This window comes from Diadema antillarum, unplaced genomic scaffold, assembly GCF_040938485.1.
Source record: "Diadema antillarum isolate AM-2024a unplaced genomic scaffold, OU_Dant_1.0 seq00000578_RagTag, whole genome shotgun sequence".
Taxonomy (NCBI): Eukaryota; Metazoa; Echinodermata; class Echinoidea; order Diadematoida; family Diadematidae; genus Diadema; species Diadema antillarum.
This window is the reverse complement of record NW_027271513.1, coordinates 1,184-289,541: the sequence shown is the minus strand read 5'-3', so window position 1 is coordinate 289,541 and position 288,358 is coordinate 1,184. Positions and strand designations below refer to the sequence as shown.

The 288,358-nt window shown below is 39.0% G+C and overlaps 4 protein-coding genes and 1 pseudogene across 4 annotated transcripts; 1 reads left to right on the top strand and 4 right to left on the bottom strand.

The window, feature by feature from the left end:
• Positions 1–1,723: 1,723 nt before the first annotated feature.
• On the bottom strand, positions 1,724–17,027 carry LOC139735430 (U4/U6 small nuclear ribonucleoprotein Prp31-like). The gene is made up of 12 exons (XM_071646184.1): positions 16,973–17,027; positions 12,975–13,186; positions 11,592–11,649; positions 10,580–10,663; positions 10,016–10,113; positions 9,051–9,209; positions 8,365–8,482; positions 6,950–7,107; positions 5,406–5,623; positions 4,022–4,223; positions 3,082–3,180; positions 1,724–1,840 (listed from the first exon to the last, which is right to left on the bottom strand). The coding sequence occupies exons 2-12, from the start codon at positions 13,152–13,154 to the stop codon at positions 1,724–1,726; spliced, it is 1,491 nt and encodes a 496-aa protein (XP_071502285.1). The 5' UTR covers positions 13,155–13,186; positions 16,973–17,027.
• Positions 17,028–54,666: 37,639 nt separating this feature from the next.
• On the bottom strand, positions 54,667–97,484 carry LOC139735438 (bifunctional heparan sulfate N-deacetylase/N-sulfotransferase 4-like). Its single transcript, XM_071646192.1, has 2 exons — positions 96,977–97,484; positions 54,667–57,052 (listed from the first exon to the last, which is right to left on the bottom strand). Exon 2 carries the CDS (start codon positions 56,980–56,982, stop codon positions 55,420–55,422), a length of 1,563 nt encoding a protein of 520 aa, XP_071502293.1. The 5' UTR covers positions 56,983–57,052; positions 96,977–97,484; the 3' UTR covers positions 54,667–55,419.
• Positions 97,485–110,239: 12,755 nt separating this feature from the next.
• On the bottom strand, positions 110,240–135,705 carry LOC139735437 (uncharacterized; annotated as a pseudogene).
• An 18,046-nt stretch (positions 135,706–153,751) lies between these two features.
• On the bottom strand, positions 153,752–176,074 carry LOC139735436 (mitochondrial Rho GTPase 1-A-like). The gene is made up of 14 exons (XM_071646191.1): positions 175,955–176,074; positions 174,304–174,365; positions 173,361–173,442; positions 171,700–171,743; positions 169,319–169,534; positions 168,538–168,738; positions 164,425–164,533; positions 161,236–161,356; positions 158,596–158,680; positions 157,572–157,717; positions 156,852–156,955; positions 156,053–156,264; positions 154,712–154,837; positions 153,752–154,051 (listed from the first exon to the last, which is right to left on the bottom strand). The coding sequence occupies exons 1-14, from the start codon at positions 175,995–175,997 to the stop codon at positions 153,851–153,853; spliced, it is 1,752 nt and encodes a 583-aa protein (XP_071502292.1). The 5' UTR covers positions 175,998–176,074; the 3' UTR covers positions 153,752–153,850.
• A 33,270-nt stretch (positions 176,075–209,344) lies between these two features.
• Positions 209,345–276,292, top strand: LOC139735435 (uncharacterized). Its single transcript, XM_071646190.1, has 9 exons — positions 209,345–209,408; positions 210,505–210,768; positions 211,358–211,538; positions 212,214–212,320; positions 212,959–213,108; positions 214,563–214,643; positions 215,263–215,475; positions 216,088–216,220; positions 276,195–276,292. Exons 2-8 carry the CDS (start codon positions 210,568–210,570, stop codon positions 216,205–216,207), a joined length of 1,053 nt encoding a protein of 350 aa, XP_071502291.1. The 5' UTR covers positions 209,345–209,408; positions 210,505–210,567; the 3' UTR covers positions 216,208–216,220; positions 276,195–276,292.
• Positions 276,293–288,358: the final 12,066 nt, after the last annotated feature.

Here is a 288,358-nt window from a genome sequence, read left to right as displayed (position 1 = left end):
AGTATACTCGTAGTGCATAAAGATGTATCGACGATAATTTTGGGACCTGAATTCTTACTTCGTTGTAAAGAGAATGTCATTATAATGGGAGTGCACTGTACTAGCTTCTTTCAATGGAATGCTTCTTGATCACTTGTGTGTGTGTGTGTGTGTGTGTGTGTGTGTGTGTGTGTGTGTGTGTGTGTGTGTGTGTGTGTGTGTGTGTGTGTGTGTGTGTGTGCGTGTGTGTGTACCAATTGCCAAAGCTCAGTATGCTCAGTATATGGAAATGTCATAGTTTCCTGTGTGAAATGGAGCAAACAAGCACACAACCAAAGATAAGGAGAAAACATTCAAGGAAACTATATGAATATGAATGAAGACAAAGTTCTCAACTCAGGTAAAATCCCCTTTTAAAATCATCAACTCTGTTGATCTTTACTCCAGGTAAAATTTGCTACTTTCTTGCCAATTCATCAAAATCAAATGTACCTTTTAGACAGAGAGATGTAAGAAGACCCTGCAGTGCTTGTAGTATGTATACAGTTAACATCAAACATTATTTAAGGGATGGTATAGTATAGGTTGATGTGAGGATTCAGTTTTTAACTTTTTGAGAAATACTTAGAAACCACTCTGTGAAATATTACAAAGCGTACAATTCTAAGAGGATTTCAAAGTTTATTTGCTGAAAATCAGTTTTGAAATGGCCGAGATATCCAAAGCAAAGTAAAACAAAGCAATCCTAATAAAAGATGGGTCCCACCTTTCAGTAGGATTGCTTTATTTTTGATATCTCATCCATTTCAAAACCAAGTTTCATCAAATAAACTTTGAATTCCTCTTAGAATAGCATGCTCTTTCACATTTCATGAGAGGTTTCTAATTATCTCAAAAACTTATCATCAAAAAATGTTGGAAATCTGAATCCCCCACCCCAACCAAAACCGCACCATCCCTTTAACCTGTTAAGGACAAGATGATTTCACTATAGCATGCACTTCCGATAGACATCTGCCCGAGTGAACTCGGGACTAGTCTTCATTGGGTTAGCGTCTATGTCCAATATGTATTTCATGGCAAATTCCATTCACAAGTTCAATGACTTTTCACATCATAAATACTGCAAATCTTGGGAAATGAGCCTGATCAGCAACAGTGAAATACAGTCCAAACTGTGAGCAGCACAGGCAAATCGTCGAGTTAAAAAAGAAAAACAAAACAAAAAACATGAAGTGTGGGAAGCTTAACTCATGTAGCACATTTCAGTATCCTGTTCAGAAGCTTCACATAAGGACAAAGTGACCCTCCTATGATATTCCACACATTCTAGCAACTTTTCAAATAGTGTATACTGTATGCGCTGAATATTTCGTGAGGTTTTTATTTTCGCGAATTTTGCGAAATTAATGACACGCGAAAATATTGACTCTAATCCCGACATGAATGTGATGTACGCATAAACATTTCTCTGGTCAGTACAGGACTCCATGATCGCGAATTTAGCTACTTGCAAAATTGTCGGGAAGTCCCGATTCGCAAAAAATTTAGACTTGCTAAATATATGGCGTATACAGTAAGTGGTCTCTGGTCTGATCTACGCTTCCGTTCAGTTGCTCAAAAGTGGTCAAGATGTTGCTACAAGACACTGTTGCTCCTCTCTGCCACAAGTTGGCTCCGAGTCTCTTCACTTCCAGAGTTTCGGGGGGCATTCTCAGTTTTTCTAAACCAATCATTATTTTCCTCATTTCGGTGCCGCTGCATCCCGGACCTTCTGGAATCCCGACATCGTTGAGAAGTAGCGGTTGTTTGCCTCTTTGGCCTTCATCTCGGCGGCGTGAGGATTGACGATCTCCAAACCCTTTCAGGAATCAAACAGAAATTACATTGCTTACTTGTATGATCTCTTCCATTTCAACTGTACTTGTTTAACAATAAAATGTTATTAATATTTGATTCAAAGTCAATATTACAAATCCGAGAAAGTATGTATTTTTTTCCCATCAAAAACAAAGAGAATGCAAAATGTATGTAAAGGACAGAAGTAAGATTATCATGAAGCCATTGAAGAAAGGATGCTTTTGCTGATAAGGAATAGGAACTACTAATGGGTCAATACCCCCCACCCAACCTTCCTGATGAAGGAGTAATGGTGAATATTGTACATCACAAAGATGATAATGTTGATTAAATTAAATACCTCATCATGATCATTATTTCTGCCATCATCATTGTTATCATTCTCCTTTCCATTATATTAAAGGGGAAGGCTAGTAACTGATCAGTGGGAATCAGTGGAAATGCTGGGAGATGATTGTTCCAATCCTTATGGGATTCATTCAAGAGTTCATTGTATATCTATTGTTGTGTGAAAATGATTTGCTTCAGAACGGTCTCATATTCAAGTAATGTGCAGATTAATGCTCCGTCACTGACCAGGGACGCTAACCTGGAAGCATTAAACTGCACATTACTTGAATATGAGACCATTCTGAAGCAAATCATTTTCACACAACAATAGATATACAATGAACTCTTGAATGAATCCCATAAGGATTGGAACAATCATCTCCCAGCATTTCCACTGATTCCCACTGATCAGTTACTAGCCTTCCCCTTTAAGTATTATATCACTGTGAATAATTACTATAACTATCATTATAACTACCAGTAAACTGCAAGTTTATTAGCCTACTACGAGGATATGACACCTGTCTCACAATTTGTAGGTCCTTGGTTCAAGTCGTACTCCAGTATGTATGCCCTGATTTTTACCATGGATGGCTACTACTGAAACAATGAATAATCGCTGTTTATTTATGTCGATATAGGGCAATTTGTCAATCAGTAGCTACCAGTAAATGTTCTGCTTCTACTCTTAGTAGAGCTAATAATATTTCTGCTAATTCCACATCAGACAAAACTACTGTCACCATTGTCAACATGAGCATCTTCATCGATAAAAACTTAATTCATGTGACAAACAAACTCTGAAATGTATTATGCATTATGACATCAGTAGGTAGATTCGACACACACATGCCTCTTGGAGGACAGCGCACACTTTGCGACACTAGCAAAGAAGAAGGACAATGTACTGACTTGCAATGGTGTGAACGCCACGCTGGATGCAGTGCCTGCCGTTTCTCGACCTCTGACCGTTGATCGATTCCCATGAGCCTGCTGCCTATGCAGCTGTCTCTGTACATCATAAGGAAGAGAATACATGATTTCATTGTTAGCTCTAAGTTTTGTTTCAACACACCTCTTCTGTATTTCATTATAAATATGAACATAGATATAGATATAGATAGGCATTGATATCTACACAAATACTAATTTGAATATGAATATGAATATGGATATGAACATATAAATATATCTCTTTGATTTCAGTGGCCCCTACAATTTTTTGTTCCAACACATCATTTTCTATCATTCAGTACATGTATAAATATAATAGTAAATATATGAAATACATACGTATAAATACATTAATATATGAATAAATAGACATATACATAATTATCACCCCCTCTTACTCTCGAGTTTTCTCTCTATATTCTGCTTTCTTTCCTTCTATCTTTTCTATTCTTTCTGCCTGATAATTTGTCACTTTCTGTTCATTTCTTGCCATTTTTTCCTTCTGCCTCTACCCCTCTCTCTCTCTTCTATTTTCAACACATCATTTTGGTCTCCTCAACGTTTCCCCTACCACTCCGAGACTCAAGTCGCCACCAGGTCCCCCACCAAGTCCCAAAGCCAATGAGATACTGTAAACGCAGAAATTTTTGTGGTTCATTAATTTTTGTGTATTTTGCGCTACTTCTGGCCAGTGCAAATTCTAAAACCCGCAAAACATCTTCACAATATGCTCTACAATTTCAGAATGGGATGACAATTGCGCAGCGCGAATTCAAAAAGACGCAAACACGTTTTTAAGCCTTTAGTGCAAAAAGTTGCATACGCGAAAATATTGATGTTTACAGTACCCACTTCGCTACCAACCAGTCCTATACACCTGTGATGCCCTGGGGCTCACCTGCAGACTCTTTGAGATCTTGACCTGCGTTTTGTTGTCCACCTGCGCCGCCCTGACCCGCCCCGTTCCGCCCTTCCCGATCTGACCCAGGGAGAAGCCCAGGTCCTCCTGGTAGGCGTCTTCCTCTATCTCGGCAAAGCTCATCCGGTTGGCCTGCTTCCTCATCTCAGTCATCCCCAGCTTCTCCTTCATCTTACGCACTCTGGATGGAAAAAAAAAAAGACAAAAAAGGCAACAAGAACAAAATGTCAATTTTTGAACCAGTATAGGAGATTTGGAAGTCATCAATGCATTAGTTTTCTGCACTGTTGCTGGGTATAATATATGATTTGTAATATGAATCAGCTGCAGTTAGGAGGAGTATCAAATGACTGAATTGATGGAAGTAAAGTCAGCCTTGCTTAAGTTGAATCTATTTGGATTGAAGAAATAGTTTTGACTTTAAAGGACAAGTCCACCCTCATATACATAAGGATTGAGAGAATGCAGCAATATTAGTAGAACACATCAGTGAAAGTTTGAGGAAAATTGGACAATCCGTTCAAAAGTTACAAATATTTGAAGTATCTGCGCAGTCACTGCTGGAAGAGAAGACTACTACAGTGTATGATGTCACATGCGTACAACTATATAAGGGAAATAAAAAGAGAATTTCACAAAACTTTACTTTTTGAATAAAGTGCACAGTTCTTCGACTTGCCACTGACGTATGTTAAGGGTTATATCATTCCCCCTGCCTTCTGAAAGAGAGAAGTCAAGTGTTCTTTTGTTATGGGAGAAAAATGGAAATATGTTAAATTTTCTTTATTCTTTCTTTATATCGTTGTACTCATGTGACATCACAAGCTACAGTAGTCTTTTCATCCAGCCGTGATTTAGCAGAAACTTCAAAAATTCATAACTTTTTAACGGATTGTCCGATTTTGCTCAAACTCTCACTGATGTGTTCTACTAATATTGCGGCATTCACTCAACCCACATGTCTATGAAGGTGAACTTGTCCTTTAAGAGAGAAAATTCGACTTGAGAGATTAAAGTCAATAAAATATACAGAGAAGAGGACTTGAAAAGACCATTGACTTAAGAGGCGATTATTAGACTTCTGCAAGCTCGACTTAAACAAGGTTGATGGTACCGCCAATATCTCACCCTTTTTTTTTTCTTGTTCCTGTTTCCATTTGTAAATGAGATGCAAATACATCAGCACACTGGAGGCCTTCCTTATCACTTTAATATCAGCCAATTAGGGAGAGGAACACTAGTGGCATATCGCTCTAGCTTGGCTGCTTTTACTGAGCAGCCTGAAGCAAGGTGGGAGTTACTCCAATCCACAATCTACAGACAGAGAAACAACAGATTCTTGCTTTTTTCATTTCATATTTACCTTCTGCCTCCCCTCCTCTTGCGGGGCTGGTCGATGGGGGCGGGGAGGGCCTTGATCTGCTTCGGGGGCGGGGGCTCCTGCATCTTGGCCAGCTTGCGCTCGATCTCCGCCCGCAGGTTCAGGCCCATGGTGCCGATGGGGCTCTCATGGAAGCTGTCGATGCGGGCCGCCAGGGTGCACTTGGCAGCCACCAGACGCGCTGCCTGCTTCCTCATCTCCTGTCGAAAAAAGAGAAAGACCAAGTGGTAATATAAGTATATCAAATAAGGTCTTATTCATCCAGGGTAGCCTCATAAGTGTTGCCACTGCTCTGTCAGAGAGCCCTGCCATTATCATTACCCTGGCTTTGCCAGGTACCCATTAATACACGTAGGTCGAGAGGGACATTGTGGGTAAAAACATCTTGTCCAAGGACGTAAGCAGTGGGCGGGAATCGAACTTGGGTCCTCTGATTTGCAGTCGGGAGTCTTATCCACTATGCCACCGCACTCAATAATAGGATAGGGATAGCGAATGAAGAATGGTTGCTCTTCTACTCTTTATTAATTTGTGAGATAAAAGACTGCATTGTGATAATTATCATGTGCAAAGAATATTGACAGATTTTGTGTAAATAGGCTCATTGTAAATCAACACTATGGTTTATTTAAGAGTATTATCTCAAATTTGGCAACTTTTGTAAGGAAAAAACGGACAACTCAAACACTGTTACAAAGCATAGGTACTCCACATGAAACAATCAGCACATTCCAATACACATTCAAGCAAAAGGCAAAAAAACACATAAAATACTCCCATGTGCTGCCTACATCTGAGGGTTGCTGTCTAAACCCTGCAGAATTTATACATATTACTGTAAACGTCGATATTTTCGCGCGATTAATTTTTCGCGCTGAGCGGCTCGAAAACATATTCGCGGGTTCTTAAATTCGCGCTCCGCAGCGGGTTAATACACAGTCGCTGTTTTCATCCAGCGATGCCAGCGTATGAAAAGCGACGTAGCGAGTGGCGCGAGTGTGAGTACAAGCGCTCAACTACGTAGTACACTGTACATGTATTTTACTCGATACATGTACTGTAGTACTACTACTGTAGTCGGGGAGATGTAGCACACTAATCGGCCGTGGGCTCGGTGCGTGCGGTGCGTGCGGTGCGTGCGATGATACTGCTATATGCGTTAACATGTCTGTACTACGTAGCAGTATCATCGACGAAGCACATGCAATTCAGGCCGTTCAAAATGTGCATAGAAAATTGCTAAGATATATTCGCGCGTTTTTGAATTCGCGCTAGCCGAACGTAGCGCAAAATCCGCGAAAATTAATGTACCGCGAAAATTTCCACGTTTACAGTAGTAGAATACTTCATACTTTATATAATTGTGAAATGAGTACTAGCTATGTACGCTCCTTTTCATGAGAAAATAAACACATGAAGCCACAACCCTTGTTATTAGCACATATGCACACATACACATAGTCTTTCTTTCAGTCTGTATCTGAAATTTAAAGAAAAAAAGTATCAACATCTATAATTGAACTCACAGGGGGTGTGGCCTGGACAATGTCGCTGTAGTAGATGTAGCCAGTGTGAGGAAGGACAGCCGTGCTGGAGAATCCTGACAGTGTCTTCCGCTGAGCCCCAAGGACCAGCACATTGCAAGAAGGCATCTTAGAGAGGTTGGTGAGACCTCCAGCCACGCCTACAGACGCCATAAGTCATGGGGAATCATTGAAGAGATTATTGTTTGTTGGTTTTTCATTGCCTACACAATTGTGCTTCTAAATATTGATTACAAATGTTATACTCTCCCCACCTATCAACTAATAAAAAACCCCTCTGCCATAGATACTACAGCGCTCCATATACCATGTGTAATAACGAAGGCGGGTGTGCATAGTTTCTAATTTTGTGGACCAACAGCATTGAACACCTTGCCATAGGAACTCCGCTCATCACCCCAAGTGTCAATTATCAGAAACTCAAAACAATATACCAAAGTAAAAATTCAGCTCGAAAATTGTCATCTATGTATCTTCATATTATACTTTAATGTTTGGCTATAATGAGATTTTGATATAACGAACAAAAAACAAAAACAAAACAAAAACTGCTGGTCCTGAGGACTTCATCATAACTTTAATGTTTGGCTATAATGAGATTTTGATTAAAAAAAAAAAAGAAAAGAAAAGAAAACTACTGGTCCTGAGGACTTCATTGGAACTTTAATGTTTGGCTATAACGAGATTTGATATACAGGGTGGCCCAAAAAGAATGGAACACAAGATCTTTGATTTCAGCAATATTGTTGCAAATATGTCATTATTTTGCATACCATTGGAAAGCCCATTCTTTTTCCAATAGAATGACACCAAGTTCTTTAATTTTGGTTAATGTGTTTGGGCCCAACAGGTCGTCTCACTCACAATGATAACGGACACTGATAATCACACCGTCCGCCCCACATTCCACACATTGCATGATCGTGAATTCTACTTGTTCTATGGCAAGCCGAATTGTCACTGATTTTGGTATCTCTGAGAGCGCAAAATGTTCACATTTTGAAAAGTGCAAGGGTTGACAAAAATGGTCCTAAAATCATAACGCTTTAACCAAAATTAAAGAACTTGGTATCATTCTATTGGAAAAAGAATGGCCTTTCCAAAAGTATGCAAAATAATGACATATTTGCAACAATATTGGTGAAATTAAAGATCTTAGGTGTTCTGTTCTTTCTGGGCCAACCTGTATAACAAAAAAACAAATGCTGGTCCCGAGGACCTCCTTATACAGGAGTCAACGGTACCACTTGAATTTGACTCTGTTCTCCATGCATTCAATTATTCAACTCCCTTAAAAAGCAGCTACAAGTTTATTTCAGCCAAGCAAGCTTCTTAAGAAACTCTTTTCCTTTCCCTCTCTGCCAAATGATACATTCAAATCTACCAATCGAACTCACCCATGAGCTTGGCTGCCGTCGACGCCCCTATGATGATTGACAGGTTGGGTGAGATGAATGACATCCTGGACTCAACGTATGTGAAGATGTCCGTCTTGGCCTGCTTTAAATCAAATGCCTGTCGGAGGGAACAAAACAAATAGACACATATACATAATTAAACTTCCAATGTATACTACATATCACTATGGAAGGTGATGATTAATACAATGGACCACAAACCAAGAAAGAGTCACTGCAGAGAGACATTACTGGCATGAAGGTAATGAAAGAATCCTCCACAGTTGCCCATTAGGTAAAAATTGTCTTATATGAGAATGGCCATTTAAAGTAAGAAAACTTTCAGTGTCAGTGTATCTTGTTGCAAGATACCAAATGGGACCTCTAAGTAGATATGACATAGCTAAGGCTTGCATGCATTACATTTTTGCATGGATGTACGTGACGACACAGCTCATAAACGTGCCCAGTTGTAGACTGTATGCTTAACCTGTTGAAGACGGACTGATTTTGCTACAACACGCATTTCCCATAGACACTTGCCCGAGTATACTTGGTACTTGTCCTCAACAGGTTAAATTTCAGACAATATTTGAGACACTGGTAATATGTAGGGTCATGGAGCTGTTATATACTGAAAACATTAATGAAGGCTAAAGGCTACAGCCAGCACACCAGGTACTCACCATGTCACAAGCCTCAAACACAGTAGCCAGCTCCTGGGGGGTGAGCTCAGTGCCTTGTGTAGTGGAAGCTGACACACTAACAATCATGATGACCGCATTGGTCAAAATCTCCTGCAATTTCTCGTTGTTCTTGGCCCGCTCCAGGTCATTGCCAAGTTCCTGATTTGGGGTCATGAATGAAAACACTGGTCAATTTTCACATCACTGTGAATATTTTCATGCTTTTATAAAACTACTGTATACACCATATATTTTACAATATTTCTATCTTCACAAACACTGCAAGTGCACTGAAAATTTTTAAAACTCCCAAAATAGAAATGAAATGTAAGTTATGTCAGGGTGGAAATCTCAAACTTTTCTGTTGAAAAGGGACGACATCAATTTCTCATTCTGTCACTGTGGTTCTCAATCGGCAATTCAACACTTACTCACAAAATCATTCACTGAATTCACAATACTGTAAACGTCAATATTCTCGCGTGATTAATATTTCGCACCGAGTGGCTCAAAAACATATTTGCGGGTTGTTGAATTCACACTGCAAAATTGTTAACCCATTCACCATGTGCAGAGAAATGTGCAGATAAATTACAATTTTAACTTCATATGCTCAATCTTTTGATGAATGTCTTTTTCTTGAAAACATCATTTTAATTTGCTGCATGACGACCACTGAAAGAGTGAAAAAGTCTTGAAATCTCAATGTCTCACATATGAAAAGATGGAATAGTTAACTCCATGCCCCTTTCATTTTGAAATTTCAATAAAAATGGTAAGCCAAAGCTGCATACAAGCAATAACAACCACTAGATCACTTCAATCTGTTGCATAAGTAGATGCCTGTGAATAATTTTGGGAGACCTTTGTGGAAAAAAAAGAAGAAACAAATAGATTAATTTAAAAAAAAAAAAGGGGGGGGGAAATGCACAACAGCACAACAACAAGAATAGATTTCAACTTACTTTGACTGTGCCGAGATACTCAAATGAGTTCGGAACCAGTGAATCCAACTCAGGAAATCTCTTCTGATAGTGATCCCGTACAAACTTGTGAATGACATCTGTTTCAAGTCAAAAGAGACAGGACATCAAATAGGAAAATTACATGCACTTGAAGACATTGTTTTAATAGTGTGGTGGCTCATGAAAAAAACAGACAAACAAACAAAAAAAACGCTAAACTTTGATGGCTGGGTTGTGTGGTAACATTCAAATGTGTGAAAAAACAAACAAAAACAATTACGATTCAGCATGAAAAATTGCTGATAACATTCTTAATTTGTTTTTATAAAAGTACCTCTGTTAATTTCATTTTGTCACATGATGGCTACTCAGAAAAACTTGTTCTTTATCGATTTCTTTGACAGTTTCTTAGTTTGTTTTGCACCTTGTTTGTGTGTATGCACCACATGCACCATGACAAAGTGGTGCCATAGCATTTCAAGTGCATATATATATATATATATATATATGGGGGGGGGGGCATTCTCAACAAAGGTCTTCAAAAACATCTTCAAGAACACTCACTGATTTCATTGTCAATTTCCACGGAGAGGTTGTTGGCCTGGACAATGAGTTGGTACTCTGGGTTAGCCTCCACTGGGCCCATGACTGCAATGAGAGTGTCAGAGAGTAAGAGACAATATATCACTGCCAAGAAATTAAAGATGGTGATGACAATATTTTCACGCTGTACAAAAATATATTTCTCACACTACTCAAGTGATTATAACATAACTTTCAACAGCCATGTAACAATTAGTGCAGATTTCTTTTTGATATGAACACAAACTTGTTGGATCCATAGAACATCAAATATGATGACAATGCTATGTCAGAACAAATACTGGTATTTAATATAAGTGATACATACATACAAATTTTGATGATAGGCTAATGACGCACATATATGTCACATTATTATCACAAAATAAATTGCAAGAGACTGCATTGGACCTCAAATTAAAATGAGAGTGAAGGAACCTCTGAATTTGAATCTTATCCAGTAAATCTTTTCTCTGTATTGAGAGCAGATACAAAAAAAAAAAACAACAATAAAATTGATTTTAAAACATCTCAACACAATGTACAGAGATCGTCAGACACAAACCAAATTTGATAACACATAAAGAATTTACGCTTGAATCCAGTCATTACCTCCAAGACGAAAAAAAAAAAAATACGAGCTTGTCATTACTATTATCCGCATGACAGTCTTTGCACTTTCTGTCTATACTAGTATAGCATACAATAAACACTGCCTACTTATCTGCCACAAGATATTGTCATGATTTCATATTTGAGCATCAGTCCTGGTTTCAAAACATTGAACACACTTCACTTCAATTTTGGCTCCATTTGGAATCTTTTTTTGTGACCCTATGAAGAGGTGTTTGAAGACACAACAAAAAAGTGATCAGTGAACAGTTCACTGGTGAATATCAGATGACTCAAACTTTCAAACAAAATCCACACTTTAGAGCAAAGACACAAAACCAAGAGTTAAGAACTTGAGTAACATCAAAGTTTACTTCTTTACCTTCTCCTTTTCTTGGGTTATCCTGGTAATACTTGATTTGTGAGAGTACATTCCTTAACTGCACGAGAAACAAGAAGTACAAATGACACAGAAATGCAAGTTTGAATGAGTGCATCTCTGTGTTAATGATCACGTACTGTAACTTTCATAAAAGGTCATTTGACAAAGATATTACAAAAAGCTTGTCACACTAAGTAGTAATCCTCCCATATTTTTTTTTCAATACTTTTTTTCTTCACATAAAAATTATGATTATTTTACTATGATGAAATTGAATAAAATAAAATGAAATGAAATTATGCTATAATGCCCTGAATTGTGATGGGAAAGAAAAACTAAATGGGCTATTCCGCGGTTAGTTACGTTACATTTAAGGAAATTTAGATATTCATTTTTACTACGAAATCACCATTTATTCATTCCACGTCAAAATCATGTTAAAAACATGTTCATCCTTCCCAGGTTTATGATATAGAAAAGAATGAATACAATCCAATAAATATTAAAATTGCTATGGCAACTAAAAGGGCTGGTTAGTAACGTTATGAAAAAAGGTCATGACAAAAAAAAAAATCAATGTCTTGTAACAAAAAGTGTGCAAAAATTCAGGTTCCTTCAAACAAAGTGTTGCATTAATTTCAATTATTGCATCATGACAAATGTTCACACAAATATTTTTAGCAGTTCGACCAATAATTTATTAGCTAGACCCTCAAATGCATGGTTAGTAACGTTACATTTGTCCAGAGTAATTCCACAGGTCATTTCACCCTTTTGTAATTGACAAAATGTCACATGACTTCTGGAGTATTTAAATGTATTCATCTTTTACCTTTTAGCAAAAATTTGAGGAAAGATTTTCAAAGCAACCCACTGTAATTGCATTTAAGTGAATTTCAGCATCCCCAGTCCCACATGTACATTTTAAATGATGGTTTTAGATCTTGCAAAATCAATTAATACAAAAAAAAAATCTACTGAATTTGAAAGACCTTAGTGATTTTTGAACATCCATGGAATTAGTTGACACCTAAATTAAAGAGTAAGATAAAGAGGCACATTTCTTTTATTCATGTCATGTCCACCTAACTGCGGAATTGCCCAAATGCCAAAAATAGCAGTGTAACATGGATACGATACAATTGAAAGCTCTTTTAAGCACACATTTTTCTCTTAGCAACTTACAATAATTCTGAACTCACAACAAAGTGTTTCCACAAATTGGCAAACAAGCTCATTTAATACAATAAAAGAGTAAGAGCATGTAATAAGACCATTTACACTGTTTTTCAAAGAAATCATTAATGAAGAATGTATATCAGTATTATCACATCTAGCATGGAAGTCACATGTCTTAACGCTGTGGTCCATATGCCTAATTACCTCTGGGCTGTCTCGTAATTTTGCAATGCTTTTGACCGACGACGCTTTCGTGTCCACTTCCATGGAAGCTTCCTCGATGTCTTCAATGCCATCCTCATCCTGGTCGGCACCGACTTCGTCGATGTTGCCCTCCTCTGCGATCTCTTCCAAGTCAGCCAGGAGCTCATCAGCCAAAGACATCTTGCCTCTACAGTTTGCTGGCTAGTTCACGTCTGAAATAGGAAAGTTAACAGTAACTGTAACATATCATCACAATGCATCAAATAAGGGATGTAGTGGGTGAGCGCGTAACAGCAGCTCTCCACCCTCTCTCACTTTTCACTTCAATATTCTTGAACTTCAGACTCATCTTCTGATCATTTCTGAAGGGCATTATATTCTAATGTCAAGGATTCAGCAGGACAAGTTTTGGACCATGAAATGTTTCTGTTTTGGTGATCTATGTGGAAATGGAAAATGGAAACTGTACTGCTGAGTGGGTAAGTGCTGCATCCATTTTTGTGCACAGGAGGCTTTCAGTCAGTCAAGCATACCATCAAGCATACCATCTCAGCCAACTTGACTATGTCTGGAACATTCACTTCAGGGAGGGCTTTGTGCTGTCTTGTCCTCTTAGCAAGCATCAAACTATTCATTGCTGGACAACAGCTTGATACACCATTCATACTACTTTACTTAGCACCCCCATTGTTCAGATTTCAGACTCTCTCTGTGCTACTGTAAGGAGAAGCAATACCTTTTATGGCAAGAGGATTCCTTACTACAGCAACTGTGACTGCACCGGCTCATCTCTGAATTGATCGATTCCTTCAATTTAACACAGCATGTGTCCGTTCCTACCCATGAACTTGGACATACTCTTGACTTGATATTGTCACGAGCTTCAGACGATCTGGTCAGTGATGTGTCAACAACAGAATATCTGCCTTCAGATCATGCTGCAGTATTATGCTGTCTTAATACCAGGAAATCAGATCCCATAATGCTTAACATTTCGTTCCGTAAAATACATGCTACAAACATTGATAAATTTCGCAGAGACATTCTTCAGTCCGAACTTTATACAGCTCCTGCAAATGATCTTGACGAGCTTACAGACCAGTATGATGCTGTCCTCAGACATATTTTAGATGTGCATGCCCCTCTCATATCGAGAGAAATAACATGCCGACCTAATGCACCATGGTACAACGACGAACTGCGCAGAGTCAAACAGGAACTCCGACACTTGGAACGAAAAAAGCGATCTTCTGGGCTTGAGGTTGATGCGCAAAACTTCAAGAATTGTCGTAATAAATACAATTATCTCTTGCGCGATGCCAAATCAATGTATCACATTGACCAGTTCAAAGATTGTGATACTCGTGATCTTTTCAAGAAGATGGATAAACTATGCAACCCGCAGAATACAACAGTGCTTCCTTCTTGTGATTCAAATGATGTTCTAGCTCAGAGATTCTCCCAATTTTTTGCTGAGAAAATCAATCGTATTGTTGATAAGCTCCAGACTACGCAAACATCATTTGATGTTCCTCGTGTCGAGCGTACATGTGCCGTAACCTTTGACAACTTTTCATCAGTGTCTGTTCAGCAAGTCATTAAGATTATCAACAATTCTCCATCATCAACCTGCGCACTTGATCCCATCCCATCCCTACATGTCTTGTGAAAAAGTGTAGAGAAGAGCTTGCTCCCATCATAGCTTGGGTTATAAACATGTCATTTGAACAAGGTGTTTATCCTGATATCTTCAAGCATGCCCATGTGAAGCCGCTATTAAAGAATAATAACCTGGATGCTGAAGACATGAAAAATTACAGACCAATTGCTAATCTGAAGTTCCTGTCTAAAACCGTTGAACGTGCAGTTGCTTTACAGATACAGTCATACATCGAGGAAAACAGCTTGAATGCCAGCATGCAATCTGCGTATCGGAGAAATCACAGTGTGGAAACAGCTTTACTTGGGGTGTCCAATGATCTTCTTCTTACTATCGATAAGGGTCTAGAAGCTATTCTTTTAATGCTGGATTATTCCGGGGCATTTGACACGATATGTCACGACACCTTAATCCATCGGCTTCATATCAGATTTGGTTTTCGTGACACAGCACTTCAGTGGCTCGAATCTTACATCACTAATCGCTCTCAGTCTGTCGTCATCGACGGGCAGACGTCGACCAGCTGCTTGCTTCGACATGGAGTTCCGCAGGGCTCAGTGTTGGGGCCGATTCTGTTCACTATGTATGTATCACCAGTGGAAGATTTGATAACTTACTTTGGTTTTGGTCATGCAATCTATGCAGATGATACTCAACTCTATGCTACAGGAAAACAAGGGGATTGGCCAATGATTATTCCAAAACTGGAGGAATGTTTGCGTGCAATAGCTGATTGGTCTTCAGTAAACAGCCTCTCAATCAATGAAGAAAAAACTGAATTGCTTCATAAATGTTCACGTTTCAGGAAAAGGAGTTTGCTTCCTCCGACAACTTTCAATGAGTTTATTCTTCGTCCTACTAGATGTGCACGCAATTTAGGGGTTCTTTTTGATGATCAACTGACTTTGATTGATCATATCAACAGTATTATGTCGTACAGCGTCATTTGGACTACATAGAATTGGTTCAATTAGACGCCATCTTGATCAATGTGCGACTGAACGACTCATACATGCTTTTGTAATGAGTAGAATTGATAATTGTAATGGATTGTTATATGGTTTGTCAGATTCAATGTTAGGTAGACTACAGCGAATTCAAAATTCAGCTGCAAGATTGGTTACCCAAACTCACACATATGACTCTATTTCTTCAATATTACACAAGTTGCACTGGTTGCCAGTCAAAGATAGGTTAGTTTATAAGTTACTTGTAATTGCATATAAATGTCAACATCAGTTAGCTCCTCATTATTTGCAACAGCTCCTCCAAGAATATCAACCTTCCAGACAACTTCGCTCAAGCACCAAACAATTGTTAAAACCGGTTTATGTATCGACTATATAAGTCATACAGTCAACGATCATTTCAATATTCAATACCTCAACTTTGGAATCATTCAGCTCCCCAATGATATCAGAGAATGTTCATCATTAGATCAGTTCAAGTCTTTATTGAAGTCTCATTTGTTTGTAAAGTAACCATTGCTCTGTAAATTGTTTAATGATGTGTTTTAAGTTGATATGTAATTTTCTACTTTGTATTGTGTGTTCTTACACATGTATAATCTGTCTTTTCTCATTTCTAAAAGCGCTTAGAGACTTGAATGTAATTTGCGCTCTATAAAAATGGTTTATTATTATCATTATTATCAAATGTCTAACCGAGGCATTAGTCTGCTTCTCTGTTTGTTACAAATGTAGACTACCATGACATGTTCAATGTCACTTATCTTTTTACGCTGGTCAGTGGTACCAAGGTAATTAAATTAAGCTAATCTCCAGACAGTATCAGACGATATCATTAGTTATAGTATCAACATTTTGTCAAGCAAGCATAGCTGGACTAGAAGCCTCTCTGATGTCCCTGATGAGAAGCCAACGAGGTCACCCCATGGAAATGTTGTTCTTGCTGGTGATTTGAAACACCCGGGACATAAATTGGGAATCCCGCCACTGCAACTTACCACTTACTCCCAGTATGTACATATTGTATAGACAGTACCGGTAACTATCATAACATAAAAAACATGGTCTACATGTAATTATATTCATTCAGTGACAAAATTGTATACATGGATCATTGGATGCTGAGTTACACTTACAAACCTGGCCTACATGCCTACACTGCAGTAGGTACATAGCAATACAGCCCAACGTGCAGTCCCACCTACTTAATTACGTGTGACTGAAACACATGTTTGCATTGCAACTGCGAGCTGCGATCAACCCGAAAATAACCATAGGGTCTGCACTTTTACTCTCATTACATATTTAAACTCATAGAACCTAGTTTATGGTTAACAGTTGACGGTCTGCTGAATAGAAATTGTACTTACATGTAGGAGCAATCGCAAACTTTAAGACACAAATACACAGACTTCAGAGGTCAGTAATGGCTGGAGACAAACGAGTACAAACGATTCCACAGCGATTTGCTTGGCGGCTGGCGCTGCCGCGTCTAGCAGCAGTGTCGCGCTAGGCGCTGTGCGTCATGTACAGTATGTGCAGCGCAGCAGCTGCGGTAGCTACTTGAGTACACCGTTTGTAGTTGAAAATCACACGTTGTTTACATGGTCTGTGTACGTTTGTGTGTCGTGTCTGTGTGTGTGTGTGTGTGTATGTGTGTGTGTGTGTGTGTGTGTGTGTGTGTGTGTGTACATGGGGGGGGGGGGGGGGGCGCAAAACACTGAACTCTACTCAATCTTGCAGAACTTATGCAGTATTTTATATCACTCTTGTATGATAGGGCCTACATATGGTATGATAAACCAAAATAATGGTAAAATATAAAATATTTTATTGTGTGTATGTTTTCAATTTCAATTCATTTATTTTCATTCTTCCTTTTCACAAAACATATCACACAATAAATCTGGAATTACATCATAAACATAAACATTCGACTTTGCAAAAGATAAATGATACAGATAAACAAAAGAATGCATACTGGCAAAAAAAAAGAAAAAAAACAATACAAAGTTAAGCTTCAATTGAGAAAATAAAAGAATTGAGAGGTCCAATAAACAAGAGTAGGCCTATGTGATTCAGCAGCACAGTGAGAAGAATACAGAGATCTGCTTATTTTTGTTCATACTCGTTTCCGTTGTGAACAAGATGCTTATAGTGACGATTTATTTCCATCATCATAAAAAAGAAAACATGATTCAAAGCGGTACAAGTTGTCGATTTGTCTTTCATTCATCTGATAAGAAAAGTTTTTCTTTTAATACAATATAAAGTTTATGCACGAATGATGTAATAAAAAAAACAATGCACATTTTGTCATGGTATAAAAAAATACAGATAAAAAAGATACATAGGCCTATGTAGGGCCTATTGAATGAAAATCAAATATCATTAAAAAATCTTGTAGCAGAAGCAGAGTCGTCACAAAAGACCCACCAGACCCACAAGGCAAATAAGGCCCATGAGCTCGACAATGTATATAGGCCCACTGGGTCTTTTTTACCTCGCGTCGAACTCATAGTATTTGCCTATAGTGTCGAGCTCCAGTGGGCTTTATTTGCCCCTGTATACGACAAAGTGTTGATCTGGTGGACTAAGGAGGTGCCATACCCGATAGGGAGGACCGTATGATAGCTCGTGGGCCTATTTTACTTGATGTCAAGCTCATGGGCCTTGTTCACTTATTTTAGTGTCTAGCCTGTGGGCTATATGACTCATGGACTGTATGATTCGTGGGCTGTATAACTTGTGGGCTGTGCACCCGAATGATCTTTTCTTTTTTCTTTTTTTTTTTGGAAGCCCCCAGTTATATGGCCGACAAATATTAAATTACGGTGTTTTAAAACAGAAATTGGTTTATGAATACACTGCTCGATAATCATGCAAGCACATGCCTTGCACAATGCTTTTTTTTCATCACTAAGTGTAACAAAATACGAGATTGTAACCAAAAACTGTCTTGATCAAACCAGTAGGCTTTAAAGCTCGAGAAAAAAACAAACAAAACGCTCACCCAAAATGACTTACATAACATAATTTCAAAGTTGTTACGTCACTGCCACACCATTTTGATGGTATAGTGGATTCTCTGAAACAACTGACGTCTGGCCTATATAGATTTTATTCGAAGGCTGTGCTTGACCTCAGAAATATAGATGAATAACATTCAGCATGTGCATAGTCACATTAAACTCACATGCATGTTTATTTAAAACACAAAATTGAATACAATGTATTGTGTGCAATATTTGATTATTGGAGAACTATACCTCCATCAAATCAGGTTAGTTTGAAAATCATTATAATCAATTTCATCCGAAAGGTATTCAAATAAAAAATCTTAAGTATATAAACTCTGGTGGTTTTTTTTTTTTTTTTTTTTGGGGGGGGGTCAATATTCTCAGTTAGTTATCATCTATGAAACCAGGTAGAAACGGTGACTGTATTGACGTTTGACATGGTTTCGTAATTTCTTTATTACAGAAATCCCACACTTCGCTTTATTTCTCCGATGAATGCGCCATACTGTAAATATCGACATCCATATCTTAATAATTGAAAACTACTTATTTCGCATAATCATCATTAGAACGTGGCAAGACCTTGACTTTGTCTTTTCAGCAAGATAGATAGCATATCTTTGAAAGGAAGATACGATACCAATCGATTTCTTTAGCGAGGGATCCGCAACTATACGCTTTCGTCTGATTGGTCATAGAATAGACAAATCCGGAACAGTTCTGTTTGATGTCATTGTGTAATTCTCTATTCAATTTTAGGAGCTATTGAAATTGTACAATGCTACCCTTGGACTTGACAGGAAACGTTGACGTGGAACTCAAATCTACCGGTTTTACTGCATAATCAAACAGTCACGATTGTTATCGATTAGCACTCAGGAATAAATTGTATGCTAGTAATACAAACAAATCAAAAGATTTATCGATTTATTTTTGTATAATTCAACCGATTTCTTTCATCTTTCGTAATCTGAACAAACAGGAAACAACGGTGGTCGGTCGGCAGCGAATGGAATTGCGAATCACTCCATATATAACACACTCATAATCAATGAACGATCAAACAGATCAGCAGATACACATGAGCAATCGGTAGAGAAGTCAACGCAATTTGATTTCCGGCGGGAGGCGGAGAATAATTATATCTGGTGTATGTTTGGTTAAACCGGTGATAGCTGGCGTTTATCTCCTTGAGTCTTCTACTTCTCACAGGTGTATTTTGTGCTCTCTTGTGTGTCTCTTTAGAGGAGACTTTAAACACCTCGATCTGTTGTTTCATCTTACCCAAACTGGAATTGTCATGAAGCTCACTCTGTCGGTTGAAAGGTTTGGGCGTTTCCACTGGAGGTGGCTGATACTGGTCATTTTCAATTGTGAGTGAAATCAGTAATTACTTTGAGTGTTAATCTATTATAGTGATATAGTAACTAACATAAAGTGTTGGATTTCATTTCAGATAGCATTGGAATAGAAGAGAGAGAAAAAGAGAGAAATTAAACGTTGAACAGACATCGGATTTCATCACGCCATTAACGACTATATATCAAAGAATCATTTCTTTTTCTCCATGGCCTCCGTCATAATCAAGTAATTGAGCATATGCTTTATTTGCAACCTGGGATCTTTTCTTTTGAGTGTGTGTATGTGTGTATATGTCTGTATGGATATTATTCAAAAGCTATATGTCTCTATTCATGTTGTTTAATGCAACTTTATGAAGGATCATATACATGTTGTGTTTATGTGTGAAAACAGTTATTGTTCAAAAACTATGCGGTTATCAATTGAAATAAAAATCTAGGGGATCATTCAATATTAATTTTCAGTGAGACAATGCTTTGATTAGTTTCTGGTTACTCTTTTCCAACTGACAATAAACAACGACCGCCATGCAGTGCTACTTCCCGGATCACAGGCCCAATTTTGTCCCACCATCGTCACGCCCAAGGGCAAAAGCATTCAACTCGTTCCCGTCAGTGCGCGAAGAAACTTGCCTTCTGATGCTTTCCCCGGTTTGGCTGAAATGGCGGGAAATCAGCTGGTATGCGTCCCACCAGGTAAGACGAAATGTTTCAGTTTATTATTCACGAGGTTCGTTAATCCGGAAATTAAATAAGGGTCGTTATTCCGAAGGTTCGTTAATTCGAAAATTAAATCGATTCATTCTTCCGAAGGTTTGTTAATTTGAAAAATTAAATAAAATTCGTTTTCCGAAGGTTCGTTAATCGGAAATTGAAATAAGGGCGGTTATTTCGATGGTTCGTTTATTCGAAAATGGATTATACTTCGTTGTTTCGAAATTTCGTTCATACGCACAGTATTTTGATTTCATGAATGAAACGAACATTTTTTGATAGGCATACGAAATTTGTGTGTTTTGGAATAACGAACTTTATTTCTTTTTCGGATGAACGAACCTTCAATTCGGTATCATCCGAGCAGAAAAGCAGGGAGAGAGCAAAGTAACCATACGTTGTGTAATCACTTAAGCTTTACTATACGACAATCACGTCTATCCTTGCAGTGATCGATGGCTGTTATCTGGTCGTTGCCGTAGCAACTGCAAGTATGGAAGTGCAACTTCAGTGAGACAATGGCAAACATCTCTACGATATAAGTATTATACGCATGTATTGTCATGACATGTACTGCGCACAGAGAAAAGTGTAAGAGATGAATAATTTGGTTTACGATAGATAATTGGATAAATTAACGTGAATAAGTGGGTAAATAATTAACTAGATGTGAATAGAAAGAAGGAGAGAGAAGGAGAGATACAGATTGATTGACAGAAGAGCGAGATTGACAATGAGACACAACAGTTGATGTGATTAAGAGTTCCAAACGTCGAGCGAAACTCTTTCTGTCAGTGTTTGACTATGTCCTTCAATTCGTTAATTCGTTTGTTGATATCAGGTCAAACTGCACCCTTTATTGAGGATCTTGTCTGTTGTTGTCATGGTTTTAATTAGTTATCCATACAGTTACGTTATCCCCTATTTAAAATGTTGTCAAGGTCGAGAATCTTATATGAAGCTAAAATGCACCCAATATAGCTTCTTTGTCGATGCCACTGACTTATTCATCCCACGAGACCGACACCCACAAGTCATACAGCCCACGAGTTCGACATCGAAAACAGGTCCCTGAGTCATACAGCTCACGAGTCATACAATTATTAACCCATGAGTTCGACACTAGGCAAATAAAGCCCATTAGCTCGACAACAGCCTACGAGTTCGACAGATACAACACGGCGCTTAATGTGTCGGTCTCGTGGGCCTTGTTAGCTTAGTGTCGAACTCATGGGCTGTATGACTCGTGGGTGTCGGTCTCGTGACGTGCACCCGAAAAAACAAACAAACAAACATGAAAGCGGATATATAGTGTTGAACATTGTTAAAGGGGAAGTCCAAGTGATTTTCATAATTTCACATCGTGCAGTACATAAATCGGGTATCGACAGCTCCATGTTAAAATTTGTGGAATTTCTGCCGGTGGGGATGGTGGCTGCTCTACCTAGATTGCAGGCTAGTATGGCTGGTGGTGTTTGTTCGTTTATGACTGAGTGTTTGCTTTTGTGATGGTGGATATTGAATGTGATTTTATTTTCATTGTTATTTGAAGGAGTGTTGGGATGTGTTAGTTGTGTGATGTGTGGAAGGGTTACTGGAGTGCGATTGATAGAAATGAAGTTAAGGGACTTTATGATATTTTTGTTCTATTGTAAAATTTTATGGAGACCTTCTCGATTGCTGTTGTTTTTTTTATATATTTCCTTTTTCCTTGGTTGGATTAATGTACCCCAGATTTAAGTTATAATTCTTAGAGTTAGATTTGTGGTAAATTGTATATATATATATATATATATATATATAATGTGTGTGTGTGTTTGAATGCTATGATTTTTGTGCTTATGGTTATGAAATCATTCCTTTTATATCAGTGTATAATTAGGTATGTGCATCTGTGCAATTCGACCGTTAGTCGCCAAAATCAGATTTTAATAAAGACCTTTCAATCAATCAATCAATCAATCAATCTATCTATCTATCTATTTATCTATCTATCTATCAATCAATCAATAAGTCAATCAAATTAATCGTCGTCCTTGAGCAGAGAAGCCAATACGTGTACTATGAAGACCCCAAAACGAATTACACTGAACAAGGTTGCACTTTCACAATAAGAATGCATGAGTTGGGGCTCGCCATGGAAATACACGAGTATAGGAGGCTCACATAATTATTTCAGAACGTAGCAATGCAATTCAATTACAATGTACATGATAGCGCTTGCTGAACGAGGTCACCTGTGTAGAATTTATTCATGCTTTCTTCTTTTGTTCTGCTTCCTTGAGCCCCACTCATGCATTCTTATGGTGAAGCTGTTATGTCATCATCCTTCAATATCACTGTTCATTGTGATTTGTTTTGAATTTTAGAAAAATTGCATTCTCATCCCTTATGCCATCACGGTCACTAAAAATTCGGAAACTCTGTACCCAGTATTATGACCAATTTATACACATTTTTTTTTTTCAAATGTAAAAGTCTGAAAATCAGCAGGAGTTCTCCTTTAGAGGACAAGTTCACCTTCATAAACATAAGGATTGAGAGAATGCAACAATATTAGTAGAACACATCAGTGAAAGTTTGAGGAAAATTGGACAATCGATGCAAAAGTTATGAATTTTTAAAATTTCTGTTTTGGAACCGCTGGATGAGGAGACTACTACAGCTTGTGAGTCATATGCGTACAACAGTATAAAGAAAATATAAAGAAAATTCAACATATTTTCACTTTTTTCGCATAATAAAAGAGCACTTGACTTGCCTCTTTCTAAAGGCAGGGGGAATAATATTATCCATAACATTTGTCGGTAACGAGTCGGGGAATGTGTACGTACAAGCACGCACGCACACACAAACACACACACACACAAACATACCATTCTCGCAGAACACACGGAGACAAACATAAATATGTAAATATATACAGTGATCCACGATTTCCAGACAATTTTACAGGTGTGTGCATGTTTGTCTGTGTTTCTTTAATAAAGTTTGTTTTATATGTGATAACATAAAATCAGAAAGTAAAAGAGCTCAAGTCCAAAAGTTCTCGCGACAAGATTAAAATGGTCTTTACTGTTTTTAATGTTTTGTGACTGCTTAGAATTAGTTCACTCTCACACCAGACCAACGCTATGTCCGACGAATTTGTTTTTAAAAATCATGAAACTGTCCGAACAAAGACGAATTTGATTCTTACATTCTCCAGTCAATGGGCGGCGAGGACGAATTCTAATGACAATCGACGATTTTGAATGCGAAGTCTTTGAAAATGGTTGACGAAAAACGAATGACAGTAATAATACTGGCTAGGTTGAAGTTAGGATTTGCATTCTGTGAGTTTCTCGGGACGAATTCGAATGACAAAAATCTTTGATATTGGATTTAAAAAGTGCGAAAATGGACCGGAAAACCTATAGTATCAGCCTTGCTTCCGCCAAAGTTAACCACATGCATGACTGCCATTTCCACGTTTTTATAAGCAGTCAGCATTTGCATGATAACACTTTTTTTGGCGATATGATGTATAGCAGGCAACCTCGTGTGGTTAATGAAAAAAAAAGGAGAAGAGAAATGCTCCCTTTTCTATCTAGAACGTGTCCATTTGTTTATTATTCATAAAAAAGAAGAAGAGGATGAAGAAGAAGAAGATAGAATTATGCTTTTATCAATTCAGAGTTAGAACAATGTACCCATGAAAACTAGTGTTTAAATGCAAAAAGAAAAGAGCAGTTTTTTTAAGATTAAGGTTATCATCAAATGAAAAAAAAATGCAGTCTTTTCAATAATACTGCGTTTGTTGCTTAACAAAAATATTTCAAAGTCATTTAAAAAATTATAACATTATGTTCTAATCATATTTTTTCTTTTTTTAGCATATCAAATCGCAAAATGAATTGACAAAATAGCCATATTTGTTTTTGTATTCAAACTCTTCACAAGTTAAGTTGATAGCACTTTGATATGATAATGTACTGATGAGATGAAAAAGATTTTCAAAAAAAATCAAGTTTTTCGTTTCCCACGCCAGTTAATAGACATTTGAACTGTACCTTAGTAATATTCAGGGGGATTTTGTGAAATAGCAGGTTCTGCGATCAACCCCAATAATTGATTTTCACGTATAGGGATAACTTTATCAAACCACTGAACAAAAATTCATTTCAATAGATGGCAATGGATATTTTTCAGATACAGGTCGGGAACGAGACATCTCCTTTTTACAAAGCATCATCCTATTCAGATGTCCATTGTGTAGGTTATCGTATAGTATTCGCTATTTGTCATTTATTTTACTTAATTTTACTTTACTACTTAACGTATAGTGTTCCACCGACAACAGGAAATGTATATGTAAATGTATATACAGTCACTTGGGACAGAAAAGAGTGAAATGAAGACAGTAAATCGGTAAGTTTTTTGAACAGTGACGAAATAGAAACTTTGATTGTGCGTCGTAAATTCGGAAAAAAAATGACAGCATAATGATTATAATGGCTTTGAGAATCAGAGTTAAAAGGTTTGTAAATCGCGTCGAGTTTATGGGAACCCTGCACCATTGTTCAAAGTCAATCCGCTTAATTGGGATGGCTAGTAACCGATCAGTGGGAATCAGTGGGAATGCTGAGGGATGATTGTTCCAATCCTTGTGGGATTCATTTAAGAGTACATTATATATCTACTGTTGTGTGAAAATTATTTGCTTCAGAACGGTCTCATATTCAAGTAATGTGCAGATTAATGCCTCGTCACTGACCAGGCACGCTAACCTGGAAACATTAAACTCCACATTACTTGAATATGACTCCGAGACCATTCTGAAGCAAATAATTTTCAAACAACAACAGATATCAGGGGCGTCACCAGCTTTTTTTTCAAGGGGGGTGCGTTTTGACCCTAATGTAACGAGACTTTTTTTTTTTTGACAGACATTCGGAATATAGGAAGCTCTCAATCCCTAGACTTTTACTGTTGTTGAGGAACACCAAGCGGGGAAAGGGCACCGGCGTAGCTAGGATTTCATCTTTTACAGTAAAAAAACTACCATTTGGAGCTATATTTTTTCGCTTTGGAAATAAAGGGGGAGGCGCACCGGGCGCAGCTGCAGGCAATTACTGGCAGCAACATCAGGAGAAAGGCATAACAATTAAATGCGAGCGAGCGGAGCGAGCGAGCTTGAATATTTTGACATTTTACAGTAAAAAAAAACCCTGCTGTTTGTTGCTATATTTTTTCGCTTTGGAAATAAAGGTGAGGGGGCGCACCGGGCGGAACTGCTGGCAATTACTGGCAGCAACATCAGGTGAATTGCATAACGATTAAATGCGAGCGAGCTTGAAAATTTTACATTTTACAGTCCAAAAGCTGCCGTTCTTAGCCATATTTTTTCGCTTTGGAAATCAAGGGGGGGGGGAGGTGGAGCTCATGCCACGGGCGCAACTGCTGGCAATTACTGGCAGCAACATCAGGTGAATTGCATAACGATTAAATGCGAGCGAGCTTGAAAATTTTACATTTTACAGTCCAAAAACTGCCGTTCTTAGGCATATTTTTCGCTTTGGAAATTAAGGGGGGTGGAGCGCATGCCACCGGCGCAACTGCTGCAAATACTGGCAGCAACATCAGGTGAGTTGCATGCATGACGATTAAATGCGAGCGAGCGAAGAGAGCGAGCTTGAAAATTTTACAGTTTACAGTCCAAAAACTGCCGTTCTTAGCCATATTTTTTCGCTTTGGAAATTAAGGGAGGGGGCGCACCGGGCGGAACTGCTGGCAATTACTGGCAGCAACATCAGGTGAATTGCATAACGATTAAATGCGAGCGAGCTTGAAAATTTTACATTCTACAGTCCAAAAACTGCCGTTCTTAGCCATATTTTTTCGCTTTGGAAATTAAGGGGGGTGGAGCGCATGCCACCGGGCGCAACTGCTGGCAATTACTGGCAGCAACATCAGGTGAGTTGCATGCATGACGATTCTATGCGAGCGAGCGAAGAGAGCGAGCTTGAAAATTTTGACATTTTACAGTAGAAAAACTGCCGTTTGTAGCTATATTTTTTCGCTTTGGATATTAAGGGGGGGGGGGGCGCGTACCGGGCGCAACTGCAGACAATTACTGGCAGTAACATCAGGGGAATTGCATAAAGATTAAATGCGAGTGAGCGAAGAGAGGGAGCTTGAAAATTTGACATTTTACAGTCAAAAAAACTGCCGTTCTTAGCCATATTTTTTCGCTTTGGAAATTAAGGGAGGGGGCGCACCGGGCGGAACTGCTGGCAATTACTGGCAGCAACATTCAGGTGAATTGCATAACGATTAAATGCGAGCGAGCTTGAAAATTTTACGTTTTACAGTCCAAAAGCTGCCGTTCTTAGCCATATTTTTCGCTTTGTAAATTAAAAGGGGCGGTGGAGCGCATGCCACCGGGCGCACTGAAATTACTGGCAAGCAACATCTGGGGAATTGCATAAAGATTCAATGCGAGCGCGAGCTGTAAGAGAGCTGAGCTTGAAAATTTTGGACATTTTACAGTAGAAAAACTTGCCGTTTGTAGCTATATTTTTTTCGCTTTGGACATATTGGAGAGGAGGGGGGGGGGGTGCGCCGGGCGCAACTGCAGACAATTACTGGCAGTAACATCTGGGGAATTGCATAAAGAATTAAATGTGAGCGAGCGAAAGAGAGCGAGCTTGAAAATTTTACATTTTACAGTCCAAAAACTGCCGTTCTTAACCATATCTTTGGGGGCGCACCGGGCGGAACTGCTGGCAATTAGGTCCTACTGGCAGCAACGTCAGGTGAATTGCATAACGATTAGATGCGAGCGAGCTTGAAAATTTCACATTTTACAGTCCAAAAACTGCCGTTCCTAGCCATATTTTTTCGCTTTGGAAATTAAGGGGGGTGGAGCGCATGCCACCGGGCGCAACTGCTGGCAATTACTGGCAGCAACATCAGGTGAATTGCATAACGATTCAATGCGAGCGAGCGAAGAGAGCGAGCTTGAAACTTTTGACATTTTACAGTAGAAAAACTGCCGTTTGTAGCTATATTTTTTCGCTTTGGAAATTAAGGGGGGGGGCGCACCGGCGCAACTGGACGATTGCTGGCAGTAACATCAGGGGAATTGCATAACGATTAAATGCGAGCGAGCGAAGAGAGCGAGCTTGAAAATTTTACATTTTTACAGTCCAAAAACTGCCGTTCTTAGCCATATTTTTTCGCTTTGGAAATTAAGGGAGGGGGCGCACCGGACGGAACTGCTGGCAATTACTGGCAGCAACATCAGGTGAATTGCATAACGATTAAATGCGAGCGAGCTTGAAAATTTTACGTTTTACAGTCCAAAAACTGCCGTTCTTAGCCATATTTTTCGCTTTGGAAATTAAAGGGGGCGGGGGGGGGGGGGGGTGGAGCGCATGCCACCGGGCGCAACTGCTGGCAATTACTGGCAGCAACATCTGGGGAATTGCATAAAGATTCAATGCGAGCGAGCGAAGAGAGCGAGCTTGAAAATTTTGACATTTTACAGTCCCAAAACTGCCGTTTGATGCTATATCTTTTTTTTTTTTTCGAAATTGAGGGGGCGCACCGGGCAACTGCTGGCAATTACTGGCAGCAATATTAGGAGAATTTAAATGCGAGCGAGCGGAGCGAGCGAGCTTGAAAATTGTGACATTTTACAGTCCCAAAACTGCCGTTTGTAGCTATATTTTTTGCAGTAAGGGGGGGGGGGGGCGCACCGGGTGGAACTGCCGGTAATTACTGGCAGCAACTTTAGGAGAATGGCATTACGACTAAATGCCAGTGAGGGAGCTTGAAAATTTGACATTTTACAGTCCAAAAACTGCCGTTTGTAGCTATACTTTTTCGCTTTGGAAATTAAGAGGGGGCGGGGGGGGGGGGACGCCCGGTGCGCCCCTCCCCCTGGACTCGCTACTGGTAGTCAAGGGTGTCGGTTTATGTTCATGACTGGGGAGGTATCACCAGCGAGGTGGCGTCGAAGTGACCAAGTATGGGAAGGATGTCCAAAATCTATGTATATAGTCAACACTGTATATAATACACTTGCACTAGTAGATAATTATGTATAAAATCAGTGCTGCCAGAACCAGGGGTGCGAATTGCTTTTGCCCACGATTTTTTCTTTTCTTTGTTTTTGTCCCCGATGCAAAATTTCAAAAAAAAAAAGATAAATAGATAAAAAATTATAATCATTTAGTGTCCGGCGTTGAGGTCGCTCGCAGACTGAAGGTTTTTTTTTTTTTTTTTTTTTTTTTTTTTAAGGGTCTGAAGGGGGGTGCGTTTGCACCCAACGCACCCCCCCCCCCCCCCTGGTGACGCCCATGGATATATAATGTACTCTTAAATGAATCCCACAAGGATTGGAACAATCAACCTCCAGCATTCTGATTCCCACTGATCAGTACTAGCCATCCCCTTTAATTGGTTTGCAGAAAGCATGTGTTGGGAGCGTGTTGGCTTTCATATACTTCTGATTTTTTTTTTTCCTTTTTGGTAACAACGATAGAAATATCAATAATGAAAACAACAACAACGTATTCCTAATAATGATAACAGAATTATGCAAGAAGAGAAGATTGAGAAAGAAAGGAGGAGAAGTAAAAAAAGCGGAATAACATAATAAGTTTCTGCTTAACGCATTTTCTTTATATAATAATTTGATTTGATATGATATGATTTGATTTTATTAGTTCCTGCATTATGTAATTGCTCATGCAGATACGTACACATAATTATATCATATGCATTGATGGTACCATACATATATATACATAAACATTAATTGCTAACAAAGTTAATTTCTTCATTACCTGTGGAATGTACATACGGCAATACAGTTTCTTCATTGCCTTTACAATGTACAACAGAACTGCGACTCTTTTGAGTTGCTTGAACTAAATTTTATTTCTGTACTCTCTGAATGTACACATTCGGAATAGGACTCCCCCTCCCCCGTCATGTGGTATATTTAGCGTAATGTGAACAAACCCTTAGGCCTATACATATCATTTCAGCAAAACAGGGGCACTTTGAAAAGAATGGCGGTGCTTCAGTCTATTTGTAACGTGACGGAATATCACCCGCCGCAACAAGTATTTATGCAGAATTTAATTTAATGAAGTTCTTGCAAGTTACGTATACCCGTGACTCTTTTTTTTTTTATCATGGCTTCTATACTAAACACTAATTGACCCATGCAGTTCGCATTTACGTCAATATATAGGGCAATTTGCTAATCAGTTGCAATAAGCCAAGTTGCCGTTCGTAAAATTTAGCTTGTGAGGTGTCAATGTATGTTTTTATTTGTTTTTGTTTTAATATGATTGTTTTCTGTTTGTTGTGCACTTTGCGCAAACAGAAGACTGCAACTGGAAGAAGGGATGTGACGGGGAAGACTCGTTTGCCGCTCTGACATGTACTTGTGCTCTTGGCCTTGTTGGGACAAATTGTGCCATAGGTAACGTGCGTTTGATAACTGCACTATCCTGATGCTGCGAAAGACAGTGTCCCACAGTGTGTTCACAGTGTGTTCACAGTGTATCCACATAGTCGGCTATGTCAGCACGCTTGAATTTAACAGTGTGAAGATGATTTCACACTGCGAAGATGATTTTACACTGGTGTGTGTGTGTGTGTGTTTACAGTGTTCATGATTATAGTAAGGTCCTGTTTCACACTGTGAGTAATGATTGGCAATGTGTTCACAATCCATGTTAAACGCTTGGATTTAACAACGTAAAGAGATTTCACACTGCGTTCACTATGTGTTCACACTGTGTTCACACTGTGTTCACACTGTGTATCACGCTGTGTTTCACTCCGTAGAACAGTGTGTTCTTTCCAGCAGGGATAATTCACTCTTGGCGTGATTCGAACCGTTGTAAGTTTGTTGTACTTACTGTCCTCATGTCAGTGCTCCGTACAAACTTGTTAACAAATGACAACTTTCTAGATGAGATCAATCCAAAATTGTGGCGTCTTAGCTGTACTGTTTATGCACCATCAAGTAATCATTTAAAAAATGTATAATATGTATAACGTTCTTTCTCTAGTACTAATACGTGTATTTCAGAATATTTCATCATTGCATCTAGCTATTTGATGCAGTTATACCTTGTAAAATAACTGTCCTGCATATTCTGCCATTAGATATCGATGAATGCGCCAGTCACCCCTGCCTTAATGGAGGGTTCTGCAAAGACATCATCAACGGGTACCGCTGCCGCTGCCCGCTGGGCTTCGCTGGCGTCAACTGCGAAGAAAGTATGTCAGGACGATTACAAGATGCTCAAATACGTGCTTTATCATGTCAGAAATTAGATAACAAACTAAAGGGCATATTATGCGACTATTCTTTACAAGTTACTTTGCATTTTTCCTTATTTAAAGTTCTACCAAACTGCATGATAATCATGTCATCGCTTCACACTGACTTTTTTTTTGTGGGGTCATTCGAGCCACTGAAATCTTGAAATTACCCTTGCATTTACAACCTACCTCCCCCCCCCCTCACACACACACACACACACACACACACACACACACACACATCTACATTATTTTAACGTGTAAAATCAGATTGCACTGTCATGATAAATCTAGTTTATTGACATTATTATGCTGATGTCATCAAGTTAAAAAACCGATGAATATATTTCTTCAGATTTTGCTATACATCGGAGGTAAGGCACCCGATGATAACATTATACTCTCGCCTCGAACATTGAATGTTATCATTTTCCATGCAGTTGCAGCGGGAATCGGCTTTTTTGTGGATAGACGAGGAGATAGGATCATGTGTGGCTCGATCCCGGAGAACGAGACGTATCTTGAGGGCGTATTTCAAACTTGTATAGAAGACGCACCGGCTGTCACCGTCATTGCGTACGATCCCGTGGAAAGCATGATTTATTGGCTGAACGACGCGCTCGGGAGTCTATTCCGTGCCCATCACAGTGGATCCAGTAGAGAAGTGATTTTCAACGGAACAGGTGAAGTGTGTCGACCTGCTTTATTTCAAGGATGTTCCAACTGACTGTAATTATTCCAACAGTTGTCAGTAGTTTTCTATTGGTGTACAAAAGAATTCCACAGGTGCATTTGTGCCTTTTCTCGCCGGGTTTGATGCCGCCGTCTTGCTGAGCAATCTGAAGATCATTTTGAGCGTTGTCATAATGTTGGCTATATTTTGCTTGTTCATTCATTAAATCAAATGAAATCTCACTTAGTGATAAAGCATATAAAATAAAAGTCAATTCCGTCTAGAAATATGTGCAAAAGTTTGAATCAGAGCTGTACCATGTGAAAATATTTAAAACTCTACCCTCCTGGAAAGCCGGTTTTATCACTTTTCCACTTAATTCCGACAAATAAAACTTAAATGGAATAATTTTATAAGTATCATTCTTTATCAGTAAATAATAGCGGCCGGGCACGGCTAGTCGAGTAATTTTCATTTTTATTTCATCAGTTTTTTTGCGCAATATATACTTTCGCGCATCCCTGTGTCTTTATCATTATAATATATCACCTATCTTTTAGAAGTAGAGAAGGCGAAAATTGATTACCATCACAAAGACATAATCTTCCTCTCTGCGCGGCAGATCAAGTTTGGCACATGATTCAAATATTTTCCAGTGGCGGCATCAAATGTGGGTTCAAAGGAAATAAGACAGTTGTGATTCCATTCTCTTGAACCTCCTTGTTTAATTTCACTCTCCATACAGACCATGCAGTCGTAATGTTTTGAAATAATTTTCGCAAAAAAAAAAAAAAGGTACTACAGCAGGCCCGTAGCCAGGGGGGGTGCGTCGGGTGCGTACGCACCCCCCCAAATTCTGAAAGGTCCACTTTTTCATAATAACGGTTTTTAGCAATTCTTAAGATAACAATCCAAATAAATATAAAGACACATTATATGCTACGTAAATGTGGAAGAGTACGTTTAACAATGTTAAAAATAATTGTACGAAACCCTTTTGTTGTATGAACCATCGGATCGTCCCCATGCACACAAACACAAATGTTATGTATCAATTTGTGCGAGCTATTATTATATTGGCACTGCATGCCATGGCCCTTGGCGCGTGTGACCGGTGTTTTTTTTTTTCCACTGGCCGCCCGAGTACGTGCGATTCGTGGATGACATTGAGGTTGACACTTGCATTTTTTCACAGGAACAGAGGTAAGTGGATGAAAATCTACTAGCCTCAAGTTTACATATAATGTGACCCTGCACCTCAAAACAAACAAAAAGTCGCCAGACATGAATTTTTAGTTAAGACCATATTCTGAAAGAGCACACTTTAAGCTTTAAAATGATGTATAACTCAAATCAAATGGACTCTCCTAAATATTGGAAAGAAAGCACAAACTCAGGAAAAGTGTGAACTGAGAAAAGAGGCTCTTATTAAAGTACAGTGTCTATTCAAGCGCTTAATCTTTACCAAACCGTGCTAGCTGTGCGATGAATGAGACAAAAAAACAGAAAGTAAACCACCAGAGTAACAACAATGAAGGGATTATCAGATTAAACTGAAATTAAGCATGCCTCATTAACACATTCTGTCCATAATCAATGCCAACTTTCAAAGCGGTAACACTATCTTTTCAAAAGTTATAAGTTGAAAGTGAAGAGTGTGGACAAGGTTTTTCAGAAATGAAAAAGGGATTCTAAAGACACACCTAACCACACTATTCTACCAAAAAATGTTCGAGATAAACTGCTAAAAAACACAGTAATTCCTGCCCATTTTATGATACCAAATTTTAGCATAATGTAAAGGAAGACCCTCTCTTTCAGAAAATATGAAAAAGTCAAGTTCGGTTAGGTTGACCCACTTCACTTATTTTCAGTCCTCACGCAAAATCAGTGTGTGCGACTTTATGTTTGTTTTGAGGTGCACGGTCACATATGATAAAGATTAAAGAAATTTCCTCGAAATTACTATAATCGAAAACCTGAGACATTTTATATCTACGTCTCACAAAGATATAGTACATGTACATATAAGTACATGTTGGCATGATAATGCCTGGGGATAGATTATTATGTCAACTATTTTCCATTATGAATGCATGCTCCAATCAAATTGTGAAAAGGTGGTCATGAATTAGCATTTCTTGCGAACGATCAGGAGAGACAAAACAAAATGAAAGGCCTGTCTTACTCCAGTTCTCTATTAGTTATACATTTTCTCATGTTGTGACAGTTCGATTGGTTCTCATTTTGAAGTGAGCCAAAACCTAAGAACATTCTCACTTATAATTTCCAAACAGTATTATGCAGGCACGCAAACTCAATTTAGTTGTATTTCATTTAAATGTAATGGGTAAGAGGGTATGAGAGAGAATGCTGAGCTATGAAGTAAAATGGTAAAGTAAAAAGTTTGTCAGATAGTATTACAAAAGCCTGAATATTGCAAGAGCTCCGGAGTAAAAACAGTCAGGGAAAAACCCTATGTATGATAACATTGTGAGAGCGTTAGACTGCATTGTGACGCGTTATTTAATTTACATTCTTTATTCATCTTTTTCATAAAAAACACAGGTAATGAGCCGGATTGGGTTAAAATTCTTACTTACAGCTTTGTAGAAGTCTGAGTCAACAGTATCACACAGTACTTCAAGACGTATTAGTACAAACGATTTCTTGAGCCTGCACCGTTTCAGGCTCTGTTCTGGATACGGCGGTAGAAACTCATTCTTTTTTGTTGTTTATTTTATCATTATTTACTAATCTCTTTTCTAACTTACAGGTAGCGGATTTCTTTGCAGGCCAAATTCGGAAATGTACTGTTGATTATTACTTATACATTTTCTCATGTTGTGACAGTTCTATTGGTTCTCATTTTAAAGTGAGCCAAAACCTAAGAACATTCTCACTTATAATTTCCAAAGAGTATTATGCAGGCACGCAAACTCATTTTAGTTGCATTTCATTTAAATGTAATGGGTAAGAGGGTATGAGAGAGAATGGAAAGTGCTGAGCTATGAAGTAAAATGGTAAAGTAAAAAGTTTGTCAGATAGTATTACAAAAGAAACTCATTCTTTTTTGTTTGTTTATTTTATCATTATTTACTTATCTCTCTTCTAACTTAAAGGAAGTGGATCTCTTTGCAGCCCAAATTCGAAAATGCTTAGAGACAGCTAGTAACCAAATATGCTACTATAATTATTTTAATAAATAAGAAATAACCATTCCAGTATGTATCTTAGTGTGCACAGTAAGACAGATCAAATCAAATAGGATAACATCTGAGCACTAAGCCTGAGGTCTGAATTTGCACTCAACTTCTTCCAATGGCTAACGGATGTTTAATTTTTGAATTTCACTGACCTCCAAATTTCACAAAGAAAACCTTCTTAGCATGATGGTTAATATGACATTTGACTGATATTGGAGATGTTTGCGAATCGGATCTACTACCTTTAATATTATTAAATCTAAAATGATTATTTGAAAGTTCGGAAATGCTGGAAATATCCTACCACAATGAGGCAAAATATAAATGGTTCACATTTACAATTCATTTTGTTTTAAAAATTTTCTTATTTATTTTCGTTTTTGACAAACTCGCATACCAACGGCTGATATACTGTATAGTAAAGTGAATGTTTCATCTTCCAAACAGCATCCAATGGGATGGAAAACTCCAACTGAAAGGTGGACACCGTGACCATACTCGCTAAAGAAAACGCGTAATAGGGGTCGTTTTTTCTCACGGATCAGATGGAAAGTGTGATGTACGAGCGTATATAATCAAAGGGTATCAAAAAGGCCGAAATTTGGGAAAATGGTATATTGTTCAATCATGATGAAGTACTTCTTTAGGGTGCAGGAAACATTTAAGGAATACTTGTTTTTAAGGCCCAAAAAAAATCATATGATCATTACTGGTTTAGGGGCCATTTTGAAAGTCCATGTATGAGCATGGTGTCCACTTTTTAATTGTCGCTACCCCTCCCGGGACAGTATCAAAGGACCGTTTTGTTAATTAACGCAATCCCCCCTTCCTTTAAAAATCCTGGCTTCAGGCCTGCTAACGCGGGTATACAATAGAAAAAATAAAAGTTAAAACAACACCAGGAAAATCACTATTCTCAATTTTGCGGCGCGCTACGCGCGCAGAGTCTCGAACACAATTAAACTTTGCAACTTCCTGGCAAAATGAGTTTTTACTATTTCCTAGATGAAATACCGTAACGCGATTGCATGCAACAGACAAAAATACAAATTTCCTCGAGACTTTAAAACGTCATTAAAACAGTCAAAATTCACAATTTGCGGCGCGCTTCGCGCGCAAATTCTTATACAACTTTTGTAGTTCGGTCGTCCAAAGAATATATATATATATATATATATATATATATATATATATATATATATAATCGTGTGTGTGTGTGTGTGTGTGTGTGTGTGTGTGTCATCATTGGTATTGATACCGAAGGTCCATTTTTTTAGTGACCGCACCCCCCCTTGAAAAATCCTGGCTACGGGCCTGCTACAGTCGTCATTATCTTATGCAAACCTCTTCTATGAATGGTTAATCCAGACCACCAGAAGCCTTTCACGATGATCGCTCGACAGAGCAAAAACCTGTAAGCTGGATTCCAAACACAGGCCAGTACGGAAATGCATACACGTGCTATAAAAAAAGAACTGAACTGGTTGTACCATTAGGTCATCAGGAGAATACTGTTCTTGACCTGAAACCGCACTTTGAACTGCATTTATTTGAAAATGAAGACATTTTTTCGTTTTTCTTCTGTTTTTGTCTTTAAAGGGGAATTCAGTCCAAGATGTAGATGAAATGAATGCAACAGTTATGTTGGGAAAAAATGAGAATGTAGAATAAACGAATTGAATTGAATAACATGAGTAGAATATGTTAGTAAAAGTTTGAGGAAAATCGGACAATCTGTTCATAAGTTATTAATTTTTGAAGGTTTAGATCAGAAGACTGCTATCATGACACCACATATGCACCACAATATAAAGAAAATGTAAAGAATATTCCACAAATTTTTACTTATTTTCGCATAATGAAGCCGCAGTACTGCATTTTTAGAAAGCAGGGGTAATAACATTGGTTACAGTTCGTTATTCCGGAGGTTCGCTATTCCGAAGATTCGTTATTCCGAAGATTCGTTAATCCGAAAATGTGATAAAGTTTGTTATTCTGAAGGTTCGTTAATCTGAAAATAAAACAAAGCTTCTTATTCCAAAGGTCCGTTACGGACCCTATTTCATTGTCGGATCAACGAACCTTCGGAATAACGAACCCTATTTCAATTTCGGATAACGAACATTCGGAATAAAGAACCTTTTTTTCATTTTCGGATAAACGAACCTTTAGAATAGCGAACTCTATTCCATTTTCGGATAAATGAACCTTCGGAATAACGAACCTTCGGAATATCACCACAAATGTTCGGACAAACGAACCCTTTTTCATTTTCGGCTTAACGAACCTCTATAATAGGTATAGGGAATTTGTGTGTTTCGGATTAACGAACCTTCGGAATAACGAACAGCACCCAAAACATTACCCTTATGATTTAAGGGACATTTCCTTTCTGGCTGCTGCCTACCATAGCGTTTTTTTACACTGTTTAGCTGATGCTTGTAATTGTTTTCTAATGTTGCTGTATGTGTTTGTTTGTTTGTTTTTAATATCTTTTTTGCTTTGGTGAAATAAAGAAACTTGAAACTGTCTTGAAATATCATGTCCGTAACAAGTTCAGGGAATGCGTAATTTTCATATGATATTAAGTGGATTTGTCTTTATATTTTCTTTATATCGTGGTTCATATCCCAAGGAGTTATTTTGATGGCATGAGCTGTATAGTAGTCTCCTGATCCGGCGACCCTGTCACCAAGATTTTTTTTTTTTATATCATGAATTTTGAACAGATCGTCCAATTTTCCTTTAAACTAGCTTCCACCGCTGTGTTCTACTAATATTGCTGCATTCACTCAATCCACATTTTTATTTGTGGTAAATTCCCCTTTAGTACGAAAATATATTGCAAAGGCACAACAATTTTTGGCGTGTGAGTGATAGCTTTGGTCGATTTTTTTGACGATGTTTTCTTTTGGATTTATTGTTTGTTGGCTTTTTGCTCTGCGTTCTTTTGTTTTGTTGATTGATTATTCGTTTGTTTGTTGTATGGAAATAGCCGGAGCCTCGCCGTCCGGCCTGGCTTTGGACTCCGACGCTCGAAGGTTGTACTGGACCTCCTTTCATGGCGGCAAAGTGGAGCGAGCCTATTTCAACGGCAGCGGGCGCGAGATTCTTTTCCAGGGACTCTTGAATCCCAGAGGTATAGAGCTGGATACCGTCAACGGGTATGACGTCATAATATATTAGGTTGTTGAGCATAGCATACCAACTATCAACATACTTAAGAATGATACCATACAAACCATGAAGTTCAGGCCATTATGTTTTTGTGTAGCTAGGCCTGTCTCTGTCCGTGTAGTTCAGGGCCTATATACATTGGGTCTATAGAGCAATTACCCCTTGGTAATTTCCCCGGATCCTTTCCCTGACCCTAACCCTATACTCCTGAACCTAATCACAACCATAACCCAAACTGTAACCCGCGACTTGGATCGTGAGTCCAATCAATGGCTTGCGCTCGCTTACAAAGAAGTGAAACTATACATCCGAGATGTCTCCAAACGAGGTGACAATATTAATATTCTCGTGGCAGTGACAGAGACGACGAAGTGATGTCTCCGCGACGTGTCTGATAGGGTGTCCGCAAGGTCGCGGAGACGTATCGGAAACCTCACGAGACAAAATCAAATTGCCGTGTGAATGCAAACTGGAATCGCGAAGGGTTTGATCGTAACTCCAATTGTGTTTCAAACATAATGACGGAGAATTGGATAGGAATTATATATATATATATATATATATATATATATATATATATACATATATATATATATAAAGAAGAGTGTTTGTGTGTGTGTTACTGTGTGTGTGTATTTACATGTATATATATTATTCATTCATTCATTTTTTCCATCTCCAACAGAACTTGAAAATATTTTTTTTTTCACATAAAAAATAAGTACATATATGTGTCAACAGTACAAAATATGAAATGATATTCAAGGATAAACAAAATGATAGGGTAAGAAAAAAAGCACAAAAAAAAATCTTAAGTTTAGAAAATGCAGGAGATGGGGAGGAATGCTGAAGAAGCAAAGCTTGTAGAGTGCATTCCCCCCAAACGTAGGAAAACAATTGTACATACTATATATCGTCGATCTTCTACTTTGTACACGAAATTAAATTTACAAAATAGATTATACACACACATGTATAATATTTTATACTATTTGAAACAATGGCATCCATATAGAGAGTAATAATAAACATCCAGCGACAGACATTTGAAATAAGAAAATCAAATTGACCATTTCCTGGTTTCATCCGCAGACACATTTACTGGAAATATAAGGATGGAATCAGGCGTTCGGGCCTGGACGGCTCCAATGATACGCTATTTGTGCCTTCTACTGGTGTCACCTCCCATGTTGCCCTGGACATTGATGGTATGTGTTTGGTCGGGTGCTGTTCGTTATTCCGAAGGTTCGTTCACTGAAGGTTCGTTAATCCGAAGGTTCGTTAATCTGAAACACACAAATTCCTTATACCTATAAAGAGGTTCGTTAATCCGAAAATGAAAAGGGGTTCGTTAATCCGAACATTTGTGACGTTATTCCGACGGTTCGTTAATCCGAGAATGAAATAGGGTTCGCTATTCCGAAGGTTCGTTAATCCGAAAATGAAATGGGGTTCGTTATTCCGACGGTTCGTTGATCCGAAGAAATATTAAGGTCCGTAACGAACCTTCGGAACAACGAGCTTTGTTTCATTTTCGGATTAAGGAACCTTCGGAATAACGAACCTTATTTCATTTTCGGATTAATGAACCTTCGGAATAACAAACCTCATCACATTTTGGATTAACGAACCTTCAGAATAACGAATCTTCGGAATAACGAACCTTCGGAATAACGCGAACTTTCGGACTCAAGAACCTTCGGAATAACCAACCTTCGGAATAACGAGCTGTGACCTGTTTGGTCAGGGAGGTGAGACTACCTTTTCTCCGCACCTCCCTGGTTTGATCTTTTTTTTTTTTTTGTTCATCCTTTTTCTTTCTGATATTATTCTTGTCCTCCTCCTCATTCTCTGAGACCTTTTTCTTTCTCCTTTTATATCTGTAGCTTTCTTACTAGCTCTTGATATAATCATTATTTTCAGAATTACCGTCCTCCGCCAAGGAGGTTAATGTTTTTTGCCGGCGTTGGTTGCTTTTTTTATTGTTTGTCCGTTTGCAAAATAACTCAAACCGTTGTGATTAGATTTGGATAAAACTCAGGCCTACAGGAAAAGGTTAATAATGACATGATTAAATTTGGGTGGTTATCATGATATTATCATGAATTTTCATGAATTTCTGAAGGATTTTTTTTTTTAATCATTTGGAAAAATATAGGGTCAATTTAGTTGAAAGTTCAAGATTCGTGTATTTGAGGTTGGCATATTATGCGTATAGCGTGAAGCTAATAAGGTAAACACAAATCACTGAGAAACTTTGGGCGATTTTCAGCATGTGCGTTAATGGGTGGAAACCAGGGCCAGCGGAGGCTCGGGCCCCCATTTTTTTTTTTTTTTTTTTTTTGGGCACCACAAAGAAATACATAATGTGTCACCATGTACCCCCCCCCCCCCTTTTTTTTTTTTTTTTTTTTTTTTTTTTTTTTACCTCGGAAGTGCGTATGTGGCAATAGAAAGAAAACCTTGAAGTGTGGCGCCGTCGGTGGAAACGAAGTGGTTGGCGGAGGTCTGCGCTCATCGAGTGCTTCTTTGCTACATTGTAGATATATAATGCATACGTGTTGGGTTATGAGGGAGAAAGGTTTGAGGTGGCCACCGCAAACCTTTCTCCCTAATTTACTTCACCATACACACCTTCAAGCAACACATAATGTATGGTTATGTCCAGTCAAAAACGAAAAAAAAAAAAAGAATCAAAATTCAAAACCAAAACCGTAGGTATTTTGAATGATGAATGGATCCATCTATAACTAACCTCGTTTTACTACACAACCGCAAAATAGTTTGTTCTTGTACATGGAGTCTTACGTAAATATCTAACCTCAGTCGTTTGTCTCTCCGTTTATGACCAACTTAAGCATCCATCTTGTATTGGACCGACGTCTTCAGAATCGAATCAGTGTACTTCAACGGGACGGGAAGAACCGACGTGCTTACTGCGCCTGAAGCTATGTATCACATCACTCTCTGGCGCTCTAAACTCTATTTCTCCTCCGACCCCTATACCGTGGGCTTGGTGGACCCGAGGAACGTCTCAACTTATCGAGTTACCAGGTTCCTCCAAGGCTGGGACCAGGAAATACGCCTCAAAAGGTCTTACGGAGGAAACCTCCAAATTTACGATGTCAACTGAGTTAGAGCGCCCTCCTATAAACGCTGTGCACGGATGCAGGTAGCAGGTTGTTCTGGATTTTGATTTTCCTTTCTGTTTGGCGGGTCTAGGGCAATTACCCCCTGGACAAATACCCCAGACCGTTCCCCTGACCCTAACCCTAATCCTAATCCTGAACCTAATCCTAACCCAAACTCTAACCCTAAACCTAACCCTAACCTTAATCTTCACTTTAACCTTATCATTAACCAGTATTATTGGGGGGGGGGGGGGGGGATAATTGTCCTCGCTCGGGGAGTAATTCTGCCCTACTTTGGCAAAAGGAAGCAAGTGACATTTTTATGGATATTGACTTTTTTATTGATTTGGCATATTTGAGGCATGCTCTATTTAACTGAAAAATCCAAATAAGTTACAATTTTTGCCCATTTCTGAGATATCCGGGTGGCAAAAGGAAGCAAGTGCACCAGATTGCAAGAAAAAAAAAATTGGCAAAAGGAAGTTACAACCTCATGATATGATTCTCACTTGCTTCCTTTTGCCAATTTTTTATGTTTGCTACAAATCTATAACACTTTGGCAAAAGGAAGCAAGTAACATTCTCATGATATGAATGTCACTTGCTTCCTTTTGCCAGATTTTTCATGTTTGCTAAAAATCTAAAATACTTTGGCAAAAGGAAGCAAGTTACAACCTCATAATGATTGTCACTTGCTTCCTTTTGCCAAATTATTTATATTTGCACACAATCTAAGATACTTCGGCAAAAGGAAGCAAGTGACATCCTTATGATATGATTGTCACTTGCTTCCTTTTTGCCAATTTTTTAATGTTTGCTACAAATCTATAATACTTTGGCAAAAGGAAGCAAGTAATTTACTTATGATATGATTATCACATGCTTCCTTTTGCCAGATTTTTCATGTTTGTTGCAAATCTATAATACTTTGGCAAAAGGAAGCAAGTTACATAATAATGAGTTTTTATGGGAATATCAAAATTCTTCGAATTGTCATAAATGCATCACCATATGACTTGCACGAATACCAGCATTAATTCTCTTCATGAATTTCCATGTTGAAGGGCCTACATAAAAACATATTTTCTTCATTTGTAGCATTTGTACTCGATGTCACTTGCTTCCTTTTGCCAAAGTAGGACAGAATTGCCCTGATACGCTCTTTGGCATATCGTTTTCATGATCGTTGCGAGTGTGAGAAATTGTCACATACCTTTCAAACACGCATTTTGGTCATGCTGCTAGATTTTGTACATGTGAAATGTAGGATCTAAATTAGGAAATGTAATCTTCTATCCATTCAGAACAACAACAACAACAAATCTTGATTGAACAAGAAAATTAAAGAGGAGAACAGTTCCTCCAAGATATTAATTTACCATGTGTTTAATAAATCTTTATGTTAGTATTAATATTTCATCCTCTTGCTGTGTATATTGACTATTGCCAAACAATAATCATAACACTGAAGCATAATTATTTTCCTCACTAACTTGCTCTCTATGCACACAATTCACTGGTGTGACAAACTGGACTCCTACAGCCAGCACATTTTTATCATGTTATATACATGGAGGGTGTTGATATCTGATTAAATAGGAAATCTACCCCTACCCCAAAAAATGAATACTTACACTCCCAAAGAAAGAAAGAAAAAAATAATAATCGCTACAGAATGATAAAAAATGACTAAAATTGGATGAGAAATAAGGAATACATGACATTTTGAATTTTTCACTTCTTTTTCGGAAAACATTTCTTGACCAGTCCTCATGAATATTCAAATGACAATTTGATGATGTCATGCCCTCACAATTTTTCATTCAAATGTATACATATTTCAGTATACTTTTAGCTAATACAATGCACTCTTGCTACAACAAACATGGTTACAACAAAATTCCGGTTACAACAAAATAAAAATTCAGGCCGCAACATTATCAGCTCTATGTATTTTTATTGTTAAATTTTGATGCAACAAAAGCAAACTACCGGTCCCGCGGATTTCAAATAATGGGAGTCCACTTACAGGTAAAAGCATATTCCCATCCCAAAATGTATCAAAGGTAACATTTGTTTCTTTTTATTGTGTGTGTATGTGTGTTTCTGTTTTTGTTTTTACTTTTTGGGTGATTTCAAGGCAGGTTTTATATTCATACACCTGAAATATGAGATTTTTGTCATTTCTGTATATGAAATAAATAAGAAATTGTAAGAGTATGAAAAGCCTGCTGACTTGAAAAATACATGACTGGTCAAGAAGTGTTTTCCAAAAAAAAAAAAAGACATTTTAGAATGTCATTAACTTCCCTATTTCTTATCCGATTCTTAATCATATTTGCACTGATCTGCGTGGAATTTTCTCTTCTTTCTTATGAAATTGATAAGATTTCGGGCTGGATTTCTTCTTTAAAGGATAAATATTAGAGACATTAGCATGTGTTCAGTAAAAGCAGAATTGAGGAAAATCAATAATTGGTCCAAGAGTTTGTCAAGTTAATTCCATATACTGCCCTCTTTTGGTGGAAAATGTACAACCATTCATGATGTCACAACAGATGACCGTAGAATTTTCACTTCTGCAAAAAAAGTTTCAAGTACACTGTACTTCTGACTTACTGAGACATGCTGAGGGGAAATTGATTCTTCATGTTTTCTACAACTCTAGAGAAACTATAAGTGCTGTTTTGATGTCCTAGAAAAATAACATTTGGCAAGTTTCCTTTTCATGATTTCTTTTAGTGTATTGTCCTATTGTGGAACAAATCTTACAATGTAGTACAATTTCAATCTACACTGGGGTGTATGTAGATTTTTTGTTGTTTAATTCATCACTTAAAAAGACACAGATTGTCAGATTTTCCTGGAATTGCATGTTTCTTGCTGTATTTGCTGATTTACATAAGTGCATATGTCAAGAAACATCCCCTTTACCACGTACATTGTAATTCTGTACAATAGAAAAATATCACTACTCATATGCAAGTCTCCTCCCAATTCCATTGCGTCAATTGTTTTCACCATACAGCATTGCCATTGATATTTTAATTCAAACCAAAATTGGACCGGGGGGGGGGGGGGGGGGGGGGGGGAGAATAACACACTAACAACACCATATTTCAAGCAAATGAATGAAACACCATAAACACGAAGAAAATGATATTTTGGTTTCTCTTTATTTATTTATTTTTCATAGTCAGACAAATTTCATATTTTGACAAATTCTGTGTAAGACTTGGTGACACAATGAGCGACGGAAATGACTGTGCTTACAAGACACTGGAAATCAATTACAGAGTGTGCAAAGAATTAGTTCTAGGAATAATGTAACACCATTACAGAAACAAAAAGAAGCAAGTTATCTATGTTGTAGTCATTTTCTAGAACATCGAAGCTCTTTCTTTTTCATTTTTGCCAAGAAAAAAAATTGTAATGCAATTAATATAGACTCTTGGAGTAACTCTCAAATCACTGCAAATTTTCTAAACATCTAGTTGAACTGGTTGTGCATGAAGACGGCATACAATTCTAACTACATCATGTAGCAGGTCCATTGTATAAATGGACTCAGTTTCGCGTTCTTTGAACTAATGGAACTATCTGTGAGAGGGGTTTCAGACTGAAAAAAAAAATGTCAAGAAACATGTTTAAAATGTTGTTCAGACTTGGAAAGTGTTGTTTAGATTTGCAATGTGTTCACACACTGAAAATAACCCCCTTGTCAACCACTTTAAACACAGAATGTAATTTCAAACAGCTGTGTCACCGCATCCATGACTGTCCTGATAAACAAACCAATTCTTTGTACAATTAAACACCATTGTGCAATAAGTCGGCATGCACCATGGTAAAGGGGGCCAAGGGTCAATCCATGGACATGAACAGTTTCCCTCATTTCAGTTTTATTTCACTGAGGGGCCCTTTCAGACTTAACTGCCTTTGGAAAATCGACGATGATGGGGAGCAGCAAACCTCAAATCATGACAAATTTCATGTCACAAAATAAGTAATTACTGATGTGGACGCTTGTGAACGCGCATGTAATGTTGCTTAACGGTAAGACAGACATGTCGTCTACCATTACTGTCCAAGTTTACTCTGAAACAATGTGCGAAAAAAAATTAGACTACAGATTTCAACCAACCTGCCAAAATACTTGCTTTCTCTCGTAAAGTATGTGCATTTTGCGAATGAAATTAACTGAGCGATAATTTCCAAATATATACTACAACTGCATATGCTTTATTCTTGGTTTAAGAGAGTTATTACCTTCTGCGCATGTAGTTTTTAGATATCTCAAAGCGCCGTCGTGTTCTTACTCCAGGCTGGCTGTCAGTGATGCACTATGAGATCAAAGCAGGAAAGCATCTTTAAAATGTTATTGTGACGCTTTTCACAGAAACAGGTGTTTGCATTGATAGACGAGCGATGTATGTCCATGTGTGTAAGTCCATGGTCAAACCATGAAGGTACATAGCTACCTCCATGGTTAAACTAAGCTCCATCTCTTCCATTATGTTTGGATGTCATGGATTTGATTTGATTTCATCTCTGTGACTTCTTTCCTCTAAAACTAAAGCAGAGTTTTGGTGTCTTAAAATGTATATTATATACACTGTATATGTAAATTAAAATGTATTTAAGGGGGAAAAAAAAGACAAAACTAGCCATAATGAAGCAAAAGGCATAACCCTGATGGACACTTACATTTTGAATTTAAATCCTTATTTCAAAAATAGTATTTGTTTGTCAATAGCCATTATTGATATAAAAACAAAAATATATGTTGAGTTAACAACATTAACACTTACTATTAACATGGATAAAAGTACGAAGGGAAATATAAGGTATATCAGAAATTATTTTCCCTTCAATAGGACTATACCATTTCCATTATCGAAGTGTATACACATTTGAACACATATTCTTTTATAGGGTTTTTTTTTTTCATCCTCTGTGTATTCTATACAGTATTGTCTTATCACTCTCAAGTTTAACTGGGAAAGGCAAAATATGGGTGGTTTTCTCTAGCTGAATAGTACTGTTCTGCTCGTCTTATTTTTGAGTTTATTAGTTGAACAATTCTGTCAAAAGAACTGTAATTTTCAAGCGGAGTTACCTGGCTAAGTTATGAATGCTGGATCACTGATATAATAATTCCTCCTAATTCTTTTTCATATTCATAATTATATGTTATGAATAAGACATTAAAGTCACATCTTTCAACTATTTTAAAAGGCATTATTTGCCATTGTTTCTGGTGTAGTCTGCCTATGCTGTTCATGGTGGTATCACTGGTAGCAATTAGTTAATGGTTCCAGTGGTGATGGTGATTGGATGCGGTTGCCATGGTGACAGTTGTGGAGACCACGCAGAGTGCTATCCAGTGCATGACCATCACAAAGAACTTGATCTGAACTGGCATGATAGACACAAACATCAGAGTCTGAAAATCAAACGACATGGAACTTATACATGTAGCTGTAAAATTTGATACCAGAATTTAGATCCGTTCATACACTTTTTGCTGGTATTCCTTTTTTTTTTCTTCTTCTTCTTTTTTGAGTGTCTACTCTGGTTGGGTGTTTGCTGCACTTTTTTTGCTGTGTGTGCATGATGTATTGAGAGTTAGAAGCAAAAATACTGGTACACTAGATATTGGAAAGCTTGGTAAACAAGGTAAAGAAATATTTCACTGCTCAAAGATGATTGTAGCTTCTAATGCCATTTTTTTTTTTGCAAGAAATAAATGCCATGTACCAACCTTAATGACAGTATTTTGTTGCCAAAGTAGCGGAACAGACCCTACAACAATTAACATGAAAAGCAGAATAAATCATTGTTAATCAAAACATGAATGAATTAATAATAATGGCATATCACAAACCACACCCTGACACTTATTTCAGTGAGCTGATAGGCAAACTCTGTGTGTCTGTCTGTCTGTCTGTTATTTGTGTGTGTGTATGTTGATGAATGTTACTTTATTTTTGTCACTAATGTAGCTTTCCCACCTACTTTGAGTAAGTAAACAGTAAGGTACAGAAGAGCAGTTGATTGTTTAAGCACTCATATGATATTTTTTGCCTTTTCTGTGCTGCCTTATTCCTCTTAAAACACACATCAACAATGCATTTCCAAGTCAAAGAAAGGAAAATGCAACGGTTAATTTGAAATCGAGAGACACATATGTGTTCTGTGTAAATATGGCATAAGAAGAGAAAAAAAAGCACCAATAATGATTTAACCCTTGTTCTGTTAATGTGGTGACAAAAACTGCATGTGAACTGGACGGTTTAAAAGCTTTGACCTCCGGGAAAATATCATCAAATCATATTCAGTGTTCACAGCTTTTTTACTGATTTAACAGCAGAATCATTTCAAATGGAGAGGTACAGAAGGAGCAGAAACAAGATGAGTGCGTGTGTTTGCTGGGCCCTACTGTATGCTGATGTTCTGCTTATCAATTGCTTGACATGAGATGTCCATACGTATAAAAATGTTCCGTACTTTTGGAACAGCAATGATTGTGCCTTATTTATTGCTTGACTGTATGATGAGAAGGACCAGTGAGCTAATTGTCTGCATTGCACCCAATACTGGTGTTGCTGGTCTGTCTAAAGCCGTATTCTCTTTGAAAAGATGCTTGCTGCTCACTGACACGGGTATTTATAGCCAACTGGCACTGCTTGGAATTTTTACCTACTTTGAATTTCATTATGTGACTTCACTGCCTTAAACACCTGGGAAATGATAGACAATTTACTAATGTCAAAATAGGCATGTTTAATGTGGTGGGGTGGGATGCAGCATATCACAGTGAACATTCACGGGTGGTTGGCACAAATGGCACGAATGCCTCTAAAGAAAGAAAAAAAAAAGAGAGGAATATTTAGGAGTGGGGTGATGTGTACAGGATTGACTACCGTAGAATTTCCTTCCACCATTACTTTATCGCTCTGACATGTGACACAATATTAAACGAATTGTGGTAACCTTAAAAAATGCATGAAACTGTGCAACATTGAGCACAGTGATGCAGTGACATTTACAACAACGCATAATGACATGCAGCAGTCTTACAAGATTACATGATAAGAAGAAAAAAAACAAAACATGCAACACAACTACACCGTGTGACAGATGTGGATAAAAATAACCATAACCACCATTAAGGCATGTGCTACAAGTCGCCAAAAAAATCAAACCTACGCCATCAGGCAAAGCAGATGTGACGCCGATCTCAATGACTGCATCATTTTCTGTGCCTGGCATCCCTTTCCTGAGAATCCAATGAATCCAGCATGTTTGCAAAGGCATGACCTTATTAAGACAGAATTGCTAGTCTTGGATCAAGCCCGATCTATCCAATATCTCATTGGCGAGAGAGAGAGCTTTTGACTACATACGTAAATGTGAGGCTGTAAGAGACTTGCTTGCGAAATATGCATCAGATTCTATGCATACCACTGTTTCAAAAGCTTTTCCTCAAAGCCCAAGAGCAATAGCTAAACTGGAGTCAATGTATCAAAATGCATTTACTGAGGGTAATTTATTGAGTAGCTCATTACAATTTTTCTTTTTCTGGGGAAGAAAAATAAATACAGGAATTCCATAGCATTAGTAAACCATTTTATGTAAGTTTCACTTTGCTGAGGGTAGAATTTTGTCATATTCATGTATGCAACAATCAATGGCAAATCCAACATATACCACCTCTTCTCTTTGTTTTTGTTTTTGTTTTGTTTTTTTTTTTTGGGGGGGGGGGGGGTGGGAAGCTATAGACAAGCTTATGGAGCATTTCTTGCAGGTTCAATGTTTTTTTAAACTTGATTTGTCACAGACCGAGCTAATTTTTGCTTTGGAAAACCCTTGAAAATTGCTGTAAATTAGGAATTGACAACACTGTGAGCTGGCTCATGGCAAGTGTACATGAAGTCAAATCACTGTAATAATAGAAAACAAAATTTCACAATTTTTTTCTTTTTGCATTATTTATTTTAAGCCACCCAAAGTTTCCATCTAAAACTGCTTAAGTGTCAATGTGTGCAATTCGGTGGGTAGAAAATGAGTCTTAATGGGCCGTTACACATTTTTATTAAACCTAGATGAAGAAGAAAATACATTGACTGGTTTCCTTTGTTTGGAGTGTTGGAGGACTATTGTCAACAGAGGGCAGCATTGCGCACTGCAGCACGGATGTAAAATATAAAACCAGGAAGTTCGAATCTCTTTGCTGTGGGTGTACTGCTTCGTTTCCGTCACAACCCGGTTAGTTATAATGGGGTGCCACTGACTATTCCAGTGTGGGTTGCCAATTTGAGTAAATGCTGGCCACCACACTGATCAGACATGGTCCTCAGCAACTGCTGGTGCATTGCTCGAATATAAATCACAGGACAACGTGCAGTATGACATTCTGTATGATGGTGCATATATACTTGAAACGACATGTATTCCTTACAAATGATCTCCTATTTTCAAAATATACTCTTCACTACATTCTCGAAATTGTCGTCACATTGCATATATGTTTATCAAAATCAGGAAGCTACATCATCAATGAACACCCTGTGTACATGATTCACAGTTGACATGGTTCAAAGTTGGCATGGTAAGACCTTACATCCTCTTTTTCTTGTTCTCAAGCAACTAATCGGCAGCTCGAGCTTTTCCGTACGAGTATCAGGAAACACAGAGAAACATACATTTGTTGACAAATATAAATTTTAAAATGCTTAATGAAACATACATCTAAGTACACATAACAACCTCTTCAAGTAACGATTGGCAAGACCTACGCACAAAGTGACAGACAAACACTACAGCTGAACTACCAACACAATTTCAGTGTAAATGCTAAAACATGATTTTTAAATAAAAGATATACATATAGTATGACACAGTCAATCAAGTACCAAGATGATATCATAATGTTTCTTCGAAAAAAAAAAATCATACAGCTATGGCGACATGAGGGTTATGATGGCAAACTTTTTGCTTACAAAAAATAGAAGAAAGTAAAGCCCCTACATTTCAGGCAAATGAGGTCGATCTCATGAAGCTAAAAATTCAAAAGGATCTATTATCAAGAGCAATTCTGAACTACTTCGTACATCGCATATCTGTATATCTGTACAAGACATCAATTTACATCTTTCAATATATACAAGATATTCATATATATGCACAACGCGCAACTTGTCGCTTGTTTGTTTGCTGCGTATGTCCAAGTCCGCAGTTACACTCCAAGATGGAGAGAGTACGTGATAAAGCGAACAAGCAAAACATGGCATTTTGAAGAAAATTTCTTTGTTCTCAAATTACTCAAGCTCTCCTCAAAAAGAGGGAAGTGCATGCAGCTATAACAGCACACATCAAAAACAATGGGGTACCGGTACTTGATAACAGAATGCCCTATCCAAGTAAGTATAGATTGTGATAAAAACTTCTGGACAGCTTCGGGTAATAAACCAAAAACTCAAACACCTCTGATCCCCACTTCATAAAGAGCCATGGTATCAGTGTGCGTTACAATAATATGCAGTTACCATGGAAATGACTGTTCTACTTAACAGCTGATGTGCTGTTTTTGTTTTATTTTGTTGTTGTTGTTGGGTTTTTTTTTTTGCCTAGCTGATGCCTCAGTCACCACAATTCCAGAGGTTGCAATTATCATAAAGTACCTCATGAAACAGGGCCAAGAAGTTCCCAAGTTCCCATGAAAATGTTAAGACACAAGTGAACACATAATATATTTGACCCTAACATGAGCAAGGATCACTTGATTACACCCCCCCCCCCCCCCCCCATTGTCCTACAATATTTTGATAGTGAATAAGAAGGTAACAGTCTTAGTCTCATCCAAAAGCAGTTACGTTTCAAAAGTGATTAAACTTTGCCACAATAAAAAATGACTGTAGGAGGTGGGAGAAGACATGATGTAATTACACCAGAATTTAACCATCTCAGGTTCATAACTTTGCACCACTATTCATATACTATGCCATATAAATGTTGGCGGTGGTGAGAGAATTTACACAAGTAGTACTGTATCATCATCACAATCAGTCATCATCATCATCATTGTTGTCATCGTTGTATCATCATCGTCATCATCATCATCATCATCATCATCATCACTTCTCTATGCATCATCATCACTGACATCCAACCCTAGTAAAAAAAGACTTCAGGGACTAGGTAGGTTTCAGAAATGCATCTCACTGGACGACCAAAAGTGGGATGTCGCATTGAAACCTAGATTCCACAAAAGCACACAAACTACAACTCAATAGACCTAACAACCTATCAAGTGCTCAATCCATCTGTAGCTCCCTCATGCAAGTATCACATTAATTTGGCATTACCAGTAAACACCCATGTTACAGCTTTTAACCATATATAAAACCCCTCTTCTTCCATCCTTGGTCATCATTCTTTACCCCTGTTGAGGCTTTCTTCTCTTCTTTGGTAAGAGATGATGGAGGGTGGATGCAACATATGCTCAATTTCTTAAATGCAGAGTCTTGGTATAAGACTAGATATATCCAAGGGTTGACATGCATCAGCCATGTCAAATTCAGGTCATACGACCAGTCACTCACGGACCATGGATCCAATAACAGTGAACAGTATCATCATCCTTTCAAACAAAGTTCTGCACAACAGATCAACAGTCTAGTGACAATAAGTTTGCTCACAGAGCAACACGTAATACAATATCGCCCCTTACACAAAAAGTGGGTGAATATTTGCTTTTAAATTCTTGTGCACTCATATGGATTGAACTTCCTTCAAATATAACCACCATGACTCACAGAGTTTCACAGACGTCAGCTAAATGGACTATGTGATGTGTTATAATCACAAGCAGCCATTTCTGCTGAGAGAATCCATAATTTTGTAGTCCATGACTGCAATCTTGCGAACAACAAATACATGTACAGAGCCAATGGCATCCGGCCTTCAGGCCTGACAAGAATCTCACTGACAGTCTTTGGACTTGCATGCTGACAATTGTTGGCTTCCAAGTTTCAATTCCTTCCTTGTCGAGAGTTTAGTTTGTTGTGGGGTGGGAAGGGGGATATCTATACATCTCGCTCTGACACCCTTGATTTGTTTAGTCTAGTCACAACAATCTCACGTTTGCTGAGCAAACGTTGTATTCGTGGCATCGGTGATGGGGACGGATGGATAGACGGCACAATACGTGCCTTGATGCAGCATTCAATAACTTTGACGAGGGTCAAGTCAACATGAGCAGCACTAGAGAAAACTGCACCTTCCTGGTGTTTCCCTACTTTGAAATTACACAACAGCCCACTGATTTGGCGGGACCACCATGGGCAGGGAAGAACTGTTTCAACCTCTCCTCCCCCCACGTCCAAACACCTAGGAAATGGACCCTACATGGTGCATTTCTGCGCATCAAATTTCTATTCCTAAATAGCATCATATCTGTAAAACATGCCGTCAATGGCGTATTTTGTCGTGTAAAATGAAAATGAGACCCTTAGTAAGGTAAACCTTGATAATGCCACATGTCTAAAAAAATGATGCTCTTTTTTTTTTTTTTCTTCTAGAGGCGGGTGTGTAGCATTTCAGATGGAGAGCAACTCCCCTGTGCGCTCCCCTGTGCGCCCCCTCCCCCCCCCCCCCCCCCCACCCACCCACCCCAATCACAGAGGCTTCCAGCAAACTTTGATTGATCACAACATTTAGTACTCTTTTGATAGTGGTCCACAATATCCACGGCAATTCACTATTCCCAACAGATTTTCAAAACATGATTACAGTAATCATACATTTCACACTTCATCTCTGGCAACATATAATCCACATGCATGGCATGTGGTGTGACGCAAGGACAAGTTGGATAGAAGTTCCCCCTCACTCCTAACCAAGAAATTGAAGAATGCTATTGCATAATCATAATTTGACACACTTTTTGGGATGGAGAGAATGTGTGTATTTTTTCTTTTTGATAATTGCATAGAAAACGAAGGGACTGGAATTGGATTTGCATTTTAGTAATCACCAAGATACTGCTAAGAAATCAGTGAGACTATAGACAGAATATAATGCAGAAGCACAGGTGGAATTCATAAGAATGTTGGTAGGCCAAGGGGATGGGGGGATAGGGAACAACATCTAAATTTTAGAGAGCACCATCAAATGAACAAATATGATGATGCAACACATACATTTTCTGAGGATATCATGATCTTCATTCGCTGGCTGGACCAAAGATGGCACTGTAGTCACAGTGAAACATCAGATGAGAAGCAGAAGGGTGTATGTCCACGGTCTCTGCAGAGATCTATACCCACCTCTTCGCTCACGGGAGAAGGTGTCATGATGCCATGAGCAAAGGGAATAAATAAAACGAATGAACCAAAATGCAGCAGTGATACCATACAGCAGACTGGTCTACAAATCTATTTCAGTGTACTAGTGATTGTCTGGACAACTCTTCCCTTTGATGGTAATACCTATCAAGGAAGTTCTCTCTACATATTCTGCAGGTATGAATGACAAGGAAGGAAGAAAGGAAGAAAAAGAAGAAGGAAAAAAAAGAAACACCTCCAGTCTTCAGAATCTCTATACATTTACAATTTCATCAGCACACTAAAGTCTACGGCATGGCCACTGCAAGATAACTAACTAACATTTACTTTTGTGAAGATACAGATTTTGCACAAAATATCCCACTTCATGATTTATTTTCAGTCTTCTTTGAAGACATCATCTTTGGTTGTTGTTGTTGTTGTTGTTTTTTTTTTTTTACTGTTTTACCACATGACCAACTCTATGTCAAGTTTACACTATTGAAATCACACTAACAGGTTGCTATGGGGGAAATCTGCAGGAGGTGGTACAAAATGAGAATTGAAAAAAAAAAATTGACTTCTTATGATCTCAATTTGAATCCTGGTGTGGTCTGCATCCAAATACCTTCAGCTAATGTAATTTCAACTTTGAAAAAAACATCACTGGCACCTCACTGGCAACTCTTGAAGAGTCAAGTGGAGACAGATTTCGGACTAACGAATAATGATGTGTGCACTGAAGCAAACCATCATAAGATTGCTCAGTATGAATGGGGTATCACTGAGGCTTAGAATTGCTTGATCTAAAAGGGGGCATCTCTGAGGCTACACCATGAGATGCACCCAGTTCTGCTGCACATGATCTCATCTCACTGATAGACCCTAGCTATGTTTGTGTGTGTGTGTGTGTGGGGGGGGGGGGGGGGGGCTGTTGCCATAGCAGTGGGATCTATCAGCACAGGATTGCGATAAGCACATCGTGTGACTGGCAAACTTATTTGTAGTAGTGAGGTGTGACTCGGAAAGATACACAAGTAGGATTGTGAGGAATGCAGATAGACATCTATAGGCCTGGGATGACCAGTTCAGACTTTGGTTGTGCCTACCTCAAGACCAAGAACTTCATAGTATGAGAGCATCACACGAGCAAAAATGACATCAAGGTACACATCTAAACTACCTATGTCACTACATTCATCACCCACATGCACAGCGGATCGGTATTAAATCTCAAGTTCTGTACAGCAAGATGCACTGCTAGTGAAATATCATGAAGAATGAAAATCTTTCTTTACTACTTGATGTCATCTCTTTGATGACATGAAAATAGATCAATCCTACGGATAAATCTCACTACTTACAGTAGCTTTAAACTACTTTTACATGTAATACTCTGTTTTTATTTCCTGGAAATTGATATGTATTCAGAAATGGATATGCACTCAGCAATGTTAAGAATTTTCTCCACATCTCTAAAGTGGACAATGTAGAATTTTGGTATATAAATGACAAGATGTATTGCACGAGTAGACTCAACAACACTGCCTCAAATTGGTACTTGCATAATGACAATGACTGTCCCTTCAATTGTATGTACTCCATTGAATGGATGGAATAGGTGGTACTTAAGCACACAAATAACTCTCTTTAAACTGAAACCCACTGAACCCTCTTGAAAATTCAAACAAAATTCAGAAGAATGACTCTCTTTCAAAGGGAATCTGCAATACAAGCACACATACAAATTCTTTTCTCTTGCCATCACACATCTTTGATATTGAAGTACAACCATAAAAGTTGATGGTGATGTTACAAGACAGTTCTAGTTTATTGGTATAAATTAATCTAGCAAAATAAACAAAGTCTGAAAGCTAATCCACCCAGGAGAAGTCCATGCCCGTCAACCTGGCAAATTCTCTGTTTAGAGGTCGGTAGAAATTATGCAGCTTTTCCAACGTCTCCGGATCGAGCTCAGCTTTTGGCAAGACGCTCGGCGTGCTCTTGGCTGGACAGTTCCGCGGCGAGTGCCGAGCTTGGCGCAGGCAGATGCCGTGGACCCTGTCATCGTTGTAAAACATGGTGGGTCTGAAGTACGGCTGCAGGCCCAAGAACTTCTCCACCCGCTTCATCTCTGTGTAGACGTCCTTCTCCATCTTGTCCTGGTCAATGATCAGGATCTGCTCCGGAGGATAGACTGCAAGCCAGTTCTTGTAGTGTTTGACGTACACACTGGTGTCCACCAGCTCGTTGGACGCGTTAACTTGGCCCTGGCTGTCCAGGATCTCCTTCTTGAGGCGCTGCCCCTCAAACAAGCCTGTTCTCAGCGAGTACTTTAAGCGATCCTTCTTGAATTCCTTTCTCAACTTCAGCTCCGACTCGTGCCTGAAATCTGAAATGAGCCGCGATAATGGGTCTCTAACCATCAGGATGAACTTGGGGTTTGTTGGCAAATCGTGCTTGATGCGACTGGGTACTTCTGCAGTGACAAAGTAACGCGGCGTTTTCTCAAAGATCAGCTGGTTGGCCTTAGCAAAGCCCATTCTGGACAGATAGTAATCCACACCCTTACTGTACATCCAATCAAAGAAGTGGACCTCGTTTCCAATGGAATGAACAATTTGGGGATGTTCTGGAAGGAAGAATCCCAGAGCATTGGTCCCGCTCTTCTTCACGCCAATGTTGATTACATCGGGGTATCGCTGGGTGTAACCCTTCCTTTTGAACACTTTCAGGATGACTTGCCACTGTTTGGAAGTTGGCAACTGCTGAAAGCTGGTGCTGGCATGCGATTCTACAGTCCTTATGGCCATTTGCATGTCCCTCTCAACATCCTTAGGGAGTCTGGAGAGCACCTTGCCAATCATCCTTGGATACCTTGGATCAGAAACACGTAAGAGGTAGCTTATTTCCTCCTTGACCGTTTCAACATCTTTGGTAATGTTTGGTGACGGCGGCTGTATATCATGCCTGTATGTTAGACTGGGCTGACCAATCAATGCTGCTTTGGCAGTCACATTCTCTGGATGAGGCCAGAAAACCTTGTCCTCGGACAACACTGGCCCATCAATGCGGTCTCCAAACTCATCCTCCTCTGCATCATCTGTGACAGTTCTGTCTCTTGATTTTTGCTCCTGCTGATGCTGGTCCCGCCATAGCTGTCTCTGCCTCCACCCACCCTCTTCTGTTTCATCCAAGTTGTCATCTATACGTTCAAGCTTGTATCGGTGGATCTCGTTGTTGGCATCGGGGAGCCGGAGGTACGTGACATTCTTGGAGAGGTCGATGGTCAGCGGCACACTCAGGGCGTGGCGGGAATCATAGCGAGTGCTGCGGGGGGTGGACTTGAGCTGGGAGTTCAGGATGAGCATGACACTGATGGACGATATGCAGAGGACAACCGCTAGGGTCTTCTTCGACATCCCACAGAGCATCATTTTGCTGCAGACCTTGCTCTTTACATCACACAAGACTAGGAACTGGTAGACATCACTTCAAGTAGACCATCTAGGAAAGAGAAACAAATGGGATAAAAGGGAAACAAAAAATTGTAAGTTCGGATCCTCTTACAAGTATCACAGTTATTCCACACCAACATATTTCTGGTATTTAGCATCAGCTCTACTTCAACAGATCAGCACATACATGAAATATCACATAGTATGCTGAAGTTGCACCTCAAAAGTAATGGCCGTTCACCTTAAAACGTACATCACACTCTTCATAGCACAATTTTGATATCCAACCAAACATGCATACATATCACACAGAAAGTGTAAAATGTAGTGATGGTACTAGAATGAGATACATAATCATACTTCATAATAAGAATTGATTCCCTGCACGATTTGGATTTTACCCTCCAATATTCAGTCAGTATAAATGTTCAAAGAATGGGTTTCAAGTCCCTGTAGATGTATGGACTAGCTGCACTGGCAAAGAGTTGAAATTGCTTTCATACAAACAACTGTCAACCAAGTCCAACATTATATTGCACAAAGTTGTAATGAATTGCACACATAACATATAAAGCAGCACTTGGCAGAAATGGCATCCACCTACACTTGTACACAGTCACAACGGGATAAATCTTTGTCACTTCAATTTGACATGCCCTGATACGATCTGTAAACAGGTCATCACATCATATTTTTCGCAGCCACTCTGCGCACTTCTAGTTCCGGAGAAAAGTCAACATTGTCCTCCTTTCTGCAGACCCGAATCAGGCTTTGTTTGAGTATGCACTATCATGCCTTGAGGCCCCACCATCATCAATGAATATCTGTCCTTGACAATTGAGGAACACAAGGAGGTTTTTGAATGGTATCTACATTCAGAAGACTACAGACATAAAAATTGCTGACATTTGCAAAAGCTTTCTCAACCTCCGGGAAATCGTGCAGTCGTTGAAAGAGTCTTCCATTTGGAATCGCCTAAAGAAAACTTAATTTTCTCTTTTTGAACCATGAATAACAGGACATCACTGGTTGATACAATATCAGGAAAATACCACTCCCTACAGGCATGCCAGTGATTTGCATAGCCAACACTCCATCACAAAATATCATATGGAGAACACAAAACTTTGCATGCGCTCAAAGACGTCTGTATGATGTTTTACGGGTGCTTGACTTTTCATACCATGATTCGTAGTGCTTTCTGCAATACGTATGTCACAGTTGTTCTCCTCACCCATTTTTACTTGAAGAAGAGAGTCTGACCAGCATAATATTCTGAGAGCATTGGTCAGCAGTCACTAGAGAAGAGAGAGGTCACTGAAGGGACTGAATCAGGTCAATAAGGAGGAGCAGTCCGGGGCAGGGTTTGATTAAACGCTTATTGATGTGGACGTTAACCTTGCCCTCGGAGTGCCATGCCAAGGCACTGAGCTCTCTGCTCTGTCATACTTCCCTTTTCCTGTCTGTTTTCATGACCCAGTCCTTCAATCTCTCCCCTCTCTCTCTCCTCCTTCATTCCGTCTTCAAAATTCAGACACGCTATCTCTCTTTCCAGCACTCGTCTGGGAGACAACAAGCAAGCGCACAGAGAGGAGGCAAGCTATATATGTCGAGCAGCAGGCATACAGTTGTACTGACGTGGCCCTCATGTACATATATTGACATTTAGCTATGATTACAGACGTTCGTGCTCTAAAAAATCGCAGCCTGACAAAAATGTCTCACAGCTGCCAAACTACTTTTGTAAGGAAAAGTAATTTTTGCAGTTCCCTGTGTGTTTCCTGTCCCTTTGGCAATTGTTGTCTTCAACATTAGAAACATGACCTCCAGCACTTACAAAATTACAATTCTTAGATGGATTGGGATATGTCAATGGCTGTGAAATCTACAATATTTTCCCACATGCCAGTGCAGCCTCTCAAGATTATTGACCGTCAGCATTAGTGAGAATATTTGTGAAAGTATACAGACATCTCTGTCGGCTCTTTGTCTAGTTCAACATTGAAGTGAGATGCTCACAGGTGGCTACAAGTAGAAATAAAATATTATAATTCACAGCGGCCCTGTATCTTTGCACTTAAAAACCTGTTGAATCACACACATTTGAAGATCCACATCCACACAATATACTGCACAAGATGTACCACAATCTGTGTTCAATGTGGAATTTCCCTTCAAACTTTGACATTTATGACAAAAGAGCACAGTGTTCTACCCCCTCTTGCTGTTCAGGATGTCATTTAAGTTGGAAGTGATGTTGAATAGTTGCCATTTTTGTGCATTGGTATTCCCGTCACCCATAAATCCTCTCTTTTTCAATTTGTACATACAATGTATCCGCTTCGGGTACAGATAGGGAGACTGCTTTTCACACATAATCAAGTTTCAAGCTTTAAATTCGTAACTTTTGTTCTTCAAATATTGCAGCATACTATTTACGCCATGTATTTCTGTGAATTTTGTAGGTAAGTGTAGACTGATATCACATATTTACAAAATTGATGACTTGTCAATATACTGGCTCATGTGACATTGGTTCAAAGTAATGACAATTGTTTCTCACCCATCTGCTGCGGTTCTAAATCACAACTGTAACCACTAAATGAAGCTGTTGTTGCAATAACTGATTGGCAATGTGCTTTTCTCAAGAAATATACAGTATATTATATATCATTTATTTACGCATATTTCCCAATGAATTATTCAGTACCTTCATCACAATCACAATGGTTAGTCCTGACAACCAGGAAGCTGGTCTGAGGATCGGATTACATGATGCAGCCACAACTAATGCATGGAAACTGAAAAGGGAAGTCCCCTCTGAAAATTACTTGGTATGAATGGAAGCAAGGGAAAAAATTGTTAAAACAGGACAGTAAAAGTTTGTAAAAGTAAAAGATGTACCAAACATGTACTAATAGATGTAACAATACATAATATGTACACCTATACGTGTGATACAGATCAAATGTTGAAGAACTGGTCTATGGGTGCCACCTGTTCATTAATGGCCACTCTTTTTGTCTCTCTTGGGTGGTCACTATTGACAGGTTTCACTGTATTTTGCCAAAGAGAATGGCACCAACAAAAGTATACTTCAAATGTGAATGCACCTATTTATGGACAGGTTTAGACAAATTGGTTGTATTTGAGTATCAAGACATACTTATATAAAGGGACAACAATTGTGATCCACGTAAAGAAAACTTATATATTAATATTTTTCACTCTCTGCACCCAACCCCCTCTTCATAAAAACAACATACACCCCCTTTACCCCCCCCCCCCCCCACACACACACACATACATACAAACACATCGGAGATTGTGGACAGTTAAGGGTGATCACAGGCATTTTGTATTGAATGATGATTGATTTGATATGGCTGCAATGAATGCTTTTAACCCATTGAGGACGGACTGATTGTGCCACAGCACTCATTTCCCATAGACACTTGCCCGAGTATACAAGCGATTCGTCCTCAAGGGGTTAAGGAAGCAACCACAGAACTGATGGTTTTTCAGTCCCTTCTGAAGGACTAGGAATAATGTGCCTAAAAGACAAGGCACATCTTCCACTGCCTGGGGACTTGAACCAGGGCCTTCAGATTGACAATCCATTATCCTATATCCACAGAGACACAAGACCTTCTCATATAAAAGGAAACGTTTCCACAAATGTACAGAACACGTGGTTTGAGTGAATGTAGCAATATTAGTAGAACACATCAGTGAAAGTCTGAAATCTGCTGAAAAGTTATAATTTTTTATGGTATTGGTATTGCTAATGCTGGGTGAGAAGACTACAACAGTCTGTGATGTCACAACTGAACAACAATATAAAGAACATAATAAGGCAAAACTTTCCAAAACATGTCATTTTTCTAAAAATAATGAAAAGAGCAATGGGTGTACTTCTCTGAGAATGCAGGGGAAATTACATCACCCTTAGCATTATGTTAGTAACCAGTCATAACAATGTGTACTTTTCATTAAAAATTACATTTTGTGGAATTTTAGTTACATTTTCTTTATATCATGTTTCTGCAGTGACATCAAGTACTGTAGTCTTCTAATCCAGAGTTGGGAAAAGGTTACAAAACAAGGTCATTGTTATCTCAAACAGCAGAGGCACATTGCACTTGAACAGACCAGGGAGGTGTGAGTACACACCTCCCTGAACAGACTGTCAAGTACAGTAGATCGCGGACAGGAGCCTTGTGTAACAGGTGTGGTTTTGAAGGCATACCAAGCCGTTGAATCCCTGTCTTAAAAATAAATTGTTGGGGATGTAACCACAGGATCAGTGGGTGCCACGCACGTAATGCAGAGATGAGTCCACTGGTGGCTATCTTTAGTCCTGAAGAGTATCCTGACTTAAACTCTATACTGCCAATCAAAAAGGGCACATATCTTCCAGTCTTACCCTCACTGGCATTTACATCCCCACATGTTATAATTCTGTGACACTGTCACTGTATTAGTACTAAATTATGAGAAATCACAAAAAAAAAAATAGTACTGTATGAGCTGTAATTTTCAAGTACAGATATTTTTGCATGTTGTGAATTTCGCGGTTGCGAGGGTCTAACCGAACTTGCTTATTTGAGCTTTGTTATTTTTGGAATTCAAAGGCGATCCGCGAAATTTGCGAAAATAAAACCACTGTGAAAATTTCAGCTTGTACAGTATCTTGTATTAAACAATGTCTTCAGTTTGCTTGTTTATTTCTCTTTAATCTGAACTACTTGGTCATAAAAGCTACCAATGTCTCTGATATTTTGTTAAAGATGGACTTCTGTAGTCGAACTCTATTTTTGTTATCAAAGAATTCTACAGTTCCTTACAGTTTAAAATACATTGTAGGTTTAATAATCAGCCTCTTCCTATTGCAATCCTGATGCATTTTCAGAGACTGTTCTAATCTCATCAGATGCTCTTGCACAGAGAACTACAAGTACAAGAGAGATACAAACTACACCATCCAGGGTGCAATCTACTTGTTTCATACTGGCATATTTAACATTCTTCTACCCCCTTCACCCTCCTCTCCCTATTGTTTTTCATCATTGTTTTTTTATTATTATTTGCAGTTCACGTGTATGTGAAACAGTTAGAATAAGAGAGTATATCAATGAGATCTGTACATGATGTAATAAAGTAACACAATGTGAATGGAAAAGGTGGTAAAGAATAAAACATTTTTGTTGTTGTTGTTGTTATTATATCCCCTATCAACCAAAGCTTCACCTTCTTCTTCTTTTTCCTGCCATGGCAGGTTTTCTGCTAGAGAGTCTACAGTTCACCCTCTATGAATTTATGAAAGGTGATTAGCCAGACAAGAAGTAAGCCATGCTGCTGCTATACTTCTTCTTCACCTGGCTCCAGACTCCCATCCCCCCCCCCCCCACCCTCCCTACCCCAGCAGAAGGACTAGACAGCACCTGTCTAGTGCCATCAATTCATTTGCTCGAGTCAGTCAGTCAGTCACGATTCTACAGCTTCCGTGACGTCAGCCCTGCTCTTGAGGTAGAAAATTTCTCTTTATTTCTGGGATCCTCCCTCAAATTGATGGGAGGATTCACCCAAAGGCTTCTTGGAAGTGTTCAAACTGAGGATCTCTCCCCCCCCCCCCCCCCCCCCCCCCCCCCCCCCCCCCCCCCCCATGGATTGATGGGATCCAAACTGCGTACCGGTACTTGACATGCACACATAAAGTCGAGTCCCTGTCAGGTAATCCTGCTTAAGCCTTGCCTCGTCTAGACACACTTCAGACTGACTTGTCGATTTGATTTTCATTTACGTGTTCAGGCTAACGTTAATTGACTGTCTAATGGTGCAATTATTGGCATACATGTGCCACAGGTACGATTACTCATCCCTGTTCAAGTGGAATTTCCTCAAGGTTTAGTGCCAATGATTACACGATTAAAAGCACATCATTACCCAATTGGATGTTAACCTGTTTTGTACGAAAACCTGGGGCATTTCAGAATTCAGTATGGAACGGGGTAAAGGAAACCAATACTCTCACATTGGGAGTTATTCTATGTGGTTACATTTTACAAATATTACAGACAGATCGGTAAAACTTTAACCCGTTAAGAATGAGTCCCAAGTATACTCGGGCAGGATTCTATGGGAAATGCGTGTTGTAGCAAAATCAGTCCGTCGTTAACGGGTTAAGGGTATAGCCATCCAAATAAAATTACAAACAAATGTGATGTGGGAGCACATACGAACCAGTCAGTCCGCAGCGTGAGCGAAAACGCATGTATTTATTCAAGTCGTATGCACGGCTGAGCGGTGCTTGCATACGTAATGAGCAGATACATGGTCATGAATAAATCCGTGTAGAACGAGTATTTCTTGTCAGTTTTCGACACTTTTAATATTGACTGAAAGAGAAAACATTAGCAAATATGCTCATGATCAAAATAAAACGGAAAAGAAGAATATAGAATATCAAAATCTCTCTCGAATTTGGTATTGTATTAAAAAATATTCCTTCACGTTTGACGCCAAAAAACTAACCTGAAATCTTTCATGCCCCTCTAAAATATGGTGAAGACTATGTCCGCTAAAGTATATAGTATCACAATAAGGGCAAGTTTTCTCATCTTCATTTCAATATGGGTCAGGAACTAGCAAAATTCAGAGACATGTCTAGCGTCGAGTTTAAAAAGATCATCCTCGCGTTCGCACCGGAATTCTGGGTCTGTGATTGGTCGAAATCTGTCGCAAGACGCGGCGTGTCGCATCGCGTAGTATCCATTGGCTGCTGACTCAATGCTGTGAGTTCAAAAACTATGTATCAGATAGAAGTGTCATTGATATGAGTAATAGCTGAATAGTGTAAAATTGAGTTGGAGGTAATTTGAAAATGAAAGCCTATATTAGTTTCATGAAATCCATGATTTTTTTAAATGTTAGGTTCCAGATTGTGATCGAATTTTCACCCTCTATACAAAACTTGAACTTTACACAGAAACCAATGATGTGTATGTGAGTGCGCACTTACAATGACCCTGAACAATGGACCAGGGGGGCGTTTCATCAACGAGTTCGTCGGAGTTTTCACCGACAAATTTGCTATCAGCCAATCAGACCAAGGATTTCATTAGCTTTTAACAGTTGTCAGTGTAAATCCTTGCGTCTGATTGGCTGATAGCAAATTTGTCGGTGAAAACTCTGACGAACTCATTGATGAAACGCCCCCCTGGCTACCACCTGGCTCTGCTGCAAGGCACATGAATGCTTTATCAATTATTCATGTGGATTGCCCTGAGCACTGCTAGTCTGAATTCTTGACACAGGGTGAAATGCATGCACATGAAAGAAGTAAGCACATGTTTCCATGTGCTTGCACACACCACATTTCAGCATGAACAAAGATTAGCTGCGATAGTGGAATTCCTCATGAGGCATTCCAATCCTGGTCATTGTCCACGACCATTGTCTGGGTATCAACAACACACTCCACGTGTGTTCATTCACTACCCCACTTACGGTAAGAAAACATAATTTGCCTTGTTTTCAACAGCAAAATTCACAACCTTAAAAATGGTGCCCCTCTTCGTTTTTTAATTGATCATACTCGCTCAAGTTTCACGATTGTGAAATCGAAGAAATTACGGAGATCTATTTTCAATACCAGTCAGGAACTAGCAAAACATCAAACTATGATCTAAAAGCTTCTTGAACACTGGCAAAATAATCGTTTACTTTGATGCTAAAATGGACTACTATATTGAGATCAAAAATAGGGAAATTAGGTATCAAATTGATGAGCATAATCAGCTCTATAACCTACTCAACCATCCTGGGTCAAACAATGCACTGCGAAAGCTATGAAAGCTGTTATTGCGACCTCTGCAAAAACTCTCGCAAAGTATCGCGAAATTTCGTCAGTCTCAAGGGCACAAACTGCTCAAACGTGATTCTGAATAAAATTGTCGTTTGTGCCTCATTATCGCACGCTCTGTGGACTGACTGGAACAGGCTAACATTTATGGCATCTGCACAAATGGATGAGGCACGAATATTCCACACACATGCATAGTGCAGCACATGAAATATCATGCACACAGGGAGTAATCATACTACCATTACCACTGACATTAGTGATGATATCGGGGTCCGCACTGATGACTCCCATTGTTGTTTCTGATGATATGATAATATTTTGCAGGAGGATGTGTCAAAATCTGTACCTCTGTACAACAGAGTATATATGATATTGCCAGGGCAGCTTGGGAGAGGGATCATAATCAACTGGGTGGAAAAAAAAGGCTTAAAGTGAAAACTAAGTTTCGGTAAGTGCTTGAGAACCCGTCTAGCACCATTTCATTTTTGCTTGCAATATATCGAAAGAGTCCTCTAAGAAACTTACCTGGCTGACGCGGTTTGCCGGAATGATGAGTCGGTTTGGAGTATTTTGAGAAAAATAATAATAGTAGGAAAACCGACTTTTATTCCAGAAGGCTCCAGACTAACTCGGTCTCGGGAAAAATTCGACCCTACTTCAGACAATTCACACACAGTGAGTGATCACCACATTCTACTGGCCACTGCATAATACCAAATGAGGCCTAACTGAATGGACAGGAAAGTGCGTGCTAACGTACAGCAATCCTGTATAAAACAAAACAAAAATGACAGCGCGCGGTCCTCAGTTGCTGAGACGCGCGGTCTTTGGAGTTTTTGTTGTTTATCAAGCGCCTTTGATTGTTTTAGAGGTGCTTGATAGGCGCACACTAATTTTGCATGCGCGCAAAAGAGGTTTTTGATGCGCGCGTTGTAACAACTCGGACCATTACTGCGAGTAGCCAGAACACGAAGCGCTAGTTTATACAGGTCGCTCCCATAGGACAACACTGTACAATCAGAGGGACAACCTTTACAACTCATCCCGCCGTCTGGGCGCGAAGCCGAGTTATCCCCGAGTCCGAGTCTAGCCTGACCCCATTCGGGTAAGTTCTGAGACTGAACGTTTTTGGTTGATATTTCCCATTTTCGTCGTTACCCATCGAATATCTTGTTATTACAGCGTTATTCCGCACATTTCCTAGGCATACGTTCACATTTTGGAGCAAAATTTGACAACTTTTGCAGGCGTACCAGAACTTTGTTTGGGCTTTAAGTCAGACATACACACACACATGCTGTAGCTCCAGGCACATACTATACAGAAGCAGCAGCATGTAGTGAAGTGATTTTTCAAGAGGGGCATACTGTGTATCCAGGGTGATTCAGGGGGTTAGGGATACTCATACAATGACATGTGTTTGGCTGGATCAGTTATAATCCAATGCAATGTCCTCCCGGCACGCCAAATTTTCATCAATATTGTCATCGTTTAATACTTTAATACATTCTAATCCATGACTGTGAAAGCTGATCTGTAGTGACATAACAGCCTGCTTCTGAGTCTTTTGGATAAGATGAAGTAAATATATCTTACATCAGAAATAAAACTCACCAGTTCCTTTGAAATCTTCATTCACATGTGTGCACCTCCAGAAATTCGACCATGAATGTTCTCAGCAAGACTGAAAAATCAGTCTCATCTAGCCTACATGTAGCCAAGACTGAATGCTGTAAAACGAGGAATTTTCGCGTGCACTTTAATTTCGCGAATTTCGTGAGCGCCAAGATTTGCGAAATTAAAATGCACGCGAAAGTTCTTGGTTACACTATCATGCATTGAACGCCAGTGGCACTTCGCGAAAATTTCATGCCACGAAAAAGGCTGTCAGCTCCAATTCGCGAAAATTTCATGCCGCGAATATATCATGTTTTACAGTAATCAGTCTCGTCTACATGTGGCCAACTCATCACAACTTAGATGACAGACTTTGGTATCTTAACACGAAAGAGAGCATTGTGAATTTGATGATTTCACCACTTTTGATATGACAGAATAGTCCATCCATCTTTTCCAGATGACAAAAGATACCTCCTTTGGCGCCATTATGATGTACACTGACGCAAAGCCATGTCATCTTCAATTTAAAACCTGACAAACCGCAATCAATGGATTACTCATAGATTTCTGTCCTACAGTGCAACAGAATGAGAAGTACCCAAACAATCAAGCCTGTCATGGCACATCACATTAGATATCATCCTAATTCCACAGGAAGGGCCTGTTCACAAGACTACCCATCTTCGCCATTTCTCAGTGATACGACAATGCATTAAAATGCCAAGGCTAAAGGCGTTTCTGAGGTAACCCCATTACACGTAACTGACATTACCCACACCGAGAGAAACAGGTGTGCAGTTCTGTACTACTAGTATTAGCAGGTGTGTTTTACCACATATGACAACCTATTCAAAACTGCGAGAGTAATGTATAGTCTTGGACCATTTTGCTCTATTATGAGGAAGTATTTTACGCTTTGTGTTACCCAGTCCAGCTGGACACTGACTGCCAGTCATGTGGGGTTAAGAAAGTTTCAAATTCAACTTGATACCATCCTTCTCTCCCCCCACCCCTTCCTTCCGAGGGGTCTGATGTACAGAAACCACCACTGTCTAGTTAACCGTGATCTGCAGTTTGTTTGTAAATTCTTTGAAGCAAAATCATATAAAATTACTGCATTGATTGTGATCACTTTAACATGTGGATGATGCACGCGTTTTAAATTATGAATTTAATGCATCACACATGAATAAAGAAGGAAAATGTAGAACTTTGCTATATAGTGATCCCATCAGACACACACTACACTTATCTAACTCTCTACTGACCAGCTACAGTACCCTGAAAATGTGATTGGCATCACCATAATGGTTTGCAGATAGCAATAGTAATGTCAGAGATGATGTTCTTCTGTCATCAGTTCTCTGTTGGAGGGGAAGTCATAGAGAGAGTGCCTCCTGTTAGATAATGGCTCTACAAGGGCACACCTAGAAGAGATACAGATACCCCATTTATACTGGGAGTAAGCTCGGACCTGAAGCGAGCTAACTTTCAGAAGAAAGGGTAAAAAAATATTCAGCCCCAGCTAACTCAGGAGGCAGTTTAGGTCCATGCTTCGACCTGCGCTAACGCCAGTATACTGTAAAACATGATATATTCGCGGCACGAAATTTTCGCGAATTGGAGCCGACGGCCTTTTTCGTGGCAAGAAATTTTCACGAATTGCCTCTTGCGTTCAATGCATATAGTGTAGATAAGAAATTTCGCGTGCATTTTAATTTCGCTAATCTTGGCGCTCAAATTAAAATGCACGCGAACATTTCTTGTTTTACAGTATACGCATTTCAAAACGGCATTGTGTTTATCTACTCACAGAATGGCGATCGAGGTCTCAAACGTGTTTCAAAATGCCCTTTGAAAGGCGTTTCAAAACGCCATTTCTAAATGCGTCTGAAAACATGGTTGCGTTTATCTAACCCCTGAAAATGCCTCTAATGCATTTAGGATTGTGATGCTGCCTCAGAAAATTGTTAGACAAACGCAGCCACTGAAATTCATTTCTTCCATGAAGCTAGCTTGGACAAAGAAGAAGACCATAAATCTTGGCCATTCCGCAAGTGTCTACATTACGATTCCTATCATAGATCCCTAGGTGGTGTGACTGAAAACAGACCCAAGCAAAGAGTGGAACATCGGATCTTCTATGAGAAACAGTTCTCTTCTACGTTTGTATTTCCAAACACAGTACTTTCATCATGCATTTATACTTTAGGAGTTTTCATAGGCATGGGGTTCATGTGCATATAGAAAAAAAAAGTTCTTAAAAAAAAGTATAGTAAAATTGTCTTGCAATTACATTTGAAGTAGCAGAGTCATCTTTCAGTATAAATGGTAGCAAAATCTGTTTCCATTGATCTAATTTCAATTCATGTCTCAATTGTATCTCACAAATCTACAGAGGCCTATTTGCAAGTGAGAGTCCCAATTGTACATGAGCAGTTCCCTGCGGATATGTCTTTACATCACATGCTATACAACTGCAAGTAGGTTACCAGGTATCAAAGAACAATTACCATATGATATCTGGTATGCAAGTCATAGTCTTTAGCATGAATCTGGGAGAAAGACCTTTGCTCATGGCTTCCATGAAGAAACAAAAAAGTGGGAAAATTTGGAGGGTTGAAAAAATTGGAGGAATAAGAACAGCATCACAGACAATTGTATGCTATTTGCAAATTATGTTTTGAGGTAACGTACAAATTGAATGAAGAGATCATATTGTCGGTTGAGAATGATAAGGGTGTCAAGTTGCCACTTACCTACAGTGTTCGAGACAACTTAAACCCTTCTCATTCTCAACAGACGAATTATCACCTGCCATTTGAGAGAACCAAGAAACACACTGCACACACAGACATCACACTTTAACCCATTGAGGACAAGTCTCGAATATACTCGGGCAGGTGTCTACGGGAAATGCATGTTGTAGCAAAATCATTCCGTCCTCAACAGGTTAATGTGAGGAATCCCAATAATGCAAGATAAGCAGGAATTGCATTTTGACAGGACTAAAAAAGCCCAAATCTCTTTCCGAGTTTGTGATTTGGACACGCAAGTCTATAACAAAAGCCTGAGGGTGGCATAATTTTCTCTCTTTTTTTTTTTTTTTTTTTTTTTTTTTTAGGATATCCTGTGTGAACTGAAATTTAATACTTCCTGTGTAAACTTTGTACATTCCATGTGCCCCTAACCAGAATATTTCATGCTTATAGTGATCTGCTGATTGACTACTACCTGTACTACAGTACAGTTATATGTGTGTGTGTGTGTGTGTGTGTGTGTGTGTGTGTAGACTTACACCTGTACATTGATTACAAAGGTTTGACTTTGCCATCCATATCACAAATATTTCCAGAAGACAATATGAAAGTGAATAGTATATATATGAAAACATTGATCACTTTTGTGTTACCTAAACATATTCAAAATGAATGTGCTTGTCGAACACATCAGAGTTACTGTATACGCTGTCATTTTCATGTACAGATATTTTTGTGAATGAGGAGGTCATAGACACTTTCGTGAGATGTTGTTTTCGCGAACAGACGCTGACGCTAACGTAAATGCACTATTACCCTGGCGCATAAAGACATTTCTCGCATATTGTTAAATTTGCGATCCAACTGTGATTCGCGAAATTCATGAAAATCAAATCCTCACGAAAATAACAGCTTATACAGTATGTAAACAAATGATTCTCTGATACAGAAGTCACATAAAAAGTTCCAGACTCACAGCAACTGATTTAACGTAAGAGTGGACATTTTCAGCGTAGACATTTTTGCACATTCCGTTCGACATGAAACTGAAAAGTGTAAATAACAGTGCACTAGTATTTTTGCTTGTTATACAGTGTATTGTAATGTTTTCTGTCTTTGATTGCGCAGAATTCAAAAACATGCAAAATCTATTTTACCCAGCTGAGCATGAAAATTAGTCACGTATAAATTTCAACTTTTATAGTGCTAGTCAGTTGAGTTAATACCTAGGTGACAGACAGAAATAAATATATCAAAGAAAGCAAGTTCATTGGATGGCCATCAGATAACTTTCTTGCAACAATATTGTCTTAGAAACGTCCTTATGTTTTGCCTGATTTCTACTGTGCCCATGTTTTGCACATTTTCAAATGCAATACCACACTTCTATACATTTTTAAAGAGTTATCTTGGCAGTAAATCAGGAAAGAAAGGATGAACTCATTTTAACAAAAAAACTTTAAAACAAAAGACATTCACTTTGGATTAAAAGGGAATAAAGGAATGTAAGAAGATTTCTTAGCTAGTTAGTATAATTTTCATGAAATAAAGAATAACACATTATACGTTAAAGATATGAGTTGGTGAGAGAGAGACAATGAAACATCAAGGAACACTCCTGAATGCTACAGTAATTTCCTAAAGGATGAATCACTGAAATTCTGTTACCATATTAGGAATAAACGCAGCTTAAAAGGGGTAACTTTCCCCAGTGGAGTAGCTCGCAAAGTTCGGAACATCTATAATTAATGAAGTAAATCTGACATAGGTGTGCAGTGCGATTAAATTGCCACCTTCCTTAAATTACTTCACAGTAGCCATGGTGTGCTGATTGGGTAACGAAAGAATGCAGCTCAGTGGGGGGGGGGGGCAGGTTCTCAAGATTTTATACAGGCTTTTCACATGGTGAAGAGATCCTGCTTTACATAATTCTGTTAAGAAACATGTTTTGAGCTGTGCATGATGCAAAATGAAGTCCTCTTTTGTATGTGTGTCTCAATGATAATGAGATCATGTTCCTGCAATCATACTTTCTCAAATCAGGGTTATAGCAATTTGTGCCCTGGAGGTGTTTTCACACCAAGTTTCACTCAATTTTGGGTTTAATGTTGTCACTTGAAAAGCGTAACCTCCAAAGCATGTCTGAGGTGGCATAAGCTTAGATTGTTTCTTCATTTACCAAATGTTGCCGTCAACTTGTGCATTCTCCCTAATGCATGAACGCAGGGAGAGATCCTGTTTGATATGCGTGTAGGTTGGATATCGATATACATTTGCACGTACGCATATTGGAATTGCCAGTTTGACTGACATGGTACAGTCTTTGCAACAATCTGTTGTATGGCATGTCACTTGCGGTATTCAGTCTACACGAAGACATTCATGGTGTCTGAACACCCCTTCATTACACCCTTTGTGTGCTTTTTTAGTGTCAATTGGCACAGAAATTGCCATAGCATTGTAAACACTGTCCAAAAAGTTCCTGGCACAGAAAGGGTTAAAAACAAAATTATGAGACAATATCTCATGATGGGTATTGCAGACCAAATTGTTTTGCTGTCTGAAATCACTCATGGAGTATCGGCCTCAAGATTTCCAGCCGCAGGCCGATCAGTAAGACCCTGGGACGAGCAGCGTGATTATCCTTTAAAGCCCTCAGAATTGCTGCTGGTTGGAAATAATACTGCAACCCACACTGAACAAGCACGAGGCAAATTGGAAACCTGGATCGATCGTTGTTGTTTTTGTTGTTGTTGTTTTTACCTTGATAACACTTAAAGTTCATGAGTCCCTTTTGCAACCCCGGAAATTAGATCCATTTCCTGAGCTGGTGTATTGTCGAGGTAGGCAATTCAGACCTTTTATAAGAATAATATGACTGGAAACTTCTTTACGACGGAGGGGAAAACAATGCTATAGATTTCCAGTGAATTGATTTGGACCTCCAAAAAATTCCATGTTATTCTTGGTACAAGAGGAGAGTGTATTCTTGAGTGAAATGGGGTTAATTTTCATTTCTATTTTTCTTTTAATGTTTGAGGTTATATATGCAATATATAAAAAATTCATACATGATGTTGGGAGACATTCTCTTCCACCATGCAAAATTCTGTGACATTTGCAAAAGGGATGTATGACCTTTAATTAAATACAACTTTGTAGTAACATTCTCTGCAAATATCACTGCATAAAAACAAAAAAACCCATGGTTTATTACACCCTCAAAGATATATACATTTGTTGGATCTTCCTTTATGTTTTAAACTTGCAAGTTTTAGCATGCACTAAACAAACACATTGAAGGATCAAAGCAGAACAAGCATGACAGTACTATCGTAAAAGTGACTGACACAAACAGAGCAAATTATAACCGCTATAACCATCACCAGAAGAACGGCTGACACGAAGAAGTATTCTTCGTGCATGCATGCATGATCTTCATTGCATATACACATAAGGCGCTCGCATCGATCAAACAGTTTGCCCGGGGCTGACCAGTGTCCAGCAAATGTTAATGTATGCTATGTCGGTTACAGACCGATATCTGAGCCACAAACTTGAGTGTCACTTAGAAAAACAGGCGCGCAAAAATGGCAGGTTGCTTGCGGCTGCCTGAAATAAAAATTCACAGACTTCTGTCTGTATCATAGAACCCATGCCATGTTTGTCTGCATTTCTTGGGTATGCTGACATTTTGTGCTTGCATGGGGACTGGAGAAACACAGAATAATTTATGCGATATACGTCAGGGCTCCACGTCAGGGCCACTAGAAATTGGTGCCAGGCAAAAGAAATTATCTTTTGGTGGCCTGATCGGGCAACTTAGATTCAGAATGGATGGTTAGTTTTGCTTTGATTTAGGGCCACTACATGCCTTTTTCGGGACACTAAAATTTTAGACTGAAAGATTTTAGAGGTAAGAATGGGCCACCAAACAAATGGCCCAAACAAAAAAGTTACATGTATAGCGTCGATCCCTGTATGTGACAGTCACATAAAACATTTCTATGCTAAGTGTGCATAAGGAGAGAGAAAAAAAGACATAGAAATTAGAATAGGGAGAAAGGAAGAGAGGTAAAAAGAGCGAGAGTGTGTAGAGGGAGGGGAGAGAGGGAGAGAATAATGACTATGTACAATATTTCAGATAAACATTAATAACATATGTATAACATCTTTGTGCCATGTTTCTGTTAGAACGTGGGCGATCATGGTTTTCCAAGCTATTCTCCGTCCATTGTCTGTCAACCCCTTTTTGCAGATTTCCCAAGACTGCCTCTGTCTCTCTCTCTTTCCTTCAATTTGTCCTGTCAATAGTAGGCTTAGATTTTCCTTTCTTAGCAATTAACCCGTTGAGGACGAGTCCAAAGTATACTCAGGCAAGTGTCTGTGGGAAATGCGTGTTGTAGCAAAATCAGCCCATCCTCAATGGGTTAAAGGGACTGTACAGTACTGGTTGAGGTGAGGATTCAGCTTGTAGTGTTTTGCAAGATATTTATAAACCATTCTATGAAATGTTAAAGAGCATACAATTCTAAGGGGTATTAAAAGTTTATTTGATGAAAACTGGTTTTGAAATGACTGACATATCTAAAAACAAGGTAAAACAAAGAGATCCTAATAAAAGTTGTGGCCTGTCCATTTTATCAGGATTGCTTTTTTGGATATCTAAGCCATTTCAAGGCCAATTTTCATCCAATTACATGCTCTTTTATATTTCATAAGAGGTTTCTCATTATTATCTCCCCCCAAAATGTTTATAAACCTGAATCCTTGCCTCAACCAGTACTATACAGTCCCTTTAAGAGAAGAAATTGTCTCTTCCCAATAGTTTTGATATTAAAGATTCCTTTCTGTCCTGGCTTTTGCTTTTGCGACAACTTCTTTAATTGAAGCATGAGCTGTCCATGATGTATGCATCATTGTTCTGTATGACCCCATCTCCACTGTCTTAAATCCATCTTCCATCTGTGATGATCATGTCCAGCGTAATGCATACCTAAAGAATTGGTATTAGATGAAGCACTTCACTGAGGCACCAGATGGGGAAAAAGGGGGGAGATTTGTGCATGAATACACTGCTTCAAGCATATAAACATACAATGGATAGCAGAATACTTGTACTTGATCAGTGCCTCACCAGTCCTCCTGTATGGGCATCAAATTTCCCAGGGAGGGAGGAAATTCTCTGCGGCTGTGTGTCAAATTTTTCCATCGCAATATGAAGGCATGATAGCCTTTGTCTGCACAAATCTACAATATGCAGTTAAGTTTAGCTTAATTTCACCATGGCTTTGCTGTTTCCCATTTCCCAAGACCGAAGACTATGGTTACTTACAGACGCTAGCATGGTTGACAATTCCAGCGAATTTTCCTTAAGAGCTACAGAAGAGAGAGAACATGTTGCCTTGAATATCGAACAGCATGAAAAGATGTACCCACACGGTGTGTGCATTTATCAACTCACTTCTGGAATAGAAATTAGAATTCAGGTTTCCAAACAACTTTCATGGAGTTTTGAGCAGATGATAAACACAAAGCTGATTTTGAAACGCTGAAGAAAGTGCGATAACAAACGTGTTTGAGCCAGAAACGCATTTCTGTGAACATGATAATGCAAAGTCATTTTGAAATGCATCCACACGTCAACCATTGTCAACCACTGTCAAATGCTACACACCTCTGCTCCTCGCGTCAAAATGGGCAATGGAGCTGCCCAGTGACAAGGCCTCCTGATCGACTCACTACAGAGTTGTTAAACCAACAATCAGAGAAACACAGCTGAAAGGCGTTTGCAAATGCATTTTGATAGTGCATTGGTATTGAAACGCATTTCAAATGTAGGGAAAGTTGATAAACGCAGCCTCCATCACATACACCTTATCATTCAGACTGGTGACACACTGACATTAATGGCATGCTTGACAAGATGCCAAGGTTACCTGGGTCACCAACCATGTTTTCTTTCCTTCCTACCTCCTAAGATTACAACCTCATGCTGTTTGCTTGAACTTCTCTTTTCTGTCCATCCCCTTTCAGATTGAAAAATATTTTTGGTTTAAAATTGAATTTCCTAGCACACATTTCTAATTCCGGAAAGAGCTATCTATGAGAGCTGTAAAGCTAATGACCTGATTCTCTTTACCTTCTGATAAGTTCTACAAACACCATTACATACTGCGGCAATGTCAATTCCATTGCTTGCAAAATCAAATGCGCAATTCTCAATGCACTTGCGTGCAAAAGTACAGGTATACGAATGTGATGCACCACCAGTAAAGTGAATCAAAGTCATGATACGTTCACATTCTGTAGTGGCTTATTGGTCAGTAAGCACAGACGCATGTGTACTGTATATGTTCTGCGAAAATGTGTATGGCAGAGCTTTGACCACTACTGCCTCTGCGCACTTAGGCTTTGTCAAAGACTCTGCTCTGATCACAAGGAGCAAGAAGAGGGCTGTTACTAGAGACTAGTCAAGCTACCAGCAAGAGCCATGACCCTGCATGCAGGAGGGCCTTCAGAGATGTGTACAATTTTTTTGAACTTACGACTTTGAATTACCAGATTTTGCTACCAATGTCTCGTAGAAAAAATCACAACCAATCACCAGAGCACCATCTGAACAAATTCATGCACAATCACTGCATTGACGGCAAATGGGAGAAATAAACAATTTCACGAGTCAAAGCAACTACCTGGTAACTGAATTAATTTAGGAGTATTGCGCAGGATAGGATTTTCCCGTTATGAATATCATAACGAATGTGCAGATATTACAAGGCCCTGTCCTTGTCGTAATGCACTCACCTCCAGCTCTGAAGCTCTTCGCTCTAAACTTTCAGTGCTTACAAAATCATTGGTTCCTTTGAAGAAGACTACCGTGCATCCAGCAAGAATGAATAGCACTGAAATTCAAAACAGTGATCTCTATTAAATCTCCTCCTCTCACTGCATATCACACATTTTCTGCTTCAATCGAAAACGTGGAATGGCATTCTCACTCTGAAAGCATAGTGAAGTCAAGCGATTTCTTACTTTTCATTCCACTGTCATGGTCTAAAAGCATCATTACTAAGGCCCGAATTCACGAAGGTGGTACAAATGAAACCATGGTTTAAACCATGGACAAAAACCATGGAGCGCCAAGTGTCGCACGGCATATTTCGTTACGAAATTGGTCATTTCGTGGACAAAATGACTGTTTGTAGACGAAATGTTCATTTAGTAACAAAATGTTGTCATCTCGTTACAAAATAATCACTTCATCGACGAAATGACTGATTTTGTAACGAAATATTCCATGCGACACTTGGCGCTCCATGGTTTTTGTCCATGGTTTAAACCATGGTTTCATTTGTACCATCTTCGTGAATTCGGGCCACTAAGTCTCCACCTATTTAGCTCTCTCTCTCTTCTCGGTGTGCATGGCTGCAGCCAATATCTTTCCTTCCTTCTCTTTTCACATTTGTCCATCCTACTCTTCAGTTTTCATCATAATCTACTGAGAACTACTTAACTCTGATTCAAGTAATTCTCTTTACAGCTGAATCTTGCCCTATTCAACCAATTTCTGCTAACTCTCATTAGGCTTCTCACATTTGGAAGTTTGGCCCAGTCTACTATATTTCTTTGATTGCCCTTCTGTTTAGGATGTCGGCCCGCCTATACTTTTGGATCTTTTTTCCTTGCATCGCAGAAAGCTTTCTAAAAGACAGGACAAGATCCAACCCTGAGTTTCTGATAACTTATCCTGTGATCTCACACATAGATTTGCACTGAAAAAATACACAAGAAAATATCTAATACTTAGATATAGATTACAACCCATGTACTTCTACACCTGTAACATTTTCACAACATTTGCATGCGCATTCGGCGCCTGTTTTGTACCTTGAAATGTACGAAGTATCGCTTTCCTCATCTCTGCCAAGGCCTAACACCAACGAGGGCAGCAAGCTCTCACTTATCGATCAGGTTGCAGGAAATGCGTACTGGTGCAATCAATAGCGCTTCTCGGTTTTCCTCCGAGCATACACGACTGCACATGAAAAGTTCAATTGACTGTGCACGGAGTTCAGCACTGTATGTGCTAGTACAGGAAGAGCCAACAGCCTCATAACGCCTAGCCTTGATCAAAGACACACTCGCTTTTCAATCATAACAAGCAGTGAGTCCTCACAATTCATGAGACACAGTCAAGCCATTAGTGTGAGCCAGGCCACAACAAGATAGCCTTTGGAGACCAATCTGAATTTCATACCTTATGACTGAATCACTCAGTACCTACATTATTAAAGGAGTGGTCGTGCCACATGAAGACCTGGTAGTGTGGGGATACTATGGAGTAGGAAGGCTGGCCTGGCTCGGACATACTGTAAAACATTATATTCGCGGCATGAATTTTTCACGAATTGGAGCCGACAGCCTTTTTTGCAGCATGAAATTTTCATGAACTGCCACTGCTATTCAATGCATATAGCAATGCATATAGTGTAGACAAGAACTTTCGCGTGCATTTTAATTTTGCGAATCTTCGCGCTCGTGAAATTCGCGAAATTAAAATGCACGCGAACATTCCTCCTTCTACAGTATCCAAGAATCTCCATAACAAATTATGTAAAGCTTCATCACTGGCTTCTATAAGAACATACACAATCAAAGAATCTTGACTGAAGTCAACCATTTCTGATGAGATTGCGCTTCGAAGCTTATCTAGGCCTATTCGCTGACTGGTGCACTATTTGTGCTACATTTTCACAACATTGCTGTAAAACTGTATAAAACCCAGTGGGCGGCGAATGAATCGGGCCATCCATGAACCTACACACTACTGGATCTTTAACAGAGCTCAACACTAAATTTTTTTTTCTCTGGTGGCCCCCTAAATGAATTTGAAGTTTTGCCCCCCCCCCCCCCCACCAAAAAAAAAAAAAACTAATAATAATAAGTGGCTTCAATAAAAGGACATATAAAAATTCTTTTTAAACTTCAGCTATGGATGTAATCAGGCCATTTAAAAAAAAAAAAAAAATCTTGTTTGAAGTTTGGTGGCCCAACATCACTTTTTAGTGGCCCCGGGCCACTGCTAAAGTTGAGCCCAGCTTAATCTCAGCTTTATTCCAGCTCATGAATGATCATCACATTCACAAATATCAAAAGGCCCTCAAGCTCACTCTATCCACTTTGGCTTCCTTCGCTCACAAATGTTGGTGCTTAATAAGTGCTTGGGCCTTTGACAAAGGCTATATTATGCCATGAGGTATGCAGCTGGATATGAGTTTGACTTGCTATCAAGTATCACATGGACTTGACTATTCTGAAGAAATTGACTGTGATACCACTTGTACTTCTGACCGACTACACAGAGTACACATTAAAGAGTGCAGGTGGGACTGAAGTAGTGTACACAACTACCAACACTAATCCCAGACAGTAAATCCAATTCAAGCTGATTGGGTCACACCTGTTGTTATATGACCAACACATGTAGGGTAACTGTATACTTTGATAATCCATCTAAAGTATCATTGACCTTACATGCAATACTCTTATAATCACCACGGCTCAACATTGGTAGCCCCGGCCATGGCCCAGGGCCACTGAAAATCAATGTCTGGCCCCCAAATTTTTAAAAAACATCATCTTTTGGTTGCCAGTCGGGCAAGTAAGTTTTAACATGTTTCCTTTGATATCAAGCCGTACATTTCTATGTCGGTTCACCAAAATTTCAAATTGAGAGATTTCAGTAGCCCAATTGGGCCAACAGAGGAAAAAGTTAGTGCCAAGCACTAACCACCCTCTTGGCCTTTCTGTTGCTTTGTTAGAATGTGTGTTTCAGTTGTGTACATGCATCTTTTTATCTAAACGTGACCATGTATCACAAATATAATTCCCTCCCCCCCCCCCAAAAAAAAAAAAAAAAAAAAATCTTAGGTTGGCGTTCAGTAGGCACTCAGTGGACCTGATAATACGACATATAGTGAACTTTGCTGACATGGGGTGGGGGTTGAGAGGTTTATAAAAACAATGTTAATCTTTTCTTATCTAATTTCAGACTTTGTGAGCTTAAAATTTTTTACCTAGTAAGTATTTTCTACAGTTTGCAGAATCACGTTGATTTTTCTCAAGTTCTTTTTTTTTTCTACTGAGCTATATGAATTACAGCGTGCATATAAAAACAAACACAAATGCTTTTTTCTTTCTTTTAAATACCTGTAGGAAGGAGTAGCTTTGATACTTTGACATAATCATGAATATGAGTGTGCCAAGTTTAGGGTAATCTGATAATCTCTTCACACAGGTTGCCCTGGAATTTCAAACCCCTTTTTTATTTTGAATACATAATGAAGGGTGACTAAGTGCACTTTCTAAAACCATACATCCATAGCTCTCCTTTCTCCATTCCTTCATGTTGGATTTTCCATTATACATGTACATTCCAAAGGGTCGAAGAGCTACGTGGCATTTCAAGCCAAGAGTCTCCTCTCTCAGAATTTGACCAAAATCTGAAGAACTATCATACACAAACTGTCACTGTGTCTAGTGTAGTGTTTCTGGCACTGGCTTTATTTATGACACACTATTGATCTGCGACAAGAAACACTCCTTATACTGCAGCACATAACAAATTACTTCATGCAGTACTACAGCACAACATTTCTATACGGATCAAGAGTGAATTTTTGTTGTGCTATAATTAAAAATTCAGTTACATCACACCTGTGGATTGTTCTCCTTTCCCTTTAACTCGGACATTGCCACTGGCAACTACAACTCCACGACATGTCAATGGAATTTTCAGATAGTGGTCTTAAGCAGGTTAATTAGGTTTCCTTCTAAGCACCCTTGCACGCCAGGGACAGGGGAAGTCACTCCGTGAAAGCCAAATATCAACCCACATGCAGTTCCTTCCCCTTCAAAACTTTAACCCCTGAACGGATCTGGACGGCTGTTTAATTTCCACGGCTTCATGGTCAATGGAACGTTTGAACTCAAAACATACAAAGGATGAAATTGAGGTTGAAAAACATACCTATACTGAATGTAACTATACATAGCCCTGTTGCTGTACACAAGTGTCGCGACAGGGCTGTACCTACTGGAGGCCACGCAATCTTTAAATTTCGGGGTGCCGACACTATTCTGAATTTACTACACCATATTTGTTACTCAGACTAAGTAGGATGAAAACTATCTATTTAGCTTCTGTCTTTAGCTATCGATATTGACATATAGATTTCACAACTTACCAAAATGAAGCCTTATTTAATCAAGTATATGCCGCAGAAATCGTAAACGGCAGACTGATTCGAAATGTCACTGCAACACTGCAAAATGGTGGGCAAAGGGGGCACTGTCGACCGTGCAGGCACACAAACTCTTGCAGCGCAATTTGCATCGTTCAAAGCTGGGAAAGATTTATTTTGAATCGCCCAGCGATGATCACAGGACTTTTTGCTCAGTGTATGTTGCGTGAGGGTTCACTATGGACTGATATACCATGCTCATAGTCCAAGCATTTCAATTCATGTGAGTGATTCGTAAAATTTGTGATAAGAATGTAGAAATGTTCAACAGTTTTTTTTTGTTGTGTGGCCGTGTTCGAGGGTCTTTCGTAGACTGGTGTATAAGAGCTCATCTGACGCCGTGCTGGCGCACGGGGACGCACAACGTCTGGTAAGGCTATACTGAACGTAAAATGAAGTCAGGTGCACTCCAACTTTCTTCGACTGACTGATTTTCTTTTCTAGTGGTATATTTGATTGTAGCTTACGTCGTGTTGTTACAGGAGACTGGATAAAATACTGAGATATATACATACATATATGTTTCTGTATGTCAGCTTTATTATCATTTCAACTGAACAATGTCTGCAACTTAGGTAATCAGCCTACACTGTAACAAAGTAAAACAAAGTTGTCCTTATAAAAGGTGGCACCCACATTTCATTAGGACCTCTTTGTTTTTGGATATCTCGACCATTTCAAAACCAAATTTCATCAAACAGACTTTGAATTCCTCTAGAATTGTATGCACTTTGATATTTCTTAAGTGGTTCCTAATTGATATCTCACAAAAAGTTAAAACCTGAATCCCCATCTCCACCTGAACCACACCATCCCTTTGTACTTCCATACCCTGTGGGCATTTCTCAATACGATCAATTGCTGATCAATCTATCTTTCTATCACACCCTTCATCAAAGTTTCATTGAAATTTGTGGGCGGAGTACATGTAGATGCATGGCTGAAGTCTGTCAGAAGAATTGTGGTAAAATGGGCTGGGAGGTCACTAATTGTATCCAGGACTGGCCACGATTGAGCTAATATCCTCTCTCTAATTAGGAGTACCCCGTCATTCCCTTAGATAAGCAACTTTGCTATATGTTTGTAGTGACTGCAGATACTCCCCCCCCCCCCTTTCTTTTTCAAATCATGGCTGTTTCATTTAGTTTGAGGATAAATTTCCCAAATTAAATTGCATTAGCCAAAAGGGTTTCGAGAAAATTAATGTCGATGGCTGATTGATGCACAGAAGACAAGAGGCACCTTTCAAGAGTTGGGATTTTCAGCAAAAGAGAGAATTTCTGTCTCCAAATATTCCACTGACTTGCACACAAAAACAAACCTAAGTTTGTGCTTACAAATGATTTACAGTCAAGAAAAGAACAAACAATTATTAGCATCAGGTCATTCTAAAACTGTAACAAGATTTGATACTTAATTAGCTATACTAACTTTATGAATGGAGAAATTGCCAACTATTGCCCCCCCCCCCCCCCCCACACACACACACACTCATAAGGTATTCAAAATTGATGACATTTTTCCACAGACCATCTTATTTCTTTCTTTGACAATCAGAAAAAAACAAAATAAATATGGCATGGAATTTCCTTCAAAAAAAGTAAGGCTAAAAGAAAATCCTGTCCCCCCCCCCCTTGAAATTCACCATCACACACACAAATACATACACACACAAAATACACACACATTTTACACACAAAAAGTAAATACACATACTTTAGACACAAATACAACCAAATGCACTTTTTGCCCTCTTCAGTTGGATGGGTGCAGCCAAGCGCACAATGGTCCAAAGTTACTTGGCTCATTTTTTCCTCGCAGTTAACTGGCAGTCTCTTCCTCTGTCTCACTAACCTCTTACTCATCAAAAGTTTATGATAGATTCGACTCTGGCAGCACTGCGGGAATTGAACCAAATGATATCGTGCGTCAACTCTAACAGCACAGCAGGGAACGAACTGAATGATGCAGCAGCCCTCTCTTATCTCTGCCCAAGTTTCAATGCCAGAGAAATGTTCGCTGGGCAGAAAGTAGGCCATGGACTCGCAATTCAAGGAGATTTTGCTATCCAGGCCAAACATACCTCAAGCATTTAAAGGCAAGTTTATAAGTGAAAAGAGAACATACTTTTAGGTGATGCACACACATGACTTTATGCAATAGTTTTTACTGTGATTTTGTGCAAATTCTAGTCTCCTCCCCCCCCCCCCACTCTCCTTTTAACTTCCTGAGTTATCGATATGCAGCTACAAATTTCTCTTTACTAATTAATGATGCACAGAGAGAGAGAGAAAGATAGAAGGGAAAGAGGAGAATAAGGAAAAATTACAAAAACTGTGATGTGACTTGGCCTTGATATAAGGCTACAAAGGTACACCTTGCGAAAACTCAACTGAAAGAAAACAAGGAAAAGTAGAAATTACGCGGTGCGTAACATATGTCCCCGCCGGAAGTAGCATTTTGTAACAAAATGTGCAATATAGGTAAAAAATCAAGGTCAAAGGTCAAAGAAGTCAAAGGTCAAAATTCTGTGTAGAAGTTTTGAAGCCCTCACCTAGTGCCATCACATAAAGCAAATGGAATCGAAATTGGGTTAGAAATGGCGAAGGAGTAGCATTTTGTAGCCAATGTACAATATAGGTAAAAAATCAAGGTCAAAGGTCAAAGAAGACAAAGGTCAAAATTCTGTGTAGAAGTTTTGAAGCCCTCACCTAGTGCTATCACATAAAGCAAACGGAATTGAAATCGGGTTAGAAATGGCGCAGGAGTAGCATTCTGTAGCAAAATGCACAATATAGGTCAAAAATCAAGGTCAAAGGTCAAAGAAGTCAAAGGTCAAAATTCTGTGTAGAAGTTTTGAAGCCCTCAACTAGTGCCATCATATAAAGCAAATGGAATCGAAATCGGGTTAGAAATGGCGCAGGAGTAGCATTCTGTAGCAAAATGCACAATATAGGTCAAAAATCAAGGTCAAAGGTCAAAGAAGTCAAAGGTCAAAATTCTGTGTAGAAGTTTTGAAGCCCTCAACTAGTGCCATCATATAAAGCAAATGGAATCGAAATCGGGTTAAAAATGGCGAAGGAGTAGCATTTCGTAGCAAAATGTACAATATAGGTCAAAAATCAAGGTCAAAGGTCAAAGAAGTCAAAGGTCAAAATTCTGTGTAGAAGTTTTGAAGCCCTCACCTAGTGCCATCACATAAAGCAAACGGAATCGAAATCGGGTTAGAAATGGCGAAGGAGTAGCATTTTGTAGCAAAATGTACAATATAGGTCAAAAAATCAAGGTCAAAGGTCAAAGAAGTCAAAGGTCAAAATTCTGTGTAGAAGTTTTGAAGCCCTCACCTAGTGCCATCACATAAAGCAAACGGAATCGAAATCGGGTTAGAAATGGCGAAGGAGTAGCATTTTGTAGCAAAATGTACAATATAGGTCAAAGGTCAAGGTCAAAGGTCACGACTGAAATTCTGTGTAGAAGTTTCAAAGCTCCCATGTAGTGCTATCATATAAAGCAAACAGAATCAAAATTGGCTCATAAATGACAGAGAAGTAGCAAATTGAAGATTTTGATCACACACGGACGCACACACGGACACACGGACGGACGGACACACGGACGGACACACGGACACACACACGTACGGAGCCCGTTTCATAGTCCCCTGCTCGAACTCGTTCGGCGGGGACAAAAATACAGCAGTTACAATGTAGGCGCTCAGGGCAAACTTACAGAGAATCAGGTTAACTGTGGTGCACAGTTGACGCAACAGACAAAGAGTTAGTACTGACGATCACAACTCTCTTGGAGAAAGTTCGGAGAGAGGAGAAATCGATTGCTGGCCTGGCTCAGCCAGGAGGGGTCAGAGACATCATCAAGTGGTCCGGCAATAGCACTTTCCTGCCTTCTTGCTGCCTGTCATTTGCCTGATAGCAGCATTATCACATGATCAGGCAAACTTTCACCGCTTGAAAAGTGCAACATTGGAGATCATCGCGACTGGATAAGATTTCCCCCGCAATCATCACCAGCTTCATGCACTCGCGCTCTAATTTCTTTGAGGGTCTTTCTTTTGTATGTCAGCCAATGTGCAGTTTTGTAGCATCATCTTTCTATAGCACTACACTTTATACTACAGGAGTATACCAATCTTAGCAATCAATTTGATTTTTAAAAAAAAAAAATCTATAGACTATTGTGTTTTCCAAATGATGCAAGCACACACATACAAAGAAAATGCATCACTCCAATTCATTTCATAAACACTCAAGCACATTTGTAGGAAATGGCAAACAAATGCAATGGAACATACAAATTATGTGTAAAATAAACCATAGAAGCCTCTACACATCTAAAAAAACAACAACAAACAAACAAAAGAAAACATGTCCTTCAATTGGCAGTGATTATAATTCATGGGACAACTTCTAAGCTCACTTCCCTTTCTTTGCCTACTGGCTTGTGCACACTCTTGTTTTTGCAGGTTTTGGGGTTTCTTCTGACACAGTGTCATGCTTCAGCGTCATGAAGTCCACGTTATGTGTTTAACGGAAGTGGCACCCCGACTACAAAACTCCCCCTAAGGTGATGGAATGAGTGGATGAAATGCAAAGACATGATTTCACTACATGGGCTTTGTCATGTACTACAGTATACAGCGATTTGTTTACCACCATTGCTACATCAGAAATCAATTATCATCACCATTATTCAAAGTGTATCAATACCTGCAAATATTTGGTTTGTTTCTTTTAAAGGATACCAAAAGTTTTCTAAATAACTGTCTTCTATAAAATTGATTTCTACATAGCAGGCACTGAATACATTTATTGCTGTTGTGTTAGGCAAGCCTTTCTTCATTCTTATCATCATTATAAAGCTAGTCAGCTATACCTGAAGTTCACCTATCCCTGAAGTTCACCTGAGCTCTTCAAATATTGAGAAAATCCCAAAATACACACAAATTGTCATACAAAGTTACTTCATAAAATGGCAAAGCTGTATTAGAAAGTAAAACTGTGGATTATTTCAATACTGCAAGTATAAACAGATTGCACATTCTTTCTAGTTTCATCTCCACATGTACAGGGCATAATGTCAAAACATCATATTCTCCCTAGAGACCCATTACAAAGAGAACAGCCATTCCGCAAAACAGTGCACTTTAGTGTAGGTTGGTTCACACATGCCTGAAACTAACAGTCTTTGAAAAATTGATTTTAGCAACATCACATGAAAGCTGCTAATTCTTGTGTGCGGACACAAAAACAATCAACTAACTCTCCCTATATGCATTGCGAAACAAAAAAAAAAAAATAATTGTGGCACGATTTTTTTTTTCAAGAAACTTTAAGAATGCTCTATCTATGCAGTATGCATGACTGGCCCGTGAAGACTATCCACTTTTTCGATCCCACAATGCAAGTTGCCACATGAGTCTGCACACTTGGGTGCCAGGTGTCAATGTTTCAGACAGTAATTAGGCATGCGCAGTCTGGAGATTCAAAGGATTTCTCTTGTAGCCACATGTTTTTGTTTTTGTTTTTGTTTTTGCACAAATGAACAGTGGTATAAGAAATAGTTTCACAACAGCGATGCAAAATATGGTAATTCCTGTGTGTGAACACAAACGCCTCCCAAATTAAGTTGCGTTTATCAACTCATCGCCAACACGAAAACTGGCCTTGTCACTGCTCAGCTGCATTGCGCTGTTTGACCAGAGGAGAAGAGGTCATATATACAGCGCGCGCAGTACAAAGTCCTTTCAAAACAACTTTGCATTTACCTTGCTTCTCGAAACACATTTCTGGCTGAAACCTGTTTCGGAAAGCACAAATTTTCGATTTTCAAAAAGGCTTTCTGAATCCCATAATCAAAACAGCTTTACGTTTTTCATTTCTAAAAAAATCCCTGAAAGCTGTTTGGAAAACCCGTTTCTGCCGAAAAAGTGAGTTGATAAACGCACCCTATGACTAGCTGTCCAAATGAAAGGAAACATTCATCAGTGTCCAGAGTTGGCTTAGTCTATTACTGTCTTTATCAACTTTGCCACTTTGCAACTTTGCGATCACACTTTTTCTTTTTTAGGCATTTCAAAAATGCATTGCTAATCCCATAATCAAAACAGCTTTGCATTCATAAACTGCTCACAACCACCTGAAAGTTATTTGGAAACCTTGATTCTGTGCCAAAAGTGAGTGAATACACCTAGATGCACCCTGTTTCTTATGCAATACTGAATGACCTATGTAGCCATGTCAGATTCAAGCAATATCATAAGTAATATTTCCAAGTCTAAACTTTACTATGAATTCTTCCAAGGGGAGAGAGAAAAAAAAGTTCATGCCTTTTCCAGCCAGTACAGCATTAAGACGAAAATAGCCTCGCCTATTTTCTATAGCAGGATGGAGTCCTTATAATTCGATGAAAGATGCGTCACACAGACGCCCTCCTCTGCTTGTAATAAACAGTGCTCCAAGTCAAGGGGGAGCCAGTACTGCACTGAGCATCACAAAAAGACCAAGTTATGCATTTTTTAAGAGACTTTCTCCAAAACATTATCAATTTTAGATGATGAACAAACGAGAAGCACAGCTGATGTTGGAAAGCATCCTCATTATGAAGAATCCTCAGAAAGATCACTGATTCAGTAGAGTGTAAGATGGCTAGGTTAGAATAAATTCTGCCTCTTTTATCAACAAGCAAGCAACCACCCACCTGCCAGCTCATAAATTCCCCTATAAATTTCAGGAGACCAGGACACAAGACAGTAATAGTATTAGCCAGTCATCCTTCATCATATTGTAGCTTTCTGTGTACCATATTTAATAATGATGCTAGCCTAGTTTGCTGACAAAATTTCCAAGGCTCGCATACACTGTATCAGCCCTGTCTCTGTTTGTAAGTTTTTGTTTTTCTGTGAACCAATACAGAGACCTACCCAAATCTGCACCTATTTCATTATCTAAAATGAACAACACAAATTATACAACAATCATGATTTTTAATACTCGTTTGCACTTGGCACACACAAAATTGGCAGTTACAAACTTGTCCTTGGTTTACTTTAGAAGATAGGACAATCCTTGCTTGTTTCTACCTTCAGTGACTGACTCTTCTTGGCCCACCTTCAAGGCTTCTACACAAACTGAGTTTCTGCATCATCTCTACTCCATCAAAGTTCATGCATATGAGCACCCCGCTTTCTAGGTCCCCACTTTCTTCCTATCTAAAGACTCCACACAGCAAATGTTACAACTAGAGAAGCTGCATATTTCTGCCTGTCTCTGCCTACACATCTTCAATTCAATCAATTCATTTTGACATGAACAATCCCTATCTGTCAAGCTTTGTTTCATCTCCCCATCCTTAAGAGTTGAGCCTTTTTGTCTTTCAATTCTGTGCAGAATGCCTTCTGTCAACCTTGTGTCAACTGACCTTTGACATGGCATGCCTTAAATCTATCAGTCAGTGTTCACCTGTCATACACTTATCTTTTTGCTAAGATGGATTGATCTTCTTCCCCAATCATTTTCAGGCACTATCTCACAGACGTTTGACATTGACCTTTGACCCCTGACCCCAAGCATACCTGATAGGGAATTATGCTGGTACATCATGTTTTTGTCTGTAACAGGTACTAAGTTTGATTGACTCTCATCAAAGATGCGGAGAGCATGACAGTCTCTGACCTGGATTGGAATTTCATCTCATCATTTTCCTCGATCAAAAGCAGAAAATTGCTTTGCCATATTGTACCAAGGTTGATGACATAAAACTACTTTTGTACCTGGCTTCTCTCAAATAATCACAATTCACTATTCATTGTGTCCTATAATGATTAGGCCTATATGCTTACGTACAAATAACACAAGATGCAATTCCATTGCCTCTAATACTGCCTACGGTCATCAAAGTAATAAGAAATGACAAGGAGAGCTTGTGGAAAATAAATCTGAGAAGTACATAAAAAAAAAATGCATGTGAAGCAAAAATGTTTTGACACTGAAGGGCTTTTTACACTTATGTTTCTTAATCCCGGACTTTCTCTGACCCAGGACTATCGTTAGTCCCGTACCAATTTTTTCAGCTTTTTACACTCGCCAATTAGTCCCGTATTATCTCTTGTCCGGGGCTAAGGAGAAAACTGACCTTTTTACACTCGTATTTCTTAGCCCCGGACTTTCCAAACCACATGAATATTCATAATTACGCTGTGTACTGTACACGTACACGCACGCACCGGCAGCACTTGATTACTGTAAACGTGGAAATTTTCGCGGTACATTAATTTTCGCGGATTTTGCGCTACGCTCGGCTAGCACGAAGTCAAAAATGCGCGAATATATCTTCACAATTTTCTACGCACATTTTGAACGGGATGAATTGTGTGCGCTTCATCGATGATACTGCTACGTAGTACAATGTACAGGCATGTTTACGCTACTAGTACTGTGCGAAGAGACGATACCCTAGATTGCTGTGTACTGTAGCATGCATGTGTGCACCGCACGCATCGATGCTACAGTCCCCCGTGACTACGGTACTAGAGTCACAGCTGTACTACGTATTTGAGCGCTTGTACTCGCAGTCGAGCCGCTCGCTACATCGCTTGTCGTACGCTGGCTTAGCAAGCTATGTAGCAGAGGCTTTGGATGAAAGCAGTGAATGTGTACTACAGTAAAGTAACCTGCTGCGGAGCGCGAATTTAAGAACGCGCGAATACGTTTTCGAGCCGCTCAGCGCGAAAAATTAATCGCGCGAAAATATTGACGTTTACAGTACCTCGTTTCTGATTGGTCAGTGAGGGTCGGACTTCGTCTCCGTCGCTTAGCCCAGGATTATTTTTTCGTTCTGTTTACACTCACTTGCTTGGCACCGCAATTGCGGTGCTAACCCCTGCTATTTTGCAGGGCCAGATAGTACCGTACTATCAGTGGGGCTAGCCCACTTTGGCAAAAACGAGTGTAAACAGATAAGGGCTTTTTACACTTGTGTTTCTTAACCCCAGACTTTCTCTGACCCAGGACTATCGTTAGTCCCGTACCAATTTTTTCAGCTTTTTACACTCGCCAATTAGTCCCGTACTATCTCTTGTCCGGGGGCTAAGGAGAAAACTGACCTTTTTACACTCGTATTTCTTAGCCCCGGACTTTCCAAACCACATGAACATTCATAATTACGCTGTGTACTGTACACGTACACGCACGCACCGGCAGCACTTGATTACCTCGTTTCTGATTGGTCAGTGAGGGTCGGACTTCGTCTCCGTCGCTTAGCCCAGGATTATTTTTCGTTCTGTTTACATTCACTTGCTTGGCACCGCAATTGCGGTGCTAACCCCTGCTATTTTGCAGGGCCAGATAGTACTGTACGGTGGGGCTAGCCCACTTTGGCAAAAACGAGTGTAAACAGAAAGTGGGCTAAGGATAGTCCCGTACCAACGGTGGGGCTAAGCCCCCCCCCCCCCTTAGCCCCACCGTTGGTCCGGGGCTAAGCAAAAATTTACAAGTGTAAAAAGCCCTAAAGTGGGCTAAGGATAGTCCCGTACCAACGGTGGGGCTAAGGCCCCCACCCCCCCCCCCCCCCTCTTAGCCCCACCGTTGGTCCAGGGCTAAGCAAAAATTTACAAGTGTAAAAAGCCCTTGAGAGTTGTCGCTACAGTCCTCCAAATACAAAACATCATTTTGGCATGCACCTTTGAGTAACAGTAATATCAACAGAAGAAGCTGACAAATTTTGTGCAGTTTTGTGCTGTTAACACATTCTCAATGTATCTTTTGATTTACCACATGGCAAACATTCTAATAAAATACCATACAGTACAAGCAACTTTAAATCACAAAAGAGAAAAGCACAGCATTAAACAAATTTAGATTTGGCGGGGATATAAGCAGAGTCCATCTTCAGGGGAATTATACCCAAGGTTTATCAGAAGAAGAAGAAAAAATAGATTTGATCAGTGCCATGAACAGAAGAAAGACAAAAGACAGTACAATGTACAAATATAACTAAAAACACCAAAAAATCATTCAATTGTAATATGAAGGGTAAATGTACACTATTAAAGGAATCTACAAATTTCTGTGTAAATTCATATTTCAACCTAAAGAAAAGATGGGCAAGTCTTATGCTAATGTCCCAGGTTTCCTGCAATCTGCATGCCGTATCATGGCCGTACAAAATGCATCCAGCACTCTGAACACTCACATGGAATACTAATTTCTGACGCCCTGACTCGCCTGTGGACTATAACCTGATCCATCGTGATTAGCTGCCCTGTGAAAATCGCTTCAACAGAATCGCTTCACAAAAGGTCATTGAAGTGTTTTCCCCCAGCAGAGTGACAAATGCTACAACACAAGCCTAATAATCATGGAGAGAAAGCCTGATACCAAAATGGGAAGAGATACAATACATACGTGGGTAAGCACGATCATATATTCTCTAATTCTGATCACTTTGAACTACAGTGTAGTACAACATATATAAATACAGGGCCACCTAAGATTAGAAAAGTCATGTTGCTTTTGTGTCTACACACAAAAGAATCTGCTTTCAACATTCTTTGAACTTAATACATAACAAATTTACAAGTCATCTAATCCTGACACTACACATATCAATCTTAACTGAACAGTGTAGAATAAAACGTGTGATAGAATATACGGATAAAGCTCAAAGGGGTGGATAAAGCTTAAAGAGGGTGAAGAAAGGGATCATCAAGAGTAAAGAGAGCTCATTAGGTGAAGAGGGTCAGGATGGATAAAGTTACACAGACAGATCTACGTAGAGTGTCACAGTCGAGTTCAGGTTACTGGTTCAGGATCCTAATTTCCTGTAATCTTCCTGATACACAGTTATCTATCCCTCAACAACACCCACTGACACGGATGAACGAGATTGGAAAATCCCTCAAATGCAATTAATCAACTGTGGATACAATCTAATTCTTTAGTAATTTGAATTGCTGACCTACAAATCTTTCAAAATAGAAAACTTGCTGTGTAGTCATTAACATTATCAGGTATTCAAACTTTAACTGCGCTAATACCTGCATTTAAGACTCGTAAATCATGGCAGTATTTCATGAAGTGAAACTCTGTTCATATAAAGATAAATTGTACACAATGACATCAATCACACCTATTTAATCTGTAGGTGACATGAACATAAAAGAATGAAACCGTGAGGTAAAGAGGCACGTAATACAGACATTCTGTAGCTACTAGTAGGAGGAAATGTTTCATAGTCGCAATAAAACATTGTAGCATGTGATTTCTCAAGCATCCATGTTTTATGTAGCCATGTACTTTTTGAGAAACATTGTCGTCAAGCCTTCTTGTAATTTTGGAAAACACATTCTATAACAAATGCACACACATACATTGTACACACATACAAAAGTAGAGATATTTTGACAGAGTTATGTGTGCATGATTCATCTTTCTTAACAACACTTACACAAATACTGCATGATTTGTTATGTACAGTATGAGTTTATAAACACTGGTATTCTCATGTTGCACTAAAAATTTGACTTTCATTTCACTCTCATACTTTCATACATGCAGTGACAGTGCCAAAACCTACAAATCAGCATTTTGGAAAGTTTTTTAATACAGGTATATAGTGATTGCTTTGAACTAAATCTTATCTACAAAAACAAACAGCTTGTAGTTTAAGTGTCTAGACTTGAAGTGGATTTTACTGTGAAAGACATTTTACTGTAATGGCAGACTCTCTAGTGACAAAATACAGATAGTTTAAAGTATGAATAAAATGTGACTTATAGGCCTACAATATGGCTGAATGAATCTGTTGTGTATCATACAGTATGGACTCAGTGCCTGTATGTTATGCTTGTAACGTACATTAAACAGCAGTAGTGCAGATACTTGATACGTCTACAAGGCAGAGTGAAAGAGGTGCAATTTTATGAGCCAAAAATAAAAGTGGAGACAAAATTCAATCAGAGACAAGTTGACTACTTGACAGTGATTATAAATACTGAAATCATACACAATGTATGTGGATTTATCACTCTTCCCTAAATCTATTATTAAAGGACAAGTTCACCTTCATAAACATAAGGATTGAGAAAATGCAACAATGTTAGTAGAACACATCAGTGAAAGTTTGAGGAAAATTGGACAATCGATGCAAAAGTTATGAATTTTTAAAATTTTTGTGTTGGAACCGCTGGATGAGGAGACTACTACAGCTTGTGAGTCATATGCGTACAACAGTATAAAGAAAATATAAAGAAAATTTAACATATTTTCACTTTTTTCACATAATAAAAGAGCACTTGACTTGGCTCTTTCTAAAGGCAGGGGGAATAATATTACCCATAACATTTGTCGGTAACAAGTCGGGGGAATGTGAACTTTTTTCATAAGATGAAATTTTGTGAAATTCTCTTTATATTTTCCTATATTGTTGTACGCATGTGACATCTAAGTTATTCACACACTGCAGTAGTCTTCTCTTCCAGCGGTTACTGCACAAAAACTTCAAAAATTCATAACTTTCGAACGGATTGTCCGATTTTCCTCAAACTTTCAATGATGTGTTCTACTAATATTGCTACATTCTCTCAATCCTTATGTCTATGAAGGTGAACTTGTCCTTTAATGAGCTGCTAACATCGTCATATCCAAAATCCCCCACTCCCTTCCTTTTGCTCCTTCAGGCAGGCCTGATATGCCAGGAAATCTCATGCGTACCTGCTTACCGAACTTGGCATCTCTGCCCTAGTGAGAGCATTGTCTGCTATTAATCAGAGTTCATGCCACATCTAGGTCAGTCATATACTTCTGTGGCAAGATCAAGGGGAGACTGAAACAGATGTGTTGCCTGCTAAGAGAGGCATGGCCATTTTCATGGGCTCCAAAATATCTCGCAACCATGTTATGATCCAAGGTTTAGAGTGTGATGGTGAAATCCCTATATGCCCCATACAACTGGCTGTGACTAAGGCTGCATTATCATCTTTCCCATGTTTGAAACATGTTTTAATACCCACTAACATTTAACAAAACGTGTTTCCAAAGGCGTTCAGGATCGTAGTTCTTGAGCTGTTGTGTTTATCATCTCTATCACAATTAAAGAGGAAAGCATTTCAATTGCACTGTTTGACCCAAGGAGCAGAGGACATGTATTTGGCATAAATGCATTTGCAAAATAACCTAGTGTTATCACCTCTTAAGAAACGCATTCCTGGCTCAAACACATTGGAGATCACACTTTTTTTAGTGTTTTAAAATAGGCATTGCCAACCCCATAATCAAAACAGCTTTGCATTTACATCATCTGCCCAAATCTCCCTGAATGTCGCTTGGAAACCTTGCATTTGTAACTCTATGCCAGAAGTGGGTTGATAAACGCACCCTTGAAAATATTGCTCAGTTATTATTCTGTTCTGATACCACATACATCTACTGGCTGCACAGCAAAGTTCAGAATTTGTTGCTTGTGACAAACTCTGCCAACCAATTATAAACTTTACTTGCAAACCATAATATTTATCTATCAATCATACTGCCAGCAGTAGTGTGCTACAATACACAGCATGTATAAATTGACATTGGATAGATTGCACATGGGCAAATATCTGAACACGTTTCAAAAGCATATACGTGTGAAAAATGCAGCAAAATAACTCTTTTAACCTTAGACATAATTTCTCTTTTCACTTGTGCCACTAACAAGAACACTGCCATATTCATGAATCGCCACAGAATTTCTTTTCACTGCATGTGCAAGTCCTGGCAGAAAAAATTAAATTGTGTCCCAGGTTACACTGTTGATTTTGGCAGGCATAGTCGAAAAGCTCGTCCACCCTCACATCAATCACATGTTAAAGGTCCTCTGTAATACGACCCTTCAACAATTTTGTGTCAAAAGGGAAAGTTCTTTCGTGGTGGTCCAATCCGGAAGGTGTTAAGAATGAAGCAGAAACTAATTGCTTTCCTCTGAAGTCACGCGGAACACTGCCAAGAAATCATGTATTTAACTACAAGTGGTACCAGGGTGGTTTGACAAAAGAGCGCATCAGTAATCAGAAGTGTAGTGCTCTCACAGCAAAATAAGATCTCCACTGCTGCAGTTCACTCTCTCATTCAGTGTACTGGCAACAATGCTTCATTGAATTGGACCAGTGAACCAAAATGCAGTGTCAAAATAACACTTTTTTTAAACCAAAAAAGTAGAAATCAATAACAAGTCATATCTTTCACATCAACTAAGTACAGTAGTCTTGTAATAAACTAGCAAATGGTTGAAAGCAAAGATGTCAAGGGTTACTACATGTAATCTGGTAATTCTGGGAAGAACATCTGCCTGGAGCATTCTAGTATATCTACCTGCTTCAGTGAACATCTATGCTTTGTGCTTCCAATTTCCCATTTAGAGTTCCCCAAAACATGGCACAACCTCCGGAGGTAATGTTGTGTTTTTACCTCAGATGATGGGGAGTCTAAACAAACATGGCACAAAAGAGTACAAGGCAGTAGTGAAACTGCCATTACTCTGAGGTGAAGATTGTGTTAGCCTTGACCGAAAGATCGGTCTGTATCTGTCCGTCGGGGAATGTTCCGCGGAGACTGCGTCTGGCTTCACGGATCCCCTCCGTATACAGACCGAAGTCAATGATGCCAGCTCCTGTGTGGCAGTTGCGCACAGATCAAACGTTACGATAAACCAAATTTCAGACAGCTTTTTTACATTCAAACAAGTTTGACATGACATGACACATTATGCAGCAATATTTGGGGTTAATTTCTCACATTTTGCAATCGAAATACTCACAGTAACGCGGTTATAATGCAGAAATTTTATCCATATCGCAACATCGCCGTTCGCTAGCTGTAGGTCGCCATTTTGAATCTGTAAACCAATCACATGCGAGGTACCTTATTAAGTGAAAAAAACACGTAGAAACTACCTCGCATGTGATTGGCTAATAGATTCATACTGTATGTTTCTGCAGTTTGAACGTGACGAGCTGGTTGATGTGTGTTTTGCGTTGAAAATTCGACCGAAATATTGGATTATTCATTAATCTGGTGAGTGTAGTCTATTCTTGAATAGTTGATTTAACTATTCAAGCTTAAATTTGCCGACCTACGGCCGTGAATTAGACGCAATCGAGAAGGGTGAGGTACCTCACCCAATTTTCTATAGAGACAGTGGTTAAGAACATCCACACAGCAATGGGTACTACAACCTTCCGTCTGTCTACGGAGGACGGCGTTAATGGCAAAATACAAAAGAGTCCTCCGGACAGACGGATCTTTCTGTCTAGTGTTAGCCTAGCTGCCCTAGCACAATGATGTATAATAGAGGATGTGGTGTGCCATGTACACTGTATATTGCAGACAACAAATGGGACTCTAAATGGTCTTGGTGTGAACATGGTGTAGCAGTGGAAAGTGCTCCCCAGTGTTGCGCGCCCGCCCTTACCAATGCTAGAAGCCTCCTCTGGGAGTTACCTGCCTCCCATTGGAACACTAATTAGAAGGTACACAAAAATTATTTGAATATCTACACAGAAGGCACATTCATAGTTGTGTATATAGGGGGGCATTTCATGAAGCATTTTGTCCAACAAAGTTGTTGGACTCAAACAGAAAAATACCGATATCTCGAATTTTGAAAGATACATCGGCATTTTTACCCAAAACTCAGATGAAAGATGACATACTAGATACATTGGCCACTGTATTTGAAGTTTCAAGGGATTTGGTGGTAAAATATGGGAGGTAAAAGGAAGGAGGTGAACTTTTTGAGATTTTTTTCCCTGTATCGCTCTGCACAATGTTTCGATGAGCGTTATTTAATATGAATTCAAAAATTTACGCCCTTTTTCATGGAGTTAATCGCAAAGTATTGCTGGGCCTGAGTATTATGCCATGGATTCTATCCTAGACCAATGGTATCTGTCTCTTCACGGCGGGGCATGTATGGTCAGCCCCCACTGACCATACATGTCCCAATGTCAGATAAGAAGCCCACCGTGAAGAAACCTTGGTCTTGGGTTTGGGCTTGGTGTAGCCGTAGGTTGTTTTGCCAAAGCATGATCCAGCCACTTTGATGAGGAAGCAAAACAAAGTCTCGCAATAAATACAGAGGTACGGTATACACATTGTTATTGTAATTTTATGGCTGTATCTTCAGTATCTGCCACAGATTGATATCCTATACTGGCAGATAGGTATCCATCCAAGCAAATAAAACTGAGCATGCATTCACAATCGTTCAGCCAGCACAGTCTTACATGCAGCAGAAAGATAGAGCCCAGGCCCCATAGTAAAACTGTGTACAATTACAAGGAGCGCCCCCGGGTTAGTAGCGTTAGAGCCCACGTAACACGTCACCCTCGGTGTCAAAATGTTCGAGAGTTCTACTTCTAATTTACTCACATCAGTACGGTTGCAAACAGCTACGACGTCTGAAGAAAAATTCATTCCAATCTCGTGAAATCGGGGTGGAGTTCCATTTCCTTGGTAAAGTCGATATAGACATGTAACGTAGGTGAGAAGGTGCCGTCTGCTCGATGTTTGAGAACTTGAAATCCCGCTCTCTACATCGAAAAGTAGCCAGCAGCAACGCAGCGTAGACTTCAACACACGGCCAAACAGATCCCGAGCGGCGGCAGACAAGGACAAGCCAACCTCACTCACGAACACGATCAGAGGCTGACAGAGCGTTGGATCGATTTGGCTTTTCGACGTTTCTATCCGACAACAAGCTATGCCATCTTACCACACAAGAACAAGGGAAATGTGCTCAGGGGAGAAAGTAAGGTGATAACATCGGCGAGACTTGTTCTTCGCCAAGCAACTACAAGACAGGACCTTCTCAATGTAGTCAGCTGTGGTCACCGGCGGTGCCTACGTCTGCGGCAATTCGCAAGTCAAGAACCGGACGTCTTTTTCGTGCTTATTCGGCCAGTGTACGTGTATGCACAGGCTACGGCGCAAGCACCAGACACCACCATCACAGGTTTCACTGTGTGGTTTCATCGTGTTATTTATCAATCTTCCGCTGTATGCCAATGTAATGTGCGTATACTGGTGGCGCTATACAGAAAATTGCATTTTGCAAAAAAAAAAGAAGGAATGTGTTAGGGACTGTACAGTACTGGTTGAGGTGAGGATTCAAGTTTATAACATTTTATTGGTGAGATAATGAGAAACCTTTTATGAAATATAAAAGAGCATGTAATTTCCAGAAGGATTCAACGTTTATTTGATGAAATTGGTCTTGAAATGGCTGAGATATCCAAAAAAGTGATACTAATAAAATTGACAGGCCATGACTTTTATTAGGATCTCTCTGTTTTATAGATATCTCAGTCATTTCAAAACCGATTTTCATCAAATAAACTTTTGATTCCCCTTAGAATTGTATGCTCTTTAATACTTCATAGAGTGGTTTCTAAATATCTCGCAGAACGTAACAAGCTGAATCCTCACCTCAACCAATGTACAGTCCCTTTAACGTAATCTAACGCAATTCACCGGAAGGTGGACTGTACAAATCGTTAATGTACTTCACAAGAATATAATTAAACACAATTTTTTTTTCTGCCATTCAAGAAATAAACCTTCATGATGAGAATCATTACAATTTACATTGACAATTGATATCGATATCAACAATAAATGAAGAGCTTACTTCCAAAAGGCGATGGATTTAGCGCCTTTTGGAAGCAAGCTCTTCAACAGACATTTAAACTATAGATGAGTTGAGGATATAGTGTATCATGGTCTCAAACTTTTAGGTGAATTATTACCTTCTCAAGAATAGTCCCTAGTTTTTTTTTTTTTTTTCTTCATGAATAAACAAAAGACATGTACGAGTATTTCATGCACCAGTTTTTGTTGTGATGCAAAAATGTAGCAATGTCCATGCGAAGAAATGGTGTTATATAGTTACTAAACCATTGACCTAAAACATTGATTCATTTCGTTTCACAAAATTGAGAGAAAAACAATATAGACGCGAAAGTTATTTCTTTCTTAATCTTATCTTTGAATACTATTTCATCTATTATTTCATTTCTATTATTTCATTTCGGACCTTTTTAAGTTTTCCACATGGGGTACATTTGTAACATATTACATCTAAAGTTCGCCAGGTGAATGTGAAGTTTTTTGGATTCCCGTTCCTTGCGGGAACCTGGTGGCTTGTATATGCGTGTTAAGTCTATGGGCATTTACAGTCTGGAATAGGTTAAGTAATCATTTTTAAAAATGTACTTCTTCAACTGTAAATTGCTATTAATCGCGCAGAGAAACACGCATTAGCTAATCATTAACTAATACGTGTTTCTCTGCGCGATTAATAGCAATTTACAGTTGAAGAAGTATACGAAGAGTTTGTGCGCAAAAACCGATAAGTCCATATTTGCCAAATGGAGATATTTGCGATTAAAGGTCAAGAAAAATAAAGAGAATAATAAGAAAATTTTTGCTTCTTTTGACCATAACTTCAAAAATGTACCTTTATATATGTATAGTGACCAATATATCATTTAAAAGATATTATTTTGTACTTTATGAAGAGACCGTACTTCAAAATCTTAAAAAATTGACTTATCGGTTTTTGCGAACAAACTTTATTACATTTTTTTAAATGATATGTATTTCTGTTCTCGTGTCCTATTCTATACACGCTAAAGAACTGCTGCGGAAACTACTGAAAGGGACAGCCAACAGATGCATGCTGAGTTTGTTGTGATGCAAAAATGATGCATACAGAGCGATAGCGATACTGTTGGTCAAAGCAATTAATTAACACTTATACAACAACTGCATGGTACTTACCCCCCGCTTGGCAGGACGGAGCGTGGGGAGACTCTTGTGTCTTCTCCTTCTCCTCCCTGGATATACATTATACATAAATAGCGCTGATCTCTCTCCCCCCCCCCCCCCCCCCCCCCGTTTTGGTTTGTGTTCTTCATTCTGAAGTCAAGTCAACTTTAATACAATCATTGTTGCTATCCAGTATTTGCATGCAAAGTGGGGAAATGTTGATTATGGGCATCTCCATGAAAGGCATTGCATGTAATGAAATAGCGCCATCTTTCGACTCGTTTCAGCGTAACGGTTGCCTCGAAAGACTTGAGGCGCGATCTGGGGGGCATTTCATTAACGAGTTCGTCGGAGTTTTCACCGACAAATTTGCTATCAGCCAATCAGACGCAAGGATTTCATTAGCTTTTAACAGTTGTCAGTGTAAATCCTTGCGTCTGATTGGCTGATAGCAAATTTGTCGGTGAAAACCTCCGACGAACTCGTTGATGAAACGCCCCCCAGGTGTTCATTTCTGACTCACTATTCAGAAATTTTCAATTCAATTCAATTCAATTCAATTCAATTCAATTCAATTCAGTATACAGGTTGTAATAATTTATTCATTTCCATAAAAATACGTGATACAAAGCGGAACATGTGTCAGTGATATTCCATCTGGGAAAGAGAGTTCATTGAGCACAATATATAAAATATATGCACGAATGGTGATAATGCGTCGCCATGGATTTAATTTCTGCTATTTTTAATGTAATACTTGATATATTTCAACAAAGTATTGTTGCAAAATCATTAAACAGTGCAAGGAGCAAAAAATGTTGAAGACAACGTGCATGAGAATCAATTTTAATGTGTTCTTTTATTGTATCATATTCATATCACTCGTCTATTTCAATGACAGTGACAATAACAAACATTATGAGTATGATTGTGTTCTTTCATCCAGAATGTTTGAGTTTTCAATATTGTGACATGATTCTATATCAGTAAAAACACATGCCATGAATTATGAATATTTTGTCAGTTTCGATACATTACAGTACAATCCCGTTATAATGGAGTCCTGTGGTTTTCTTTCGTTATATCGAAATTTCGTTATAGCCGAACAGTACAGGCCTAAAGTATAACATTTAAATGTTAAATCTTAACCTGCCATTCATTTTGAATGAAACGGTGAACCTGGTATGTTGTATACAATCATGTAATTCTATAACACTTCCTTGAACTTGAATAAAGTCATGATTAAACAATCATCATCTATATCTCTATACTACAAAGATATGATAATTCTGGGACCTTATAGTCTTTGCTTCGTTGTAACGAGAATTCCGTTATAACCGTGTTCCCTATAACAGGTGTGCACTGTATTACACTGCTTGGATTTAAATGAAATTTCAATAGAGATAACAAAAAAAAAAATAAGAGAGTGTGCCATGGCGTGTGTGTGTATCCGCATTTGGTCTATATATTCCGTTTATTTTCTTCTCCTTTCTCTGTCTTTCCCTCTCTCTCTCTCTCTCTGTCTGTCTCTGTCCTTCTCTCTCCATCTCTATCCGTCTCTCCCTCCCGTTATCTCCTTATACAACACACTGCATGCATGTAATCTATTAATTACACTTCCCCCGCTGATGAATGAAATTAGACATATTCAGTTTGTTGCACGCAACGTGTCGTTTTATTTCAACACACATCAAGCAAAAAAAAAGTAACAAACTCCGTTCTTTACAACAAAAAAAAAATCTCCAAAATGCATAATACGCAAGAAAGAATACAGTTACGAGTCATAATCTTTCTAGAGATTGTATACAGTGGCATGAACTGAGTGAGGAATAACATCATATGAATGATGAAAGACGGTGAATAGAAAAGGAATGGCTATATGACGCGTGAAAAGATCAACATTACCGAAACAATGCAAACAGCGACTTAAAGAGAATACAAACTTATTGTGTGATATAGCAAAGCAGATAACAACAAAGTAGTCTATATAAGCCACTGGTGTCACTGTCACTGTAATACACTGTATCGTAACCCATTATGGAATACGTACAAAAAACAGAAGAAATGGTTTTGCGACTTATACGTATACACGCCTAGTACCTCCTTGCACAAAGCTTTAACAGAGCTCTCGCATGTCTACAACGATACAATATAGTTTGCACCCATTCTCAAAGTCATTCTTTGAGTAATTATACAGTATGCATGAACAATTGTGACGTCACCGTTTGCTGAAGAAGCCCCAAAATCGTACCATTTAGGTAGATGCTATACCTTATTGTCATGTACAAACTCGATATACAAACAAACTTTGGGACCAGAAATTTTATTCATGATAGCAGGCAATTAGTGAAAATTAATAGCAGTGGCAGAAACAAAAACAAAAATTACCTATCAAATTAACTTTAGGAGGAAATATCATTTTGTTTCACTAAGACCGTGAGCAGGTTCATTCAGCAGTTATACGTTTTAAATTCCGATGATCTGCTACCGTGGTGGAATAAAGTATCATACTTTCTCCCGTAGTTGTTCGGTTAAAAAAAGAAGAAAAAAGAGGGGAGTGTCGTTTGGTGGTATATCCACACATAATGCAAGCGCTCTCTTCGGGGGCATGGCATATTACTATGTTCACTATAATCTTCCTGGACGTTTCTGGGAGATTTATCAGGGAATATCAATTCCGTGCGATCGACGTGACAAATCGATGCGCCTCCGAGCCTTTCGAAGAAACGGGCGCGGAGGGAAGCTGTCGTTCAAGGGCGATGAACGGGGACAATGATTGATCGTCACGACGAACCATACCACGGCTTAATATCGGTTCGTCAGATCGGGTCATTCTCCACGTTAATCCAGGGAGAGACCTCTTTTTTTTTAAATAAATGGAGAAAATTAATACAGGACTGCAACGTTCATTCGTAAGTCACACAGATGTGTGCTGTTGGGTGTCGATGCCATTTAGTGTTGCTGTTCTCGGAATGAACTTTTATTCTCTTATATCGATGTACCGATGTTTGCTGCACTGACGATCTTCACAAAGATCCTATACAGGTGTCAACATCACCCAGTGTCGAGGCTGTTGGTGTAGACCACTCTTACGTAAATTAACCCTTTGTGTGCTTTGGCACAGCACACGCCGTAGTGTTATACACAATGCCAAAGTATTTGGCACAGAAAGGGTTAACACGATATCCAAGGCATTTTACGCCAAAATTACCCGGAATGCAAATTTCTCCTCTACAGAAGTATAAACAACTTCATGGCAACTTATATGCCCCAGTTACATCCAGAAATACATTCCTATATCACCTGCTCCGCTCCCCCCCCCAACCAAAAAAAAAAAAAAAAAAAAAAAAATGCACCTGCAATATTCAAAGACTTCTTATGATGAGAACAATCATTACGCAAACAACAGTAGTCTCTGTTTTTCTCATAACTTACTCTTTGTAATACTGTTTCCGCTACGACGATTACCAACCTTCATCCGCAGACTCCGTAAGCATTCCTCTGTTTGCCAAGCTCAAATATACCTTAGAGAGGTTTCATTTTCGGGCATAAGATAGATGCTAACTCTATTATAAAAGATCGTGATGGTAAGGTAAACAGAACGTCGTATAATGTGAACACGACACGATATGGAAATTCCTGCGGACCCTTAGGTGGAAACATTCATGGTGTCACAGCACATGCACTCACTGACACAGGTTATAGTTCTTGGCCCTGTTGCATAAAACCCTTACCGCTGGACTTACCGCTCCTTTCTAGCGGTAAGTCTTCAAATTAACGGTACATTTTATAATCCTTGATGCTGATTGGCTGTGACGCCTAATTTTGACGGTATAGTTACCACTGAAATTCAACGGTAAGTTTTATGCAACGGGCCACAGGTGCTTTGATAGAGGGCGCTCCTAATGTCTCTCTGATCAGTAAATACGAAAGTAAGACTTTGTGTCTTCTTTGTTGCTTCCCGAGCATTCAAAAATTTTGCGACCCTCTTTCGATTCGACGCAAGTTTCGGTCAACAAATTTGCAGACACACCTTGGAAATTAACGTTTTTTTGTTTTTTTTTTTCATTAGTCAATATAGGTCCCTTTGTGGGCAGAAATCCCTCGGAATCGAAATTGAAATTGAAAGCGATAAGTTTTGTTTGCAACTTTTATATGGATAGAATTAAGTGATGTGGTAGTAGGAAGCAAGGCACTGACCTTTCAATATCAACGTTAATCAGGGTAATGATTTTAGACTGAATACGTCGTTACAATCTAGGCGGGGTCTTGCTGAGTGCAAGATACAAAATCATTGAATGTATACGTAGCCTAATAGTGTGTATGTATAGCCTAACAGCAAGCCTTTCATAAAATTACTTGGCGCTATATATTGTACTGCGTGAACTACGCGTACCTGCAGTAAAGTGCACAGAGTCAAAACAGTGGTTTGGTGTACATGTAGATCCACAAAATAACGTCATAAGCCTATCCCTGAAATGTTTTACTGTTGGCGTGCTGACACAACACTCTGGGCGACATGATTAAACAGAAGTTTGTCTTAATGAAATAATTTTATAAGAAAATAAGGACTTCAAACCATGCCATGCAAAGTTGACGACGCTCAGCTTACATTAAGACTAATTGAATATTAGATACAGCAGTACCACCACTAAGAAACACAAGTTCATTCACGGTTGGTATAGCCAACAAACATGTACAAGTGTACCATTTCCCAAGTGCAAACACATAACTTTACAACCGGTCATCGAACAATAAATCAAACAACGCCGACACAGTGACTGGATTTATACAAAATGCAAAGAAGCGACTCATTGACATCTAAAGGACATTTCAAAAATACTTCTATGGAAAATAATGAGCATAGGATTATAACTTTTAAGTGATAATGAAAGAGTGACGGTACTATTTCTTTGAATGCCTGTACAAGTATAATCACATTTGTGTTAGTGCATTCGGTGATCTAAGCAAAAGTCTGAACAGCGCCACACACAACATGATGAGAGTAAGTTGAGGAAACCCCATACATGAACTATTCAATGTGGAATTCACTCAAGGTGTGAACAAATTCAATGTTTCGAAGAACCTTCGTACACAATGATTCCCAAGGGAGTCTCATATAGGTAGACTTTGACTGTTCATAACAGTGCTACCATCGCTGCACAATGCATTGCGATGATGCTCATGACATTCACAAGACAAGGCAGTCCACCTGCAGTCACTGTCTAGAAAGATGCCTATCGCTAAGCATGACGGGAAACGCATGATACTATGATTCAAATCGCCATTGGTGGACGAGCATCAAACCTATTTTACGCGATGCGCTAGCTGTTACATCAGTGCATCTACCCTCAAAAGAAAAACCCAGTCCTTCAGTTGCGCCAATTTCAGAATGTTTGAAATCCTCGACAGCTTTGTACGAACAATGCATAAAAATATAGAAATAACAAGATGAACGAAAACACAAGATCGTCACAAGATGTGCATTGCTGCTGACACAATGATGAGTGAATTGCAAATATCATATCAAAGTTTCTTCTGCTCATGCACTTCAAAACACCAGAATAAAAATATAAGCCACCACGTTCATAACATGCCACTACTATAAAGGCAAATGATGGAAAAGGGTTCATGGGACTTTGGTATTTGAAAACAACTCGATAATCTCATTGTGTTCACCGCTATAGCGCCCAATACGACTTGATGATGATGATGAGTAAACAGTATTTCTATTTTATGGCGGGTCTTGATAGATGCGGAATATTGATCATAGTACATGTACTCTACGCTCTGAAATTGGCTCACGAGCCCATGAAATTGATTACATGGTATTTCTTGCTAAAAAGCGAGCTCCGCTGCGAAATAAAAGGCGGCATTTTCCCTTTTCCCTTTTGAACAGCCGATGCCACTTTTCGCGCCTTCCTCGCTCTCATTATAACTCATAACAATATGCAACACTAGAAGGTTGGGACACTTGAGAATTAAAGGCCCACTATCTTGTGGAAGTTCGTAAAAAGTAGCTAATAAACATTGTTGCATATTGCAATGAATCCATAAAATAACAAACCAAAAACAATACCAGCAGTCTTGGATCTACCTTGGAATGTTTTTAGACACTTCGTCACCAATACGAGTAGTGAGCATGCAGTGGACCTACACCGGACACCTTCCCACGAAGTCAATGCGGAAAGAAACAATAGGCGTTTTCACATCAGCCCGATAAAAATCCAAGCTCGAGATATTTTTCGCGATTGCGAACTAGCGCGCTATTTTCATTTCTTATTCACATCAGCCCGAAGAGAATTAGCCCGATTTTTTTTTTTTTCGAGCTAATTCGACAGCTGAGTAAGTGCAAACAGCATTAGTAATGTGTGTGCCCTCTCAAAAATTCCTGATGATTTGTGTGCAGTTTGCCTCGATCGATCGGGTTACACACGCTATGTATGATGGATGCATCGCGCTAATAAGCCAGTTCGGGGTTCCGCTATTGAGCATGAGCAGAAAAATGTCATCTGTACCGGAAGAGCATTTTGGTTTTTTATTCACTGAGATAAGCATAGGTGATCTGTAATGAGTGGTGCTTGCCAGCACATCACCACTGACAGCAAAAAGTGGTATTTGACAATACCAATAGAAAAAGATTGTTAATACATTCAATGCAAAATAATGAAATGGATGCTTTCCAAAGTGCTAATTGATGAATCATTCTGGTCACCAGCACTGTCTACGCAAGTTCATTCTTTGTTTGAACATGACTGATGAATTCCATAAATATATTGTTACGTCGGGTAAGATGAAATACCTTCTCTCGCTTGAAAACTCGTGGAGTGCCTAATCGACTGAGAAAGAAGAAAGGTCATTAATGTACCGATGTGCCCAAGAGCTAACCCAGAGACTGGCTTATTTCTCGAGTCGTTTTCACAATAGGCGTCTTTTCGCATCAGCCCGATATTCCGAAATAGCGCGCTATTTCTGACTTGGGAAATTAAAAAATATCTCGAGCTTGGATTTTTATCGGGCTGATGTGAAAACGCCTAATAGCGCGCTACTATTCCCGCTATTTCAGAAATTTCCCGAGTTGGACTCGAGAAATTTTCTCGATCAGAGCGATACAATTAGCGCGCTAATTCGTGTTCACATTATCAAATAGCGCGCTATTTCGCTATCGGGATAATTTCTCAAGTCAGAAAATAGCGCGCTATTTTGAAACATCGGGCTGATGTGAAAACGTCTAATGACAGTAAACCGGTCATGATACTGGAAACACACGAGATGAAACGAAAAGAGAGAATTGTAGTAAGATATGCTGACTATGAGTGAAAGTGACCACCTACGACGCGTGTACAGACCCTTGGCTTGCATAACGTAATTTGTTGACGAATTGTCCAAGGAGACTTTTCGGTGAATTTCTTTAAAACCCCAATACAAATTAAAGTCAATATTTGCTTAATATCGGGCCTAGGATTTCAACACGCTGGTAAAATCGATTAGCTTCAGTGACGGAGTGACAATTATCACAGTATACTAACTGCCCCTCTCGTATTGTACTAAATTGAATGGGTGGTAGAATATCTCAGCGTTATACGGCACGAAAGCTGGGCGCAAATTTACATTTACATGCGATTCCATTTGCTAAAATCTTCGACATGATTTCTAAATTAATTCACAATATTCCTTCATTGTAATATAACACAATGTAGAACAACGTGAACGTGTAGATATAGATCGCTGTTGTTTTTTCACGTGACTACTTAACATCGCTGTTGTTTTTCACGTGACTACTTACAATAGCAGGGTTTTAAGTACAATGTAAGTTATACATACTTGCGACAATCGTTCCTCATGCAGCAAAATGGGTACCTCATTCACTGAAAAAAAGATGTTCTATATCACGCACACTGGCTTTGCCTTCCCGATTAATTTCATTTAAATTGTAATTTAATTATCTAATGTTTGTTGGCAGCTTGATCAGCTTGATGACTAGAATTAGCATGAAACCCAATTATCATGTGATGAACAGGATTGTACGAAGATATAAATGCAATTCTGAACTGATAACAAGATAGTGTTATGTACACTTGCTTAGGTCTAATTAGGTATATCGTAACTCACATTATACTACATTGTAAGTTTGGCAACACGCAATTCATAATGTTTGATAAATTTAGAATATAGCATACAATACGACGACAAATTTGTTCTTAAAAAACACAAAGAGAATAGTCATTTGCTCTTATATACACAATTTACAATGGAGAAATAGTTGTTTTAACCTACTTCATTTAAAATTTCTAACTCTTTGTTACACAATTATACATTAAAAGTTTTAACCTCATATGATTTAGTTAAAAGAATCAAATATTCAAGTAGCATATATACGACAAATAACACTTTTCATATGACATCGTACTTTGCAGTTGTTTCACATTAAATAAAAAAAATTAAACTACTTGATAGTTTAGTGTGTCAACTAGCACGAAGAGATGCGGCTGTCACAGCTAAGTCACATTATCACCTACGAGTAAAATCATATTGGGTTGTAATCAAATTACATCTACATTTGCGTCTGTAACCAGGTAATAACAATTTGAATACTGCCATATAGACACCGTTAATGTATACTGAATTCATGGAATATCCGTTCTTTCAAGTACAAAATCCAAGTAACTTTCTGACTTTAGAAGCGATATATGGTAGAAGACATTATTCCTTTTCTTTCCTCATCGCTCTCTAGTAATTTTCCAGTGACCCTCGTGAACGAGGAATTATTTGTCTATTTTTTTCCCCGCATGATTATCTCAAATACGGTAAGGAAGACTGTTACAGGTTACAAAATTACCGGGAGAGCGAAGCTGCTAAACAAATTATCTGGCTACGTCAAACATAGATTTCCATTTCCATTCGCAGATAAAAGGAAATAAAAGCAGAAAAAAATGTTATAATCATGTACGATATTAATCCTTCCACTATACACTTTGTAGCGTCGTATATAATGTCGGCATGTGTGCGCGCGCTGTGCGTGCGTGCGTGCTCGCCGTGAAAGGGGAAGGTCGGATCCATAAACTCTCATTCGGATATTAATTGAGAGTGATCTATCAAGACGATGACAAAGTCGTAAGTTTCTTATAATTAATTTTGTCTAGACAAGTCCATTGATTATACATGTAGTGTTCTTATTTGACTACAACGAAAATGCACGACGAAACCTGGGCATTAATGTTAACATTTCGTGCGGCGATGCCGTCTGTTTGTTGATTACATTATTTTCACATGATATACGACGAACTGAGATACCGATTCGTTCGTCTCTTTTGTTTGCTCATAAAAAACCCGAAGAACAAAATATTCGTTTAGCTTACTGAAGATAAGGTTACATTTTTTAAGTACTTGTACCAACAACCGGTAAATTACATCCATTGTGTGTGAGATAACTCGAAACGCAAAGTGAAAGGACTAGTAAAATGTGTCACGACTTTTCTTCCATCACTTTCGACCGGCTTCTGAGATAGGGAGTTGAAGTCTGCAGAATATTACAAGTCCACTTACAGCCATCTTCAAGTAGTCACGGCTGTCACTTCAAATCTAACTTATTCTCCGGCACTGTAATGACGGTCGAATTCAACACTCAGACTCGTTTCATTAATATTCCACTCTCTGCGTCACAAAAATATGCACTGTCCCAACGCTACGCGGGGCGCTGCGTCCGAATAGGGCGCCGAGAAGTGTCGGAGCAGAATGCCGCCTGCTCTCGGTTTCCTTGGTTACCATGGCGACCGTCTCCCGACTTGGAATCATCCTTGAGAAACCATCTCGTCCACCATGGGGCTCCGGTGAGCATATTCTCAGCATATAATCTCTTGCTTTTGCCAATTAAAGCTGTACATCATCCACCCTAATATCCAACCCAGCATCCATAGGTACATTTGGACACGGTTTATACGGTGGATGTACAATTCATGAGATTATAATATGCTATCTCTGCACTGTGGTCTTGTAATTCCGTCTTAGCACCTACAGACAAAGTGGCGAACATTGGATTAACTATGCAAAAAAAAAAAAAAAATCACACAGCCGTTACTCACAACCACATCCCTTAAATCGGCAGTTGTACAAAAGACAACTGAAATTAAGACGGCAAATGTAGTAACAAACATGATTGTATCTGGTTCTATAAAGACATCAAAGCAATCAGACCGCCGCGTAGCAGTGGCTGTCAGCTGTTACACAGTCAGCAATGTTGCTGAACATTAAAAGGTAAGTCCGTCTGTGCAACAGTGTCTTACAATTCCAGTGGGGAAAAACCCAGGAAATTAATATCACTGTAATCCATAGACACACAATGTAAAAAGAATAATAAAACTGACAGTAAGGAGCAACTTTTTGACGATACATTGGAATAATGTAGGCTCGTCAGTCACTAGAAGTGATTCAGCGTTTATCTTCCAATTATTTTTTTTTTCTTCGAATAACGAGTGTGGCCAGCCGTCAGTGGTGGTTTGTCGATCCTTCTTGCCAAAAATATCACACTGTTAACAAAGAATTACAGTTGTACGCAGATCATCCTTGCTGCCACAAAGTTGGCACTACAACAATCCTCTTGAATACAGCTTCATCTCAAAGAACGTCATTCATCAAAAACTTGATGCCGGTATTTGGTTGACATCCTTACGGATATATACACCTGTTTTGATTCTCCACCCCCTCGGTACATGAGTCCCCTGATCCCTTCGCGTGAGAGAACACAGACGTGTGGCTTTCAAAATAAGGGTTCGACGAGGAGAATTGTGTGAGCTTCATCTCCCATTTTCTCTCCCAGCTACCTGGAAGTTTGACTCCGCTGCTCCTCTACACTGGTCGGGGCCGTCTTCAGAGCATGCTGTCTTCATAGCGACGCACCACCCACAGATGTCCCAGCCCGGACACCACGCACAGGAAGAGCCCCACCCACGAGATACCAAAGGACCAGCCGAGGACCGCCGAAGTGTAGGGGGAACTCTCGTCTGACCACTGACCCATGAACTTGGATTTCCGCACGGCGAACAGGATCAGTCCAAACAAAGGACATTAAACCTGGGTACGAGTAATGAGAAAAAAAATACATTTAGCCTCACATTAACGATGCTTGAATAACGCAGTCTAACCAGGGAGGTGAGACGAACCTCCCTGGTCTGACAGGGAACACGAAGAAAATTTTAATTGACAAAGACCCTCGCGTTGTACAGACTATGATCCTCTTTCTTTTATGGAAATATTAAACAAATATAGTTGTTTAGGCAACACCAAAACACCGTGTGAAAAAAAAGCCCCGAAGAGTATTTAGAAGTGGATCACGACCTTTTCTATCTTAAAATTGAACTGTTGCTGAATAAAAGTGACTACACTTTTAACTGATGTTTTATTTGTGGAGATAAAATATTTTTCAACAAATGATTTTGACGAAAGACGCCAAAATAATGTGCCAAAAATACGCTAGTATCATAGTTAATATGCAAATTAATAGATTACCAAAAATAAAAAATTAAAAAAGACAAAGATGATTGCAGCCGCATATTTGATTATAAAACAAATAACACTTCGACTTGGTCACACACGTCGTGGTTGTCGAGCGAAATACAATGTTGTATCATGGAATTACTGTAGCTCTATGGTTGAACCATAAATGCCCGACACTCGTGCGCAGATTGATGTGCAGTTGGTGAAGACTTTAACCCTTTCTGTGCCAGGGTTTTCAGAGAGTGTGAATACAAGTCTTTGGGGTTTTTTTTGATGGCTATCGGTACTCAAAGCACACAGAGGTTTACACGAGGACAGCGACAACAAAGCTAAACTTACCTGATACCATATAGACAGCCGACACACTCCTGATGAGGGTCCTATTTTTCTTCTGTCGTAGCGCCGCCATCGACATGACTAGGGCAATGAGCGCCACGACCACTCCAAGACCACAGAGTACCCAACTGCCAAGAAGATATCCAACTAGAGAAAAGAGGAAGAAAATAAAACCACATTTAAATAAAGTTTGGACGTTTTAGAGTTGAGAATAGAAACAGAATCGTCTTATGAAATTGGATGGGTGGTCTAGAATAAAACTATTGCATTAAGCATCAAAAGACTACAACGAGAAGTTCATTCCAGGGTTGTGATTATAAATCTGCAAGTACCAAATTCCCTGAGATAAGACGCAATTTTGTGAGTGCCCCTTACATACGGAAGAGAGCAGGGTAGCTTCTTTTCTCGTTCGTCACATCGAAGATAGGTCGATTTCAAACGTGACTGTAAACTGTAAATAAGTAAGTATTATAAGATTGTAATTTACTGCAATTTTAAATAGTTATGACATGAAACCTCCTCGACGGAAGGAAACCGGAGGAAAATCTGGCAAAACGTGTCGGCACTTCCCGTCATTCCATTGGTAATGATAGCAACCAATCACAATCAAGGACATTTGTATTCCGATCACTCAACAAGATATTTCAATGCATAAGTATCGTTCTCTTTTACCGATCAATCGATGAGAAACGGAAGTGTAATCTTGCAACACTTCGACATTCACCGTTGGGAGCAGCATAGTCATTTCTCAAATCAATAAGCAGTAACCAATGCATGTTCAATGGAGGCTAGTTCTTGCTTGATTCTCATTGGAGGAAATACTGAGAACAGGGTCCGCACTATCTAATTCCATGTGAAATTGTATTTCCCTTGAGACGTTTCTTGGATTTTTGAAATAACTGACGTCACACACACCCGCCAGCAACTGACATCATCCTCGGCATTATGAAAGTGATAATCTTTTCATCATCGTGTGGTACAGCTCGGCTGCATCAAGCGCTCTTGTTCAAACCCTGACATGAGCAGAAATTGTCATTTGTAGAGTCAGACATGGCGGTTATTGAATTCACTGAGATTAGTACTCGTAATGTAATATTTGTTCATGTAATCCTTATAAATTATGCTTGCGAGCACGTTCATAACCCGACAGCAAGCCTGGTACTTGTTGACATATAGAAAAATATCGCTGATGCATTCAGTAGAAAACAATGAAATGGACGCCTGCCGAAGTGTCAGTATTATCTTATTGACGGATCATTTTGGTCACCTGGTCTATTAACAAGATCATTTTGTTTGAACATGAATTCCATAATTTGTTACGTCAGGCAAGGCTTGTGTATAGGCTTACTATGATTATGCCGCTCTGAAAACGAGTGAAGTGCTTGAGAAAAAAGAAAGAAAGGTGATTTGTAACAATGTGCACATGAACTAATTGCATGGGTAGAAGTGGTTATGCAAGAGAAAACGAGTTCAGTGTATTATCATGGAGCTCCGTGGTATTATGTACCCATTTCATTATCAACGGCGGCATGCATTCTCTCCCGCTCGCCTCGGCCCAGGGAATATAGGGCTACCCTGGATCGCAAAATTAATTCTACCGAGTTAAAGCAAATTAAAAGACAACTGCCACCGAAGTCAGCGATATTATTTGAGCTGCAGCCTAGATACCAAGGTTTGTCAATTCCTCCTATCACCTCAGTCTCCGTCCCCTTTCCTCCATCTCTGTGTATGTGTTTCTTATAATTCTCTCTCTCTGTCTGCATATTATTTTCTTTTTCTGCTCCAAAGAGATAGTATAGTTTTGGTTAAGATGGGGATTCTGATTTCAACTCTTTTAGAGATAATTTTATAGAAACCGCTTATATGAAATACAAAAGATTACAAGTATACAATTCTAAGAGGGATTAACAGTTTATTCGATGAAAAATCGGTGTTGAAATGGCTGAGACATCCAAAAGTAAGGAGGTCTTAATATAAGGTGGGACCAATTTTCTAACATAAGGATAACTTTGTTTTACTATGTTTGTGGATATGTCAGCCATTTCATAAGCGATTTTCATCAAATCAACTTTTAATTCCTCATAAAATGTGCTCTTTTATATTTCATAAAAATGTATAAGCGGTTTATAATCATCTCGCAGAAACTTAAAAGCTGAATCCCCATCTCAACCAAAACTGTATATACCATCCCTTTAAATGTAGCTGACTATCACATAGCATCGACCTTGAGATATGCCTACATTAAACGACGTATAGAATGAGAAACATAGCTGTCCATTTCACGTGGGATTCTTCAAATTCCATTATGGATTTGTTGTCACGAATATCCTTTGTATTACTATTGACTCTCTTTTCCTAATCGACAGTATGCAAATACAAGATGATTATCTCTTCCCGTCGTGTCGGTGATATGTATCGTCTGACAAACGAACAGTCTACATCGTTCTGCTACGCTCGATATCTCTTGCATGAATTATCGATTGAATATAGTCGTTATTCTATTTAACCCTGACATCTCGTGTTTATTAGGCAAATACAAATCATTCCTTGGATTAATTATGAAGCACGTTGTTCCGATACAAAGATGTATCAATGACTGGGTCTATAATCGCTTGGTCAACGGTATAAGTTCCACTTTGTTATACAAGCTCAGGTCCATCTGTCCAACGGGGATGGTGGGGGGGGGGGGGGGGGGGGGGGGGGGAGGAGGGCGGTTGACGAACGCAATTATTCGGTTTAACTTCTGCTAACCCTGGCAACCCGGTCTGGTATCCACATCCAATATCCAGAATGCATATCATTCTGAAAAATGAATATATACTGAAATGTTTCGTTCAGTTATATTGTTTCACTGTAGTATGAAAGATAACTTTAATGGAAATGCATTTACGAGATGGCATGTGTCACATAATTATACACAAGTACAGTCGACTTCAAGCGGGTCAAATACAGTTATATTTCATAATAAGAGGGAAAAGTTTTCGTTTTTCGGAACATTCGACTTACGGAAAACAAATTCATATTTTGTGTATCCAAGACTTCGAGTAGCTTCAACGCGAAATCGGACCTATAAGATGTTTTGTTTTTAGTTCTTTGTTTTTCTTTCTTTCTAATTTTTTTAGGCTTAGATTGTATGAATTTGTTGAATGTAGGGACTGATAATAACCTAAAAATAAATGTTTACAACGGATGTTGACTTTAAGCTTGTACAGTACACACCCATATGTATTTATATCGAACGTGGTTATAATAAAATTTTCCAAATAACCAAGTAAAAACTCAGGTCCCAAAATTATCGTTTATTATATCTTTCCAAAAATTACTGAACGGCTATAACAAAATTTCGATATAAAGAACGAAACCTGAAGATCCCGAGGACTTATGTTAAAACGGAAGTCCCCTGGTATGTATACAAGTAATAAATCGTTACCTTAATGTTTAATACCAAGTGCGTTTTCCCCTGGCACCCTCGGCAGAACAGCTCCGCCATGAGGGCGGAGGCGAGTATCCAGGGTCATCATCTGCCAAATTTTAATGTCCATTTTTTTTTTGCGTTAATTCCTTTCCATTATTAAATGTTGTATATGATAAATAACGCACATATTTTACTCTTGCGGAAATAAAATCAATCAACAGTCAATCAATCAATCAACCTATATGGGATGTGGAACTCACGATGACACGGTTTTACGACATGAGACTCGGTTATCATTCTCATGGACCATAATAATGTTCAATACACGAGACATGACATTGTGAGAATTGTAATATTCGGTGCGTGAATGTCTTTTATTAGCACAGTGACTCAAAGACAATCGCCATTCATTATCGTTAGTGTACGAATCTAATTAGCGGAGATCTGTGCTTTCTCTATGGATGGAATAAATTGCGTTTCATTATACAGGGACGTCGACCGATGGTTAGTATCGCATAATGTCGCGGCGTATCGCAAGACAAGGAACACCATTAGTTGCCTCGATATAACACGGAATCCAACAGTCCGCAATGTAATTACCCACTTTTTTCAGGGGTCAGCGAATTATATATTACTTCCTGAAAATGGAGTCTGCAACGACTAAAAACTGAAGTCCCGATACGGTATGGTGTTTTTGTATAGGAACAGGTGAACTGCAGAACCCATTATCCGGTTCTCACTATGGGGAAATAACTTTGATCATGAACAAATTCGGAAACTGTCGTACTGTGGTAATGTACCCCCCCCCCCCAATTGCCTGGGCCCTGTATTATGAAGAGTTATAATTGAGTTGATTTCTACCATACGATGAAAACATCTTTGATCACGAACATTAAACACACTATAAAGGAAACTGCCGTACTGCTGCATACCACGAACCCCGCCCACTCGGTATTTTGGACAACTGACGATAAGACAGAAAATAACAATCACTGACCTTCGTATCTTGATGATGACGTCGATATTGATGCTGGCATTGAGATGCCGAAGAAACAGGTGTGTCCTGCAGGAAGGAGAATACAAATCATTTCTTTTTTTTTAAGACAGCATTATAACAACAACGACGACGACGACAACACCAACAACAACAACAACAATAATAATGATAATGATAATAATGATAATAATGATAATAATAATAATAATAATAATAATAATAATAATAATAAAATTAATAATGATAATGTCTTCTTTACCCTTTATAGGTAACCTCTTCAGTGTTGCCACTGCACTACCAAAGGACCCTGCCATTAACCCTATGGCGTTGCCAGATAGTTCTACCCATTTATACACCCGGGTCGAGAGGGACATGGTGCCATGGTGGGTAACAGCATCTTGCCCAAGGACGTAAGCACTGGGCGGGAATCGAACTCAGGTCCTCCGATTGGACTATATGCCAAAGCGCCCACAATAATAAAATTAATAATAATAATAATAATAATAATAATAATAATAATAATAATAATAATAGCATAATAATAGTAGTAATAATAGTAACATGCATGGTCGACCTACAACACGTATCTAGGAGTATAAATGGGTACCTTAAGTATTATACACCTACGTGTTGTTATAGGTCGAGAGGGACATGAGTAAAGTCATGTTGTCTGTACAGACGAAGGCACTCGAAGGGATTCGAATCGGGACCTCCAATCAAATTTCAAAGAGTCCACTACGCCACATTGCTCCTACATTGCGTCAAGGAGTTACCACTAACAGTTCCACTACTAAAGAAGATGTGAATGCCCTAAACGGGATTGTTTTGCTCATAGCAGCGTGATATCGTAAGTAAACGTTATAACATATAATTATGTGGAATATCTGATTTTCTTCTTGGTTTTAGGTAATTTGGAGTCATTTTTCTTTGCAAGACGTCATGCCATATTAATCAATTAACGTTTTACAGAAGGTCGACGAATTCACCACATGGACCGGAATATAAGACCCTTGTAGAAAAACACACAGACTATAATTCGGAAATGACCGTACGTTCAGGCTAGAGGCTGGACATGCGTGCAAGCTTAGACATTCTAGATCAAAAGTGACAGAACGATATCATTATTAATATAAACACAGATCATTATTAGACTTAATTGGCGCTGTTTTTGTCATTTGTTTATTGCTGTATAAGACGCTCTATATTCTCTCTCCCTCTTCCTTTCTTGTTTTCGTGTTTTTGTTGCCGCGTCAGGAGTAAAACTGTGTAATAGCCGTTTCATGATTAAAGAGAGATACCACGCTCTATGCTTCAATAACGTTCTAATTTGTCGCCATTGTTATGATCAGAGTACGTTTCAAGCAGCTATAGCAGCAATCGTATTAGTTATAGTGGGAAGATAAAATGAGGGCGATTACATGTCAAATAAAAATGAAGCTGGAGCTGATATAATTTTAATCACGCTAAATGCTTTCAGAGCGGTATATTGTTCCCGGCAAAACACGTCGCTTGTCAGTCGCATGCTACGTCGTAGTCTTTGAGTAGCAGATGACGACGCTAAGGCAAGAATGGCGCTGACGGGTGAATGGAATGACATTGGCCATCAAAAACCCGTTGTTTCGCTTGGTTAACGTGGCATGGCGGATTTTGGGCCGAATGTGCTGCGGGGCTTGAAAAGCATCGCAATAAAAAAAAAAAAATCCCCCAGAAATTAAAATGAGCATTTGATACAGGCCAATCCTCGTAGTCGATTCGCTTGAGCGCGGGGACGCGACGCAGAGAAAGAGGGGCTACGGCGGCGCTGTCCCACGCTCCCGCCTGCTACGGGATCCTTTTCACTGACTCACGCTTCATTTTCGCGGGAGACAAAGGGGGTGACTTTGCGTATCAATCGGGTCAGTGGACGCCTTACACTACACCACGTGTCAAGTGCATCATCAGAAAAAAAAAGTATTATGCAGGTTCCACAGAATTTACTATATCAAGAAAAACCCATTAATCAAGTCAATGTACCCCTATTAATCCGAAATCATCCTTTAGTATCAAAATAATGCTGTCCGTCATTTTCCAAAGAGTTAAAAGAGACAGGAGGGAGGGGCGGGTACATTGTCATGTACAAATCGTAAATATTTTAGAAAAAAGAATCTTTAGCACCACGTGCAAAGTGTAATGTCAAGACATCTGCTTAAATACGTCTTCACTTGCTAAAACTGGTTTCATCTGACTACACAGTATATCTCTCGCTACACATAACGTTACGTTTACCCATGGACCTATGTAGCTCCGTGATATGCCTGTTGAACAATGTGCTGTAATGTATTCGCCAATGGGCACATCCAAAGAAGTGCTTTAAAAGCATATACATGTATAACCATATAATTCTCATATATCTGTCGACGATACACCGATCAACCTCGATATGGTTAGAGAAAGAATCACTTCGATTCGTTTTTTTTTTTCATTGATGTGTATCCCGAGGGGTTTTACAGAAAAAGAATGGACATTCCTTCTGTACCGAGTCATCTACAATCAATAGTTTGAATTTACACAGCTCTGAATGTCACGTACGTCTATTGAATCGATAACGAAAGTCCATCAACGGGCAAATCAAGAATGACAAGTTCAGTTCAGCTTTCTCTAACCCTGTCGGTACCAATGGTAAGTATACTACCCACAATCTAAACAGTATAATTTACAGTACAACGATCCTGCGAGAGGGTTTACTCGGTAATAGTTCAGACTTCAGTGTATCAAAGTACTGCAAGATCATCATTTTCATCACCATGAAATTAGAGGGTTGACAGCATCAGCTATCAACATTGATGAATCACTTAAAGAGACCATGAGCATAACAAGGAGTTGTCGGGACCCGCCCATGGACAAATTAGTGAAATACTGGTATACAGTGACTAACTGAAATATAAATTGACACCATTATTGAAATGTCTTCCTGGTTCTATATCCAGCCTGTTCGTCATTCTACTTCAAGAATTCAAGGCCGATCCCATGTCAATTGGTAACGATGTGGTTACATCACTGATGAATAGATGAGTGAACGAGCTCGTGTTTGCTTTATAAGGGTCGGTGACGCTATACTATGACATTCGCCTGTGTGCAGGCGTAAGAGATTTTCGCAAACTGCATGATGATGCAAAGAAACTCGGGACCAGTGCTATGCCGTGTCATCCGGCTGCCATCGGACGGTCAGCACGAGTCTGCGGTAGATATCAACGTAGTCAAAAAGATAAGACTGATGATGGTGATGGCAGTTTTAGTAGTGTATGATAATAGTAGAAGAAAATTTAAGGAGCAGAAGGAAGAGAAGTTGGTAATATACGACCGCAGACGGTTAAGAAGTGCGTTTTCTTCGTGAGTGTATACAAAATGTGTGCATGTACTGTGGTCTTGTGTGTGTGTGTGTGTGTGTGTGTGTGTGTGTGCGCGTGTGTGTGTGTGTGTGTGTGACGCGATCCCATTAATGTGCTAACACACATTCATATAAAGTCGTTAATGATATCACAATCCGAATAAGAACACCAAACGCACACCCATCTCTCCTGTTATCACGAATAAAACTTTCGTCTTTCATTATACCAGAATATTATCATTATTATGGTTGTGTTCGTGACTATCAATTTAAGAGCAACGCATCTATTCCACTCGGAACGAAGACTCACATCTTATGGTTTGAATTAAGCTATACACAATTTATAAAAGGGCGTAGAGAATTAATGAAACGCTTATGGAGTTTGAAAAGGGCAATTTCATGGGGGAAGGAGAATCAAACTGCATGCACTATCACTCAATTACCGCACAGGTAGGCGTACATGTAGGTCCGAAACCTTGCGGAGTAATCTCTGTGTACATGAGACAGACAATCATAAATAAGCCCAATGTCTGTGTGATAATGACCAGTCGGCATGCTGAAAACGAACTCGGCGCATAATCCTACGTCAGCAGGCGGAATAAATCCACTTAGTTCGGTTTAATTGAGTCCATAACTGTATACCGTTCCCCGTGATTCGGGCACAAATTAAACGGATAAGCACTGTTAATGCTATCATCGACGAACAATTGGCGTTACTGTCCCGGTTCTCACGGTGAATTTTCACAGGGATTCTCACGAGGATATAATGTAATCCGTGCATTCATCAAATTCGATATTTGATGTTCTTTCCTTAATAAAGCTACTTAAGTCTCAATAAAATAACATAACTTGTAGGTCTACATAGCCTAATTACAGTGTATACAGTATAAAAAAACAACAACAAAGAACTGGTCGAAATTCCTATCCAAAAACGACATTGACATCTTGCTCAAGCTCTGTGATTAATTCGTCAAGAGCAAGAAGCCTTAATGGACAAAGATAAAGAATAAAAATAGAAAAAAAAAGTATTATGAAGCTTATAGTCACAACTGGGACGAATGCGAGACAGTTGCCATGGTTACAGATGGTCCAATGACATGGAACTCTCTGAAGTTATGCAAAGAGAATGTTGTAATCTATATAATGTTTTTGCAGATTTGTTCTAGATTTTTCCCCTTTTAAAGGGGTTAAATGAGATTGTGGCGTTACAGCTGTGTAGTTTAGAGTGTGCCTTAAAGGGTTATAATAACGTAGGACGAGATCGCCAAATATCTGAGTTCTGCCGATATATAGAATGGACTTATTGTTTTTGTTTGTTTTGTTTTCTTTTTTCTTTTCAACCAATCCATTTTCCTTTTAACAATCACAATGTGCCTTTAACGGCTGTTCCACTTCGTCCGTTAAAAAATGAATGGGACAACGGGGATTCGGGGGCAAACGGCATCGAAGCAGTGCGCCGAATGTAGCGGGCTCCAACATGATGGATGCTCGTAATTAGTTCCGCTATTGGCTCCCAGTCCCTGATCTCAGCTACTGTAAGTATTATCATAAAACACTCTTTCTATGTTTCAGGAATTGTGTATTCTTATTTATGCTTATCATGTTTCACGTTTAATTCCTCACAGCACTGCAAAAAAATATCGCGAAGAAATTAAACAACAGGCAAAATACATTATTGTAGGAATACATGTACCTATAAAACCGCAAATTTTCGCGTGCATGAAATTTTAGCGAATTTTGCGAGGAACCAAGATTCGCGAAATTAATATGCACGCGAAAGTTCCTGTCTACACTGTGCATCGAATGTCAGTGGCAATTCGCAAAAATTTCATGCTGGGAATATTTCTGGTTTAACATTACTTCCTCTCCTGCTCGTCGGATATCTGTTACGCAGTCAACAGAGGTCAAAGGTTACGCTGATGCGAAGTATTGTTTGCTGATCCGATGCCAGTGGAAACTGTACTCGCTTTGATACTGAATTGGGTCACGGCAGAACAATAATTGCTGTACAAATAAGACAGAATTGACTTCCCATTTATCTCTGTATATTCCCCCATCTCTTTATGCACGGCAGCGCCTCTACACGTCAAGAAAAAAGAAAGAAAAAAAAAATCATAAAAACAAAAAAACTATTAACGATGTCACTTTGAAGCATTCATCTTGGCACGACAATTATCATGAGGTACACGTTCACATTGACTGATATTATTGGGACGTGTGAGTCATTCTCCCGGTGAAGGTATAAGTGCAGGGAGGTGGAAAGGCTCTCCCCTCCGTGTTAAGTCAGGTGGAGTCACATCGCTGGTGGTATAGGGCCTATACCAAGGACTCCACCTCCTTGAATATACGCTTTCTGTGAACGAAATACGTACATAATTATGCACGCTGCAAGTTTCTTCCAAAAGCAAGACAGAACGAGACCAAACCGGACCTCGAACAACCCCCAATGTGGCAAAGATACCTGGCTTGCTGGGGGTATTCTATAATCATCATCATCGTCGTCGTCGTCGTCGTCGTTGTTGTTGTTGTTGTTCTTGTTGTTGTTGTTGTTGTTGTTGTTGTTGTTGATGACGACGACGACGATGATGATGATGATTATGATGATGATAATGGCGATGATGGTGATTATCAACTTTATGATGATGATGGTGATGATGATGCTGATACTTTCTCTAGTGTCTGCATGGTTTTGGAGTTGTTTCCCCGATCATCTCCCTTGACAACATTCACGTGACGTTTATCCATCACGATTGGAGAAGCGTTTACAGGTAAGGAACATGGCATTCTCGCAACGGAGATTATAATCGCAATCAAGTATTTAATTTAAATCTAGACTAGAAACCAGATAAATTTGTCTGGATATGCTTTTGCTTCCTAACTCAAATACTATTTCTCACAAACACATGGACCTTATTTATATTTGATGACATTAATTACACGATGCACTGACTGAGATCAATCATATAATGGGTATGGAAGGACGGACGGACAGACAACTCTAAACATACTGCTTCTGACAGCCGTTGGGACTGTAGCGTTAAAACTTGTTTCCAATGATGAATGCCTTTTCACTCTCTCTTGTCAAAATGAAAATGTCGATATTATTTCGCTTCATTGCAGCAGCCTTACAATCCATTATTGAGCTCTTCGGAGGAAACAAACCCGACTTGAATATTGATAGCATTCCAGTTTGAGATGATGGAACAAAATAATACGACCTTACAGATTTGTGTGAGCCTTGAAATTAGACAGATTATTATAAAATAGACATGGTAAGCCAAATAACAGAAAACGGGTAAAACAATCAACAAAAACAAGAACGCAACTGAAAAAAAAAACATGCAGAAAGATACCATTGTTGGCATTTTGGAAAGGTTATATTATAATAAGGCAACACCTCTAGACCTAGTATATGAGGATAGATTCAAACGCTTTTTTGTATAAAAGCATTATCCACCAAATGATCATTACTGATACCCCCAGGATTCTCTTCCTTAATCCCTCCTCCGCGTTCGTCTCTTCTTCCATGCATCTATGCAAATTTGTCTTAATGGTATACCTCAGGGTCCCCGATGCACGCAGGACTCGATAACAACTGCACTCTACAATGATTGCAGTTGCCACGACAACAGGCTGCTGGTGACCAATCAGGATTGAGCATTCAGACTAAAATCATGTTTTTGGTAGCTGCAGTAAGCATATTACAACTTCTGTTAATGTATTGCGTCTCTCTGGTCGAGCGATTAGGTGATTAGGATGCCATTGCCAGGAGCCATTTTCCCGCGTAATTGCAGAATTTTTGAGGCGAGTTACGTGGCGCTCAACACGGTTCGAGAAAAGTAACAGATGTGATGCGCCAAGGCGCCACGATCGCTTGGTTACGACAAGCACACACAATATGCATCGTATTACGTAATCGCTTGCTCCATTCCTCCCTCAAGAAATGCTACATAACACGCGTCAGTGTTGTTATACGTGTATGCTCATTATTACCATTTCATCAGTCATTTAAACAGCTGATACCATGGCAGATACGTGTATCGTGGAAAATCACGTATAAAAGAAACGCCAATTAAGAATGCTATCAATGTCCTACGGAAAAAAATACCCCCCCAAAAAAACAAAAACAAAACAAAACAAAAACAAAAACAAAACAAAACAAAACAAAACAAAACAAAACAAAAAACAAAAAACAAAAAACCACGAAACAAACGAGACAAAACGCGCAACGTTTAGGGCCTACCAATCAAAAGGTATAACGCCATTCAAGAGGATGGAATAGAGCGACTGGAAGAACCTAGGCTTACATTATGAATTATTTTATACTTTGCCTCTTTGACGTCCCTTCCCCCACTTAAAACTAATAAGATGAAGCGAGAGTACAATTTGAACACAAACAATTAAGTTTTAATATATTACAAATTTTCGACAATTCTTGAGTTTGGATTGCAGAGGAAGAAAGTTACGATCAATTCCCGAAAGTCTGTAAGGCAGGCTAGCTGCTGTTGTCGTCACAGGGTCTCCCTGGGTCACAGGGGTCACGACAAAGTTCAGCTTGCCATCGACCAAGAAGCAAATAAGCTGTACACGACACACTATTGGGGAAAATACAGGGCAAAGTGCAGTTAAATTCAATGCCGCGCCATGTCTGGGCTTTCATGAACAGACCCCTAAAAAAAAAACCAAAAAAAAAAACCAAAAAAAAAAAAAACCAACCAAACAAACAAAAATAAACATACAAAAACAAACAACACAAAACAAACAAAACAAGAACAAACACTAGAGATATATCATTATTTAGTAAAGCATGTGAAACATTCAATTTTCACAATTTCATCATTCAATGTCCCATTTCGCTGAGAGATTTCGGGAAGTTCTGGCAACTTAAATTCTGAAGATTAATATGCAGGAAAAGAAAATGTGCGTCACATAATAACACTAATGTGCGATATATACATGTATATAATTTTGATAAGATTGCACACTTTTTGTTCTCTTACATAGGATAAGAACTTTACGTACTTGCACACCCGGTTCGAAGTCGAACGTTATTGGATAACATTGCAAAATACCTCAACGACCACCCTGAATTTTTTCTCCCTTCTGCTCAGAAAATAGTACCGTTGTTGACTACACAGTGAATCTTGAGTACAGCTTCTGCCCTATTCATGTCTAAGCCGAATATCACCTATATAAATAATGCTTCTAACCTGTTCTACCTATGTATTGTGTTGTATTGTACGGTACGGTATTCCACCACGATATAAGAATTGCTCAGCCATCATGACTGTGCGTCAACGAGATCGCCTCAGAGAAAATCATAACGTGCAACAAGCACACAAATTACAGAACAAGATCCAGACTTTTGAATAAGTAACCGAAAGAACATCTAAATGTACGATGCAAGCAAGAATATTAACTACTATACACCACAAATGAATGGAACATAACAATTCATATTATACATCAGTCATAATATGTTCGATTCTTTATTTTTTGTTGTAATTTTTATCGTCGTTATTGGTCTAATCTGATTGATATTGAGCGCAAGAAAATTAGAGGGGTGAAAGTTGAGGTGGGTTTTTTTCTTCAATTTGTCTCCCTCTATACTAACGGGTGCTGTTCGTTATTCCGAAGATTCGCTATTCCGAAGGTTCGTTATTCCGAAGGTTCGTTAATCCGAAACACACAAGTTCCCTATACCTAGAGGTTCGTTAATCCGCAAATGAAAAAGGGTTCGTGAATCCGAATCTTTGGGGCGCTATTCCGAAGGTTCGTTATTCCGGAGATTTGTTAATCCGAGAATGAAATTCGGAATAACGAACCTTCGGAATAACGAATCTTCGGAATAATGAACCTTCGGAATAACGAACTGTAACCTATACAACTGCTAAGATATTCTCTTCTAACACCTGTATACGAGTTGGTAAGGAGGATGCCGCTTGGACGTTCTTGGCATTGCAGCGTAATCAATACTCTGTGGCGGTCTATAGGGGCAGCTGACTTATTTTCACGATATAAGCATTTATCAATTAATATTTTCTACAAAGTTACTTTGAATATGTTTTAGCTGTCATGCTTTTTTTCGTTATGATGTTCACGTATTGTAGAATGTATTTATACAAGTGTATTGCTTTCGCCGAGCAAGTGTAGGGTTCCTTGGAACATCAGTAATCCTGAGTGAATATGTGCACTGTCATGGCAAATTAATTACATCACTTTGAATTGAACATTTATGCATTAATATTTCTGGGAGAGGGGATTGGCAGGCTCCTCGAAGTCGTGATAAATGGTCAAAGAGTGGAATGTTTTTGGTTATCCAAAGTCGCAACATGATCAAAGATTATCACGGCATAGATATTAGCCCTCAAAATGAAAAGGGTCATCGCTTTAGCTACAACGAGCTTATTCTTTACCTCAAGACCCCCTCGACGCTTGGTGAACTATCGGACAACAATGAAAAGGCCTACGTTTGAGTTGGATCAGGGGTAGTTTGTGTTTGTGCTCTCAATATTGGAGCTACAAAACTTTGTAGATTCATGCTCTCTCATCTCCCTGGCTGGAAGTTCTCACACTGACAAAGGACAATCAGAAGTTCACTGGGGTATAGGGTCGTTTTTACCGACGTGTGCGCGTCCCAGAGCGCATCAGGCAACGAAATCGGTCACGCTTGAAATTTCTAGACATAACACAATAATATTAGTACGTGAGTGAGTCCCAACAGACCGTTTTATTTTTCAGAAATTCAAAAGCACAGCTGTTCAGTGTCCTCACGATTGTCATCATGTCATCTATATACGCCAGATGTTGGTTTCTACGGTCGGTGACGGTAGAAGTTCGTAAGGTTGATTTCTGCATTTGGAGGATGCCCCTCTAAAATAGTACGATTCCTGATCTCATACGTTTGAGCACATTTACAAAGCATGTGCAGCAGCTACTGGCAGAAACACTATCTAATAAATCTTTCTGCACTCGCATGGAATAAAACGCAAAAGGAAATCAAATTGAATTTTTATGTTTAAAACTCCCCCCCCCCCTTCAAATGATTGAACTTCGCATGACCCAAAAAAAGGTGCGAAATAACTAATGAAACATGGCGGCTGTCAGTTGATATCATATGTATACTTAACGAATGTGTTTTTCGATATCATCACTTTGGACGTCCTTGAGTACATGACTCGATCCGTTGCATTGCTTTGTGATAATGGACAACCGCACCAATAGCAACGAGTATGCAATAATCATGATAATGAATGTAATATGAATATGGTATCGCGAGTCTAATAGACGACCGACCGCGTTTACTCAAGTGGAAATGATCGTTTGCTCAAGTGGAAATGATGTATTATTGAGGCAATTTGCATAATGAAGTGAAATGTTTCAACTGTCAGATTCAAATTATACTGTGCTCAATTAGTTCGTTCAATTAACTTTGTATTTCCATTATGTATGAAAAAGAAATTCAGAAATCAAATCAAATCAACCAATCAATCAATCAATCAATCAATCAAGTATATTAGTGTAATTTGTTTGAAATCGCAATTAGTCATGTCAGGAGACTGACAGGTGACGGCATACTGTGGAGACCATGGTAAAGGAATAAAGTTTGGCAGAAATGATCATCGACTACTGATTACTGGGTTCCCTTTAATGAAAGATGTCTGGTTCTGACAAGTTGCCAGTCTCTGACAGCGTCAGTGAAAAAAAAAAACAACTTTTGTTTCGATTGGCTGAGAAGCTCTGGTCAATGACCGTTACTATGGTGATTGTCAGAGAATGACAACTTGTCAGGGCTGACAACTTTTATAAAATGGTGCCCTGCTCCTCGCTCGCCATTCCGTGTTTGTGGGAGCACAGCGACATAGTGGATATGAGGCTTTGGATTAGTAAACGGAAGGTCTGGGGTTCGAATCTTGCCTGGTGCGAAAATGCCCCTGAAGATCCAGGTGTAAAAGTGGGTGCCTGGCAATATCGGGATAATTTTAATGACATGACCTTCTGGGAAAGCAGTGTTAAGACTGAAGAGATTACCCTGGTTAAGTAAATTGAAAATCGGATATCATTAATGTATACATGTGAATACGAATTCTTTGACACAAAAACAGAATCGAGAGAGCAAAATGTTCCCCCACATACACTGCCCTTTCTTTTCGTCTCTCAAGACAACCGGGAAACGACGAGAGATCATATTTTGCAACAAAGGCACATAAGCTATATTCGCAGACAGATTAAAAAAGAATGTAATATGAGTTCATATTGTCCGTGAGTTTGTGATAAACATTAAATAAAACTTCAAATCACACAGCAGGTGCCGGTCTTCTCCAAGACTAAATATGATGTGACACTCGGTATTCTGTAGACTCGTCAGAACATATTCTTTTATATTGTTTGCACTAATCTTCAAGAGGGCCCTACAATTAATAACAACACACCATATAAATATTGTTAGGTATCCATTTCTACATGTAGGCCTATATATACCGCTGAGTCAACGGTTCGGTGTAAAAATGGCAGAGGTAAAAATGGCAGAGGTAAAAATGGCAGAGGTAAAAATGGCAGGGGTAAAAATGGCAGGGGTAAAAATGGCAGAGGTAAAAATGGCAGAGGTAAAAATGGCAGGGGTAAAAAAGGCAGGGGTAAAAATGGCAGGGGTAAAAATGGCAGAGGTAAAAATGGCAGAGGTAAAAATGGCAGGGGTAAAAATGGCAGGGGTAAAAATGACAGAGGTAAAAATGGCAGGGGTAGAAATGGCAGAGGTAAAAATGGCAGAGGTAAAAATGGCAGGGGTAAAAATGGCAGAGGTAAAAATGGCAGCGGTAAAAATGGCAGAGGTAATATGTGGTAAAAATGTCAGAGGTAAAGTTGTCAGTGGTCGAAATGTCAGTGGTCAAAATGCTACAGATAAAAATGCCATTGATAAAAATTTAGTCGTTGAAATGCAAGAGGACGAGGTAAAAGTGACAGAGATTTTTTTTTTCTTCTTCATGTTTCTGACACCTTTCTCGCAATACGCGCTTTTCGTGCCTTCTCCTGAAATAAAGCACGGGGGAGACCGGGGAGAAATGTATGGGACACGGGGAGAAATATAGGACACTCATGTAACTTGAAAAATGCTCGGCCAGTCAACAATCAAATTATATCAGTAAAAAGATGAGCCTCGGTACACCTGAAAATGGACATATTAACCACTATACAGCTCTACAGGTATCTTGTCAGTAAAATATCAAACTTACTTTAGATCTGGTAGGTCCTATACTATGGTAGAGATGAGAATTGGGCATTTATCTTTTTGTGAGATACCAAGAAACACTTCTGAAATAATACAAAACATACCATTTTAAGAGGAATTCAAAGTTTATTTGAAGAAAATCGGGTTTGGGATGACTGAAACATTCAAAAACAAAGTAAAACAGAGCGATCGTAATAAAAGGTTGGTCCCACACTTTATTAGAATCGCTCTGTTTTGGATATCTCAGCCATTTCAAAACCAATTTTCATCAAATAAACATTGAATTCCTCATGGAATTACATGTTCTTTCATATTTCATAAGAGGTTTCTCATTATCTCACCAAAAAATGTTAGAAACCTGAAATTAGGTCCAAACCAAAACTATATGATCCCTTTAATACGTATTTTAAAAAGTGTGCACACTTCTGAAAATAAAATTGCTTGATAACAGACATGCAGGTATGAAAAATTGGCAGGGATCTTTTACTGTTTCTGTTACCACTGGGAGAAATTTAATAGGGCAGTGTTACATTTCTCCCCGCGGCACATGTAAAGAGAGTCTTGCAGAGCTTCAGCGATCCCTGTGTAAATTGAATCGCTATCATAATATGGTAGTCATAGGCGGTGATTTCAATCTATCTGGATGGGATTGGGTTGGATTTTCTTACTGTCGTTGTACAAAGAGGGAACAACGTCATTTTCGGTGGCTGAATCTACCAATCTTTAGCAACACACCATGTTGATAACATAATGGAATCTGACTTTGGAGCAACAGCTAAGTTTGAAAGGCATCAAACATTTACATTTTTTTTCGCCTGCGGATTCGTTCAACAATGATTGAAAGAAATCCCATGGCAAACTATCAGTTTTTACTCTCACTAGAACAGTTTATTGCTAAAGTTCGTCTCCAGTTTTAATAGGCATAAGTTTGTAAAGTGACCACAAAGTGTTCATTTAACTTCGAGATATTTGTTTTTGCGCCATGTGATACTTGAACAATGTAATGAAATATTTTGCAAGAGCTTATTTGTTTTTGCGCCATGTGATACTTGAACAATGTAATAAAATATTTTGCAAGAGCTTACTTATGTCTGCCGATACATCTGCTGTAGTTTGTTTTTTCCGTTTTTTATTTTTACTTCTACATTATGTCGTGATCTGGCCTTGTGAGATAAATAGGCTCCTACGAAACCTGAATGTGAGAAAATAATATTGAACAGGTGAAAAATTAGCGGTTTGCTTCGACTATGTTTCCTTCACTTCTTTACACTAAGCAGTTCAAAAAATGAAAAATAATGACAATATACTAGCCTGGACGTGAGCGGAATTCGTTTGTGTAAGAGTGTGTATATGTGAGAGTATGTATATCAGCGTATATGTTTATACCAAAAGTGGGTTCGTGTGTGTGTGTGTGTGTGTGTGTGTGTGTGTGTGTGTGTGTGATAACTTCATTGGGCGAAACAACGTAGGATTATACTGTTTAAGGGCTTTGCAGCATTGTTGGAACCCCCTTATAATGATAGATACTACTACTACTACTACTACTACTAATAATAATAATAATAATGAATAATAAAAATAATTTCCCATAGGTCCCATCTACGCTCTACCGATAGCTGGTTTATTATTTCTCAGGCTGCACACAGACAGATTACGCCACTGCACTTGAATCAAACTCAGAATAATGAGAGTGCCTATTTTTACCTCTGCCATTTTTACCTGGCACCGAGTCGACTGGGACATCGTGATCAAACCTTATACCGTGAAGAAGCTATCCCTAAAGACCTGAGTCGGGAAAGGTTGCTCAGGACTAAGGAACGTGAGGTACATTTACTTATCTAATCTGACATTGAACACTTGTGAACTTTTGAAAGTTATAAATTCACGTGGAAGGTTGGTTCAGGGAGTAGGATGTTACGTGAGAAGAACGAGTTTGCTATCTAACTAGCTGAAAATGAAGTTTAATGGAGTTTTATACAATGTGGTGCTGTTCGTCATTATATGACATCCGTAACAAGGACCTTGAGCGGATGAAACATCACTGGATTCGAACACAGTATCTCGTCATTACGAGCCCAGAGCAATATCCACTGCGCCACAGAGTTCGCTCAAAGCTACGTTGGAAGATTAAAGGGATGATACAGTTTTGGTTGAGAGAGGGATTCATGCAGGTTCTAACATTTTGCGAGATAATTAGAAACCAAGTATGAAATACGAAAGAGCATACATTTTAAAGGGACTGTACAGTACTGGTTGAGGTGGGGATTCATGTTTTGAACATTCCTAAGAGAGATAATGAGAAACCTCTCATGAAATATGAAAGAGCATGTAATTTTAAAGAGGATTCAACGTTTATTTGGTGAAAATTGGTTTTAAAATGACTGAGATATCAAAGAAAAAGTGATAATAATAAAAGGCAACAGGCCATGCCTTTTATTATATAGGATCTCTTTGATTCACCTTGTTATTGGATATATCAGCCATTTCCAAACCGATTTTCATCAAATAAACATTTGATACCCCTTAAAATTGCATGCTCTTTGACATCTCATAGAGTGGTTTCTGAATATCTCGCAAAACGTTAAAAGCTAAATCCTCACCTCAACCAGAACTGTACACGCCCTTTTACTGGTTGTGAGAGGAATTCAAAGTTTATTTGATACAATTTCGATGTGAAATGGCTGAAATATCCAAAAACAAAGTAAAACAAAGAGATCATAATAAAAGGTGGGACCCACCTTTTATTAGGACCTCTCTGTTTTTGGATATCTCGACCATCTCAAAACCAATTTTCATCAAATAAAGTTTTAATTCCTCTTAGAATTTGATGCTCTTATTATTTTATGTAAGTTGTTTCTATAAATTATCTTGCAAAATGTTAAAACCGGAATTCCCATCTCAACCGAAACTGTATCATCTCTTTACAGATTGATTTAGTTGTGGGAAAACTGTCTGCATGCTATGTGCCTATGGTGAAAGGGGTTCCTAACGGAGATTCGGCGCATATACTTGATGATATTCCACAAAACCAGGATGTACAATTTGTAAGAGAGGTCATATTTGACGGCAGGGATTGTTATCGAGAACTAAATGTAGAAGTACAATGAACGAGTTCTGTCAGGCTGAACACAATGTAACAAGCTGAACATGAATGCCAAATGAAACCTGGTTGTATAAGTATATAAGGGGCAAAGATCAGCATGTCAAAGTAAGTTCCATCATTGTCGAACCGGGGAGGTGAGAACCGTGGAGCTACTAGAGTATTATGTGTAAATCCATGGACGAATTAGCTCACGGTAACAAAATAGAGTGAGAAAGAAAATACAATACGTGTGTTGTACAGTATCACTTCCCGACTGTCGATTCGATCTGAACCTCGTTTGTGTTACAGAATTATACACACACAATTAAAAAAAAAAGAAATACAGAAGTTATTGCACTTTTCTATACGAAATGTTATAGCAGATTATCTCTCCCCCAGCCCCTATATCTGAACATTTATCTACGAACATTCCAGTAAGACACCTTCAACATGGCTCAAAGTGCAGTTGAGTGATAAGACGCTACATGCGACTGTGGTAATATGTCGCGCCATGCAGGAGAATTAATTACTTCTACTTGGTCTGACATCAAAAGAAGTGGTCGGAATATCGGTCGATGTCTTGAATTGTGTTATCACCGCTGCGATATTAATTTTGCCATTAATTGTGTGTCGGAGAGTCTGAAAATACACACCGCAAACACAAGGATACATAAACGTCGGAAGAAGGAAAGGGAGAGACTCAAACCACAGGCAGCATTTCATTTGGCAGACGTTCTAAATATTGCTGGACTGAAGATGTGGTCTCCTATTTTAGGACGCAATATAGCCTCTGAATAATTTCCGCCTTTTCACCATATTCTGTCTGTTAGCCCTCACAGGTATATACTATAGAGACAGATAAAAGGAGAATATATCAATACATTTATTGCATTGTTTGTGGCGAGAGACTGGCGTACGTTGTCTTTTCCGGAAATTGATGGTGTCAGACACTTCATGATTTCTTTATAAATTCTCTCCCGCACACACTACACACACACACACACACACACACACACACACTAGTTATCCACAGCTGCTGCATGATATACCAGTACTGAATAAACACTTCGATATTGTGGTGATAAAACCTTTGATTTTTTTCCTTGGATTGTATGTCTGGCGCCACAATCGTTCCTGACAATATTATTTCAAGAAACAACAGTTATATTTGTATTACCGTTGCTTCTTGGTTGTGGCTCGATTGGTGGATAAGACCGCATAATTTCACACTATGTGTATAGTAAATTGACTTGAGGTCCCTGATTCGAGTAAAAAAGGGGGAATATAGGCATACGGACATTTACCATACACTCTCTTTTCGACTCCACTCACACATACACTGTGTACACACACACACACACACACACACACACACACACTTGAACGACGGCTCTATCTGTCGTTCGTTATGTAATGTGACAATATCATATTTTTCAATTTCAATTAAGGCAAATATAGCTCAATCAAGACGTGCACACAGTTTGAGATGAGTGGTGGTCGTGTGTGCGTGTCGTGCTATTTGCTTCTTTTGGTCTGCCGACGTGCATGGTACTAAGTATTCGATTTCGACGAGACAAACTCAGACTGTTTGTCTTACGGATGACCCTCGGCAGTAAAACTCTCAGAGCCCCATGCCTCTTCCAACATTACAACCACTGGCTTGCTTGCTCACACACAGAGCGCGCGCGGGATAATATTTTCCCTTCAAATCCCTAATTATATTTACACAGTGATTAGCGATCGGAGGCACAAGCCAGCCACACGCACAAACGGATGCTTGTCGAAAGCACACGATCGCGCGGATAATACGCTACATTGCTATAAGGGTCGCCGCCGAGCTAAACGCGGGACCTTGCTCACACAATTACTCGTAGCGAAGACCTCACCCCCCAACAAAAGTTTATGACTGGACTTTGAGACCTGCTGTTTTTTGTAAGCTGGGGCAATACTCTAAAAGCTCGGGTGCCTCCTGTTCAAGAATTTATGAGAGCGCGTTGCTCAGCATTCGGCAAATTATGATTTCACGACCATGCGCTTGGCCCAGCCGTTGGACTGTATATCATTTGCCCCATTCCAAGATATTTCCCTCGCCAGATTAATAATGTACTCATGTGGGTTTTTTTTCTCCAAGCTGTCACATGCGAGATGGCAAGATTAATGAGTTTAATACCAGCACGGTAGACTCGCAAATGCACAACATAAATCATTGCAGTCAAGAGAAACTGCGGGCGTATATAATGGGTTTGTTGTGAAACATTATCACCTGTCTATCAGGTTCATGAAACAAAGAGGGATGGACCAAGTCAATGCACGCCGTGAAGTTAGACATGCAATTTAGCTTATTCGGAGCGGTGGGAATTCAGATGGTCCGAGAAAAAAAAACCCCAAAGCAAAACAAACCCTGCTTCGGACATCACAATGTGATATGAACATTCCCGGATTCAATTTCATAATATTGAAGTGAACCACCTCCTACTCATGAAAAATGACGTATGATATAATGAAAAGAGTTAGCTACTTCATGAAACAGTATTTATTGACTTGCATATAAATACAATGAGTTTCCATCTTGCGTCGAGGTGAATGAGATCCTAGCATTATTACTTATGATTAAATAACTTATAGCAAGACATGAGACAACTCATGGGAAGTTCGCGAGGGCATACGCCCCTTACAAACATTTCCTAATCTTAATTTAATTAAACGTTCTGTAAACATGGAGTTACATACATGTATACACAATACACTGCATGTGTATACCAGTGGAATACTACCTCAGTATCTGCAGAGGCGGTGCTATCGTGCTCTGACGGTCCAAGGTCAATGGATCAACTTGAATTATTGTGGAACAACGGTGCCACGTCTAGAGATTTGCTTTACAGGTGTCAAAACATCTTGAAGTGTTTGAAAACAATAATTGTTCTATCAGGTGTGTGGGGGGAGGGGTGTGTGGAAGAGGGGATTGGGAGGGAGCATTGACCTTTGTCCAACCAACCATGAACAGTACCAACCTACCCCAACACACACACACACACACACACACACAAACACACACACACACACTAAAAAAACTCTCCAGCATAGAGCTATCTTGCGTGATCAATGGATGGAGGTAGCTCCATAATCAGTGTAAGAAGATATAATCATATCGATAAATGCATATCGCATATCGTAAACAACAATACTTTCACTTTCACCGATACTTCCTTTTTTGTGAGCCCCATCCAAAGAATTGCCTTTAAGAACATGATCAACATAAACGGTACATCAACAACTGATACTTTTAATCATGGTGTATCAATGAGTGTGATCAATACATGTTTATTCCTGTCAGTCCCATCCCATACAGCAACATCCCAGCTCCCCACATCCCCGGCCCACATCTTTCTTTCCGTCTCTTTCTATTTTTGAACCTGTAATACACTGGCACGCACGGTAAGGACATACTCATCTATCTCCAACAAAAACTTCCTCAACTTACCTGGAACTCTTGTCGTGTTATGGGCGACATACTGCATGCAAACTCGCCACAACCCTTCCCGAACCAACACTGTCGTGATCGGGCCACTACTACTGCTGCTTCTGCTGCTGCCACTGGTACCGTTGCCACTACCCACGCCCCCGGTGAGCGAGGCCGTTGTCATCGAAGCCCCGTAGATCACCCAGAAATCGGACACGGCACCGAGAGCCAAAATCGTAAATCCAACAAATCCGACAATGCAGACGATGAGCTGGGACTTGGAAATGTGCGTACCCGCCGCGCAACACGCCATTCTCATGATCTTGTCTGCGAACACATCCAAGTCAATACGATCCTGGGATAAATGGTTATCTTTGCACATAGGACGACATCCTTTCCCTAATGTCAGTTGTGGATAGATGAAAGTCACACTATGTCTTTTTCTCTCCCTCTCTTTCTCTCCTTGGTAAATAGAAGTACTTCCCCCTTTTGGCGACAGGGGTAGTAGCCCGACTATACAACGCCCTATGGTTTTTTCGCACGAATCATGGAGGAATCAAGACGTCAGTTTCCCACGCTATCTCGGCGGCGAACAGATTTGGCAGGTTCACGGCACGCCTCGCTGATCTCCAATGCGACTCCTCGCCTTGCGGGTTTTTCACCACATCGCCGCATTATTCACTCCGATTTGCATTTCCGAGGCATGCAGCCCTGGCCGTAGCTACCTAACCAAGCTGAATCCCCACGTGTTCAGAAACTGTCCCTCTCTGCATGACATTATGACAATGTAATAAAATATTAGGATGGTATTCCCCACGTCCCTCGCAGCGGGTGTAGAAAACAAGTCATTTATTGTCACGCGCTTGAGTCTCGAGAACTCGATAGCCAAGCAGCCCGTTCTGACTCCACTCAGCAGCGTCGATTTTTTTCCCCCCCTACCTTGTTTGTCGAGTTTTGATATTCCGCGCGCTTACCTCCTTGTGTCGTCTGTTTTCATTGTCTGCGGTCGGTAGGCCACGTGTGCAAGCGGGCATGAAGTGTGCCCGTCTTCTCGCCAGGCGAACAAAGACGAGCTCAAAACAAACGTTCGGCCTGCGGGCCATGTCATCATCATCGCCGGGCAATTTTGATCCCAATTTCGTTCCCAGGCAACTGAAAAGTCACTCTTTCTTCTGAACGGTGAATTCAACATCTTCTTCTAAGAGCAATTAAACGTGACATCGAAAGTCAAAGAGAATGATAGAAACATCGCGTTGCTCTCTTATCCCGTGTTCCTGGAAGAAATATCGACTTGAATGTTTTATGACATACGCGATGGATAACTTTGTCAGCTGATATCAGAAACTACGATTAAAGTGGATTGTTTTTAAGTTTGAAGATTGTGTAAACTAATCACAGAGTTATACAGACATCAATTCATCACCCAATAGGGTTAATATGATAGATGGTGGTTGGGGTCGAAATCCAGCCATTTACGTGACAACACGTGCTAAGGGGCCGATTATGATGTTGATGATTGTTTTATTGTTTTATTGAGCGACTCGCTTTGTAAGTGATTTACCATTTCAGTGACTGGACGTGGTAATGCAGCTTGGATGGGGATAATTGCATGGGCTCCTGCGCGTGGGGATCGGCTACGTTTTGCGATTAGCACCTGCCGAACGGAACGGCGTGGTTTCGCTTCAGTCTATTGTCGCTTGCAGGATCATCACCATTCATGCTAACAATAAGTTCTAAGGATGGTATTGAGCGGCACAGTACAGGGCGAGTGCATTTCTTTTCTCTGCTCTTTTTTTTTTTTGTTCAGCCCTCTTGTATTCACAGCGTTTTTACAACCTGATGGTCAAGATTTAAAAAAAAAAACTGACCGATCACCCATCAGCAGGAATCAATGAGACTAATTTAGGATTAGTTTGAGACCAGATTAAAGTATCTGTGCCTGAGAAAGCTTTAAAATCTCACCACGTTCAGGCTGTATTTATAGATTGCGGTAACGCATTACGGTTTACTGTCTATGCGTTCGGTCTCAAATGCGCGTCAAAGGGTCCACCAAGCCCCCCCCCCCCCCCCCCCCCCCCCCATGCACACACCTCCATTATAACAGCTTGTTCACTTTGGAAATCTACTTCTGGTGCCGTAAGGAGTCAAATCAGGAGCACACTTAATAGTCATTAAAACGTCCACACATCTCAGACAGCACATTACCATTGCATGTATACCATATCAAGAGAGAACAGAATATATTTGACTTAAGGGGCTGGGAGGGAGTGTCCCGATATGTGTGGATTTGAGAAAACTTGGTAAAACCAGGGAGGTGGAAGAGAGACCCACCTCCCCGGTAAAACTTCCAATCGAAAAAAGAAAGAAAGAATGAAACTCGGACAGCCCGTCAAAAGTTCGGGATGACTTCGAATGCTAGGAAAAACTCCAAGACCTATTCCCCCAATCCAGAACTCTACTTTAACAATTTCTGACTTCACAATGACAGAAAAACGTAAAAGAAAATCATCCTGACTGTAATTTGCATTAATCTCCGATATTTCAATGAACAACACTCATTCCCTTGACCTTTGCTGAGAAATGTAGACATCCATGTAATAAATCTGTGTGTGTGTGTGTGCGTGTGTGAATGCGTAATGCTGCATCGAGGTCTTACTATATTTTCAATTACAAATGTGTCCAGTTCATATGAAAATGAAAGTTATATCTTTATGTATAATATAATTATATATAACATGTGTATGCGTCGAAAATTTGGCTTGAATAAATAGCACTGTTGGAATGAAATGCATTACTACCCTACTTCGTCATCTTTTGTAGTATGTAGGCCTACTTATATAATTATGATAGGCTACATAAATATACACATTATATAGGCGTATGTACTTACATACTTTTGTATATGTGTGCACACACACACACGCACACACACACACACACACAAGATCATTTGACAATACATGCTCTGCTAACAAACTGTCGAAACTCCTCTTATGACGTTTGTTTGTTTGTTTGTGTGTTTGTTTTCATACGCACCAAATGGAGGTGGCTATCACCAAATGAGTGGTATAATTTACCACCAGAGCAACCGTTGAAAACCAGAAACTTGACCGGACGTTAGATGGAGTTGGTCATGGTGTCATGATGAGTCTAATTCGGACGCTCTTGGGGATATCTGCAGCATACACACAAACTCGCATACATACATACATGCATGAAATTTACACATATTGTATACATAGTCCTGTGCATAACGACCACAAACTTGACCGCTTACTCATCGTTAGTTACTGAAAATTTTCCATTGGCGGGAAATAATAACAGAAAGCAACGGAAGGCCACGTTAGGCGGGAAGGGAGAGAGGCTCTTTGGTGACATATGGTCAAATTAACATTTTTGCATCCATTTCAGCGAGGCAATTATCTCCCTTCTCCTGGGCCGAGTCGGTGAATGACCTGTCACCTCTTGTAAACATTGATTCGCTTTCTTTTCCACGGGGCCCAAATCAGCCGATAATTGATTGGATGTTGTATTGGCCAATCAGATCTCGACTGCCAAGGGCGCGCGGTGCGCGTCCGAGAAATTTCATTCCCGCTACACAGTATACCTGGGCGGGACGGACAAGTTGATTCGGACGCCCGGCGGCCGCGTGTTCTTAATCACTAGATTGAATTATTACTTTGCAAGCGTCTCCCTGTTGGAAGTCAATATATATGCAGCCATGGAGACAGAAGAAGCTAATTCATCAATGCACATTAAAGATGTGATTGCATTTATTCGGAAAATTGTGCTAAGAGCATCTTTAATGAAAACTTTGAAGTTTTTTGTTATAGTTGGCTGGTTTGTTAGTTTGATTGTCTCTTTGTCTTGAGGGTCTAACACGACAAGTCATCCAGTGGCCAAAACTATCATCCCGTTATTCATTCATCAACATGAGGAATTTGCAGTTTAGATTTATGCGACTGGAGGACACCTAAACACACACAAAAAACCCCAACAACAACAACACATATGCATACAAAAGATAATCACAGTCGAAAAACAAAATATTACGATGCCATCGAATCACATCTCTCCAAGATGTAAGATGCATGAAATGTACGTCATTACATCCTGTTTTTGTTAAAATCCCCTCGAAAAAAAAAAATTGCCATCGCTTAGGAAGTAAAACTACCCATAATTTCAGTACATAGAGTGATATCTGTTTTCTTTGATAATTCAAAGAAAAAACAAAACAAATACAAACATCCAGTGGGTAATCATGTGCGATGAAATGGACAATTTATGAGGCGGCGACATAACATAATCCTAATTTGAAACGAAAAATGCACAACTTTCTTGCCTTTTATCCGACTTCGAGTACAACAATAGAGGGAGACAAATTGAAGAAACTCACACTTGAACAATTTCATCGTTGTATTCGTCTATTTTGACCGTATACATCAAGGCCAAATTGGAATCCCCCCCCCCCAAAAAAAAAAAAAAAAAAAAGAAGAAGAAGAAAGAAAGAAGGAATTGATTTCCGTATCGTTATAAACCATATCTTCAGGAGAGCAAGATGTAAAACATGAATTTGATAGCCAAAAAGAAGAGATAAGAAAAGAACACAGATACGGGTTATTCTTGTAACCATCTTACTGTTCTGCCAGCTTGCGGGTTGTGGAAGGGTGCGGATTTTTATTGACAGAATTGAGCTTCGATAATTATTTTACGTGTGTGTGTGTGTGTGTGTGTGTGTGCGCGCGTGTACACGATCAAAGGAAAATTGTGAAGTAATGACATCACAGCTCAACCACACTAACGTATATTCGTGCCAACTGTTTGCGGATTGTTTCGCGAAGCTTTGAAATTTAGTGACTTCCTTATGCCCCAGTCACATAGACATCCCGGATCACCCCGGACCACCCCGGATCTGATCCGGGGAGAGATCCGTGTTGACGCCGGGAGGCCAACACGGCAACTTTTGGAGGTCAAAACATCCGGCGTCATCCGGGGATTGCCGTGTTGGCAGAGCAATCCGGGGTGATCCGTGTGGCTACCGTGTAGATGCCCTGTTGATCCGTGTAGCTGCCGTGTTGATCCGTGTAGATGTCGTGTTTTGTCCGTGTAGACGCCGCGCTCTTCCGGCCTTATCCGTGTAGCTGCCGTGTTGATACCGTGTGTACAGTCATACCAAAATCCCGGATCTCCCCGGATCACCGTATAGATCCTTGAGCATCCGTGTTTATATGTGACTGGGGCATTAATTTTCAATCCAATATTTTTCACTCGTAAATTATTAGGGGGATCTTCTTTCTTTCTTTTAAAATCAAGTTATTTTTGGTCCAGAATTGTCCTTTAACCCTTTGTCTGATCTTGTCTGGTCTCATTAATCTGCTTCTGACGATCTGCTCTCCCGCCACTTATTGGCAGTGTAAAACCTTACTCTGGTTTGCCTCGCCAGCCATTAAACACGAGCCCACATCATCGTTGCTCGACTTCATGTTTTCAAATTTGCTTGAATGAATAAAGAAGATAACATAACTTCAGGTAAAGAATAAAAGTTTCCTTGAAACCAGATTCAGTATATATGTATTTGAAGAGTTTGTTCGCAAAAACCAGTAAGTCCATATTTACCAAATGGAGATATTTGCGATTAAAGGTCAAGAAAAATAAAGAGAATAATAAGAAAATTTTTGCTTCTTTTGACCATAACTTCAAAATGTACCTTTATATGTAATGACCAATATATCATTTAAAAGGTATTATTTTGTACTTTATGACAGAGACCGTACTTCAAAATCTTCAAAGATGGACTTATCGGTTTTTGCGAACAAACTTTTCATGTCTTCCTTTGTTTCCACGAGTTATATTTGTTATAAGCACACATGCAAATTTGGTGTGTATCATCATCTCACTAATTTGCATAATTATTCATATCAACTGTTCGAGAGCTGTTCGGCAAAATTAGCAAAACCTTACAATTTCATAACTTCCCCAATTTTCATGCGATCTTGATCAGATTTTCACTGTTGTGCTTTAAAATTATACTCGCTCTTTACAGATTATAGTTTTTAAGTGGTCCGGATGTGCAATTTAAGATCTATATTTTTTCTTTTGAAACAATTTTCATACATGCATTTTTTCTTTTATAACACTTACTCTTGTCAACCTGTCTCTCACTCCCTATTTCTCTCATATATAATAATTATACATATACATATATATATATATGCATGTAATATATATATACAAATTTCTATAAGTTGTAAGATCAATGCAGAACATACATAAAATGCACAAAGGTGAATCATGATAATTACTGTTCATGGTAAATATCTTCTTTATTTTTTTTTATTGCCATCCCTTTCTCTCGACTTCTTTTGAAATAGTTTTCATGCATTCAATAGGTACATCCCACTCGAACTTACCATATCTCACATTGGTGAACGTAAAAACAAAAACATAACATACGTCTGTATTAAACTGAGATATATAGCAATGCACATTCAAATCGTCTTACCAAGTAAGAAATAGTTCCCTCTCCTTCACACATTCAATGGATGTTCTGTTTTACACACAGAACACAAAAAACTGACGAATAATACACACTACAACCCAAGTATTGAGCTTTTGCATTCAGTATCTCAGTTGTGTCATTTCATTCAAATAAGGTGAAATAGGTGTCCTGAAATTCTATCCTCAGTCCTATCTATACATACATTCTAATTGATTTTCAGTCTCATTTTGCACCCGTCATTTGTGCGTTTTATTCAAAATTTAAGCTGACCGAATCACTTGGACTCTCAACATAGCATGGTGATGTCAGATCAAGACTATTACACAAATAAATTGTAATTACATCTTGTCACAGTTACATTCAATGCATCTCTCCCATTGTTTGTTCTCTCTCTCTCTTTAAAAAGGAAGTTGTGAAAAATTGGGTCAATGGAAAACAAAAACAAAAACAAAAGCAGTGCCGTGGCATGATCGTGCCAATACATTTCATAAGCCAGCTAAAATAATGCATGTTTCATGCTCATTTTGCCATGGGGGATAATGGGGGAAGTACTAAAAGAATAGAAGCAAACTAAAGGCAAAATAGTGAGTAGCAATAATAAACAAGTTTTGCATGATGCACAATGCATTTCGCGTAAGGCTCTACAAAAGTGAAGGACAGCATGAACACATGGATACGGATTTGAGAAGCAATTTTGCAGTAGTGTAACAGGGTTGCTGATATTGTCAATGTATGAACTTTGCCTCCTACTCAGACTGGTTATTTCATCATATTTTTTAAATCTATTTATGTCAGCAAACATTTTACATGTTCACTTCTGACCCCACATGTTCCTTGCCAGATGATATCTGGTATGAAATAAAGATGGTACGCAAGAGAGTTTCAAACGTTGAATGGTCACAACGACTCCACGGTCTCACTGGTGTAGGCTCACGCAAAAACTGAACCGTACACTCTTTGACAACCTTTCCTACTTTTACACACATGTACTAGATCATGCCAACAATTCACTCGCTAATTTCATATTTGGACCGGTGTCACACTGAAACCTTACAAGACTTGTTTTAAAATTACAAAGTCACAAATATGTCATACTAATACTTCACAATACGATGCATCACAACATTTGGGTTTTTCATGTGACTGTCATATACGTCAGGACATTCCGGTGAAGAATCAGCTTTCTTTCCTCTTTTAACAGTTTATTCCCAGCCATTCCAAGTCCTTCAGTTCAGAACTGATGTAAAGCTTTATATTTTTTTTTTTAAAGGCAACATTTCCCACATTTCTTAAACTTTGAATACAATTATAACAGGATGTAATTTTACGGGGCAACATGGAAGATAATGAATTTAATACACTCAGTCAATCTCCCATTAGTTGATGTGTTATACTAGCATTCCTGCAATGTTCGTTCACTGTCCATGACAGAGGATGTCATCAAAGTTTTTTTTATTCACAAAATGTGACTGACTTCTTTTGCCGTATACGTTTCCATACAATAAACATTAAATGCACATTTTAATTTTATATTTTTGTACACACAAACACACACACATGCACACAGAAGAAGCGCGAACAATATCTCATATAAGGGACGTAGTTCTTATCTTTTATATTTCAATATACCAGGGTATTCAATGTTTTTTCCCTAGTGCCTGGTATTAAAGTCTGCCAGCAACACTACGCCTACTTAGCTCCTTTTTTTTTTTTTTTGGGGGGGGGGGGGGGGGGGAACACACATATATGAGCATGGAACCCTGGTCACCCGCAAAGCGACTCCAGATATGACATCCAAGTCCCAACTGTTTGGCCATTCACACTTGTAGTATTTCAAAATGTAAACTCAAATACTTCGCAAAAAATGTGGTATTTAATGTTCCTAATTCACACTTCGCACAAATTATGCATGCAACAATTGAGTGTGAATCCCATCACGAAATACAACCATTCATAGTTCTCACGTGACCAATATCTCCCTGTCTTCTCCCTGTAGGAGATATACGTATGCGCAATGCTATACTGTGGAGAGGTGTACTTTTGGGCGAGAAATGCCACGATACATTGTATTTCGTGAAGGAAATGAATCTATTACCTATATATTTTGCCAATGAGAACAGTGACAACAAGTTACCACGTTGTTTAATATCACGGTAATTATAAGGTGAATGTACCTGTAGTGATGTTTGCTGGGATTGCAATCACATGTGGCACCTAGTATTTCATTTAATTGATTGAATACCTGTGTGCTGAAGGGGGGGGGGGGGGAGGAGAAACATTTTAGCAATAATAAGAGTGAAGCACATACAAAGTGGGCTCTGCTATCACTGGAGGATATGACATTACAACTCACTATGAGATACACCAACCATTCATTAAAGACTTAAAAACAGGCCCTTTCTTTGGTTTCAAATAATTATCCACAGATGGTTTGTTTGCGCAAATACATGCACAATCTGGTAATGAACTTCCTCTTGTCGAATAGCTAGTGCAAGATTGGCAGCTAACTGGATATTTCAGTCAGAGAACATGCGACTGAACAACAAAGTTAGACGACAGACAGCAACAAGGTGTTGCTTTGAACATCCACAGATGCTACACTTTGGGGACACATATGTTGTCTACTAACCACCAACACCAACTTGGCTTCACCCTGTGTTGTGAGCAGCCAACCTAAATCATATTTGAAAATACAAAATCACAGCTGCTTCATTTAAAACCGAACAAAAGAATTCAACGTCCCCACCATCTGATCCTGTACATCATTTTTCCCCCTCCATGTCACTTCATAATGCCACGAGTAACGCATGCTCCTATGCCAAGTATGCACCGACCCGAATGTTTTAATGATTACAAATGACCCAATAGAGTTAAAGTGTTTTTCACAGTGAAACTCACATAGTATCTGCACACCAGTAAAACTTATATGGAACAGATTACTGGTCCCCAGGACAAATACAACCGCAATATCACAGAACTGACAACTCTTTACTACAAAAATGCAAGAATCTGGGCTTCATGTTCGTTGTATACAGCACACTGCCGAGAGTGCCAAGCTTCTGACTTAACGTAAACTAGAGATAATTATGGCTGAATCTGTCTTTTAACTGAACATGTGCTCAAACTGTGTTCTTCATTTGCTGCCAGGGTTCCATCCTCTTGGACACCAACATTAGGGAATTCCCCTTTCATGTATCAGGCAACAGTGCACCACAGTATGAGTACAGACCCTATGATGAACAAGAGACCCGCGGGTCACGCGCTCACCCGAGTATCGCAATTTCACCTTCCATGCATTCTTGCACACTTTTACCTGAGAACATTGGACATTTTAGGTCTGCATATGGATCCCCCCCCCCCCCCCCCCGTCAACTCGGGGGGGGGGGGGGGGGGGGGGGGGGCAGCCCTGGATCTGCAATTAACAAACGTGGAACTAAAGTCATCAATGTACAAACTCATGATATTAACTTTGCTTTATCATTTCTGGTTCTAGAGCAGAAGATTTTAAATATTCCTTAATGTGGGGGGAGGGGTGGGCCCCCTAGGGGCCCCCCAAGAGGGACATGGTGCCCATTTGAAGGAATTGAGATTCTATCCCCCTAGGGATGCTACCTGCTAAGTTTGGTCAAAATTCATCATGAGGTTTTCAAGAAGAAGATGAACATGTACAATTCAGGCTCCATTACAACTGTAGGACTTCTTCCCATCCCTCTCCTGGATCCCCAAGGGGGGGGGGGGGGGGGGTGGGCACCCCTGATTCCGCCATGAACAAACTTGAAACTATGTGTGTCATCAATGTACTAACTCATAGTATCATCTAAGCCCTATCACTTCTGGTTCTAGAGAAGATTTTTAAAGGTTCCTTAATTTTAGGGGGTTTGGGCCCCCTGGGGACCCCCCAGATAGGCCATGGTGCCCATTTGAACAAATTGAGATCCTGTCCCCCTAGGGATGCTAACTACCAAGTTTGGTGAAAATCAGACATGGCAATCTCAAAGTGAAGATGAAAATGTACAATTTAGGCCCCATTAGAACCCCTCCCCACCCCCCCTCCCCTGGGTCCCAAGGGGGGCACCCCTGATTCCCCCATGAACAAACTTGAAACTACAGTCTTCAATGTACTTACTCATAGTATCATTTAAGCCCTATCATTTCTGGTTCTAGAGAAGAAGATTTTTAAAGATTCCTTAATTTTAGGGTGTTTGGGCCCCCCTGGGGCCCCCCAGGTGGGCCATGGTGCCCATTTGAACAAATTGAGATCCTATCCCCCTAGGGATGCTACCTGCCAAGTTTGGTGAAAATCGGTCATGGGGTTCTCAAGAAGAAGATGAAAATGTAAAAAGTTTACGCACGACGGACGACGGACGACGGACGACGCACGACGGACGACGCACGACGGACGCCGGACGAAGAGCGATCGCAATAGCTCACTTGAGCCCTTGGCTTAATACAGACTTAACCCTCTGTGTGATTTGGGTGCTGATTGGCACAAAAAACTCCTTATCGATGTACACACCGCCCAAAGTCCCTGGCACAGAAAGGGTTAAAGGGGAATTCTGGACCAGTTAAAAAGCTGGTCTGAAAAGAACAAGCAAGAATAGGAAAAGCACAACGGTGAATGTTTGGTCGAAATTGGATTAAAAGTAAGGAAATTCTGTAATTTCAAAGATCTACTATTTTGCAAAACAGATGATATGAATGTGGAAATGAATGAGCTGATGATGACACTGTCATCACCTTACAATTTTCCATTGATTGTGTAAAAAAAAACAAAAAACGAAACTTCACCTTTCTGCTATAAAAGTGCAAAATATAACATCCTTCCTGGTTAAATATCTCGCAAATAATGATCAGTCAGATATATCAGGATTTTAGACTGAGGCATAATTGCACTTGAACGAAAAACTGGAAATTTCAAAATTTTATGTACAAACTGTAGCAAGATGTGAGGGAACGACATCAGTCCATCACTTGCATCTTCATATTGACTGCTCAAGAAACATTTTGTGAAAATTGTGAAACTTCACAAACTCACAACTTCCTTAACTTTCATTTGATCTTGAACAAATTTTCTTTGTTGTGCTTAAGGAAATTGTACTCTTTCTTTTCAGACAAACTTTATACTGGTCTAGAATTTCCCCTTTAAGATATTCTCTCCTCTCTACCCCTCCCTCCCCTGTCATTTTCAATGCATGCATATGATTTCAAGTGCATGCAGACAATTTCTGCAGTCCTGTCTGCAAGAAAGGATAACTTGTCATTAGGGAGCTGCTTTGAGTGATTTAAAAAGAATCAAAAAGCTGCCATCCATAGGACAGATTTATATTTGTCTTTCAGTTATGATGCTGTCACTTTGTTTGATTTACATCATTTGTCACTGCAAGAAAAGATCACGTCACAGATACCCAAGAAGAGGTGGGTGGTACAAACTTGTTGCATATTGTATAAAAGTGTCTATATTTGATCCCACACTAAACTGAAAGACGTTCAAAAACTAGCGTGAAATGATGACCCATCGACCCACAGTTTGACAACTTTCTTGTCTACACGGAATACTGTTTGTCTCATATCTGCATCATTTTCTTGCTTACAGGTACTCATGCACAAACAGCACAATTTCATATCAAATGTGACAACCCTGATCCATTAGGGATGAACACAAAAAATATGAAAACAAAACATATACAGTACTCACTCAAAATGCTGTCCATTGAGTAGGAAAATGCTCAGAGAACAAAGATGGTCCTCTAAATATTCAAGAGTTTCCTCATTCTCTCATTCTACATCATCTCCAGAGCACTTTCATACTCCGGCAAGATACTTCAAAAGACCATATGCTCACCAAATTTGCTATATAACTATAAAACAATAAAACTGGAAAGAGAAAAGATATTATTTTTAGCTCTCCGTAAAAATAGCCTGTGTTGCCATTGAACTTTCTATTTTGATGCATTCACAGCAGGGACAGAGAGTGGAATCCCTCAAACGAGACACAAAGAATTTTCCTGAACAGATGCTCTTGTTATTCTTTTAGCCTTTTTCGTTGCCTTCTTAATCTCTACACTCTTTGACAGAAGATTACCAGTTTCCAAGTTCAAAGCTAGGACAATAATTTATAGATTCATGCAAGTGTGTAAACACTGTATTCTGAATCATTTTTACAACAGACTGTACTCAGCAGTTGAAACATAAAAGCCTATCAAATACAGGGAATAATAGACTAAGATCAGTTTTAGTATGTGCCAAGTTGAGTGTTGGTCAGGAGCTCAAGTATTGCCAACATGTATTTCATTACCTCCCCTTTTGATTCACAACTGCATTACTCTTCCCTCAAGGACAGATTTTTTTTTTTTTTTTTTTGATGCAATTGAGAAATTTCTACCTGCATCTTATCACACTGGGCCCCGTTTTATTATTTTAACACGAGAGTAACTAGGAATTATGCAAATTACCATCAAGACAGCCAATCAGGTTGCAGAATTCCTCACTGTTGTCATGGTGGCTGCTCTCATTGTGAGTTGCTGCAATGGCAATTAACACATTGTATCAATCATTTCTCGTACAAGGAAGCCATCAGCTGCTATCTATCAATCTTTGCAGCTAAGACGGACAGGCAACTTAGAGGTTTACTATCAACCTTCCCTGCTGGGGGCAATATGAAAATTTTTTGTTGTTCTGTGCATTCAAATCTTCCATCCCATTCATTCTCATAAGTAACATCTTCAATTTTCCATGCCTACACAAAAGTTTCTGTCATGCGTGCGATATACCTACAAAATTTTTAGATATCCTACGAATGGCCAAATCACAGTTTCACCGAGACTGCTCATGACAGTCGTGGACTGAATGAATGTTGCAAACCCACGGCTTCCGAAGGCACGACTCACATCCGTCCTGGATTTGAATATCGGACCTCCAGTCGTACCAACTGGGCGCGTGTGTACCACACAGTTTCTCCCGACTTGCAGTAGAGATTTCGGTTTTAATGCCGGCTAACTTCCTCTCCTTCACTCGTGGAATCAAGGATGCAGGAGGGCTAAAGTACCAGGAGTGTTCGGGTGTGGTTGTCAGGCGTGGGGAGAGGGTGTAGGAGTAAAAGGGTTGGGGGGGGGGGGGGGGGGAGAGAGAGAGAAAGGGAGAGATGGAGAGGAAGATGCGTGGCTAGCTGAGCGTTGTGTTATGACCGCTGGCTCTTGATGAATCTGTAGGTGAGGAAGAGGGTGGCGGCCACGGCACCGATGCCCAGGCCCACTTTCATCCAGAGGCGGGTCCCTTCCTCCTGGATGCCCTTCAGGTGTCTGGATGTAAGGAGATACAAAAGAAAACAAAAACAAAAACATGATGGAGATGTCTTTTGTGATATAACTAAAACTTCCAAAGTTGGCTACCCACTGATTTGACTCAATTGTGATTTGTGAGCTGAATTGATTACTTAGTCAGGGAGTTCTAAATAATATCCTTGAACTTTTCTTTATTATTCCATCTCTGCCCAATTTAAATATCTCTGATGATTTTGATTCATTATCTCCTTTGTTTCTATTTTGTTGTTGCTATTGATTCACTAGAATGGAATATCTTGCACATAGCATGTCATACAAGGGGTCACTGGGTTGACCATATCTTCTCTTATATCACCTTGGTACTGTGACAGTAATCAAACACATATTCTCTTGTTGATCTGATTTTTTATCTATTCTGTATTTTGCATTTTTATATCATCTAATTTATCCAGATATCTCTGTTTGTTGCTTTTAAAAAAAATGTCCCCCAGCTGAAAATGTAGCAGTCCATCAATGTTTTTATGACAACCTCAAGACTAGGTTCTCATGACTGCCCACAGGGTGTGTATGCGGCAAATTCCTTGGTAATAATTGAACTCCTCTGCTTTTTAATTTTCTAACCCAAAGAAACCAGTTACTATTTCAAAAAGTCCCTCCAAAAACGAAACATCATCGGTGGATTGGCACCTAACAGATTACTAACACCTCAATTCTGACTGCCATTTTTGATGGGTTAGTCCATCCACTTACTTAAACATGCATAAAACACTTCCAAATAAATAAACCAAAATTAATCATCATTCCATTAATAATGTGGGTTGACAGTTAATCTTTATCATGCAAAATTGAAATCAAATGATGCTAAGGTAAAGAATAGACAATATCTGAATAAACATGCTCTGCAAATTAACTCGGGGGCCCCAAAGCCATTCATTACAGCCTGAGGGTTGAAGTAAGATATTCATGTATTCAGCAGCACCTTTTGATGTAACGGCCTAATAAAACACGAACTACGTAACAATTAAGTACAAAACTAAATAGAACAAGGATAATAAATTACAACTTCATATGGCGCAAACACACAGGAAACCAAATATCTAATACTGACTTCGTTCCATCACTGGGTATGACAGAAAAAAAAAGTTGGGAAAATACATAGATTGCATAAAATTGCCGATGAACAATCGGATGAAGAATACCTAAGTTTGCTAGAACAAGATGCACAAAACACTTTGCATACACAGGGCTCTGACTTGAGGGGCGGGGCGGGGCGGGGCGGGGCGGGGCGGGGCAGGGCAGGATGGGGCGGGGCGGGGAAGAAAAGGGGAGACAAATCAAACGCTGTTAAGTCAGGCGTAACACAATTCCATTACAACGCATTCCACAAAATAGTCAGGTCCAGGGCGACACCTTCAAATCAACAGAATCACAGAAGAACTCTGAATAAAGCAACCATGAAATACTGCATGACCATGCATGAGAAGAGGGGTCACATTCAAAAAGTAGAATCAAGATGGCAATTCTCTGCTACAGCAAAGCAAGTCAAGTTAAGGGTCGTGTAAGCTCAACCACAGAGACAGCTCTGCTCATGCTATCAGCAGCACCCTATTTGAGTATCAACCTTTGCAACCTGATATTGATACAGAATCTTCCAAGCAAAACAGGAGCTCTGTTTATAGAAGACTATCTCCTCTTCAGACAAAAAAGTGGAATGAGGAATATGCAGTATTAATTGTATTTGTATGTCTTCCTCAGTGAAAATGCAACTTTGCAACAAAACCTGTATAAACATTAACACACAGCCATGGAAATAAAAGAGGAAATTTACTTTGGGGCATCACTAACTCAAATTTCACTTTCAAACCATGAGAATATGCTGCACTGCAGCAAAAACAAACAAACAAAAATGAATAAAAATTAATAATAATCAAAATGAAGTAATAATAATTAATGAAAAGATAAAGAAATAACAATAGATAAATAAATAAAAATAACTGAAAATATGGCATGTCTTTCCTTAATTTAGCAAGCACTGCATAAAATTATACCTCTACTCGGTATCTCTCCAGAAAGTACAAAGGGTTACCAAAGAATTGGCAATTATGCTTTCATAATAGATCAAGGGAAAAAAAATCAAACCCTCATATATGATAATAAATGAGAAAATTCTAAAAGTATATATACAGGGAGAAGTAATAAACAAGCATTTTCTTATTCGACTATTGCTTAAATAAAATCACATAAGTCTGTTTAAGAATATATTGTATTCATTTTAACACCAATTTCCCAAGAGTAAAATAATTGCTGGCTTTGCATGATTCAATGTCTGTAATGTGCTCTGAACTGCAACTCTGTGGAATATAAATGGCAATAAGGGGTGTTGTTGCTGAAGGCATACATAAAGCAGTTTGCTACACCCAGTTTTTTGAAGTTGAATTCCATATCCCAGGTTTCTTTAGCAAAATAAAACAGAAAAAGTAAAGAAAATAATGAACCCCCAAAAATGCTGTATCAGTTAAAGACTATGTAGACATTGAGTATTCCATGCATGTCAGACGTATCTGAAATAATGAATCCCGGTTAAAAGTCTGTAGTATTAAAAATAAGTAATAAATAATTAATGCCATAATGGGAGTCAGTAATGAAATACACTAAAAATCAATAAGATAATCACAGGCATATTAACAGGCAGCTAACACAATATATGCTGTCACTTGATGCATAGCTGGGGAATCCATGAAATTAAATGGTAGTCACATGGGTCAAAGAAGTGTCATGAGGTATACGCCATATTTTTCGCTAGCATAATCCTGAACAAGTGTGAATGGCTTTTGCAAGGGGTGAAATTTGTGATTGAGAACCACCAAGACAGGATAAGAAATAAGTCTCATCCCTTTTGAAGAAGCAATGTTAGTGATTTACTACCTTAATTTGATCTGATTTGATCTGATTTGATTTGATTTAATTTCTGCATTCCTTTCTCATACATGAACAAAAGACAAAGTCAATTGAACAAAGTTATTGTGCAACATTTGAATACCAGAAACGAATAGAAACAGTTTAATTACTGACTTAAATGTCAGCACTGTTTTTCTTGACAGTACAAAATAAAGAGGAGCAGGTGCTATGTATGCATAAGAAAAATGGAAACAATATGCACTGCGTTTGTGTAACAGGAGGCAATATTTTCCCATGTTTGTCAAGTTTGCAGGCATTAGTGGACTTGCAACATTCATCAAATTTAAAAACCATCGCGAAATGAATGGCATACTGTATACGCTATAATTTTCGCGTACATAAATTTTCGCGAATTGCCGCTGTCACACATTTTCGCGAGTGGTTAAATTCGCGATTGGGGGACCAGAGAAATTATGAAGTGGCAAAGAAAGTGTGAATTTTCAACTTACTAGCAAATAAGAATGATACTAGTTATACACTGCATGAAAAAGACTTGCCAAACTCTGCGAACTAGTAAGTTAGAATTCAACATTTTTGAAGTGGTTAAGTCCGTCGCGCTAGATTTCTGACGAGTGGTCCCCTTGCGATAATGGATTGGCTCTCTACAGTATTTGTAAGTAGACGTGGACGTGCGTAAACAAGCTTAGCCAGTATGGTCTGTTCGGTAAGCCGTGACATGGTATAGTAGTACTGAAATGTTCGTATTATCAAGGCAAGGGATTCATTTTGGAAGGTAATATTTTCGCGTGTTGTTAATTTCGCGAATAGCTCCCGACTCGCGAAATTCGCGAAAATAAAACCCCCACGAAATATATAGCGTATAAAGTATACAGTACACCGAAGGAAGGAGGTTAGCCGAAAGGATATGAGACCGAAGCGGAATGATGGGGATGGGTGGAGAAGAAGGAGAAGAAGTACATATAAGGGGGAGGGGTTAGACCTGAGAGTAGAGTTGGAGCCCATGAACTTGTCTCGGAACCACATCGCTGCCGGGTGGTCTGCCAAAGCCCCCCTCATCTGACTGTTGGGGTGGAGGGGTGGGGGGGGGGGGGTGGGCGTGGCCAGATGGGGTGGGGCCGGGAGAGACAGGGCAGGGCGAGATAGGGATGAGGTCAAAGGGGGAAACGCAAATGCGGGAGGACATTGGAGTGGACGATGAACGTGATGTGACAAGAAAGACGAGTACGACAGGGAGGAAAAAGACAGATAGGAGGAAAAAGAAGAGATGAGAAACAAAGGGAGGAGAGAGAGAGAGAGGGAGGGAGAGAGAGAAAGGAGACACAGATTAGAACATACAGCATGAGACACACAAAATTATGCTGTGAGACAACATCACAAGGTCTGCTTTCATCATCGTTCAATGGACAAACTTGAGGAAAAGACTCTCGCTGATCATCCTCCTCAACTGCATACAAACACTACTCCCCTCTCGGCACAAGGATGTCTATGCACATTTGATGCACTACAGAGTGTCACAACAAAAGAAAAGAGACAATTGCACTCCACAGATGCCAGCACACTCATGCAGCAGTAGCCTTTTTTTTTTTTACCTGATTAATGGTATCTTCTGACTGATAGAACTACGTGATGAGAGCAGAATAGAAAGACATGCTTTATCTCCTCTTTTCTTGGAAGAGATGAAAGAACAGGACAGTGACAGTTGCTGCATATGAAAGTACATAATCTCACACATAGTTGCACTTAGGAGTGCACACAATGCTTGTTGTGAATCAAAACTAAGAAACACCTCACAGGACTAACCAAGATTTTCTGACACTTCTTTTTTCTTTTAAATTTCAAGGGGGTATCCTCATCTTTAAGTCTGTTGTACATCTTGCCTCTGAACCTCGCTTCATTATAACCGAAATATTCATGTCCTGATGATCCTGTTTATGAGTGTCTGAGTTTAACTTCAGTGATGTAGTGGTGTACTGGATTTCTTCCCATTTTTGAAATGGCCGTGAGCCAAAAAATTGCTAGATTTCTATGACTAACCTCATATCATCACACAACTAGAAAGCAGATTTGATCACTCGTGGTATTACATCTTCACAAATGAAAGGCCAAATCATCCCCAACAAATCCATTACCAAGTCTGATCACTGTCCTGGTGATAAGTGGTACTTGTCAATGAGCATTAGCAAAAAACAAAAAAACCTTAACGACTTTCCAGTACAATTGTTAAAGGGTGGATTTCATTTTGATCTTTTTCTTATTTCTTCTCTTGCCTCTGTTATTCCAACAATCAACTGAAGCTAAGAATTTGGTGTATAAAGTCTCCCCCTTGTAGTAGTCTTAGATGGCCACAATCAAACTTTATGAAAAATAGACAACCCTACACAAACTGCCATTCCATCTGACTTACGGGTACGCCGCCAGCGTTGCCAATTTGATGTAGATGTCCTTGTTGGGCCGCCCGACACTGCTGTACGTCTGCGGGGGAGGCAGGCTGTAGTGGGTGCAGAATTGGGCCGGCTGGAGGGGGTAGTCCTGGCGGGCGGGGTGCTTGTCGCTCTTCCCCGCCACCAGCAGGCACGGCACGCTGCTCCTCTCGAAATGTTGCTGTGGGTGAGAATGATTTCTGATCATGAGGTGAAGAGCAAACTTGATTTCTAACAAATGTGAAGGTGGAATATGTGGAGTGTATCGTAAACCACTAATGGCATCTCATGCCCTAAAGTCACTAGAAGGAAAGGCAGAGCTAAGTGTTAAGTCACCAGCGAGTCACAATGTATCATAATTCTTCCCTGTTCTACATCACCTTGGCTTACATAACACACAGGTCTTATCCATGCAAGAATCACCTGTCACAGTTTCCATGAAGGATGAAGATCCAATGCCTCAGAGAATACAGGGATAGAGGAAATGACGGATACAGCATAAAATATATGGACAAAGAAGACATAGGTCATTTACCATGTAGCTCTAGCGAATTTGTCAATCTAATATGAACAGAATATTATCTACCAATCATTCAATGGCCTTTGTTTTTTGTTCTTTAGAACGGATCTTCGACTACATGAAATGGGTTTAAGATATATACAGGCAATTTATATGTTTTTTATTTCGTGATTTACATTGATATGAGGTTAACACTGCTACTTAATTTTGTTTCCTTTACTGTTGTTACATATCATCACTTTTTATCATCACTTTTATCATCATCATACATTCTAATCAATGTATTACACCCCTACTCAGGCAGAGCTCAGGGAAACACACCTTGTAAATCTTGGCACAATACTCAAATGTCCGTGGGTCTGACATGTCGTACATCAAGCAAGCCACATCGCATTCCAGTTCCTCTGAAGAGAGCTCGTCGGACAGTCCCACATCAATCTCACGCAGCTGAAATTGACAGGAAGTGCAGGATTAATCACAATAATCCAAAATGCCCGACTACATGCTATCTAAGCATACCATTATTCTCTTTTGGCTAAAAAGGAGGTGAGAAAATACATACACATAAGTCTGAGGGTGTGGCACAATTTCGACATGTCATATGGTGGGTCCCACCTTTTATTAGGAACACTTTGTTTTGGGATATCTCAGCCATTTCAAGACCAATGTTCATCAAATAAACACTGAATTCCTCTTTGAATTGTACGCTCTTTCACATTTCATATGTGGTTTCTCATCTTACAAAAGAGTTCAAAACCTGAAGCCCCATCTCAACCAAAACTATACTATCCCTTTAAAGTTGTATCATCATCAGCATCATGATGCTGAGAGTTATTACCAGTATATGGATAAAAGGTTATCCTTAAAAGATAAAGCATGGGGTTTATCAGAGTTGTGTGAGATCTGCAATGTTGTATCAGAGTGAGACATGGTGTTTCAGGGAAAGCACAATGATGATTTTGAGAAGGACTGAGTGAGCAATGGTGAGATCGGTGTGCGTTGCGAAACGTATGGGTAAAAAGAAGACCGAGGGTACGAGGAAGATGCATTATTTGAAGGAATCGGTGAAACAGCTGGCAAGGGTGAATGGAGTGTGATGGTATGGGCATGTGTTGAGGAAGGATGATGATCATGTTCTGAGGAAAGTGCTGGACCATTGGGGCGAGTACAACTGAAGAAGACGAGGAAAGAGACAGATAGAGTAGCATGGGAGGGTTTGCTGGAGGAAAGAGGATGCCCAAAATCAAGCAAGAAGGTGAGAAGGTGTTGAGAGCAGTGGCTCATAGAATATGATAAATCCCACCATCCTCGTTATCGGGGACCAACTTGGATCAAACTGGATATTGATGATGATGGTGATGGTGATGATGATGATGATGGTGATGGTGATGATGATGATGATGGTGGTGGTGACGATGGTGATGATGACAATGATGACGATGATGGTGATGATGGTGATGATGATGATGATAATGGCAATGGTGATGATGATGGCGATGGTGATGATGATGATGATGATGGTGATGATGGTGATGATGATGATGATGATGATGATGATGATGATGATGACTATGAGGGCGATGATGGGGATGATGGAGATGATGGCAATGATGGTGGTGATAATGATGGTGAGGAGGATAATGATGATGGTGATGATCTTACCAGTAGGTACTTCTCCTGCCCGTAGACCTGCACCGTGTTGATGGTATAAGCTGAGAGACTGTCCCGCTGGATGACCGGCGAGTCCAGGCACCTGTCAGTCAGACCCTGCAGGAAGGCCGACTTGCCTGCCCCCCGCGGACCGATTACGTTGCACCGGAAGACGGTCCGCGACGTCTGACGCTTCTGAAGGTCCACCTTCTTGTCTCTCGTCACTTTTGTCAAATAAATACAGAGACATTTGTAATGGAACACTTTCTAAAGCAAACCTCCCTACAACCAGTATATCTTTTATTGCAATTTACATTCAGGACTCAACCCTCATGTACGTTTTCAAAAAGAAACTCAAGACACACCTATTTGAAGAATACCGGTGATTATAAAATTCATGGATTATCTTAACTTGTGACTGATTTATTTGTTTGTTTCTTTTGTTAATTGTCAATGCCCATTTGGTGTTATTATCTGTAAAGCTCTCACAAACATTTTATGATAAGTGGCAAACTATTGTTTCATATTGTTATTATTACAATGCAGTGCACAAGTAATAATTCACTATGAAAAGACTATACTCAGTTATATCTGTATTTCTGCACCATTGCACAGGTTATACATGATGGTATTTGAAACACTATAATAAGATAATTTACCTTGACGTCTCCTCAAAAAAAAAAAAGATGTTAAAAGATGCCTAGAGTCATATCTACTCATTACTCTTTGGAGTATTATCGATCTATATTACTGTGACATGCCTAAAATGTACAAGACGTCAACATCACATCAAAAAGGAAGTGTATCTTACCAATAATGGCAGAGAGCTGGTTTTCGTGGTCGGCCATCACGTATCTGTAGCCAAAGTAGGCCAGGAATTCTAACGTCCGCTGAATGTCTAGTAAGGTTGTTAGTCTGTGCAGAGAAAACACACAAATCAAATAATAATAACATATAGTCATCGGTTCCTGCTGGCACATCTTATCAAGTATGCAAGTTCCCGACGTATTAATGACAGCTGTTAGTCTGGGCGAATGATACCTCTTTATGTACAGTTTGCAGTTTGCTTACGTGTTCGTGTTTTGCTTTATGAAATCATGGGGACCTGCACACTTGAACCTCAGTCTGTGTGGTCAGATAGAAAGGAATTAAAACAAGAAAACATCTGTACAGTCATTGCGTCCTCCTTGTTTGTTAACAGACTGAATTCAAATGATGAAGAGATATTGATGTAGCCCACAAGGTAAGAATAATACAACAAATTAATACAGCGCCCTCTATCTACAACTGTTTTGAGGCGCATTGTGGAGCAGGAGACAGAAAAGACATAAATATTATGCTACAAGTGACTACAATCTTGTATCAGCTATGTACTGTATGCTCACGTAAAGAGGAATGTTTTTAGGTTAGCATTAAAAGAATCCAATGTTTGCAAAGATGTGCCAGTCTAAATATCTTGCAGTTTGTCCATCAACTGCCCTCCCCCCCCCCCCCCCCCTCCACTATGCATCATCAGAAAATGCAGACTTACGTCCATTGGGACAGGTAGCCGTGTAACGTTATCCAGCCCTTCTCGTTGGTGCACACCGTCATGTTGACGTCCGGACCCCACGGCATCATGGGACAGGTTTGGAAGAGAGTCTGCAGCTCAGCGGGCGATAGGGAGCCGTCGCGATCCTGAGGCAATGACAAAAGAGAATTTGCCCCACTGGATCATTCTTGTCGGCATCTCATGAGAAGAGTGACTCACCCAGCCTTAACTTTGTCTATCGATGCAAACCTGTTCTATTACTTTCCACAGACGGCCACTTGTTCTGCGCTGATTCACAGTGTCCAGCATAAACCAACACTCCCAAGCATGCATCTACAGTTTTGACCAAGTCCTTTGTTGGCATAATTCATTTGTTTATTACATTTAGTAAAGCTAGATTACTTTTTTTTTCCCCTCTGATTTCATTTCACGTTTACAGAAACTACAACTGAAATCTGGACATTCAAGAGTTTTGACTAATGCACAACAGGTACACCCACAAGCAGCAAGTCTCTCTTTCTTTTTTTTTTTTTTGCTTTTAAAGGGATAGTACAGTATTGGTGGAGGTGAGAATCGGGCTTCTAACTTTTTGCGAGATACCAAGAAAACATTTATGATATAGTACAGAGCATACCATTTTTAAGAGGAATTCAAAGTTTATTTGATGAAAATCGGGTTTGGAATGACTGAAACATCCAAAAACAAAGTAAAACAAAGCGATTGTAATAAAGTGTGGGTCCCACACTTTATTAAAATCGCTCTTTTTTGGATATCTCAGCCATTTCAAAACCAATTTTCATCAAATAAACGTTGAATACCTCATAGAGTTACATGTTCTTTCATGTTTCAGAAGAGGTTTCTCATTATCTCACCAAAAAATGATAAAACCTGAAATTTGGTCTCAACCAAAACTATACGATCCCTTTAAAGATGGTATGTGAGAAACGAGAATTCACTGCACATGAAAGATGCAACACTGGCAGCAAACGTTGACGTCCTGCCTCAGGACAAAGAGTGAACTTACCTTGTCATACTTCTCAAAATGTGATGTCAGAAACTGGTAGCCTAAATGACTCAGCTCCGTGGAACAGCCCCTTCCAACCCTCAACCTGCACATGACACATGACAATGAAACATGCGATCAGGCATTACGTAACTACATAATAGCCGGGTTCACACGTATACCAATTAGCGGGATACAAATCTCGAGATTTGCATCGCGATCGTCATCCCGAGTTTTTTGCACGTGTGGACAGAAAAAACCCGAAAATTAGCGGGATAAGCATCGCGATGCTAATCCCAAGAAATCTTGCGCTGGTTCGCCAATTAGCGGGATAATTGGCCCCACGCTGGTACATGTGAACGGTCGGGATTAGAATCTCGAGTTTTTACATCCCATCATGCAATGCGCACATCGCAACAGCGAGGCCTCTGCAAAGAGGTCCTTCACCTCTTTGGAGCACAACAACAACAGCGCGCGAACCACACCACTGACGCGTAAAAGACAATGGACAAAGGTAAGTGCGCGCAGGCAGTGATAGAGAAGGGCGCTGTGTGACCCAGTTTGCAGGCTTAGCTGTTATCTCTATCGGCAATTAGCTATAATTCGGTATGTGTGGACGCTCGCCAAATTAGCGGGATACCGATCGCGATCGTCATCCCGCTAATTTGTACGTGTGAACCGGCTAATGATATAAAAGAATCTCAAACATGACAATATCATCCCTATATTACACAAAACAAATTATTTTTAAACACACCCTGTCGGCACCATAAAATGATTATCTTATTGCTTATACCAGTTAGAGCTTTAAAAAAAGTAAATGAATGTGCTTCTAACTTCATTAAAGCACAATATCAAATATTTATAAGCAATGCTCTTGCAAAGAATATGAAATATCATCACTGCAAAAATGGAACACTGTGCTATATCATATGGGCAAATAAATTCAATGACTTATCTACCTGATAAGATCTTTCTAACAATACGTAAAGCCATTCTAACCTACTACTGTGCCTATGCACATGGTAAGGGAATTCATGGTTAGCGCATGTCTCATTTGACCCCTACCCCACAGTCTTTCAAATAACATGGAAATGACCTATGACAGAGCATTTTTTGTTGAAGCATGCCACCTTTGTAATCAATGTCAATGAAATAGGTGTGCAGCTTTTGTTAAACACTATTGATGAATCACTTTCACCTGTGCGTTCTAACAAGGTGAAACCCACAACTTAACACTCCGGGTCCTCATTTGCCTTATTCTTTTCGTTTGAAAGTCAATGGCAAATGCACAATTATTCTCATTTGACCTTTATTTTGCACATGCGCAAATCGCAACCGTGAACTCCCTTATATCTTGTCCAGCTTGCTTCATCCAGTCTATTGGCATTCATTTCCTCAAAACTTGGACTTAATGTAAGATGAACCCACCCTGAGAACAATGCAATACAGCAGGTGTTAAGATGATCATAAAATTGATATTCACTGAAGAATAATTTCAGGGATGTCTGCACTGGTGGGTGAATTAAGCACACTAGCAAATGTGCTGAACATTCAAACCAAAGCAGAGCAAATGGTTGAAATACTTCATGCATCCAGATTCTAAGGAATTCCACCATAGGAAACACGTGTGACATTTCCAGTAATAACTCCTCCAGTGGATTCAAAACAAACATATTATACTATCCCTACAGGGATGCCAGTGGCAAATTGCTCTTGGGCCGGAAATTTTTTTGTGAACAAAACTGATGTGTGCGGAGCGCGAAGTCCCTTCGGCCGGGGTCCAGGGCCCGCTCAAGGGCCCTGGAAGCTCTGGGGTTCTTAGATGCTCTCTGGTGCAATCTGAGCATTTCTGAGGGCTCTTCTTCCCTCAAATCTAATCCAGAGAAATGAATTTGTAGCAAAAATAAAGAAGTCCTAGTGCCGTAAACTCCGTAGTTTTGCTTCGTTCAGCTGACTCGATCGACTCACCATACTCTCTCAGCGCTGTAGCTATAGCGAGAGCGCAGCATGATCCATGCACCACACATATAGTACATCGCCTAGAAACACCACACGTTGTTCGATCGCGATCGCACGTGCTGGTATAACGCTTTCCAGACAATAATGTGGTCGTATTCTAGAAAAAAAAAAGGAATTTTTAGCAAAAATAAAGAAGTCCTAGTGCCGTAAAATCCGTAGTTTTTACTTTTGCTTCGTTCAGCTGACTCAATCGACTCACCACACCGTCTCAGCGCTGTAGCTATCGCGAGACAGCGATTCATGCACCGCGACCGCACATCAGCATAGTACTAGTACATCGCATAGAAACACTACACACTGTTCGATCGCTATCATCGCACGTGTTGCATGTCCCAGCTAGCAGCAGCAACATCGCGATAGTTTTGCATGACAGTCGTTTTGTGATATTCTCATGCCCAAGTATATGCGAAACATACCACGGAAATCATGAAAGTGAATGTCCCGTAAGTTTAGATGATCATATTTTTTCGTTTTTCTTTCTTTCTTTCTTTCTTTCTTTCTCGTGTTTTCCGGCTTTCCCACACAGACGGAAATAATATCACGAAGCCGGAAATTGGACACCAAAATATGAAAAAGCCGGAATTCCGGCTATTGCCGGAAAACTGGCATCCCTGTATCCCTATCTTTCTCTATCTCTACCTTGGTGAAAGGTACTCCGCGGTGAGTTTGAGAGCATCGCTGTAGCCAAATTTCCTGAGAACAGTCCATGTGGTCTCGTGTCTTCCCCTCTGGATGAAGAGCGTGTGGAGAAACAGGAAACCTGCCACGATAAACCAGAAAAAGTCTCTTTTTCTAAGAAAAAAACCAGAGACTATCACACAGCTGGCATCTCATAGTAACAATTAAAAATCAAGGAGCCCACTGCACGGATGAAATCTCTCCATTTGATATAGCTTTTTTCAGAATTCACGCTGTTATTGAGTTGTTCTTCCAATGAACAATTAATCTTTGCTAATCAAATAATCTATCCCATATCGTTTGAATGAGCAATCCTTGTCATTTACATAAAACATTAGTGTTAAACTGACTTGAATCTTCATCAGGAATATCTCCAAAATCAAAAAGTTTCATATACAAAAGAATCTCGAATTGACAAATGCCTTTGATGAATTTTTCAGTTTTTTTTTTTTCTCTCTCTTAATTAACTCTTCATTTTAGCCTATCACAGCTTGCAGTCAGATCGACTTGACTCTTGATCATGAGTCTTCCACTTCTTAAAAAAAAAAATGAATTAAAATGTAACATCATCAAATCATGACCCTGCTGCTCCACCAATTTTGAATAACCTTCAGATAATCTATGGTTAGTTTTCATCTCATGAAATCCCTTGTAACTCCCTAATGGGCTTAAAAATGTATCGGCAGCAGACTTTCAACAACAAAGAGAGAGAGAGAGAGAGAGAAACTCCCTTTATAAGTCTCCCAATTGCTGTTTAAAAATGTATTACCCTGTAGATATAAATATTACCCTTTAGATTCAATCAATCTCCACTTGTAAAGACTTAGCAATGGTGACTATTTTAAAGGGATGCTTAAAATTCTTGTATCATTGACACAAAAATAATTGTGACATTGTCTACATGCAAACCAATGAGAGAGAAGTGAGGCGATGACATCATCATCTCATCTAATTTGCATATCTGATCATCACAAATAGTTGGGGGACTTTATAAAAAATTCTGTATCTTTATTTTTTATTTTTTATTTTTTTTTTTTGGTGGTGGTGGTGGTAGTGGTCCTATTGTAATGAAACTTTCACTGTTGCTGGTTTTGACTATCTTTTGAAGAAAAAAGGAAGTCAACTTGAAAATGAACTGGAGTACTCCTTTAAAATCTCTCCCCTTGGGGAACCTTCTAAGCATCATTCCTTCATTACTCTAGATCCCTCAGGGATCCTATCTGGGCATGGATAATCCACCAGGTCTATCACCACTGACTGAGCCTTCCCCACCCCCCCCCCCCCCCCCCCCCCCCCCCTCCAAAAGAGCTCTGGCTGACTCATGCGACCAAAGCTTGCATTGAGCTCTCTCCACTTCTCAGCTCCTACAAGCAGGCTCAAATTGTGGCACAAACCAGCTTCAAATATTTAGTGACAGGGTTGGCAACTTTGCTCAAAAGCACACAATTTCCTAGACTAACTCTCCATACCTCCAAAGGGGGGGGGGGGGGGGGGGGGGGTGGGGGCAAAGGACACAGCAGAGCTGCATAACTACCCCTTGATCTCTCCTTTTTTCTTTTTTTTTATAGTTTGCTGAACAGTAATTACCTAATCATGCCCTACTTAACACACATTGTAATGTTTAATTACTCTATAAATTATCAGGGTCCAAACATTGTGGACACAATAAAATTGAAGGCTGTAATCTTTTTTTTTTAATCAGCTGAATACACAGATAAAAAATGAAGTATGCACAGTATGCGCACATACACACATATATACAAACATTACTGTACACTAATGCGGCTTTCTTTCTGTGCAATTTTTCACAAATTGGGACTTCAAGACAGTTTCATGAGTGATTGAATTTGTGATTATGGAGTATACCAATGGACAGAGAAATCAGGAAATGTGCGCATCCATTCACACAGCAGATGCGCCAAGACTTCGACCTTCGATCATGCACGTTGTTCATGTGTGGTGTTATGCATACCAATGCACATTACATTCATGTTGGGATTAAAATTACTGTTTTCGTATGGCATAAGATAATATAAAGTTTTGGTACCTCAAAAGTTTCCCTGAGTTTCCTTGTCTTAGTTTGTGTTTCAGGTTAAAGTACCTTTCATATAACTAACACTGTGAGACTTACTCGCCCCAAAGTGCTCTCATGTCTTAGTAATCATGCAATAATGGTTTCGTGCAATACGTGTATATTGATTGTCGCGGTACCGCGTCGAGTCAAACTAACGGCTCGTTCGAATTTTTCAGAGCCCGCTCTGCTCTGGTACGAAACCATTATTGCACTTTGGGGCGAGTAAGTCTCACAGTGTTAGTTATATGAAAGGTACTTTAACCTGAAACGCAAACTAAGACAAGGAAACTCAGGGAAACTTTTGAGGTACCAAAACTTTATATTATCTTTAAAACCAGGTATAGCAGTTGACTCACAAAATTTGCGAAAACGAAAACCAAGCAAAATATATGGCATATATACAGCATTACTTGTTGTTTTGGAAGGGTTTGTTGCTACATGTATTCATCACTGAACAAATAGGGCTATGTTTGTATAGCATCCACAGCAACTGCAAAGTTACTGTATACGCAGAATATTTCGTGAGGTTTTATTTTTGGCGAATTTCGGGAAATTAAAGACATGCAAAAATATTGACTCTGATCCTGATGTGAATGTGACGTACGTGTATACACTTCTTCATTCAGTACAGGACTCCACGATCTCAAATTTAACCACTCGCGAAATCGTCGGAAATTCCCGATTCGCGAAAATTTAGACTCGCGAAATATATGGCGTATACAGTACAAAGTCAAGGACAAGTCATCTGTGACCATTCCAGTTGCTACGGTACTTGCAATGATCATGACACACATATTCCCTGAATCTTTTGAAATATGGCCCTAATGTGAAAACAAGAGTACGACTGTTTTGACTACTACAAACGACAGCCGTTATAACTTATGAAGATGGTGATTCTTTTCTTTACCTCACACTCTCGTCCTCAGTTGTTGTAAAGCACAAACCCATTCATACATACACACACAGACAGAGACAGATAGACAGAAACATTGACAAACACACACACACAGCTATCAAGCACATGCACCTGTCCAGCCATCATTCTGTACACCAGATGACTGCAGTTTTCCACCAACCTATTTGGGTGAGGCCATTGTTCATGACACCCTCTGGTATATTCTTCCGCACCACGGCTTTCACATCGTCTAGGGCTTGTGGCTGCAGTGGGGCATTGAAGCATCTCCTCTGATAGTCACAGAGCATGGACAAAAAGAAAAGAAGATGAAAATGCCAAGGTTAGCCAGAAATATGCATAACATATAACTCTACAAGAAACAAGATTTCAAAATACATGGCCTACATCATACACAGAGAGCACCAGGCAAAAAGGTGCTCACTCATTTGTCAGCCAACAATGTACAATTTTTAATTGATCTCTCCTTTTTGTTTATATGACACCCTCTGTTTCACCAGGTTGAAGTAAAACTAGTCCTCAACAGCTTCATTACTCGGTTACTGTTTCATTATTTTCCACTACTACAACTAAATTATTTGCAGAAATTACTGCCTAAAGCTACACAACTTACAGGAGCAATGGGACAGAGAGAGATTGGTATTTGTGATTCATAGTTGTATAGTGCACCAATGATTCATGATTCAGAGTCATGGGATATTAGCAGTTCATCACCCACCAGTAGCAATGTCCTGGCTAAGACCTAAAATCCGAAAAATGTGACAGTTGTATTGGTATAGCACCAAGCAAATAAATGTTGGACAAGCATTTACATGGGGTAGGGCACTTGGTCTATGAGCAAATTCTAATCGCACAGAATAGTGAGCAAGACTTGTACCGAAAACACACAAATGAACAGTGATAAAATACACTCAACCTCGCCTTAGTCGACCTCGCATAAGTCGAAAACTCGGCCAAGTCGAAGCTCCAGAAAAGTCCCGATTTTCTCTTTACTTATTTCTTTAAAACAATCTTGCACAAGTCGAATTTTGCCTATGTCGAAGATAATTTCGAGTCCAGATTTGTGTAAATGCATGTAATTTTCATCGCACAAGTCGAAGTTTTTTTCCCCCCATACGTCATTCAAACATGGAAGTGACGCATTCTTTCATTCTTCGATAAATAAACGAAGGAAAAAAATACTACTTTTGTAATAAAATACTCCCAAGGGTCGAATACAAGTTAACCTTAATATCCCCTGTATCCTTGATGTCCAGCTGAGAAGAACATAAATCACATGTACCAGGGTAGAGGCGAGCTATGTGCGGGCAGCGCAGCAGGGTTTGGGGAGAAAAAGGAAGAAGAAAAGGTCCTCACAATCCGGTACAAGCCACCAATCTCTGTTTGCGAGCGTCTTTGAGACAACAAAAACCGCTTCCGCGACAATAAAAACAGCGTGCGAGTTTGACTGCAATAATGTTTACGAATTTGATTGCAACTGTTGAAGAATTTTGAAATTCCCTGGTAGGTGCCTATTTGCCACGCTCGCAAACATCTGCAACTCAGTGAGACTTTGCGGAGCACGCGAACGATTTGCGAAGGACGCGAATGGCTAAAGCAAACATTCGGAAGTTTTTATCCGAATGTGTTCCGAAAATGAAGCAAAAAACAAAACAAAACAAAAACAAGCATTCTTGCGCAGTTTATGCCAAGTTCCCATGATGTAGGCCTATGAGTAAATGTCGCGTGTATACTTTTGCTAAAATACAGCCAGTTACGTAAACGAAAAACACGCAACGGAAAAGCAACCACGCAAATTTTTCACTAATCATGGAGAATTTTTTCAAGGAGATTGATAACTGTCTTGAGTTTAGGATTTTCTCTTTCCTGTATTTTACCTTTCTTTCCCTTTCATTTCTCCGTTGCGTATGTGTGTACAGATCGTGAGTGCTACACCACAATTCACAAGCATCTTTTTTTTTCCCCTAGGTTCCCCCACACATAATTTCCGCGTGCATTGGGAGTTATCTAAAGTGTATTTTGGGACTTTTTTATTAAAAAATTAAAAAATAATGCGTTTGCAAACAGGCCTACAGTGTATATACAGGGCTTGACACTAACGGTGGCCCGGGGCAACCAAAATTTCAGAAATGAAGATTTTGGTGGCCCGCGAAAAAAGTCGGATGTTTGCCATTACTTTTGGAAATGAATAACCGTAATATTCGACTCCGTATGATACTAAAATGAATGTCGGATCTTTGCTCATACTTTTGGAAATGAATAACGGTAAGATTAAGCTCCGTACGGTGCTGAAATTAATGTCAGATATTTGATTTTTGCGTTTGGAAATGAATAAGGATAACAATCGGCTCCGGAAGATGCTGAAATGAATGTCGAATGTTTGCTTTGACGTTCGGAAATGAATAATAATAATATTCAAGTCCGTACGGTTATAAAATTAATGCCAGATGTTTGCTTTTACGTTCGAAAGTAAATAACAATAACATTCAGCTCAGGAAGATGCTAAAGTAAATGTCGAATGGTCACTTTGACGTTCGGAGATGAATAACAATAAAATTCAACCTCGTATTTGTACCATGATTTGATAAATGTCGGAAGCTTGTTTTTAATTTCGAAAGTAAATATAGCAATAACATTCGGCTTCGGAAGACGCTGAAATAAATGTCAGATGATGGCTTTTACGTTCAGAAATGAATAGCAGTAATATTCTGCTCCATACGATGCTAAAATAACTGTCGGATGTTTGATTTCAAATTTTGAAATGAATAACAGTAACATTTAGATGCGTTCGATGGTAGATTTAACGTTTGATGTTTGCTTTGACATTCGGAAATGAATAACAATAGTATTCAACTCCATACAATGATAAAATAAATGCCTGATGTTTGCTTTTACGTTCGAAAATAAATGGCAATGACATTCAGCTCCGGAAGATGCTAAAATAAATGTCGAATGGTCACTTATACGTCCAGAGATGAATAACAATAATATTCAACACCGTATTTGTACCATGATTAAATAGAATAGACGCCGGATGCTTGTTTTTACTTTCGAAAGTAAATAGCAATTACATTCGGCTCCGGAAGATGCTGAAATAAATGTCAGATGATTGCTTTTACGTTCGGAAGTGAATAACAGTAATATTCTGCTCCATACGATGCTAAAATACCTGCCGGAAGTTTGCTTTTAAATTTCGAAATGATGCGTTCGATGGTGCAGTGGAAATTAACGTTTGATGTTTGCTTTGACGTTCGGAAATGAATAACAATAGTATTCAACTCCGTACGATGATAAAATAAATGCCGGATGTTTGCTTTTACGTTCGAAAATAAATAGCAATAACATTCAGCTCCGGAAGATGCTAAAATAAATGTCGAATGATCCCTTTGACGTACATGAAACGCATTTCGATTATTACAGTCCAATAACTAAGTTTCTCCATTTTTTAAAACTCAAAACAAAACAAAAAACACTAAATACTATACGTATTGCTACCGTCTACTGTATTTCAACTGCCAATAAAGACATAAAAAGACACTGCATTTTAAAAATTTATCAGAGAATATCGCGAAACATGCGCGAGACATTCTCCGAAAAAGCTTCGGGGTCTGTTTGAGGTTTCACAAAGATTTTGCGAACATCGCGCACATCTGGCGAAGGTCAAGCGCTAAGTCGAGACAGTAAAGACATTTTCAAAAGCAAATCACGACCACATCATGACGCATTGTGCGGAAAAGCTAATTGAAAAACAATATATAATATATATATATATATCTGATTCAAATTCTTACCGAAGTAAAAACATCCCAAACAAATAACGGCGCCCCGAACTCCCACGTTCGTTTCGCGATCTTTTGCAGAAATTACGTGCAACTCATTTCGATTATCACAGTCCAATAATTGAGCTCCAGGATTCTTTTTTAAAACGTAAACAAAACAAAAATACTAATTACAACATGATACTACCGTCTACTGTAATTTCACGGCCACTAAAAACATAATAAGATACTGCATTATGAAAATTCGTCTGGAAATACAAGTCGAAGAAAAATTCGACTTCCGCGGAAGTCGAATTTCGCGTAAGTCAAAGTGTTTTCGCCAGTCCCAATAGATTCGACTTAGGCGAGGTTGACTGTAATTGCTTAGTTCTGCCCTATGCTAAGGAATGATGGGATACTTTTGAAAGAATATCAGTTCAACTTGAATGACATCCAAACAGTGTACATGTCTTGGACTAATATTTCTTAAACTTAAAAATAACTATTCTGTTCCTAACCTGGAAGAGATTGAGTTCATAATCGTTGAGAATCCCATCGTTGTCGAGGTCGCAGATGTTGAATATCCTACAGAGCGCCCTCTTGCACTCCGGTTTGAGTTCCTTGTCCTCGGCTGAATACAGTGGGCCGGTCGGGTGCAGAACAGCCTTCTGGGCGTAGTAGAACACTTCAGAGATGTTCTTCAGATTTCTGGCTGAACACTGAACCAGACAGAACCAGAAACAGAAGCAATTACAACAGAGAGCTGAGATAAAAAAAAAAAATATAATAATAATAATATCAGATGGCAAGGTCAAAGGTCATCCTGCAAGTGTCATATTGACCAAGAATATATGTGTGAATATATCAGCTATATGTATTTATCTATCTCTACACAATCTCTATCTCCCTCTCTCTGATAAATGTATATGTACACAAACATATTTCTATACTTGTATGCATACACACGTAAGTATATGTGTCATTATTTTTTAGGTTTACATTTTTGTATGAATACACAACAGTATATCATACATAACAAATACTGAACCAGAGCAACTCTATGACTAGGATTACAAATTTTATATGTATCATATATTACACATAACACACACACACACACACACACACAAATATGTGTGTATATATTCATGTATGTTTGTGTGTTATATAAACACATACTGGTATATTATACATATCAAATAATACTGAACCAGTGCAACTCTACGACAAGGATTAGTTATATATATCATACGTGATGTATAATAATATCAGTAACAATCAGGATAAAGTGGCACTCACCTCTACGCAGGTCTCGATCTCTGCATAGTCGTTCATGATGGGGACCACCGTCTCCAGGCTGTTGGCGTCTGCCTGGTCGGACTTGTTGCCGACGATGATGACGGGGGTGAGGTGGTCGGCGCCCAGGGTGTTGCGGACCAGGGGCAGCCAGTAGTCGGTGATGCTGTCGATAGTTTCCTTGTTGTTGACAGCGTACACGACGCAGATTACGTCAGCCTGCGATAAACGACATGAGCATGTCAACATCCATCCAGAGGACATGGGGGAGGGGAGGGCAGGGGAGAGGAAGGGAGGGGAAGGCAGAGACTCCAACTCTCCCGTTTTCGATGGAAGATCTCCCGCCGAAAGCCCATTTTTGCAAAATCTCCCGTTCTCCCGTTTGAGATTTGTTTTCTCCCGCCCTGGCTCTGTGTCTCCCGGTGGAAAGGATTTCTTACTTATTGCTATTGTATGTTGAAAAAATAAGCCGTAGATAGCACCAGAGAACATCTAGAACCCTAGGAACTTCGCGCTTCGCACGCATCAACTTGGAGTCTCCCGTTTGCTAGGGGTTTTGGGCGGGAGAATCTCCAGATCAGAAGGTGCTTTGGGTTGGAGTCTCTGGGAAGGGTAGGGGGGAGGGGAAGGTAAGGGAGAGGGAGGGGAGGGAAGGGGGAGGGGAAGGTAGGGAGAGGGAGGGGGAGGGCAGGGGCAGGGAGGGGAAGGTACATGTAGGGAGAGGGAGGGGAGGGGTGGAGGGAGGGAGGGGCAAAGGGTGAAATTTACAAGATGTTTATGGAAATCTCAAACGCTATTTTGAGGTGACCTACAGATAGGAACTCGGTCCGGCTGTTATTTTGGGTGAGTGTACCTCACAGCCTACAACTTGCCTCCTGTAAATTAATGACGGGACAACTAGACTACACCATGAATATAGCCATGGGATCATATGTAATTTGATTACATGTGAATCATATCCTTAGAGTAGCAAGACCAATTTCTTGTAGATTTCAAGATAAACTAGTACAGTCAAACCTGTCTATAGCGGCCACCCAAGGGAAACAAGAAAAGTGGCCGCTATAGACGGGTGGCCGCTATAGACAGGTTGGTGGCCATTTTGAATTTTAACAGTTACATTTTATAACAGCAGAAAATACCGTATGTTATCCTTGAAAAAAATAAACAACAACCAGCAAATTTGCATGTATAGCTAACAGGATTTTTGTTGTACAATTCACTTCATTTTTTTTTCTTTGCCTGCTTCTGTTCTTTTGATTTTGAAAACAACATTTCGTGTATGAGGAACTGCTGTGTTTCATACCGGTTTGTATGACTGGGGTTCACGAGTGCTGAGTTCGATGGAGATTGATAATGTGTGAAGCTTATGTATACAACAAACAATATACCCAGACAAGTACTGTATTGTCCTTATTCAAAGGGACTTAAACGCTAAGTACACAGCTTTCTAGTAAAATCATAAGATGTTATTAGGAGTTGTCTTTGCCTTTGTAGTACCTATTGAGGGCGGCATTACTGAAGCCTGGATCAAATCTAGTCAAGTTAGTGATGAGACGGCTTTTCGTGGCAAAGAGCTGCATTAATTTTGTCAATTGTGTCTGTATAATTGTGACTGAGCTGGGACTCAGTAAAATTCACGCAATGAACGTAAAAGACATCGTATTCATGGCTGACTCAAAAAGTTAACGGCTCAGCTAAATTTTTATGGCCGCTATACGCAGGTAGATATTCACCATGGGATACAAAATGTGTGGCCGCTGGCCGCGTTAGGCAGGTGGCCGCTATATAAAGGGTCCATAATACAGGAATTTCGTCCGGGGGATTTTTCAGTGGCCGCTATGAGCAGGTGGCCGCTATATAGAGGTGGCCGCTAAGACAGGTTTGACTGTATATGCATAACCTGGTATGGATGCCTCTCTCCTTTCAAATATAAAATAGAATATACAGTTAGTACAACATGTGAGGAGTTTACTACAAATTTGCCTTTTCATCCTTTGGTGACTGTGGTTACACATGCATTGCCAGTGAACATAGTCAAATTGATAGGTAGTATATATATATATGTATATATATATATATATATATTTTTTTTTTTTTTTTTTTGGGGGGGGGGGAGGGGTTGGGGTGGGGAGAGGGGTTGAGTTCTCTTGGAGGTTATTACAACATTACAATATACAGCAACATAATCTTTCCAACACTGCCATCTATATGTACCAAATGTAAATTTCACTCTGCATATTTCAAAGTTATACTACAGAATTTATGAGAAATAGGCAGTGACACAAAACACAAACAACACGTACGACAGGGATATGCTGGATGGCTGCTTCCCTTCTAATACAAACATCACACAGGTTTGTCAACACACATATCTGCTCACTTACCCTATCTATTTCTTCTAGCAAGATCTCATCACTCTGTTCCCTTGCTGTAAATGCGGAAATACAAAAAGAGAAGAATATGAGAACATAAAGTACAGTCATAAACTTTCTCTCCAAAAGTTATGTCTAATATTACATCCCCTCCCCTCCCCTTCCCCCCCCAAAAAAAAAACAAAAACAAAAACAAAAACAAAAACAACAAGGAAAAGTAGAAATTACGCGGTGCGTAACATATGTCCCCGCCGGAAGTAGCATTTTGTAACAAAATGTGCAATATAGGTAAAAAATCAAGGTCAAAGGTCAAAGAAGTCAAAGGTCAAAATTCTGTGTAGAAGTTTTGAAGCCCTCACCTAGCGCCATCACATAAAGCAAATGGAATCGAAATTGGGTTAGAAATGGCGAAGGAGTAGCATTTTGTAGCCAATGTACAATATAGGTCAAAAATCAAGGTCAAAGGTCAAAGAAGACAAAGGTCAAAATTCTGTGTAGAAGTTTTGAAGCCCTCACCTAGTGCTATCACATAAAGCAAACGGAATCGAAATCGGGTTAAAAATGGCGAAGGAGTAGCATTTCGTAGCAAAATGTACAATATAGGTCAGAAATCAAGGTCAAAGGTCAAAGAAGTCAAAGGTCAAAATTCTGTGTAGAAGTTTTGAAGCCCTCACCTAGTGCCATCACATAAAGTAAACGGAATCGAAATCGGGTTAGAAATGGCGAAGGAGTAGCATTTTGTAGCAAAATGTACAATATAGGTAAAAAAATCAAGGTCAAAGGTCAAAGAAGTCAAAGGTCAAAATTCTGTGTAGAAGTTTTGAAGCCCTCACCTAGTGCCATCACATAAAGCAAACGGAATCGAAATCGGGTTAGAAATGGCGAAGGAGTAGCATTTTGTAGCAAAATGTACAATATAGGTCAAAGGTCAAGGTCAAAGGTCACGACTGAAATTCTGTGTAGAAGTTTCAAAGCTCCCATGTAGTGCTATCATATAAAGCAAACAGAATCAAAATTGGCTCATAAATGACAGAGAAGTAGCAAATTGAAGATTTTGATCACACACGGACGCACACACGGACACACGGACGGACGGACACACGGACGGACACACGGACACACACACGTACGGAGCCCGTTTCATAGTCCCCTGCTCGAACTCGTTCGGCGGGGACAAAAACAAAAACTCAAAGAAGAGGTATTTTGTTTTACTCATTAGTATTAGTAACAGTAGAAATATTCATGTATGAATGCACAGACAGGTCAGAAATGGTGCAAACTCATGTTCTGCTCCACAAGAAATTTGCTAGTTATTTTCCACATGAACTAAGTGACTGACTCCATTGTTTGTCAAATGAATGAACATAGACCTCACCAGTTACAAGAATCGAAACAATAGACAGGAAGTTCCACTGTGTCATCAGTTATAACAATCAAACAAACAAACAAACAAACAAAAAATTATAGCCCATATATTCACAGCACTGTTCATGTGTGGGGCCAGCATATAGATATAGCATATTTCTATCCTCTAAGAAATACAGAACATGTGCTAGTGTATCCACTCCAACCAATTAACCCTGCCAGAACCAAAATCCTACATGATACCATTGACATCTTATGCAGTGTAGTTATACCAGTGGTAAGGGCAGAGTTAATCATGGATGACTTACCTGAGAAGTCTACTATATGAGTTGGAACCTTCTCCGGGGTTACATCAGGTGGGATGGTAATTTCTTCCGCCCTAGCTGGTACCTGGTTTACACACGAACAAATTAACAAATGACACCAATTGAATCCAGACATGACACACATGCTAGACTTCACTTTGCACCAGATTGATTGCTTCATTAAATAAAACACAAATGATTCATACATTCACCAGATAGGTGTATATATGACTACTTTCATCAAGTTCAAAACATGAATTGTGGGATCTATATTCTCCACATAAGTGAAATTTACACCTTATTGGAACATAACAGTTAAAATCACTTTTCAAGCATGTGCAATGAAGGTCGAGTTTATACTAAACATATGCAAATTTGTGGTTCTGCAGTGTGATACATAATATTTAAGAGAATCTCAAAAAACTAGACATCTTCCTCCCAAATTAGTATCTCATTGCAAAGTACGTGTATCTCACAGATCTTATTACAGACATCAGTTGCCAAACCACACTGTTGATACAAACATATCGAGCTGAAAATAATACTGTTGTAAGACAACTAAAAGATAACTGTAAGACAACAAAGGTCGTTCAGTTTATATTGTTCTCTGTATTAGGTCATCTTTCTGAGATGGGTGCATTAATAATGGGGGCTTGTTTCTCACCTCCATGATTTCAAAACACATCAAGGCCAGTCTTTTCATCTTCTATGGTTCTAAATTTAGTTACTTTTGTATTTGCATAAAAACTTGCGACAACGCTTCATGCTACTTCCATTTCCACACCATGCTTTTGCTATTGAAGACCTGCGCCTAAGTCACAATGCACACAACACTGATTATGATTTCTTTGAGATTCTATCGATGATGGAGACAAGGGGGGAAAGACTTTTTCTCTTTAAATACCATCACAGACAGGAGAGCCTCATGTGACCCCAATGAACTCACCTCTTCCTCAGGAAATTCGTCACTAACTAGGGTCAGAATGAGAGATGTTTTCCCAACACCACCTGGTAAAGCAAGGCAAGCAGAACAATGGGTTGGCGACTATTTGTGACATTGCTATTATGACATTGTGCAGTACACTGGGCAATTCAGAAGTCAAACACGTCCGTACATTTTCAATGGTATTTGCAGGATGTTCACCTATGGCTATGTTGTAGACAACATGTGCTCTAATACCTAAGACTGACCCGAGAATTGCTTTTACTTCATGCGTCAGTGAAGCTAAGGTAAAATTTCTGAAATGTTTGTGAACATAACGATTGTAGATAATAGAATCTACCTTCAGTACATCTTCTGAAGACCATGAAATATAAAAGAATCAGAAAGATTTATTGTATACATAGGTCAACAGCCAAGTCTCTACATACCAAGCTGCAACCACTGACATCATGTAGTCTGTGTGTGTGTGTGTGCTTAAAGAAATCAATTGACCTTGACCTGTGTGTGATCTTCACTGGCGCCATACCACTTCAATTGTATACAATCACAAGTTCTGATAATAGTCATGTTAAACCTCAAATAGTGTAATCCAATGACTGAATTTTGTCACATACTTTTTTTTTTCTTTTTTTTTTTCACATTCATGACACAATATGTAAATTTTCATAATTTGACTAAATAACATTTATCAGTCTGTCCTCGTATAAGATATTTTGGGCCCAGGCTTAACTTGATGGAGATCAAGTTGATTGACTTTGAATGAATCCCTGAAATATACCTACTTGAAATGTAAAACTCTATCAAGATTCATAAAAACCTTGTCTTCAACTCTGGTAATTATGATAAAAAAATTACTCTGGGCAGATGGATGTGGTAACAATTAAAAGGTCCCGTTTACCTTTGGGAGCAATGATTTTAAAAATGTTCAAGATATTACATTTGACGCATATATGTGTAGGTAAAATGTATCACAAAACATCCTACCATTTTCGCAATAAAACCTAATATATAAGGAGATATCACTAATTTTCTCAATAAACTATAACTGTAGACATTTTACTCTGGAAACATTCTATTGTTCACATTTTGTATTATATATTTAACAATAGTTAACATCAATTATACTGTCAGATTCAGATCTTTACATTGGTTGTTTCTATCCCTAACTCAGATTTTAGAACTATTTTGAAGCACTACTGCTGGGTTTTTGTTTCATCTGCAAATGGTAAATTATGCCTTTAATGAAAACAACCTCCCAAGTACATTACTACTGAGTGACACACAGTATCCCATGAAATGGTACACAATTGTGCATAAATGCATAACTGTAAATCATTCAGCACAAACACACATACATACACACAAACAAAGATATTACAGCATCACATATTTACTTGATAATTGAGAAATAAATTCAAATGCTTTTCTACTCAGACCAATTTGACCCATTCATTCACAAGGAGAAATTGTGATACCATGAAAGACAAGGAAATAGCTTTGACAATATACCAAACCATCACGAGGAAGAATACCTTAAAACTGAATACTTGGGATCTGTAGTTATAAAACTGTACAAAGTGATGAGAAGCTTGTGTACATATTTCGCACGGTAATGGCAATAAAAGCAAAGAGTCACAGCATGGGCATCACTCACCATCCCCGAGAAGGAGAATGCGGACATCTCGTCTTCCGTACATGGTGTATAAAACTTTGGTCAACTAGTCTCAAGAATACTCCAGAATTTCATATTACATGAAGTAATGCACATGACCTGAAATGAGAAAAAGATAAAAATCTTACGAGGATGCATGTACGTCAATTCTAATTTCTCTATAAAACTTTCAATCAGTTTTGAATGACTCTAATTCTAAAACTCTCCCCCCCCCCACACACACACAAATAAATTAGGAGTAAAATCAAATGAATTAAGTTTTATTCAATATTTTTGTTTGATAAGTTTTCATAATGCCAGTTGATTACAATGATAAAAACCTATAGGCACCACTATACCAGCCTCTTGTTAGGCAATGGCTTCCCATGTACAATCAACAAACTCATTTCCAGAACAAATATGTAAACGGGTACTAGTAATTTGCATCATAGAATCAAACAAACATTGTACAATTAAAAGTAGCCTGCTTAGTGAAGCAAATATGATGTCTTTTGATAAACTATACTCTGGCCTCGTTTTGTATTTCACATCAGCAAAATCATTATTTTTATTTGATCTGCATGGAGCATGTTTCGTCATCCATCGTGGAAGATGTATGAAAGCATCTTTAAGATAATGACATTACATGACGTAACTGTGTCATAAATTCATGAAGAGAAAATGACATTTGGTCATGTAACTGTGTCATGATCCACCATGATGGCCAACTGACTTGCAAAGATTAAAATCATTACATTTCCACATCAATCTGAACTATCTAATCTATAACTTTTATAACTATTAACTATCTTAACTTATCTAAACTATAAAATTTCACTAAACTTTTGACTGAACTGTTGCAGTTGTTCACTGTTCAGAGACTCCAACCAAAAGCACCTTCTGATCTGGAGATTCTCCCGCCTGAAACCCCTAGAAAACGGGAGACTCCAAGTTGATGTGTGCGAAGCACGAAGTTCCTAGGGTTCTAAATGCTCTCTGATGCTATCGAAGGCTTATTTGTTCATACAATAGCAAGAAGTAAGAAATCCTTTCCAACGGGAGACACAGAGCCAGGGCGGGAGAAATTAAATCTCAAGCGAGAGAACAGGAGATTTTGCAAAAATGGGTTTTCGGCAGGAGATCTCCCGTCGGAAACGGGAGAGTTGGAGTCTCTGAATGTTTTCAATCAAGGTTTCTGCAAGGGTAAACATCATTTCAAGCATGAAGAACATTAGTTCAACTACAACACTGCATACATCTGAGTATCAAAACCAAGAATGAGACAGAAAAACAAAATTCCAAAACAGTCTGTGCCAATGTCAGTAACAGGTTTTGGGTATAGGTACGGTGAAAACAAGTGAAGTGCACTAACTGGATTTGGGAGATTGGAAAAAGCTAGACCTCAATCACTTTCAAGGATCTACTGTATATCCCCCCAAAAAAAACAAAAACAAACAAAAACAAAAACAAAAACAAAAATTACAATGGGACCTTCCACAACGATAACTTTAAAAATAGTGAATCAACCTAAATACAAATTCAGGATATGAAACTGTAACTCATTGCCCACATATTAAAGAAAACCCCATTCGATTTGCTTCAGTGGTCAAAGAGACATTAGGAATTTTGTAGAGGATATCAGGATTCTCTTCCCTCCAAGTTCTGTCTATTGAATTCACACACAAGAGCATCGAAGTGCTAAACTTGGAAGAATCAGACTCATGACACGCTTTACAACAATCCACATTTCTCTGTAACCGCTTAACCAAATTGAATGGGGTTTTCTGCAAAATAGAGCTAAGATGTTACATTTTCAGACCCTGAAGTAGCATTTAGACAGTTTAATCATACTGAGTGTTATCAATGCAAAAATCTTATTGTATTTTTTTTTTTTGGGGGGGGAGACATATTAAGCACACAGTAGGCTATTAAAAATACTCAACATATAGGAAGGGATTTTGTTGGCAGGGTGTGCCAATGGCAGATCAGACAATGCAATATAACACCTTTGACCCACAGTTGTCTATAGATACAAAAGGTGACATAGTGTCTGTCATAGTATCAAATACTGTATGTTGACTATCGACTAACCACTGCCATAAACTACCATTTATTAATCAAAGTAATTGTAATCTGTAAGTTAACTAGAGTCATCTTCTTATTACTTCTTCTTCTTGTTATTCTTCTTCCTCTTCTTCTTTTTCTCCTTCTCCTCCTTCTTCTTCAATAGTGACCACAATCGACTTTTTGATTATCTGTCACCTTCTGAAAGGTCTACATCGTGTATGTATACAGTTGCATGCACGTAATCGATCTTTGAGAGGTTAAAAATTAGGCCTACTTGCAGAAAATAAACAAATAATCACACAAACTGACGAATTGATGAAAGATGGAAGTACATAAAAACAATATATAAAAATAGTATATGACACAAATGTGTCAATGGTGCATGGTGTTGGCCTTGACTGCCTCCAATATTAAAATGGACGTCAACCTCGACATGAAATTAAGTGTGCAGCTTGTTTAATGTCAATGATATGGTACTCTGCTCTGCTAACCTAAGTCTAAGATACATGTTGAAAACATTAATCATTCTTCTCAGTAATTACTGTGTAGTTAGGGGTCTAAAGATAGATAGTCTAACAAATGTCAAACAGCTAAAATAAATCAACCACACGCATGTGTCTTTACCATCCAGCCACACGAGTGTGGTTGTAGCCATGGCCCGAGTCGCTGGATACAGCCACACTCGTGTGTATTAAATGTACATTTATCCACACACGGCGAGAAGCTTTATACATTGCGTAGCGGTGGGGAACACGCTGTGTGTGCATGTGGCCACATCAACACGCGATGTGATGTACCACCGCAAAGCGATGAACCAACCTCCTAGATTAATTTCATTTAATATTATCTCACCATCTAGACATTTCAATTTAAACTTTACTCTCATTTTCTTGATTTGATAGGATGAATTTAAATCAATAGCAGGGTTCGAAATTGGCGATGGTCCGCTGGCCATTGGCCACCCAAAATCACGTCGGACTAGCTAAAAATCATAAAATTCTGAAGTTACTAGTCCGTCTGGCTAGCCAAAATATTGCTTCAGTGTCAAAATTGATTCTAAGTAGTCCGCCTGGCTAGTTTAAAAAAAAGTTAAGTGCGACCCCTGAATAGCAAAGTTACAATTGATTTTGCACTTTAATTTACGATTGATCATGCATCGCGTCGTTATTGAGACTTGGCCTTCGTTCGTTCGAGTACAGTAACTCGCAAATCGCGCACCTAGCTTACACAGGCAGCCGGCGTGCTGGTCCCTGCTGTGGCGGGTGGCGGCACAACTGCGCTGGCTAGGCTACTGCTGCAGCTGCGCCGAGTGATTGCTAGCACCCGAAGTCGCGATGTTGGGCTTACCACCTGCAGTCTAGCGATGTTGGGCTTACCACCTGCAGTCTAGCGATGTCAAACCGAAGTCCCCCAATTTAGTGGCAGTTGTAACTTTGCTATCAATTCCAAACCCACAGTATCAAGCAAACACGATTAGAACGGGTCGATAAAAAATATTTGTAAGAAAACAATATTAGAAGGTATGAAAATGAGGTTGTCTTTCATCGCTTTGCGAGCAAGCTGCTTGTGTGGTGTTCATTTGACCGAAAGATCGGTCTGTATCTGTCCGTCGGGGAATGTTCCGCGGAGACTGCGTCTGGCTTCACGCATCCCCTCCGTATACAGACCGAAGTCAATGATTGCGGCTCCTGTGTGGAGCAGTCGCACACAGATCAAACGTTACGATAAACCAAATTTCAGACAGCTTTTTTACATTCAAACAAGTATGACATGACATGACACATTATGCAGCAATATTTAGGATAAATTTCTCCATTGTGCAATCGAAATACTCACATAACCTCAGTTATAATGCAGAAATTTTATCGATATCGCAACATCGCCGTTCGCGAGCAGTAAGTCGCCATTTTGAATCTATAACAATTGCTAAGCCAATCACATGCGAGGTACGTGTTTTAGTAAAACAAACACGTAGAAACTACCTCGCATGTGATTGGCTAATAGATTCATAGTGTATGTTTCTGCAGTTTGAATGTGACGACGCGACAGGCTGTGTTTTACGTTGAAAATTCTCCTAAAATGTTGGATTATTCATGAATCTGGTGAGTGTAACGTATTCTTAAAAAAATAAATTCACCATACAAGCTTAAATTTGCCGACCTAGGGCCGTGAATTAGACGCAATCGAGAAGGGTGAGGTACCTCACCCAATTTTCCATAGAGACAGTGGTTAAGAACATCCACACAGCAATGGGTACTGCAACCTTCCGTCTGTCTACGGAGGACAGCGTTAATGGCAAAATATAAAAGAGTCCTCCGGACAGACGGATCTTTCTGTCTAGGTGTTCATATGCTTGATACGCACGGCGATCAGCTTCTCCGTGTGTGTGGCCGTGGATATGTACACTGTACATTACACACGAGTGTGGCTGTATCCAGCGACTCGGGCCATGGCTACAACAACCACACTCGTGTGGCTGGATGGTAAAGACACACGCGTGTGGTTGTATTGTACGCTGCCACTCACACTGCCTAAAAAAATAAATAGCCAAATCCAATCATGCAACCAATGCATTTTTCATGCTATTTTTTATATCGAAATCATCTCATCTCGCATCTGACTGTAACGCTACGATGTCGTTAGGTGATTAAACGGTTAGTGTATCTGCTTAATTTTATTCTTTTTTTTTTTTCAATGCCACCCGTGCTGCAAAATAAGTACACTGCACTGGAATATAAAGATTGATGCTTTAAAGTTTAATAACAACATGCGCGTACACTTTGTTTTCTTTTACCTAGAATACATTGTAAAATGTAGTTTACTATAAGTTATAGATCTAACGTTGGTCCCCAGTACCATATAGGAAGTATGATACCTCCTTGCCAGAACCAGGCCCTACCCAAAGCAACCAAGAGCAACCAAGGCCAAGAGAATGTCTAACGCGTTTACATACACAGACAGCCTTTCAGAATTACAGAACGGCGGCCCCTTCATCTGTTCATTCACGAACGTACACACACATGTACAAGCGTGTGGACAACAGTGTGTAGACTGTAGTACAGTGCACGCAATTGCACGCAAAGATCTGACGAAATCCTACAGCGATCGCTGATTTTGCTGTACTCGAGAGTCATTCTCGTTTCATCAAAAATAATTTGAGCTTATTCAATGTACATAAAACGGTTCCATTACCAGAACAGGCAATCATACATTAAAATTACGATACAAACAGTTAATTTGAAAGTCAATTTCACACGAAAACTTACGTGACTGTATGCACTACCGGTAGTGACCATGGGGAGTTCACCTGACATGCGCATTGGTGTTTTGAATGTCTGAGACCGAACTTCCCCCTCCCCATAACCATGCATGTTAGGGCGGACTCACACTGTGCGATTTTTACTGCGATTTACCCTTTGCGATGTCGCACGACGAGAAATCGCACAGTGTGAGGATGTCTGCGATACGACAACCGGAGATTTGGGGGCTATCGCAGCCATCGCAGCCCCATCGCAGAACTTTGAACATGTTCAAAATTCTGCGACAATCGCTTGCGACGATGATCGAAAACTTTCAGTGAAGCAAGGTGGTAGAAGAAGTACTAATCAAGATTTGGCTGGATATGCTTCCTTTATTCCACAATTGCTTACTGATCTATCTCAACATGATGACGAAGATGAGATGGGGAGGGAGTTTTACAACGACTTAGAGTGCAATCGTGAGTAATTCTACCATGAATATGGGCTTCTCGCGTCCATTGCAGCCGTTTTGTCCGTACGTAGTCCCATGTATAGAGTTTGAACGAGGGCAGATTAAACATTCTGTGGGTTGGTTAAAATTTTGTTTGCGTACCGCCGGACCGGTAACTGTATGCATAGCCTTGGACTAACTTGTTAAGTGTAATAGATCTGATGTTTAAATTATACTAAGCCTAGGCCCTACTGAGTACTAGTATGCTATAAACTAGACCCTAGGCCATATCTAGCTAGGCCTAAATACGTGTGTGGGCCTAGAAGTGGTTCTAGGCCTAGTCTGCCCTAACTACACGCAGCCGCTGTCGCGAAGTGACAGCGGTCTGGTCAGGCTATAGTCTGCCCTAGATCTAGGCCTACATTGTACATACGTGTTCCAGTCGAATTTTATAAATTAAATCGACATAGACCTAGGCCTACACGTTGTATAAACTAATAGGGCTAGGCCCCTGGTCTGGACAAGGCCCTAGATCTAAGTCTAGACCACAATGGCTTAGTATTGCACTGCTACTGGATCGACTGACGTGGACGTGAACAGTAACAGTAAACACATAACGTTAGGGCCTAACGTTAGACGTGGTTTCTGTCTAACGACATAACGTTGAAAAAGAGTAACCTAACCAACAGTTAGAGATCTAGTCTAGTCTAGAGGCTTTAAATGTGAAACATTCTTCCTGCCCTGCACACACGACCATACTAACACACAGTTACAAAACGTTGGTGGAGTACAGTTAATTCTGAGTAGACCTCTATACCGACGGAACCAGAACAGAAACAGAAACAGATCCAGATAATTTTTTACACGTTGATAGGAAAGGATATTGATAATTGAAAGTCTAGCCCATCAAGATGTAACTGATATTATTAGTGATAAGATCTCTAGAAATCTACATTCTTATTAAAGTCTTATATAGATTAACTACCTGGTAGTCTGTCTAGACCCAAAGCACTAGATCTAACAGTTTATAGTCTAGCACTAGCAGTCGTAGCATGCACTAACGTTAGCACTACTCGCTGTCAGCAGGCTTCTTCTTAGTTTTAGACCCGTTCTACAACATTAAACGATAGTAATGTTAGTCCCTTACGGTGATCTAACGTAAGGGTACTACATTAGATGGGTCTACTTTTTTTTTTTTTTTTGCCAAAATGTGCTCATGGATTTCAAAATCATACGGTAGGCCTACTCTGGTTAAGCTAGTGATGCCTACAGAAATACAGTGTCAATTATTATTTAGGCCTAGGCACCTACTGGATCTATATTGTCAGTAGCTGTGCTAGCCTTTCCTGCCCTTGGCTGTGGTCTAACGCTATAGAACCGTAGGCTTAGACCTATTTTGTATTAAACGTTAGAGGAATTAGAACTCTAACCGTTGGCGTTAGACCTACACTGTAATTGAGATCCATTGCTATAGTTACAAGCAGTACGAATCCAGATCCTAGACAAAAAAAAAAATAAACAAACTGTTCCCAAACTTTTTTTTAGAGTAGACGTAGTGTCTAGTCTCATGGAAATTTCCTAACTAAGCCAGGAGTATAGCACTCTAGATTTTGAACAATAAGGCCTAAGTGGAGCTGAGGTAACTTAGATTGATCAGTTGTTCTTGGAGATTTGTACAGAAATTGTAGTCTAGAAACACACACACACAAAACAAATGCAATGCAGTGAAGTGACCCTCTCTACATGTAGGTTACTAGGTGGTACATTTTATCCATGTTTGTCTGAGTTTTCATGTGATGATCGATCATGCACTCCAAACTGAAAGTTGTTACTGTATGAGGCTGTAACATGTTCATGCTCAGGTCTGCAGACTAGTGCTACAAAGTATTTGATTATCCGGCAGTGCATCATTTGATAATCTGTGTCGATAATAAACACAGCCTTGTCGTTGCTGCCTCAGCAAGTCACAAACGTGCTGTGCACAGCCCTTGGTAAGGCTATATAGTATACAGTACAGTACCGGTGTACATGTCATACTCTCTGATAACTTTAATTGCCCTTTAATTTCATAACAAAGTATATCAAAATGAACTCTCAGTCTGAAATCATCAAAGACCCTGCCCCAATCTGTAGGGTGTACAAACTGTACTTGCAGTTTGATTGCAGAATGTAAAACATCATTCAAGGGCAATCATGAATTATCCAAAATTGCAGACTGTAGGAAACAATGCTGAGTGCGTCATGTGTTACACATGTATGAATATTGACATACAGTGTACTTGTACTAAACATACACTATATGTAATGCATAGTGTAATTTAATTAAGCTTTCGAGCCCTTAGACCTTAGTAAATGACTGAAATAATTATGATTATGATATATGAATTTATGAAGCACTTATGTACAGGCCTGTCCAATGATCAACAATGGTGAATAGTTGAATAGATTTGTTTATCACTGTATGTGTTTGTTAACTCTAGATTCATTCCCAAATGTTGTCCTTTTTACCCAAATGGTAAATTTAGAGTCTACTGTAATTGTCATAAATGCCTAGAGATAGTTGTCCCTTTGTGTCACCCTAAACAGGTCTGCATAAAAATGAAATCTCTAAGGAATTCATATGGAGGCTTGTCTCGATGTTGAAAAGGAAGAGCAGAAAAGGAGCAGCTGGCAACTGGTTGTCCTGCAGAAGTACATGAATCCCTCTCTTACCTGCAATTTCTGAGGACAAACATGCCAAGAGGATACCTAACCAATTTTCGAGACTGAGGTACAGTATACAGTTAGAAGATAAAATAAACACTTTTTCATACTTTCCAAAATGTTTATGTGACTGCATGTGTGAATACATCAGTTTCTTTTTCTTTTTATGGTGGCTTGAATTAAAAAAAAACATTAAGTTGAGAGCAAGAAAGAAATTATTTCAAAAAGTGTAATTTAATTGTCTTTTACAGTATTTTGAAGAAAATAAAAATTTTATTCATGCTAGCCTAAAAGTGATGAATAGTTTATTCATAGAACTTCAAATACAGTCATTGTAAGCAATTTCTAGAAATAAATGAAAACATCATTTCTTTGAAAGAATGAATCCATTGTAAGACATAGGGGGAATGCATCCCTCTTCATCATTCTAATTCAATACAATATGTAATCATGTTTGTGTGTTTTTTTCTTTTTCTTTTTCTCCTATTTACTAGGAATTACAAGATGATAAAGACTCTACCAGCAAGGCGTCAAAGGCTGAAATGCTACACATAAGGAGCAGGAGAAGGAGAAGCAGGACCTGTCAAAGCTAAACCTAAGACGATAAGGAGGAGTCAAGAAGCAAAGGAAACAATATTTTATCAGCAGTAGGTACCCTGCTGATGCACTAATGGAAAATGTTTGCTTTACCTCTAAAATAGAGAGAGAAAGAAAAACAAAAACATGCTTCTTCTTGTTGTTTTTTTCTCTCTACAGACAAGTGCAACATATTTATGTATTTGGGGTGTACCTGAAAATCCCAAATTTGATTTACATACTTCAAAGAACATTGTTGAGTAGAATTTATTCAAAGAATTATCATCCAGGGATACTTCTTTTTGTCAGGGCGTTCAGATCTATGATCACTGTCGAAAGGATTATTCATGCGTAAGTTCTCTAAGTATAAAATAAAAACATGCCACATTGTTCTTTTACTTTTTCAAGAAAATAAAATTCCACAGTCAATTCCATGGTCGAGGAACTTCATAAAAACTCAACTCGATAACTCAACTGTGGTTGTCAGTTGCTAATGTGTGTAGTTCAAGTGCTGTAAACACTGTAAGCAAATGGGTGGAAAGTTGGAGGCATCCTAAACTACAAACATTTGCTTCGCAGGGAACCTTATGCATTTTTGTAACAATTAATATTTCCCCTATTTTCTCCCTTTTGCTCTCTCTTTTTTTTTTTTTGTTTAGCCCTTGTCATGTAGTTCACCTCAACACTTACACCTGTAACTGCAAGATGGGTGTGGGATGACATTGCTGTCTCTCTGGGACTTACTGGAAACAAAATGTGACTTTTCAAAGCAGGAAAGTGGTAGCTACTACAGCAGGCAGTCGTGAAGGTGGAACTTGAAGAAACTGACATATTGACTTGTTTCTCTCATTTATGTTGGACCAGTGCAAGTTTCCATGAACTTTACATGCATTTGATGTTAACTTACAATGGTTTGATTTCTGTTTTCCCACCAACTACAAACACAGCTACTCTTGAAAAACTCAAATTTACATGCAATCACCGTGAGTCATCTTTTTTTTTCTGAAATACCATCAAACAGCTGAAGAATTTCAATGTGCAAGGTTTTGTCATGATTTTAAGGCGATTATGCACTGTTACTCCGACAATGCACTTTCCCCTTCTCTTTAAAATGTATCCTGCAACTTTAAATCATGTACAACAAATGTACCAGGTTTTGTTTGTATCACTGAAAAACTGGAGAGGGAAAAATTCCACAAGCTTTTGTTTGGTTTGTGAGGGCCATTACAATGTTCAGAGACAATAGCAACACTCTTTCCACTACTGTTTAGAAATCTATGTTTTGTGCAACTTTACATTGAACTCAACATGTGGGCCAAACATTGTTTTAATGGCTTGAAAACTGGGGAAGAAAGCTGTTCTTAAAGCCGTTACATAACTTTGAGGGCAATTAGTGCTGTTACCACGGTAACACGCTTTGCAGTGAGCTGAACATGTAAGCAAAACTTCTTTTGAATCGATGGAAAACTTCAGAAGTTCAAGAGATGTTTTACCTTGAAGTTGTTGTATATGACTTGCACTGTTGCAAAAGTGGTAGTGACATGACATCATATTTCTTCGTCACTCACAGGACTGCACAGAGTAAAAACACCTTAGGCCTTTGTGAAAGTGAGAGCTTATTGCAAGTTGTCTAATATTAGTTTAACTTGACCATTGAACAACTTAGTTTTGTAAACTTAGTAATCACCCTAATAATGCCAGTCTACATCAACAAGGCTTTTAATAATCATTGCACAATGATGGAATTGCACAGTGTGTTTTCATCGCCCTTGTCTAAGCGAATTGAAATGTGAGTCTGACAATGATACATGTATTGCCAGAAATGTTTGAGCTAGAAAAATGGAGAATGGCACATGTATCATTGCAATAAGTTGTACTATAGCTGCAAACAAGAAATCATGTTACTGTGCAATTCTGAATTTAGGGCAATGTGAATGCAGCAGTCAGCGTTCTGAGATAGCTAATTTTTCCTATGCAGTCATATATATGCTACCGTATAAGTGCTGCATGGTATTTTAATCATACATATTTTAACTGCTGATCTCCCCCCTCTGCACAAAATTATGTTTGTTTGCTTGTTTTTTATCATACCTCTATCTGTATCGATGGATAGCATTTATTACTGGACTCAACATCTGAGAGTTTGAGTCAGCAAATTGTTATAGTTGTATTTGCTACATTGTAGGCTACAATTTGCCACTTGCCCTTATCAGTCAAAGCAATTCAATGTTCATTCATTTGTATCTTCCTGATTTATTGGTAACACAATTGTATATTTCTTGCTTATAAGTCAATTCTGGAAAGTAAAATGTGTAACCAAAATTACATGTACTCTAGCCTTGAACCTTTTTTTTTTTCTTCCGCACATTTTAACCAGCACATCTTCTTATTGTAAAGAATACCTAAGGTAGGCACCAACATAATCTGGGATGGACAGAAAATGGACAATGTTGAAGATGAGATCTCCTGTAATGATATTACATTTTTAAGGTATACAATTGACAAGGTTCACACATAGTTGGAATTTCAATTCAAATGACTGCTTTTACCGCAGTATTTTGCAGTGTATGCAGTGTCTGATTAATCTGGATTAGGACCAGTAGCACATTTAGTGCATTTCAAAGCACCCCTTCGGATGCTGGTATGATCATTTCAATTTGGCATTTTTCAAAATACACTGTATGTTTACAGTAAGTGTTTATGTACCTTTGTACACAAACTCTAACTGTAAACATTGCTTGTAGAGTATGTTAGATTGCAGCAATTTCCTCTCTGAGGTTTGTTTGTTTGTTTTTGCAACATTACATGTATTTGGGAAATTGTAGTTGCATAGGTAGTTGTCTCATGCAAATTGTAATGGTAACTCGTTGAGCTGAACTTCTTGTATATGTTCAAGTTGACTGAATTTATTCATTGTTTATGTGGAAAAGAAATGGAAGTTGGTGTTTTTTGTCACTTTGTGTGATACTTTTAAGAACTATGACATCCATACTGCAGTATGTATATATGAATTGTACAGCACAATTATGATATTGCTTTTCCTACTAGTTTTGCTTTTTTTTTTGCATTTTTTTGACAGTACAATTGTATTGAACTAATTGAAGCATACAGCTGTAGTCATGATATAGAAAGACAAATCGACAACTTGAACCGCTTTGTACCATCTTCTCTTTTTCTTTTTTGATGATGGAAATAAATAAACTATTGAATTGACTTTAATTGTGATCAATGTGTCTATATTTTAGATTTAATTTGATGACTTAAATACAGTGTATATCATTATCTTTATTCTTGTCACGTTTTTATTTGTGAATCAATATATATTGTAAATAAGTGTGATTCCCTTACATCTGGATGGTAATTACATACCGTACACAAAACAAGAGTGAATTTTTCAAGGGCCAACCAGAAAAATATGTCAGCACAATATTTTATGTGTTTGAGAAACCACAATGTTAGAATTCCACTATCAAAGCCTTAGAAAAGCACTCAGAGAATACAGACCTCCACCAAGCAGTACTTTTTCACCCTTACTGTGATTTCTACCCATTGTAATAATTACATAAATATGCGTAATATGCAGTAAATGACTATTTCCAATGATCAAGAATCCTACAACCACGTAACCCCCCCCCCCTCCTCCCCCCCCCCCCAAAAAAAAAAGGGGGGGGGGGACTTTGATCCAGGCAGTGATCCAAATTAATACCAAAATATGGCATTTCTTTTTTCTATCATTATTAACTTTATTTCTTAGAATATACAGTGTTATTCGATTCATATCTAGCAATTTCTGTAGTTACTTTAGAATTTAAAAAAAAAGCAAGCTTGAATGGTTAAGTACTTTTCAAACCAACGTCGCAAAAAAAAAAAAAAAAAAAAAAACAGTCACGAGTGACTTCATTCATGGTGACCGTTCTTTATGATGAACAGGTGCCATAATGTACGATGTACGCATGCGCACGGTGTAAATCGTAGGCCACAAATCGCACAGTGTGCGGTATACATCGCAGCACCTGCGACAGAGTGCAACAGGCTGCGATATCGCACATTGTCGCAGCGCAGCGCATCGCAGTAAAAATCGCACAGTGTGAGTCCGCCCTAACTCCCCATCCTGCGATCCCCAATTTTGTGTCTGTCTGCTTGTTTGTTCGTTGTTATTGTGCGTCTGTTTGTCTGTCTGTCTGTCTGTCTTGAGGTCTGTTTTTTTTTCTGTCTGATCGTCCGTCTGTGTGTCTGCCACTCTGATGGCTGCTCTCTATCTGCTCTATCCCTTCTCTGTCTGTTCTTTCTCTTCTCTTTCACTCTTTTTTTTTTTAAATTCACACACTCAGCAAAAAAGAAAGAAAGTATTGGCCTAAACACTACAGTTGTATTTCGAGGTTGTAGTTTTCATAGAATATTTTGATGAAAATCGATGTATCATATACCATGTTGAAGATAATTTAATTGGCTATCAACCTAATAGGTCAATACAAAGGGAAAGTCTACGCATGAGTGAACACATTCATTTTTGTCCTCCAAGGCATAGAAGTAAAAATTGCAAAAATTGACATGTTGGCCTTCATTTGCAAAAGTCCTTCATGATAACATTATTGATAAAATACCAGTTTAACACAATGAGGGACTTGAATAAAATAACAAAAAAGGTTCTCGTTCTCTTTATCTCTTTATAACCTCAAACAAAAACAAAATGGGAAACTAAAGGGGGAAAATAAGAATTTTTTGTCAACTCAAACTTTAAATGACATAGGGAATAAAGGCACAAAGATGATTAAATCAACAGAATTTTTAATATTACTCTTTTGATCTAATAATTCAAAATCCATGAGACAAATTCAAGGACTAAATATCATTCACAATTTTCCTAATTTGAAAAATCAGTTCAAATTTTTACCATTTTTGTTGATATTGCTTCTTTTCTCATTTCATTTGAATTTGATTTTACAGGCATTTCTTCATTTTCCACCCTTATTTTTAGCCTCTTTTGAACTTTTTAGCTTCAAAGATGCTATAGAGATCATAGGTTTAAATTTGAAACTTAATTAATGTTTCTTATTGTGTTAAATTTGTTTTTTGTTCTTATTGTTATATGGAAGAGCACTTACGCATGAATGATAACTTGTTCATTTTTGCAATTTTTACTTTTGTGCCTTGGAAGAGAAAAAACAAAGATGTTTACTCATGCGTAAAGTTTAGCTGTTTATTAATCTACTAGGTTGATAGCCAATTAAATCATCTTTAATATGGCATATAGCACATTAACTTTTCGCCAAATATTCTATGATAAATATAAACTTGAAAAAGTGTTTACTTTCTTTTGTCGCTGAGTGTAGCTCTCCCTGTAAGACTGTTATCTCCAATCCCCGCTCGATTTTGCTTTCAAATAGATATCTTTTCACCCTGCTAGATTGTACATTTCACCTCGGTGATGCCGAATCAAAGGCATTATACGTGTAACTGGTATTGTCAGTATATTGTATATTATTGTTATTGTTATTATCGTTATTATTATCATTATGGGTATATTGGAGTAGTAGATCTACAGCAGCAGCAGCGGCAGCAGCAGCAGCAGTAGTAGTAGTAGTAGTAGTAGTAGAAATAGTTGTAGTTGTAGTAGTAGTAGTAGTAGTAGTCGTAGTAGTAGTAGTATAGATATTGTTTGTTGTTTGATAGATACTTTATTTTCTGCAAATCAATATACATAAGTTACATAATCATGAAAATGCAGGAAATATACAAAGTAAATTCAACGCAAAGTCATTTGACTTGCATAAACCACGATACATACTAAGTACATAATCATGAACATGTAGGACATATTATGTAAAGTAAATTTAACACAGTCTTTTGACTTGCATTAACAACGATATGAAAGAAATTTAATATACAGTATGCATGTCTATGCAGCAGTGATAAGAATAACATTTGTAGTTAAGAAACGATTATGCAGAGGGCCGCCATTATAAGCATTGCTTGAAAAGATGGCCGGCCCGAGGAAAAGATAAGGACGTACTAAATTCGTAACAATATAAATTCTGCTGCGAAGGTAGCAGGGGAAAATAAACTCTGGTGTGTGATGGTGGTGGTGGTGAATGTGTGTGCAGGTGCTTGAGGGTGCACAATAGCAGATAGGCTGGAATTTAGAATAGTGAAATTGGTTTACTGAAAGAGGGGACGATATGCGCTGTTGCTATCATGAGACCAACATTAGTTACAGGTGTATATAATTTATTTGTTTTTAGTTCATATTTGAAATATACTGTAATAAAATGTACTTCTTTAAGTTTGCTTTAAATGAAAACAAGGAGGCACACTGTTTCAACTCCTCAGGAAGAGTGTTCCATGTATCCGGACCTTGATGTCTAATCGACTTTTGAGCAAGTAAAAGCTTCGGATTACTTAAGTGAAAATCATGGGAACGACGGGTAGGGTATGAGTGAATATGGTCATTGGTTACTAGGGTATTATGAAAAAATGGTAATGCATTTCGAGTGTGTTTTATATGGCAGTTAGGTATAAATGTATATCATGGGCCTTCAAAGTTTTTAGGCGATAAAATATGGGGTCAGTGTGAGCCAAAAAATGTGAATGTGTGCATATACGAAGAGCCTTTTTCTGGAGAAGAAAAATTGTGTTCAATTTTGTTTTGCTACTGTTGCCCCATACAATATTACAGTACATTACATATGGTAAAAATAAAGTGTTGTATAACATAATTAAAGTTTGATCATTAATTAAATATTTTATTCTTCTTAAAACACCAGTTGCTTTAGATATTGCTGTTGTAATATTCTGAACATGAGTATTCCAAGTTAGATTGCTATCTAGGGTTACTCCTACACACTAAGAAAAAAAGGTTCAATAAGGGAGCTAGAAGGGTTCGAAGTCGCGAAAATGGGTGCAAACTACACGATTTGAGAAAATGGTGGAACTTTGCTTCTTATATGGTTCATTTTGGGTTCGATCTTGCCACGGTCATTGACGGTGCAATATTACGCCCCAAACTAGTCTCAAAACAAAGGCCATCCTATGGTGTTGCTCGGCACTAAAATGCAATATTACATATCCTTGTGCTGATATTATGAACATATATTTTTTGATATCAGGAAAATTAAGTTTCTTTCACATTCTATAATCATTCATCGAGAGTATATTTTCAAATTAAGTTGAGTTCATGATGAAAGGGGTCTACTAAAAAAACAAACGTAGAATACCTGATTGCTTGTCTGGTATTGACCAATCACATTGTACACATAACCTAGGAGGTTTAACAGATGAAGTTCCAACTGGATGTAATTATTCAAATAGTCGTCAGATTTCTATTGCTGTACAAAACAATTCCACAGGTGCATTTGTACCTTCGCTGATCGGGATTCGATGCCGCCGTCTCGCTGAGCAATCTGAAGATTCATTTTGGACGTTTACATAATTTTGGCTATATTTTGCTTCAAATGAAATCCTATACTTTAAGATAAAAACATATAAAACAAAAGTCAATTCTGAACAGAAATATTATTGTGCAAAAGTGTTAATCAGAGCTGTTTCATGTGAAAGTGTTTAAACTGTACCCTGGATAGCCGGTTTATTTTATCACTTTTCCTCATGATTCTGACAAAGCAAACTGATATGAATCTTCAAATAGAATTCTTTATCAATAGAAACATCAGATTACTGCCCAGGCATGCCTGCTAGAATAATGTTCGTTTTATTTCATTTTTTTGGGAGCAATTTCTATTCGTGTATCCCCGTGTCTTTAACATTCACCTAACCTATCTCTTACTGGTTGGGATGTCGAAACGTAATTACCATTACAAAGACATATCTTCCTGTTTGTGGTTCATTCTTGCTAAGGTGCAATATTGAGCCCATAGCAAGTCTCAAAGAAAGACCCATATGGTGTTGATCGACACTTGAATACAATATTGCATACCGTCGTGGTGCTACTATGTACATGTTTTTTTTTAAGACATCATAAAACTTGATGTTCTCTTATAATTTCATAATCATTCATCGGAGCATTTTTAAATGAAGTTGAGTCTTTGATGAAAGGGTCTGCGAACAAGCTAACGAAGAATACTTGACTGCTCGTCTGGTATTGACCAATCGAAATGGAATATGTCACAGCATTCCCTGCATGCTTACTGTGCGATGATAGAGTCAAACCCTACTACACGCTAAAGATTTTCGTTGCGACTCGATCTCGGGACAGAAAAAAAAAAGTCAATATTTTTTCAAGGCCCTCAAATCTGGAATTCCATCCACTCTGATGTGAAATGTAAGAAAACGGTACAAAGTTTTAAGAAAGTTTTCAAACGTATTTAACTTGAAAGGTTTTCTGGAAGTTACCAATATCATTTTACGAATTTATAAGAGACTAGCAAGATAGGGTGTGTTTGTGAAAATGACATCTTGTGTATTGCTAATATGCGCTGGTCCATGTTTTTATCTGTGTATGCATGTGTGTGTATGTGTGAGTGTGTGTGTGTGTGTGTGTGTGTGTGTGCCAATGTTTTTCTCTGTATATACAATGTATTTACTTTTCCGGGATTAGTTTTAAATAAGGCCAATTGCCTTCTCACTCACCCCTTCACTTGATATCTTTTGCTGTTTGTTTGCTTTGTTTGTTTGTTTGTCACATTGTTATTTTATTCGTAACATTGTCACATTTTATGTATGCATATTTTATTAAGTGAAAGTAAAGGAAATGATAAACTAAAATCATTTAGAGAGCAAACTCGCGGATATGTAAGGGTGCAAACTACACGATTTATTTGTAAGGGTTGATTTTTTCCCCCTTTTTTTCATGGATTCATGCACGGTAAAGCCTAAGGGTAAAATGCATGCACATGAAAAATGTAAGCACATGTTTCCGCGTGCTTGCAAACACCACATTTTAGAATGAATAAAGACTAGCTGTGATAGTGGAATTTCTCATGAATAAATAATAAAGCATTCAAACCCTGGCCATTGTTCAACACCATTGTCAGGGTGTTAACCACATACTCCCATACACACCCATTGACCCCTGTGCAAAGTGAAAATTTTGTACAGAGGGTTGGAAATAGAGCAAAATCTGTAACCTAACTGTGAAATTGATCATGGATTTCATGAAACTGATTTGTGTTTTAAACCACCTCCAACGAAATTGTACACTATACAACTATCTCCCATATCAATGATAGTGTTATCTGATATATAGTTACCGAATTATTAAGAATCAAAAGTGGAATTTTTTTTAAACGCCTATTAATCCATAGAATACATTCGATGCAAAATAATGACATGGATGTTTCCTAGAGTGTCAATTCACGGACCCAGTAGTTTGGTCACCTGGTGTGGGCATGTTCATTCTTTTCTTGAACATGATTTATGAATTCAATGAATTGTTGAGTCGTGCAAACTTATGTGCACATACGTTGACTCCCAGATGGCTCATTGTACAGCTCGTTCATGCGTGTTTGAGCTGAGCATCTAGCGCAAATTCCATTTCCACAGCAGATCAGCTCTTCTGAGGCTTTTCGTAGCGGCTTACTGCAACTCTGACTTCAACATTATTTTGTCCACTTCATAATATCAAGACCCCGCAGATTCCTACTACGTGGAAAATGGTGAGTTAAAACATCATCGTAAAGCATGATTCGAAATATCCACAATGTTCTCGACCAAGGCCTTACTCTCGATATTACCCTTCATCAAATTTCTTGTATCTGTTATGTTTTTGGTTGTATAGCCATGTCATAAGCTTGCAGGCAGTAATATTAAAATGTTCATTTTAGAGTTCTGTTAAAACTGGCTAGTTTTATGCGTGCTGTTTTCTGTTCTATTTTGTTTTGTTTCGTAACCATTCTGTGGAATTAGAGCAGCTTTAGCGATAAAATGTCTTGCTAAAGACGTCATGGCATTCCGATTTCAGATTTCAGATTCATTTATTGTTCATTTTAATAGGAAATTCTTTTTGTTGGTACATGGGCGTGCACATAGGAATATCTACATACATGCATAAACTCACATATATTCATGTACATGTACACATTATAAATGATACAATTTTCACTACATACACAATTATACAAGCATAATTTATACTCACAATACAGTGAACACATACATAATCACAAATTTCAAGTAATTCTTTATATTTACTGATCAACAACAAAACAAAATAGTTAAGAAAACGTGGAATCGGATATTCCTAAGGAAGTGTATCCTTAACATAACCTTTACGCCACCTCCCCCCCCCCCCCCACACACATCCCCAAGGATAATACATCGCGTCGTGCCATACCACATTTGATTAATAACGAATAAAAGGAACGGAAGTTGATTAATAATTGTTGATAAACTTATGGATAAATAGACCAGTGTACTAACTAAACTCATAATGGCAAACATTGCACGCTTATCTTTATGCTGGGATAATTCTCTGTAGTCAGGTAGTGTTAGTGGTGGACTTAAGTTCACCCTGAATGCAGAAGGCAGTGCATAAGAATTGAACTATACATTAAGCTGCCATGGAGAGAGTTATGTAGTCACATTTACATAAGTTAGCTCTTCTGCAAAATTATTACACACGCATGAACAGTGGCCTTGAACTCATGACACTTGATTTTCCTTTTCAGGTATTCAAGCAAGATACAATATGATGAAGTTGCGCGCATTCTCCTGTTCACGTAAACTTATATGCAATTCTGAAGGACAGAGTGATTCCTCAACAGAGTATGTAAGTTTCATTAATGGATTAATCCGTAATACATGTATATGTACTTTCAGGTTATTGATTCATCTAGATTTTCAGCATGTGATATCCGTGAAGTATATTATATTAAAGCTTATTATTACACATGAACGCAGTTCTATCAGTTACTATAACGTAGCCACCGTTTAGTGGGTTGCGGAAAATTTGATAAGACTATAGTGCAATTTTTGATACCATCTATAATCGAGAGATATGTTACTCAAGTGGACCACTGCGATCATTCATTATTGCCTTTTCCGTTCTACGTCTTCTCAGTTTTTTTTCGGACTTTTTCCTGAAAACTCCATGATGGATTGTAACTCATACAGGCAGCATCTCTACCCCGCAAGAATCTTCATTTTTTTTCTTTTTTTTTTTTGATTGATTGATTGATTTATTATTTATTTTATTTTATTTTATTTTATTTATTTATTTATTTATTTATTTATTTATTTATTATTATTATTTTTTTTTTGGGGGGGGGGGGGTAATCTTCTTTTCTGTAACCAGTATTATCAAAGTAAATCAAATCAATGTTATGAATAAGTAGAGGGGGCTATATTTTCACTTTTTGTGTGTGTGGTATCGGGATTAGAGGTGTCAACCATAATGGGCATCATTACACCCATTGCCATGGCCAGCACCCGGACCATCATCTGTGGCAAGCTCAGCAACGGCTGAATGGCTGAGGTCTATAAGTCTTACTCCTTTCCTAACTGTGCAAAATATACAGCAAACTGATGTTGAATTGGCATGTAATTTGATGTCTTACTTTGTTATTTTATGTTATGAAGACTTTGAGTTCGTCAGGAAAACGTGGGAATATTTGAATATGCCCTATGTCATAAATGTATGCAGGCCTACATAAAAGGTGTGTATTTTCATCTCAGTCCAAATTCGCCACATTTTTCTTTTCAACATGACTTTACTCAGGCTATTCCACATCTATTCTTTTTTTTTTCAGCTCTAACTTAATGATGTCGGCATGCTGTCTCCTAATTCCCCGTCTGCCTGGAGAGGACATGCTGTATGTCTGTGACAAAGTAAGTGCTGCACTTTTATTTTTTTATGGGAGACGGGAATTCCATCTGCTTTGTGACTAGAAATATAAGAGGAATATTTCTTTGCAACATTATCATGTTTTACTTGTATGACAAAGAGCTGAAATAAATCTGTCCGACCGGATTTGTTTAGAAACCAATATCAAAGCTTAAAGGGATGGTATAGTATTGGTGGAGGTGAGGATTTGGGCTTTTAACTTTTTGTAATATACCAAGAACCTACTTATGAAATAATAGAGAGTATGCCATTCTAAGAGGAATTCTAAAGATTATTTGATGAAAATTGGTTTTGAAATGGATGAGCCATCCAAAAACAAAATAAAACGCAGCGATCGTGATAAAAAGTGAGTCCTATATTATATTATTATTGCTCTGTTTTGGATATCGCAGCTATTTCAAAACCATTTCTCATTATTTCAGCAAAAGACGTTAGAAACCTGAAGTAGATCTATGCAATCAATTTAATTTTCCATTTTCTGGTCAATGGTCATAGTTGTAACCTGTTAGTTTATGTAAGCAACACAACTGCGTAGTGTAAACGACCTATTTCCTTCGAAATTTTATTCAGTCATTATCTATTCATGCCAAAATCTCTTTCAGAACCTGACAGGACTAAATCCCACAATCTTCACTGTGAATGCTGCGCACTAGTGACATCACTATTTGGCTGGATGGTTGTGAAATCTGCCCGAATTCCTGTATACAATCGTGTCTTCCTTCGCTACAATGTTTCCGGCCTTCTGTGCTCTGTGGCTTTCAGTATCTCAGACAAGGCAGAAACACCCGATGCATACCATGGTGTATACTTTTACAAGGAATTGTCACCAGAGAAATGATGTTGTTCAGCTTGTCCCTCCGTTCGTACATCAGTCTGTTATCGATTGTGGCAACGTTGTATCACGAAGGGAAATGAAACGAAAAGTACAAGTGGACAAGTTAATGCAGGGAGATTACTTTAGCAGTTGAACACATCGTCACAAATTGAGGAATATCGGAAAATCCGTTGAAGAGCTATATATACACATATATTTAGAGTTTCAGTGCCGCCATTACGAGCTACATCTTTGACGTCAACCATGGAAAATTATATAAAGAAATGTAAAGAAAATAGGCATAGTTTCACGTTTCTAGCATTACAAAAGGAGCACTTGATTTCCTTCATCCAGAAAGGGGGGGGGGGGGGGTAATATTACCCTTAACATTATGGCAACGACAAATAAGTGGAGGCAATTTGTACTTTTCATTTAGAATCAGATTTTATGGAATTCCCTTGATATTTTCTTCATATACGTTTCCATACATGAAAGTGACACTGAAACTTAAAAAAATGCATAACTTCCACTGGATCATACGATTTTCCATGTTCACTTATGTGTTCTTATGATATTGCTCCAATCCACGGGTACATTTGGGTTTCATTCCCCTTTAAGTACTGTTTGAGGTATCCAAATGAAACTTTGCATATGTATGTACGATTGGACGAAGTTACTTCTACCACCTTGTGGGTGCCAGCGTTCAAGGTCAAATATTGTAGGTCGTTGTCAAATTTTACAATGTCATTTCGCGCTCTTTCTTTGTATCTCACCTTGTTAGCACTGTCGACATAGTATTGTGGTGTTCTTTTAATAACTTTCCACACTTTTGAGCTATATGACCACCAAATTCACTCCTCATATCATCTAAAGATGGCTGTCAAGTGTTGATATTGGTGAAGTCCGACTCCGTCAACAGTCAAAAAGTCAATGAGCTTACATTTGAAAATCAGTGTAATCACAAATTCGATATGTGGGCAAGACATCACTTCGCTTTTACCTTGTTAGATGGTGAATATTTGTGAAGCTTCCGTTTCTAATTCATACAGCATCAGCATACCTTATGTCTGAGAAAAGAAGATTAGATACTTTGGCAACAGCGTGTAAAATTCGCAAAATTTTATTTTGTGCCTTATTTGCTGAACAAACGTCGTAGGAGGACTACAACCTGCCAGGCAGTATGGCGGAACAATTGCTCTATTATTAGCGTCATAGAATAAATGACAATGATGTAGTTCTGAAGCATGCTATTCATTAGATACCTTTGCAATGGCTCCATGTATACTTTTAATCGAACTAGGTATATAATCATCAATGTCTTCGTACTTGAATAACGACAGAATGATTTCGGTGAGGAAAGTTTTCTGTCAAGTCATTTAGGAATAAGGGAACGTGTCAATATTATGCTATTTGTTCCATAGTTATTTCTGAAGTGGTTAAATATATTTTCCTTAAAAAAAATCATTTTATATATACCTACGTTGCATCCAGATGCCTACTCGTTGAAAAATATGGGCAATGTATTCAAAGGTCAAAGATCATACACTAATGGGCCTAGGGTATACAACATTTCACTAGTTGTTGTTGTTTTGTTTTGTTTTGTTTTGTGGGTTTTTTTTTTTTTGGGGGGGGGGGGGGGGACACGGTTCAAAGTGTCCTGAAACCTTGTATAATGCATGCATTTAGTCATGTATGATGCCAAACTGTTCCCGCTCATACAAATGCAGCCGTTTCAAGGAAATAACATAAGATTATTCTTATACTCCATGATTTGGTAATGCTTAAGTGGTTCATAAGAGTCCAGTGAAACTGTGTACAGAACAAAAAGTGGATATGACAATGGTATACGATATCCGCAATTTACTCTTTGACGGGGTCTATCATCCGATTAATATGTATAAGCACGGTAGTCCCCTTTTCGGAAACTACAAGTTAGATAAGCTGCAATCATTTTGCACGCGACCATGGCGTTATAGCCAACGGTGATCTGCAAATCCCTGTGTGCCTACAGAGGATTGGAAAACGTAACAACTTTCTATGTATAGAACAACGAAACAGAAACTGGTGCATGTATTATTCTCAGTCACTTTGTTAGTCATTATGATGATTTGCTCATTGCAGTTCCGGAATCTCAGCTCGAGGGACTCGAATTGATCCCAAATCAGTCGGAATGCGTGTATCACCCAAAACAAAATCTGAATACATAACCATGATAACTGCGATTCTGCCTAGTCTCCATTGGTAGCCCATAAGGGCTGGTATCAAGTTCGATTTTCATATTATAATTATACCTTGTATTTAGATGTTTTCATCGAAATGCCCGTATACCTGTATATGGTATGCGTATGTCAGTTAAGTATCTAAACCATAATAAATTGTAGTCGTAATCTAAGTGCCAAGAATCTCATGATTTGAATAAGTGTGAACACCAAAACATGTCGTGATAAGGACTTTAAGACAATTGGCATCGTCATTATAAAACAAACTCCTAATTGTAAGACATGTTTTAAATTTTAGATAAATTCATGTCTATGCTGGAAACATATCTTTTTGATGATTCATGATGACGTCACTGTCATACATGAATATTGTACGCATGGAAATATGTAGGCCTATTCGTTTAAATGCATACAAACAACTTGTTAAATCCTCTTACATTTTTTTTTAAAGATATGGTGCATACTTTAGAAATGTACGTAGCATGCTCTTGTTTTTTGAGGCTTTGTGTACTGGTAAAAAGCATATCTTATTCTTATAGATTATGTGAATAAGTACGTATTCAAATGCGTTTTGAATAAAACGTATCCAGACAAATGTATATCATATTTTTACCTCTTCCTTCATGCAGATGTATGCTCTTGCCTGGAGGGTTTGTTTGATAGATAGTGATAGTGCTCACCTCATTGGAAAGGTAATTGAGTAAATATTTGGTTTTAGTATGTCATTCAAAAACAACTATAAGTTAACTTCTACATTAACATTTCAAAACTCACAAAATTCCACACACATTTCATGATTCACAGGATCCAAATTACACCAATCTTATTTACTTTGCAGAGTGCAACAACAGCATATTAAGTTTGATATACTGAGCAAGCAGGCTTGCATTAGTTCGCACTATTCAAGGTTTAGTTAAGTAACCAAATTGTACCTTGTTATGTGATGCTAAGTATATTTACCTTATAGGTATAATGTTGCAAATATGTGGTGCTTATGTCATCCATAACTGCTGCAAATTGCTTCTTTAAAGGAGCCAATCAGTGTCACTGCCTGTTCCTCTAGGGACGCAATATTGCCCAGTAATCTCAAGGTGCACTTGAGGTTATACTAGGCAACATTGCGCCTCTAAAGGCGTAGACAGTGACACTGACTGGCTCCTTTAAAGAAGCAATTTTGCTGCCGTCATGGATCAAATAAGCACCACATAGGTGCAACATTATACCTATATATATATGGCACAAAATCGCACCCTCAAGAGAGGCTACAATCTTGGAACTTAGGGTGCTTCTTTGCACCCTCACGAAAGGTGTAAAGTTGCACCAAAAGTAGAGGCAAGAGAGGGTGCAAAGTTGCGCCGAAAATTAAAGGGAGAAAGATCGCACCCTCAAGAAAGGTGCATCTCAGCACCAATTAGTGTGGGTGGAAAGATGCACCCTCAAGAAAAGGGTGCAACTTAGCACCACTTATTGTGGGTGGAAATATGCACCGAAGGGAACCACTTCGCACCCTCAATAAAGGGTGCAATGTTGCACCTTCTTTGGCGGTGCAAAGGTGCACCCACAGGTTGCAGGGTTATACCCTTGCGCAAGGTACCACTTTTGCACCCATTTCTCGAGGGTGCAAGATAACACCCATAGGGAGCCACCAGTGTGACATCACTTTGCACCCTTAAAAGGTGCAAGAATGAATCATTTTTTCTTAGTGTGTAGGAACTTGGTTGAATGTTTCTCAGCAATGTTTATATCATCAATAAAAATACTTTGAGGAAGGGTGGGTTGGGATTGCAACGTATGAAAGTGTATAAAACATGTCTTATCAATATTCAATGAAAGCTTATTACTTCTAAACCACTTCGAGATGTTGCTTAATTCCGTATTTAATGTGTCAACCAGTGTTACAATGTCCTTGTGGGAATAAAAAACATTGGTGTCGTCTGCAAATAAGATGAAATTTAAACGAGGAGAGGAGTTGATAATATCATTGATATAAATCAAAAAGAGTAGGGGCCCAAGGATAGATCCCTGAGGGACACCGCATGACACGTTTGAATATGTTGAGTGAGTGAATTTAAATACAACATATTGTTTTCGATGACTTAGATAACTTGTGAACCACGACAGAGTAATCCCTCTCACACCATAGTTATATAATTTTTCAAGTAAAATATCATGGTCAATAGTGTCAAACGCTTTACTAAGGTCCATAAAAACTCCAATTATGTGCTCCTTTTTAGAAAGCGCATCAATAATATTATCAACAGATTTAATTATAGCATAATCGGTAGAAAATCCTTTCCGAAAACCAAACTGATTCGCATTTAACATTTCATTTTCAATCATGAACGAGTGGAGACGCTTGTAAACTACTTTTTCTAAAATTTTCGATATTGCAGGCAACAATGAAATGGGTCTATAGTTTTTCACCATTAAGGGATCTTCTCTTTTATGAATGGGGATAACTTTGGCCGTTTTGAAGGAGTCTGGATAATTTCCGTTGAGTAGGGATAGATTGAATATATGGGTGAGAGGGGCTGCTAGGGGGTAAATTATTTTTTTCAACAAATTCACACTTAAATTATCAGACCCACAGGATTTACTACATTTCAAAAATCGAACAGTATCAATAATTTCCGATTCATTAATTGGAGTAAAAAACAAAGAATTTTGATTACTTTCAAATAAATAATCTTTATAATTCTTTGTATCATTTGCAGGAATAGATGCTGCTAAAGAAGGACCAACATTAACAAAAAAATTGTTAAAAATATTTGCAATTTGGTCAGGATTGGTAATAACATTATCGTTATGAGTAATGCTGTCAGGACATTCCGTAGGTTTCTTTTTGAGTATTTCATTAACAGTCCGCCAAAGAGCACTTTTATCATCCTTATTAGATTCGAGTTTATTTGAAATATATGATTTACGTGAGACTCGAATCAAGGTAGTTAATTTATTTCTGTATGTTTTATACCTTTTCACATTTTCAGGAGTAGGTTTTCTCAAAGATATTTTATAAAGACGGTTTCGAGTGAGAATGGAACGTATAAGGCCTTGAGTAATCCAGGGTTGCCGAGCTTTTTTCCTTCCTTTTCTTTTGGGAGTTAAAGGAATGTGCTTATCACAATAATCTAATAATTTTTGTAAGAAAATTTCATAAGAAGAATTAACATCTTGGAGTTCAAAGACGTCATTCCATTGTTCTTCAAATAAATCTTGATTCAATGAATCAATATTATGTGGCGTTACATTTCTATGCATTTTCAAATATTGTTTGGGTTGGTTGGTATTGAGGTTGTTACAGATTTATCATTTATCATAAAAATTGGTAGGTGATCGGATATATCTAAGTAAATAATGCCGTTCGTACAGGTTTCCGTTATTACGTTAGACATCATGTTATCTATATCACTATAGATAGTAGTAATTTGTTATCTATTACTTTTTATCAATTTAAGAATATTATTCATTTATTACAAATGTCGTTTCTTTCATCCTTGTGCTAGTGACAGTCGGGGAGGGTCTCACCAAACTCAGTAACGGACTTATAAGAGAAGGCAGTTGTTGTTGTTGTTTTTTTTTTTTGCTTATAATGTGAGATATATATGTTGTGGAGAAAACAAGAAAAGAATCTGTTGAGTTGACTTGAGGGGTAAATGGGATGTAATAGTTATAATTGTTGATACCAGTTGAAATATATTTCTTTCTTTTTTGTACACAAACTTTATTCAATTGAATTAATGTATTTTCATTCTCTTTTTCCCCCAACGAAACACAGAATAAGTCAGGAGTTATATCTTATATGTACAGGCCCGTAGCCAGGGGGGGGGGGGGGGGGGGTGCGTCGGGTGCGTACGCACCCCCCCCCCCCCCCAATTCTGAAAGGTCCACTTTTTCATAATAACGGTTTTTAGCAATTCTCAAGATAACAATCCAAATAAATATAAAGACACATTATATGCTACGTAAATGTGGAAGAGTATACGTTTAACAATGTTAAAAATAATTGTACGAAACCCTTTTGTTGTATGAACCATCGGATCGTCCCCATGCACACAAACACAAATGTTATGTATCAATTTGTGCGAGCTATTATTATATTGGCACTGCATGCCATGGCCCTTGGCGCGTGTGACCGGTGTTTTTTTTTTCCACTGGCCGCCCGAGTACGTGCGATTCGTGGATGACATTGAGGTTGACACTTGCATTTTTTCACAGGAACAGAGGTAAGTGGATGAAAATCTAGTAGCCTCAAGTTTACATATATGATAAAAATTAAAGAAATTTCCTCGAAATTACTATAATCGAAAACCTGAGACATTTTATATCTACGTCTCACAAAGATATAGTATACATGTAGATATAAGTACATGTTGGCATGATAATGCCTGGGGATAGATTATTATGTCAACTATTTTCCATTATGAATGCATGCTCCAATCAAATTGTGAAAAGGTGGTCATGAATTAGCATTTCTTACGAACGATCAGGAGAGACAAAACAAAATGAAAGGCCTGTCTTACTCCAGTTCTCTATTAGTTATACATTTTCTCATGTTGTGACAGTTCGATTGGTTCTCATTTTGAAGTGAGCCAAAACCTAAGAACATTCTCACTTATAATTTCCAAAGAGTATTATGCAGGCACGCAAACTCAATTTAGTTGTATTTCATTTAAATGTAATGGGTAAGAGGGTATGAGAGAGAATGCTGAGCTATGAAGTAAAATGGTAAAGTAAAAAGTTTGTCAGATAGTATTACAAAAGCCTGACTATTGCAAGAGCTCCGGAGTAAAAACAGTCAGGGAAAAACCCTATGTATGATAACATTGTGAGAGCGTTAGACTGCATTGTGACGCGTCGTTATTTAATTTACATTCTTTATTCATATTTTTCATAAAAAACACAGGTAATGAGCCGGATTGGGTTAAAATTCTCACTTACAGCTTTGTAGAAGTCTGAGTCAACAGTATCACACAGTACTTCAAGACGTATTAGTACAAACGATTTCTTGAGCCTGCACCGTTTCAGGCTCTGTTCTGGATATACGGCGGTAGAAACTCATTCTTTTTTGTTGTTTATTTTATCATTATTTACTAATCTCTTTTCTAACTTACAGGTAGCGGATTTCTTTGCAGGCCAAATTCGGAAATGTACTGTTGATTATTACTTATACATTTTCTCATGTTGTGACAGTTCTATTGGTTCTCATTTTAAAGTGAGCCAAAACCTAAGAACATTCTCACTTATAATTTCCAAAGAGTATTATGCAGGCACGCAAACTCATTTTAGTTGTATTTCATTTAAATGTAATGGGTAAGAGGGTATGAGAGAGAATGGAAAGTGCTGAGCTATGAAGTAAAATGGTAAAGTAAAAAGTTTGTCAGATAGTATTACAAAAGAAACTCATTCTTTTTTGTTTGTTTATTTTATCATTATTTACTTATCTCTCTTCTAACTTAAAGGTAGTGGATCTCTTTGCAGCCCAAATTCGAAAATGCCTAGAGACAGCTAGTAACCAAATATGCTACTATAATTTAATAAATAAGTAATAACCATTCCAGTATGTATCTTAGTTTGCACAGTAAGACAGATCAAATCAAATAGGAAAACATCTGAGCACTAAGCCTGAGGTCTGAATTTGCACTCAACTTCTTCCAATGGCTAACGGATGTTTAATTTTTGAATTTCACTGACCTCCAAATTTCACAAAGAAAACCTTCTTAGCATGATGGTTAATATGACATTTGACTGATATTGGAGATGTTTGCGAATCGGATCTACTACCTTTAATATTATTAAATCTAAAATGATTATTTGAAAGTTCGGAAATGCTGGAAATATCCTACCACAAGGAGGCAAAATTTATTTTCGTTTTTGACAAACTCGCATACCAACGGCTGATATACTGTATAGTAAAGTGAATGTTTCATCTTCCAAACAGCATCCAATGGGATGGAAAACTCCAACTGAAAGGTGGACACCATACTCGCTAAAGAAAACGCGTAATAGGGGTCGTTTTTTCTCACGGATTAGATGGAAAGTGTGATGTACGAGCGTATATAATCAAAGGGTATCAAAAAGGCCGAAATTTGGGAAAATGGTATATTGTTCAATCATGATGAAGTACTTCTTTAGGGTGCAGGAAACATTTAAGGAATACTTGTTTTTAAGGCCCGAAAAAAATCATATGATCATTACTCGTTTAGGGGCCATTTTGAAAGTCCATGTATGAGCATGGTGTCCACCTTTTCATTGTCGCTACCCCTCCCGGGACAGTATCAAAGGACCGTTTTGTTAATTAACGCAATCCCCCCTTCCTTTAAAAATCCTGGCTTCAGGCCTGCTAACGCGGGTATACAATAGAAAAAATAAAAGTTAAAACAACACCAGGAAAATCACTATTCTCAATTTTGCGGCGCGCTACGCGCGCAGAGTCTCGAACACAATTAAACTTTGCAACTTCCTGGCAAAATGAGTTTTTACTATTTCCTAGATGAAATACCGTAACGCGATTGCATGCAACAGACAAAAATACAAATTTCCTCGAGACTTTAAAACGTCATTAAAACAGTCAAAATTCACAATTTGCGGCGCGCTTCGCGCGCAAATTCTTATACAACTTTTGTAGTTCGGTCGTCCAAAGAATATATATATATATATATATATATATATATATGTAATTGTGTGTGTGTGTGTGTGTGTGTGTGTGTCATCATTGGTATTGGTACCGAAGGTCCGGTTTTTTTTAGTGACCGCACCCCCCCCCCCCCCCTTGAAAAATCCTGGCTACGGGCCTGTATGCATATATACCTTGGACTGCGAAATAGATAAATTACAGTTAACAAAGTAGAGATATACATACATATTACGGGCAAAATACTGAGTTACGTTTAGAGAAAAAATAAAGCAAATTTTCTCTTCCTCACTGGCCCCATACCATTTTCTGTAATGCGAAGATCATTTACCACTTGTATCTTTGTGTGTGCGTATTTTGTCAACTTCTGTAATGGTCTTGCACTATTATTTCCTTTGTTCATATCCTGTCTTTTAAATTTTCGTCATCTTCCTCCTCCCCATTAACTTCTGCTCTTTTCCGATTGTGGCACATGCCTAGAGTGCACCTTCTCATTTTGTTCCCACTCTTTTCTTTTTATGAGCAGCAAGAGTTGCTTCGATATTTTTTTTGTTTCTGAGGGAGACTGCCATATTATATAAGCTAAACTTTTTGGAGTTCCCTCCATTTTCAACAGCCTACGGCCTAGTTACCTATTTTGATACAACGTAAATAATATTGATTCCATATGAATCTTTTTTTATCTACCAGATTATCACATAAGAATTCATGCCCAGATGCAAATATTTGAAATGTTTAGTATTCAGATAATAATGTGGTGTTTCTGATAATTTTGCTTGAAATGGAAAAATGAAAGGAAGTGGAATGGAATGAAATGAAGTAAGGTGAAGTGCAATGAAGTGAAGTGAAATGAAATAGGGAATCAATCCGTTGCTGCATGGTTAAAGAATATTAGCAAGGTTGATATTTTAGAGGTATAGCAACGATAATAAGATATAAAAATGCCAGAAGTATCAGTACCAATCAATGCTAACATATTTTCCAATTCTCCTTTCTAAATGCAGGTGTATACCTCTATAGCAATTACCCTCTTGAACAATACACGGAACACTGACAATGACCGACCCTCTGTATGGTTGCCTATACTCTCAAGTGGGATCTTAAGACAAAAAAAAAGAAGAAGAATAGAAATACTGTCATTCATTGGGACGCTTTGTATGGATTGAATAAAGATAAAACACACACGTTCCATCCCTCCCTCTCTCTCTCGCTCTCTCTCGCTCTCTCTCTCTCTTTATATATATATATATACATACATGTGTGTGTGTGTCGTGTGTTTATATATATATATATATATATATATATATATATATATATAAAATTCCTTTGTTCATATCCTGTCTTTTAAGTTTTTGTCATCTTCCTATATATATCATATATGTGTGTGTGTGTGTGTGTGGTGTATTTATATGTATATACATTTTCTTTGTTCATATCCTGTCTTTTAAATTTTCGTCGTCTTCCTATATGTATCATATATATATATATATATGTGTGTATATATATATATATATACACACACACACACACACACACACACACATATATATATATATATATATATATATATATATATATATACTGTACAGTAAAGATTATTATTAATCGGGTTGATCTGGAGATGATGATAAGAGCCGTGTATATATCCAAAGAGTGATTTGATACAGTCTTGGAAGATGTTGAGTGGAGGGATCAGACTGGTACATATTCCAGTATATCAGTATAACTTCTTGGGGTATATGATATGATAGATGGGCAGATTCCCGGTTTTATGAGATGGGCATTCCAGTTGTTTGTTTGTTATTATTTTCCTCTCCTTCTTTCGTTTACACGGTCTGATCTTGCGCTTCCTTAAAGGACAAGTTCACCTCATAAACATCAATGTATTGAGAGAATGCACCAATATTAGTAAAACACATTAATGAAAGTTTGAGGAAAATCTGACAATCCCTTCAAAAGTTATGAATTTTTGAAGTTTCAGTTCGGTGATCGCTGGATATGAAGAATACTACAGCTTGTGATGTCATATGTGTAGAGTGATATAAAGAAAATATAAAGAAAATTCAACATGTTTTCACTTTTCTCTCATAATAAAAGAGCACATGATTTCCAGAAGGCGCAAGGTGAGTAATATTACCCTTATCTATGTCAGTTACAAGTTGAGGGAATGTATACTTTTTTATTTAAAAAAAAATTGTGGAACAATTTTGTATACAAGTTTGCTTTGTGTCCGAATAGTTTTGACGAATAAAAATCATAAGCACGCAGCATGATATGACAGAAATGTCATTGACATATAGGATAGGCCCTATAAATGTTATAGGAAAGCCACGATTGCTTGTTTTATGTATAGCGGGAGAGTTATGAGGTGACGACAGGATCACCTTATCTAATTTGCACATGTGGTTGCGACCAAAAGTCAGTGTTCAATGAAGACGTGTGAAAATTTCAAGTACCAGAACTTTATCACTACTTATCTCCAATGCTGATGAAACTTAAAATCATATCACTCTTTGTTTTAGTCTTCTTCTTTTTTGTTTTCTAGTCTATATATACAATTTGGAATGACCCTATTTCATGTTATGATTTATATGACATATAAATCAACTTTAAGTGTATGTTTGTGTGTATAGATAAGACTCTTATCGTTATGTAAGGATATGATTTAGTAGGCCTAATATATCAAATATCGTCTACAAACATACTTCAATGACTGGAAAGAGACCCGAACACATTCAGCCAGGATGCACTTGGCCGCGCGTATTTCCCGTAGCGAGGTCCTGGTACAGCACCGCACCTGTACACACAGCTGTACCACCAGCAGGTAGGTTGGTGTCAAAGCATTGGAGTTCTACCGTGTCAAGTACAGTACCGTAAGTACATGTAGTCACCGATTTCACTCGTTGCTACGTACGCTTTGATGTGTAGTCTGCAGGGATAGAAGTCCTGCCTGACATATCTAAGTATGTTTATGTGTTCTTTGAGCTATGTATGTGTATCGTTCTGTATAAAAAATATATATATTCAATTGATCTGGTAACATCTGTGCAATGAAATACTCTAAGTATATAAATGGTAATCTTACTTCAAGAGCGCAGAGGATGACAGGAGTGTATTCGGCGATTCTTTCTTGTCGTTGTCCCATGTGCTCAAATTTGTGTTGGCACCAGGATGGTGTTTCACTACGAATTAAAGTCGTAGGCCTAATTTTACTTAAAATTTAAGATTGACTAAAAGTTATGGTATGCTGTGTGTGTCTTCAATGTTGCTCAACTTTCTAGTAAAAATGAAGATTTTGGAGACTTTTCCAAGTAGCCATTGCTACAAGATACAATATGTAAGTTTATAAATGTACCGGTAGATGATATTGATAATTTGGAGTGTGTGGTGATGAGGCTATTGAATGAAATTGAGCAGAGAAACCAGTGGCATGCCATAATTTTTAGTCAATCTTAAATTAAGTTCAACTTCGTGAAACATCCCCCCCCCCCCCCCATGGTAGGGAGCTTTTTATTTTGGGATTACAAATTGTGCAGTTTGGTGCATTGACTCATCCCTACCTTGTGCTTAGTATTAGTAGGCAGCCTACCTATGAATTTACAGAGTGGCACATAGATCATTAATCTATCCAATTCATTTTCCCCAGCCTCTTTGTTTTTAGCCAATGAATTTAAGCAACAATATACCTATTCTAAATAAAATATGTTTAGATCTATAAGGTCTAAATAGATCTATAGTTTATTTAAGACAATTACTTAGAGTAATCCACTTTTCTTTTCTTTTTTTTTTTTTTGGAGCAAATTGCCCACTAGCAGCTAGGCCCCATCAAAACTAAAACAACAATACCAACATTATATGAAATCAGTTTTCTTTTATGTATTTTCGTATATTTACTTGATAGATGGCACAGATTTTCATATAGACCTTTTGAGATTATTTAATGTAGAACAGTTTCTATCTGTAATTTTTTAGCATTTCGTAAAGATGTATCCTACTCATGATATCGGCTCTCCAATGTCAAACTATCGTATGACTTTTTACCTCAATGTCCCTGTCCAGGAAAGAGTGAACCTCCCACCAACCTCCATCACCACCCCCAAATAAAAATAAAAGAAAATAAAGATGGCAAGACGGCGGCTTGAGGCGGCCATCCGTGCAGGGAGGGCTATCGACACAGAGCAGAGGAAAAACACGGGCACTTTCACCAAGGTCAAGGAGCTGGTCACCATTGAACTGGGGGAGGCTTCCATGGGAACGTACAGCCTGCAGTTTTCCCACGACGGCGAGGTTCTCGCCGTGGGTACGGGAAACGGAGGCATACAGGTGAGGGCAATTTGATTCACAATCTTTTCTTTGTCATTGCCATGTCGTGATTTCTTTGTAATGTATCTGATGAGCAGAAAGAACATAAATGAAAGAGAATGTTAAGTAGAGGGGTGAAGATTGAGGTTTGACTTTTCTGCAATTTTTCTCCCTCTAACAAAGTTCATGTGTTAGAGGGAGACAAATTGAAGAAAATTCAAACCTCAGAAAGAACATGTTTGCTAGTGTCTAGATGTATGTCACACAGCTTGTAAAATAGAGCTTTAGATTAGTATCCAAGGGACTTATTGTAAGATATCAGTTTTCAGCCTTGTTAAATCAGTGTGATGTCCTTAAAATATGGGAAAGCTACGACAAAGAAAGAATTAGACAAGGAATCATTTCTGTGATTGTCAGATTTGCAGATAAAACAATAATAACCCTCAGGGATAAAGAGATTATTATTTTTTTCACACCGCCAATGCTAAGGATCAGGATTTCAGAGTGATGGTAGTTAGAAATTTCAATGGCATTAAGATAGAGCCTAAGCCATCTGAGAATGAAATGACATCTTTAATCAGTCTCTGCTTATCTGTGTTCTTACATTTAGCTTTTTAATAGCAGAACTGGTGCGCTGTCCCGAGCGCTGCATCGTGGCGACAAGGCGGGCCTTCCCGTCATGTGTCTGAGCTTCCACCCTGGCCTGCGAGATGTGATAGTGTCAGCAGGCTCAGATGGGATTATCACACTCTGGAATGTGACGACGGCCACCCGCGTTGAAACAGTCATTGGTGAGACGTTGCACAGTGCCCTCAGCTGATGAGCCCTCATTTCTAAAACTTCTTAGAGTATCTTGAAGTGGAGATTGTTTTTTTTTTTTTTTTACGTACCTTTCGGTTCTATTGCGTGAGACAGATATAATATTGCTGAAATATTACCGGGAGAAAATTAGATGCTCATATTGCGGAGGGCAATTGAAAGACCTTATAATCATACAGTCAGGAAATATAAGTTGATTACCTCCACAAAGGAGATTATGTTTTTTTTTTTCACAGCAGCAGTTAATTGTTCGTCTGTTTGCAAAATAATTCCCAAAATTTTGAACATACCCGATTTTGACAAAACTTTAAAGAAAAGTTGATATTGTCACAAAACAGATGATTGGATTTTGATTGGTGATCCATATCACCGCCTGGATCCAGAATTTGATTTTTATTTATCTATTTTTTTTTTTTTTTTAACGAAATCATAATGTAGGTGGAAATTAGCTGATCGGCAGAAGTCTGTGCTCTCCAAGTGCTTTTCTAGTTTGAGAATTGTTTTTGCATTTCATTTTCAAAGAGAGAGGGAAGCAGGGTACTGGTGGTCTTAGATTTGGAACATTATGTCCTTTGCCATGTACAAATTCAATTTCATAAAAATGACAATATATTTTCGTAAAATCCCCATTTTCGTTTTCTTAACAGAGAGAGGCAATGAGATCAACGCTCTTGATTTTAGTCTCCTGGGTGGAACCTACGCTACAGCTGGGAAAGATCAGTGTGTTCGGCTTTACCATGCCAACTCAAATAAGGTCGGTTCTTCTCCTGCTTCAGTGAATGCCTGGACCACTTTGTGAAGCATTTTACAACAAATACTGCTAAGAGCAATTGCAGAACATTGCACTGGTAGTCGCCAGGCAACAACTGAGTAATTATGAGCACATGGAGTTGTTGCCATGGTATTTGTCATAAACTACAAATATGACAATTACAAGCATCTGTTTAAAACAGGCCCCTAATGTACACTGTACTATATATTCTCTCTATGTTTTGTGTATGGAATGTCGTCATTTTATTAGTTTGTAGTGATATTGCAATAAACCTTAGAGTCCTAATGCAAGATATGCCGTATGTGTGTATGTGTGTGTGTCTTTGTTTGAATTTGAGCACCTAGAATGAGCTCTTTTTGCCCTTCAAAACTTGATTAATACTCTGTTTTTTTCAAGAAGTTGTCACTACTTCAAACGAAATGGAAAGAACAGGGGCAGTTCTGTGGATGAAATTATAGAAATCAGTACTTTGTTTTAAGTTTACAGATTTAAAAGATGCAGGGATGATTTTACAAAGTATGCCTGGAATGTGTTTTGTCTGACATGATGTCAGACAGGTATTACAGAGGATCATAGCACAGAAGATCATGAGAGTTACGCATGCTTTTGCATTCCAACAGCTGTTGCGAGTCTTCCAGAGCTCCAATTCACTTCTGCCCGCTAAGGAAGAAGTGATGGAGTTTGGACACGGCCAGCGCATCTTTGCCCTTAAGTTTCATCCTGACGATGATCACATCTTTGTCACAGGTGGATGGGATAACTGCCTGAAGGTGATTTTAAATTGATCTTGTTTTATTTTGTTTTTATGGAGCTCACAATATATTCTAAAAGTGGATATAATTTTTTGTGCTCGGACGGGTAAGACAAGTTTCGCGTGTTTTTAATTCCGCGGAATCGAGACAATAACTGCTGGAACGTATGGCACACAAAAATATTCGCATGCTTTTATTTCCACGCTAGCTTCTGGTTGCGTGCAGTGCGCGAAAATTTCCACACCGCGAAAATTTCCACTTTTACAGTATGATGTTTTTGGTGTAGCACAGGTCCATCTGTAACAAAGTTACAGAATTTGATAATTTCATAAATTATCTTGTTTCATTCAGTTACATTCAACTAGTCGTGACATTCACAGCATCAGGCCAGTCTTGTTCAGATATGCCTTGATTTTTTCTTTATTCAACACAGTTTCCTACTAGAACCATATTTGCTTCATGGCAAATTCCCCTTTAAGATCTGTCTTAACCCGTTGAGGACGGTTTGATTTTGCTACAACATGTATTTCCCACAGACGTTTGCCCGAGTATACTCGGGACTCATCCTCAACGGGTTAACGTATTTCCAACAAACTGTAGATGATTCTTCACCAGCTTAGAAAACAGTGAAATCATCTGCAATCATTAATACATTGTTTGCCACAATATTTTCAATATGAATGGCCTGTCTTGCCATATTTTCATTGATTTGCTAAGTGAACATCTTTTCCAACTGAATCCGTGTTTGCCTCTGAGTAGTGTTCAATCCCATTGATTAAGCTCCACGTAAATACGTATCCGTCAAATCACAGATGAATATTCAGCAATATTAAATGGGTTAGTCAAATACCGGTTAGTGATTGGCTAAACAGAGTCACGTGATGGAGGTACATTCGTTATGTTCGCCCATGGGCGAACATTCTTGGTAATGTTCTCCCATGGGAGAACATTTTCATGTAACAAATGACAGAAGGCCTAGGACCGGCCATTCGCGCGCGCACAGTAAATTAACTTGGCTCTGCGCAAGCGAGCGATCGAGTGCGTTGTGCTGCATGCATGCTGGTGGTTGCAAAGATCGTACACTGTAACTATACACGCTATGATTATATACGCTGTGTGTAGCACACTGCGTATTAACAGCGTCTGGTCGGGCTATGCTATGTACAGTGAATCTCTACGATCTTTGGTGGTTGACGTTGACGTATTTGACTAACCCATATAATATAACAGATGATGACTTTTGTTGTTGGGAACATGTACCAAACGTTCCATCCTCAGGGTTTGAAATGCTATTTCGGGAGGCTATAAGTCCCTCGACTTCGTCTCGGGACTTATAACCTCCCTCAATAGCATTTCAAACCCTTCGGATGGAACATTCGGTATGTTCCCTCCCCCGCCAGTCATCATCTATATAATGTAGAATACATGCAGTGAAATTATCTGGGATGAATCACCCCGTTTGTCTCATCCAGGTGTGGGATACAAGAACGGAGCAGGGAGTTCAACGCACCATCTCTGGGCCCCACATCTGTGGGAGTGGTCTGGACGTTAAGGTGAGACAGTTAGAGCTGTCAAGCATATTCCCACACTACTAGTTTACACTTGGGCAACATTTTTGTTCAAAGGTTGCTTCCATGACATTGTTTGTAATCAGCACCAACATATAATGCATCATTTCAAGACTTGCAAGACTGAAAATGTTTTAGAGTTCATTTATTTCTGATTCTCTCGTCGTGTGACTCTGACAGTTAGTTTCTGCAAAGCAGCAGGAATATCATGACTGACATTGTTTGCTTCTTTCTCTCTTTTTTTGAATCTGTACAGAAACAGAAGAGGTGATTGATGGAAATGTTAGTATTGAGTAGCAACAGATGACTTCAAATAAAGAAAGTTCATACAATTGCCCCCACCAAGATGTAAATGGTCTAGTTCGAGTTACCAATGTTAATAAAGTGTAAGTTTTTTATGCCTGCTGCTCCTAAGAAGAAAAAAAAAGAAAGACATAGTTGATATTTTGCAATCAACTTTTTGCCATCAGTACATTATCTTGTCATAATTTTTTGTTTATTTGTTTGTATTTTACAGCCAACATTGAGAATATGTCTGGAATGTGCTCATGAATAAGTTCTGTATATGTTGTGATATGATTTGATTTCATGCACTCTTCTGCAGGATGGAAAGATACTGACCGCTTCATGGGTCCAGCACGATGCCCTCCAGATCTGGGATTTCTCCAGTGGTCAGCTTGACCGGACGCTGGACTTGGATGCAGACAAGAAGGCCGGTGACTTCCTCTACTGCGCCCAGTTCTGCGACAACAATGTAGTGCTGGCCGGTGGGAGTGGCACCTCGGACGTACAGGCCATCAATTCAGCCTCTTTTGAGGTACCCAATCAACAAGAGTTACCAAAGTGTGACATCATAGCCATTCATCGTCATGGAAACTGGTTCTAAACAATGTCACATAGCCCATATATCTGTGAACACAACTGTCGCTAACAATTGTACCCATTTCTAGCACGATGCCCGAAGCCTTGTGCAAGGCTCTTTTGTTTAGAACCAACCACTACACTTGTACAAAAAAAAAAAAAAAAAATTGACATCATCACTTTGGTACTGTATACAAACATACATACATCCATCCATCTATTCTTATTCATTTTTGTTCTGTTTTCTCATCTATCTATGTGTTTATTTATATCTGTTTGTCTATCATATCTTTTAAATACTGTAAAAGTGGAAATTTTCGCGGTGTTGAGATTTTTGCGCATTTTGTGCAACCTGTAACTAGTGCAAAAATGAAAGCATGCAAATATTTTTGCTTGCCATATGTTCCAGTAGTTGATGTCTTGATTCCAAGGAATTAAAAACCTGCAAAACTCTCCTTACGCGGCTGAGCACGAAAAATTAGTAGAGCAAAAATATCCACTTTTACAGTAGCTGCCTTTAATAGGATTTGTCCCCATCATCATACCTTGTGGCTTTTCCATTTTTCAGATTCTGGGTACCGTAGACCTCGGTGGGAAGCCAATACAAGCCCTGGACAGTACCGACGGAGGAAAGCTCTTTGCCGTGGGCGGAGCCTCGGACATCCTCCGGCTGGCATCCCTGAGGTAGCTGGCAATCTCAGGTAAGAAGATGTCATCTCGCATATATCATTGTATTAAAAAGTGGCTGTGATCAAAATGATACAAACTGGTACAAGCTGGTTTGGTCTTGTGGGTTTGAGCCCAACGCAGCCCGACACGTTTGCCCTTCAGTAAGGTTGTCCACATTGCTGCTCCCTACTCAGGAGTATAAATGGATACCCGTTAGGATGAGAATGTTGGTTGATCAGCATGTGCACGCCTATTCTAAAGATGGTGACTGACTGGAATGCTCCCCAGGGAGTGGAGAGTGAGCGCTGTCAGTACTGGTTGGAAATAATGTTGGCCTATCCAGTGACCAGAGTAATGATAGTATGTATGTGCCTTGAGCACTCTACAGAGTTGATTTGATGTGCTTTGAGCACTCTACAGAGTGGATTTGGTGCAATATAAGTAATGATTATGATTGATAATGTTATCTTTATCTTTATACTTTCCTGGTGGGAGGTAGTGCTGTCTCGGATAGCGCTCTCGGCTCCTTAACAAGAGGTTGTGAGTTCAAATATATTCAAGAATTGGTGTGGACCACATCTGTTGATGTTGAAGATGTTGTATGAAACAAACAGTGTATGATCTTTACTTGTGCTTCGCCTCATACTTTGCCTTGTTGAATGGAGCACCTCATCTTTCACCTTGTGGGAAATCTTATACCATTATGCTTGTGACCATTCACTATTTGTATGGTAGTCAAGCCACCTGCAATAGCCAAAACCAAGTGAAAGGCCCTACGAGATCTGTCCAAGTTTCTTAATTAACACGATCCCTACGAGAACCTGGTAGCTTTTGTATTAAGTCTATGGGGATTTCATAATTCAGTGTGGAACAGGTTAACTTTTGTAACTTCTTTGACTTATCAGTACTTGGTAGCCCAAATCGCAACCAATCAGCAGAGCACCATCTAGAGATGCTTATGCTTTTGTGCTGATGGCCGATGGTCCAATCAAGCAGCTGCACAGATCAAAGTGACTAAATTACTCAGTAGGTCTGGAATGAAATTCAGATAGATCAACAACATGAAACTAAAACAGATTACCGGGTATATTAGAATTTCTTCAACCGTTCACAAATGCCCTTGTCTTTGTTGCTTTGCCTTTTGTCTTTTTTTTCTGCAAGTGGGCTTATGGTGGTAGAACATTTAGCGGTCGGTGGTTTCATGGAACACCATGTTTCAATTCTTTCTTGAATGTGACTGTGGTCCTGTGGTTGAGAATGAGTAGATCCTCTAGTTCTCAGGACCACACTCACATTCTAGGAAGAACACATAGTGTACCGCGAAACCACCCATCACTTCAGTGACTTTATGTTTACATGCTTTAAGCACTGAGGCCTGCATTTCATAAAGGGCATTTATAAGGGGAGCTTGGAACAGAAGCCTTCAAATTGTTTTTTACAGCCAAGCACAATCCTTGGAGAATGTATGTTCCATTTTATGAGTCACTCTGACGACAATGAATATTTCTTTTTTGACCAGACGGGTTTGCGGCAGAGTGTTGTGTGTAAATGATTAATTCTTGTCTCAAGAAAGAAGAAATTGATTTTCCTCTCAAAGTGTCATAATTTGTGAAGTAGTCTAGTGCCCTCTATTGATGACTCCATGCCATTTTTTCTGGTTCCTACACATCTGTGGTTCATTTGACTGTGTGATATAAAAATCCCTCAGAGGCAGGATTAGAGATGTTGATTTGCTTAGATTGAGAAATCATCAGTCAATTTTCTTAAAATCTATTTGTTTTTTGTTTTTTCTTAATTAAATTAAGAATGTTTTAAAAGAATGTGTGTATAAGTGAAGTCTAGATGAAGAAATTGTTTAAAGTTCAATTTAAAACAATACGATTTCTGAAATGAAGGAAAAAATGATCTGTTGATGTACATTGTACATGTAACTGTAGATATTTTATGTAACTTGCAAGTACTACCTACTCCTATTCATGTCTGTCTTTTAAAATATTCGTTAGTTTTGGTGAGTTTTCAGTGTCATGCAGTAGATCAGCTTATCCACGCAATGTTGAAAATATTAGAAATATTGCAATCATACTCACAATACAAAACTCAGCCCATTTCTCCGAAATCATTTTTTCATCAGTATATATTATTGAAGCTTTGAGAATCACCACATGTCATATTTGGAACAGTAGCTTTAGCATGTGTTAGTTTAAGGGGGTAGACAGTACACAAGTATTTGCATGAACTCACTCTGTAAATATTTGTAATATAGAGTCAATCAAAGTGCCTCGACAATATTGAACAAAAAGTCAGCTTGGAACACATGTTCTATAATTTTGTCATGGTACTGCTTGGGACATAATTAATTTCTTTTTAATCATGAAATCTCTTTGCCAAGTATATGATGGATTACAATGTACCTTAAAGCAGTTGTTCCCTCAAAGGCTACTGACCATGCCCAATGGAAGAGTGCTGTGGCTACGAGACTCTCAATAATGTCACACTGTCGTGGTAGTGCAATGGCGCCCTCTGTTGCTGGTTTATTTTGCCGCTGTGCTAGGCTGAGCTGCACACACGTGGGAGATAGTGTGGCCGGAGAAGAATTACCTTGAAACCTAATGTAGTTCTTTCAATAGGATTTCCCATTAACCTTACTGTAGCCAAAGACAGTGCTCTTATTCCTAATGGCACTGCCATTCTGAGACAGTAGTGCTCAGAGGGTTAATGGAGGTTTATAGTATGCTCAAAATGTTTCTTTTAATCAAATATTATTATCATTTATTTTTTTTTTAGAGAGAGAGAGAAGTGGCTGTGATTCTAACATGACTGGAAGCTGTATTTGTAAGACTCTCCAAAGTGTTTGAGAGAAAAGAAAGAATATATAGAGAAAGAAAGCTCAGTAACTTATCACCATGTAAAGAAGGAATCTTATGGAAAATTGTTAATATTTCTTTTTGCTGATGCTCACCGTTCCTTTATTGGGACAAATTAGCATAGGGTGAGCTATTGATCTGAGCTGGACTTTGTTCACCAGTTGTTTTCAGGTAGTTTCTAAAACAGATGAAGATGCATAATAGTGAATATGATCTTGTAATGTTGATTGCATAAGATACATATTCTGCAAATCAAACCTTTGGGGATGTGTGTATCGCATTATAAGATCATACCCACATCATACATCTGAGGAGCTGTAAGGATATCGCATGGTGTAATTGATGACGCACCATGAAGCCTGCATTTAAAGGGGCTGCCTAATTGTTTGCAGTTTGCTATTTGAGCCAAGCAGTCACATGGTTCTTTTGTTTTGCTATTTGCTGTCATCCAACCCCCAATGCTCATCAAACATGGTATGTTATGCATGTCTGAAAAAAACAACTCAACCTGAAGCAAGAGATGAATTAAGCTCAATCCAGCATCACTCATTGATGTGAGGGATCCAGTGCTAGTCTTTATTCCAAACCCACTTTTGGTCTTGAGACCTGTCTGCCTCTAAGTCGTGTTCATAATGGAATCAAAGAATGTCAACTACCCATCAAAAATCCCAGTCAATGTTCACTCTTGTCATGAACCATGCAGGCCATATGATGCACTCTAGTATGCATCAAGCAATATATTGTATGCAACTTGCATATGAGATCAGATCATTGAGGGATCAAGATAACCTTAGAAAAAGGCTAAGAACATAAGGAAAATGATTTTGTCTCATACTAGTGTAGGTGTGCTAAGCAGCAATTGAAGGCATACACTGTACCTCTTACAGGGCCTATCAGTTAAGTCCATTACTCCTGTTCTAGGGCTGTAACAGTGTATGAGAGACATTGCAGTTACTTCATGTTTGACTCACCTGGTGTAACAGTATTCTCCGTTCAAGGCTGTGATGGAAATAGAAACTTCATGGTCATCAATCAAAATTTCACAATTTTGCTTTTTTTAAAAAAAGCTAACTTTAAAAAGCATATTGTGAGTGACTGACAAGCATGTGAATTTTTGCTATGTTTCTCTTTGTCTAACTTACTTGATTGCTCTAGACAGTAATTATCTGTTTGCGTGTTTCTGTTTTGATTGCTTTGAATTCAGACATTTTTCTATGAAGATTTCATTCTGTTTGAAGTGCTTGGAGAAAATTGAAAGCATCTGTGAAAAATGCTGAAGTTGTCACTGCCAAAATGTGTGTACTGGTTGGTAGTTTGAGTGGAGCTTTAACATTTGCCATTTCAGTGCCTCCAGTCAGGCAAAGTTTAACGGTAATAGGAGATGGAGGGGGGAGGGGGAGGGGGTTGTTGGTGTTATGAAATAGGGTCACTACCTTTAGAGGTAGCTTGGTAATGTACCAACATAGTTCCCAGGTGTGTTGACATCACTTGGCAGAAGATTGGCACATGAGATTGGAGGGGGGGGGGGGGGGTGGGTGGCGAGGGAGGAGAAAGATAGGGAAGCTATAGGAGTTGTGGGAGGGGGGTAGATGGTTATAGAGGGCAGTATAGGAGGATAAGGATCATCTGTATCCCAGGGACAGCAAGATGTGTAGATGTCACTTGGCAGGAGGTTAGTACGTGAGATGGGGGATGGGGGGGGGGGGGGGGTGGAGGATAGGGAAGCTGGGAGGGGGAGGGGGAGGGGGAGGGGGAGACAGAGGGTGGTAAGAGAGGATAAGGATTGTTGTATCCCAGAGACAGTGTAAACACTCAAGGAAGCAGGAGATTGATGAAGTATAGGTCCCCATCGGCACTCCCCGAATCGCCTGGGATGATTCCAAATTTAGCGAGAGGTGAAAGGGGGGATGACGAGTTAACTTATGGATTGGGAGGGGGAGAGAAGGGTTAGGGCTTATGAGGGGATACACACAAGTTCATGTCTTACAGTGTGTGTACTGTGTTTGACAGTGCGTATCCCAAGAATCCCGGCCAGACGAAGTCTGGTGCGGCAGTGATGAATTGTGTTGTGCAGCTTTTGGGATCACCAGATCATTATGTCACACGGCCATTGTCTGCGATTGTTAGAGGGACAGATGAGTGGAGGAAATTACTTGGAAACTCTCGAAGTCTCTTTACTTCTTACTCATTTTCTCAATCCCTCTCTTTTCTTTAAGTTATTCATATTAGCTGCATCCCAAAGATAAAGATAACAATTTGCCTTAAACAATGTTTCTTTTGCTTAAATTGCTCTTTTATTGTCATATTGCCTTAAACAATGTTTCTTTTGCTTAAATTGCTCTTTTATAGTCATTAATATTTACAAAAATAGTAAAAAAATGTGATTCCATTAGGTTGCAGACTATCTGAATTTTACACTCTGCATTATAGTGACAACAATGTTGAATTGAGTTTGTGTTTGGATCAATTTTGGTCATCGTAGACCAAATTTATGGAGTATATTGAATGCAAAAAACAGATGAATATCATTTTCGAAGGTTTTTAAGTAAGGTCTTCATCAGACAGAGACGCATTAAATCTTTTCAGTGATATTGCAGTCATTACATAACAATAAGTATCTTTTAAGATATATATCATTGAAGTTATCCCATATATTTCAGTCATTCTATTCGTCTTTCAGCTTGCAACTTCATTCTCAAATATTGCTGAAAAGTTGCTAAAAATTGATATACTGGTTTTTGCGTAATTAAACTCTAGATGCGTATATTTTTAATGCTAGAAACATTAAGAAAGGAATTAACTGCCTCCTTTTCATAGTTGTATTACTTGGGAGGCCATAAACCGAACTTGGCAACGTTTTTGCTCAAAATGAGCTTGATGTAAGTGAGAGTCAGTACGTCTGCCTGTTGCTGCCCGGAAGATCCTCCCAAATTTATGCGTGGCAGTTCCGGAATGCTACATGGTCCTCTTAGCTTGAACAGATCTCCTTTTGGGTAGATACAGCACTCCTGACGCTATTGTTCATAGAGCAATGGATACATAATAATATATACAGTACTTGGCTTGACTCTGCTTTCACCTTCTCTCAATGCCTTCCCCCCACCCCCTTTCCCCACCCCCTCCACATTTTTCCTTTTCTGGGTCTGGCCTGTAGCCTGGAGAGAATTCAAATTAATCTAAAATTGTCTAGACTCAGAGTATTTCACCAGTTCACATGTCATTGCCAATAAACAAGAAGTAAGGGGGCGGTTATCGTCTACCAGCGTGATTTACGCCCGTAGTTCATTGCCCCCTGCTCCCGCTTTAGCCGAGCAGACATCCTCCTGTGCCCAGACAGGTATTTCCCTGTGGTACGCACCCCGACCCGAGAGGCGAGTTCCGTCGTGATACAAGCCATGGCATGATGTTCAGGGGGGAACCTAGGTCGGTAGCTTAACATTGGAAAGGTATTAGTCACGAATTGCATCCATGACAAGACCAGCGCAGGGTTGGTAGGCATAACAGAGGTGTAAATGAAGACGGGCTGCAAGAATTTTCTCCTGGTCCCGCGAACCAGCAGCGAACGAAGACTTGAACCAGCGATGTCTCTGTGCATCCATTTAACTCCTTGAGTCCCACCAGCAGTATCTTCCCATGCACTATCAGTAGGACTCCTAGGATGATGGTTGTTGGAGGGCTAATGATTTTCACCCAACAAACTCCAAGTTAAAGTGCACTTAGGCACCACATTCAAGATGGCCTTTAAAATTGAATGAAACCAAAAAATATGTGTGGATTGAGTGATTGCAGCATTATTAGCACTGATAATGCACCAGTGAAGTGTAAGGAAAATCAAATTCAAATGTTGTGAATTTTTTTGGTGCAGCCATTGCTGGATGAGAAGACTACTACAGTTCATGATGTGAACTGTATGTGTGTGCAATAGCATGAAGAAGACATAAGAGAATTAAAATAATTCTTTTTTTTAAATGAAAAGCACACATTCTCTCGACTTGTTACTGATATGTGTTAAGGGTAATATTATTATTATTATGATTTGAATTTTGCTTGGATGTGTACTTTTTATAAAAGATGAAATTTCTCAGAATTCTTTTTATATTTTATCGATATCATTTTCCATACATGGCCTCATGAACTGTAGTAGTCTTCTTATCCAGATATGGCTGCACTGAAACTTTAAAAATTCTTAACTTTTGAATGGATTGTCCGCTTTTCCTGAAACTTTGCTGATGTATTCTACTGATTTTGCTGCATTCACACATTTCACATGTATATTTGGATTTCATTTCTCTTTAAATCACCAGTCAGTAATCGATGGATTTTCATCATCTTTCCTTCTGTCCACTCCCTCTCTCCCTTTTCCTCCTTCCCCCCCCCCCTACTCTTTACCTTTCCCAGGTGTAATAGGGAGAGGAAGGGAAGGAGGGGGGGGGGGGGGAGGAGGCTTTTCTAATCCCACAAAAGGAATTAATGTACCTTCATTTGTGACTTTATACATGTCATAATTTTCATAAAATGTCAAAATGGAAGCCCTACCCACATTGATAACCTATCAACATCCCTTGTTTTCCATTCTGCTCCCATTGAATTGCCTAAAAGAACAAATTAATTGATCCAGGAGGATAATCAAATTGTCCAGATTTCCCTGTTTTGTGCTATTTTTAAATTTTTATGGCTTCACGTCAAATGTCAGAGATAAGAATAGTAAGTTTAGTGGAAGCTACACCGTGAAAGCCTATTAATGGGACTACTAACCAGAAGGCAGACATTCATTTCCTAGTACTTCCTGTTTGCCATAATACATCAACTCCCAGGAACCACATTCCAGTGGCATGGTGCCATTTCTTTTTATTACAATTTTAGCTACTTATTCTTAGCTGTTGTTTTTTTCATGGTGGTAGCTTTAATTTCATACCAGTGTTTTTCATTGATAGTCACTTCAGTTACAACATTTATTCAAAATCTTTTCAATCTGTAAATGATTATTAAAACTGACACTAACATTTTTCCCTCTTGTCTGTTTCTATCTGACGTCCACACATTTTGTAAATTTCTTTCTAGTTTTCTGCAATTTTTTGTTTTGTTTATAAATCTAAGCAAATTTTGTGATCTTTCTCGAAGATATGAGATATGCAATGGAATTCAAATTTACCAAATTAATGATGACAAGACAAGATTTTTTTTTTTTTGCAGCAAAATTCCTCCCGGACTTGATGGGATAAATGTTGATCGCCCAAATACTAGCCAAAGTTGGAGGTAACCCTTCACCCACTGTACACTGCTTCCTTAAGACTGCTGTGCTTATGGGCATCAAGATGAAAATAATTTTGAATTGACACCATAATGTAGAGGAGATCGATCTCTACAACATGATAGCAGTAACTCAATACTCCCCAAAATTGCACTAAAGCCCTTCTGGTACTCAGCTGACAATATTCTTCGCATTTCTTTTTTTTTATTTGTGTGTGGAGGGCTGGGGATGGGAGAGGGAGTGTAGGTATGTGTGTGTCTGTGTGTTTGTTCATAGGACACACCAAAAAACATCCCAAAAATATCATACTCCCATTTTGGCCAGAAATCGCCAGCTGCTGAGTGGGCGGACGTGCCAAAAGTCGCACCCGGTGAGCGATATACGCTATCGTGGGATGTCCCAGTACGGTGAAATCATCTCACACTTGGGTATTTCAGAGGGATCGAGATATGATGCAGTGTGACAATCTTTTGTGCATTCATCTATATGTATTTTAAAGGGGACCGCCAGGGCTCATGAAGACTTGTGCTCATCAGTTTTTGCTTTGAAAACACATGCCAATGAAATATTGATAGCATGCCTATGATGCCTGCGATGAGAAAGCCAAGAAAATATTAATGGCATTTACCTAATCTATGGATTGTGAATTCCGTGTGCAACTTTTGTCAGTTTCTGCATTTTAGCGATATGCCTACGTTCAGAGTTTATATGGCTGATATTTTTCGGCTCTCCTGTATCGATGACAGTAACTTGAAGCATCCACTAGATGCAAGCATGTACAGTACACTATGTATGACTAGCCGTACTACCATTTATATGCACATGTAATGGTTTGGACAAGGTGCATGCAGGAACCCTGTGATGCATAGTGCTACATTTTGTGTACCAGGCACGAGATTTCATGGATGTTGTCCCTTTTTGGAGTCAGAATTTTCAAGATAAAGCCGATTGTGATTATATGTTCATGAGTGGTGTATCTGTCATATGGCAAAAACACAGTCCTTGCCTAGCAGGCAGTACCCTTGAAATCACAAGTGAATAGAGAAAAGGTGAAAATGTTGTGAATATGAGCATCTGAAAGTAAAGTGAGAAATATGCCTCACGTTACCAGTGAGGGTTTTCACACTTATGCTAGAACTCGTGTTTAATCCCGTTCAGAAACATCCTTCTAAACATGTCTATTTGGTGTTGCGTTGCAGTGTGTGCATAGGGGTTGAAATGAGTCTCCTCACCAGCCACTCGTAGAGCAAAGAACATTCCCTGCAAAAGTTGGCAATACAACACAGCAACCATCAATACACCACAACAACTCTCAATACACCACAACAACTCTCAAGACACCACAGGACCTCTCAAGACACCACAGCAACTATCGATACACAGCAACTCTCGATATACCACAGCAACTCTCAATACACCACAGCAACTCTCAATACACCACAGCAACTCTCGATACACCACAGCAACTCTTGATATACCACAGCAACTCTCAATACCCCACAGCAACTCTCAATACACCACAGCAACTCTCGATACACCACAGCAACTCTTGATATACCACAGCAACTCTCAATACCCCACAGCAACTCTCAATACACCACAGCAACTCTCAATACACCGTAGCAACTCTTGATACACCACAGCAACTCTCAATACACCACAGCAACTCTCGATATACCACAGCAAATCTCAATATACCGTAGCAACTCTCAATACACTATCTTACATGCAAGAATTCAGAAGTATCACTGTGTATGCACCATGATGAAAGTGTAAACAAGATTTAACCATTTTCCACCTAAATCAGGAGTCAGAGGTCAAAAGTTCAGACTAAACACGCTTGCCTAGAATTGAGCAAAACTCGTTGGAAAACACCTCTGGACTGCAGTTGGCCAATCGTGATGAGAGAAATTATGCATTTTGGAGAAATGTGATTAGAATTTGAAACTTGCCAAATAAAAAATGTTATATCCGTCATTAATGAAGTCCTGTTTAGTGATTAGTCTCCATAGTATCATGCGACCAAACATAACATTGCTATGATGTTGATGATGGTGATGACAAAATGGTGTTGGAGAAAAATGTGCTAATGTGCTATACCATGAATATGATGTCGCAGATATGCAATCGATCAATGGTTTTTCATCAGTATACATGTGAAATTGCTATCAGTGTCAGCCTCACAGACCACTGTATATGATCAAGTCCACCGCAGTATACTGATTGTCCGTGCTGCAATAGCTACATGTAGGTACAACTATCATAACAATCTTATCAGCTCTTTTAAGATTCATGGAGTCATATAAAACACAAATATATCATAAACGGTTTTGAGCCACTATTAAGATTATGGATTCCATGACAGAAAGATATTATTTTCTTTGGGGCAGCAATCTTCAGAAAATAGTGCTATAATTCCTGCCACCTCAGCATCCATAATTTCTACTGGAGCCACTTAGTGCATGGTTATTTTCCTGCGAGATTAGCACAAAAAAAAAAACCAGATGTTTCTAGACATGTTTACAGATTAGTTCTTCATAATCTAAAATCTGGAAGGCCTCTTGATTGACACAATACTGTATTCCCCCCAACCCAGTTAAAGTCCTACTTTTTCTCAGGGACCAACTTCGTTTCCTGTCCTGAGGACAAGAAGGCCGTTAGAAGAAAGAAAGATGTTCAGACTCGCGACTGAGTGGGTGAGATTTGTTGTTAAGATACAGTGTATCAAATTTCAGCGTTGGCGCTTGAGCAAGGTCTTTCTTGTTTCAGTGACTGATGGTAAAAAAAAGAAATGGATTTTACAAATAGACATGAAAAGTAAGTGGGAATATTCATATTCTACTGTTGATTTTGTGACATAATGTTTATAGTTCTATCACACTGACAGATTTGTCCTTGGTGTTCCATACATAGTCAGAATAAATGAGGTATTTACCTAACTGTGCAACTGTGTGTTGCTCTAGATGAATGGATAGATGAATGTATAGATAACTTGATAGATTGAAAGGAACTACACAGATAAGTAGATAGAGAATATATATAGATAGATGGGGATTAATAAATAGGTAGATATAGATGGATAGGAGGATAGATCTCAATTAGCTTTTGGTATATGAATAGATAGATAAATATGGATAGATAAAATGTTAATAAATGAATAGATGAATAGATAAATAGATAAATGGATGTATGGATATACTATGTGTATATATGCATGTATATCTTCTTATTTGGCCAGGGTACTCTATTCAAGACCAGCACTGTTCGTTCAGGATGGTCTTCTTCAATTTATACCCCAGCATTGCCAGGTACACTTTTTGCTGCATGGGTCAAGAGGAACAAAGATGCCAAAACAATAACAGCAACAACAACAACAACAACAACAACAACAATAATAATAATAATAATAATAATAATAATAATAATAATAATAATAATAATAATAATAATAATGATAATGATAATGATAATAATAACAGCAACAACAACAACAATAATAATAATAATAATAATAATGATAATAATAATAATAGAAATGATAATAATAATAATAATAGAAATAATAATAATGATATTATTATTTTTATTATTATTATTACTATTAGTACTACTACTACTATTACTATGAATAATAAGAATAATAATAATGATAATATTCTTCTTCTTATCAATTAATTAATTAATCAATGAATTATGAATCTATTTTGTCAATATAATGCGATGAATAAAATGTAACAGAGTGACACATGGCACATTGTTGGAGTACCTGTTCCTATATGGACACTGGGTAGAATTTGAACTCGGGGCTTTTCTGTTCCAAAAGTCTGGAGGCTATAAAGTCAACTATACCACATCACTTCCACCCGTTGTGTGGAGTTCGCAAATTCAGGGCCAAGCTTATCTTTCGAGTTTTAATCGCAGTCACCGTGGCAACAGAGAGCCCACTTTTTATCTTTATCATAGTGTGCAAGTTGTTGAAGCAGCGGAAGATAGCAGTACAGTGCAAGCTACAATGCGTATGTGCACTTAAAGAACAGACGATAGTAGCTTCTCTTCAACTGTATCCTATTATCGAGCTTTGAATTACACTTCCCATGAAGGTTAGGGAAATATGAGGCAGGCTTGCTTCTTTCTGCTGGTTGGAAGTATTTTTTCCCAAACTCTTTGCCTGGTTGAAAAGAAACGAGAAAAAAAATGAATTAAATGATACATCATGTCATGTATAGATTGGAAAAAACAGCAACAACAACCTGGTGAATCTGCAGCAGTGGTTGAGTGTGGGGGCGCTTTAATCGTGCAGTGACATCGAACTACTTGCCCGGCTGGGGTCCATGCTAGATTATTTTTAGCCCAGCCTCTGTAAACAAGACCCGATGCAATCTAATTCTGTTCTGTGTGACGTCGGAAGATAGCTTGGCAGTAGTCTTCCCTACCAGACTTACATGTGTTTAGTTTTTGAAGGCATTGTTTTAACCATTTTCAGGTGAAACAAAAATCCACCCTTAGTGCTTCAAAACAGATCTAAAATGTGAGTAAGGGATAGAAAACAACCAATGTAAAAATTTTAATCAGTATAATCAATGTTAATTATTGTTGAATATACAAAATGTGAACAACAGTTTTAACAAAAAGGTTTCTAGAATAAACCATCCACAGTTATGGTCTATTGAGAAAAATAGTGATATCTCTGTATATTTTAGGCTGTATTGCAGATATTTATATGGTAGGATATTTTGTAATACAACTGACCTACACATATGCATCAAATGTGATAACTCGAACAATTTTGAAATCACTGCTTCCAACGGTAAACAGTACCTTAAAACTCTTTTATTTCTTTAATTCTTTTTCCGGCTTTTTCTCGAACCAAAGGTGATACTATAGTTGTCCTAGAATACATGGAAAAGGGTAAAGGTATACTACAGTTTGTACAAAGCCAGAATGCACCTTTATTAAATTTGTCAGTGCTTTGCTTAAAGGGATAGTACAGTATTGGTGGAGATGAGAATTGGGCTTTTAACTTTTTTGCGAGATACCAAGAAAACACTTATGATATAGTACAGAGCACACCATTTTAAGAGGAATTCAAAGTTTATTTGATGAAATTCGGGTTTGGAATGAATGAAACATCCAAAAACAAAGTAAAACAAAGCGATCGTAATAAAGTGTGGGTCCCACACTTTATCAGAATCGCTCTTTTCTGGATATCTCAGCCATTTCAAAACCAATTTTCATCAAATAAACATTGAATTCCTCATAGAATTACATGCTCTTTCATATTTCATAAGAGGTTTCTCATTATCTCACCAAAAAATGTTAGAAACCTGAAATTAGGTCTCAACCAAAACTGTATTATCCCTTTAACCTGTTGAAGACGAATCCTGAGTATACTCGAGCAGGTGTCAGTGGGAAATGCATGTTGTAGCAAAATCAAACCGTCCTCAACGGGTTAAAAGACTTGAAACAACTTGATGTCGTTTAATCTCTCTTACAATCACAGACTGCTGCTTGAATTTCTTTTGTTGAGGTTAATGTGTGTGTGTTTTTGTGTGTGTGTGTGTGTGTGTGTGTGTGTTTGTGGGTTTGTGTGTGTACACACATATGGTGAAGTGTTTGTTCTAGGAAGCCTGCTTTGGTCGAGTGGAATCATGCCCAGTAATTTGCATACATGCATATGTATGAATGCAATCTGCAGTCACGTACCTGTTTTTGCCAAGTGTGCTGGTTTAGTACTGCTATGTCGCTAATACAAAACGTCAATTCCAAACTTATATATCTTTTTATTTTTATTTTTCATAGCACACAAGTCTGGCTATATGTTGGGAAGTGATTCCAAAATTCACATTCATGCCATATAGATTTGTAAACTGAGTAATGTAGAGTAGGTAGTGGTTTATATCAACTAAGGAATGAATGAACGTTGAAATCACGACCATGAATGTAAGCAATGATTTTAAGGTTACCAGTGGATTTATAATTATTATCATAATAATAATGATGATGATGATAATAATAATAACAATGATAATAATAATAATGATAATAATAATAATAGTAGTAGTAGTAGTAATAATAATAATAATAATACTATTAATAATAATAATAGTACTATTAATAATAATAATAGTACTATTAATAATAATAATAATAATAATAATAATAATAATAATAATAATAATAATAATAATAATTATCATTATTATTATTATTATTATTTTCATAATTTTATCATTATTATTATCGATTTGACCACATAAATGCATCTAGCATGAGTCTGCCTCTTTCATCAAATCTGTGCTGCTTCATGCAAGGTAGAATGTGAAGATATCAAATTGCTACAAGGGAAGTTGCCGTTGGTGTACAACGAGTGGGCCGAGATTACTATTTCAGTGTTTGATCATGCTGTTGATTTGATTATTGATGTTGTTCAGTGTATTTGCAGTAAGCTGCATGTGAATTATGAGTTTGCCAGCATGTATTTGCATGGAATGTCACATTGTTGAGCCACATGATTCTCATAAGATTTATCTGGTAGACCTCAAAGTATGTGAGTGTGCATGTGTGTACATGTAAGTGAGTGTGTGTGAAATACGTGCATGTATGTGTTGGTATGTCTTTGTCTTTATGCGTGACAGACAGACAGCTCCACTCTGAGAGTTTCATGGGTGACTGGTAGGCGTGAATGTCATTCCCCCGGTAATCTAGATCACCGATTGTTCTTCAGTGTGAATCGCAATCCGGCCCAACAGCTGAAGGCCGGGGAAACGCGTCATAGCTTTAATATTATCTAGGGCAAACTTACTTTTATAGGTCGCAACTTCCCCTCCTCCTCCCCCCCCCCCCCCCTTTATACCTCCACCCCACCAGCCACATGTGCATCCTTTCCCAGGTGAAGTATGCTGCCCTGTGGGTTCACATTGATAGACAACTTGCTCTCATGTCTTCTCTCTTTGTCTGTTGCATTATACCTATCTATCTTTTTATTTATCTATTTATCAATCTATCAATCTTTATCTATCAATTTATCTATTTGTCTTCTCGTTTTATCCTTCTTCCCCTTCTCTCATTCTCGCTCTCTTTTGTAGCTATCTATATTACTGTCTTTTCATCTTTAACTTACATTTCTGTTTTAGCCAAATTTTCTGTTTCTCCACCCCCCCCCCCCGTTTCATTTTTGTGTGTTCCTTGTAGATAGATGTGAGTATACCCTCACTCATAAAGTTGTAGATCTCTTGCTACCAGATCTTCCCTGTCCATTGTCATTACAGTCAGTCCGCAGCGTGAGCGAAAACGCACGTATTTATTCAAGTCGTATGCACGGCTGAGCGGTGCTCGCATGCGTAATGAGCAGATAAATGGTCATAAATAAATCCGTGTAGAACGAGTATTTCTTGTCAGTTTTCGACACTTTTAATATCTACTGAAAGAGAAAACATTAGCAAATATGCTCATGATCAAAATAAAACGGAAAAGAAGAATATAGAATATCAAAATCTCTCTCGAATTCGGTATTGTATTCAAAAATATTCTTTCACGTTTGACGCCAAAAAATTAACCTGAAATCTTTCATGCCCCTCTAAAATATGGTGAAGACTATGTCCGCTAAAGTATATAGTATCACAATAAGGGCAAGTTTTCTCATCTTCATTTCAATACCGGTCAGGAACTAGCAAAATCCAGAGACATGTCTAGCGTCGAGTTTAAAAAGATTATCCTCGCGTTCGCACCGGAATTCTGGGTCTGTGATTGGTCGAAATCTGTCGCAGGACGCGGCTTGTCGCATTGAGCAGTATCCATTGGCTGCTGACTCAATGCTGTGAGTTCAAAAACTATGTATCAGATGGAAGTGTCATTGATATGAGTAATAGCTGAATAGTGTACAATTGAGTTGGAGGTATTTTGAAAATGAAAGCCTATGTTAGTTTCATGAAATCCATGATTTTTTTTTTAAATGTTAGGTTCCAGATTGTGATCGAATTTTCACTCTCTATACCAAACTTGAACTTTACACAGAAACCAATGATGTGTGTGAGTGTGCACTTACAATGACCCTGAACAATGGACCTGGCTACCACCTGTCCCGAGCTCTGCTGCAAGGCACATGAATGCTTTATCAATTATTCATGTGGATTGCCCTGAGCACTGCTAGTCTGAATTCTTGACACAGGGTGAAATACATGCACATGAAAGAAGTAAGCACATGTTTCCATAGTGCTTGCACACACCACATTTCAGAATGAACAAAGACTAGCTGCGATAGTGGAATTCCTCATGAAGCATTCCAATCCTGGTCATTGTCCACGACCATTGTCTGGGTATCAACAACACACTCCACGCGTGTTCATTCACTACCCCACTTCTGGTAAGAAAACATAATTTGCCTTGTTTTCAACAGGAAAATTCACAACCTTAAAAATGGTGCCCCTCTTCGTAATTTAATTGATCATATTCGCTCAAGTTTCACGATTGTAAAATCGAAGAAATTACGGAGATCTATTTTCAATACCAGTCAGGAACTAGCAAAACATCAAACTATGATCTAAAAGCTTTTTGAACACTGGCAAAAGATTGGTTTACTTTGATGCTAAAATGGACTACTATATTGAGATAAAAAATAGGGAAATTAGGTATCAAATTAATGAGCATAATCAGCTCTATAACCTACTCAACCATCCTGGGTCAAACAATGCACTGCGAAAGCTATGAAAGCTGTTATTGCGACCTCTGCAAAAACTCTCGCAAAGTATCGCGAAATCTCGTCAGTCTCAAGGGCACAAACTGCGCAAACGTGATTCTGAATAAAATTGTCGTTCGTGCCTCATTATCGCACGCGCTGTGGACTGACTGATTAGGTCTTTTTTTTTTGTCTCCATCTTTCCAAACATTTTGCATACATTTATTATTTTGCTGTTGTTGGTTTTTTTTTTTTAAATCAGTCATCTTTACTGGGGGCCTGTTTCTCTCTGTGGCTTTGTTAGTAATCATCTGCCCATTTCTTTTTTTCAATCTCAAACAGCATGACATATTAGGGCATTACAGTCAATGTTATGGTGTAGAAAGTTATACTCCTGATATCTTCGTTCCTCCGTCCCACCTTTTCTCTCTATTTGTGCATCTCCGTTATCCGTCCCTTTTTGTCCTCTTGTTACATCATCATCTATAGTGGGTCATCTAGAGTGTATCTCCTCATAAGTCTCTCTCTTTCTTATTCACTCTTTTGTAGTATGCTCCCTTGCCCCTCTTCAATTGTCGTTCTGTTTCGCCCCATTTTTCCTTCCCCCCTTTCCCCCGTCGACCCTGCCATCTTTCGCGACCCTATCTTGAGTCATGTGCCCTCCCGTGGAACCTTCTACGACTCTGTCTTACCTTCGTGCCACTAACATAATTTTCACATTGTTTGGAGAGTTACATGCACCATGATGAATTTCCCATCTGCCCGTACCTACCCACGCATCCATTTTTCAGATTATAGTGTGGCTAAGCAGTTAGTTAGTTGTAAGGGGGAAGCGGGGGGGGGGGGGGGGGGGGGGAGTATGTAAGATAAAGACTAATTCATATCATAAAGTATACCTTGAATTATGCAAGCTGCAGTAAAAAAATATCTTTCAGCGTACTTTGAGGTTGAAAATTTAGATAGCCTGATTTAGTAGCATTACAGAAAGCAGAGTCTTACTTAGAACAAGTGTGAGAAATAAGTGCCAGAAAAAATATTGGTTTGGATATCTAAGTGGATCTTGTGATGAAAGCTCGCTACTAAGCCCAACTGATCTTAATTCATTTGGATTGATATCGTGATTTGAGGGGTTCCCCCCCCCCCTTCTTGATGATCATCTGCACTTCTCTACTGTGATGTGGGTACTTACGCACACATATTGTACATGGGATTATAACAAGACTTGGTGATGGGCAGGATGGGATATGTTTGCAAGGGATTGGTTACAAATGGACTCACTCACGTGTTAGGTGGGTGAGCGCAGGACTGTGTGCACATGCAAAAACTATTTTTGGTCAGCCACCCACATGCAGTGATTTCTTTTCTTCTTTTCCTTTTCCTTTTTTTTTGGGGGGGGGGTGTGGGGACTGGGGGTGGGAGAGGTTTTTGTAATTTCATTTCTGTGGATTGATTGCAAATTATTTTTATGAAAAGACAGCAAACTTGTCTTATGTATTCATTCTGTGCTCCCTTACAAAATTCAACATATTTTCTTTTTTTCTGTCATCATGAAAGAGCACTTGACTTACCACTTTCAGAAAGCATGGGGACTAATGTCACCCATCACACATGTTAGCAACAGGTGGAGGGATATGCACTTTTCATAAGAAATTAAATTCTTTTCAATTCTCTTTATATTTTCTTTATATAATTGTGCACACGTGACATTAGAAACTGTACAATTAGTCTTCTTATCCAGCGATAGCTGCCATGAAACTTTGAAAGTTCATAACTTTTGAAGGGATTGTCTAATTTTTCTTTGCAGATGTGTTCTACTAATATTGCTGCACTTATATTCTATCTATATACATTTATTTGGTTTTGATTCTCCTTTGAGACTCACTAATGTCACACTAAGAATACATATGACCTGACACCCTTTATCAACTTTTAAACTCCCTATTGTCACCACATAGTATTGTCAGTTATTATTCAAGAAAACAGAATTCACAATCTCGCAACTGTCCACGGCAGAGCACAGCCTGAAAACAAAGTTCAGAGCTTTGGTGTATGAAGAGAATAGAGTAAAACAAAACAAAACAACAAAATGTTGCAGTGTGCAAACACCCCACCATCTCACACCCCACCCCTGTTTTTCTTCCGAGTTGCCCGAGAGAATGTAGATTGGAGATGGAATACCCACACACTGACAAAATATTTTCGTAATACGGTGTATAATAATTTCCAATCCGACGGGGTAAAACAGAGTCTTGCTGCTAATAGAGAAGAATCAGCAAAGGTAAAGCACAACGCGGCCAGGAAATCCCCCGAAAGATCAGATCCGAAGTAGAAATTACGACGCTAATACAATCACAAGGCACAGTGATATTTTTGTTTGGAAGTGGCAGTTGTCAAGTCGGGGTGTAAAATTACGCACCGCCTGAGGGGGGAGACTATTTTTATGTTGTTTGTTTGGATTTTTCTGGCCGTGTTTTTAATCTCACCCATTCTCTGTCATATCTCTCTGTTAGTCTTCCCCCGCCATCATTTTTCCCCTTCTACCTGCTAATTTACTCCATCTATCTCTATTCATATATTCTCTTCTTCTCTCTCCTTCTCTCTTACTATGCTGTATTATTTATTCCCTTTATTTCATATATGATATATATATATATATATATGTGTGTGTATATATTTATATATATATATATATATATATGTATATATATGGGGTCATTCCATGGCGTTGGGCCTGCTCTAGATTTTCATGTTGTGCAGGGAATAAAAGTCATATTCTGAAAATTTTATCAAATAATTGCTTGTGGTTTGTGGTTATTCTTGGAGAGAGATGTGTGAAGAATTATTTGATGAATAAAAAACAAGCCTGTGTACAAATTTATTTTGTCTGTGACTGTTTCATTGTTGATGTCTCATGTTTTTTTTGTGGTACCAGTTGTGACAAAAATATATGCCATTTTCATGGCAATGTAATACAGAAATACACAACCTTTCAGCATTATGCCTATCATAATTAAGAGAGGCAAGGTGACTTCTACAAAGACTATAAGGCACATAAACATGTGTCACAAAATAAGAACACCAGAGCATCTTGAAGCAACCTCATACCGATGTTACAAACGAAGTCCGCGGCGATTTTTGTTGTAACACCGGTATTGCATGGTTTTACATACACTTATAATCATAATATGATCAGAAACTTGATTTCTATAATTAGACTCATATTTTAGGAGTATTATTGTCCAAAAATTAGCATCAAAAAGCTCAAAATAAAAGAGAAAACACAGAACATATTACCGTACTTCCGTCCGAAGTCCGGCCTCTTCGTGTAACATCGGATAAGAAAGTCGCGCTCGCGACAAAAAGAAGAGCTACTAACTTCAGCAATCGTATTTACGTCACTGGCAGTACTTCCCCAACGGCGGGAAGACCACTTACAGCCCGTTCACATCTACCTGGACGGCGCAAGACCCGTTTTTCTGCTGTAGTCCGTGTTACATCGGTACGTGAATTTCGATGTTTCCGATCGGGAATTTCAGTGTTTCCGATGTCAATCAGCAGGCCCGTAGCCAGGGGGGGTGCGTCGGGTGCATACGCACCCCCCCCCCCAAATTCTGAAAGGTCCACTTTTTCATAATAACGGTTTTTAGCAATTCTCAAGATAACAATCCAAATAAATATAAAGACACATTATATGCTACGTAAATGTGGAAGAGTATGTTTAACAATGTTAAAAATAATTGTACGAAACCCTTTTGTTGTATGAACCATCGGATCGTCCCCATGCACACAAACACAAATGTTATGTATCAATTTGTGCGAGTTATTATATTGGCACTGCATGCCATGGCCCTTGGCGCGTTTGACCGGTGTTTTTTTTTTTCCACTGGCCGCCCGAGTATGTGCGATTCGTGGATGACATTGAGGTTGACACTTGCATTTTTCACAGGAACAGAGGTAAGTGGATGAAAATCTAATAGCCTCAAGTTTACATATATGATAAAAATTAAAGAAATTTCCTCGAAATTACTATAATCGAAAACCTGAGACATTTTATATCTACGTCTCACAAAGATATAGTACATGTACATATAAGTACATGTTGGCATGATAATGCCTGGGGATAGATTATTATGTCAACTATTTTCCATTATGAATGCATGCTCCAATCAAATTGTGAAAAGGTGGTCATGAATTAGCATTTCTTACGAACGATCAGGAGAGACAAAACAAAATGAAAGGCCTGTCTTACTCCAGTTCTCTATTAGTTATACATTTTCTCATGTTGTGACAGTTCGATTGGTTCTCATTTTGAAGTGAGCCAAAACCTAAGAACATTCTCACTTATAATTTCCAAAGAGTATTATGCAGGCACGCAAACGCAATTTAGTTGTATTTCATTTAAATGTAATGGGTAAGAGGGTATGAGAGAGAATGCTGAGCTATGAAGTAAAATGGTAAAGTAAAAAGTTTGTCAGATAGTATTACAAAAGCCTGAATATTGCAAGAGCTCCGGAGTAAAAACAGTCAGGGAAAAACCCTATGTATAATAACATTGTGAGAGCATTAGACTGCATTGTGACGCGTCATTATTTAATTTACATTCTTTATTCATATTTTTCATAAAAAACACAGGTAATGAGCCGGATTGGGTTAAAATTCTCACTTAGCTTTGTAGAAGTCTGAGTCAACAGTATCACACAGTACTTCAAGACGTATTATAGTACAAACGATTTCTTGAGCTTGCACCGTTTCAGGCTCTGTTCTGGATACGGCGGTAGAAACTCATTCTTTTTTGTTGTTTATTTTATCATTATTTACTAATCTCTTTTCTAACTTACAGGTAGCGGATTTCTTTGCAGACCAAATTCGGAAATGTACTGTTGATTATTACTTATACATTTTCTCATGTTGTGACAGTTCTATTGGTTCTCATTTTAAAGTGAGCCAAAACCTAAGAACATTCTCACTTATAATTTCCAAAGAGTATTATGCAGGCACGCAAACTCATTTTAGTTGTATTTCATTTAAATGTAATGGGTAAGAGGGTATGAGAGAGAATGGAAAGTGCTGAGCTATGAAGTAAAATGGTAAAGTAAAAAGTTTGTCAGATAGTATTACAAAAGAAACTCATTCTTTTTTGTTTGTTTATTTTATCATTATTTACTTATCTCTCTTCTAACTTAAAGGTAGTGGGTCTCTTTGCAGCCCAAATTCGAAAATGCCTAGAGACAGCTAGTAACCAAATATGCTACTATAATTTAATAAATAAGAAATAACCATTCCAGTATGTATCTTAGTGTGCACAGTAAGACAGATCAAATCATATAGGAAAACATCTGAGCACTAAGCCTGAGGTCTGAATTTGCACTCAACTTCTTCCAATGGCTAACGGATGTTTAATTTTTGAATTTCACTGACCTCCAAATTTCACAAAGAAAACCTTCTTAGCATGATGGTTAATATGACATTTGACTGATATTGGAGACGTTTGCGAATCGGATCTACTACCTTTAATATTATTAAATCTAAAATGATTATTTGAAAGTTCGGAAATGCTGGAAATATCCTACCACAAGGAGGCAACATATAAATGGTTCACATTTACAATTCATTTTGTTTTAAACATGACGCAAATCTCTCGTTTGAAGAGGCTACACCCCAGTAAATAATGCCAGTGCATATCTTGGCAATCAATGACTTAAAGTCAAAGATATAAAACACCTGTTTCTTGACCCTGGCCTAATCTAAGCGTCAGTCATCACCACAGCGCCACAGGAGGGTGGGGGGGGGGGGCACCGCGAGAGGAGGAGATTGTTTTGGTTTTGGCATGGGCCATGTAGCTCCATGGTGCGTGTGTGTGTGTACGTGTGTGTGTGTGAGTGTAGGCATTCAGCGTATGCAGACAGAGCATGCCTGTACTGTAGTGACCGGAACTATTGTGCTCTCCCCTTCTCCCTCCCCCATCTCTCCCCTAGTTTGCAGGCACGAACCCTTGTTGGTCGTAAAGGAGTCTGCGTCAAGACTACTATATGCACCACTTCGGCACTGTCCCATAGGCCCTGTGTTGTAGCTTCTTAGTTTAGTGGTGCGTGTATTAGTCTTGGCGCATGCAGACTCCTATACGACCAACAAGGGTTTGTGCCTGCAAACTATCTCTCCCCCCTCTCCCTCCCTCTCTCCCCCTCGCTCCCCCCCCCTCTCTCTCTCTCTCTCTCTCTCTCCCTCTCTCTCTCTTTCTCAATGATCCAGTCAGCAGGCTGATTGTAACCAGGGAGGTTAGGTAGTCTCACCTCCCCGTTGTAACTCACTGCCAAATAGCACATTGTCAGCACCGGCAAACTGGCAATGCTCTCCTTCTTATTCCTGTATTTTCGTTATTTACGGGTCAATTTTTTTCGTTCGAAATGTAAAATGGATGACCATAGAATTTCTCAATAGAATATAAAATTGAAAACTTTAGAAAGGATAGAGAAAATTGAGTTCACTTTGAATGGTCTGCCACAGGCAGATATCCTTATCATGCTCTTACGTAATACGACAGCTGCTTTCTCAACGATCCAGTCAGCAGGCTGATTGTAACCAGGGAGGTAGTCTCACCTCCCCGTTGTAACTCACTGCCAAATAGCACATTGCCAGCACCGGCAAACTGGCAATGCTCTCCTTCTTATTCCTGTATTTTCGTTATTTACGGGTCAATTTTTTTCGTTCGACATGTAAAATGGATGACCATAGAATTTCTCAATAGAATATAAAATTGAAAACTTTAGAAAGGATAGAGAAAATTGAGTTCACTTTGAATGGTCTGCCACAGGCAGATATCCTTATCATGCTCTTACGTAATACGACAGCTGCTTTCTCAACGATCCAGTCAGAACCAGGGAGTAGTCTCACCTCCCCGTTGTAACTCACTGCCAAATAGCACCGGCAAACTGGCAATGCTCTCCTTCTTATTCCTGTATTTTCGTTATTTACGGGTCAATTTTTTTCATTCGAAATGTAAAATGGATGACCATAGAATTTCTCAATAGAATATAAAATTGAAAACTTTAAAAAGGATAGAGAAAATTGAGTTCACTTTGAATGGTCTGCTACAGGCAGATATCCTTATCATGCTCTTACGTAATACGACAGCTGCTGGAGTCATCAAACCCTGGCTTGGCCTCCAGGTTTGTCACGCCTGAGCAGAAAGTTTATTTGCAATGGACAAGTACTTTGACTCCCAACTCCCAAACGACAAATATACGCACCCCACTTTGGGTACACAACTGGTGGGGACTCGCCTCAAACGAGAGATTGACGGCATGAAAATTTTCTTATTTATTTTCGTTTTTGACAAACTCGCATACCAACGGCTGATATACTGTATAGTAAAGTGAATGTTTCATCTTCCAAACAGCATCCAATGGGATGGAAAACTCTACTGAAAGGTGGACACCGTGACCATACTCGCTAAAGAAAACGCGTAATAGGGGTCGTTTTTTTCTCACGGATTAGATGGAAAGTGTGATGTACGAGCGTATATAATCAAAGGGTATCAAAAAGGCCGAAATTTGGGAAAATGGTATATTGTTCAATCATGATGAAGTACTTCTTTAGGGTGCAGGAAACATTTAAGGAATACTTGTTTTTAAGGCCCGAAAAAATCATATGATCATTACTCGTTTAGGGGCCATTTTGAAAGTCCATGTATGAGCATGGTGTCCACCTTTTAATTGTCGCTACCCCTCCCGGGACAGTATCAAAGGACCGTTTTGTTAATTAACGCAATCCCCCCTTCCTTTAAAAATCCTGGCTTCAGGCCTGCTAACGCGGGTATACAATAGAAAAAATAAAAGTTAAAACAACACCAGGAAAATCACTATTCTCAATTTTGCGGCGCGCTACGCGCGCAGAGTCTCGAACACAATTAAACTTTGCAACTTCCTGGCAAAATGAGTTTTTACTATTTCCTAGATGAAATACCGTAACGCGATTGCATGCAACAGACAAAAATACAAATTTCCTCGAGACTTTAAAACGTCATTAAAACAGTCAAAATTCACAATTTGCGGCGCGCTTCGCGCGCAAATTCTTATACAACTTTTGTAGTTCGGTCGTCCAAAGAATATATATATATATATATATAATTGTGTGTGTGTGTGTGTGTGTGTGTGTGTCATCATTGGTATTGGTACCGAAGGTCCATTTTTTTAGTGACCGCACCCCCCCTTGAAAAATCCTGGCTACGGGCCTGATCAGTAAGCTTGTACGCTATTTTACGAAGTAAATAACTTTTGTCACATTTTGTAAACTGTATTGGAGGGAAAAAACGATATTAAAACCACTAAACTGGCCAAATATACGGTTAACGATGATGCTGTTAACACGCTGTAGTCCCACATACTGAGATATTTGTTACTTGTTCATGTTCGTAATTGTGATCGCCAAATTTCCCCTTTTATGCCCGTCTCTGCAAAAGGAGCATGTGTCCCTCTCTTAGAAAACCGTATAAAAGTATATCCAGTGTATCTTCACGGCAATATAACATTATTTTACCTCCCGATTCTTGTTAATTTTGGACCTTACTTATGTCATTCGTATCTACCGAGTAGATGTGCTGAACGTTAGTACGGTACTATGAAGTTGGAATACGTAGACGTCCAGACTGCGTCTGAGCTAAAGAAAGAGTTTGCCCAATTTTGTTGTTGATATTTTGGGAATTAAGAGCTGTTAGATTCTTTCTCTTGAACAGATTTACAATGTCAGCGTTTTCCTTTCAAGATTTCACTGACCTGTTAATAGTGTTAGATGGCTTTACGGTGCTCTGATGAAGCAGTACATGGGTTCACTGTTTCCATTCCACGTTCACCCACTGTAAAGTCTCAAACCTAAAATGCCAGTTTCGTATTCATTTTGGGTAGGTAATTGTAGGAAATAGTTCCATATGTACCGCAATCAAAATTGGCATTTTATAATATTGGTCTATCCTATCCTAAAAAGAGGGCAAAAATTTTGAATTTGATGGGGATTGAGTACCGTAAAAAAAAAGAAGGGGGCCTAGTATTTTGTTTGAGGTCTATTTGGAATAGGACCGTAACCGTAAACCTAACCCTATCCCTAACCCTAGCCATGACACTGGGGGCAGCGCCCTGCCCTTGGCCTTGCTAGCTTACATAGATGTGAAAAAAAAAAATTAGCGTAGAATATTAAAATGGTTTTTGACATGCTATATTATTATTAATATTATTAACATTACTGCTGTACATCATTTTAAGCATAACCCATATTTCTTTTTTTTTTTTTTTGGTGGATGGTACACATGGAACTGTAGCCAACTGGTATGACAAGAGGTAGAAAGGTAAGCAAAATTGTCCAAATTATTTAATTCCATTCATATACACAGATACATCAACAGGAATATAAAGAGTACACAGACACAAATTTTCTGTTAATTCTTTCATTTTATTTCTCTTCACACCTTTTGTCCAGTTTGTTGATGAATCTGCCATGGATCCTCCTCTGCCGCCGCTACATGATTAAACTACGTGAAAGAGTGAAAAGGGCACAGCCACAGCACTCCACAAACAGAGAGAGGAAGCTGACAAAGCAACACAAAAGAAGAGCGAACATAACAAACTAGACAAAAAGAAAACTGCACGGAGGGAAAATAAAAGTGTCTTGCAGTTGACATCAGAATGGACAATCTTACTAATAATGATCTCATGTGCCTGTCAGATAACATGTTGATGTGTTATGGTGGAAAAAAACTGGGATATGTTCATTGTTATCATTTCAGAACACAAAATTATTGAGGATGTCACAAAATGAAGTCCATGTAACTTAGGTATTTGTCATACCTGTTTACCCACGCTGACTGAAAGTGTGCGAAGTAATAAACAGATTTCTAGTGGAATAAGTTGAAGAATGGGAGTAACAAATCAGGGGGAAAAAGAAAATTTCAATTTACCCAACTTGAATTTTCAACTTGTATGTCACAATTTCAGTCCCAACCCCATGGAATTACCCACATATATATATGTGTGTATATATTTATATATATATATGTATGTGTATATATATATATATGATAATATATATTCATATATATTTCCTTGTTCACCACATATCACACATCTTACTCGCCCACTCTTTCTCAGACAGTGATCTGAAACTTGTTAACTTTATTTTCTGTGTGTATACCTCCTTGGCCTTTCTCTCCCTCTCTCCCCTCTCTTTCTACCTCTCTTGTTCGCCTAATCTTTCTCTCTCTCTCTTTCTCTCTATCTCTCTGTCTATCTCTTACAATGTCCTGAAATTAGTTCTATTTCATATATATTATATACTTCCTTGCTCATCATATACCTCTGGAAGTCTCTCTTTCCATGTCTTGGTCTCCCACTCTTTATTTTTCTCTCTCTATCTTTCTTACGGTGTCCTGAAACTTATCAACTTTATGTCCTGTGTGTATACCTCCTTGGTCTCTGTAAGTCCCTCTCTCTCCCGCTTTTCCTCTCTTCTTCTCTCTCTCCCGCTCTCTTTCTCTTTATGTCTCCTGAAACTTGTTTTATTTATTTCCTATACATTACCTCCTTGCCCTACCCCCTTCACCTCTTAACCCTTTCCATGCCAGAGACTTTGGAGAGCGTGCACAATGCTACGGGATTTTCTGTGCCAATTGGCACTCAAATCACGCAGAGGGTGAAACTCATTCTCTTACTGTGCCCTGAAATTCTTATACCTCATTTATACACAAAGTCAGGGCCCAGGAGCACTGCTGAAGTGCTTCGACTTATGCCCCTTTTGTCTGTTCATGCAGAGAATCAACACTCTCTGAGACCAAACGCAAAGTGGCCAAGAGGGGCATAACTGTCATGAAGACCTCAAGGTGCACGGAAACTTGTAATGTACAAACCATATGCACAGTGTGCACTGCATTCCACTCCCGGCACGCTCTAAGCAATCGTGACTGTTTCAAGTGCTGAGCCTAGCCTCGAGAGGGACATAACTTTAGAGTGCTCCAGGGCCCGATTGTGTGTTCATACAGAGCTCCTGAACCCCTGTTCAATCCTGAACAAATGACTTAAAGAAGAAAAATGTACAAAATGGCTCAAGGGAGAGAAATATACAAAATGGCTCAAGGGAGAGAAACATACAAAATGGCTCTAGGGTAAGTAATGTACATAATGGCTTAAGGAAGAGAAGTGAAGCAATGACTCAAAGATGAGAAGCATGCAAAATGGCTCAAAGAAGAGAAGCATACAAAGTGGCTCTAAGAAGAGATTTGAACAAATGGCTCAAAGAAGAGAAGCATACAAAATGGCTCAAGGAAGTGATGTGAACAAACGGCTCAAAGAAGAGAAGCATACAAAATGGCTCAAGGAAGAGATGTGAACAAATGGCTTAAGGAAGAGAAGTATGCAAAATGGCTCAAGGAAGAGATGTGAACAAACGGCTCAAAGAAGAGAAGCATACAAAATGGCTCAAGGAAGAGATGTGAACAAATGGCTTAAGGAAGAGAAGCATACAAAATGGCTCAAGGGAGAGAAATATATAAAATGGCTCAAGGGAGAGGAACATACAAAATGGCTCTAGGGTGAGTAATGGACATAATGGCTTAAGGAAGAGAAGTGAACCAATGACTCAGACGAGAAGAATGCAAAATGGCTCAAAGAAGAGAAGCATACAAAATGGTTCAAGGAAGAGATGTGAACAAATGGCTCAAAGAAGAGAAGCATACAAAATGGCTCAAGGAAGAGATGTGAACAAATGGCTTAAGGAAAAGAAGCATACAAAATGGCTCAAGGGAGAGAAATATACAAAATGGCTTACGGGAGAGAAACATACAAAATGGCTCTAGGATGAGTAGTGTATATAGTGGCTCAAGGAAGAGAAGTGAACAAGTGACTCAAAGATGAGAAGCATGCAAAATGGCTCAAAGAAGAGAAGCATACAAAATGACTCAAGGAAGAGATGTGAACAAATGGCTCAAAGAAGAGAAGCATACAAAATGGCTCAAGGAAGAGATGTGAACAAACGGCTCATAGAAGAGAAGCATACAAAATGGCTCAAAAAAGAGATGTGAACAAAATTGCCCTAGGATGAATAGTGTACAAAGTGATTAAAAGAAAAGAAAACAATTGGTACAAGGGAGAGAAATGCATAAAATGGCTCTAAGGAGCACTCTAAATGTTGGTGACCATTCATACAGACTTTCAAGCACTTCGGGAGGGCTGCTTAGCCTAGCCTCGAGAGGGGCATAACCCATATAACTTTAGAGTGCTCCAGGGGCAGATTGTCTCTTCATAGAGAGCTCAGAGGGGTTCAGGAATGCTCCTGTATTTCTGACTCAAAGAAGAGAAGCATACATAAATGGCTTGAGGAAGAACAGTGCACAAGTAGCCCAAGGAAGAAAACTGTACAAAATGGTTCAAGAAAGAGAATTGAACAAATGGCTCAAGAAAGACAAGTGAACATAATGACTCAAGGGAGAGAAATGTATAAAATGGCTCTAGTTGAGTACTTAGCATGAGGAATGGCTCTATGAAGAAAATCGAACAAATTGCTCAAGTATGTACAATACTCAACCAAGAGCTATTTTGTACATTTCTCTCCCTTGAGCAATTTTGGGCGCTTCTCTTCCTTGAGCCACTTGTTCAGATCATTCTCTTCCTTGAGCTATTTGTTCACCTCTGTCCTGTGAGCCATTTTGTACATTCTCTTTCTCGAGCCATTTTGTACTTCTTTTTTCTATGAGTCATTTTGAGCATTTGTCAACCTCAAACCATATTTGCACTTCTTTTCCTTGAGCCCTTTTGTTCACCTCTCTCCTATGAGTCTTTCTGTGCACTTCTCGTACTTTAGCCATTCTGAACACTTTTCTTCATTGCGCAGTTTTAACACTTCTTTTCATTTCTAGTGATTTTATTTATTTCTCTTCTTTGAGCAATTTTGTCTATTTTTCTTCCTCGAGCCACTCTGTACTCTTCTCTTTCTCCACTTGATTTATGACTGAAGCTCAAATGGAAATCCAAGTCTGCATAAGGAAAAATAATTTCCTTCTACAAGTTCACCAGTCTCATAATTTGTCTGAACCATGCATATTTTAAACTGCATACTGTATACGCTATATATTTCGCGGGGGTTTTATTTTCGCAAATTTCGCGAGTCGGAAGCTATTCGCGAAATTAACAACACGCGAAAATATTACCTTCCAAAATGAATCCCTCGCCTTGATGATACGAACATTTCAGTACTAGTATACCATGTCACGGCTTACCGAACAGACCATACTGGCTAAGCTTGTTTACGCACGTCCACGTCTACTTACGAATACTGTAGAGAGCCAATCCATTATCGCAAGGGGAACAATCGTCAGAAATCTAGCGTGATGGACTTAACCACTTCAAAAATGTTGAATTCTAACTTACTAGTTCGCAGAGTTTGGCAAGTCTTTTTCATGCAGTGTATAACTAGTATCATTCTTATTTGCTAATAAGTTGAAAATTCACACTTTCTTTGCCACTTCATATTTTCTCTGGTCCCCCAATCGCGAATTTAACCACTCGCGAAAATGTGTGACAGCGGCAATTCGCGAAAATTTATGTACGCGAAAATTATAGCGTATACAGTATGCTGCCAACAAGGTCATGCTGTTTACAATATGGGTTTGTCAGAGGTAGGGTCAGCCTGGCAAAATATCAAAATGTTTTGAATGTGACCTTTCATGGCAATTTTGGCCATCTTATGAATGCTTTTCCCTCTAAAAAGTCATGATGATGATCTGTGTGCAAGGCAGTGAAGCCATATTTTACAAGTAGTCACACTTTAAGCCTAACAGATGTTGTTTTTGCATTTTTTTAAAGAAAGCTGGTGTTCATGATAACATGTATGAAATGTGTTCTGTAAAGCCAATGTCACAATTCCCATACATTCTAGGTGATGACAAAACTGGACCAAGATTTCATTGACCCTCCAACCACATGTTAGTCATTTTCCCCAAATGTTTTATTTCGAAAATATACTTTGAGGGGATTGAGGTATATGGCAAGTGTACCAGAATTATAACATGAAAATGCCTAAATCATTTTGTTGATGTTGGTGTGTTTGTTTTGTTTTGTTTTGTCTTGTCCTTTGTTGGTTTTTTTTTTTGCTGTACCATCGTGATAGGACTTTTTACAGGCCTGCTTCTGCTTCTAGTTTGTAGGTAATATCAGTGTCAAAGATACTTGAACACGTACCTCCTCTGAAGGCTGTATATTCCATACACAAAATACTCACTATAGTGCATGGTAAATGTGGGCTGTGTGAAGGCGATAAAAATATCATCATACCCAGGAGTTACCTAATACCCAATCACAGTTGTGATTCATGTATGTGTATCCCTCCCTGAATCAAGCATGAAGTAGTTCTAATGAAGCTAAACATGTCTCGTGCAGTTTGAGGATATTTTGCTTGAAATTTTAGGCATAATCAAGCATGCAGGAAAGGAGGCACCTGAACTCAAGAGGCTACTTTAAAATATCATTCAACATGCTTCATTATAACACAAAAAGGACAAGTTTAAAACTTCCCAACATTGATAGACTATGAAAATGGATATGACACAGTTAGTAAACGTCAAATGTGTTATAGATTTGACTTTTGTGCATTTTCATCTTAGTTTGCAGTTATGTTAACTGTTGCGTTTGCAACTTTATTAGTGCATCATGATAATGGGTACATGCATTATTCCATCGCCTGTATAACCACTAGTAAAGCTACTAATTCTTTCTGAAGGAGTGATTGTCATACGTAAACTTTTAGGGACTGTGAACTGGTTGATTTTAGAGTACATGATCCAGAAATCTCACCCTGCATCGTGATGCTAAAAATGCTGTATGTCCATGCCTTGGAACGTTACAGTGGAGTGAGTAGGCTAGTGTGCACTGAGCTGAACTTTAGGTACAGACACCTCTCTGACTGTGTGGAAAAATGAAACTATTACCTAAGATGCCCTGCAGGGATTTTTTCTCTCTTTTTAGCTGATTAGGTAAGGAGTCCATTTCTGCTTTCTCAATCCTTTCAGATGACCAAATATAGCCACGAACTTAGAACACCCAACTGCAGTATCACTTTCCTTCATCCTAGGCTTTCCCATTCATGTTTTAAATTTGTCTGGTTCGATATGGGGGGGGGGGGGATGCTTTATGTCTCTGTTACCCGAAGCTGTGCAGTGTGTTTCCAGTACTGCACAGCAATTCCACCAGAGTAGGTGTAAGAAAAGAAACCAGTCTTCCGCGCATATCATTTGACGTGACGATTGATGCAGTCTGATTTGGGTTCCCCTCAGAATGGAACCGTTCTCACGTTACACATGTCTATCAAGACAGAACAGCACAGGGAATACTATGCCTTTTTTTTTTTTGGGGGGGGGGGGGTATCTTTTGTCATCGTGTAGTTTCAATTTTCACATGAAAGTTTTAACTTCAAGCTCATTTTCTCCTTTTAATCAACAGAACATCAACTTTAGAGACCCAACTTGTAGATTCATTGTCGTTTTGATGACGCATTGCAAGGAGCGTAAACCATAGTTTATTCAGTTCTACATGCCGTGCTTACAAGATAATGATGTTCTGTGAAAAATAGTGAGACCTATGATAGAACAACACTTAGATAGTGTGGATCCCTTGCGCAAAGTCATGTTGCCCTGCTGAAAAGTATGAAGTGTGAAGGTGGATTCAAAAGGGTTCAAGTTAGGGGTGGCAACCCCTTTCATTTCAGTGTAATTCCATTACAATACCACTCGCTTAATAAGTTCATCTGTGTAGAATTAATGCATGCTTTCTTTATTTCTTCTGCTTCCATGAGTAACCAATCATACATTCTTATGTGAGGCTGCTATGTCATCATCCATATTCACTGTGATTTGTTATGAGTATTTTCTAAACATTCTCATTCCTTATCTAAATCATTATTAATTCATTAACTCTGTACCCTGTATAACCAATTTATAGGTATTCCAATGCAAAAGTCTAAATATCAAAAGTCTAAATGTCATCTCCTTTAAATGAGGATTACTACAACACCTCAAGAGAGTTCTTGAAACTATTTTATTTTGGGTGGTGTTTTTTTTTTTTCGCACAGACACATGAGATTATGATTAAACTATTATTATTGCCAGTGTCATCTGTTTGCTTGTATTTGATTTTGTTTTGTTTTGTGTGTTTTGGGGTGTTTTTTTTTTTTGCTTGTTTGTAGGCTACATGGCAGTTGTTACTCTTTCACACTTTTGCTAATATTCTCATCAGCTGCTGTCTATTGTAACAAATATGTTGTCATTTGTCTTATGCTGAAATGCCATTGTGGAGAGTAAAGATATTGTTTGACTGTGGTAAACCCTTTTGGGCCTTTAAACCTTGAAGCGGTGCATGGAGACTCCGTCCTGATTGAGTTAACCCATTACATTTACATGACCTTCATCGTGACCATAATTTACTAAGCTGGTTTTTTTTTTTTTTTTTTTTTTTTTTTTTGGGGGGGGGGGGGCATCAACTCATTTTTACTCTCATTGCTCTATTGTAGAGTAGATTGTATACATCATTCAAGGGTCATGACGCCACATTGTAATATTAAGGCCACTCTTATACAAGAGGAAATTGAAGGATTACTGTAATTGGTATCAAAAGGCATTTATTTTCAGGACATTCTTTAATTGTGTAAGAATGCTTAGAAAGCATGCCAGTGGAGGTGTAGATTGACGTGCTGTGAATGTGTGGTCATCTAGACTAGCAACCACCCTTGTGAGAACACACCTTTAAGAACCTCTCCCAGAATGGCACCGGAATTGTGCAGTCACCTTTTACCTGTCTGCGGCTTCAGCTTTGGCTTCCATCATCATCGCATACCATACCTGCATGCGTGCGCCAATTCTTTCGCCCTGGACTTTGTTATCTCCATTGGCACGCGACCCAGGTATGCTGCCTGGCCCAGAAGTGGTGTATGCGTGTATGTGTGTGTGTGTGTGTGTGTGTGTGTGTGTGTGTGTGTGTGTGTGTGTGCATGTGTGTATTTTGGGCATTCTTGCCCAGGGCAGTGGTGTTATCGGCTCTGTCAACACGGCGAAGTTCAAACAATGAATGTGCGCATAGGTGGGAACCAGAGCATTTGGTGTGGCCATACCGGGTGTCTCCACCTTACACTGTTCCCACCTCCTCTTCCTTCCCCCTCCTTCCCCCCCCCCCCCCCCCACCATTTCACCCTATCTGTGCCAGGGACTTTGGTCAGTGCTACAACCCTATGGGATTGTCTGCGTTAGTCGACACTCAAAAGGTTAAAGGTCCTGTTTACCTTTGGGAAAAGTGATTTGAATTTTTTTCAAGATATCACATTTGATGCATATGTGTAGGTCTGTTGTATCACAAAACATCCTACCATATAAGATTTTAGCAGTCAAGCCTAAAACTTACGGAGATATCAGTATTTTTTATGCCTCCGCAACGAAGTGGCCGGAGGCATTATGTTTTCGGGTCGTCCGTCCGTACGTCCGTCCGTACGTCCGTCCGTCCCGTTTTGTTTTTGTCAATATCTCAAGAACCGTGTGGTGGTTTTACATCAAACTTGGTATGAGGGTATATCCTTGGGGGATAATACTTTGTGTAGATTTTAGGGTCAGAGGGTCAAAGGTCAAAGGTCACAGGTTATTTTGTGAAAAAAAATTGAAATTTCATGTTTTTCTCCATATCTCGCAAATGGTTCAAGGTATCTTCATGGAACTTAGTATATATACTTGTACTGATGGGCAGTGATTATCTAGGGAAGTTGGGGGTCATGGGTCAAAGGTCATGGGGGTCAAAGGTCAAGGTCAACTCCTCAAAATATCACTACTTTCCGTATATTTATGCAATGAATGAAGGTTTTTTTTTTTAACTTGATGTATACATGTCTTACCCAATATATATTCTGTGGGAAGTTTCTTGCCAAAAGGTCAAAGGTCAAAAGGTCAAAGGTCAAGTGAAAGTGCTGAATTGCACTTTTTCCTCCATATACCTCCAATACCTTGAAAAATTACTCAATGCATAAACTTATAAAAGGGTCAAAAGTCAAGTAAAAGTCATCAGTTCCCCAAATACCTGCACTCTGACATTTTAATCATTCATCCAATTGAACCTAGTTCTAGGAAAGTGAACATTCAGCACATTTGTGTCAAACCTGTCATTTTAATATTTTGCCAATTGTTTGAAACTGTCATCACACATTGTCAAGACATTGTACTATAGACCTATTAGGAGAACCATGCATTATGGCGGAGGCATATCAGTCGCCGTAGCGATATATCTAGTTTTCTCAATAAACCATAACTGTAGACGGTTTAGTTTGGAAACATTTTTATTATAACTATTGTTCACATTCTGTGTATTTGACAATACTTAACATCGATATACGGATTTAAATTTTTACTGTGGTTGTTTCTATCCCTAACTCACATTTTAGAACTATTTTAAAGCACTAATGCTGAGTTTTTATTTCATCTGCAAATGGTAAATTATGCCTTTAAAGGAAACAGCCTATCTTTCAGATATTCATTATAGACTCTTAAAAACAGACATCACTCATCAAAACTGAAAAAGGGGGTATAAATGTGATGAGTAGAGCAGAAAATGCATTTCATGATAACACTTTCACATTAGTCGTGTAGACTTGCACATTTATCAGGATCTCCCGTGGGAAAAAGGACTCACGTACTGTTTCTGTAAAAGGGAGTAGGATCAGATACATTCAGGAAAACAGCTTCTTGAGCAAAGTTTGCCATCTGTTTGTGAATGGAGGAGGAATTTATATTTAGAACATCCTTTCCTGACTGACCCATCTAGAAAGAGGACATTTTTTTTTGTTTTTTATTTGAACAAAAGAAAGAGAATCCTTTTTCTCTGTACCTTTGATCCCGTAGATATCTGAGTGAAAATACAGAGCACTGTGCTAAAGATACGTGTGATGACCACAAATGCCTTTTTTTAAAAATATATATATAAACGCACAAACAGGATGCCATCGTAGATGTTTTGTAATGATATTCAGACGGTCGTTACTTCCTTGTAGATTGCTACAGTATCACTCCATTTGTTTTTCATAAATTTATCTCAGCTGATTTGTTATTTTCATATCGCTGTCAGCCTTCAAAACAAGAGTCAGGCACCTGAGGGGGATATAGCGCCCTCTCGGGGCTTCGAGTCTGCTACACAGTGCACGAAAAGATTTAACAGTTTGCGAACCAGCAATGATATTAACACAAATACTGCAGGCAATGGCGCATATCTGGGTTGTCATAACAAAGTGACTGGCTATTTTTAAGAGGCAGGGCATAAATCAATTTCACTGCGAGATGCCAATTTCAAAATGTTTTGCCAGTGATAGGGAGGGGCATTGATTTTTTAGTGCCTAAATTGGATGTTTTCTCACCCAAAAATATTTGCCACCCTTTGGCATCTTCTAAAACTGGATACCTTGATGTTTTCCATGTCATTAACTTCTCATAAAAGCCCCAACGTGATATATACATATCGATATGTATACGTTTATATATACTTATATGAATAGATATATTTATGATACACATTATATACACATATATTGGTACATACCCATGTGTGCGTAAGTAGGTATGAAACAGTTTGGCATGAGTCAGTGTGTCAGTGTTAAAAGGAAAAAAAGATACTGTAGAGAATGCAGGTAGAGTGGTAAGCTGGAGTGATCACATCGACAAATGGTAGTATTGAAGAAAGCTCTTATTTTTCTGGTGTGAATGGGGCAGAGGGAGTGGGAGAAAAGAGGGAGGAATAAGATGCTGGTCTTTCAGAGAGAGGGAGAGAGAATTGATATCACTGAATATTTGAATGCAGTTGTGAAATGGCCTATTGGCTGTACTGGGTTTCAGTGGTCCTTGACCTTTTCCAGGCAGCCAGCTCAGATGAACAGGATTCAGGGCTGTCCAGGGTATTTTTTCTGGGCAAACTTTAAAAAAAAAACAACAACAAGAATGAGCAAGGGGGGGGGGGGGGAAACAACAAATAGGTGAAAAGAACAACAACGGATAATTCGTGTTGCAGCGGTTCCAGGGGCAAATCTGCACGCAGTTTTGCGAAGTGTAGCAACACCGTTATTTTCAAAATTGAAGCCATGTTGCATTTCCCATTAAGCACACAGAACTACAAGCTGTGTGGTGCTAGAATGCTCGTATATGAGGCATTTTCTTTCTGTCTTTCTTTCTTTTTTCTTTTTCTTTCTTTTGTTGTTGTTGTTGTTGTCGTTGCAGATATCCAGTTGCTGGCATGTAACAAGTGTTCAATCCATGTGATCTTGCCACCTGGCAAGAAATAATCAATAATGTACTAAAACATCAATAATCTCTCTTTATCACTGACAATATCAGCTTTTTATTCATAAAATTATGACTGGGGTGTACCACTCTTTCAAGTCGCTGATCGCAGAGGGGAATTCATCGCATACAAAAACTGACCAAGGGCAATAACCGCCAGAAAGTATTCTTCTTCTTTTTTTTTACATCCCTAACTTGGTGGTGCTTTTTGCAACCAGTCTCCGACACGGTACTCATGCATCACATAAAATGAATCCTCAGTCGCTATTCTATGACTTAAATGGCGGCTGCACAATGGATTTCGCAGAAACGTGCTGCTTAATGTCCTATCTCTTGCTTTGTTGCTGTTGTTTTTGTCTACCCTCTGTCTTCCCCTCTTGGCTATTCCCTTAACCCGTTGAAGACTAGTCCCGAGTAAACTCAGGCAGGAGTCTATGAGAATGCATGTTGTAGCAAAATCAGCTTGTCCTCAACGGGTCAAGAGCGGGAGCCTTTGGAAACTGTGTGTTCGAAAATGGAGAAAGGAGAGCGAAAACAAACATTTCAAGATTTCATTTCTTTTGTTCCCCAACTTTTTAGTGTAACAAAAGGAGGGAAGATATACATGTATATATTATGTCTTATCCTTTCTCTAAAGGGGAGATGAGGTGGATTTGATTATTGGAAAAAAAAAACAGCCTTATGATAGAGTTGCCTCTTATATATAATCTGACAAAGGGTCAACATAAACCTGAAAAGGGGAGATTGTATTAAACAGTGCTGTGTTTGGAGTGATATGCCACTAATATCAGGTCGTGCACAGGCAAAACTCAATGCTGCATTGAATTCTTATTCTATTTTGAGAAATCCTCTTGTACTCTGGCAGTGTTTATGTACGGCACCACATATAATGTACGTTTCAATATATTCCTTCACAAAAAAACATGTCATTTAGTGCCCTCTGGGTTTGAAAATTCCAGAAAAGCATGTACATCAAAGGAATATCTCAAGTAGAAGGGAAAGATGGAAAATATGTTATATATATCTGAACTTGGGGTTATTTACATAGTTTGAAAAAAAATGCATGTATTACCTATCATAATCTATTGAGGTCTGAGAGAGACATGCATTGAATACAATTTATGAAGAGGATCTGAAGGCTGTTTACATTGTCATATATATACATATGTCACAACTTATGAAGCTACATGGTGTCGGGCGACGATTTGAAGGTCACCGAAAAGTATAGCGCAATTGTTGTATGGAATTCAGACGAAAAATTCCCTCCCTCAGGGTAAAATGAGCAAGGACGACAGATTTATGGAACTTGCACTGCTCGTCGATAGATATATATATTCGTATGATCATGTATGTGTATACGTTGTATTTCAAAACATGGTGTCAACAGGATATGTGTAGCAAAGAGATATTCTTTTTGAGTTATTTATATTCTCAGGTTTTAAGAAAAAAAAAATAGAAGAGGAAGAAGAATGATTTCAATGCGCCGTAGAAGCTGGCAGTATGTTTGGAGGAGTGTAACTCGGCACTGCTGCGGCACAATGTATTAAGTCCATTATAGCTTCTCGGCTTTCAAGTCAAGTAAATAACCGCCCGCTTAGTGTGGCAGACTGTCCACACTCACCCATACAAAGTGTCATGTATACCATTTTCATTTGGCCAGCTGCCTGTGAAAAGAAAAAAAAAATTGTCTGACAAAAGTTGATGTATTTTTGTCATCGGCAATTGTGTTTGTTGTGTGTGTGTGTGTGTGGGGGGGGGGGGGGGGGGGTCACACCAGTCCTTCATACTATTCACTTTTCATTTATAGAACTTTTTTTTCAATCGACAGCAATTTTACCAGTGACACAATTCCGGTAACCTCTGTGAACTGCAAACTTGCTGTCATGAATGGTCAATGAAAGGAAGTCAAATGAAGAACATAAAATAGATTAAGAAAGCAAAACTTGTCGAGAAAGAGCTTTTCGAACTTAAATTATGGTACCGCCAGTTCAGCTGACATTTGTGAGTGTAAGAGTGTCTGTATTACATGTCTTGCTGTTGTTGTTGTCATCATCATCATCATCATCATCATCATCAGTAGCATTATTGTGTATACTGGTGTTGATGATGATTTTTTTTTTCCCTGGTCTTGTTGTCATGTATCACAGAAGATGACATTTCCATTGCAGTTGATGTAAGCCATGCCCAGCTTTTCTTAGGGTTAGAAGGGGGGGGGGTGTTTAAATCTTTGTTTTCACAGTAAATGATACCCCCACAAATGGATGAAACTAGAAATAGCGCTGGTAGGACAATTCCAAAATCTGAAATATGATTCAACTGCCCCTCCTCATGAATTACAGGGTAGGGGGAAGACTCAATTATAACGCAGAATCTCGCTTGTTCTATCATAGCCTGGTTTTGTCAGATTGCCTGTCCGACTGTCGCATTGAATGAAGCTCATAGTATCACTGACACCAGGTGAGCTGGTATAATTTTTGAGATGAAGTCTGAAGCATCATCAGAGTAGTCTACTGTATACGCCATATTACTGTAAAACGAGGAATGTTCGCGTGCATTTTAATTTCGCGAATTTCGCGAGAGCCAAGATTTGTGAAATTAGAATGCACATGGCAGTTCTTGTCTACACTATATGCATTGAATGCCAGTGGCAGTTCGTGAAAATTTAATGCTGCGAAAAAGGACATCGGCTCCAATTCACGAAAATTTCATGCCGTGAATATATCATGCTTTACAGTATATCTAGCAAGGTTAACTCTTTGCGAATTTGGGATTTCCTGATGATTTACCCGTGGTTAAACTCGCCTACTCGGAGTATAGTAATGATCAGAGAAATGTGTGCTTGCACGTCACATTTGTGTCGGGATCAGAGTTCATATTTTTGTGGGGTTTTTTTTTAATTCATAAATAGCTCCCCACTCACAGAATTTGTGAAAATAAAAATCCTGCAAAATATATGGTGCATTCAGTAGTATTTGGCTGAAAACGCACAGATTAGCTAACAAATTAGAACTGTGGTAGCTTCTCCTGCCATAGAGAAAGTTGATTTTGTTCTTATTTTGTTCTGTCTTTCCTTTTAGAAGCTAAAGGTGTGAAAAACTGTTGTCAAGACTAAATGACCTGGAAGTAGATAAAAAGGTCACAGGAAGTTCAGCCTTGTACTCAATATGCTGACAGAGCTTTTGCTTTACAGTAGTCTTGATTGTAGAGCACCACTTGTAAGAAAGCTATGGTAGTTTAAAAGAAAGAAAAGATAAAAACTCCAGGCATAACATATTTGGGTTACAGATCTGTTTTGCCTACTCATTTGTTTAAAGTTGTTTGAGTACATGAACTCTCGATGTCTGTAAAGTCGGATCATGAATGTATTTTTTTGAAGAAGAAGAAGAAGTTGTTATGAATGTAGATTTGGAAACGAGTACACAGACTGAAGTGAAACCTGATTCTTTTCATATTGAACTACGCCATCAATGAGTGCATTTGCTTGTAGGCAGCAGTCAGAAGGGAAGCGGGGATATTGTTTGGATGGGTTTCTGCAGGCAGTGTCTCTCTGAGCCATCACATGGATTTCTCGTGGTATTTCATGCAAGCGAGGTTGGAAGCAAACGAGGAGCGTTTACACGCGCAGTTACATAAATGGACACGATCACTCTCAGACATACAAGTTCACACATACTAGCACACAATCACTCCTCCTGGGCATATGCTATACAATTGTATTTATCTGGTGTATTTCTCTTCCTTTTTTTTTCAATCATGCTGTAAGCAACTTCCAAGTAGATGCCTGCATGCAACAATGCCAAAAAGAAGTCGCCGTTCTTCTGTGGCGGCAATAAAGCAATTAGGTAACAAACCAAGCCAGACCAAACAAAGGGGCATGGATCTAACAAGCATGAACGTTTTCTCTGAGTGCATTTTTCCGAGTCACAGGGATTTGCCATCTCTTCTGCTGTAAAGCAGACGGCTGTGTTTACCGCTTGTCTCAATCCTGCAGCCACCGCAGTGAATCAATACCAAACTACAAACACAGGGGACATACTGTTGCTAGTTTTACCTTTTTTTTTTGACAACTCCCTCCTACCAACTTCCTACACTACCCCCCTTTTCCACTCCATCCCTCCCTTTACCCTCTTTAACTTCTGTAGACACTTTTGCCCCTCTTTCACCTCCCCTCCCCAGCCATTTGCATTACACTAACTTAGACATTCACTGCTTTGGGGAGCCGAATAATTATCAGACTCTAGATGAAAGGTTATATATTCATTCTAAAGAACAAAGATTCACATTAACAGGCATGAAACTGTGTGGTGGTATTTTCTTGAGTAGTTCTGAGTGGTAGTTAGAACATAGAGCATGGTGCTCCTCTTTATTATGTAATCTTACACTATGTTGTTCCACTAATGCCATTCTTTTCGTAAAATGGTAATTATGATTTGTGCAATCCTTGCTCAGAAAGATGCAGAATTCACTGCATATATTACTCTGTCTTTTTAACCAAGCTTCGCCTATATACTCCACTCCTTAGTGTTTCGTGCATTATTAACAAATTGATTGCAATACCACAGGTAATCCACATGCTTCCCTTACCATTCTCTGATTTGTTTGTCCGCTCTGTTTACACTCGTCAAAAAGGAAGCAATAAATTCGTTTCAGCAGGCACCCACCTGGGGATAAACTGATTTGAGAGCGAGTTTTTGTTGTCGGGAGTTAATTTCACTCTCCGAAGTATTTGTCTTGCCTCTGTTTGGCCTATAGATATCTGACATGTGCAGATTCTTTTCAAACAGTTGCATGCTATAGGAATCGGAAGACTGTGATGACAGGATTTCCAGCAAGGGTTTGTTTTTGTTTGTTTAGGCGGGTTTTTTTTCTTCCCCCCCTCGCGTATCATCATCGATCCGGAACCAACAGAAAGAAGGTTGGAGACTCCACCCCCTCGAAGATTGTAAACGGATGAAGGCAACCACCTGTGGCCAGTGCGTGTTAATGTTTGCTCAACATCTGGCCTCGATTCCGCCACCGGAATAATATTACTTCCTGCCAGACCTCACACATATATCTATTTCCCTTTTCTGTCATGGTTTTGTGATTGAAATATATATTGTGTAATATTTTTTTTTTCTGAACTGTTCTTGGAATCCCATAGTTACCACCATGTGTGTTGGATTGATTTCAGCATACTCTGCACTCCATTGTCTGCCACTTGTGCTTGAATGCCTCGACTCTGACGTTTCGCACCAATCCTGGTAGTTAAAAAAAAGCTGTTAGAAACTAACTAGAGCTTGTGTTAAGCTGCAACATTCATAGTTGACGTAGTAGTCTTTAGGAATGTAATTATCTGTCCTTGTTTATGTGGGATACCATTTGGGAATGTGTGTGTATCTCCAGCATGTGCATGCTAGAAATGCTTTATGTATGTATTATGCAGTCTAACCTGTCTATAACAGCCTCCAAAGGGAGATGTGGTCGCTAAGGCTTGACTGTATACTTTATGATATGTTCTGATCTATCATTTATTACATATGATTTCTATGCATGCATATATGTAAGTATATTTATCCAATCATCTATGTATTCATATGTGTGTTTTTTGTATACATGTATGTATGTGTAGATTCTTATGTGTGTGTTGTTATCAGTAGTTTTATTATTTTGATGACTTCAAAACAGGTTTCCAAAGCAATGCATGGTATATGGCTATATAGTGAGTTTTGGTCCTCAAGTCTATATTATGACATATTTTATTACTTCAAAAGACACATCTTCTTGTCTATTTGCCATCCAATTTTGCAGATATGGCGTCATTACACACTACAGGTAACATATTGTAGTCAGGCATTATTGCAGACAATTAAACACATGATAAACAAGGTATTTTTTTTAAATCAAAGTACCTTTAAGTATGCTCATGACAGTGTGTGGGCAGTGCTATATAGAAGCTCCAATGCATTCTGTACAAATTTTTCTTTCTCTCCTTCTTGGTCTGTTGTGATTTGAACTTTTATCTCTCTACGAATTTTTAGCGATCTTTGTTTGATATGAATGTAGCAGACACGTGCGGGGAGTCAACATGTTTCGTCAGCGTGTTGGTATGAAATTGAGTGGGAGTAGAGACTCGAATTGAAAAGACAGACAGAGAGAGACACACACAGACAGACAGACAGACAAGAGGCTGACAGAATGAGATCAAGCTTCATTTGTGTGCGTGTTCATGTTTGTGTTTGTATGTGGGCGTATGCATGACGGACAAAACTGAAAGTTTTCTTGTTATCTTGTACGCACTTGTTTTGAGATGTGGGCATTCAGCTGTTAAGACTTGATGTGTATGTTGACCCAAGATTCATGCTACTTTCTTCAAATTGACTCATGTATTGATTCAGAAGTCGTACAGTATATAGATGATATGTGTACATATATTGACCTACATGTAAGTATGTCTGCGCATATATATATATGATATATTATGTATGTGTGTACCGGTATATGTGTGTGTGCATGTAGTATATGTGTGTGTTGCGTGTGGAAGGATATGCAGATAGCTTTTTGGTAACTGTAAAATGAGGAATGTCCGCGTGCATTTTAATTTCGCGAGTGGCAACATTTGCAAAATCAAAATGCACACAAAAGTTCTTGCCTACACAATATGCATTGGATGCCAGTGGCAAGTCGCGAAAATTTAATGTTGCGAGAAAGGGAGTCAGCTCCAATTCGTGAAATTTTCATGCCGCGAATATATCGTGTTTTGCAGTATGTGGCAAACTGGTATATAGCAACATATACTGTATACGCCATATATTTCACGAGTCTAAATTTTTGCGAATTGGGACTTCCCAACAATTTTGCGAGTCCTGTACTGAATGGAGAAGCGTATACGCATATGTCACATTCATATCGGCACTAGAGTCAATATTTCGCGTGTTTTTAATTTCGCAAATAGCAGCTGACTCGCGAAAATCGAGAAAATAAAAACCTCGCGAAATATTCGGCGTATGCAGTATGCTGTGTAACATGGCTTTAGTATGTTAACCTACTGACCATAGAGCATTACTTCCTTTGGAAGGCCACAGTCAGAAAAAAGGGGATTTTTCCCACTGGGAGATTTCAAGGGAAAGAATCATAAAAAAATGATGGCATGAGAAAGAAGCAAAATGAAAGAAAACAACACAGATACAGAGAGAGAGAGAGAGAGAGAGAGAGAAGAGAGAGAGAGAAGAGCAGAAATAGACCGAGAGAAAAGGAGAGATAGTGAGATAGAGGGAGAGATGATAAAAGGGGAAGGAGAAATTGATACTTTTCTTCTTCTTTTCTTACTATCAGCAGTAGATATTAATGTAGTGATAGAACATTCAGCTCAAATATTGAACTGTTATAATTGTTCACAGTCACTGATGACTAATTAGAACAAAACCAATAGATGTTAAGCCCGTATAATATATATTGATGTGTGAAGTGATAAACATTCAAGATAAGTTACCCTGCCCATCTGTCCCAAATTTTCGCATCATGTACTTACCCCCTTCTGTCGATGTTCCATCTTTCCAGGATTGTAGGGAATATATCCATGCACATCACTGCTTCTAACAGAAAGAGAGGGAGGGAATGAGAGGGAGAGAGAGAAAGACGGAGTGTGTGTAAATGTGTGTGTGTGTGTGTGTGTGTGTGTGTTTGTGTGTCAGTGTGTATGTGTGTAATCTTCAGCAATGCCACAGTCAAATTATCAATTGAACTCACTTGTCCAGGGGTTGCTTTCACACGTGGCTGGCCAAATTTGATATATGTGAAATTTTGCGGTGTAGTGCATATCTCATACATTGAGTTATAGTTATAGTGCCCTCACCTCCTCCGTTTTGAGTATTGGAAGTTTGCATCGTGCCTGATGTGTGTAGTCATGTATTGAGCAATAAGATGTTTTCTTTTTCTTTGGGGGGGGGGGGGAGGGATGTGAGGAGGGGAGATGTTCTACGACACCAACCTGTATATACATTTCATAGAGTGAAAAATGAAGACAAGGAATGCTACTTGTTAAAATAAGAGTTGTTATCATAATCTTGATTTAGAGGGGCAGTTTGGAGAAAAGAATAAATTCTACATCAACACTCCGCTTTATCCCATTATTTCAGCTGAATATTAAAGTCATGTTTGAAATTTTGCCTAAAAACTGCTAAACTTGCTGTCACTCATGAGTGGCCTTAGAATTTTCCTATCGCTATAACATATCAGTTTGAATTCATCCCTGTGCATCATTTGCACAATGCTTTCTCACACTTGTGCTTGTTGTTTGGCATGTGAATGTGTGGCAAAATATCTGGCATGAAACCTTCTTTGTGGGCTGTGGGTTCTACCGAGGCTTACCCGTCCTTCGATTTACCACCTACACATGTTGGTGTGCCTTTGATGTGCTCTAGAAACATTTGCAATGTGTCTCAGGTGGTGGTTGTTGTTGTGTGGTTTATGTGTGTGTGTGTTTGTTTGTTTGTTTGTTGTTGCTGTGTTTTTTTGAAGTTCAGTTCTAGTCTAAAGCTGTGTGGGAGTTGCCACTCACAGTACGTGCACTCATTGCATATCCTTACCTTCACGAAGTAAGAGACTTGTGTGAATGCTGTACTGACACACACACACCTCTGTTTTTTCAGAACGAAAGTCTCTAGCTAGTAGCGATGATCAGAGGGAAATAAGGGAAGGCTAGAGGGAGAGGGGGAGGGGGAGAGAGAAGAAGAAAGAGAGGATAATCATCTTTTCATTCTGTGAGCTGTTAGCAGGGAGGGGGGGAGAAGGGAGAGGGGTACAGTGTTGAGGTCAACAGGGACCATTGTTGAAGGCAGAGATTCCCAGGGCACCCCGAGAGCTGCCCTGGGAATCGTCAGACTGACCCACATTAATAATTCTCTCATCTTGTCGACATTGTCACTTACATCACGCGCAACTTCTTCTCCCGTTTCACCGGCTCGATAGCCCTCCGTATCCCCCCACCCCTCTTCTTTCCCTGTAGGTTTCACACTTTTGTCACCTGCTTAGTCCACTTTACGCATTACCCCAGCCATAATTTCTGTTGAACTCGCGAAATGTTTTAGGCCACCACTGCCGTATGTGCATTTTTTCATTTTTTATTTTTTGCTGTAGGGATTTTCATTTTTGCTACCTATTGTGCGCATATTTTGTGTCTGACTCATGTGACATATCCTGTTTTTTCATCTTTTATTATCATTTTTTTTTCCCTTAGGGGTCAGGAAAAGTCCACAATTCTGATACAGGTTGAGTCAGGGTGGCCTCAACTTTACTGTTCCTTCACACTCTGCAGGGTTTTCTGCACATCATAACCGTCTTTAAAAGCTACATAAAGTATCCTTTGTGATTTGTTATCAAAATTGCAGAGGTAAAAAAAAAAAGGCTATGTAGATGAATAGAAAGAGAGCAAGAAATTTGGGGAGGGGAGGGAGGGAGTGTGTGGGGGTGTGTTTGTGTAAATATGTGTGTTAGTGGATCTACCCACAGTAATCCTTTTGAATGAACTCCATGTTTTTAGAAACCTCACTTTACTATTATGAAAAATGATTGCTCTCAAAATCACGACATCTGCGTATAAGACTTTATGACAGTAAGCCTTTGCTGCGATTTGACAATCAGAGTTTGATTGCTTAGATGAGAAAATAGGTGGTTACGACAAGTTTCTGTATATCTGTTGTTTTTGTGAATCAAAGATGTGACTCATCACATTACCATGCTAACAGTCATCGGCAGTTAATGGTGGAAAAATGGCGAAATCATGCACGCACAACATTCCAAAATCAAGAGTTGCCTATAAGAATTTGCAATCTTATCAAGTACCGTAATGTAGTAATGGGTCACAACGGACTTGTTCTAAACAGGCTTGATTCTCACTCTGTCAGAAATGAGCTTTTATCATTGTTGTCATCATACATCAATATGATAATGATGACTTCGAGGATCAGAATTTGTGGTAGAAGTAGAAGTAGTTTAAAAAGGTAGTCATACTGTAGTTATATAGTAGTTGTGGTAGTGGTAGTAGTTAAAGTAGTCACAGAAGTGATGACAGTGGTAGTCAGACTAGAAATGATAAGGGTAAAGTACTTATGCCATTTGAGATACCATGAGCTGGAGCGTGAGAGGGACCATTGTTGGGATTTCTGTTGCCATGGAGACAATAGAAGTATAAGACGTCAGAAAGGTTGATGATGTAACAATAGACATCCCATTATTGTCTGACAGTGTCTGTGATTAAAACACATGCATCTTGTTTTCAGTGCCAATATCAGGGCATAATTAGAAATTGTTTTGCAGCCAAAGTACCCAACCCTGTATGAAGTCAAGAAACAACAACAACAACAACAAAGAAAAACAATGAAGCTAAAACCGGTAGTGGAGAATACATCTAACAGCAAAGAGCAATCATGGTATATCGTGCTTTAATCTTTCAGCAAAAACAACAAAACACAAGAGATGCGTCAAAAGCCAGCTACATACGTCATTAGGCCCCCTTTGAGTGTCTTCGCCAAAGCAAGCTGAAAATTCCCCCTCCGACGCAAACATACTTCCAGTGCATGTGTTTTCCAGATGCATGCAATGCAAAGGGGCTGTTTACACCGAGGTTATAATAGCCAGTTTCATGTCAACAGAAATCATGTCAAGTCCTGCAAATCGTGGTCGGTTTCTGGAGATGCAGCAAAGCATTCCATGATGTTGTCACATCAAATCATATTTGCTCTTGTATTTCTAGGTGAAGAACACATCAATTGAAAAATAGTTTCTTTATTATGGAAGAGCTGCAAACAGAAATTTTAGAAGGCAAAAAAAAAATGAAGATTGGGTGAGAAAGAATATATTCATATTGTTTCTTTCATCAGTCTTGCCCAATGCATTTTGGTTTGCGGAGAAATATATCTCACTCTGTATGTTCCCCTATCTCCCCCTCCATCTCTCCCTCTCTTCATCTCTCTCTTCCTTTTGTTATCCCCTTTTCTCTTTCTCTTCGTTTCTGTCTCCTGCATCTTTCTTTTCCATGATATTCCTGATTGTGTCTAGCTTTTATGACAGGTTTTTAAGGTGTTTTTTTTTTCTCTCTCTCTCTTGAAAGCCAGACACGTGGGCAGGCTTCAAGGTGGATTATTTGTTTGTTTGCTGGGGATAATTCTTTCTCCTTACCTGGTACTCATCTGTCCTCTAGCTGGCATCCAATCAGATGGGGGAATTGTGTGTGGAGAGGTGGGTGGAGAATAGTGTTATTAGCCAGCCTTCGGGGTATGGGTATTGTGCAATGGTTCTCCCTCTTGCCTTCCCCTCCCCCATTGCCCCCTCTCCCCCCCCCCTCTCTCCTCCATCTCCTGTTCCCTCCCTCTCAGTCTGTCTCTCTCTCTCTCTCTTCTTTTTCTTTTCTCCTTCTCTTTCCCTTTGTCTCTCTCAATATCTCTGTCTCTGTCTCTGTCTTACCCATTTTATACTGGGAGCTAGCTCGCTTCAGGCCCTCTTTCTTGCCCCTTTCATACTGGGGGTTATCTTGCTTCAGGCCCTCTTACTTACCCTTTTTATACTGGGAATTATGTCACTTCAGGCCCTCATTCTCACCCCTTTCATAGTGGGAGTTATCTCGCTTCATGCCCTCTTTCTTACCCCTTTGATACTGCAGGGTTTTGTCGCTTCAGGCCCTCTTTCTTACCCTTTCGGAGCTAGCCTGACCAGCCATGCACCAGCACGGCGTCAGACATTAAGAGTCTCCGATACACCAGTCTCCTGAGACCCCTTGAAACACAGCTACAAAACTACAAGACTCTTGAATGCAACTGTTGATGTCGAAAATGCCTGCATTCTTATTTCAAATTTCATGAATTACTCACGTGAAACGAAATGCTTGGACTATAAGCATGGTATTTTAGTCCTTAGTGAGCCCTCACATATCATAAACTGAGCAAAAATCGCAATTTCAAACCAGAAAGCTGACCATCGTCACAGCACGATTCAGAATACATCCGGCCCCAGCTTTGAATGATGCAACAATTGTGCACAAAGATAATAGAGCGCCGCATAGCGCCGCACGTGTATCTTGCAATAACCAAATTCGAGGCTGGAACCACGGTGCTCCGTGCGCACGCTGCTTGAGTGTCTCGCCCGCACTGTCCACAGCACCAGTGCTGTGACTACATTTCGAATCACTGCCGTTTACTGAGCGAGCGTATACGATATTTAAATCTTTGTTTTCGGTGAGTTGTGAATTCTGTATGTCAATATCGATAGCAAAACAAGAAAGCTAAATAGATCAAGTTTTCATCCTACATAGTCTGAGTAACAAATATGATGTAATAAATTCAGAATAGTGTTGACGCTCCGGATTGCATGGCTTCCAGTATGTACAGCCCTGTCGCGACACTTGTGTACAGCGACAGGGCTGTGTATAGTTAACTTGGAGCTAGCTCTCTTCTCACCCTCTTTCTTACCCATTTCATACTGGGTGTTTTTTCGCTTCAGGCCCTCTTTTTTACCTTTTTCATACTGGGAGTTAGCTCACTTCGGGTCCGGACCCGAAGCAAGCTAATCCCAGTATAAAAGGTCGAAGAATATTTAGTCTTTGGAGCTAAAGTTAGCCCGCTCTTGGAATCAGGCCCGCTTCAGGCCCGAGCTAATGTCAGTATAAAAGGCATCTCGATTTTGGTTCAGGCTAAATTCTCAGACTCATGAACCAGAAAGCGTGTGTGTTTCTTCCGGGTTACCAACAGATACATATACGTAACTGCTGTTCTGTTCCCACCAGCATGCTGTGTATTATGTACTGCATCCATTATATAGTGTATATTCATGTACAATATTCTATGCCTGCTTTGTTCAGTGTTCAGTAAAACTCTTGAACTCCTTGAACATGGCAAATGACATGATGAACTTATGGAAAGTAAAGACCAGTGCGGTACGTATATATGCTGATGACAGGTTGAATTTCGCGTGTAACGTATGACATATTAGTGGAAAAATGAGCAAAGAAAATGGGATTCCATTGGGATTCGAACCTGAGACCTCCGGATGCTAGCGCGGTGCTCTACTGACTGAGCTATAGAAAGCCCTACAGTGTTTGTCCCGGAAACCCTTAATTCTCAGTGCTCGACTGGTTAGAAGCTGTAGCAGTGTGTTTGTGTGAAAATGGGATTCCATTTTCTTTGCTCATTTTTCCACTAATAAATTGAATTCATTTCTGGTACAGTTTCCATCTGTTTGCATTTGTTACATACACTCAAAAAGCTGCATCACTTCGGTGATTCCTCACATTTATCCCCAAGTTGAATTATCCTTCGGGTTTATGTCAGGTTTAAGTGCGTGCGTGTGTGTCACGCGTGCAACTTGGGTGGTCGAGAATGGCAGTATAACACGACTCAGTTTGAGATAAAGTTAAACTTGGTGGATGATAACATGTATGATTACCCAAATGGGTGCCATACCGTACTGAGGGTACCCCCTGGGCACCCAAAACTGGAGAATCTCTAATGAATGGAAAGCTCTTTCTCTTAGAACCTGATATTATTGAGTCAATGATATGAGGAGGCCTAAATGCATTTGTGAGAGTACTTTCAAATTTTGGGGTCAGCCTTCTCATTTTGATCGTCTTATTAGATTGCATGGTATTTTTTTTACAAACTCAGCAGGAGTTATTAGCAGCGTGAAGAAAATACAAATGTACACCATATTGTCCCCTGTAGCCCTCCCCCCAGCTATGTTTCTCAATGTACTCAGTGTACTCAATCATAGACTTGTTGCAAGAAAAAGGCTATTCTCACATTGTTTTACATGGTTGTGTTTCTCATGGATATCGGCAAAACCGATTAAGAGAGGGTGCATAGATTGAGAGAAACATTTTTCAGTGCTTACATTAACACAGAAGACGTGAAAGTCACAGGTATCTAGGTGAACTACCAGGGCAGCGTGTGATGTGATAGCCTAAGACTAAGGCAACAAGGCGACAGACATATGCTTATTTATAAACAGATTGAATTTAGATATACTGCAGATTTTAACATCAGTGCATTTCTATGAGGGGAGAAAACTAGAATCAAGAACAACCAGACATTGGGATGTAGAAAGATGCTGTTTTTTTGATGCCCTTAGGAGACACACAGGTTGCACAGAAATACTGACAAATACTTAGATATTCACATGTGAAAAGTGATTATCACTGCTATAATTGGGGGGAAATAAGAAGGGGTGATTCACGTCTACATATTGAGCTTTTTTATGAAGCAAATTGCCCAGTAACATGGAAAGTAATTTCTTGGTAAAAGATATGAAGTTGAGATATGAACCAAATATGAAAGTGCGGATTCCACGCGTGATGCAGTCCTGAAGCAATTTACTGAAGAGATCACGGGAGCGTGTTTTGATGAAGGAACATCAGCAAAAGAAACATGAAAGATGCCTTGAGTGGGTGGGGGATGTGATTGCCAATATGGCTATCATCCACCATGATGATGACGACCTCGGTAAAAGTATGGCAAGTCTTGGACGATGAACTGATAACAGTGAGAGAGCCCTTCCACATTGGGAACTTGTATTCAAGCGTGTTTGGGAACACGTTTCTTACTAATCGGGCCATATGTGTAAGTCTGAAAGCGAGCTGGAATCACGTTTCTCCTATTTCTTGTCTCTCTGATCAAGTCTGGGCAATCGTGGTGCGAAGTTGCATTTTCCCCGAGTTTCTCTCAGTTCTGAGTGCGCAATTTTTGATCCGACAGATTCAACCTTTCCATTTAAAAACCTTGGTCAGAGGAGGTTGACGATATATTAAAGTGACCTCGTATTCACATTAGCCATGGTACGTTCTTATACTTGTGTACTCCTGCATGTTAAGCATATGAAGAATGAACACATGAAGAATAACAAGTAAGTGGAAGAGTTCTATGCTACGTCAACATGAGGCCTGAAAGGTGTCTTTATACCCCATCACAAAGATACTGCAATAAATCAGAGAAATCAGGGAAAACTTCTTAAAAAGTAACCCTTTAACAGGCCGTGAATATTGTCACCTGGCTGTGTGGTGGAATGTCGTTTCACAAGGAGAATCAATTCAGTGTTGGAGTTCACCTTGACTGTAAACTATAAAAGAGAATTTTTATCTCAGAAATGTGATTACAAACGAGAAGTTTTTTTGCAGTCTGAAAGTGTCATGAGATTCTCAACATGGATTTATGATAGACGTGGCAGATACACCGAAACAAGGTCAGACCGTGAGATGAATCTGTCAGTGATAACTGCATGGAAGGAGAAGGTTGCGAAAGTGTCAATAGATTGGGAGCACTCTGAACACACAATGCCACGTAACCTTCTCGGTACCCTGACGAGTCTTGCGATAGAAAGGCCGCGTGGGCGCGCTTTAAAAGTCTGGGAAACTCCCCCCCCCCCCCCCCCGGGTTTTTTCTGCAACACAATGCGCTATAATTGCAACATGGATAAACAATGCATTATGTTAAAGAAAAATTACTTTAAATGTGGCAGTAGTGCAAGGAAGAAAACTGCCTTCATGGGACTAAGTCATTTCAAGAAATCATCAAACGTCCCATGTTAATTTCTGAAATATGTATTGTAATAATCCTGAGCTGGATCATGCATGGAAGAATCAGATATAGAAATATCAAAGTACACATAGATCTTGTTTGGGATGGTTTTGTATCCACTGTGACCTGGTATAAGGCATACTTTTTGACTTGCGATTTTCTCGTCAAGCAAGACCCTCAACAAATGACACACACAACACAGTTTCATCCGCGATACCTATGCAGGCAGGCTCCTGAAATGGATATATGTAACGTAGGTAAACCAGAAATCAATGAGCCGAAACCTGAAACTCGTGCATGCAGGGTAGCCGAAAGTATTTTCCCTAAAAATCTGCAGAATGCATGCTGTTATAACTCACCCACAAGTGACCCTGACCAGAAATTTGGCACAGGCCTTCGTTCCATCAGTTCCATGCCAAATTATTGTAGGTTTATCACAAAGTGGGTTATTTGTCTCGGCACGAGAATTGCACAGGATGTTGCAAATCGAGCCTGAAGATGCTTATCACGCCAGCCTCTTACTGCAATGAATCATGTCATTGATCTTGTTCATCAACCAACTGATAACAAAGTGAAAAAATACTCTACGAGGGACTGTTGAACAAAAAACCCAGCTTTAGTGATTCAAATAGTGAGTTAGGGATAGAAACAACCAATGTAAAAATTTGAATCAGTATAATCAATGTTAAGTATTGTTGAATATCCAAAATGTGAACAGTAGTTATAGTAAAAATGTTTCTAGACTGAACCGTCTACAGTTATGGTTTAGTGGGAAAAAATAGTGATATCTCCATATGTTTTAGGCTTTATTATGAGATTTTTATATGGTAGGATGTTTTGTGATACAAAGGTGTACAACTGACCTACACATATGCATCAAATGTGATATCTCAACATTTTTTAGATCACTGCTCCCAATGGTAAACAGTACCTTTAAGAACTTAGGTATCTATTCTATTATTTACAACATTGACATTCATTTCAGAAATTTCAGAAAGTGGGTTGGGGTTTTTTTCAGTGTGAAATTAGGAAGCACAAATAGGAAAAGAAAAACATTTTGTATCTTGTCCTCTGTACCATCTCATTTGACATGTTACAAGTCTCATACCTGTAAGTACAAAATTCCCTATAGGAACGTATGCAAAAAATATAAATTAAGAAAATTAAGATACACGTACATGCGATTCAGCTTCTTTTGTCTCACATGTTTGATTAAGTCAATCAACTTTCTTTTTTTTTTTGAAATTTCAGGGAGTGGGGATCCGCTCTAACCAATCAGAGGTCCTCAGCAAAAGACTGCACTTTCACCTTTAAAAAAAATGCATAATGTGCTTTCTGAATCTATGCAGATGATTATAGTCCCTTTGAAATTGATACAAAGTTTGTCTAGCCTCCAAATGGGGTGTGTTTTACTGAGGGATTTACCTCAATCAATCAATCACAGCTTCTTACTTAATCTCGAAAATGGCTAGATGAAGTTTTTCGTGATATATTGTTGGAGCTTTGTTTATACCACGGTGATGGGGCTCAGGCTGGTTGAGGAATCCTGAGTATAATCGGGCAGGTATCTGTGGGAAATGCGTGTTGTAGGAAAATCAGTTCAGCCTCAATGGGTTACATTGGAAAAGAAGGTTGGCCTAATTGACTCAATTGTCATTCGCTGCCTGCCAGGAATCATTGTGAAACCACGACTAACTCAGGCTGGCTAGGATAAAATTGCCCATCCGCCAATATGTGCACCAAAAAGTGCATGCTCATCGGTAATGCCAGCCCTCCCACTCAGTGGTATAACCACACTACTGGGTCTCTAACAGGTGTGAAGCCTAAAGGGCGTGTTAACCCATCTGAGTGGGATAGAAGCATCATTAGGTGGGGTCTAACGGGACAACTGTGCTGTTGAAAAACAACAATGGTGGGTGTCTGGAAGGCCTGGAGAAAGGTGCGTGGGTGAAGATTAGGAGGAGAGGGAGGAGGATTTATGTAGGCATTTAACAGGATCCTGCAATCCCTGGAGCCGAGAGCAAGGGGAGATGGTGGGATGCGGACAAAAGGATTGCCATGGCAACCAAACTTGCATCCCAACCACGCGGCCTGTCCTCTCGCTTTTGTGTAACCACACCCATTTCATCCTCCAGGCTCTCTGATGAACTGAGTCTCTTGGCTCAGTCTGAAGAAAAGAGATGAACTCTGAAAGCTTTGCTTTATTATTCTCGGTATGATCCTTCTGAACTACACAAAACTATGGTAAATGACCCATTGAAAGAGAAATGATAGGGCCTACATCATTATTCACTGTTCTTGGTATGGCTGATAGTTGATTGAGGTAATGGTATCATCATTTGATATTTTGGTATCATGTTAGATTATAGATACACTGTAGATTGTATGCACTGAGGATGACAGCTGGTGCTTATCAGACAGTTTGAACTATATCCATCTCTTTCTCTCCATTGATATACCTCTCTCTCCATCTCTTTCTCTCTCTCTCTCTCTCTCCATCTCTCTCTCTCTCTCTCTCTCTCTCTCTCTCTCTCTCTCTGTCTTGATTGTGGGTTATCACTGTCCAAGCAGGTCATGTAAATACCAGCTGTTTCATCTCTCAGAGATAAGGCTTGCCTACTAGTCAGATGAGAACCAGAAGAATCCATCCCAAGCTAGTAATGTCCCAAGTCATGTAAACCCTGCCAGGACTGCTAATTTAATGGGAAATAAAAAGCCACTCAATGGGTGCATTCACATTTATGGTGAAACACCGCAATATTCTGTGCAGTAATTTGTGTAAACATGACTGCAAATGCACAAAACTGCATAATTTTGAAATACCTCGGTACTCAGGGTGGTAATTTCAACTTTGCATGAAATACGTATGAGTGTGAATCCGGTCACAGAATACCAGTGATCGTACATCAGTGTATATTTCACGTCACCTGACACAATGACTATCTTTTCTGCATCATTGGAGATATGCACAAGCGCAGTGCTTACCACTGAGAGGTGTACTTTTAGCTAGAGATACTAAGTTTCCTGACCAGTAAGCATATGGTACCAACAAATTACCCTCGTTCAAATGTGAATACACCTGGTGTGTTCAGGGACCTGAGCATGAAGAGTACAATCAAATAAACCAGATGGAAAAAGTTAACATATAAATAGGAAGTTGTGGCATTTGCTGTAGTAATATTCATTAAATGCAAAATTAATGATATTGGTTGCATTTAGGCATGCAGATTGGTGAAGATTATGTGGGGGAGGACCCATATTAGTGACTTGATTGGAGGTCATAAAACATGAAATGACAAGGAAATAGGAAAAGTGGTCTAAAACTTTTGATAAAGCCTACAAACTTGTGTTAGTGTGTTTGGCTTTTATTTCTACCCATAAGGGTAATTCTACAGTGTCTGTCCACATCTCAGAATGATAAATGCTCATGAGAACAAAGAGAAAATTATCATGCAGTAACACATAATATGCATGTATCATTTCATGTGGAGGGCATTCCCATTCCATAGAAGCAGCATGGGAGTTATTAGAATGAAGCAACTGTGCTCATCCGCCTGACCTCGAATGGAAAGTCACGCAACATACAGTGCACTCCTGTTATAAAGAACACGGTTATAACGAAATTCTGGTTACAATGAAATAAAAATTCAGGCCGCAACATTATTCGCTCTATGTTTCTATTGTTTATTTGTTCGGTTATAACAAAATTTCAATATGATGCAGTATTTGGTATCCTGGGGTACCAAATGAAAATTCGCCATTTTGTTGAATTAATTTTTTTTTTTTCAGCGCTGTACCCTGGCTTACCAAAAAATGTGTCAAAATATTTTTTAGTATTATTATGCACAAAAATGTTTTCTAATTTGTGATTATGCATCAATTAATGCATGCAAGTGTACTTCGAAAAACACGTATGGTGCTAGTTCATTGCGACGACTTTGCCGTATCCGAATTCAGAATCGGCGTATCTGAATTTGGATACGCATTATAAATAATTGGCATGAGATGGCGCTATACAATGCGGTACCCCGGGTTACAACGGTACCCCCGGTGTACGGCGTGCCGAATCATATAATGAATGAAGACTGCCGGTCCTGAGGACTTTGTTATAACAGGAGTCCACTGTATATAAAACTGAATCTCAGACAAGGAGAACAGAAGGTTTTGTAATCGCGACATATTTCGTAGCTTTTTGCAATCATTGGAAGCGGGCATTCATCCACTCGTGTCAGTATCCGTCTTAGCTGTGTGTGAAATCTGCTGTTCTATTCTCTGAATCTTGTGGCATACAGAGAGTTGACTTGTGGATAAATTCCACCCAACGGTATCACCGTTACGCTTGTGTTGCTGTTGGCAAAAGTAGGTTAGCAATAATTATATAAGCGTGAATCCCCCGGTCACTTCAAGTTGAGTGAAGGGGAAAGCTGGCATTGTTCGGGAGGAAGAGGGATTTCCCGTTCGTGGGCGACCCACTTGTTGCACATGATTGTGAGATACCTACCTCACAGCACTCTTTAGATAACTCAAAAACCATTTCACACTTTGAAATTAAACAGAGCTAGTGGCCATTCAAGACTTTTGGCAGCTGTGGTCCCGCGCTATGTGTCGGGTAGGAATTGCCCGTGAGGGAAAAATGATGTCGTGTGTGAGTGCAAGGGTTGATGTGATCCGAGTGCAATCCGTAGACATGAATGTTGTTGTTTCATCTTATTCTGATGTGATTTCTTTTTGTAGAAGATCAAGCTTCAGCTTTTCTCTGTTCTCATGAAGCAGTGCCATTCTGCCCAACCTTCTTTTTTTAAAGGGAACGCAAACCCAAAGAACAATGTGGATTGAGTATTAAAAAGCATAAACATTAGCAGAACACATCAGTGAAAGTTTGAGGAAAATCGCACAATCGATGCAAAAGTTATGAATTTTTTAAAGTTTTGGTGTTGGAACCGCTGGATGAGGAGACTACTAGAGGTTATGACGTATGAGTGGACAAAAATATAAAGAAAATGTAAAAGGAATTCCACAAACATTCACTTTTCTAGCAAAATGAAAGAGTACTTGACTAACCACTTTCAGAAAGCACGGGGAAAAAGTGCTACCCCTAACATATGTCAGTATCAAGTTGGTGGAATGTGTAATTTTCATGAAAAATGAATTTTTGTTAAATTCCCTTTTATTTTCTTTATACAGTTGAACCTCTCGTATCCAGACAAGTCGGGACCGGGGCTCATCGGGATAAGGGATTTGGCCGGATACGGGAGACTCAATGCTTTATACATGTACATATACATACACATGTACTGATGTAGCCCATTGTAGTACCACATGTAGTAATGTGTATACTGCAACCTTTTCATTGTTACATTTGGGGATGTTTCGGGATGTTGAAATGTCTGAAGGTAAGCAATTTGGAAGGAAATTTGATGCAATGTATGTTAATCATATTGGAAGTAATATGTAATTCATGTGTGTTTGGGTAGGAGTTCTCAAGGAGTTGGGAATCCCCCTTTCTTCCCGTAATTATTATACCCCCGCCAAACGAAGTTTGAAGGGGGTATATAGGAATCAGCGGACGGTCGGGCGGTCGGGCGGTCGGTCCGTTGCAAATCTTGCATCGCAAAGTACTTCCTCAGTTTTCAACCGATTCCCATAAAACTTGGCACAGATGTGTGCCTTGGGTTGTAGATGTGCAAGACATATTTTTTGACAGTACCCAAAAGTACGTTGCCATGGTAACGGCATATTATGGGCAAAAATGGGTACAAATCTTGCGGCGCGAACTTCTCCCACAGTTTTTGATCAATTTTTATGAAATTAGGTACAGATGTTCATCTGAATATGTTAATGTGCAAGACACATATTTCCGCAGTGGCAAAAAGTGCGTTGCCATGGTAATGGCATGTTATTGGTAAAATATAGGGCAAAATGCTTCATGGCAAAACTGCTTCATCAGTGTTCTTCCAATTCTCATGGAATTCATACTGAATGTTTGTCTTAGGATATAGGTCAGCATGACACATTTCTTGACAGTGACAAAAAGTATGTTGCCATGGTAACAGCTCACATATTATGAGCCAAAATGATGGAAAATTTTGTGTTGCAAACTACTTCCTCAGTTTTTGCCCAATTTCCATGAAACTTGGTACAGATGTGTGCCTTTGGTTGTAGATGTGCAAGACGCATTTTTTGACAGTACCCGAAAGTACGTTGCCATGGTAACGGCATATTAATGGCAGAAGATCAAGGAAAGATCTTGCGGATTTAACTTCTTCCTCAGTTTTTTGACCAAAGCTTATGAAATGTGGCACACACCTTGATCTTGGTGGGAAGATGTGGAAGACATATTTTTCGGACATGTCGGAAGCTGCGTTGCCATGGTAACGGCATATAAATGGCAGAAGATCAAGGAAAGATCTTGAGTATTGCACTACTTCCTCTGTATTCGACTGAAGCTCATGAAATGTGGCACACACATTGGTCTTGGTGGGAAGATGTGCAAGACATATTTTTTGGACGTGTCGGAAGCTGCGTTGCCATGGTAACGGCATATTAATGGCGGAAGATCAAGGAAAGATCTTGTGGATTGAACTACTTCCTCAGTTTTTGACAAAAGCTTATGAAATGTGGCACACACAATAGTCTTGGTGAGGAGACCGCCGACGCTGTGCTTGAATGAGCATTTCGGGGGTTGCTGGGGTTTACCTTCTATTGTCCATAGGTGATAACTGACTTGCGTGTCCCTTGATCGCGATTGCGTCGCAAGGAAAACTTTCAGGGCGCTTTTTTCGAAACAGTGATTTCCCAGATGTCTCGACATGCTCTCTTTTAAACATCGATATCTCCACAGCCGATTATTTTCATAACATGAGTTATATATCAATTTAAAGCAGAAAGATTAGGGAATTTTGTCATGCAATTTTCAAATAATTGACCTCGCCCGACTTTAGGATCATTTTGTTGTAGCGGGTCACATATTGTAGTTCACTCATGCATCATAACCTCTAGTAGTCTCCTTACCCAGCAGTTCCAACAACAAAACTTTAAAAATTGGTAACTTTTGCGTCGATTGCCCAATTTTCCTCAAACTTTCACTGATGTGTTCTACTAATGTTACTGCTTTCACTCAATCCACATTGCTCTTTGGGTTTGCATTCCCTTTAAACCTGTGGTTACATTTTGTATAGCATTAAGTGAATTTATTTTTATGTGTGATCTAAATAATCATGTCTGCATACATTATATAAAATTTGTATGCACTTTTGTATCTCTTGATTTTTCTTTAAGAGCTGTCCAAATACTGGATTACTCTAATCGTGTCTTCTCCTTTTTTTTTTCACCTGTTCTTTCAATTTCAGGTCTGGCTGCATGGCATTTCAAACACGAAGCTTGGAAAGAGGGACAGACCAGGAGAGGAATGGTATCACCTTGAGGTCCACCGCGGAATGACTCGTTGCACACACACACACGACAAGAAAACGCTCTCGGCACGATTTTCACCTCTCAACACAAATTAGGCTGAAGTGGCTTTACTTGGAATGTGTGAATGCGGATGCAGTGGGATATTTGTTGTTGGTGGTGTTGTTGTTGAGCCAATTGAATGTTTGTTACGGATATGCGTATGTGTGAGTGTGTGAAGTTATCATTCAAGATCAAAAGATGAAAGAACTGCCAGGCAGCCAGGGTAGTAACAAAACTACTTTGTGCCATACTGGGTTGAATATATGTACCATATGACAGAATATTCGATAGGACATGACAAATTTTGTTCTTTGTTTTTGTTATTTTTTTACCATGCTCTCTCTCTCTTTTATGAGAAAACATCATCATTCCTTCTCATATGTAGCTCTCTCCCTCCCTCCCTCTCTTTCTCTCTCTTTCTTTCTCTATTCATCTCTCCTTTTCTCTCTCTCATTATCTCTTTTCTATCTCTCTCTCTCTCTCTCTTTTTATCTCCATCTTCTATGAGGAGATAAAACAAAGCACACACACACACACTTTGGCTAGAGCTGAATTTAGCACATTTGCAAGTCATCAAAAGGTTACTAACGATGCTTTTAAGCCCCGATCTGGTTTGTTGCTATTTTGAGGTGGAAGCGGCGAGACAAGATTCTGCGGAGAGTTTATCTCTCCAACGATCACTACATCACCACCCCAAGCCCCCCCCCCCCAAAAAAAAAAAAAAACTCTCAAGATCATCATCTGATGGTGTGATGCCAATTTGCATCGCGATGTCGCTCGCAAACTCGGTGCCAGCGAAAATGCCGTCGTACGTTTACTGGGTCAACAAGATGTTCTTCCCTGTTTTCAGGACTTCATGACATAAGACTTGCTTGTCTACTTCCCATAAGATTGAGGGAAACACTGTCGCCGCCTCGTACCATGGGGATTAATTTTGATTTTCTCCTCAATGGAAAATTGCCAGAGTCCATACCACTGGGATGTAAAGTGTATTTTTGTCCTCCACTGCATGTGTTGGATGAGATTCTAACCTTGAGTGCCTATCTCACCCATCAAAATTACCACCTCTTTGAAACATGGTTCCATAACATTTGCTCCTAGGACAATTGCTCTCATGAAATATATTTGCACACAAAGCCAAACATAAATTCTACCCTCAAACATAATCCTAACCCTAATCCTAATCCTTACATCAAACTAAACTTAAAACCCTATCACTTCCCTAACCTTAATCCTAAGTCCTTGGAGAAAATAAGACCGGAGCAATTATTGGCACATGAGCAAATGTTGTGTCAGCTCGAAAAACAGAACCCTGTTCTCAAGAATGCATCGTGTTGTAGACCCATCACTCAAAGCATACACAATCAATTAAACCCACTGATGCTATAGCTCCATGATATCCAGATTCAATTCTCATACCGATCCACCAAATGTGATGCACTGGCAACCGAGACCTAATCCCGATTCTGAAGTGTACATTATCAACACACGCTTTCCACAATATCACCGTGGTCCATGATCCAGCAGTCATATTAAAAATCAGAGAGTGCGAGCCTGTGGAACCGAAGCAGATTCCTGGCTGCTGTTTTGAGTCAGAATTAAGGAGATTTTAGGATGTATTGTTTGGAAAGAAGAAAGAGTTATAAAGCTTGTTTTATGCATTTTGATCAAATTTTCAGGATGAAGATTCAGAGGGCACTTTTTTTTTCCAATCTCAACAAGATATGAATTATCATGAAGGATTTTGTGTTGCTTCATTGTGAGTGTCATACATTTGGTGTTATCATTCTAATGCTTACGAAGAAATGTGATCAAAATAATTATGTAATCACATATCTTGTCAAGATATTGAGCGTTGATATACACGTATATCCAGTCTGCCTTTATTGTTGCTGTGTTGAGCCAGTCTCTGCAGGGGTTTTCTGTTCATTTGTTTTTTTAGCAACAAGCTTTGTTGGAAGGTATGCATATACGTTTGATGTCATTAGTAGTGAGCTGTTCTGACAAATAATTTGAAGCTAGCCAGCCAGTCTTTCTAAATTAAAGTTCCCAACCAGTCTACCTAAATTGAAGTTCCCAACCAGTCTACCTAAATTGAAGTTCCCATCCAGTCTACCTAAATTAAAGTTCCCAACCAGTCTACCTAAATTGAAGTTCCCAACCAGTTTGCCTAAATTGAAGTTCCCATCCAGTCTACCTAAAGTGAAGTTCCCAACCAGTCTACCTAAATTGAAGTTCCCAACCAGTCTACCTAAATTGAAGTTCCCAACCAGTTTGCCTAAATTGAAGTTCCCAACCAGTCTACCTAAAGTGAAGTTCCCAACCAGTTTGCCTAAATTGAAGTTCCCAACCAGTCTACCTAAAGTGAAGTTCCCAACCAGTTTGCCTAAATTGAAGTTCCCAACCAGTCTACCTAAAGTGAAGTTCCCAACCAGTTTGCCTAAATTGAAGTTCCCAACCAGTCTACCTAAAGTGAAGTTCCTGAAGTTGAAGTGTCTTTTGTATTAAAAAAAAAAAATGATGAATCTGCACAAAGTCACAGGGGGGAAAAAGTCAAATCTGTAGAGTCTGATACATTTAAAGACTGGCCTATCGAATTTGGCTGTAGTTCATTCTCCCAAAGTGCACCATTGTTGAAAGTTTCATGTTCTTCCCAAGCATGCATTGACCTCAAGTCACATTGACATTTAACGCTAACCCTCTACTGGAATTCAATGCCTGACTGTAATCTGCTGGTGTTTAAACCACTCCATGAAATCACAATTTCTTTTGTCAGTGACTTTTCAGCGTCATTAATTTATGGTAACCGAGTCCTATCCTACCAAATTAGATTATTATGCAAATCCAAAAGCACGCGGTGAGCAGCGGTTTGCGTCGTCTTACTCCTTGTATTTGCTGGGCGTATTTTGTAGCTGTAATGCTCCCCGCAAATGTGGTCTGCAATCGGTCTAGAGTTGAAAATGCCGTGGATGCAAGTAAAGCCTCCTCCTTATCGCGGTGTGCAATGAAAAATTAGACACCATAAATAGCAGCAGCCAGTATTAAGTGACTGGTGGTGATAACCTCTATTTTTGCTTCGGTAAGCCCAATTTATCCATCTCGTGCGGCACTTGGTGGTCCTCAAGTGTGATAGCTGGCCACCAGCTATCGTTGTCTTATCTTGTGGGAACCAGAGCAGGAGGCAGGGTTGCCATGGCGATAGCCTTAACTCTTCCACAACCCTTCTTCTCTTATCACTCCTAACCATTGTGTTCCAGTATTCACTCCATGGTTATCAATTTGTGAAGGAATTATAATCAAGTTTCCTCCATAGAAGAAGAAGAAAAAAAGATGACTTTAAAATCAGTGTCTGTTTCTCAACAAAGAAGCTTTTGTTGGTTTATGTGATCAGCCATATATAGTAACTACTTCTGGGATTATAAAACACCTGAGACTTCACAGCCCTGGACTTCACGGCCCACAGGGCTCTGAACAAAGTATACACCATCTTTGTTTTGTGGTAAAATCTGACTTAGGTTGTCAGATACATCCAATGCTGTGATAATGTTTGGAGTTGTTGCATACTTCAGTAATGATTAAAAATAAAGGGATAAAATGCTGGACTCACAACACCCAACAGGATGATAATCTTGATTGCTCTTCTTTGGTTTCTTCATTTGGTTTTTTTTTTTCCTTGTAGTTAAGAGCCATTAAGAAGATCATTAAGATGAGGAATGTGTGAATATCAATTTATTAACATAGTATTTGGGACAAGATAGAAGAGATGAAGAAGAAGAAAAGAAAAGAAGAAGAAGAAGAAGAAGAAGATGATGACGGTGATGAAGTAGAGGAAGAAAGAAGAAGAAAGAATGATGCCAAATGGTTTGAAGGTTCATTGGTATAGTCCCTCCTGAACTGCAAATCATTCAAATATTACCATTGTCGATGTTGATATACACAGGGATTGCCTAGTTCTAAGGGCACATAAAGACAGAACACTGCTGATGATGATAAGGATTATGTTGCTGGTAAAGGAGCAGAAGAAGAAAAAGGAAACAAGTGGTGTCAAGGTTATTGCACAGAACCTTGAAATTTGAGATAATCAGTGTGTATCTATCATTGACAGGTGAGGAAGACTGTAACTGGATGTGTGCTTCTTCTTCTTCTTCTTCTTCTTCTGTAATTTCACACAGTCTTGGGTGTGGCTTCAATTTGGATGCTTTCCAAACTGAACCATCAATTTCTTTCATCGATCAAGTGGACAAAGAAGTATTGAAAGGTGTGTTTTTTCTCCTGTTAAAATGCATTTGGCTTCTGAAAAAAGTATAATGTTGTAGATAATTGTTACACTTGGCTTACTGGTTGACATTTCCTCATTGGTAACTTCATTTATTGATTATTGAATTAGTAAATTTCGGCTGAAATATTTCTTGTAGTAAAAGACCCACTGTTTGTTGAGATGGTGATTGTAGTGGTAAACATAGCTCATCAGACTTGTAATTATCAAATCATACTGATCAAACCAAAGTTGCCCATTTAAAAAGATTGTATAGTATTAATGGAGATGAGAATTGGGCTTATTTTTGTGAGATACCAAGAAACCACTTAAGAAATAGTACAGAGCATACCATTTTAAGAGGAATTCAAAGTTTATTAGATGAAAATTGGTTTTGGAATCACCGAGACATCAAAAAACAAAGTAAACAAAGCGATCCTATTAAAAAGGTGGGTCCCACTTTTTATTAGGACTACACTATTTTGGATATCTTAGCCATTTTTAAACCAATTTTCATCAAATAAATGCTGAATCCCTCTGAATTACATGCTTTTTCATATTTCATAAGAGATTTCTCATTATCTTACCAAAAATATTAAAAATCTGAGAGTTAGGTCTCAACCAAAACTATACACTCCCTTTAAGTTGTACATTTATGATTGTGCTGAGCATTTTTTGAAGTGTTTGCTAATCAGTTGTCATTGCTGTTTGAATCTGAATTTGAAGTACTGAAAGCAATCCTGTAAATATAATATAATTTGTATTAACATGAAAATATGATTCAGCCTTTAGTCATTTATACTGATATTTTCACGAGGGTTGTGTTGTATGTGTACGTAAGATCTTGCGCCAAAACATTGTGGCGTAACAGGTGGCTACAGTGTGTGTGCACGTGTTTTTGTGTGCGGTGTGTAAAGGTGCTTGTGTGTCACCCATTCGTTGAACACATAATGTGTGTACTACAGTACTATGTACATCACAGGCATGGCGTCGTCTGGATGTGTGTTCGTTTGTCTGTACAGCTGTTTCTGTGTCTTGAATGTATGTGCGTTGTGTGTGCATGACAGTAATGGTGTTTATGTGTGTGTGCGTCTGTCTCTGTGTTTGCTTGTCTGTCATGGGCGCCATACTCAGTACTTGAGTGATTTATGCATGTTTGTGTGTATGTGTGTGTGTGCGTGTGTGTGTGTTTATGAGCAATGATTATGTGTGATGCGTGTGAAAGGGCTAAGGGGCAGAAATGGCAGTGATGAATGAATGAGTGAAAGGCGATTGTACGTCGTAAAGACCTTTGCGGAGTGCATCGTGCACAAAGGAATCGCAAGCGTGTTTTTCAAGTGCCCAGACACACTCCTATGCGACCCTTTTTTCTTCTTCTTTTTTTTGTCCACTGAGACCTCTTTCGTGCACTGAATACTCATTCTTGTTTTCGCCACATTAGTACTTAATTTGTCTCGATAATGCATGCCTGTTATTAACGTTAAAGGCATTCAGTATTTTGTTTGTGTGTGTGCGTGTGTGTGTGTGTGTGTGTGTGTGTGTGTGTGTATGAGAGAGAAAGTCCACAGATAGTCCTTTTATACTTGACTTGCTTGTTGCATTAGCGAGCTTGTAGATCTGCGACGCATAATGATGCTAAGACGACGCCAATCAGGCAAAAGATTTTTTAAAAATGGTGTTCTGCACATGCACAAGACGGTTGTTTCCATTGTCCAACCCCGGAGGCTGCGTTGTCTTAGCGTTCGTGTCGCAGATCTAAAGCTCGCTATAATTTCCTGGCAACTTTCGAATTTTCTCTTGATGGCTGTGATACTTGTGGTATACAAGAACTTGAACAAAAGCCAGGGTATATTTGCCTGATAGGCCTATGTGCAGTGAAGCTTTCTCGGTGCTGGGGGTCTCGGAGAAAGAAACACATTCAATGCAACAGTTCGACTAGCCGTTTTACTCATATTTCCCCCTCTCAGAGCATAGGAACGAGCTGTTCAATTGGTGACCTATTACTAGGTCTACTCCAACTTCGTCCAATAGCCGTTTAGTCTCAACCCACGTGGTCCAATCCTGTTTTGTCTACAACCAGTTCGTCTAATGACCAGTTTAGTCAAATTGCTACTTAGCCTCATTACAAGTCCGTCTAATACTTCCAAATTGGCTATGCCCATTTCGTCGTATGCCCACGGTATCAGACGAAATGGAAGAAAAAAAAAATCCAAGTAGACGAAACGATAATTAGCCAATCTGGGCATTAGACCAAATGAGGATTGGATCAAACGGGAATTAGACAAAGTTAATAGTAGACCAATGGAGTTTAGCCTTAGTCGTGTTAGACGAACTGGGAAGTAGACCATCTGATTATTAGAGCAATTTAGTGGCAATAAACCATGCAATCCACCTGCTCATAGTGCTCGATGCATTTCAATACTTTGGGTCCACTTTGTTTGTATCAGTTATTGTCGCACAAGCTTCCTGGTTATAGGGAACAACCCATGCTGACAAGATGTACATACATTTTGAATAACTGCGAAATGAGTTCATAAGGTTGGTTGATAAGTACATACCAATAAAGAGTTCTCTAGACACATCCAAAAATTGTATTTACCTGTGACACTCGGATGTCACACCTGGGTGATTGCTGATTGGCGCCAAATCGTCAGTTGCCGATTAGCCATCGTTTGAGAAAGATGACAGCCCGACGTCGATACTGTCACAGGTAAATACGGCTTTTGGATGTGTCTAGAGAACTCTTTATCTATACATCTTGAGTAACGTTAATAAACCAGTCATTGACAACTAACATAGAAAATCGAAATCAATATTCTATTTATTACCATACGAAAAATGGCGTATGATGCCGACCCTTCGTGGTTCGCTCGGTGACAGGTACCGTAATCAGCAAACGGTATCAACCATGCAGGCGCATTGTGCCCTGCGGAGAAGAAGACCATGAGATGTGGAATTTTAACTCTGATTTTTTTTTTTTTGCTATAATTATGCACAATTTTAGACCAATCAGAGCAAAAGCTGTATGCCTATTACTATGCAAATGAGGAGGCAATATCACATTAATTATCTCAAGCCAATCAGTCATCAATGATACAGCTTTCAAGAAACACCTGCTTGTTCCGTCAGTTCCACAAGGTAATTTTTCAGGCGTGACGTCAGCAACAGACTGATAATCGCTGTACTTCATTTTTTCATTAGATAATTATAAGTACTATATCGTTCGATAGCGTTATTGAGGTAGACCCACTGCATACATTTTTAAGACGAACTTTTATTCGCTCACGGAATTAAGGCTTGAAATCTAAAAAGTGAGCCTCAATTGCGTGATGGTGAAAATTGCCGAGTTTCTGCATTTCTTTTGATAATATGCGAAGTGGTATACCCTTGGGTCTCTTTGCTAACTTGTTTGAGACGGACAAATTTGAGAACGCATCGTCTTCCCATATATATGTATATATATATATATATATATATATATATATATATATATATATATATATAGTGCGAGAGATAGTTCCCTTGCCAAACGTGCGCGGTGCCTCATTGTGGGTAGCATATACTGAAATAAATTATATATATATATATATATATATATTTGTCATATTATATGTATACATATTTGTCATGGAATGAATAAGGGCTTACTTTGTTTTCTGGGCTTGTGACTGCTATTTACAAAATATGATATACAAGTAGCATCCTATATATGGCTGTATACATTCAATGACATTGTCCCGTATAACACATTTTTTCTATCTCTCTTTCTCACGCACACGCACACACACACACACACACACACACACACACACTCACCCACTCCTAAAGTGGATACATGTCTTGAGGGGTTGATGTTTAAATTTGGGCAGTTGTGACGTCATTGCTGTCCATTTCAAGTCTCAAATATTGCCTCCTTTTCTCGGAAAAAGGAAATGTGTATATGTCGAGCTTTAATATCAGGCCGAGTCGAGGGGGAGAGAAAAACACGCAGAAATATTCGGGAAAGTGCGAGAAGGAAGAGACAGAGAGAGAGAGAAAAAAAATAGACAGAGTGATTGAGTGAGAAAGAGTGGCAGAAAGATCAGAAGATCACATCCGCCGTAAGATACAAGCATTTGCTTTGCTAAACTCCGTGAGCACGCTCTACTGTGAAACCAGTCGCTCCAAATGATGTCACAGCGGCGCTATTTATAGTCTTTCAGTGCGAACAATACCCCCAGAGCAGTCGTTGACGTAAATTGCGTGGTGCCATGCTGCTGCATTTTTTCCTCTCTCTCTCTCTTTTTCGTTGCTCCTACATGCTTTGCGCTTTTAAAGGAACTCGCGGAGCTGCAAGCAAAGGGGTTATATTAGTCCGCCGAAATTTCTTACCCCCTTTACCGAGAAAACGGATATAAACGACCGAACAAATAACGGATAGATGGAGAATATAGATGGAGGAAAAATGCAAACACAATCTCAGCTCTTTGAATCTTCCCACGCGTTATGTTTTCTTTCCGTATAAACTTTCTCGTGTTAAAAAACGATGGACATAAAAAGAAAAACCAGGAAGATATACGAGGAACCATATCAGTGAACGATATTCACCCCATATGACACAGTTTTTGATGTAAGTTCTTTGCGGGACAGGCTATAAATGAGTTTGATTTTTTTTCTCCCTCCCACATCCTTTTTCTGTTGCCCCCAGTCTTATTTTTACTTCTGTGGTTTCTCGTTCCATTTGATTATGATGCTTGTTTGTCGCTCAACGAGAAATCCATATCCAATCCCCCATCCCACGGAAGATTTTACGACAAGACCTGAGAATAAGAGATGCTGTTTTAATTCTGTGAAGAAAATTAGCAGTTCGGACGCATCAACAAGATTATATATAGCTCTGTCTGTCCCACGCTTGGTCGCTATTTTTTATCCCTTTTTTAAAGAAAAATTGTATACACTTCGTTACTACCTGTCGGGAGTTATTATGAAATAATGGGTTACCGCGGGTTGATTGTGTCTTGGTGAATTTCACGCTGCAACTGTTAATGCGTGTCAAGGTAGAGGTCCATTCACTGGCCTGCAAAATTGCCTCGTTCCTTATCACAATCGTAGATGGCATACACATAATAACAAGTTCATTCTGTGAGGACGATTGAGTATATATTACAGTGGAAGTAGCTGGGTGACATTGAGAATTATGTGTAGCAACGTGTCGGTTTAGAAATTGTCAGAGGTATGAAATTATCGAGCATCGATATGACAAATTCTAAAATCTTTCCGTAATATCTTTTCCTCTGATACCTTCACGTAGCATTGTATACTAAGTACAAAATACTTAAATTTTGATAATAATGATTATGATAATGATAACAATAATTATCAGATTAATTTATATAGGGCGTTTGTAATGCCCCTTTTTAATACCATTCTGAGTGCTCAGTGGGCAGGGGGGGGGAAATCTCACAAAAATAAAGATAAAGGAAAGAGAGATAGAAATAAGCTTATAGATTAATCATAAAATCATTATGCTAATTAAACTTTTCAGTGCTCATTTTCAGTGCTGTCTGAAAAAGGAGACAGTACGAATAGCAAAGTGAAGGAATATTGAATGTTCCAAAGAGAGGATCCAGCAGAGACAAAATTATGACCTGTCACTCCTACAGGGTTTATGTTTGGGGAGCAATGAGGAAGTCAGTATTACAAGAACGACATGATCTTTCAATATGATCACCCGGACATTTTTATCCTTCTGACATTTTTTTTTTTCCGCTGTGACTTTTTTTTTCTCTCTTACATTTTTTTTTAACTTTTAGTAACAGCCAACCGAAACAAGATCATGTCTTAAGTATCGTGTGCTGTTAAATTTGTTGTTGATGTTGTTGTTGTTGTAGTTCCTGGTTCATTTTTATATAGTATGCGGGAGCTTTCTCAATGGGCGTGCGAGTTTACCAGAAGCTTTTAGCACGACACATGGTGCGGATACGTATACCATAGTGTGAGCTTCTGTAAAGTGGCCTCGTTTTCTGATCTAGCTAGGTTTTTTTTTCCGCAATTGGCTTATTTTGTTTTCTGCATGTGCAATCTCGCACTAAGAAGATAGTGAGAGAGATGATAGCTTAATTATCAATGTTGTACATTAAGAGGAGGAATGTTTGACGTTAACGACCATTTTGTCTTTGACCACATTTTAGTCCACGCGTGAGCAAACAGTGCTATCAGGATTAGATGTGAAAACACTATGCACGGCTAAGTCAGCCACACACACATGCTCGCCCGTCCGTCCTCCCGCAAGTTGATCGAGAGACGGAGTCATCGGAAAGAAACCCAAACACTGTTCAGTCGCTCATTATTTTCATTACTCGCCCCACACTGAAATCGACCTTCTATCAAATGACACATCCATTACGTTCGTCAATACCGCAACACTTCAAGTCCTGCTCGTACGGTCGTCCGTCTCGAAAGCGCACCACATCAGTAAACCGCACTTATGCGCTCACCCTCAAGTCCCACCCCCCCCCAAAAAAAAAAGAATGTAGAGTTTTCTCGTACTCAGCAGGACGCCCCCTATTTACTTTCTGTCGTCTTAGCACAGACCGTCACTCAACAACACAACACAAATCAAAACGCAGCTGTATCTGTCTCCGAAAGCATTTGTCATTAAAAAGTTATCGGCTGACCTGGATTAATATTGCAATAGGATCCCCTTATCTAGTTACATTAATGCTCGAAAGCCACGTGAGTGCAAAATTTGGGGAGTGATAAGCAACACTCACAAACAGTGTTTGTTTGATCAAGTAATTTACAATAATTCTTCGTTTTCATATTAGTGAAGCAATCATGAATGATAGTACAATGCTTCAGCCAAAGTATCTCCACGGGTTTCATGACATTTGCTCCTCCGACATTTATTGCTCCCATGAAATATCTGCATGCTAAGCCAAGCATTAATTCTACCCATCACAAACATAATCCAAGCTCTAATCCTAATCTTCACATCTAGCTAAACCTAAAACCCTATCACTGGCACCCGAACCCTAGCCCTAAGTCCTTGGGAAAAAATAAGACCGGACCTACCGTCACAGGAGCAAATACCGTGTCACTTTCTCCAAGAGACATGGAATTCTATAGAATCATACCGATCTTCTGGCAGGACGGTAATGCTAGCCACTTTGGGGGAGGTTTTTTTTTTCATAAATCTATTCTAATGACAAAGTTTCTCCTCTGTTCCATCAATGATTGATTTCATTTGATTTATTTCCGAATTCAATCAAATGTAAATTGAATACATGATATTATTTCACTGACATATAGATAGAGAATTACAAGTGCAGTGATTTAAAACGATCATACAACTTTACACAAATAGATACACATAAGCAATCGTATTGAGTATTATAAATAAACAGAAACATGCAATCAGATATAATGTTTTTCAGTATACAACAAAGATAATGGAACGCAGGAGATCACCATCGTGAGCAATTAAGCTTGAGATGGATGGGGCCTCATAAATTAGGGATAGAACATAGTGTTAACTTTGGTAAAAAGTAGAACCAGTCTGTGAACGTGCAAGTATTACATGAAAATCATAATTTTCGTATTTTTCCTGCATAACAATGTCATCACTTAGTGTCCTTTCTTCTTTTCTTACGAAATTACCGCCCACTATGGCATTATTACCCCCTGAAAGGGTCGTGTGTGACGCAGATCATTATCCAGCCGCTTGTTTTGTCGTTTACCCTGGCTTAATCTCTCCACCTCAAGAACCAATCATTGTATCACAAGGTCTTATACACCTACACACACACACACACACACGCACACACA

Bases quoted from the DNA above. Each gene is read 5' to 3' on its own strand.
- LOC139735438 (XM_071646192.1), bottom strand. From the start codon at position 56,982: ATGATGCTCTGTGGGATGTCGAAGAAGACCCTAGCGGTTGTCCTCTGC.
- LOC139735436 (XM_071646191.1), bottom strand. From the start codon at position 175,997: ATGTACGGAAGACGAGATGTCCGCATTCTCCTTCTCGGGGATG. The intron at 161,357-164,424 runs GTTGGTGGAAAA...TTATCGTGGCAG, and splicing joins CAATGGCCTCACCCAAATAG to GTTTCCTGTTTCTCCACACG. The intron at 156,265-156,851 runs GTAAGATACACT...ATTTGACAAAAG, and splicing joins CCAGCTCTCTGCCATTATTG to TGACGAGAGACAAGAAGGTG.
- LOC139735435 (XM_071646190.1), top strand. From the start codon at position 210,568: ATGGCAAGACGGCGGCTTGAGGCGGCCATCCGTGCAGGGAGGGCTATC. The intron at 210,769-211,357 runs GTGAGGGCAATT...TCTTACATTTAG, and splicing joins CGGGAAACGGAGGCATACAG to CTTTTTAATAGCAGAACTGG. The intron at 214,644-215,262 runs GTGAGACAGTTA...ACTCTTCTGCAG, and splicing joins GGAGTGGTCTGGACGTTAAG to GATGGAAAGATACTGACCGC.
- LOC139735430 (XM_071646184.1), bottom strand. From the start codon at position 13,154: ATGTCTTTGGCTGATGAGCTCCTGGCTGACTTGGAAGAGATCGCAGAG. The intron at 5,624-6,949 runs GTGAGTTCAATT...TTTTTTCGACAG, and splicing joins TTGTCCAGGCCACACCCCCT to GAGATGAGGAAGCAGGCAGC. The intron at 3,181-4,021 runs GTGAGCCCCAGG...TATGATGTACAG, and splicing joins AGATCTCAAAGAGTCTGCAG to AGACAGCTGCATAGGCAGCA.